This window comes from Numida meleagris, chromosome 11, assembly GCF_002078875.1.
Source record: "Numida meleagris isolate 19003 breed g44 Domestic line chromosome 11, NumMel1.0, whole genome shotgun sequence".
Lineage (NCBI taxonomy): Eukaryota > Metazoa > Chordata > Aves > Galliformes > Numididae > Numida > Numida meleagris.
The window spans coordinates 4,106,858-4,395,215 of NC_034419.1; the positions used below are offsets into that span (position 1 = coordinate 4,106,858).

The following is a 288,358-nucleotide window of genomic DNA, read 5'->3' on the forward strand; positions in this document are numbered from 1 at the left end:
TATTTGAACATCCGTACTCCAGACTTTTCTTGTTTTCATGTTTGAAAAGATTGGATTTTGGATTAATTTGAGTGTATAGTAATCACTTCAAAGAAAGCACCTTTGAATCTCTGCTGGTAACTGAACTGAACTAAGCAGCCACAGGATAAATCTAGAGAATCTCTAGGGATCTGTTTAAGCACAGCATAGGTTAATAATTGTTATTTAGCAGTGATTATTTCAGTGAAATATTTGGCAGACAAGGCGTTTTGAAAGGTCCTTTCACAAACGTAATAGTGTTAAAATATTAATTAGTTTGTTTCTATTAAATCTTAAGACTACCAAACAAGTATTCAGCAGATGCTATAGGATCACGTTTATCATTGCTGCTCTTCACTCGGCGCTGATTCAGCTGTGTTTTAATGAAGTAGAGATCTGTGCAGTTTAAATGGAAATTGCTATCACACGTGCGTTGATTTGATGTAAAATCGGACCTTTCCATCCTTCTGGTTACTGAGAGTAACTGACTCTAGCAGTATAATCGCTACTGTCTCAGTTGCCTCGGTTAGTGACTTTCTGTAATGTTAGAAGTATTCTAACAAATTTTAACAAGACTTAGCCTTTATCATAAATTGCAACATAATCTACAGGAGATAACTTGTTTGATTGGTTTGAGTGGATTAACAAATATTTTCGATGAATTTAAATGGAATGTTCAAGAATTGCAAAAGCAATAAAGTTAGAGATTCTTCTCCAGGCCCCTTTCTACAAAGCTGCTTTTTAGCTAGTCAGACCTCAACATACACTGATGCATGGAATGAGGTCTTCTGAGGTGCAGGATTTGGCGCTACCCCTTGTCAAATTGTGTAAGGCTCCTGTCAGCCCATTTCTCCAGCTTGCTAAGGTCTTTCTGACATATCAGTTGCTCTTCCCAATTTTGTATCATCAGCAAACTTGCCAGTGGTGATCTGCTCCATCATCCAGATAATTAACGAAGATGCTGAACCAGACTGAACCCAGTACGGGCACATAGAGTGCTCCACTAGCTACTGGCCTCCCACTATACTTTGTTCTACCAAGTACCAGTCTCTGGGCCCAGCCATTCAGTTTTCAGTTCACTTCACTGACTGCTCATCTAACTCATACTTCATCAGCTTGTGAGAATCTTAGGGCAGATAATATCAAAAGCTTATCTGAAGGTAGACAATATCTAGTGCTCTCCTTTTATCTATCAAGATAGTCATTTCATTGTAGAAGTCTATCAGATTGGCCAAGCTTGTTTTTTCCTATATGAATCCATGCAGATTACTTCCAGTGACCTTCTTGTCCTTCCTATGCCTGCAAACTGTTTCCAGGATTAGTTGTTTCATCATCTTGCCAGAGATTGAAGTGAGGCTTATCTGCCTGTAGTTTCACAGGTCATCCTGCACTTTTTGAAGACAGGAAGGATATTTGCTGATTCTCCTCCAGGAGCAGTAAGTCTTTCTTGCTCCAGACTTCCTCCCATTCTCCAGTGCCTGAGATTTCTGAAGGCCAATCTTGTTAATAAATACTGAGGCATAGAAGGTGTTCAGTACCTCAGCATCTCCTATGTTTCATGTCACTAGCTTCTCAGCCCCATCCAGTAGCAAGTCTGCATTTTCTCTCAACATTGTTTTGCTAGTTATGTACTTGTGGAAGTCCTTTTGTTGCCATTGACATATCTTATCATGCTCAACTTTGGGTAGGCTTCCCTCTTCCTAATTGCATCTCTGCACATTTTGACAATGTCTCTATATTGATCTCAGCTTATCTGTACCTGCTTCCTTTTTATGTTTGAGGTTTGCCAGGAATAAATGTTCATCCATGCATGCCTCCTGGCATGTTTGTGGAGGCTTTTTTGTGTGTGTGTGTGGTTTTTTTGTCCATTTTCCTGCTTATTTGGATCACTTTTGAGCTTGGAGGAATTGATTCTCAAATACTAACCAGCTTCCTTGGGACCATCTTCCTTCCAAGTCCTTATCCCATGGGACTCTTCCAAGCAGATCCTTGAAGAGGCCGAAGTTTGCTTTCTTGAAGTCTAGGATTATAATCTTGCTATTACTTAGAAAAGATTAATTGCAGGGGGGTTTTTTTGTTTGTTTTTATTTTTTTTAAGACCAATACTAGCTATTAGAAAGTTACAAACATCAGTTAGCACCACTGTCACTGACTAAACTATCTGCTCTGAAGTTGGGCGAAACTCAGGACCGGACTAAAATGTCTGGTCCAAGAAAGTATCTGTTTTAGCCTTTTGCTTGCCCTAAATTTGGTATGTACCTCTCTTTTTGTTACATTAGTCCTCCAAATGGCAAAAACTGTTAGTGAACATATCTTTTCCTGGGCAGTTTATCAACTGCCTACTGAGTCCAGTGAGGATATAATTAAGTAAGTGATCCTCCTGGCTCATCCAGTGGAGTGGAAATAATACATTCTAAGAGGTTAGCACTCTTCCTCAATGCAATGTCAGTAAGTTCCAATTAAGCCTTCCCTAACATTTATCCAAAATGCAGAGGCTTCAGTTCAATTTCCTCCTTACACTAAGGGCTTTCATACGTTTATCTTTAATAAATTGTCACACTGTCAGCATGCCAGCAGACTGTTCTCTTCATAGGATTAGCAGCTCTTTAAAGAGGTAGCAAGATAAGAAACTCTCACTTAAACTGTACTGAGTGACTGATGGACTGGAACAGAAAGGAAAAACAGAAAGGAAAAGTGAACACAGAGAAGGAACTTACATTCTTCAGCCTAACATTCCTTCAGGAATTTTATCCAGTTGAAGGAGGCGTCAGTTCCAATCCTCACTCAACAAACTGTTTCCAGATGTTATTTTTCTGAAGATCCTTTCCAGGGAATATGTGGAAGTCAAGTTTCTATTTCTCTTGTGTGGGCCATTTAAAAAATGCTTGACCCGTTAGAGTTCAAGTGTCCTTCTACATGAAGGATGATGAAGCATTAGACAAGTCTGAGGATTTTTTTTTTACATTGAAACGTGAATAAAAATATACGCCCTATATTTTAAGTATTCAGCTTTAGCCTATGATATTTCATATGCTCAGCTTTTAATTGTCAACTCTATATCTTCTTATAGGAACAAAGTTCAATGTAGTTAGCTCTCTGCGCACATGGGCTGGCCATTTATATACTGTCAATCTGCATGTAATAATTTGCAACAAACAAAATAAATATTCAACCACCAGCCCTTCGCCAGGATAAAGCACTTGCAGAAGTTACAGTACTGGATGTATAACAGTTCCGCAGATTTCCTTCATTTGATTCAAATGAAAGCTTATAGCATTTCTGTAGAATACAGTATGTTTTTGTTTCTACTGATGATAGTCTATTATTTCATTTCACTACTGACATCAACAAACGGTTCTGGGAGTGGAATAGTTTCTTAACTTAAATAAAGTCTTCAGACACTCTTCCTCATTGTCTCTTTATTTGTTTCCTTATGAAGGCTACTAGTTACAGAGACTAAAATGACTGGACCAATTTTTAAAAATGCATATTTAGCTGTATAAATTCTACTAATTAAAGCAATGTAAGCCAATCTTCTCTCCTAAATTTAGAGAACACTGCAGATTATCCACATAAGAAGAGGCATAGCAGGTGACCAACAAGGAGTCAAAAAGCTCCCTTCCCTCAGTCATCTATATTTGGCTTTTGAATGGAGAAGACAGTGCTTGCAACATCGAAGCCATTATACTTGTTAATACTTGTTAAAGAAGTTCTACCAGAACTCAGTATTTGTCAACTGAACTTACAGGCAAAGGACACAGGACTAATCAGGGAATTGTGCTACATTAAAATGCAACACCTAGTCCATATTATTTCTCCAAGCAGAAAGATATAATCCAGGTAACTGTGTGCCTGCAGAACGGTGCCATATATATTTCCCACAGACAACTCAGCTAGGAGATCAATATATTTCTACATTCATACAAAATATCAGTTTCAATGTGTATGAGACATACTTCACAAGCCGCTCAAACAAAGGTGCTTTTTTCGTCCCTGAAGAATCAAATTCAAGAGCAAGCCAACATCTCTGGAATCTGTCTCTCTGCTTGGAGAGCCTGTTGGAGGAGATTACAAAACAGCCCATCCCAAAGGCAGCCAGATGTTAAATTACTACCCATATCTGCCCTGGCCAGAATCAAATATTTTCATCATATCAGAATGATAAAAAAAGAGGCATGTAGTCAGTAGAAGATTATGAATATGCTGATTTAATGTTAATCTTCTGACAGCAATGAGAACTGTTTCAGATTATTGAAAGCTGTCATTTTTCTTTAGTAATTGATCCTTATTTATTTCTTTGTTTAATCCTTAAAAATGCCTTATGGGTGACTTTCCAGTCAACTACAGATGCAACTTGTAAGCTAACTCTGAAATTTCATGAATCATCAAGCATTAGTCAACACAAATACATTATTATATTTCTATTCCTCAGTGCTTCCTAAGAAACACATTTTCTGTCTTTTACTCCCCTTATGTTCCTATTGTTCGTCCTAAGTCCAGTTTCTGCATAATCATTATGGCAAGGCAAATGGACCTAATTTCTTTCCTTCTCCATTAAGAAGAAAAGCAGAAAGCTTCTTCTTGCTGTAACTCAAAATCATTCACTTTTTCTCTCTCTCATTACTCAAAGCAACAGACACATCCCAGCATCACTGGAAGATTTGGTCAGTTCCCTTCTTTCAAGGATGTTTTTAATTAAGGATATATTGTGTTCTGAGAGGGCAGACAGGAAGGAGAAAGAAAAATTCCTGCCTTTTCAAAAATGTTTGCTGTGAGTTATGTCTGTGCATTTCTTATGCATTGAACACAATAAAATACATAGGAAAAAAGCCTGGAAACTTTTCTGGCTGTGAACTACAACTGAGGAATGAAGCATTCTGAGATAACTTACCATTATCATCCAAAGTGTAGGTTGTTGTTACAAAGGAAAAAATAGTCACCCAGAAATTCATATGGAAAGGAATCAAGAAGAACACAAATCATCTAGCAAAATCCTGGAGCTCACTTTTGGGAAAAGAAAAAATACAACTCACTTAGCTTCACGCCAATAAGGCCTTTGTGTTGTCTTATTCAGTATTCTCTCATATAAGATAGGCAATGATGCAAATAGAGTTGACCTTGTCTTGATACAGGAACATGCATATATATATCTGATATGATAAATAAATATATCTAATTTGATTATACTATGAAGGATTCCCTTGTGGTATTTCTTGCATTTAATTTAAAGTTCTTAATATTTTCTGATGATGAGCACAGTGTCTGTATTAACAAAGCAAAACAAAACACTAAGACTCTCAGCTGTGAAGAAGAATAAACAACACATGCAGTAGAAGATACATACAAACAGATAAAGCTTCTCATAGGTCTCCTGTAGTTCCACTTAAAGGCCTACTTTCTATTTGAATCTCTATTTACTAATGATCCCTTTTGCCACTTAGAACTATTATTTACATAGGTTTTATACTCATGCAAACATCTTTTTTTATGCAAACTAGTAAAAACAGTACCATATGATGTATTCTACAAAAACTATATCCTTGTATAAAACACTACAAAAACATTTCAACAACTTTTAGAGTATAATGCATTTGTCAGTGTACTACTTTTTTCATCATGAGCAGGACCCAAGCTGTTTCACACCGATTCTCCTGATGGTCTAATTGCTCATCTTTGCAAAGCAGAAAAACAAAGCCAGTCTGATCAACAAATCTGATTAACAACGAAAACAATTTTCAGATATAGGCAAGATATATTGATGCTACCTATTCCTTCTCATATTATCCTAAAGTTAACTTATTTATTTTCCTGGAAAGTGTTCAAAATCACCTTGGGAAGTAGATTTATATGTCTGTACCAAAAGGATGTGTCAGAAATTTTCTACTCAGCAGCTACATCACACATTTCAAGAATTAACCATTAAGAATGTTAAGTGAAACCTGTGGAACAGATTTAATAACATGTTTAGTCACACTAAACAGAACTGAGCTCAGATAATTCAGAATATGAACCATGTGTTTTCTCTTAGCATTCATCAGTGTACCACCCTGAAAAGCTTGTGAGGAGCAACTAAAAGGAGCTTACTTATTGACATTAACAGAACATTACCGAAGAAAATACTTCTAAAAGAGATAAGAAAGTTATTTGCTAAAACCAAATCTTTGAGCAATTCATATTCCCTCTAAGATAAGACTGTTTCACTTCAATACATCTGAAATGACCTTCATTAAATTCTATAATAACAGCTAAAATTCAAGATTTTATTTGAAGTAACATAATCCTAACAAACAGGGATTAAAAAAAATTATCAAGATTTTGTTTCAGAACTTTTTCACGCATAAAGTATACACAAACTGCAGATCCAAGCTTTCGCCAGATGCAGCTTATACCAACCTGCCACTGAGATCCCTCGAGATGTTTTTTGCACAGTCACCATAGTCACCATCCTTAGGAAGTTTTAAGGATGAAAGTTTTCAAAAACCATGTCTATGGGAACACCAGAATGCTTAGTTCTTTCCTCTAACTTTTGAGCATTTCCAAGGCATAAGAGTGTGAGGTCACAAATTCATTTATTCCTCTGACACAAAGAGCATAATGGAAAAGTAAAAGAGAGATATTTTGTTCTGGCAGCTAGGCTTCCTCATATTGCTTCTTCAATGCCAAAATAATAATTAGAAGAAAAAAAAAAGAATTTAATTGGAAGTGAATACATGCTGGATCCATCTCAAAGAACTGCTGCTGAAGAGGTGTAGCCTCCACTTGTTTTTCAAGTAATTTCTTTGTATTTTGAGGTGGGTTGTTACTGTAAAATTCCAGTCAGAAAATCAGAAAGGTCTAAAGACCAAGCACTACACAGCCCGCAGGACTGCTAAATCTACAGGCTGTTTTTTCTGAAAGTGGGTCTAGCTCCATTCTGTAATTCAGTTGTCTACAAGAGCACATTGCAAAGTGTTTAAGGAGTAAAAAATGACAATCATCTCATATCTACAAAGCATTGCAAAAAACAAGCTTTATCAAATACATACTAGACTGTAATGAAGATTACTCAAACTGCCCAAAGTTCTCACACGTGTCTTTCCTGACAGAAAATTTTGGCTTTGTTAAGAAGGCATTGGTGGGAATGGCCAGAAAGGTGACCTGGTTCTAGTGGGAAAAATACGATCAGAAAATATCTTCTAAAGCACTGACAGGAGAAAATGCCTGCCAGGCTAGGAATTGCTATCCTAGGAATGGGAACCCAGAGTATTTAAAGCGAAGCTCACTACCTGAGGACCCTGAGACATCTTGAAGATACCATCAATTAAAAAAAAAAAAGGAAAAACAAAAAACAAAACCACCACCACCAAAAAAAAAAAAAGGAACTGTAACAGCACCTTATTATCTAAAAAGGTGAAAATAGTCTGTGAGAAGTAAAATTTTATCTGAGAGAACAGGAAACATCATTGTCTTCTGGTTGTCTAAGGTGAAGCAGAAATTAGCAGCACCTTCTGGGGCTACAGCCCTAAGAGGTGGTGTCCTATGCCCTCTTATGTCTCTGTGATGGAAGAATGACTCGCTTTCTATCCAAAAAACAGAGCCAACCTCTCTGAGAACTTCCTGTGCTTCACACTCTCTTTCCTACACAATTTCCTAAGCAAATTAAACCATCACTGGGGACACCTGACTCACTCCAAACTCCATTACACGGACCATCCTCAAAATGAGCGACTTTGTTCACTATTTGACCCCTATCCTAGGCCCAGTTTTGGCGGCTGTTCTCTCCTCAGATCAGTTTTCTTAGTCAGACCCTTGTGAAGCCAGTTTGACATCCATTGCTGGATCGGTTTGATACACTTAGTATGGGTAATCTTATGAAACATATACATATACATACGCATGCACGCATACATATATATATAAAAGCTGTCATAAATATAGTCTTGATAAGTATAAACTATCAATAACTCTATTTGTTATATGTTTGCAATCCATAATAATTATATTAACTACAATAGTAAGCCTGTTGACCCTGTAATACCAATCTATATCTGTTGCTATATAATGATTTTGCTACCTCTAATTGTATTCCTACTACCTCCAAGTGCTGCTAACATTAATTAGTGCTATTCCCTCAATATCTACTAGAAATATATACATATGCATATTTGCTTCCTAGTAATATTTGCATATTTTAATGAAAAGTTGTTTTTCAATATACGCAGCTGTAGGTGAAGCAGTTCTCTAACCCATCTGAGAAAATTTCTGCCTCAAATATTAATATCATTAGAGAGACAAACAGTAAAACTAGTGGTCAATTACCAAAACACACTCGTGCTTGAGGTTCCTTCATCTCATGGCGAATGGGTTTATTTTTATACTCTACATCTGTACAACAATGAGTGTAGCACTACAGTGTACGCATCATTATTGAGTTTTAGACTACAAATCACCAACAGCCAATGGATAGCCTACTGAATTGTTCCATCTGAAGGTATTGATAGGATTAGAAGATGACTAATCTTAGCACAGAATGCTGTAATATGAAGCCTTTAGGTCATTGTCTGCTCTTTTATACTAAAGACAATATTTTTGTTCAGAAAATTAACTGAGTAATTTTACACTATACTCAATTTATAGTTCTCTCCCCCTTCCTAAATCTGCAATTTTTATCTCATTAAAGCAGTATAATTCAGGATTCCAAAGATATTTACACATGAATGATAAAAAACAGCAGTACCTACTAGAAATCCCTGTAGTTCTACCTGTCCTTCTTCTAGATGGCATTTTAATGCATGTGAAATCAGACAGATAGCACTACCTTGAATGGTATCGTGTAATTGCTCTGAAGTCAGTAATTTTTTACCTGTTAGCAAGTGAATTAAACATAGCCTCTCCCTGAATACATATACAAAAAGTGGATATACACTCTTAAGTCTTAAGCACAGACTGTACAGAACATTATCAAGCAAAGTGTACCTAATTTACTGTTTAGTGTAATTTTTACATGAAATAGAGTCTAGGCACCACTATCATTTGATAGGGTTCAGCCTCATGGCATCACTCCGTTATCTCTTTACTTCTTCACTTAGACAACAAGATACAATGCTATATATTTCCCTCCATTATTTTTGATAGCACCACCAGAACTTCATTATATATACTCATATATTAAATTGGAAAAGCATATTAAAGTGGGTACTACAACAGCAGCCCCTCAATATGTACAAGTAAAGCAGTTTCAGAAGTTTATTTCAGGCTCAAGCATCCCATGAAGCAAGTCTCTGAGGCTTTGTTATTTGGAAATACTATGCAGGAAATACCATCAGCCAGTATTCCTACCTACTGAATACATCTTAGACTAGTATGATGCACATTAATAATAAGTAAGTTCTCCTGTTAGGTTCATATAATGAACTATATGTTTATTTCTGAATATATATAAAATGCAACATTTTAACTGAACTTCCTGGGGCAAAGTCTATCTTGAAATATGCAAGAAGCTTATTCCTGAAGAAAATCAGTGGTGGGGAGGAAGCAAATGCATGGTGGCTTTCTCCTGAAAACTCAATCATGTATGTAAAAACAATTCAGGTCCTCACATCACGGCAACTTGTCAACAAAACTAAATTCGAGTTTCACCTCCTCCAAGTTCTTGCAGGAGCTAAAATCATTTCCTCTTACTGCTGGGACTCTGCCAATGAAAACCAACTGGATCTTTCCCTCTGCCTGTACTGAAGAAAGGTAGGAGGGGCAAACAATGATTCATTTTCCCCTAGCATAAAAATAAGATTCTTCTTTTTCCTTAGCATAGCTGATACCACACCTCAATAACTTCCTTAAATGTCCAAAACCCACTTAATTTTTCCCTTTCAAAAGTTATTTCTCAAGCTTAAGCACTCCCCCAGATTGCTTTTACAGTACACAAAGTATTTTCTAGCATCAATAAGAAACAGAGTTATATGAATTAAATCAAAAAGTGGCTGTGAGCACTTTTGTATGGTCTTACTGGTGGTTTAATGGCTAGAAGTTCTGATTCACAAACTGGAAAACATTTCTGTATCTTCACTTGTTGTGGAATAATCCTCACCTTTCAGCTAAAAAAAAATGCCTCAGATGGGCTGTTGGACTACTGACAGTTTCAAAAATATTCCTAGAAACAACTCCACTTCAAATATAGTGGAGTCCTTTCACTAGCTAGGTTGTACTGATTCACAGAGACAAGTAAGGGGCCCAGCAACTACTAAATATTCTTAAAACTCATAGAGAATTACCTGCTTTTTAATAAAAGCTACAGTACAGAAACAAGAATATAAATAAAACATACGTGGCCAGTTATGCTAATGTGAAAACAACATTCAGTTGATGTTCATCAGAAATAAAGGAATACAGTAGGAAACAGCATTTGGAAGTCAAGCACAGCATTTCCGGCTCAAAGCATTTCTGGCCATCAGCTCAAAGCTCAAAAGCAGAGATACAAATTGCTTCCTGCCAATACGCTGAAACTGTTCTTAGCAGAAGCATTTAAGACTAATCCATCCATAGGAACATCAGCAAGTACAAAAAAATAAAATTAACATTCTCTGATAAAAAAAAAAGAAGATAGAAAAGGAATAGTGGTAGACTTAAACACATAAAGAAACAATAACATAGCATCTAACTTTGTATTTTCTCCTCTCAGACACTTCCAGAATGAAAGTGTCTGAAAAATTTTTCCAGTCTGAAAAATAAATAATGTTTTCTCTATTGCAGAAAACTTAATACAAATGTGTGTACATCTATATATACATTTATGGGAAAATGGAAATACTTTAATTAGGAATTATCTGAAATTTTGTTAGAAAACTGTATTGTGGTTAATTTCTTTATCATTAATTATAGATGTGATCTTTTTGTTTTGGATGGTGTTCCTTAACCATCAAGACAATGGATCTGGAAGTAGGATTTTCTTCTGCACTGCAGATGGATTCTACATTTTATATCCTTAAGTGTTCCTTGTGACAAAGTTAAGAATGAGTTGAAAGACAGTCAAAGTAATGACAGTAAAATTTTGTTTATTATTCTAAAACTGGCTTGCTCTTTGACTCAATCACATATCAACATACCATCAGGATATACAAGATAACAATGTTTCCTGGCTCACATTTACCCCTAAGCTGTGCAGATGTAAAACATCTGAAATAGTGAAGTAATGATAAAAGTATGCTTTTGAGCACCATATCTGAATATTTAACTTACATGGACAATCAGTTGCACAAGCGTCTTTCAGCTTTCTCTAAATCTGACTTAAATTAGCTAAAATTTCTTCACTTTCAAAGGTAGAAGGAACTTATTGCCCTCTCAGCAAGACAAATATCTGTATTGACAGCATTGAAGTGAAATAATAACTTTGTAGATGGATTACAAGATTTACTTATATGTCTAAGACATTGTCATCTTTGCCAAGATCAATTCAGCATTTTACCAGAAAATTATTTTGCACTAAACATTGACTGCTTCCAGTTGAACATAATTCCCTACAGCTGAAGTGCATGGACTTTGGCTTACCATTTTCAGAGAAAATTTAGTAACTGCTCATATTACAAATTTTTGAGCTAAACATGGGTACTGGAATCAGTTTACAAATGCTATGTTATTTTTAAAATATTTTTGCTTCTACTTAAAATTGAGGCCAACTGTTCTTACATGAAATTGATGAAGACACTATAATGAAGGGTTGCAACACTGATTCTGAATCCATCTAACATAATTTGAGTACAACTTCATTCCAACAGTAAAAACTCAGTTTCTCATGTTTAAATTTAATAGCATTAATATATTTTTAAAGGGATATGAAATGACACTCATTCAACCTTATTCATATGGTAAAATATGCAGGACTTATAAATATATACACTGTCACAATATATTTCTTATATGGCATTAAAAAAAATTCAAACTAAAGTATTCCGCATTTTTTTTCCCCTCCAGTATAACCTTTTAAAGGGGGGCTTTCATAAATAGCATCATAATGCTTTCTAATGCTCTGCCTCCTCATTTCATTTCTTCTTCATGTCATTTCTTCTTAATTTCATTTATTTTCTTCTGAAATTTCACACTAGTAGAGTAGTACAACACAGAGAGGCAGTGGAATCTCCATCCTTGGTTGCTTTCCAGACTTAGCTAACAAAGCCATGACCCATCACACCAAGAACTGGAATTAGCCCCACTCTGATCAGAAGGCTTGACTATGTGACCTCTAGAGGTTCTTTCTACTCCATATTTCTATGATTCTCTTTCCCAATTTCCCAATTGTGCAGAGCACAGAAAGCAAACATGATGTCAGCTGTCTGATTCTTACTGGCAAAAAAACGCTATTGAGAGACTATGGTGCAATATCACAGTTCAGCTAACCTCTATTTTCTCCTGAAGATGAATGAGGGAGTATGGAGTACAGACTTTTCTACCTCTAGAAAGCTTTGGATGCCTGCAAGTCTTCTTGCTGGATGACTACATGTAACCTTTGCCTTGAATAGCATCTTCTCTATTCCAAACTTCAACGACCATGGGAGTCACCATTCCCCTTCATTTTTTTTTTCTGGTTATGTCTGACATTTATTCAACTCTTGTGACATAATACAGCCTTTTCAAGGGCTAAAAGTCTGCCTTTTATCTAAATTGTTTTATCTTTACTGCACAGTTTCTCTAACAACTTTGTTTTATCCAGTTCCAGAATAAATCATCCATTATAAGCATAAAGGAAAATTGAACTTATTTATAAAACAGAACTCATTTGCCCCTAGACATGTGTCTGTCAAAGATACTGAATCTACAAGAGAAAAATCAGGCAGTTTCAAGGATCTGCCAAGTTCTCAAGTGTTTTACGAAGAAGACTATTTTGAGATTTCCAGGGAAATGTCTTCACTACAAAGCTTGAAGACTGTAAGCATCACTACTAGCATTATTTTTTAAGTACTTGAAGCTGTCTTTATGATGAAAAAGTGCTTGGCCTATAGTTGAAATAAGCTGATCACCCAAATGGACAGGTAGGACTTACCATGCTTATCTCGTTTTCCCTCAGCCATGAGCAAATGATGGAAAACAGATATGGGTAGACCCGAGGATTTTCATGGAGAAGCATCTGTAGCTCCAATATAGGCTGCACAGATCTTTCTGAAACTCAGATTTCTCTTGGTTCAGCTATGCCTAGCAAATATATGAAACTAAACAAAAACAGCCCATGTGTGTCCAGAATTTTTCTAAGACACATTCACACCTCTGCTTTTTCTATGCAGCAGATGCTACATTTAAAACTAGGGAACACAGGCTTAACTGTCCAGACCTAGAATGGTAACTCAGTATTTTCACTTCACAGGCACAGTGTTTCATGTTTGTTGTGCTTTGTGAGGAATAGCCATAGTTTCAATCAATGGGTTCCTTTGAAGCCAAAATTAGGCTTTGTATGTCTACACCTTAAGTACATCCACACACATACAATGAACGAGCAACATGTTTTAACTATAACTTCCAAAATTTTGGTCTCTGACTGTTGCTCATTATTTTAGGTTAGAATGCACATAATTGAGTTCTGCCTTTCAAATGACAAGAGATGCAGATTGTCCAAACAAGTCAAGCAGAAATATTTTCACCCTTACAAGTCATCTTATTGGGCCAATTAGGCCCTTAATTGCAGATGGGCAATAAAAGATGTTAGAGCCAACACAGTTCAGAAAGTAGAAACATTGCAAAGGGAGCACATCAGAGCTGATTTTGTTAACAACAGTTTCTAAAAGCAGAAGGGTGGTGGGGCTGGGTGTTTGTACAGTTGCATAACGAGATCATGAGACAGGAGCCCTGAAATCAAAGCTCAACACCAAACAGAATGACAACTTTTTACAATTTCCCTGTTCATAATCCAGGCATACCAGTCATGATGACTAAAAAAAATACCTGCTTTGAATCAAAGTCTGGGTAGAAGAACCTCTCTGTCAAGCTCATTATTGGTTCCCAAACCCACTACAAACAAAAAGACAAATGTTCAAAGCAAAATTTTTCACAAGTTCACAGGAAGTACATGCTGTCTGATGCCACAAACAAGATATAGACAGTATGCTACAGCATCCTATATCCATTAAAAAATTTCTGTAATATCTGCAAACATTATCAGCTTACAAATAAAATCCCCCATAATCATGTTCTCTCATCTGGAAATGGCTTTAGTCTAACATCTCTTCCTTAGTCACCTGTGTTATTTTCACTTTCTGTCTGCTTTTGCGCATCTATTACTCATCATATTTCAAAACTGTAATTGCAGTGGTTAAAAAATGAAACTTTTAGACTGATTATAAATGCACGAGTCCTTGCTCTTGGTAACAGCTAGCTGTTTCTAATTACTTGGCTTAATTAAATGCATCATGACAGTTTTTTTTTCCTTACCTGTAGTAGGCTCATTTTTATTACAATTATTCACCTCATCAGGTATAGTCAAAACCTTCAGGATTTTGAATTCAGAAAAATATCAGTGTATTCAAAATAGTTGGGTTCCTGTATTTTGTAACAGAATGTTGACAGAGCTCTTGCATCATCACTATATTTATCTACAAATCCTAGTCATTTTCACTCATGCAGAGCAGTGTAAATACTTAAAAATTTTATCCAGTTGCAATCCAAATCAAAGCAGAGTGTGGCATAAGAAATCAGGCAGAGGAGGTAGGAAACCAGCATGGCTGAGCAAGGGCCTCCTTGTAAGGCTGAGGGATAAGAACGAAAAGTATGAACAGTGGAAGCAGGGGTGCATAGCCTGGGAGAAACACAGGGATGCTGTCTTATGTTGCTGAACTTCCAAGCTGGAGTCAAGGGAGCAAAATGCCTCACAATGTAAAAGCAGAGAAAGTCCAAGACCACTTCATGAGGCTGAATTTGTGTTAGTCTGTGGGGCTGAATTATATGCATCCTAGTGTCCTGGAGGAGCTGGCTGGTGTGGTTGCCAAGCTGTTCTCCATCATATTTGAAAAGTCATAGCTGTCAGGTGAGGTCCCTGGTGACCAGAAAAAGGGAAACATCACTCCCATTTTTAAGAAAAGGAGAAAGAAGACCCAGGGAACTACAGGTTGGCGAGCTTTATGTTTGTGCCTGGGAAAATCATGGAGCGGATCCTCCTGGAAGAGATGCTAGGGCGCGAGATTAGGAGGTGATGACTAATCTAGCTGGTGACTGGCTGGATGGTTGTAGCCAGAGGGTTGTTGTGAGTGGCTCTACATCAAGATGAAGGCCAATCACAAGCAGTGTCCCCCAGAGGTCCTTCTTGGGATCAGTGCTCTTCAACGTCTTTATCAATGACTTTGACTGTGGGATTGAGTGTACCCTCAGCAAGTTTGCTGATGACACTAAGCTGAATAGTGCAGTCAATACAACAGAAGGAAGGGATGGCATCCAGAGGGACCAGGACAGGCTTGAAAAGTGGTGTCATGAAAATCCAGTGGGGTTCAACAAGGCCATGCGCAAGGTGTTGCTTTTGGGTCAGGGCAATCCTAGATACAAGTACAGACTGAGAGATGAACTCCTCGAGAGCAGCCCTGCTGAGAAGTGTTTGGGGGTCATGGTGGATGAAAAGCTGGACATGAGCCAGCACTGTGCTCTTGCAGCCCAGAAGGTCAGTGATATCCAGGGTCGCATTAAAAGAGAGATGGCTAGCATGGAGAGGGAGGTGATTGTTCTCCCTCTGCTCTGTCCTTGTGAGGACCTATCTGGAGTATGCGTCCAGGGTTGAGGCCCCCAGCACAAGAAGGATGCAGAGCTGTTGGAGCAGGTCCAGAAGAGAGCCACAAAGATTACTAGAGAGTTGCAGTACCTCTCCTATGAAGAAAGGTTGAGGGAATTGGGATTGCTTAGCTTGGAAAAGGGAAGACTCCAGGGAGACCTCACTGCAACCTTCCAATACTTGAAAGAAGCTTACAAGCAGGAAGAGAACTGACTTTTTACATAGGTAGATAGTGATAGGACAAGGGGGAATGGCTTTAAACTGAAAGAGTAAATGTTTAGGTTAGCTATTAGGAAGAAATTCTTCACTCAAAGGGTGGTGATAGACTGGATTAGTTTATTAGTTTATTCACTGGGATTAGTTTATTTGGCCATTGCCTAAGATAAAACTGAACCTGTTGTAAGTTACATGAAAAAATAATTTCAGAAATTCTTGCAGTACTTTGAAATCTAATAATTTGCAGAATTAAAAAAAAACAGTTGTGGCTACTTAGCAGACAGCTTTAAGTATAATTAAGAACAAATATAAAGAGATACTTGTACAGTTAGTAGTCTGTTGCTCAGTCTTCCTGAGTTAAAACTAATGGTGTTGTAAATCACTAATGCTCCATATCACAACATATAATCTTAAACATAACCCATTTGGTTTATTTGTTATTCTATCAATTCATTTGAAAGGCTGTCACTAACAACTCTTTGACAAAAGTATTCTGAGAAGTGTCTAATAACAGGAGGCTTGAAAAGCCTGCCTAGCTTTGTAAATTGTAGTCTTACACATATTTTATGAAATTATTCTTTTAAATATCCCTTCATACCTGCCAACATATTGGTAGACATACATTGCTTAAAACTTTTCCTAGCAAGTGAAGAGTTACGGTTTCAAAAGAAGTACAGAGATATGTAGCATGACACAATAGAAGCACATCCACCAAAGTCCTTCTCTTGAGAATTCTAGCACCCTCAATCATGGCATCTTGCCAAGCAGCATCCTAGCCTCATTTTTCATCTGCAACACTACATATAACACGGGACAATTTATATTCAGGTTGTTTCTACAGATATGCCACATTCTACCTTCAACATCGAAAAAGGCACAGGAAATCTATGGGAAGATACTTAAGAATTGTTCAGAACAAAATATATATATAATAGCTGGGAGATAGAAACATCTTACAATAATGCTGCAGCACTACTTTAAGGCTCCCCCAGGCTTAAAAAAAAATGTATAGCAGAGGTCAAAAGTAGAATAATCATGGAGAACTGCAACTGGATTTTAAAAGAAGTTATAAACATTTCTGACTTTTGGTGTTTTTCCAAAGGGAACAGCATCAAACCTATTTGCATAAAACAAATTGGTCAAAACAACAGCAAAGGGGACTGAATGTGAAATTGCTGCTGAAGCAAAACTAAGTGTAATTAAGTAGGTTATGAGTAATGCATAAGCTGGTAGCACAGAAGCTGCTCTTTGATTAACTGCATAACAAGTGTGAACATGAAGGGGCCTTGGTCTCCTGCAAAACTGTTTTCCAGTGGATAGCCTCTCAGCATGTTCAGGTGCTGCCTGACACCAATGAGGAGACAGTCCTTGCACAGGATTGCTCTGACCACCTGAGGAACTAAATTTCTACATGAGAGGAAAATTTTTAAAAGGCACAAGCAAACATTTGTTAGGAAATTGTTTTTATTGTAATGGGATAGTAAAAAGATTCCTTTAGTAGCATCAAGAGGTAGCTTACACTCTGCCATTCACTGAGGTGTGCGTTTTTTTTGCTAGTGATCTTATCCTACTAGACTTAGTCCAGGAACATGGGTATTTCCTGCTGTTTTACTGATAGTTGGCGAGGATTGCAAAATTAACAGCACTCTTCACCAGTCCTACAGACAAAACAGTTACTAAGTGCCTAACAATGCTGTTTGCAAGAACATCATTGCATGAATTCTTTATGACTTACACAAGATATAACAAAATATTCCTTTTGAATCCATACACAGTTTTTTTGTGCAATACATTCCTAAACAGGAAAATAAAAAAGTGAGGAAAAATAGCACACTTTTAAAGAAGAGAGTGGAAATGGATAAGTTACCTTCCCCAAGTTGACAGAGAGGGAAGGAAAAAAAGAAAGATGTGTATTTTTAATACAAAACAGATATAGTGGTCACATGGAAGTCACAAAAAAGTTCAGCTAAGATATGCAATAACGTGTTCTAAATTTGAGATTTTTCATGTCTTAAACTATTCCACTAAAAGCAGACTGTCCCATAGCGAGCTACTTAACACACAATGGTTCTCAGAGGGAGAGCGATGACTCTGTGGCTAAAGCAGCATGAGAGTGGCTGCAAACCAGGATTTGATTTCTGTTGCTTCAGAGTGCTGGCATTACTTCAAATAAATGAATCTCTTCACGTCTAAGAGCAGCTTTCCTTCCCACTGTAGACAATACGCCTCTCAGTCTCCATTTACACTCTGGGATTCCCACCTACCAGCAAGGGTCTTCGGGATACCGTCTGGGAGTAACATCTTCTCGAGAGCACAATACAAATGGCCAGAGCTTCGCCTGCCCCTTCTTGGGGTGGGGTACACCGATCCCGCCGGCATCCCGCTGCCCGCCTTCGGCAAGGCTTTCCTCGTATTTTCATCGTCCAGAAAGACGCGGTGAACTAGAATCGATTTGTTCTCGGTACGGCGGGTATTCCCGGCAGCGACGTCTCACCGCCCGCTCCCTGCTGGGCGGACCCATCGCCGGGCTATTTCTCGGGGTACCAGCGCCCTCGGCCGGCACTCGACCCGAGGAGGGAAAAGCCTTAGCGAGCAGAGCTGCAGCGCCGGAGCCCGACCCTTCAGAGCGAGGGCGGGCAGAACCAAGCTCTTTCTTGGGCTGCGCCGGTCGTGAGCAAGAGCGAGCCTTGCTCCGCAGTGGGAAGGACTGCTGCCAGCTCCGCACCCCCAGGGCGGGACAGAGCATCCCACCCAAGGAGTGCAAGGAAAGGAGGAAAAAGGGGAGCCCCCTCCCCGTTTCGCCTTGCGGTGAGTGAACCAGGGCACGGCAGCGGGCGGGGGAGAAAGGAGCGGCGGCACCCGGCGCTCGGGGGCCGAGAGGAAGGGGATTGGAGCAGCGCTCGGAGAAGCGGCGGGCAGGTCGCGTCTCCTCAGCCACCCAAAGAAGGCCACCAAAACACGTGCCACCACTCTAGATCTTTAACAACTCTTCTTGAGGCACTTCGCAGAAGTCGGCTAGTCCTTAGCCGATCATCCCAGCCAGCAGCTGGTAGCGTTCCTCCCTCAGCGCTGCAGCCTGGACAGCCCAGAGTCCCCGGGCGGCAGAGAGGTTCCCGTACTAGCAAATACTCGGCTGTACGCCGCTAAAGTGCACACAAACCGATTATATTTTCTTTTCGAGCAGAAAAACGGGCAGCAATACCGTCAGCTCAACCAGCTCTTCGTTTGCCATCAGCTGCCAACCGGGTGAACAGCAAGATGTTCGTCAGTGTTACGTCCCACAACTTTCTGACAGCAATCAAACTTTTTCAGGGAAAAATTCTAGATACATTGTTTTGCATCCAGACCGCCCTGGGCGGGGGGAGGGGGGGGGGGGAAGAGGGGAATGGAAGTGGGGGTATATTGGGGCCATAATGTACTCCAAACCCGTACTGTAAGCAGTTGGGCATTTTGTCTCCCCAGCCACTCCTGCACAGACGCTGAGCGGGAATGATGGGGAGGAACTGGGCTTCTTAGATGAGCTGCTCCTCATTTATTACATATATTTGCAAAGCACCAGGCTCCCTAGCTTTAAAAGACCTTGGGCTCCACCAGTTAATTTTAACTATCTGCTTAAGGTCTAACAAGCAAATTATGACTGGAGAAGAGTGGGAGGTAGCTGAACTCAGTGCACCAGCCATGCATCACTGCCCCCCATCCCCCAAACAAGGAAAAGGGATGACTTTGGATGTTCAACAGGTTATTGCTAAAACAATGAATTCCTTCGTAAGTTACCACAGTACGGTTACAAGACGTTTAAAAAGATTAATAGTTCAATGTCTATTCTGAATTGGAGACTTCTCTGTCCTCCCTCCCTTCCCCCCCCCCAAAAAAAGGTACATTAAGATACCTAAGTAAGCTGAACCTTAGCCTTTCAGTAATAGGTATTTGTTTTATTAACACTACAAGGAGACAGTAAATTCTCACATCCACTAGAAGTTTATAAAAGCCTCCAGATAAATTTGTGCATTTTTGTGATTAAATATGTCTTATAGCTTAAAAGCATTAAAAGTTTACTTGAGTTGCAATTTAAGATCATTTTGGCGAATTCCCAAATTTTTTTTTTTTTGGGGGGGGGGGGGGGGGAGGAATGATGCAGGGGTGGTGGTAGGAGGAAAATTCACAATTTTAATCTGATTCTTTGACCCTAAAGGGTTTGGTCTCTTTTATAAAAACTGTTAAAAACACTACTCTGAGCCCTTAGATGTACCATAAAGAAATTTCCTATTATGAATTGCAATATTAGTATGATCACGAACTTGTCTCTTGTCTGCACTTATCCTGACCAGACCCTAGCTCTGATGAAAGAGGAATTCTAAGATTTTTCTTGAAAAAGAACAGCATTAGATTCTTTGCTATGTATGCTAAGAGCTAGAGAAAAGAGAGAACACCTTGAGGGATCTGGTTCCAATAAATATTTTCTTGTTGGAGTTTAGTGGCTTCCACTGTAAAACAGTAAGCTTTCTCATTTCCAGCATTTCCTCAGAACTCAGAGAAGTTATTCGTAGATGTCTGTGAATCTTCACAAGCAGCTAACGTTCTGTATCAGACAATAAAGCTTCCTTTATCCAAACCCAATTCAGTTAACTTAATTTAGTTAGCTCCTATGGTTTCAATGTTCATGATGAAATATAAGCCCACTGCTAAAGAGGATTGATCAAGAATGCCAGCCAAAACTGGAAAAAATCTGTTATCTCATGATAATTTTAACCTAAGACTGTAGTGTAATAGTATCTAGAAAATAAGTAGTTGATTAGACTACTGAATGCATGTATACATCGACGACTTATATTTAGGAAAGTTCAGTTTTAGTATATAAAAATGAATGGTTAGTCACCAGAAGACAGCAGCATTATGCAGCTGGGGGTGGGATAAAGTAGAAACATATGGAAACTTCCAGTGGGTTTCCAAGTCTTACTTCATGCAAACAGCATTTGAAAGATACTGAAGTTACACGGTCAGAATATCTGCATTTAGGTTGCACTACAGGAATTTAAAATGGGATATCTGAGATCCCCATCTATTAATATTGACTCTACTGAGTATATTGTATATAAAAAAATGCTTCCATTCTCTATTCCTCAGAACAGATTTCAGCTGTCAATGACAAAAATTAATAAATACCTTAAAAAAAAATAAAGAAAGAAAGAAATGCATTTTCAAGTGGATAGGACTACACAGTTTTGCTGAGTACTCTCCAGGTGGGCTTCATTTTGAACTTAATATGTCAAAGACAAAAATTTTGACTTCTGTCTGGTTGAATAGATTCCAGTAGTAACCTTGCTGAAGGATACTGACTGCTACCAGGTTAGATGAGATTTTTAGGCTGCTGGTTGGGTGTTTGCTCATGTACGTAATTTACTGCATCAAAGGACATGACTCATTTTAGATGTTTGATTATAATATTAAAAATAACTTGATCTCTTTCAATTTTATATGCTATGCTATGCACAGAATTCACCATTTCATTTGTCAGTTTAAGAACCATTTTCTGAAAACCAATAGTGATGTGCTTGAGTTTCCCCACCTCCTTTTGTTCAGTTAAGCATCTCCAGGGTTCATTTCTTTGTTTTTTTTCTTTTTCTAAATTGTTTTCAGAATGTTCCTATATCAACAGCACAGAAGCCACTGTATTCACTGGTTCTGCTGGTAAGTAATGAGCCTGCAACTGTGTTCCTGCAAATTAAGGGTCTCCAGATTATGAACCACATCCAGACATTTTTTCTTTTTAAATAAATAACGTTTCCCTAGCCAAGTTTCTGTCAGTAATTGAATGCCAGGAGATGTTTAATAATTAGATCCTCAAACTATTCCTGTAGTTCTCATTAATTGTACAGGCCAGTATTATTATTCCCCTCTCCTAAAAAAGTAAGTTAGGAGGATCGGAAAACATTGCTGAAGCTCAGGGAAGCTAGGAGAAAAAGGAGAATATAGTGGCCTTGGCACAAAGCAAAATGTATAGAAATGCACAGGAAAATACACTCCTGTACTCTTTCTCTGTTTTCAACTATTAAAATATATCTCTAGGCATTACAATATATGGTTTTATATGCATCAGTACTGAAAAAAAATGATAATTCAGATAAGCAGAATGTGTTTTGGAATATACAAACTCCAGAGATAGCAAAGACGCGTATGCTCTGTCCTTAAGTATGCATGGAGAAATAGTGCTTTCAAAAAGTCAATCCTAAATTAAATCAAAAATCCAAAACAATAGTTAAGAGCACAGAACAAAGTAATGAATTAACAGACACTGTGTAAGCCTCTGTAAAAACTCTAATTCAGGTAGGCTTTCAACACTCTGAATTCTTAAGAGAAAGAAAAGATGTGACATGCAATTAAGTATGTACCATAAGTACACCAGGGAAAAAAATAAAGGGACTTACGCATGAACAGTGTGTGAAGTTGTGATAAATTGTTTATAGACACGAGCATTTGCAGAATAAGACTTGCATGCCAGAAATTGTAACCATTCTTTACAGAAGAAAATATTGGCTTAGAAAAATCTTTGCCCCTTCCCTATTATCATTAACTTTTGAGTAGTTATAGAAGTTTAGGAGAGCATTTCAAGCCATTCTATACAAGCCAAACCAAACTTCACAGGTCTGAACTTGGTTTTGTTATCTAGCTTCTATTCTGGTTTGCTCTCTTCATACTTAAAATATTAATTAGTATTAAATTATATGCTCATCTGTGGAAATTAATTAGGAAATACATCGGTTTTATGTTTATACAATTGAATACTACTATTGCCAGTATTTTCTGTTCACATAAGGATTTCTCCACAGAGGAAATCATTTTAGATGTAGATTCAGCTTCAGTAATTTTCATAGGATATTTTACATTTTAAATTACTCATTATGTAAAAGATTGTAGAAATGTGTTATGTAGGGAAGACCTAGAAGGGAAAGTGACAAGGACTACAGAGATTGAGCATATTTCTTTTCTTTTCCAGAGTTCCAGAATTAAACATTACAAAGCAATTCAACACATTTTTGTCCAGGAGTGTAAATCAAGACTGAATTTCCAACTCTGGTGTATCTTCTCTGATTTTTATTCTCTGTTCTTGTACAAAAGATGTCAAAAAACACAACAGAGAACTCAAATTACACTCACTCAGCTCTACTAGGTTTTCTCCTGGGTAGCATTTCACTGATCACTGTTGTCATGAATATATTAGTATTATGTGCAGTGAAAACTGAAAAGAAGCTGCAAACAGTCAGCAATTTATACATTGTTAGCCTCTCTATTGCAGATCTTATAGTTGGTGCAGCTGTTATGCCCCTTAATATTGTTTATCTCCTAAACAGCGTGTGGACTCTGGGCCTAACAGCATGTTTGTTCTGGCTGTCAATGGATTATGTGGCCAGTACTGCATCTATTTTCAGTCTCTTCATCTTATGCTTAGACCGTTATCGTTCAGTTCAACAACCACTGAAATATCTCCAGTATAGAACAAAAATGAGAGCATCACTGATGATTTTGGGAGCTTGGTTTCTCTCTTCCTTATGGGTCATCCCAATCCTAGGGTGGCATGATTCTGCTAATGATGAGAAATGGAAAGGAAAGGCAAACTGTGAAACTAAATTCTCTGATGTCACTTGGTTCAAAGTGTTGACAGCCATTGTCAATTTCTATCTGCCCTCTATCATAATGTTATGGCTCTACTGTAAAATATTCAGAACTGTTCGAAAACACTGCCAACAGCGAGAAGTCGTTAATGGATCACACTGCTCCTCCTATGAAAGCAAAAGTGTAAGTCATGGTAAGACAAAGGACAAGCAAAATATTTGCCTCCAAAAGCAAATGTCACATGAAAACACATCTCCTGAAGATGAGCAAATGTCGTCTGAGCCCAAAAATATGGCAGCAAAACTTCATTTCAGAAATTCTGACAAGACTACAAAGGCTTTTGTTAGCAGAAGTAACAGCAAAGCCTTTAAATGTAGCTGTTTGCCTCTCACCACTGCTCAGTCTGAGCCAGACCTGGATACATCAGGAAAGAAGAGTATGTGTGTAAAAAAGGACAATAAAAATGAAGAGGATCCTCACTCACAGGAAAGTGACTTAAGTGCTGCATCAGACAGTGATACTTTTACAGAGAACACACCTTCTGGAGAGCAATCTAATCCTAATCCTGATAGAGCCTGCAGTCCTCAGGAAAATACAGAGAACAGGGATTCCAGAGGACTGACTTACCTGAGGAAAACCTGGCAAAACCTGCATACTCATTCCAAAAGTCATCTTCAAAGACTGCATGTGAGCAGGGAGTGGAAAGCAGCTAAGCAGTTAGGGGTCATAATGGCAACCTTTATGCTGTGCTGGATTCCCTATTTTGTATTATACACGGTAACAGTTTTCCAAAACAGCGAACAATTTTACAAATTACGTATGTTCACTATATGGCTTGGCTATGTGAATTCCACCTTAAATCCATTCCTGTATCCTCTTTGTAATGAAAATTTCAAGAAGACATTCAAAAAGATCCTTCATATTCAGTAATATCAGACTGTTCGTTTGGTTGGTTGGTTTTTGTGAGCTAAAAAGCAACACATAAATATCAAACAAATGAAATGTTCCAGTTTCAAAGGCAGATGCTATGAATAAAGTAGAAGGCTTTGGAAAACTAATTTATAAACAAGTGTTAGTAAAAGTGGGAAATGTGCGTATAAGAGCTTTAACACATTTGAAGATCTAATTCTGATAAGGAATCTGAAAAGCTCAGTAGCCAGTCTCAGAACTGTTACACTACTGTAAATATTTTACAATTTGAGATTCTCTCTTTCATCATATAGAACAAAACTGAATATATGAAAAGAGATCATCAGGGATTATAAATTATTCAGATAGGGAAAGGGCAGAAAGAGAATATTGTTTCTGTGATTGGACAAATGTTTTTTTCTCTTTTAACTTACTGCTTTAAACAGGGAACACACTGCTTGTGAAGAGAGATCTTCTGCAGAAAGAGGTACTTTGCGTAGTTAAAAAAGAAGCTTCTACTCTTTGAAAAAATCCACCCTGTTTATTTATAGCTTTCTCCTTTTTTTGTCATATTGTAACTTACAGTGTCTAGTTAATATCATGCTTGCTTCATTTATACCAGTACATTTTAACTTCACTGAAAAAAAGTAATATTTTTATGTCCTAGACATTTTGCTAAGACATTCTGAACTCAAGATAGTATCAAGAAGGGTAGGCTGTGGTCTCTAAACTTAGAGAATGTAGCTGATTATGGCCTATATGTATTTTATTCTTCCTATGACTTGGCAAATAGCCTAAGTGTGCAGCAGCAATGCTAATTCATATATCCTTATGATGGGCAAACTCTTCTCGCTACAGTGAGACAAAGTCATAAGCAGTAACTCAAGCTTGCAAAATAGGAAATAAAATACACGAAGTATTTTTACCTTTCCTGTCCTTAACTTATATAAGTCATGCCGTAAATGCTGTTAAATATTTTGAGAGAAACAGAATGATAGAATACTTAAGGTTGGAAGGGGTCTCTAGAAGCCATTTAAATACAACGAACAACTCAGAGCCGTGCTTTTACAGTGTCCTCAGGGCCTCATCCAGAATTTCAACAATATACATTTGTGAAAAGGGCTTCCTTTGAAAAAACTGCAAGGCAGCTTTGACAGAGAGGTTTGCAGGTAAGTTTCACTCTAGCAGCTCTAGTCATTCCCTTGTTAAGCCATTGATTTAACTGTTTCTATGTATGAACAATGCAGTGAGGTAAAGCTTACTTTCCAATCAAAGGATTAAAACATAGTTCCTTAGCAAAAGAGTGCATAGTCACCTACATTACATGAGCTAATTTATCAGGAAGCTGATGATTTAACAGAACAGTTACATCAAAATAAACCAAAGTCTGCAGATCAGGAAGGAAGATGGAGAACTGAGTCCAAGGAGATCTCTGGTCCTGTATGGTCCAAATATGTCAAGACTCCGTACATTTGTGGTACACTAGTAAAACATTCATTTCTATACTGTGATGGAACTAAGCGAAAGAAACATTTTGAGCAAACACTATATCTGACCTTTGGGGCAGAATTGCTATGGGACTGCCTTCACACTGTTAGTTTTAAGAAGACCAGAACCAGATAACTTCAGCAGCAGACGTCATATTTGCATACAACGGTGAACTGCATTTAATGGTGAATTTTCCATACATTTTAGGAAAGGTGACTAGTGAGGCATCCTGAAAGTTCAGTATGAAAAGAATATATACTCACTGTCATTTTGCTGTACTGATGAATTTACCACTTTCAGAATGTTTGCTTGCTTCCAAAATAGCTGTTAGTTAACAACAGAAGTCTGATGGAACTGTAGCTGTTTTAACAGAGTACTGTCAAGAGTTTGGTGGGAAAAATGAAATGGATGTTCTGTGTAATACCTTTATTACATCAGAAAAGAAAAATGGTAATAGTTGCAGGAGTAGTTATCAATTCTATGGTCTTATTGGTCTTGAGCTACTTAGAGTCTTTCTGTGCCACATATGCCTGTTTTGTAAGTGATGACAAGACTTAGAAGAACAATTAAACACTTAAGATATTTGCATCATGCTTATAACTTTTTGATACAGTACACTAAATAAATGCAAAGTATTATTATTCTTTCTGTTTTATATCTCTTAAATAAATGCCTGAATGTCAAAAGTTGTTTTTAAAGAACTTAACAATAAATGAAGGCCTAGTATCTCTGCAGTTTTATAAGTAAGCGGTTAGCTTGATATTTGGAAAAATACACTAAATGAATAAACTTAGACTAATGTATCAAACAAGGTTCAGAGACTGATTAAATTTGGTCTTAAGTAGTATGCAGGAATGACTGCAATCAGAGAACTCTAATATAGAAAAAAATATGCCAAAAATATACAGATAGAATATAAAAGTAGAAACATTCATTCAGAAATTATGGCAACTTTTTCACTGCAGGAACAGTGTCTGTACAAGTAATGCAATAAACCTTCTTCTTTTAGACAACAGAGCAGCGAATTTTGAAACATATGCTCTTATTCAAGGCCATTCACAAACAATTCTTAAGATCAATAGCCATTCTGCTCTTTTTTTTCTATTGTAATGTGCAACAGCATTTCTAGATAAAATAGATAGTAATTAAGGTGAGCACTAAGGAAATTAAAAAAACAGCATACTGATTCAGCCACAGTTACTAATCTACGGCACTAGAACACAATAACCCAGGGGCTAATTAGATTATCAAGAAGTGCTGATCATGACAATCGCCTTTTCTGACTTTAAAATATGTTAATAAATGAAACAGCAACTGTAACAAAACCAGTGAAATCTGGCATAAAAAAGATCACCATTAAAAATCAAAGCATACTGCTGGTATGATAAAAAACTATTCAAATATGGAAGAGCTAAAATTAAACAAATAAGCTGCTGTCCTTTCATTTTTATCCGTAATCTAACTGTGGCAAGTACAAAGATGGGGAAAGTTGTCATAGTAGACTTCTCTGATGTGGTAAATACAATCGGTAATAACAAAACAGGAAAATTGGAGACTTCCTGTTTTAAGCTTCCAGTTAGCAAAGTATGCCACAGGATTTATCAGTTTCTTTTACTGAGAAGCTGTGACAGGCAAATCAAGGTAAGGAATGAAGAAGCCTGCTGCCATGTGGGGCTAAGCCTCCAGGCGTGGTTTCCTACAAATATTTTCAACATTTTCCAGTTAATAACCAAGGTCAGAGGAGTCACAGTTTTTGAATATAATGAATTTCTTGGACTGAAGTTCTACTTTGTTTAGGGTGTGGTTAGAACAATCGACTTTAAGAGGCGGAAAAATATACTCACCCTTCCATGTTTCTTTGTGTCAATGGGGACATCTAGTGGGAAATGAGAAGATTGGGGGATTCTGCATCAAGTAAGACATAGCATCCAAGTTTGTTAAAGGAGGGGTGCAATTAGGAAGTGGATCCTGACATGCACAGTTAGTCTCTTCCAGGTACAGATTTCCCATTTAATGTGTCTTTGCTGGTCTTTGTGAGGTTCCTGTCAGCCACGGCAGGGTGTTGAGGCTCCTCATGGAGCCCAGTCCTGAAGCATTTCAGCTGCTGCCCTCACTGTGGTGTCATCCAGAGCAGGGTTCCCTCATGCAGGGTGGTGATGAGTGTTAAACATTACCAGCACAGGTCTCAACCTGCCTGGAAAATCCCGATAACCCACTGTTGGTGTTTTTCTTTTCACCTGTTGAGCACGGCTTTCTGTGCCTAAAAGCTGGGTTTTAAAACAGCTTGTTGACCACTCATTGAATCCGTGTCTCACTCAGATTACTTCTTTTGACAGGTCTCATTGAAGGTAAAGACTTCAGAGACAATGCCTATATTGTGTTAGGGATTACATATATTGGCAGCAGCTGTGGTACCAAGTATCATGGATGGCATAACTAGGCTGAGGGCGTTTGCTGACATAAAACTGGGAATGTCTCCAATGTTCAGTCACCATGCTGACTAAATACGTTTGATAAATCTGGAATCCTTGAACACTTCACTACCACATCAGCACCGTATTCAAAGCAGAACATCCTTGTGCAGATTGATCTAGCAGTCACAAACACAGAGGAGAGAAGGGTGGTTTTTAGTCCGTACTACTTCACAAGCCGTAAAATGAGCGTACTTCATATCTTCTCGCCTGTTCATACAGTTGTTACAGCGAATGCAATCAGGACGGCACAGAAAAGAACCCTCGGAAACAGGGTCAGTTTCGGCTGGGCTACCGCGGGCACTACCACGCACCACACACCGCCGCCACAAGGGGGCAGCGCTGCGCTGACTGACTTTCCCGCCCCGTCCCGCCTCAGGACGGGCGCGTGCGCAACGGTCGCTCCTCAGCCACGCGCCGTCTCCCTTCCCGCCCTCCTCGGTCACGTGATATAGGCACGGCAGCGTCATGCTTCGCGTCAGCTGGCAATGCCGGAAGTACTGCGCGCTGGAGCCGGTGAGCGGCCGTGCGCGGTCGGGGGCAGTCTGGCGTGAGGAGGCGGCGGTGGCGGCTGCCTTCGGGCTCCCGGCTGCGTGCCCCGAGCTCGCTGTGCCCCGGGCTGGCCTCGGTTCCAGAGCGGGAGCTGGGGTTCTGTCACGGAGGGCGGGAGGGAGTTTGTCCCATGCAGTGCCGCAGCGTGGAGGAGGAGGCGGCGGCGGCCCCGCGGCAGGGCTGCGCGCCCCGGGCGCAGAGGTGGCAGCTCGCGGGGCAGCTCGTCCGCAGGTGCCTCAGGCGGCCTTTGCGTGACAGTAGTAATCTTTCCGGTACCTAAAGAGAGCTGATAAACGCTAGGGAGACCGACTGCTGACACGGTCTGATAGTGAGCAGTTTTAAACTAGATGAGTCGGGAGGTTTAGTTTGGATGTTAGAAAGAAGTCCTTTTCCAGTGAGCAGTGAGGCGCTGACGCTGCTGCCCGGAGCTGTGGGTGCCCATCCCTGGAGGTGCCCCAGGCCATGGAGGGGCCCTGGGCAGCCTGAGCTGGGGGGCAGCCAGCCCATGGCAGGGGTGGGGCTGGGGGCTGCAAGGTCCCTTCCAACCCAACCGTGCTGTAGTTCTAGAAATAGGGAAAGCTTTCCATGCTCCGAAAATAGGCTTGATAGCAAGCATCAGGTGAGCTCGATGTCTAGCTCAGCTTTTCTGAAAATGCACCTTAGGTAGTGGTAGGAAATTCCAATCTCTTTTGGTATTTAAAGGGGAGGTCTTCAGAATAGTCTATATTCTGTAACACAGAAGAATTGGAACTAGAAGTGGAATTTTGTAGAAAACATAGGTTTTAAGACTTTTTTGTGAATCTGGTTTAATACCTGTGACTCCTTGATGGTTCTGAAGGGTATGTAACTGCTCATCATATTCTTAGACAGATTACATCCTCCCTCAAGGAGAGGACAACTGTTATTGAAAGGCCTGCTCTGTTGTTTTCTCGATCTATTTTTCTATTAGACTAGTTTTGAATGCCTGCATGTTTAACAGCAAGTGCAAGAGCTTGCACTAATGGTAGCGCATCTTTTCTTCTGGTTATTGTTGCTCATTGCACTTGTGAAATTTCCTGCCGGTTACAGAACTCAGGAGTATCTCTAAAGCATATTGGAAAATCTTTTTGCTTCCAGCTCGCTTTGCAGCTGGGCTCTTGTGAAACTCAAGGTTCCTGATGTCCTCTTTATCCCTCATGTTCTCCTTGTGATTGTTAATACTGTTAGAAGCCATGAGTTTCTACCTGCAAGTTCTACAAGATGTATGTCCAACACGTATAGATGTAATTTGTTACACAAAATTTAGCTTACTGATCTTGCATAAGAAAGCATGGGAGCATTTACATGCCAGTACATAAGACAATATTTTCAAAAGTGTCAATAGGTCAGAAATGATTATCTATTCTGTTCTGTTTACACATGCATAGCATAGTGAGGCCCTCTGTTTCATAACAACAGCTCTAAGTACAAGTGTAATGTAAATAAGTAGGATGTTGAAGTTCCATCCCAGTGGATGTTTTTAGGCTGGTATATTCAGTGTGTGGTATGTGGCTGCTAGGTGTTCTCATCTGGGTTCTTGGTCATTTAAAATATTTGACCAGTGTGCTATGTTGGGTATGTCATGTATATGTAAATAAATAAAAAAGGGAAGGGGGATAAAATGAAAACTTATTCCAAAGGCTGTAAAAGAACAACTTTGTAAGGATGTAGGTGAAACTTTTATTGCTTACCACATCAATTTTACACTGGTGACATCTTTAACTTAAAGAAAATTCAAAATGAGTAAATATCTAGTTATCATAGAGCTCGTTTGGCAAGGTCATATTGACTTCATGTTGCTTTTTGTTATTACTTAGCACTTTCTATGATTAATATTTTCCTGAATTTGCTTCTGAAAACGAATCAATAGGAAGAGAAGAGGATGTTTATAGATTGATCTTGATCAGGCAGCTAATGAAACTCTCATTAAAAGTTTTATTATGGACATCTTGGCATGACATACAATGCAACATGGCTCAGTTACTGCTAATGCCTTTCTGACGCATGAGTGTTTGCCTGTCTCATGATGAGCTATCATTGTTATTCTTCTTGAAAAATAAATTCTGTGAGGTTTAAGACCTGCATAGTAGTAAAATTAAAATTAGCTGGTTATTAATATGTAGGTATATGTGACTTTTACATCATAAATGCAGGAAAAACAAGGTTTATTAAAATGGTCAGAAAGTGCCATGCAGCTGCTTCTACCTTGTATAGCCATTGTATGTGCAAGTGTTAAAGAAAATGATTTTCTTTATGCTAATAAAAGTGACATGAGAAGGCTTTTTAAGTAAGCTGTGAAAAGTTATGGTACACAAATTCCAGCTATTAAAAATGTAAAAAATAAATGAAAAATAAAGTGAAATGAAGCAAAAAGAAATATTGTCTATGCCAGTTAAAGCAAGACATTGTGACAGAACCATATATTTATCATGATGGAAAACATCAAGCCTATAATAGAAGAATACATTTCACAATTTACCCAGAAGTAAGGAAAGCCTTTATGGTCGGAAAAGGAGAGCATCTCTATACACTTAGAAACAATAGCATGGATTCCTCAAAGACTTTGCTTGAGAAATACTGTGAAAGGAAAAACATAACTGCGTCTTTCTGATTAATTTGAGAATTTCTTTTAAAGAAGAAGCTGGCAATTTGGCAGTCATTAAGAAATGAAAACAGCTTTTTTTTTCCTCCCATTCCAAAAAGCATGAAGAAAATCTGCAAAAGCTATTTTCATTGCACTGAGTTTCTTAAATTTCCAGAGGAATAAGGTTTTCTCTGCTTTTCACAACAACGTGTTTTTAAAAGAAACTTATCAGTTAAGTGTAATGTGGTTGTTGGAGTATACATTCATACAGCTTATCTGCTTTTACAGAATTCTGTTTGTTTGTATGTTTAATAGTGAACTACGATCATGGCAGCAGTCAGTAATGAGTCCCACCATCCTGTAGATCCTGGAAGTTCAAAGCTGCAGTTTGCTCCCTTCAGTAGTGCCTTGAACGTAGGATTCTGGCATGAGCTAACCCAGAAGAAGCTCAATGAGTACCGATTAGATGAGACTCCAAAAGTTATCAAAGGATATTACTACAATGGTAGGTAGAAACTGAACATCTTTCTTAGTAGTTTGGGTTTCTCCTGTTATTCCTTTAAATATTCGTTTAACGTGTTCTAGATATTTTGCTGAAACATTGCTAGGATTAGAAACAGTGCTGAATGAGATGGGAATTCTGGTGTGTCCGTGGGTATCTTATAACCCAGTTTAGTTTCCCTATTTTTAAAAAATATATGTATTGTAGTTTAAAAGATGCGTGTTGCTTCTTTTTGGCCAGGCGATCCATCAGGTTTCCCAGCTCGTTTGACGTTGGAATTTAGTGCCTTTGATATGTAAGTATGTACTATGGCTTACTTTAATTCACATGTGGAGAAGCTTTGCTTGCATAACAGTAACATTATGACAGAGTATCACTTGGGAAAAATTCTACAAGAAAATAAATTCTCTTTTGCATGAACTTTATATCTGCGGAGAGTGTTTGTGACTCAGTTTGTGACTAACTCCCTGTTTTTGAAACAGTGTATTCATCTGAAAGGCCAAGTTTAAAATATAGTGACAAGTCTCAGTTTTGCTTACAGTTCATATGTGTTTATTTAATACCCGTTTTTTCCCCACATTTCATAGGCTCTTTTGTGTAAATAATGATTTTGTTCATCTGATTTCTGAGTAAAGCTTTTTTAAGGTCTTTATAAACTAAAGATTCTTCCTTAGAATTATGATCTCAAAAAAGCTTTTACAATCTCTGGTTGTTACAGTATCTTTGAAAGTAGTATTTAACTGGAATTTCCTATTTTTGCTTTTACTCCCAAGGTGAAGCTAGAACAAAGTTGTTCAGTGTATGCAGCAAACGTGAGATGAGAGGAAGTCTTTCTTTCCATCCAGTTTTCATTTTGAGCAAATGCCTGAATTAGTATAACATAGGAACTGGAGAGATGTCTTCATAGTCAATGCTTTTTTTTTTTTCTTAATTGGTGGATCACAAAGTTGTAGATCACAGAAGTGAATTCCTCTGCCTTTTCAGGGTACTAGGAGTTCTAGCAAGGCTTAGTGTTTTTTTTAAATTATTTCATGGGACACATAATTTTTATGTAAGGACTTCCTGATATTATACTGAAAGTGTGTTCAGCAAAGTGCAGTTGGAAGAAAGCTGTGGTATGGGAACAACAAAATCGTCAGTTTGGAAGAATGATGTTAAAGGAGTTAAATCAATCAGATCTGTGAAATTAGCTACAGAAAATGGGGCCTCCAGCTAATGATGTTACGAACTACAAAAGATACTAAGGCTTCTGTCTAGTTTAGACTTCCTTTGGGGAGTCCTTTTAAACGTAATGTTTTGAGTATTGACATGCAAAGTTCAGTCTTAATTTTTTCTTAATGTAAATCACATTTATCATTAATTGTTTATATTTGAATTCGTCTTTGAAATCTTCCTTCAATCTAATTCAATACTGCCTTGCTAGAAAAATCCAGATTCCTCATGTATCTTGAAATCATTATGTGGATGTTCTCTTGCACAGGTTCTTACAGCAATCCATATTTAATAAAGCTTATCATAAAAATGTTTTCAGTAGAGCTCTCTTTAGCTTTTGTTACTGTGCCTCACTGTTTCTCAATTTTTGGACAACTTTACCCTGTAGGAGAGCAATTGCTACTGATCGTGTTGAAGATGTTAGCACACAATTCCCAGTGTTCTCTTTCTTTCATTCAGGAATGCTTCAATACCAGCACGTTGCTGTCCTGCTTTTGGAACATTGTATAATACCAACACTTTTGAGACTTTCAAGTCCTGTGATAAGAAATCACTTTTGGAAAAAGAAGCAAATGAGGTAAGGTTAAAATCAAATCAACTGGTAAAGAGATCTGGTTTGAAAATAGCCAGTCCGTTGCTTTATAGTCAACTGCTTTATAGTTTCTGACCCGAATATTAGAGATACTGTCCAAACGCACCCATATAGTTTGGATTTAACTTACGGTGAGAGAAGTTTGATATTTGCTTTTTTACTGTTCTTTGCAAGAGAATAGCAAGTTGATAATTATACTTGGCTGCTTCTTTCAGGGTTCTACAAAGTTGTGTTTTAAATTTAATGGTTACTAGAGCTGCCAGTGACTTGCATCCTATAGGTCATGTTTTTAATTTGTTACAACATCCAGAAATCAGGAAGTGTCTAGTTTAAACTGAGTTGCTGCAGTCCTATCTATGTGACAAAGTGGTGGGAAACAGCCAGAAATTTGAGATAAAGCAAGAGAAAGGTGGCTGCCAAAGGAAGGGGCTTATCTGCTTGTACTGTAACCAACTAATTTAAATGTCATGGCTTAGGGGGAAGAGAAAATCAAAGGCAACCTCTTTATTTTTGAGATGCTATACCTTGACTGGTAGTAATCTTAGATTACATTCATTGACTGCCTGCTGTCCATGGATAACGAAGTTTTCATGTATATCTTCACTTGAGGCCTGTATTCCTGTGGCATAGTACTTCCAATTAATGACAGACACAGTGCAGTCACTCTAATTATCTTCAGAGAGCTGACGAAGGTCAGAAAGCTTTATTCACTCTTGCAGGGTGTTTGTTTATTAGTCTTTTTTTAAGACAAAGAACGAACACTTGTTCCTCGTGTATGTATTATAGCTTCTTGTCTCACGAGTGTGCAGTGCACTGCCTTCTTGATTGTCTCAATTTTTTTAGTCAAATTTCATAGTAGTTTATTTACATATCTAGTATATGTAGATCCCATGAATGAAGAAGAATAATAAAAGGCTATATTTAGTAATACAGTATGTTCTGTATTGTGATATTGTTAATGGTTCACATGCATGACAGACTTGTGAGGCTGTTTTTGTTTCATTTAATGTTCCCCAGCATTTGTAGCTGCTGTGTTAGTACATGGCTGTATTACCTTTAGTCCTTTTAGCATTGATAATGGTTTGGATGAGATCAGGCATGAAAAGATCACAGTGGATTCCTGGGAGCGTTCATGTCAATATTTCTTCTGTAGCTGGAAGAACTGAAGATCTCTATGGCTGTTCTTATGCTTAGTATTTTGTTTCTCTGTCCTTTCTCTTCCTTCTTGCCTCAATTATCAATTACAGATATGGGAATCAATAAAATCTGGAGCTGCACTTGAAAACCCTATGCTCTTGAACAGGTTCCTGCTATTGACATTCGCAGTGAGTACTGATACTGTATCTCAGAGCACTGAAATGGAAATGAAGTAGTAGTTTCTCTTAGGGGAACTTGTGTGTTTGTATTACCATGTTCATGTTATCAGGATCATTCTTAGTCATTCCTAGACATTTTTAAATGTCTCAGAACATTTTAAAAAAAAATAAACCTAATAAGCCATTCTCATGTACACATATAAAAGATCTTATAATATATTCTTTAAAAAAAATGCAGATGCCATCTCAGATTGCAAACGTATCTGAATATGACTGCCTTACAGATATTAGTAAAAGCAGAGCAACTTTCATGTTTAATGCGTTTACAATTTTAGTGCCTAATGCTCCATCTAACACACTGGAATTTGGTACACATATTGTCTTGATTAGAAATGTATATAGAGGATAGAAGTCTTTAGTATTTTTGTTGTTTTTTTTTTCAAATCATGACAGTGACTTGTCAAACAAGAGCTATGCTTAGTACAAACAGAAATTTTCTTCAGTTTGTATGTTTCTTATCTAATCTTGGTTTTTTGTTGTTTTTTTTTTTCCCAAGGATTTGAAAAAGTATCACTTCTATTACTGGTTTTGCTACCCTGCTCTCTGCTTCCCTGATGGAATACATATAATTCAGAAACCAGTGTGTCTTGGTGACAGGTTCTCTTTAAATCAGGTATTCTAAATACCAAATGTTATGAACTCTGTACTACTGAGTAGATTTATTGCCATATTAGTATTTTTGTTAGCAATTAAATCTTAATTTCTTTTAAAACTTTCACTTTTCTCATTTTTGCTTCCTATTTTTTTTAGTTAACCCCTTTTTCTGTACAGAATCTCTCACCTGAGCATCATTTCAGCTTTAAGTTAGATGCAGCCATAGCAGACAGTTCTTGAGGGGAAGTAGTTATAGCTGTGTTTTTGAAACTTACAATTATTTAATGGAATGTTTTAAAAGGAACATACTCTGTGAGTGATTAGGAGCAATTACCAAATTCTTAATAAAATGTATGATTTGACAAGAAAAACGTTGATAGGAAGTAATTTTTTAGAGCATCTAACTATGTTTTGTAGTTTGTTTCATATTTCAGTGTGAAAGGACAAAGAGTCAAGTTTTCCAAATACCTTTTTTCACCGTGACAGAAGTTGATGTGGAACTTGGAATGGTTTTTTGATGTTGTAACAATCAGTGAGAAGCAGTTTTCTGTTGTTTTTTTTTTTAGTGGAAAATACTTGTCTTATTCCCAGAATGCCCTTACTACTTCTGTAGTAATAAGCACTGTAACAGTGTTGTCATTTTCCAGAAAAATTTGACTGAACATTGGAAATGGATCACAAAATGTACTGAGTGATTGTTAAGTCTGTGGTGTTATATTGTGATTAATATTTGTCAGTACTTAAATCTATATTGAGTATTCTTGCAGTTTGGAAACAAGTCAGAGAACTTTTGTTTGCTAATAATAGAGGGGAGTAGATTTACGTACTTAGCAAGCTACTGTGACTTTCAGAATGAGATTTCTTTTTTTTGTTGTTTTTTTTTGTTGGTAGATCAGTGTGCTGCAGTGGTAATGGTGTACCTGTTTCAAATTTGCGTTGACAGTTGCAATTTTAGCAACTCACTTTTTAATCTGTTATTGTGGTAGTAATGGACTTTAAAATTTCTGAATACACTATATTCTATAATAATCATAGAATGGTCCAGCCTGGCCTTGAATGCTTCCAGGAGGGGGCATAAGGAAACATTTCAATGAGTGTTACAGTTCAAAGAGTGCTACAACTATTGGTTTTAATTGTCTTTTTGCTTCTAGATTCAAGCACTTCAGAAAGCATATGATGAGCTTTGCCAGACGGAAGGGGTCACAGCCTTTCCTTATTTTTTAATCAAGTATCATGACAATTCTGTGGTTGTATCTCCACTCAAAAAGTGGGATGGTTTCTTTCAAGACCAAGAGGGAAAGGTAATGAGTATTTTACATCTTTTTATAACCTATAACATACTTAATTTACACATGATTTGAAACGTGCATGTAATACTGAATTGGGCACATTTGTTGGCCAGTAAATAGACTGGGTAAGTAGCTGAAGTCTGGCAGCTTGAATTGACTTCTGTGTCAAGAGTTAGTGTCTACATCCTTAACCAGAAGCCAAGTTACATCAAATTAATGGTCAGCTTGAAATTTAAGTTCTTCATGCTCTTTTTACTAAAAACTGAGATTTTAAAAGGTAGTGTAAGTGCAGTAGTGAGTCACAGGCAAGAGAGCACTTAACTAACTTAGGGATTTTTTTAATGCAAGAGAAATCTGTAATCATCTGGAACACATTTCTTTGTTAATGTTCTTTTTTGAAGGGATTTGCCAAAGTTTCAGAGCTATCAGATACAATTTCTTGAATCAGCAGTGATACTGACACTGAAATTTGTCAGTATTTCCATGAGCCAGTTGAACTTGCTCCCCTAGAAGAAAAATGTATTTGGTGTTGCTGAGTTAATTTACTGCTAGTTTATGAAACTAGGTCAACTTTCTAACAGGTCTCATGCCTTCCTGAGTCAGCAGGTGCAAAGCAGCAGCAGTATATGGCTGGAGGGGGAATAGGGGAATGGGCCCTTGCTTCTCCAACATTTATGCATTAGATTGACTTAATTGCATTTCAGACTGTTTCTAGAGACACCTCACTGATGTAGCAGAGTTACAGCCAGTCACTAAGTCCATCAATAGGTGAAGCAAGAACCAGGAGAGAGCTCTATAGATGTGGGAGAGACAGATAGCCCTAGTGATGACTGAGTTCAAATTTTCAGCATATCTAAAGGTGACATCTTTCTGATTTCTGGTTATGCTTTGGTTCTGCAGTGAATGCAAAGGAAATAAGCTCTGTGTTTAAGTGCCTCAGTTAAGTGCATGCTATAACACTGGCTGAAGATGAGATATAAATAAAGGAACTGGGCATTTCGTCTCATCTTGAAGGGTTGGCTTTACAACTTATTTTTATATTGTTTTATTTTCCTTTGACTTCTTGCTGGATTGTCCCCTTTCACTTTTTGATCATCCCAAAATCAATACAGAATTTTGTTTAAAGAATAATGCTTTCCTTATTAGGATTTCCTCAGAGTACCTCATTTAAGGAAAGCAAGGAAGGCTAATATATTGCAGTGAAATGTGAATGTCTGTAAAGGAGCTAAAGTGAAAGCTCTGAACGCTCTGGCAAATGTTTTACTGAAATGTAGTGTGACCATGCAGAAAATGTATGTAAAAAAAAAAAAAAATGTTAAATATATGTGTAGTCATTCTATGTCCTTATGTTTTACATTAAAAATGCCAGGTAACCATTACTGTGAACTGAGTATCAGTATTGATAGATGACTTCTCAGAGCAATTTTATTTGCAGGTGACAGTTGGAGTTTATGATCCGTGTAATTTATCTCAGTATCCAGGATGGCCACTGCGAAATTTCCTGATCTTGGCATCACATAAATGGTATCTCTTTTATTATTTCCCACAGAGAAATACACTACTGATTCATATCTAATTAGGCATTTTTTCCTACATGGTAATTTGCTTGCATCACGCACCTGAAGCTTAACTTGAGTCTCAGAAATATGCAAAAATATATGTGATGGCAAAAAAAAAACAACCACAAAAAAGCAACAAAAAACCCCACTACTTTTAACTTTGAGATCTCTTGTGTTCAGTGGTTCTGGATTTGCACGTTACTGTCGTAGCAGAACTATTATGTCATGGCCTGAACTGATGATTGAGCACCTGGTGAAGGGGGTGGCTGGCCCAGGAAGCACAGATGCAAGCAGTTCACCTGTGCTTCCTACAGGACCAGAAGGAGTGGACCCTGAGTCCACCCCTCGCTGGGCTCATTTAAGGGCCAGCCTCCCAACTGAGGACACCTCCTGGATGAAGGCTGCTTCCTGAGAAGGAGTGCTCTGTAGCCAGAGACTCTAATCACCAGTTGGGTGAGTCATTTTTTTTCCCATACATGATTACTGATATTCCTAGCGATACTTTACTGGTATCACAAAGAGCTTACCAGAAGCGGTTTCAGTGCTTTCAAGGACCAATAACTGTTTTTCACTTCAATCAGTTATAAATTCCTGTTATTCCTCATCCTCACTTGTGTACTTTATCTGGAAATACATGCTTCAGAGCCTGCCAATACCCTCTTTTAGGCTCTAGCTGTTTCAAATCTTGTTTGAAATATTCGATGATTTTTAGGTAATTAATTAGTGCTAAGTAATAGTAGACCTAAGTTTTGAAAATCAGATGCTCTTACGTTTTCTTGTAACATACCTTCTGATTTATTTTTTGTTGGGCAAGAGTTGAATAGGAGATGCTTTTCAAATACTAGAGTATAAAACTATCATTTAACTAAAATTGGGTTACTGTAACAATAACATAATTAAGTTGTATTTTCATAGTTTTGACTTCTACATTTTATTACAGAAAGCACATCAGGAAGGAGAAATGCTCAGTTAGGTACAGCATTTTCTGGACTGAAGGATGTACAAGTACCCAGAGTGCTTTATACATTCTAAGGTTCGTTGGTTTTTAGGCACTAAAGCTCTAATTCTTTGACTTATGGAGTTGAATCGTTAGGAGGAAAGAGGGTATTACGTCAAGAACTAAAAAAAAGTTGTGCCTTGGGGAAGTGCAGGTGTATGTCATGTCACTTAATATGTTTTCTGATACAGTTTGTCCAGCAGCTCTGTATAAATGACAGAGGACATACTGTCAGTGTCATTTCATTGGAGTTGTCATAGTGAAGTGTGATCATTTACATGTGCTAAGCAACTCTTTGTAGCCAATGAGAGCAATAGTGTTCCACTGCTAACAGAAAAAGTCTTGTTCAGAATCCACAAGCGACTGAAACTGTGTAGTAGTGTTAAAAGAAGTTCCTTTTCTATCCAAAAAAAAAAAAAGCAAGTCTCTCTGTATGTATTCTTTTTAATTGTCAGGGGCAATATTCTCCAATCAATTGAAGTGCTCTGCTTCAGAGACAGGACCATGCAAGGGGTGAGAGACATAACACACAGCATTATCTTTGAAATAAAACTTCCACAAGGAGCATTTGGCCCAGGTAATCCATTTAAAAGAAAAAAAAAATCCTTTTTCTGCTTCCTCCTTCTCAATCACTGTGAAGATGGAAAAAATAACACTATGAAATCACTGCTATCACTGCTTACGCTTAATTTTCAATTCATCTGAAATAATTATTGGAATGTTCTTTAAAAATAAAGGTGAATAGGCTTTCTTTGTTACTGAATTAGTAATAGGATTTGCAGGATTTAAGGGGAACATCTGAGGAAAACGTTGTTGGAGAAATACAGAAGTCAGGTAGCAATTTATAGTATCTTGTATTACATGAAGTGATTTAAAAAAAGCCTTTCTTAAATTTCTGCACAGTCCCTCAGCAGATGCTTATGATAGTGAATTTCTGTGATGCGTATTTTTCTGTATATTTTAAATATAGTAGAATTCTCTCCCATTGTGAGGGAGACATGTATTTTAAAGCAATCAACTTGTTACATTAGAACATAAACTCAGACTTAATTTCTGTCTGGAGGACAATATCAATTTTTTCTACTTTGTCTAAGAAGTTCTGGATGCTTTACATATAATAGCTGTGAATTGTTTAATTGTAAAAATAGCATATGTAATTCTCTACTGAATTTACAGATGGAGTCTAGGTAACATGATGAGATGGCCGAGCTTGGCAAAACTTTGTAGGGAATTCTGAATTCACTGAATGCTAAACATGGTGGTCTGTTTGACATTCAGGATCACTACACTTGATGAGGAATGATGGTATTTTCATCTTAGGTATAAAGCAAGCTAAGCAGGCAAAAGCAGCATGTCAGGCATCTGATACTGAAGTGCTTCTACAAGAAGCCCTGCTTTCATGAGATGTAAACCAGCAACACTTGCGTAGCTGCATGAACTAGGTTAAGGTGCAGCTTGTTTACTTACAGATTTCTTTCTCCAAGAATTTTAAATCCAACAAAACTTCCTTTTTTATCTGGTTTTGTTAAGGCTTTCTTTTTTTTTCCTTCTTTCTTCATGAAACAGATTGTCCAAAAGCTGTTGGATGGGAGAAAAACCAGAAGGGAGGCATGGGTCCAAGGATGGTCAATCTCAGTGAGTGTATGGATCCAAAAAGGTTTGGTTTTCATCTTCTAAACTTCTGTAGTTTCTTTCCTTGGGTTTTAGTGATAACAAGTTGAAATGTGAAATGCAAGGATTCTGTCATAATCCATGCAGTAATGCATACGCTGAATATTTTGATACGGCAATATATGTATATACTGTGTGTGTATATGTGTATATATACATAGCAATATATATATCATGTAATCTTAGGCCCTGTTGCGGATGTGCACCTCATTAGAGCAGATTGCACTGTAAACAGTAGGCGTTTTTGCGGTTTTTGACTGTAGCTTAAATATCAAAAGCATTATGTTTAGTGATCTGATTAATGTTTGTAAATATCTTAAGTGTGGGAGTCAAAGAGACATGACCAATCTCTTTCCAGCAGTCTGTGGGGACAGGACAAGGGGAAATGGCCATAAGCTTGAGCATAGGAAGCTCCGCACCAATACGAGAAGGAACTTCTTCACAGCGAGGGTGACGGAGCACTGGAGCAGGCTGCCCAGGGAGGTTGTGGATTCTCCTTCTCTGGAGATATTCAAGAGCCACCTGGACTCCTACCTGTGCAGCCTGCTGTAGGGGGCCTACTTTGCAGGCGGGTTGGACTCGATCTCTAGAGGTCTCTTCCAACCCCTACAGTTCTGTGATTCTGTAAAATTTAATGCAGTGTGGATCGTAGTGTTATAGGCCTATTGTTTACACTGAATTCTGTAATCTGCAGGTTGTTAAGTATAATGAAAATTAATATAGAGGACAGTTCATACTTTTGCAAGTGTTAGGATGTGACAGGAAACAGCTCAGGAAACATGACCTTAGTAATTTTTATTATTTTGCCCATAGTAGTATATGGACAAGGGATTGAAAATGGTTTAGCTCTACAGCCTTTTGACTCTTCTGCTTTCATTGTCTACATGTGTGTGCTTGACTTCCTGACACTGTGAGAGGATGTTGATCTAATGGTTTAGGTTAAGATATTTTATCTAACAAACTAAGGTTTTTTTTCTTGCAGTTGTGGCAATTTAGAGTATGTTTGTAGACATTGGAGGAGGTTCATGTGAGGGATTCTAATTCCTTAAGTAAACGTATTTTCCCTACTTGTGAAGGCTACTCCAAAAGTAATGCCTCCTACTTTATTATGTTGGCCCATGGTGTCCGAGGTGGATGCTGGCTGTATGGCAGTAGAGGTTGAGCCTTCCCACCAGCATTCCATCATGCTTTGTTGCTGTGTGACAGATAGCAGCAGAGGGGCAGTCTGATAAAACGATGTCTGATGTGGAAATGTGTATGAAGGAAAGGGATGTAACTGAATTCCATTATGCATAAAAAAGGGCACCCATTGGCATTTGCTGGCACTTGCTGAATGTTTATGGAGACCAAAGTGGATGTTAGCACAGTGAGGCCGTGGGTGTTATGTTTCTGCAATTTTGACAGCGGTGTGAAAGACAAGCCACATTCTGGACAGACATGCACATCTGTCACCCCACGAAATGAAGTGCACCTTAATCAATTCATCCATGTGAACTGGCAGATTATGACCAGGGATCTGTGCACAGAGCTGAATATCATCTTCAGTGTCTTGGAAGCGATGGTGGCAATGTTGGAATATCATAGAGTTTTTGCCAGGTGGATCCCATAAATACTCGCACAGGAATGGGAAGAACACCATATGCAAGTTTATAGGACTTATGAGGCTGAAGGTGACGGTTTCCTGGATTGCATCGTTACTGGTGATGAGACTTGGTGTCATCATTATGAGCCAAAGTCAAAACGCCACTCCAGGGACTGGTAACATGGGAGTTCCCCATCAAAGAAAACGTTCAAGATGCAGTCCTCAGTGGGTAAAACTGATGTGCACTGTTTTTTGGGACTGTAAAGTGGTGATCCTTCTGGATTTCCTAGAACCCAGATAAACCGCTACGTCACCACGCTGACTAAACTGAAGGCTTGAACTTCTAGAATCGGGCCGGAGAAGAGACAACCTGAACAGACAACATCAGTTCAGGCTGATGAAAGATGGACTGTGTGGGGCAACATTGTCCTAGCAATGTCCCATCACAGCAGCTGTGAAACAGTGGGTCACTTCTGCTGGTGCAGATCTTGACAAACACAGCATGCAGGCTCTTGTTCACTGCTTGCAGACTTTTCCTGTTGTTGTTACCTTAGTGATTTGCTATTCTTTAAGCAGCACAGTCACCGTTTTTACAAGAATGTTATAATTGGTGTTTGGCCAGCACATTCCTTACAGGAGAAAGTTTCAAAGAAATTGAATGTATTCGGTGTATTTAATAACTAGTAAGCAAACTGTAACAGAACAGTAATTCTGTTGTGTGTGTACCTACATATCTCAATGGCAGAACGGCTAAAAGGATTTGTAGCTAGTGCTCCTCAGAATATTGTGTTGTGTTGTCTCACAAGTGAACGAGCAGCAGAGAAAGTTGTTTCAGGTGTCAATGGTCTCCACCTTAAGTGGAGATGAGCCTGCGAGACTAATTTTTTCAAATTACCTGTATGTTGAATTGTTTAAACTATGTATTGATGCTCTTGTTGGCATGGTATTTTCTGTTCTAAGCTGAGATATGCTTCACTCTTAACAAGAAGGTACAAGTATTCCTTCTTTCTTTCTATATATGTATCAGAGTTTTATGTACGTTCTTTTGCAGAAGGAAAAGCTCAAATTAGATATGTCAGCCTTATTGTTTCTATTTCTTATCAGGAAAATAAAGCAGCCCCCTCTTCTTCTCTTGGCCCATTTTCTCCACAAATTGTATATTCTTGTTGCACCTGAATGCCTTCATGTGATGGAAAGATGGTAGAACAATAGATCTCAGACCTAATGAGTTTGACCTGAATAAGACAAAGAGGGACCTAAAATAATAATTTAGGAGACCAAATGAACACACAGCTTTGTTGTCATGAGCAGCAAAAATGAGAGAAAGGCAAAAGGCAGCTGAGATTAAGCTGAGAAGGAAAAGGTATTTATGAGAACTATTGGCATGTGCCTTGAGGGAAACAATAGGTGGTTCTAGCCTACTTCTTTCTTTCAGAGAAAACAAAAAAATGCTTGAAATAAGTCATTGCTTTGTTGAGGAAAAAAAAAAAAAGAAAGCACAATATTCATAAGTGTTACTATTAATTTTGTGGTATAGGTTAGCAGAATCATCAGTGGATCTTAATTTGAAATTGATGTGCTGGCGGTTGGTCCCTACTCTTGATTTGGAAAAAATTGTGTCTGCCAAATGTCTGCTGCTAGGAGCTGGTACTCTGGGTTGTAGTGTTGCAAGGACTTTGATGGTAAGTCTTGAGTTAATCATAAAAATCTGCTGTTTCTCAATAATTCTGCCACTTTTTTTTTAGCAGCTGCCATAGCATGTAAGGGAAAAGTTGTATTCCTCTGTATTAATGTACACGTTACAATTCACATTATGAATTGCAGGGAAGAGAAGATCTGTAGTGAATGGAAATGACTTAGAGTTCTGCTAATAGTAGAATAGTAAGGGAAACTTAGCATGATAATAATAGTTGATGTTGGATTTACATTAAAGGATTGAAAAATTCTGGAACGAATTAACAAGCTTATAAAATCAAATTCCCAATGAAGCATGTGAAGTAGCTGTGTTGATACTTACTTCCAAGGATCTTTACTGCATCTCACTAGATTCAGTGAAGTTTTGAGGGGTTGCTACTAAATAAATTTGGACAGGTGAAGTTATCTGTTCTCTTAATTAAGTGCAGGTATGAGTTATTGCTGTGAATAGCTTCAAAAGCTGATCTTCCTAGAAAAATTGAGCAAAGCCCCTCTTAAGTTTCTGTCATTGAAGACTCAAAATTATTTGACTATGGCCATTGTACTTAATATATTATTACTTTCTTGTTTAGGGCTGGGGAGTCAGGAAGATTACATTTGTTGACAATGCAAGGATTTCATACTCCAACCCAGTACGACAGCCACTGTATGAATTTGAAGACTGTCTTAGTGGTGGGAAGCCTAAGGCAATTGCAGCAGCAGAGAGACTTCAGAAAATCTTCCCAGGAGTGGTAAGATCAATATTTAAAATCTCCTAATAAATCACTTGAGAGAGTAATAGTGTCTTTAAATAACTGTGCAAAGTTCTAGTATCATTTATTCGTTATTAAGACCTTCATGATGATGTGGTAGAAGACCCATCAACTGTTCATATTTTTTTTGCTTTAGAATTGAGATTGTCTTCGATATAGTAGTTATGCTTGCCAGAGCTTAACTGACAAACAGTATTGTGACTGCTGACTTTAACAAGTAAATGAGTTATGCGTATTTACTGTGCAATTCTGTATTTAAAATACCTCTGACTATGCTACTAGTCAGAATGCTATAGAGCTCTACAACTAGTAGACCAGTTATGCTGTTGATGGTTAGTGTTATGAACAAGCTTTACAGAAGATCCATTAGGGAGTCTGGAGGTTCGTTTAGTTTGACCCAAGGATTGTTTTGTGTTTTTGTTTTGCTTTTATCTGTGTCGATCCTATCGCTGCTATTACTTACAAATGTCAGTACAAGTACTAAGCAATTATTCAGTGAAGACTGGAATATCAAATGGTGATCTTCAGTATGAAAAAAATGCTAGGCATTTTGGTTCCAGAACTTCTGATAAGTAAATCATGAAAGAATATATAACACCTCGTAGAATTTTTCACTTTGTGCTGTAGTGTTATTGTTACTTGGTGATACTCAGTTACAGAAAAATTTAATAGTAGAACAAATTTGGGGAAGACTGCATCTGTACAGTGTCACATTAAGCACTGAGATGATGTGAGATTGAAATGTCATGATTCTTTGCTTTTCTAAATTGAGAAAAAAAATTGAGAAAAACAGGAATATTAGGAAAGAATTAATGATGTAATTAGAAATAAAAGTTGTTTGTGAAATCCTAAGTAACATTATAGAAGGCATGATTTTGCATGTAGAGATAAACATCAGAAACTTGTGTAGCGAGTTTTCTTGTTTAAAAACAAGGAGGAAAGCAAAAGACCAGGCTGTGCTATGGGATGGTGAGATTGTGATGAGACTTACAAAAACAAAAGTGTAATCTGGAGAGGAACTTGCGGTAATAAGAAGGAATCAGTAACGATGCTTTGAGGTAACCTGTGTCAATAAAGCGTGTTTTTGAACATTTATAGTTATGTACTGAATCAGTACTTGTGTGCAAAACAGGACCTTGATACATTATCCATCAATACAGTATTCAGGGCTCTACTTTTCTCCTCTAGGAGATTAAAAAAAACAACAATAAATCCTTTGTTGTTGTTGATAGAAATATTAACCAAATTAATTTCTCCAAGCTGCTATACATGTTGGTGTGTTGGGTGTTATATCTTTTTTTTTACCTTCAGGAATACTAAACAATTTATGAACAGTGTACTGTGGTCTTCTAGTTATTTGACTCACCTGGATTTATGATTTGTGCATGCACTTGCTTCGTACAAATGTACTTTCCACCAATCTTTCTTGCTTCTCTCTTCATGTTGTTTTGTTTGGTTCATCAAAAGCCTTTACATTTTGGCTTTTAAAAATTTTTAGCTTCTTACAGTACACTGACGAGAAAGGAGGCTTTGGCAAGGGTACTCCTGTAACGCGTAGGTGGAGTGGTTGCTCTGCGCCAGCAGATGGCTGACAGATCGTGCTAGTATGTTTACAAATGAGTGAGTGAGTTGTCTGCGTTGTATATGCTTATTTATTTCTTGATCCATTTTCTGCTTAATATGCATTGCCCAAATAAGGAGTTGGAAGAGACACTTGTTTCTGCAACAGGTAGAAGCTCTTTGAGTGGCTGTGTAATGCAAGCCATCTGAAGCCTGGAGTCACAAGCCTCAGAAGTTATTTTCATGTTTATAAAGATCATGTATGGCCAGTCTAATTACATGAAAATCACTCAAGACTATTGTTCAGAGAGGAGAATGGGCGATAATTCATATTTATTACTGTATTACTGTAAGAGAGATGACATCTAATAGAGAGTGTACATCCTGTTAACGTTGTGTGTCAGGTAGCTGCAAAGATAGTCCAGGATAAAGATTTTGTGTAACTTCAACAACCCAATCTTAATTGTAAGCAAGACTTGTCTGCTTGCTTTGTCATGATGTTCTCTTTGGGACTAGAAGCAGTTCAGCTATCTTCTGGTAGTGATTTGCTAGACCTAATAAGCCTCCTGAGAGAGCTGGGCTGTTTAGCTGAGACACAGAGCTACCTGAACATTATTGGTCTGCTCTCATTACTCAAACGAGTGCATTTGCATTGAGCTGCTGTGTTCTGGATAAATACAGCCTCTGAGACTGCCATTCACTCAAACTTTTGCACTGTACTTTAGTTTACAGTACATGTATAAAGAGAGATGCAAAGAGTAAAGTTGCCTTTCTGCCAAACAGGAGCCCTGCAATTTGTGTTGCGCTTTAGAATAATTCTGTTTAGCCAGAAGTTTGTTTTAACATACTGTTGTTTTTCTCTACCTCCATCCAGAATTCAGAAGGCTATAACATGAGCATCCCTATGCCAGGCCATCCAGTGAATTTTTCAGAAGTAACGATGGCACAAGCTCGGAAGGATGTGGCTACACTTGAAGAGCTTATCGATGCTCACGATGTTGTTTTCCTACTAATGGACACTAGAGAGAGTCGATGGCTTCCTGCTGTTATTGCAGCCAGCAAGAGGAAGGTATTGTAGCACATCTTGTTATAATCTTGTCACTGCACTTCAGCTCTTGCTTATCAATTGGCTGTATATACCTGAAAGAACCATATGGGAAAGTGAAATGTTTGACCAGCTTGTTGCGACTATACAGAAATTTCTCGTGTTTTCTGTAGCCTCAAAGATTCTGCATACGACAAAAAGAATGTTGAAGAGAAAAAATAGAAACTTGAAGCATGGAACGATGTATGTCAGAAGGAGTCTCTGAAGGTTATCCGATCCAAATCCCTGTTCAGTCTGGGGCCAGTTTATAACATGTTGCTCAGGGTCTTCTCAGTGTCTTTTTAAGAATCTCCAAACATAATTTCATATAAGAGAAGCATAGGAATGTTTTAGTTTAAGCTGGCAGGTAGCACAGAACCACACGGTCTTTCTCTTATTCCCCTCCCTTTCCCTGTGGGATGGGGAAGAGTATTAAAAACAAACAAACAAAAAACAACGAAGTACAACTTGTGGGTTGAGATAAAAACTATTTACTAAGATAGAGACAAGAAAGAGGATAATTATGACAAACATTTTTATATATAAATATAAAATAAAAACTATATATTTGTTATATACAATTATATACTTATACAAGTGATACACAAGCAATTGTTCAGCACGCCCAACCAATGCCCAGCTAGCCCTCTGTAGTGGAAGAGGAAGACATCAACTCCCACCCCCTTCAGAACTCCTTCCATGTGATGTAATACAGTATGGAATATCCCTTTGGCCAGTTTAAGTCAGCTGTCCTCATTCTGAGAATGGCCTTGACTCTGTACAACATTGCTTAGCAAGCAACTATAAACATTGGTGAAACTAAGACAAGTAAGGAGGACAGAAAACATTCAAATAATGTCACTTCTTCAAAATCTCAGAAATGAAAAATGGGAAAGTATTTTCTAAATTTAAAAAGCACGTCAGCATTGTTTTGGTCAAAGGTTAACTTTGTTTTTTTCCTCATTACTTTATTGGAAAACAAACTGTTGTGCTGAGCCAGAACTTCCAGTATTGCAGTGAGAAGATACAGCTGAGAAAAGAATAAACTACAACAAGGATGAAAATGGATAATTCATAAATGATTTGGAATACGTGATCGTGAAACTCATAAGTTAACATGGCTAATTCTTGAGAGCTGCCTCAAAGTTTATCTTTGAAATAATTCCTGTCTGTAAGAGTGAAGAACGATGAAGGGCTGTACTGGAGTTTTGTGTCTTAAAATATCTGCTTATTAAACAATGTAATTATTTATATTTTACTTGCAAGAGTCATTGTTTCTGTTTTTTTCCTCTATGTCTTAATCATTACTTCAGTAAAATCTGCTGGTTTAAGGATGGCTTTATGATATTCCGGTTGCTACAAAATCTTGCTCAATATCTGCTTATTTTTCGTATAGAACTTCAGATTGCTCTCAACACTTCTCAGACTGAAGAGAGAAGGGAAAAATGATGACAAAGTAGTTTTGTATCATACCTGCTTTTACTCCCCATGTGATTAAACAGATACATATGAAGACATAAGTAATAATTAAACGCTTTCCTCACTGAGCAAAGACTTTTTGGATAGCAGATGTATTGCTTTGCTTTGTCACATAGAAGTTATTTCAGACCGCAGTGAAGTGAAAAGATTATATATGGTATCTCAAATGACATGAGAGGTTATTCTTGATTGCCATTGTTTTGCTTAAGTGGCATGAATATTTTAATACTCAGAGCTTCAATGTTTGGTACAGAGTATGCAGCAATCTTAAGAATAAACTCTGAGCTGGAACTAAAATAAGTTATTCCAATAGCGGTACTAATTACTGTATGAATATTAGGCCAAATATAAATATGGGGATGTTGATCCATATCAGCACATAGCAATGCCAGTCACTTCAGTGAGACACTGGATGTTGGTTTGAAGTAGTCTTCAGATGCAAACTAGAATGCACTTATGGAGTTTGTGTTCCGGTGTTGTCTACAAGTGTGCGTAAATTTGTGCAACAAAAAAAAGTCAGTTGTTTGTATCAAATGTCCCTGAAAGACAAAGGAGAAAGATACTGTTTTAAGGACTTCTGAAACACTTTTGTATTTTTTAAATGCTTGACAACTGGGATTTTGCATGTATCAGAGAATCTGGATTTTTTTATAGCTTGGATGACAAGTAGGTGGTTATTAGGTTATTCATCTGACTCAAGATTATGTGTTTTTTTTTGTTTTCTTGATGTCTACAATGAATAAAACCTTGAGGTCTTTTTTCTCCTCCCCTTTTGGCTCACTTCAGGTTTGTTGTTCTCTCTTTATTGTTCATAGCTGGTCATCAATGCTGCCCTGGGGTTTGACACGTTTGTTGTTATGAGACATGGATTAAAGAAACCCAAACAGCAGGAATCCAGCAATGCGTGTTTCAACAGTGCCCCTGGTCCTTCTGACCTTTTGGGTTCATCGCTCTTTTCAAATATCCCTGGCTACAAACTGGGTTGCTATTTCTGCAATGATGTCGTGGCACCAGGGGATGTGAGTATGGTGTTATGCAAATGGTGATGATTATGTATCTCTTCTGTTGAACTGAATTTTTATTTCCTTTAAATAGTACTTCATCAGGGATTTATAATAAGAAATAGTTCATCTTTTACTTGGAAGATAAAAAAAAAAAAAATGAATTGCAAGTCACTAAAGATACATTGTTTAGTAGGGCAGCTGAATTACTTTTGCATTACTTTTTTTTGGAATTGTCTATCTTTCTAGTCTACCAGGGATCGGACATTGGATCAGCAGTGTACAGTCAGTCGTCCTGGATTAGCCATGATAGCTGGAGCTCTTGCAGTGGAATTAATGGTTTCTGTTTTACAGCATCCGGAAGGGTGAGTCATTTCTGAGAGGAGTGGTGTTCAGATGTTCCCTGAGAAATCAGAGTTACTTAATATAATCTTTTGGGAGAAGGAGAAGGGGGTACACGTTGAGTAGGGGAATTCCGTAATCCATTATGTTGCCTATAAATTAATGTAATTTATGGATCATATATCTGTGTTACTGTAGTGTAACAGTATTTAAGAGAGAACTGAATGATCAAATCAAAGTTTTGTCTTGGAGACTGGCAAGTTTTTTTTTTTGAGTTTAAAAGTATCAAAGTACTGAGAATATTTCAAAAGAAACAGTGTTTTCTGTTAATAGATTCTTTGCTCAAGAGTATGTCTGAGTGTAGTGATGAGCTGTCATAACTACTTTTATCACAAGAAAGGCTTTAAGATAAGCCACATACTTCAAAATCCTAATTAAAATTAAGTGCATGTGATACACAAATTGGAATTTTCTAACCTGAAATTTAGGCTTATTTTCTGTCTTTAAAATCTGTGAAAGTGAGTTAGGATTTGAATGTAAGTAACTTGTAAGTCTCTGAGACTGGTTCTGAAGATTTTTGTATTCCCATGCTGGAGCTTAGTTACTATGAAACAGACTTTCCAGATAGCTTACTTTCCAGATTCTAAACTGTACACTGTAATGAAACATCTTGTAGCTTTCTGGAAACTTTGACTGTTTAGTATGTTGTCTTATTCTAACTTTCCTTCTTGGACTTTTGTCAGTGGTTATGCTGTGGCCAGCAGTAGTGATGATAGAATGAATGAGCCACCTACTTCTCTTGGACTTGTTCCTCATCAGGTAAGAAATCTGTGAGAAAATGCTTTCATTTAAAGTCTTGGTATGGATATAAGACACACGTTACAGCATGCCTCCTTAAAACATACTATATGCTGATCTGATTCCATTCCCAGAATGGACTGAGTCTCCGTATTTGGCTGAAGAATAAATAAGAATAATGCAAGCCAAGGTCATAGTGTTGCTGGCAATGCATCTGTCCCAACACTACCTACTTACCAAGAATTTATTTGGAGATAGAACCACCAGCAGGCAGCATGTAAATAACGCAACCTCTACTTTTTCTTCATCAGAGCTATGAATGAGTATCTCAGAGTTGGCTCTTATTCTCTTTTCCAACCTCAGTACAGATTTTAAAAAAAAAAAATTCAGATCCAACCAACTCATAACTGTTATAGTTCTCTAAAATATTCATGCTTTTCTGATGTAGTACAGAAGTCCTAATGATGTTCTACTCATCTCAAACTCCAGCTACAAATTTGTGTTTAGGATACCATTTTTCACATTGCTGCATAGACTGTCTTCACTAGTTATATTGACATGGTCTTTCAAAAAGCTATTCACTGAACTTAGCGATGTAATCATATACCCTGTGATGTATCGCTGGGTATTTAAAGTTCTAGATGCCTCTTGCTTTATACTGCTTATCTAAGAGTCTCTTTGCTCAGATAAGAATAAAAAAATATATACATTTTTAAGTGGTATTTTGGAGTTCTATTAGCTTTTTGTGTGCTCAAGATGAATTTTGATTCAGAAAAAGCTAAAACTGCTGGTGTGGTTTTTTGTGATCTCCAGGTAATCACAGAAATAAGTCTAAGTAAAATTAGTCTACTTTTGTTTTCTTACAATTTTGTGTTGTAACCTGTAACACATGGATCATCACATGAAGTGGGGTCCTCTGTGTTCACTCTTGGTCCTTTCTGTTAACTGGAGTCTCTCCAGGTCTCTTTCACAAGTCTGCCTCCTCACACCCATGGAGTAATTTTTTTGCTTGTTACAATGGGCACAGAACTAGTTCTGCAAACACTATTGCAAGAAACAGTGGTCTAGAATTTTTAAGCCACATGTTACATCAACAACAAAATTTAGGAACGAACTAAATTTTTTAAATTTTTTTCTACCTCTAACATATAATCTGAAAATGAAACATTAACTTCTTACAGCGTGACTTGTTGCTTAGTTTTGCAGTCTCAAAGCACAAACTCCAGGTGGTGCTATGCCTCTATCTTTAAATAATCTTGTGCGAAGCTGTACCATTATTTCTAAATAGAAAGAGCTGTAATATATGCAGGTATAAATTTAATACAGCTCCTTGTGGTTGTCATAACTGTATTAGAACTGTATCACCCACGTTATAGCTTTTCTTTTTTACTGAATATTTATGTCCAACTCGTGACATTTTGGAAATGTGTTTTATGTAGTTATTACTGTAATTTTTTCACCTTCCAGATCCGTGGCTTTTTATCAAGATTTGATAATGTTCTTCCAGTCAGTTTGGCATTTGATAAGTGCACAGCCTGTTCCCACAAAGTAAGTCTGAGTTTTTGTTGTACTTCATCTATATACAGAATGGTGTTGCTCTAGGTCAGTTATAAGGTGCTAAGGTCTGCTTTGTATTTGGCATTTTCTTAAGGCTTGGAATCTGTGTTCTCACTACAGCTACAGTTCTGTTGCCCTTGTATTCTTTTTTAGCTGTTCTCTGATGATTATTTTTTGACACAACCTGTTAGCACTCTATCTCAACAAAGATTTTGCTCACAACTGGAAAAAAAAAGCAACAGATTAGGGACTACACACTTCTGAAAAGTTTTATCATATAAATACTGTTAAATGTTTCTAGCTTTATAGCAGGGAATAAAATTGGTGTTGCTTTTTAAGAGATTATTTACTGGGCACCAGAAATAAACTTAAATTTACCTGTCTTGAATTTAATACCATTACAAATATATTGTCTAAATTTGTATTTTATGGTACAAAGCAACATATAAGGAACATTAAAAAAAAAAAGAATGAACAACTTCAGTAACATTTCTTTATTGAGAAAACTGCTTCATTTTGATGCTGGTGTTGACAGTCCTGAGTCACCTAATGGATTTACAGCTGTTGCTAGTATCTGACCTATGTCTTGCCAGAACACTAGGGCAGCCTACTAAAGTGTCTGTGTGAGGCCTCCTCTTCAGTCTTGGATTGTTTTCCTGTATTGTGGCCTTGAAAAGTTTTTCTGGCAAGTTTTCTATGGCCATGTAGTGCAAGGCTCAAGAAGCTTTGGGATAACTCAATATGAAGATTCAGAAGTTTTGACTCATTATTTGGCCTGCTTGCGAGTGCCATTAATTTAGTTAGCTTTTATGCACCTAGAGACTTACTGCAATAATTTCTTTTCATTGTTTCCACTGTGCTTATCCTTCCTGTTTCAAATAGCTATCAAAAACTCTTGAGGGACTTTTTTTTGAGATCTTAAGATGTTTTGCAGAAACTATTTTTGTGCAGTATTCCTGTTATTCCTCCAGGCTATCTCAGTATATTTGACAAGTTTTGATGGAATTTTTGTGTCCATTTCCTCCTCAAAAGTTCAAGCACAAAACTTAAAACTAATGCTATTTTTAGGAACATGTGTTTACTGTCTTAAATAGTTGAAAGCACAGCAGTAGTTAAAAATGATTCTTTTCTCATCTCTACCAGAAGTATGATCGGCAGAATTTCTGTTACCTGTAGTAATTCTCATAAATATATACATATATATATTCTATATATATATAGAAATGGGAAAAACTGCATGATGCTGGAGCCTGTGAAGTTAAAGTTTTAGAATAAGCTTTCTTTTTTTTTCTTTACCTCTGATCCAGGACACTGATTTATCAAAACATATGTTGATGTAGATAAATTAAATGCAGGTATCAATTTTTTGTTAGCAAATAATTTCCTCTTGGAGGTCATTTTAAGAGATCTCTGTTTTACATAAACAGACTTGATGATTTAATAAAAACTGACTTGGATTTTAGCAGCTGTGCTATTCCCAGAGAGATCACTTTTCATGTGGTTTGAGTATTAAATTACTTTTGTGCTGAAAAAGTTGCTTCATTGGCGCACGTATTTCCTTACAGTAGAAACACAGCATTTGTTTACTTTGCTAACTTTCTGTTTGTTAGTGTAAGAGTATGTCACCCTGTATTATCTGGACATCTGATGCTAATACTTTGAAATGTCAAATCCAGTTTAGTTTTAGCCTATATGTTGTTTTTTGTTTATTTGTTTTTATTGCATTTATGCCAGGTTTACTCTAAATTCAAATTTAGACTAAGGAGAGAGGTTGCTTTCTGATGCAATTGAATTTGCTGGTAACTCATTTATTTTGTTCTTTCTTATGTCAGCATTCTTATTCTTGAGCACTTGTCACTCTTCAAACACAAAGCTAATGACTAAGGAGGTCTTTAAAAAAGAGTAGTAGTACAGCTGGATGACTTAGGAGAAGCTGCTAATGATCTGCATGTTTAGAGATTACATTCCACTTGGTTTTGACTCACAGTCATGACTTAGTTTTTCTGTTTCTGAAACTGAAGAATTCAGACACCCTAGCAGCCAGCAGTTCCTTACCCAGAATTGTCCTAACCAGGCTGCATGCCAGAGGAGCTTCCCACAGGCAATTGCTGAGGAATTTGGGGATGGTCACAGCATCTGGGCCAAATTTACCATGTATGATTTCCCCCTCTCCCTTTTTCTGGTTCTGCACAGTCGTGTTCTTGAAAGTATCTTCTTTCAGACTAACAGCACTGCACTTAGCCTGTTTAATAGTTGGTCTGAGGAGCAGTGTAAGCTTTCCTGTTGCACTTCTCTCATCCGTGGTGAACTTGTTATTTCTCTGAGAAGAGAGTCTGAAGTTCTTTGGTTATAGATGCTTGATTTTTACTAACTGCTCTCTTAAAAAACAAATATCTTGGACTTATTAGTTAGTGTGCTAATTAAGCTGCCCCTTTACCCTGTTGGGAGCAAAACAAGGTTACTTTCTCATAACATTATGGTGAAAAGCATTACAATCCCATATGAAAATAGAGTGGTCCTGATCCTTGCAGGCATTTGGCTAATGCCTTGAAACATGGATGTTAAAATATTTATCTTACTTTATTAGCACTAGCAGCTTATTATTTTTTATTGAGAATAATGGAAAATTTGCCTGTTCTTGCTCCTCCTTGTTCATCCTGGAGTGAACCAAAGATTCATGAGGAAACTCCATGGATTCACAGGGTTTAATGTCAGAAAGGAATGCTGATACTACCCAACTTGGATATACTTATCCTCTCTGATTTCTTGTATAGCTTACAGATATTATTTCCTCTCAGTTTCAGTTTTATAGTCCATAGTTTTGGAAAGCATTCTAATTTTCCTTGAACATATGTCTCCACTTCCCTTACTGATTTTTTTTTTAGCCACTGAGTAATGTTATTGACTCTACCTTTAAAGGCTTTTCCAGTTTTGTTGCATTTCATGAAGGGATAGACACCGGGATCAGGGATGGCATACCAGGCACTGTGTTACTGTTTGTTTTCAGTCAAGATATTTCCCTGCCGTTGCAGATGTTTTCCCTTTTTAACATCCTAGGAATAGATTAAACGCTTTTGCCATGACATTTACTAAGTGCTTGCATTGCATAAGTTATTCATGAGTGTCTCAGTTTTGAAATCTACTATCATGTAGACATAATAATGTGTTTATTGTTTTCATCTGCTAACTGCTTGGCATTGCGTTTTTACAAGGTTCAGTTATGGCATTAACCTACATTTTTCAGAGACTTAAATCAACTCAAAAAAAATCAGTAATTTCAGCAATACCGTTGATATATGCCCTAGCTGCATTGAGAAAAGATTTTTGTTTACTTTCTCCCAGTAATAACCTATATATTTCTCAATTAAAGTATTGCTTTGATGTATAAGTCCCGGGGGGGGGGGGGGGGGAAGGTCTTATTTTTTTTTTTCTTAACAAAAAAAGCAAAGTCTTGCATGGCTTGCAGAAATGATGGAGGAAGCAGGAAGAAATGTTTGTCATTCAAGAATGAACACTGCAAAAACTTAAAAGAATGTAAAGAGTTATTTCTGTAGCTGTGCTGTAACACTGTAACTGAGTCTATTTGTAACTCATTTCCTGAACTTACACATGTTAACATTTGACACTTCAATGCGCAGCGTGGCCTGCATATTAATATTGGATAGATTACATTCACACTTAAAGAATGCATCATTCATGTATCTAAGCTTGTTTTTAGCATACTGAGTTAAATTGAATACTTTTTCTACTCTTAAGGTAGCATAGAAAATTGCTATTTGGTAGGAGATGTACAGAAACGTATCAAGTTTTTTTTGTACTTCTCCTCAAAAAAAAGTCAGAAATGGAAGGGAGCAGGAATCAGGATTGTTTTGCCCAGAATTCGTGAAACCTCAGGCTGTCTTTTAGCTCTGTGGATATCAATTTTAAGTTCAGTAAGAATTGAAATACTATATATTTTCAAAATTAGTCACCGTAAGGATGTTTTTTTTTCTTCTCCTGGTTGCATAGAAGGTGCATGTTCTTGAAAATAATGCCTGGTCTTACTGTTTCAAGAGTAACAAATTTCAATTATAATGTCAGCCTATGGTACATTTTGTTATCTCAAGCAAAGGGATATTAACAGAAGTAAGCCATGATGCTTGCTAAAAGTGCTGCATCACACACTAAGAAATGATAGCTATGGAAATGTGACCATTGTAATCAAATTTTATTCCTTTAGAGGAAAGCAAATATAATCAAGCACGAAAGTCTTAAAAGTATCATTAACTTTAATCGTTATTTTGTGAACAGAGAAAAGTGTGAGGAATCAGATGTAATCTTGTCTGTGGGGTGGGTGGGGGAGGTGTCTCTACAGACAGGATGGGTGAGAATTAGAAAATGGATCTTAGAAATGCACTGTGAGATCTAAGGAGTTTGGAGACTGAGCTCCTTATCTCTGTCATATACCTGAAACAATACATGATATTATGAAATAGATATAATCAAGTAGAACTACGTATGACAACAGCGCCAGACAAACCTTCCTGCATATAATGATGCTACAATAAATGATGTTGGGAAAAGTAGAAAATAATTGTGTTCAGTCTTAAATCATACCATTTTCAAAAACTCAAAAAGCAGACTGATTCTCATGTGTTATCACTAGTATGGCTAGAGTGTAAGAGTTAGAAATGATTTATATTTTGTACCATTTTTCAGAGTTCTGAGGTGCAGGCTGATTGGCATTTAAGGGTAAGATAGGTTGCTGACGCCGAGCAGACTCCCAAAGTGAACAGAGGAGAAAGGCTTAAAGCAGAAATCTTGCTGATATATCATATGGTACTAAACAGAAATGAGGCTGTTTGAAAATTCAGTCAGGTCACGAGAAAGATGGTTCAAACTTGAATGAATACTGTTGCTGGCAGGTCTGTCTTGTTGTCTCCTCCCCCCAGGCACCGTGATGCTAACAATCTTTAATGAGCCATTGCTCTTAGCCATTCTGTTATGTCTTCCTTGTAACTTTTTAGCATGTCTGTTAAAGAAAAAACTTCTTTAATCAATTTGTTTCTGTTATGTTTTCTTCAACTAAGACAAATGAAGCAAGCTTATAATAATTGAGGAGATGTTTCAAATTAAAAGCTCCAGTTGGAGAGTTGTGTTTTTTCTTTTTTTTAATTATTACTTTTTGGAAAAAACTTGCTTGCATTTTTTTCTTTTGGATTACCCTCTCATGTTCTGTTGTAACTAATTTAGAGTTATAACAGAAACCAGTCTCTGCTGTAACTTATATTAGGAGGAGTAAACTAGTGTCCCTCTTTACAAATCACTAAGGGACTATTTTAGCTTATGCTGTTAGCATATTTATCTGTATTAAGAACTGACATGGCTTATAGAAAGTTAAAATTCGTGTTTTGAGACTAAACCACCCATCCAAATATTTTCGTGTGAGTGAAGGCTTGTTTTGGGCTCAGGCCTCTCAGCACTAAGAGGAGGATGCATTTTCAAAACTTCTGACTTCAGGACAAGTAAATCTTAGCATCTCAGAGGCTAGCAGCTGTATGTGCAGTGCCAAAACGTTTGTTTTGTGTGTGGGTGTTTGCAACTGTGGTTAAATGTTGAGAACTGGAGATTTGCAACTTTTATGTTTTTCTGAGTAGAAGCAGCTTTTATTGCCCAGTCCTCTGCCCTAAGCTGTCTTTTTTTTTCTTCTCCTAGCAAGTCCATTTGTCTTCATCCTACAAAAGTTTTTCTCCCTGGGTGGCAGATGCAACTATTAGATAGCTTAGGGAGTTTAAATGCAACATGGCATAGAATAAATGTTTAAACAGTGTAAAACAGCATTCCTTCCCATGTTATTATGGTTTGGGATCTTTTCTTTAAGACACCAGGGAGAAGAGAGCTAAGGCCTATTGCAAAGCATGTTTAGAAGCTGCTCTCTTGCATTGTGTTCTTTGCAATGGAAGTTTTGTCTAAATGAGTATGATGGTTTCTCCAGGGGAAGGGAGAAAAAGGAACAAAAAGAGAACATAAAACTCACAAACTCATTGTATTCCCTCTTTCTTCTGCTCCAGGAAATCGGCAGTTGTACTGCTAGTACGGTTGGTTTAGGAGAGATGCTGGATTAAGAATGCCTTTCTAGTAATAAGTAACACACGTTTACTCTTCAGAGAAGAAAACAAATAATTCTGCTATCCCGTTTCTTTTATTTGTGGAATTGAAGTGCTTCCTGATGTTTAAGTAAAATAGCACATTGATTTTCTATGGACCTAGCAATGTAGTACTTCAGATAGAAGAAACAAAGTGGTGTTGTGAAGAATCACAAAATTTGGCCCAAGAAGCAGCTGGTGTGGCTGACTGTATCATGGAGTTAACTAGTTTCTTTGTTTTCATGTTAAATAACATGAAAATGTTTTTTAAAAAAAAATGTTTTTCAGTGATCCTAAATGGATGCAGAATATCATTCAAAGCAGTTGTAACTGGATTTGATAAACCATTCTCTCTCCTGTCTGAAAACAGAAATATTTGTCACCTGAACAAAAGATAAAGATGGAGTTTCCCTTTTTAAAAATCAATATACTATTTTAAGGTGAGTTAAAGAGGAGGAATAAACCTGTCAATATTAAAAATAATCCATTTCTGCTTCTGGCTGGTTGTGGTTCTGCTGTATTCCAAGTAAATTCTATGGGTCTTAGAAAAAACCTCCAATGTTTTTCAACTCAATTCAGTTTTAATTACAATCAGTGAAAGACTGCCAGTAAGTAAGGAAGAAATAGATAGCATCAACATAATTTTCTGGTATTGATACATTGTTCAATATCTGTGTCTAGAGTACCACTTAAAATTATTTCAAGGGCAACCTAATGCTCTTGTCATCCTTCTGTGAAGCTCTCACAGTGCACCACTAAAAACAAAACTGAACTAAAATAACTTTGAATTAAAATACAGAGTTCCTGACGGGCTTTGTATAAGACTTTTACAAAAACAAAGTTGCATAATATTAAACCAGATAAAGCTGGGAACGTGTGCTTTGTAGTAATGGTGTGGTGATGTCAATCCTACCATTGTTAAACGTAGAAGTAGTTTTAAACAATTCTGTAGGTTTCTTTCTGGAACTGAAGAGGATGGTTGTTCTTTTTGCTGGATATGAATAATTTGTAATGTTTTCTTCTTACTTCCATTAGTTTTTGCACACTCACAACCAAATGCATTTTATTCTTTATTGTTCAATTACACCAAGGATTCAGTGCATATTCACTTGAGAAAATTTGGACACAATAAGCTGATGAATGCCTTTAAAAAAGAATAATAATAATATTTGGGGGTGGGGAAGGAGCTCAAATGTTCCTGTCTGGAGCATATCTACCTTAATATTAAAGAATTTTTTTTTAAATAGTAATATTTTAACATATTTAGTGCAATGAGACAAAGAGCGCATTCATATCAGTTATGTATTCAGTGCTAATTATCAGTAGGTAGATCAGTTTTCCTTATATACACCCTGACTTGAAAAATTGGTAGGGTTGCATGAAATTTTGATTCTAAATCAAGTGAATGAAAATATTAAGGAATGCAGGTTGTTGTCCAAAGCATCCTTCTGCACTGATAATTCTGATGGACACGTACTTCAGATATACCTGGTGCAGCACATTGTGCATTTGCAATTTGGGCCACAATTCTACTTTCACGTACCAAAAAGTAACAGCAGCGTCCTTTGCTGAAAGAACAGAAATGTATCCATGGTCAATTCTGGCAATACTCTCTTAGAAGTGGGCAATAATATGAGAGTCTGTTTGCATTTTTCTGCTAACATTTATGCTATATTACAACTTGCTTTGTTATATTCTCATATTCAAATTAAAATCTACACATTTTAATATAATATTGAAATGATGTAAATGGAAATAAAAGTAAATTATATATTGCAATTCCATGAGATTAAAGAGGTAGGGGCTATATCTTTTCCTAGATATTTTTTTTTTAGTGCCTTCCTTTTTTTTCTGTTGTAACTTTTTTTTCTTGTATGCTTCTCAGCATTCTTCTCATTACACTCTTTGACAGGAGGCTGTCTACAACTCTACCTATTTTCTCTTGTTAAACTTAACAAGTCACAGGCCTCACTTTATTGGGCAACTGTTGCTTTGTTTGCAAATGCCCATTTAGGCATGTTTCAACAGTTTAAAATTGTACCTTTATTCAGTTTTTCACATTTTTATATGTTTGCCTCTATCTGTAACTTTGCCGAAATGCTTCCAAGATGCATATTTGTATTTCCTTTGAAATTGGAAAAGAGTGAAGAAATTCAATTCTAAATGATGGTAGTGGAACGACTGCAACTGATGAAATCCAGCAAGTTGGGTTTAAATGCTGTCATTCTTCCTGTGCTGTATTGTATAGGTAGTGTAGCAGATCCAGATTAAAAACAATGAATAAATCATAGAATGGCCTGGGTTGAAAAGGACCTCAAAGATCGTTGAGTTTCAACTCCTCTGCTGAGTGCAGGGTCGCCAACCACTAGACCAGGCTGCCCAGAGCCACGTCCAGCCTGGCCTTGAATGCCTGCAGGGACGGGGCATCCACAACCTCTCTGTGAAAAAAAAAAAAAAAAAAAAAAGTCTGCTCTTTAGTAATCTGTAAGATACTGTTTTTTAACTTAAAAATCTGGCTTTAGGAGCTACTGAGCAGATGTGAGTTTTGCTTAAATTAGCGATAGTTTGGGGTCTTTGGTGTTTGACAGGTCAGGCCTTATCGCTGGACTGCTGATGGCAGGGGAAAAGCTGGATGAAATAAGTAACTTCATTTGTAGTACCCAGTCGGCACTGACTACTTGCTTGCTTTTGTAAACAGATGGACCATCTAATCGTTATTGTATAGAGAGCCAAAACAGTATTAAGCACAAGTGGATTTGCTTTTCTGGTAGAAGAACGTTTGGTCCATCTGTGGAGGTGCCCCTGTTTCACTTCCAGCTCTAGGTCTTGTTTGAAGAAAATGGATGCAGTTTCAGAACTGTTTCTTAAAGACAAGAACTAGAATTGTGCTATTGAAGTCTCTCCCTATGTACAGATAACTAGAATACATTATCCTGACACAGTTCATCAGTAACCTCAGATGTAACAGGGGAAAAATGAGGACTTTGTACAGTTTCTGTACACAAGATAGTGACTAATGCTAGTATGGACTGGAACCAAATATGTCGGTAAGTGCTGATGAACTCAGCAGCGTAAATTTTTTTAACAGGATGCAGAATGGGGATAAATAAAATTTTAAGTATCCATCAAGCGTAAAATGTGGAGCAAGCAGGAGGTGGCTCAGGTGACTAAGTAATATACCTATTAATTAAAACAGATCAAGACAGATGATCTAATAGTATTGTCTCCTTGAAAAATTCTTCGTTTCTCTGTTCTCATTCTCTGAATTAAAGGTGTTTTCTTCTACTCTTCACCCCCACTACTCTCTTTTCACTTGTATTTGCTAATGCTTCCAGGCAGAGGATGTCTTAAATTTGTACATTATTCAGTAGAAAGGGCTTAGAAGGTGTCCTTATGTTTCAAACAGCTTGCAATAACTATTTTAGAAAGCAAAGTAAAATTGTTAAAATAAGAATCTAGCTGTTTTACCTGCTTGTATTGGTCTATCAATTAGTATCCAGAAAATGATATACGTATGTTGCTCTGAAAGTAAATTCCTCCCATTTACATTCGTGGAAACTACAAGAAATAGAGTAGAATGACGCTATTTGATAGAGCAAATTCTCAGCTTCAGAACACTATTTTTCAGCATAGGCACCACCACTAGCTATGCATTTTTACTAGCAATGAACAAGAGCGTGTACACTGCACTTGTAAAAATCTGCACCAGCAGAGGTGACCGCTGTTAGTGTCACCACTGCTGAAACACACCACCCACTGCCTCACACCACCCACTGCATCACTGCATTCGCATCTGCTGTTTGGTTGCCATAAACATTCTGCAAGTGTCAATGAGTGCCTTTTCCCGTGTGGAGGAATTTGAGGACACCTCTTTGCTTCGTACACACTTCCATGTCAGATACCATTTTGTCAGACTGCCCCTCCGTTGCCATCTGTCATACAGCAACAAAATGTGACAATATTGGTGGGAAGGTTCAACCTTTACTGCTATCCCACCAACATCTGCTTCTGACATCGTGAGCCAACGTAATAAAATAGGAGGCATTACTTTCAGAGCAGGCCTCATATAAAACACGTCAAGGTTATTGTAGAAAATCTCAGAGCATGTGTACTTGGGAATTTAATGTGGACACAATTGAGTTTAAACTGAGATCTCTTACATTTTGAAGAACACTCCTTTCCTCTTCTTCATTATTTAAAAGAATAAAGTGAAAATCCAAGGCTAAAAAATCCTATCAAGGCCCTCTAGGTCTGCCTGTTCTTCAGTAAGCTAATACTCCCATCTTCTGTCAGCTGCAATTCAAATCAGTGTAGGTAACAGCAACAGACAAAACATGTCTGTGTCACCACATCTCTATTCTAACTTAAAACAGCGATTTCTTAAGTTTTCAACATAAAATTGCACTTGAATTACTTTTAAAGTTTTCTGCTGTTATGCTTTCATTTTTAGTAGTGATTATGAGAAGGTAAGGGGAAAATTGTGCATGCAGAAAGTGTTCTAATTATTTGAACATCGGCCAGAAATGATGTCATCTTTGCCTTGCGGTTTACAACCTTCCAGTGTTTTCAGAATACCCTTCTTCAGCTTGCACCTGGAATACAGCTTTTCTCAGAACTTTGTTTTATGATCTGGATTTTAAATCTCCATTGTGTGTGAATGTCCAAGCATGGATGACCATTCATACGCACATTAAGGTAATACTCTACAGAGCATTTTGAGAAGATAAAGCATCTTTAGAGTCATCTTTGTGTTCATAATTACACTGTCAGACTTTCCTCTTCCAAATCATGAACAGAGTCTCTTAAAAATTGTATGGTCTTCAGAAAAGTTCAGTTTTCTTACATTCGTTTTCATGAATGGATCACCTTATAAAGCTGTATGTTTTTAGAATGGATCACAAGATGGCTTTATTGGTTTTTTTTTTTCTTTACAACTTCTAAGGACTAAATGACAGGAAAAATTGAGACCCTCATGAAATGGCAAGACTCTAGGAGCCAAGAATATATATAAATTTTTTTTAGGAAACCAAATTATGGGTCTCCTGATAAAAATGTTGAATTTTTAGCAGAGTGGCCTTTGCGACTGTGTGGACCCATCCTGATGGCTCTTGTGCTTCATCGTGCTGCCTTCTCACTTAAGAGAATTCTCCCCAGCTTTATAGTCTTCTGCTAAATTTCCTGTTTTAATTGCAGTTGTATTCAGCTTTGAAAAGTTTGAAAACTGGCAACTTTTCTTTATCTATCTAATTTTATAAGCAGATGTTGAAACCAAAATTATCTGTCTTCAGTGTGCTAAGACTAACTGTAATGTTCTGCTCATTCTCCAATGCCTCTGATAAATGGATAGCTATCAGTGTGCAAAAATATATCTGGGTTTGTAAATGTTTGTTATCTCTGAGAGGAAAGTTTTGAAAGCCAGGAGTGTTGGACACAGCACCCTTGTTATTTTGGGGGTATGCTATGCATATACTTTTTTTCTCAATAAATGTAGTAGTATTAATCTCTGAATTTTTCCTGGAAGCTGAACAATACTCTCAGGCTCTACATATGCTCAATACTTAGATACTGGTTGAAAAAAAAAAAAAAGTTGTGACAGAAATGAGCCATAAGGTGAGCTTTACATGAGTTTTACATGAGTTGCCAGGCTGTTGTGATGAGGAGTTTTTTGTATTCTTCTTTTGCCATATAGTAACTTTCATCCTACAAAGCAATCCTGGAGCCAGATTCTCTTTTTGAATGCCTTTCTACCAAGCAATTATTTGTAAAGAATGCTATCAACAAGAATATAACACCAAAGCTGTATGTGTGTTTCTCATTTCCGAAGAAGTTCTTTACTCCTAGGCCTTCTGTTTCTTGCTCCTACCGTGAGATTCTCTTTTTCTTTTCCCCATTAGTAAACAGACGAGAATAAAATGATTGCTCAGAAAATGAGTTGATGTGTATCATTTACACAAAAGTCTTTAGCAGTGCGTTAGTTTGCCCACGTTGTGATAAAGTGTTTCCACACCTATTACAACGCCATTGTGTTAAAAAACAATAATTTAGCTCTGCTTCTGTAAAACGGAGACTGGAACCAAGGCTGTAGTGTCAACATGGGAGGAGACTTAAATGTGGTAAAGAAGAGCGCGATGGTAAAATTTGTTGGATTCTCCTGGCAGTAATTTTCACAGACATAGCACACAGAAGGTTTGCTACTGTCTAATTCTCCTCTTGATCTCTGAAAAGTGACTTGCAAGTGAGAAAAAGATGAGGGTTCTGTAATAAATCTCTGTTGCTCCAGCTGCCCTTGCTGAGCAGAAGAATTATTACTTCTCGTTCTTTTTCTTGCTGCTTTGCAATTTTTTCTGTTTGAGAAAATTTATCATTACATAATGACACATCAATGTTATGGCTGGATAGTGATAGGTTTATTCCCAGAAAAAAATCCTGAGGGTTTTTTTTTTTTACATTTGCTGTCAGAGAGTCACTAATTTGAGATTGGTAGTAATAGAAATAACATTTCTCAAGTATCTGTCCTCCTGTAAAGCTGTTATTCGGGATGATGGTAACTGGTACCAAGTATGGTGTTAGCAGTGAAGAGAATTGTAACGAACTAGGAAAGCAAACTCATGCTAATCATGGGCCATTAGGCTCTGCTGGACACGATTAAGTAGGAGAGATTTTCCTTTCCACACAGCACCAAATTGGGTGGCGATTAAATCTGGAAATGTTTTTTTTGTTTGTTTGTTTTTTTGGCTATTTGATGTCTAGACTGGCTTTATTCCTGATGACCTGCAGAGTGTGCCTGTGTGGTCTTCTGGTGCATGAATTTGAGATGAGTTTTATTTTACTTCATTCTTTTTTCCTTTTGAGGTATGTTCAGTGACTACTGAACAAACCAATGCCACATTACATTTATCTGATGTCAGCTGTTACCAAACTTGTGTAGTAAAGGCCAGATACGGGCAAGTTAATGGTATTTATTCCTTTTGTGGTATTTATTGTAAAGTTTTATTTCCCAATTGAGATGATTAAAGTTCCTGGAGATGACAAAAATGTTGCTTCAATTGCTGCCTACATGAGGATTATTTCATTGCAGTGTCTATAATGGTACCGCCACTGTTGAGGTAGCAAGCTGAATGATGCTGCCAGGTCATTCTTTGGCTCCTTGATAGGTTATTCTCTGAGTCACGTGGCTGGAATTTTTATTTTAAAGCTAATTAACAGTTATTTCTATTCAGCAGACCGTTCTCAAAATGGGTAACAGCAAGTACATTTTTTAATAAAATTGTTCAGGCTTCTCCAATGCTAATACAAGAAAAATGTTCTTTGTTATCGTAGGCTTAGATTTTTAAGGTAGCATCTTTCTATAGCCAGACTTGTTACCTTAACCCAAGTTTGCTATCATAATACTATGGGAATTCTAGAACATGACATAGTGAAGTTTCTTGTTCAAGGGGACTGGAAGTAAACATTTACATCTTTCCATAATACAAAATTTGGCCATGTCTAGTATTCCTATATAACTTCTTAAAAAACAAAACAAAACCCAAAGCTACAATTCACTGGGTACAAAAATCATACACCTTTGACTCATGGCTTTGTGATCTTATTAATGATGCATCTTGAAAGACACTTCATGAGAGACTTCCTAGTCTCTTCTGCAGTAGTTACAATACAAAGGGCACTTGGATTGAAGAAAAAAAAGCTTCCAGTTGATTCGTGCAAAACTAGCCCTAAACATTTTAAATGTTGGCGTAGTCATGCAGCCTGCTTTATTTGAGTATGTGAGAATTCATTTACAGCTGTGGCAAGGAATACAGAAAGGTTATGCATATTTCTGTAATGAGCCAGAGCAGTTTATACAGAGGACCCTGGCATACTGCAGCAATGTACTCACTGAGAAAGCAATACCTGGAAATTTGTGCTTCAAGCTTGAGTCACAGTTCTTTGGAAATGAGGATCAAGGGATGTTTAGCTGAGTAACAATAAACTAGATTTGAAGGCTATTCAGTAGACATGTGTAATGGTACATAGTGTGGTTGCAGTCAGTTTACTGTTTCATTTGTGTTATTTGTATATCCCAACAGTGTATGCACTTTCTAGATTTTACCTCTGGGAAGAGACTATTATATGCTGAAATGTTTTAGAACATGACTATGGATGGCTTCGTTGTCTGTAGGCTGTGTATTGCTTTAATAGGCCACGAACTGTAACCTGGCCAGCATCACTAAAAAGATGTCTCATAAGTCCTGTATTCTGGTTCCAACAAATTTTAGTAATACCAACACATTTGATAATGCTGATAGCTTCACGGATTACGTGCAGGTAAGACTGTGAACATAATCAAAGTTTTATAAGCTGATGTGTACATGCAGTGTTTCACAAAGAGCCAGATGCAAGAGACTTCTGCACATCTGGTATTGTAGAGTTGTGGAACATGGAATAGTCATCAAAATGTATATATATACCTACACTGTAATTTCACCATGTATATAGTGGATAATATTAGGAGGACACATATCAAATGGATAGCAAAATTTTCCAAATCTTTGCGTTGTGTCATGTACAGTTTGTCTTAGTGTGTTTGTCTCAGGAATAGGCAAACAGAAAAATGCAGCCCCATGAAATGCAGCTAAGCAATTTTTTCTGGTTTTATTTTTTTTCATTTCTGGTCATGTGTACTGGTCATTGCACAAATGCACGAAAAGCTATATAGAGAAAAATGAATCTTTAAAATATAAGGAACAGCTTCTCCAGATGTAGTAAGGGAACACGAAGTGCAGTTTTATTATAATATTTTTTTCAGATGTGTGTAGCATGTTTAAGAACATGCCAAATGTTTGTCATAGCTGCTTACATCTGACTTCTTTCTCTTTGTAATTGTTTCTGTTGATACTATTTATACGTTTTGAAACCTAAGAAAGGAATAGGTTCTTTTGCTCCTAAGTGGACATTTTGCATGATTAACTGAATGAAGATCTCACTCTTTTTCACCAGTAGACTAGCAGTTCTATCAGCTAAATATAAATGGCTTTTTGAGACAAGGCTGGATTCCTGTAGGACTTGGTGGAAGAGCTCACTGGACCTGTTTTGCTGAAGAATGCTGTTGGGCTGTGCAAGTTCCCACAGTTCTAAGATTATCTGAGGCCTTTAGGAGTTGTTAAATTACAGGAGTGAGATTGTTGAGTGTAAGTTGTAATTTTGGTTGAGATAAATGAATCCATATCAAAATAATTTTCTTGTCCCCCACCATCCCCCTCGATTTTTTTTTTTTCTTTTTGTCTGGAGAATAAATGATTTGGAGGCCAGGAGGACAGGGATTGCCTGTTTGTTTCAAACCTCGGAACAAAGCTTACTTGGTTGAGTTGCATGTTAGAATGAAACTGCAGTGCTTCCAGTTGTTCTTTTTCCTTCTTTTCTGGAGGAAGTGAGTTCCACTAGTTGCAGGGAACTTGTCCATCCAGCAAAAATAGATATGTTTAAGGAATACATTAGCTCTACAACTTCCTTTTTCTGCTTCTCTCCCAAAATAACAGAGATAGAATATATACTGTGAAAGAATGGGTGTCTGCGTTCTCTGCAGTAGTGTTCTGTATAAATGAATACTTGATGTTTGACTTAGAATTGTTCTGCAAGAGCTAAACCTTTTACTGAAGTGATACATTGAAACAATCTTTTGCTACGTTTTGTGTAGCTCAAATCCTTTCATGCCTTCGCAACAAAATTTTTGTTTTTACTTTGTCATCTGTTTTGTTATAAACATAAAAATACCTTTAAAATGGGAAATCCTAAATATCACATTTCTTCCCTCTTACCTCCACTTTTCCCTCACTTAGAAATTGAAGTGGGAGAAATTATCTTTCTTCAGTAATTTTTACCTGTGTACGGTATGTATTAATCTTCCAAATGTTCAGAAAGCTTTTACTTTTGTTTTGTGATGAAAACAAGTTGATGAATCATTTATTTTAAATTCTTTTCTGTTTGTCTATTTTTTGGCAGGTCCTTGACCAATATGAACGTGAAGGATTTAATTTCCTAGCTAAAGTTTTTAATTCCTCGCATTCCTTCTTAGAAGACTTGACAGGTCTAACTTTATTACATCAAGAGACACAGGCTGCTGAGGTAAGAAAATAAGCTTTGGATGTTAAAGGAAAACCAGGTGGTTATTTTCAGCTGTGTAACTATATGAGTAAATGAATCACTGGTAGAATCAAGCATTGGTGTTTGGTTTACAGGATGATTAACATGAGCGATGTGTATATTCCATACTGTGAGTTAGGAGGTGTCCTCCAACTGTTGTAGAATAAGAAATGCTGATGTGAGAGATCCTTTTTTTTTTTTTTTTCTTTAGGGGCAGGTGATGTACAGTATGGGATGCATGTTAACAGCCATGCAGAAATGTGTAGCACTGTTCACAGAGTATACAGGTACCAGCAACAGGTAGTCATGATAGCACAGAGCCCACTGTGAACTTACAGCCACAGCATTTACACCAGTTGCCAGGTGGTTTTTGCTACTGATTATGACTGCAGATTAGACACTTTTGAAAATTAATCATAACTTTTTAATATCAGAATTTATAAGCATTTCCCCTAAAGAGGAAAAGTGACTTGCAGTATGTGGTGTAAGAAAGTCAGCTGTCATTTTAACTCAGTCTAAATTACAATTATTATGCTCCTTCATGGATTGTAGTATGTGGAAAACAACACTGCTCATTTATTCATTTAGTGGCAGAAGCTGTAATGTGGAACAAAACTGAGGTGTGTTTTGCTTTCATGAGAGATATACCCTGTTTAAAGAGTTGTGATATTGAGTCTGTTCAATCAAATCAAAGTATCTGTCTTAAAGTTGCATTAATAATGATTTATAATCCTTCCTCCATCTGCAAATGTCTGTACTCCTCAACGTAATCTAATTGTGTTGCAGTAGTATCACATGGATGTTTCCAAAGTTGGCTTTAAAGAGTGATTATTTAGTTACTGTAGCCTGTGCAAATGCTATAGCTATTTTTTCAGCTGCAATTGGCTCAACGGTTTTGCTTAATAAGGTTTGCAGGAATAACAGTGACTTGACTCTCTGTTTCATGTTTTAACCTTTTAAAATAATTGGAGCAGATGCTGGAGACATTAAACCATAAAATACTCGATGCACTCTTAAATCAGCCTAGTGATACCTACAAAAACTTAGCATATATGAGGGGGATCCAGCAAAGCAAAACAAATACTCTTTACCAGGTGCTACCCATTAGCAGTAAGAGTGATTGTAGTCTGATTGCCATACATGACTTTTAGGATGCTTAGAAGTCGTTAGTCAGCTAATGACAGCATTAAAAAGAGTTATTTCTGCCCTAGTTAGTAATAAATTGTTTTACGGGTATTAATTTAATTCTGCTGCTTCATACTGCATGCAAGTGTTTATTTGTAAAGTTTTAGCCACTCTTTACAGAATGTAGAGTCTGCTGCAAGTTTCTTGTAACTTGGTAAGTTCAAAGTTTAACAGAAAAAGATGGAATTAAAGAACTTTCAAAAATCTTTGAGTTCAGGAGTGAGGTTTTGTAGTGACATCATTGCTCGTAGTTGGAAAAACAGTAGTTCTATATAATAAAACAGTAGTATAATTTTGTTTAACGGGTAGAATAAAAATAAAATCCTGCTCGGTAGAATGATGATTCCTCAAAATCTAAGTACAGTTTATACGGCTGAGTTGGAAGATTGCCAGTTGACTTCTCTGGCTACTTTTCGGCTGCTCTTAGCAGAAAGTCTACTCTAAAATCTAAATGTAATTGATTTAAGATCAGTGCTCTTTAGAACAATTTAAGACGCTCTTGATACTTGCATTCTAATGACTGGAACAAAAGTAGTAAGAAAATATCTGTTATGGGATACCATGTGTATTAAGAGTTTGCTTAGGTGCTCTTTAACCCCAAGGTGAGAGAGGTTTCATGAGACAGGTATGGCCTGCTTTGGTGATTAGAGTATTGAGTGTTTGGCTCCTCTACTGTTCTGGTGAGAAATTACTTGCCTTTCTGCACTCTCATTCTTCAAAGAGATTTTGCAGATGAAGTTTGGCTTCTAATAACTGAAGATTTCCTTTCTTTCTGTCTAACAGAATTTCATCCAACATTAAATTTACTCCAGTGATGCCACAGTTCTTTTTGTAATTCAATACATAGAATCACTGATTTGGATGAAATGATTTGTTGATAGCATTTGGCTAATAAACTTGCATCAAACGTGGAAACATACATCCCTTTATTTTTTTTAAAAAAGGAACTCTCTTAAAATCTTGATTCATTAAAAGCATTTAATTGAGTGTTTTACTTAGGCTGTTGTCAGAAGGGTTGGAACTTTTGTCACGCTGGTCCTACGCTTCAGCAGATTGCATCTAAAGTTATGTCATTGACTTTCTACTTACCTACTCATAGAATCATAGAATGGCTTGGGTTGGAAGGGACCTCAAGGATCATCAAGCTCCAACCCCTGTGCCGCAGGCAGGGCCACCAACCTCCACATCTAATACCAGACCAGGCTGCCCGGGGCCCCATCCAACCTGGCCCTGAACACCTCCAGGGACGAGGCAACCACAGCCTCTCCACAACCTAAGCAAATGCTTAGCTGCTTTCGTGATGTTATAGTTGTATAAATGCTTTAATGTGCAAATTGCTGAACTGGTGGTGAGGTGCTCAAAAGAGGTCCTGGATATGCCATGCATGTTCTGTAGGAGAGGCTGACCACATTAAGAAAAGCATTTTTGGATGATCTTAAGTTTCTATGAAAACATTACCTTCCATACATGCTTGGTATAGACTATGTTTGCCCAGACTGAAGCAATACAATTTGCAGTAAGACATGCAAGACTTTTCGTGTACTAAATGTCTTTTTAACTTGCATTGTTCAGTTTCCTCTTCCAGTGCTGTGCTGTTGACCTAAGTATTAATAGCATGTTGAAATTACTGTAGATTTTAGAAATGACTGGTATAAAGCCATGATATAGCCATAATTCAGTGTTCAACAGGAGAAGAATCATAACATGAATTAAGTTTGTGGTTCTGATGTGATACTAATCACAAGATTTTTAGTTAATGGAGCACCTCTTTCTTTACATAAGATGCATCGGGAAATTATGAATGTTCTGCATGACTTCCTTAGTATGACAATTTACTGAGTAAATAAAACTAGCAAATGCTTTTATTCTATCTTAAAATGACAGTAAATTTCAGGCTTCTGCTTTATCCACATCTGGCTTTAATTTAGGTTCTGTGGAACATTTTTTTTATTTTTTCATACCAGTTAGATATTTATGTACAGCTTCATCAGGAGACGCTGATGACACACATGGCTTTGAAAGCCAAAAGAGGCTGTGGGAAACTCCCACATCAGCACTTAGGCCTTGTTTCCACTGGATACGGTTCTTGTTGGGAGCTACCCAAGCTCATTTAAAAATTGCACTCCTCTTTTCCAGGTCACTTTGTTTCCTTGCTCCAAACCTGAACTTTTTAACAGGTTCAAATTGTAGTCACATTTAATATTGAGGCTTAAAGTAGAGAAAGCCTATGCTTCTCTTGAATTACTAGTCTGAAACTAGAGACATTGATTTGGAGACAGAACAGAAACCAACTGAACAGCTTGGTTCAGAGCTTGGCTTTGCTGCCCAGTGGTGGTTACTTTTGGTGTTGCATCTCTCAAGTCTGGTATTTCACTTGCTACATACACCAGACCTAGCACAATCAGCTGTACAGTTCTGCTGGTATGAGAGCTGGTCAAACTTAAATCTAGTCTAAAATTACAGCTTTTCTGATTTCAGCACATTTCTGGAAGTGAAAACTGACGCATTAGTAAAACCTCCAGCCAAGTTTATTCCAATCATGGAAGAATCATTACCACTGACAATATTTTCTGTGAAACTTACGTCTTTGAGAGTACTCATTTTCTTGTTGCCTTTTTTCTTCAGAAATATCTGTCACTTTAAGGTTCATTTAAGCTAATTATCTAGGCTTATACTTAATTTAACATAAGTAACTGAAATTGTTGTGAGTGAAGCATCTATTGATATATGTTTTTTTTCTTTTTTAATCTGTCTCATTTCATGAGATACTCAGTTTAACAGATTCAGATCTGCCCTGGAATCTCTGTTTTATTTCAAAATAAGTTTTTTTTCTTTTTTTCTTTTTTTGCGTTTTCTGCTGTCAATTAATGTTCCTACTTTTCTTCATTCATCAAACAGTATTTCTGGATCCCCAAATAATGATAATACTTTTTTGTGCAAAAAATTTCTGGTGAGCAATACCCAACTGGGAAATGAGCCTTGGTTACAGTGGGTTTTAAAAACCAGGTGAATCTTCAATGTGTACTTTTTATTATGCTTTGCCATTCGATGCATGGAATAGATTGAATAAGTCTATCTATTACCACTACGTGCTGCTTAATCTATGCTATTTCTGAATTTTGCTAAGGGGAGGAAATTGTTGTGTCAACATAAAACAGTACAAACTGAATTTTATAGCCTTTGAACAAGCCCAGGAATGTTATTTGTGCTGATACTTTATGCTGCTGTTCAGAGACTGAAGAATTTAGAAATATCTGTGAAGTGTTTCTTCTGTTTTGTAGCAAAACATGACCTGTTTGTCTTTTCTCTTTTCCCTCTCAGCACTACTGATACATTCAATTTTTGTTACTAATAGTACTCAAATGCTCTTTCTAGGACTTCATTTGCTTCAGCTAGTGATGTGTATTCATGCTTCATGATATATTTGAATAGATATTTATTTGTGCCTTCAGTACAAGGAGGGCCAGGTGCTGTCATTTTACTTAGTAGGCTGCCAGGAGAGAGAAGGCAGAAGAAGAGGTAATGCTGTGAGGTAGAGATAGAGAAATGATGAATATTGAGGATAAAGAATTTTTTATCTAAGCTGCTTTTGACATCAAGATGTCTTTTTAGTTTAAATATATAGGGAAAAAAATGGGACAAAAACTACTGAAGGGAATGGAATAGTTGATGATTGACTCATACTGACATGTGGATTAGCAACAGCTGGTAATTTATCTCATTTGTTCATGGATTGTATTTAAACTGTGAATTACTGTCATAGTGCCAAAACATTGATAGAGTTTAAATCTCTCTCTGTATAAATTTTCACAGTAAGTCTTGATTAGCTATAAAATGGAAAGTACTGCTCTGGGTAAACTCACAGTCTCATCGGTTTTCATGTAAGGGGGAGAAAGCTATGCAACAAATAGCAGTCAGTGCCTCATTTTATGAGCTATAATAAAAATTAGCTGTAGTAATATAGCACCATTCAATGTGCAATGAAACTGATGTATGATTAATATATAGTCTGTGTTCCTCATAGTGCATGCCTAGCATTTGAGCACAAATGAGCGTAAACAGCATTGATCAATGCACATTAGTACTGTTCTATGTCAGGCGTTTTCTACCAAGAGAGGTCAAGTTTGTTTGTCTTTCTCATGCTTCCTGTTTTAACAACATCAGCACGGTGAATATAGCTGTGAACGTACTCTAATTTTTTTTTTTATGAACTAACTTAATTGCTCTCGCTAGATCTAAACTTATAATGAGGAGTACTTGAATTGACAAAGTAACACTATAAGATACTAGAATATTTTTAGTTGGTCATTAATTTTAACTGAAAATGCACAAGAAATTTTTACCGAATTGTTATAACTAAGCAGGAAAATCTGAAAAAGTGATTTGATGTGTATAGAAACTAGTCGTGCCTCTAGAAAACTTTGTATGCTTAATCACATTCTTTCCTGTTGTGTTTCATAAGACAGAAGGAGATGTTCCCAATTTTCATATGTAATGGTCCATCGCAGTGGATTAGTGTGAATGAACAATTTCAACATTGTGGTATCATTTCTGTGCTAGTTCCTGACGTTGCTAGGTAAAATTGCTACAAATGACTTCTGCAACTTAAATAGCAAACCTAACAAGTATTCAGTACTTCTACAGTAAGTCCACATTCTAGGCACCTACTACTCTGGCACTCAGGACTTTTGTGATTTGAAGACAGAAGAATTCATAAACATGATTAACCGTTTCTTTTTAGCACCATCACATGTGGTCTGAAAGAGTAGTTCTTGGACTTAGCCAGGGATAGGGCATGAAGTTTGTGCAGGCGTAGCAGAACACTAGCACCACGATAAATATCCCGTCCCAGCTTTTCATTGGCTTTGGACTAGAAGTGATGAGTAGATGTTACATAAAGAAAACTTTTTTATCCAGGAACTTTTGATGCTTAGCTGAGGCAGAAATGTTGCACACCTGTGTTGGATAGTGTCTTGTTCCCATTTTCTGTTTCCATTTCACCTGCCTAGTATTTTGGTGAGGAATTACTGACTTGCTTGTTTTGGCTCCTTTGATGGCAGCCATAGACAAGAAATCTGCAAATCCAGACATAAAATATAATCCCATAAAACAGGCAGTCAAAGGAATTAAAAACTCAACTAGATTTCCCATAGAGGTAAGAGTTTGGAAAGTGCTTTTGCTCCGTAATCCTAGAGATTACTTAGAGTCTTAGGATAAAGCAGTTCTTAACAACCATGCCTAAAAACTGGTATGGAGTCACATCAGTAAAGTGTCACTTCAAAACACTGAAGTTATGTACCTGAATTTCCTTTAAATTCTAATCTGCTACAAGTCTGGCAGCTTGAAATTTGTGGGAAGTTGCACACTGAGATTGTAAAATCTTTCTTCGTAATTGAATCCAGACGTTTTTGGCTTGTTTGTTCTCTCCTTGTTTTCTGTTTCCACTTCTCCCTGTTGAGAGGGGCACTGGTACCTCACAATAGTAACCATGTGTTTGAGAGAGATACTTACGTGACACAGAAGACACTCTAATAACTGTAAACCTGTGATAGATTTTATACTCCATCTTCTTATCTTGCTTAAAATGATAAAATTCTGCATGTTGTCAGACTGCAAGTTTGCAAGTCTGCATTTCCCTACTCGTTCATTACTCTGCACTTACAGCAGAGAGGGTTTAGGCAGTAGCAAGCTGATGGACGTGCACATAATGTACTGTACCTAGACCTTTCATGATCTGTTTGCAAAGATTCAGGTAGCCTCTGATTCCTCTCAGTGCTTGCTTTACTAGATTTATAATGAAGACCTAACAGCAGTCCTGGTGAGATTTAATGAAATTAAACTCCACTGAGGTCACACTGTTTAGTGGAGACAGTAACAACAATGTAGAAATGAAAAATGAAAACCCAGGAAGCGTCAGAGTACTCTTTGTCTCATGACAGCTGGGTTCAGAAATCCCTGGAGTAAACTTTTAGGGTATAACTTGTTAACATCTTGATAATCTGCACTAAATAGATGTTCATTTTGTGCTTTTTTTTTAAAATTAATTATGTAACTGTGATTGGAATCTGTTTTTCTCTGTAACTGCAACACTGTCTATAAATGTATGATAAAGTTTCTGGATCTCCTTCACGTGAGATCCAGCCAAATGATATTGCATGCATACAGATATGCCGAGCCTTAATATGAGTAAGTGCATCTCAAAATTATTTTTTTTTTTCTGCTACCCTAACTCTTACCTCTTACTGTCTTGCTATGAGGAAGCCCAGAAGCCCGTCTTGAGTCACAAGAGGTAAAAAGTGTTCATAATTCTTGAAGTAACCTCAGCAAATTGTATCTATTTTAAGAACACTGATCCTCTGCTGGAATTCTAGTGAAGGCAGGATATGAGCAAGAAACTGAAGTTCCTCAGATACCAAGAGAGAAGCAAGTGTGTAACAGGAGAGGTAACCGTGATTCTGTGGGTGCTGTGCTTTCAGCCTCCTTCCTTTCCCTTCTCAGGATGCTGACTTTTCTTTGCTTGTGCTGTAATCAGCTTTCTTTCCTTGTGAATTTGGGAATTAGACAGCTGGCAATGACAAGAATAGTCATTGGATATTTTCCAAAATATTCAGCCAGTTTTTGCAGAGGTGGCTTTATGAAAACAACACTTTCTTTGGGCTAGACTACAATTTTGAGCTAGGTATATCATCACTAAAATGATAGTTGGAAAATTAGGATTATAATCTATTTGGTTCCTTTTTGGGGGGTGGAGGGGTAGGGAGTGGGGATGATTATTCTAGAAAGATTTTTGAATTCTGTTGATTCCTTTTTCTCTGCGAGAAAAATCTCCAGTAAAGAAGGAAGAAGTAAAATAATTTAGGGATTGAATATCTTCCATTCCAATATGTTTTGCTACAATGAGGAATGAATAGACTGTTCAAGATGCATTCTATTATTCTCATGTGAAGAATAAGAAATTACACAACACAGACAGACATGCTGATAAACTTTGTTTTATAATTAAGAACATAAATTATACAATGTGCATCTTAGTGCAAATGAGCAGTTGCTGAGTATATGGGCCCCTCTAGATTATTTGAGTGAAAAAAAGAAAAAAGTTAGCTGCTGGACAAATTACTACCAGATGCAGATTTCAATAAACACAGACTATTGTAGCCTTACCCAAAGGTGCTATGAATTTCTTGAGGCAAGTCTGCCTCTGCATTCACTAAACTGTTGAACGTCTGAATGTTAACAGAGTTACTGTATTATGTATGAATTCACCCATCCCCCAGTCTTTAATGGACTTTGTTTGTCTTGTAGGCCTTTAAATGTTGTCCGTAAGAGTATATGATCATTAACTATGTTTGCATTCTTTGGCAACCTATATGTTCTCTGTAATTGTCTCTAAACCTTCTCTTACGACATTTGTTTTAGAGAGTTGTATAAGAGAACTTGTGCACTTATCACATATACAAAGTAATCATACAAAAAGCAACATATCACATATACAAAGTGCACTGCTATTGTATTATTGTCATCATCTAGTTTGACTGCAAGACCTTTCTGTACAAACAGTAGTAGCTTGTTTCAGTTTCGTAAGCTATTTTACATACAGACGGAACTATTAATTCATAATAAATGAAGTTGATAATGATAATGCTAGGAGTTGTTGAAAAATGATGCAAATTTACCACATTTTCTCTTCAGTGCTAGTGATTGTTAATTCATATGACAGTCAGAGGCAAAGTCAAGGAAGTTAAGCATCATGCATTTTAGTAACAAACCATCAACATAAGACTTTGTCTTTTGTGGAAATCTTTTATGGAAAAATCCTTGTATACTACTTCTCAACTTAAATTTTCATATGTTATTAGGGTTTGATTTTTATGAAGGATGGAATAATTTCACCAATGTGCTTATTTAAAGATTTGCATCTTTATTGCTACTGTAATGCAAACATTGTTGGCTAAAGTTGACGCTAATTTTGCTGAGATTTATAAATCAGCCATGGATCAGTAACAGCGAATTTTAATAGCCCTTAAAATGAACATTGACAGTAGCTCTTACTGTTCTGAATTATCTTTCTGTTTGATTCTGAATACTTCCCAGGTATTTACCCTTTGATGAGTGTCTCTATGGATGCTGGTATTTCCTTTGCTTTATTCTAATTCAGGTTCTAGTGAAGTTTCCTTTTTACAGTCTCTTTTCTTGAACACATTGTAACTCGGCTTCTAGCTGCAATTAGCTTTGTAGCATACTTATTTTGTATTTGTGGAGTTGGCTGGAGTCCTGGGGAGGCCACCTAGTAGTGGCCTAGTAGTGATAACAACTGACCAATTTCATAGTTAAAACCCAAATTTGATTCCAAGTCATGTCATTGTGTGCCTGAGAAGATACGGATCACTGAGGTGATCGTGTTTTTCACAGCACAGTGACTTCTGTTGGTTGAATTAGGTGCAAACTGATGGAAGGTTCTCTCCTCAAAACTGGAAGTCATATCTGACCTCGTGAAGAGGCACTAAAAATATTCACAAAGTGTGTTTTTCTTACTTCAAGTTTGGATAACATAATGTTAAAAAAAAAAAAAAAAGAAGAAGTTTTAGGATGAGTTTATTGTCCTGGTCTCTTAAACTTTACCCGAAAAACCCACCCTAAAAATGAATATTAACTGCTGTGCTTCAATCAGCAATGAGTTGTTGCACTCTCTAGATTTTGAGCGAGCGTTAGACGCTGAGGGTGTCATATATCAAGTAGACATCCATGTCAGTGTTGTCTTCAATTAAAGCACTGAGAGCTGATGCATATTTCAGTCATTCTGTAAGCTCAGGGGACCATGAGACTGTGCATAGCTGATATCCTGAAGCCTTTGTTTATGAAGCTGTATGTGCAGATCTTGTCTTAAAGTATAAAATGTTACAAAAGGATTGCTTAAAGACACATGACTCTTTCATAACAAATTAAGACAAGAAGTGAATTGATTTTGTTCCAGTTAATGCAAAAGCAAGCATAATAAAAGTAGTTTGTTTGGAATTAAATGAGAACAGTATGATTATAGACTTAATTTTAGAGAAATATTCAGAGTTGCAAGTGTATTAGCACTTTGTCATCTTACAATAATGATTCTGTTTAGATACTTCTACTGTATGTGAAATAAACGTACTCGTTTTTTAAGCACTGACTCAAGCTTGCCTGACAATGAATTTGATCCTCTGCTAGTTGTGAAATCATGTAGGTTAATCAGGAAACACAAAAAATACATAGTTAAGGAAACGATACAACCTATTACTTAAAGATAACATCTAAGATACTTACTTATTTTGCTATAAATATTGCTGGAAGAAAAGTCACAGAAGTAGACAAGGGATGCACAAATTAACCTGTGAAGTATTTAATTACTGTTTTCCAGCATCTCAAGGGATAGGGGTTAAGAGATTCCGTTTTAAAAGGGTCTATGTTATTGAAAAATTTATTTATCAAGTGTGGACTGAAATAGTGTGCCAACAATAGCAAACCCAAAAGGAAAGTTAAAAAGAGAGAAAACTACTACTAGAAGAGAATATGAAGGCATAACAGAGCTATTTAAAATTATTACAGTGGAACAGCTGTTTTTGCTAATGTTTCTTGGTTATTTAAAAAAAAAAATCTTGTAAGTTCTAATTCCCTTTGTCTTCTCACTTTGAGTAACTGTAGTATATGGAGTTTGCTATGACTCATTCTTCCCGCAAATACTATTTCTTTAAATAGCCCTTGTAAAAACATGCATTTCACATTAATTATCTTAGTTGGCAAATGTGTAGCCTTTTTTTTTCTTCCTGGGTGAGTGATTTATATGTACTAATCTCTGGATCTGCCTCTGCTACGCGTGGTGCATACCAAACTAGGGGTAATACTATACTGTATGCTACCTATGATAACTGTACCTGTGTTTTGGAAGAACAGAGTTGGCTGGTAGAGTATATGAATCATTAGTTTCATCTCTTTCTCCACGGGCAAATAACCTTATACATAATAAATTTTTATTATTGTTAATGTTGTATTTATTTTTAGAGGATAACACTCATGACATTTAGGCTTCATTTTAATTCTCAGTAACATTAGTTAATGGACAAAGAGGAGGCAAATGGACAATGTTATTTCCAGCCTCCAAAAGAAACACTCATTGCTTGTGTTTTGCTCACTGTAAGAAATACTGAAAAGAATCGTGGAAGTTAAATGATGGAAGTTCATTCATGTAAAGAATTAATGAGCATCTGTTGTAGCTCTCATATGTGAAGGGCTGCTGAATAGTGTATTTCAACTTTGTAGGCAGTCATGGCATTATTCTAAAGAACAGCCATGCTTTCTTACTGCTTTTGTAACAGCTCAAGTTTTCTCTGATAGCACAATGTATCTGTCATCCTCCTATGACAGAATTCTATACTGAATTACAAATGCTCAGTAAGTTTGTCTGACTGTGCTAGCATGCATTCATGGGAATAGCACATATGGATTCTGCTGTGGCCACCACCTACTCCAGCTGTCTTGTGTTGCCCAAAGTGAGGGATGGATTAACTGAGAACAGCCTTTGGAATGAGTCCAAACTGTGAAACTCAAGCTCATGCTTTGTAGATGTGTAATGAAATACTTGGAACATTGATTTTCCTGGACTTTCAGGTTTTGTATTGGTTGGAGCTACTAATTCATAAGTAATAGCTGGAGGAAGATGTTGTGAGAGCTCTCAGTATTATTAGATAAAGGTTATTGTGTTTGGAGAATTGCTAGGAATTGCTAGAATGTAAGCTTACTCATGAAAGACAGCTATTGTTTTCATGAGGACATTTATAAACGGAGTGAATATAATGACTGTTGAACATTTTGCTTTCAAAGAAGTGTGATTTTTACCAGCTTTAGCATAAAATATACTATTCTTCATTTTGATTGTAAAGTGAGGTTTTGATTCTTCTGTTTAAGAGGAAAACAACTTATGTGGTGGAGAAAATCGCTCATAGAGTAGACTGCCTGTTTAGAAGTGTAATTTTAATTTGAAGGGATAAGGTAAGTTTGCAAAACATTACCCAGAATGTTGCAATCTTTGATTCCGGTATCAAAAACAGCTTCACAGTCTAGATCTTCATTGTATTTTCTTTTTTAATTTTGTGTGGGGCTCTGATTAGCTAATCTGTTTCAGAAAGAGAATCAAGAGTACTCTAATTTCATATTTAATATGGGATCTGATTAATACTTCAGGCATGCAAGAGAGCTATAACATTAATACCGTTGTTACTATAGTGAGATGCTATTCCAGACATCACAGGACTTGTTATAGTAGGAAACATGATTACTTTGGATTAAAGAAGTTGGCAAAGGTTGGAAAGATTTTATAGGTGCTGATGCCTTCAGTTGTACATAATTTCATTATTTTGTTCAAAACATTTAGATCTAGAATTAGTGAAGCGTAGTAAAGGAATGAAATGTGAAATGAATCAGTAAATTTGACAGCCTTTAGCTGATGCTGAGCTGGTGATGAATTTTACTGTAGTATTCTTTAAGCCTCCAAATTACTAAATACTTACAGAAAGTAATAAATTAAGCATTTACGCAGAGAAACCAGTATTCCTTATAACTTGAATAACTTGTCTGATAAGACACAAGGAAATGACCAGAGGGTATTTAGGTTGAATATCAGAAGGAATTTGTACATGGAAAGAGTGGTCAAGCATTGGAATGGGCTGCAAAGGGAGGTGATGGAATCCCCATTGCTGGAGGTGTTTAAGGGACATGTGGACATGGCTCTAAGGGACATGGTTGTGTGGTGGACTTGGCAGTGCTTGGCTGATGGCTGGACACGGTGATCTTAAAAGTCTTTTCCAAGATTCTGTGATTCTGTGACATACGTGAGAATTTAAACATACATCTTAAATGATTTATTGTTCCAATGTGTGTGAAAGAGAAATTGGTTCATTACCTTTCTGGAAGAGGTGTCTGTGGTCTAGGTCTTGGGGGGAAAAAAGGGAGAGATCAGTCAGGAAGCAAGCACAGTTGTGGGAGAGGACAATGGTAGTGCTATGTGTATCTGAGCAAGACAAGCATTGAGTGCCCTTGAAAATCCTGTCCTGGGGACAGAGAAAGGAATTGGCAGCTGTTGTAGTTTGGAAGGAGTCTGGAGCTTGTTGAAATACTAGGTAGGCCAAGTGAGTTAGCTATAAATGTTCTGCAATTAAGAGGGACACAAAGAGTATTGAACGTAGTTTTCAAACATAAGGCAAAGAGGAAGTGGGAAAATATGGGTTTAGAAACAAGGAACTGAATTTTGGCGCTTTTCTGCAGCATGTCCAAAATTTAGTCACAGCATTAGTGTAATTAGAAGGGACGATGAAGCAGAAATTCCAAACAGCAGTGTGGTGTGCTGGATTTCTGCAAGATCCCTTTTTTATGTGAATTAAGCATTCCATGTATGCATATCCTGTCAATTTGATCACTCCATTAGTCTCAGCTGTATAAAATTGGCTGTATTTTAAAACTCCATTAATACAGCTCAGAGATTGATGTGACATACAGTAACTTGCTGCAGAAAGCTGCATCCCATTCCATTATATGAAGCCTGTAATACTGTGGAGATGTTACAAAACAAGTATTATTTTAACATCTGGTTAATTTCAGATTATTCATTGGGATATTGGATTTAGTTAAGCAGTCATCATTTGCTCGTTACCATGATGCAGAATTAATGTTGCATGTCTTAATGTCAGTGTTAAATAAGCCTGAATGAGAAACAAGCAGTAACCAATGATGAAAGGATTTTTAATTTGGAAATAGTCTTGCTGCTTTTGTTTCTTACAGGCCAGACTAGAAAAGCAAAATATTTAATGACAGAAATTGTTCTTCAGTTTCAGTTGACATTCGCTCTGTAATGTGAATCAGGCATTTATTTCTGTAAAAATATGACTAAATCCCTTTTGCCTTTGAGCTATAGACCTGGATGAACTCCAGTGTGTGATTGGATTTCAGCAAATTGGAAAAGTCCTTTCTCAGTCTTTTTAATTTTGCACTTAGGACAAAACTACATCAAAAGCCAGAGTAGATGTCTCATATAATTATTCCATGATCAGGTTATTTTTTTTTCCTCTTCACATAGTGTCTCATTACTGAATTAAGCTTTCAGCATTAATAAAACATTCCCCTGTAGAATCAAGCCTATGATTTTTCTTATATGTTATCTTCTGATTCTTTCTTTTAAGTTATTCAGTTTTATGGCATTGAAGTGCTTCGCTGGATAAATACAGCAAAGAGAGAGAGTACAAAAAAAGAATCCTGGTGCATGTTGCAGAGTTTCTTAGGGTGATGTGCTTAACATATTCCAGAGTGTTTGATAGTGATGTATCAGCTCCTGTTTACAGTAGCCTATGTGTGGGTGGCTTTTTTAATGTTGTGAACAGATAGTATGCTCTCTGTCATAATCTGCCCAAGTGACTGTTTTCAAAAGTCTGGTACAGTATGTGGTGTAATACATTTGAGACACACTAGTGCATTGTGTGTTTTTATACTGACAGTAAGTAGGAGAAGCATAGAGAGGATCATTCTGAACTACATGAGCTCTGTTCAAAGCAAACCAACCAACCCAGCTGACTGGCTCTGACCACTTTGGTCTTGTTGAAAATTCATATGCCTTATGACTTAGAGAGTAAAGGAGCGTCTGCAGAGCCAGCCATGTGGAGAAAATCTTCTGGAATGAAATTTGATATGCTGACTTGCAGAACCTACGTTCCATATTGCATTGGAATATATTAACTTTTCATTTTTTACTACATTCGATACAAGGTGTCATGGATTGAAAATCTTAAGGACAGTCTGTTTTGTTTTTATTTATTTAGAGATGGAGGCAAGAAGGGAAGAATTGAAATGGTCAATGTTATATGTTAGTGGCAAGCAGGAAAAATCTGTTAGTCCACAAAGAACAACAGCTGGAAGTTATCTTGCCTTGCAAGCTTTCAGCTGATTTTTCCCAGTGTGTCCCACCCAAAGGTATTTTTAAAACTGTTCGGACTAAACTCTTTTTCTCTCCCTTGTGCCTATATTGACATAGTCACAGATGTTGTTACTATGCAAGCCACTATTGTGTTTTTCCAGTTTACTATAAAATGCCAAAGTCCTATTCCAATACAGTTTTGTTGAAACCTTCCCGTTATTATTTTTTTTTAATTTTCTCAGTGTTGCTTTTAGTTTTTCAAGATGTGTCATCACTGTCATTTTAGCGGTGAAATTCTACTTACTCATTCACTTACTTTAATCCCATCTGTTGCTAACTGTCTAACTGTCTCATAATACTTTTTCTAATGTCCTGTCATACATAACTTCTCTATTTGGTTCACGCTTCTCAGCATTATCTTCAAATTTCTGCTTTATATAATCTGTATGTTTTATTTTAAGTGGATAGCCGCGCGAGATGAAATTACAATGTTAATCTTTTCAGCTTCCAGATTTACAATACTGCTTTATGTAGTTTCTGGTAAACTCTGAAAAAAGCAGTTCTAGACTTGTATTGTTTTGTTATTATGATGTAGTATATTGACATAGGAATACTTCTCAATGGCAGATTTGATTTTCTGTCTGAGTGACACAAAGAAAATTTGTTCCAAATCATTTTTTCTTTGCTATTTTTCTGAGCAGATTGTTATGTTTTTTAAAAAATCTGATTTTTCTTGTTTTTTCTTCCATATTAATAAAAGTAATGTGACATTTATTTATGATCACAAATGTTTGCTTTTCAACAACTGCTTTATAAATGGAATGAATTACATTAGTATTTACTGTGATGCTGATGACTTATTTATATTTAAATTTATTTATATTTTAAATTTTGATTTATGAGGACCAATACTTAAGATTAGGATCAAGTAGTACATTCTTATTTCATGTATTTTCTTGATCTGCTGTGTTTGGGATGCCAGGTATGCGATTTTCTGGATTCACAGCAAACTTACTTTGCCTCATTTTCTTTTTCTAGACCTATAAAATCAATTTAGAGGTCTGAAACACAGATTGATTTCCCTTTCTTCTTGTACAAACATGCGTCTTCCAACAATTATATTCTCATTGAGCAATCAGAAATTGCAGATACCTGTTTTTCGTGTCTGTTAATTGTCAGGTGTAACTTAACAGTCACTTAGGAGAAGTATTTGTCAAGCCCCTCGCCCCATGTCAGCAACCTTCCTCACCTGTGCAACAGCTTGTGCCTAGAGTATTATTCCAATATCTGTTGCTAAGACTTGTTACTTCATAGATTCAAACATCAAATTTACATTTTAAAGACTAATGTTCATAGAGAAAAAGCTTGAAGAAGCTTTCTTCTTTTTGTTTAATTAGCCTTCTCTTGCTTCTCCCTGCCTGAGGCTAGTTTTTGATCTAATGTAATTTCAGGGGTTCCTAGAGGAAAAGGAGGACTCTATGTGTAAGGATCTGCTGCCCCAGATGCAGAGCAACCTCTGTCTTTTCCCTTAAATGTTATGTATGCGTGGTCAAAAATACTCTGCCCTCAAATTTGGGCTAGTAGTGAGTTCCAGCATGAGGCAGTCCTTCCATTTTGGCTCGTACATCTTCTGTCAGGCTTTTTAGTAGGACTCTAAATACTTTCTTTTTTTTTTTTTCTTTAAATTATTTGTTATGTTTCTCTCATAAATAATGATATAATTTCGTCAGAATCCTGGAAAAAGAGGGCACGTGAAAAAGCAGGATTGAATCTGTTGCGTTGCTGTTACGCGTTCTTTTGCACTGAAACTGTTGTTGGTCTGTTAGGTCACATTTAGTTCATTTAAGAGGCTGAGCGTGTTGAATTTCCTAAGAATTCCCGTGTATGCTTTCAGTCCCATAGATACAAGCAGGAAAGAGGAGCCCCTCCTGTTACTGAATGTTCACATGTTCAACTGAGATCTCTTTGCATCTTTACTTACCAAACAGAATAGCCAAGTAAGTGAAATACCAGAGAGAAGTTTGTTGGTTGTTCCCACTGTTGATTTAAGCACATTTTAAGACTAGCTTTTATCTCTGGCAAGTGAGTATCTATCCACAGAAAAATACTGGAAGTTCTTGGAATTACAAAGATACTGAGTCGCTAGCCAAAATTTCCCTGGCTAAGGAGTGACAAAAGCTGCCAGTTGATCTGTTTTATGTGCTGATTTTTTTTTCTGTTGAGAACTACTGTTCTCTCTGAGATCATCAATACCAGGATTCAGCACTGGGTTAGAATTGCTGTTTCCAGAGTTAGAATGTGAATTTAGACTAACAGAACAGCGATCAGATCATAGCTGAAGTTGTTCTCCTTGAAATTTTGTAATTAAATTAAATCCCAGTATATTAGTAATTTTAGCAGAATGTTCTAATCCAAAATGAAAATCAGATGTTCTTCATGGAAATAAGGAAGTCCAGACAATGGGCATTGTATTTAGGTTACAAGACTTGTGGTCTTTATTTTTTTAATTTTCATTGTTTATGTTTGAGGCAACTTTTTGCTCAGTTTAAGGAATAAAACTATTAGTTTAAAATCTTTTTTTTTTTTAATTGTATCCGAAAATATTTCTCTTGAGTTGTATAAAAGGATCAGGTCCTCTGGAAGTTCGTTGCCCCCATGAATGGAGGCCTGGGGAGTGCGGAATTTTTATGACTCCCTTAAAAAACAATTGCAAGCATTCCACAAATAAACAATACAATGATTTGAAACAACATTTTAATGTTTATTTTATAAAAATTTGTTCTCCAATATTTATTTCAGTAAGGTATTTTGTAACTTTTAACTTAACTATACTAAGATTTCCTTTGTAGCAGTAGAGAGAGAGTAGGACTTTGGACCATGAGTAAATGCTGTTCCAGCAGCCACTGCAGATGCGGGACCAAGTGTGCTATTGGATCAAAGTTTCCACAGGTTCTGGAAGAAAAGCCAAAACAGGCCTGTTACACAGGCCAGCTGCTTTGTACTTCTTTATGCATTTTGCAGTTATTTTAGCTAGTTTAATTTTTTGTTTCTCTCCGCTTTTTTTTTTCTGTATTTTTCATTAATAAATTTCACATGATCTTGTGGAGTTTTTTCTTCCTTGCTTCTTTCTGGATTGTTTTTGATAGTTTACTGTAGTAGTAGTTATGTCAGTATTGGCTTTTGCAGTTCTGTGTATAAGCTCCTGCAAGTTATAGTTAATATTTTACTGGCAGAATTAACCAGTGCACCATTAGTGTGACAGCAGCAATTCTTGGTACAGTAGAAATCCTAGAATTGTTGATATTGCAGAAGAGTTTTATTCAAAAAACTCAGAGAGGCAGGGGAGTTAACATCATTGGGTTGCTCATTGCCCAAGAGATAGCAGTCATGTGCTTATGAAAGCTCTCGTTGCTTTTGGACAAGATTTACTTTCTACTGCACGATCTGCGAACAATCCAAGAGATTCCATTATCACCAGAAGTTCCGTTTGAATTCAGAACATGTTCAGCTGCTGCAAATTTTTTTTCTGATTTCGATTCATGTCAGTAACATTAAACTAACCCTGAGTGAGCTCACAGGGGAAATTACAACATTTAGAAATGATTAGATGTTATGCAGCCAGTATGAACCTGTTCCCTGGGGTTTCAGACAGACACTTCAGCCTTAGTTTCCACTCTTCTGTCAAACTTGTGTATCACTTACGTTCACAGCTCCTTTAACCTGTTGGGTAGGATAGAGAGCTACAGAAAACGTGCTGCTGTGTGTGTGCAAGTGGACATTGTTCTGCTGCTGGGAGTGGGAGATGTGTTAACAGAGATAACCAAAGCCTTCTGAGTTGGCATATGAACAACAGAACTGTAAAGCATAGCTGTGGGGATCAATACAGCAGACTTAAATAGATCTGATTTGCAGGATCTTTTTCATTTAAGAGAGGCTGGCAGGCTTTCAGAGGTTACTCCTGTCAGAAAATCATGAAGTGGGAGAATACAAATCAAAAAAGCAGTGATCTCCTTCCAACTAAATCTGTCTTAATTAAGCAAGTGCAAGAAGTCAGTGTTGAAAAGCAGATCACTTTGTGGTTTTCCAGAACAGCACAGGGATAGCATCAGAGTGCAGCAGTGACAGCTTATGTTCTGCTGGTTGATGCTCACGGACTAAGGGAGGGAACAAGATGCTATGAAGCAGTTTTACGCTGCAGACTCTGGGATTTCCACAGTGCCTTATTTTCTTATCTGAATCAGTATTCTTGACTCATAACTATGATGGAGAGATTTATATCCCTGTCCCTGGAGACATTCAAGGCGAGGCTGGGTCAGGCCCTGGGCAACCTGATCTAGCTGTGGTGTCCCTGTTCACTGCAGAGGAGTTGGACTGGATGGCCTTCAGAGGTGCTTTCCAACTCTAAGGATTCTATGGTTAAATGATATGGTTCAGCACTGGCTTGGCCTCAGCAAAAACATGAAAGAAGTGTGTGTAAGCTCCAGATATATGAACTGGATTCTCAGCTGAGTGTTGTTAGGTGGTAAAAATGTTGCTGGTTTTGTGTAACTTCAGGCTTGATTGGATTGTGTTATTTCTAGTTAATTAACAAATATGACAGAGATTTTCTTTCAACAACATAAAAAGTCTTTGTGGAAGGTATGAATTCTTATTAAAGAGGATCTGTGAAATCATCTTCTGTGTTTACTTCTGCACTCTCGTGTTGGTATGAAACTCATAGAAGCAGAAAGAAGGCCATTAAAAAAATCTCTTCCTGCTATGCTTCTGTGTAAGAAAGTGATGTTTTTATTTCTTAGGTACAGAAGGATAGTTTTAGTTGTAGGGATTTGGAAATACTCAGCAATTCGCTGGCTCTGAATGCCCTCAATCTTGAGTGATACTGTCTGACTCACAGAATGAAAGGCCCTCAACAGCCATATGGAAAGTCGCCTGTTCAGACACCCAGTGACAAGTCTGTGATGATGGGCATCCTTTTAGAGTGGGGTTTATGCAAAAAAGGAAATCTCACATCCTTTCTGCTGACTGGAAGATGAGTCTGGGAAAGCTGATGTTATTAAATAGTGTGTCAGCAGTTCCAGTGAATTAAAGGAGAGGGGATCAAATTGAAGCTTGAATATCATCTATAGTAACAGTACAATAATGAAACCGTTTAAGCCAAAGAACTTTTCAGGTTTCTTTTGCAGCAGCTTTAGCTTGCTCAGCAGCATCTTAAAATAATGACTGTACATCTGACATTTTGCAAGCTCCATTAAAATTTTGTTATGAGTCTGCCCCAATAATTCCCCAAATCACAGATTCATAGAATCACCAAGGTTGGAAAAGACCTCCAAGATAATCTAGTCCAACTGTCTACCTACCATCAATATTTCCACACGAAGCCATGTCCCTCAGTACAACATCTAAACATTTCTTAAACACCTCCAGGGTCAGTGACTCAACCACCTCCCTGGGCAGCCTGTTCCAGCACCAAGGGAGTGCAGGATAATAAACAGTGATGGAAATAAATGGTGACGAATAGATTTCATAGAGTCACCGAGCTTGGAAAAGACCTACAAGATCATCCAGTCCAGCCATCCACCTATCGCCAATAGTTCTTGCTAAACCATATCCCTCAACACAACGACTAAAAAAAAATGTCATGCCAGTAAAAAGGTTAGTGGATAACTGAATTATCACAGAGGAAGCAACACATTCATACTCGATTTTCCTCAAAGTTCTTTGCAATATGAAATGAACATGCAACCTCTTACATAATGAGCAGTTGTTTACTGGGGGGAATTTTGATACTTTCATGTTGTACTAGCTTTTGATCAAAATTTGCCTGCTCTGCCTGGTTCATTTCTGGCCATGTGGATTAAAAGGTTCTCTTAATCTTAAATACAGATTATAATTCTTTCTTTTTGAGTGCATTGCCATAAAATTGTGGCAAGTTCCCAGATTTCTTTCATTAAAGTTTTCTTTATTATGGTTTTTTTGGCCATTAGATGGTTGTTATGTACAATGGGTACTTGATTATAATTTGCTGAAACTGGGAATCAGTTACAACAGTAATCCAGTTCTGTAATTAAAAGAGAGCATGTTTATACCTGCTAGGATCTTCTGAGAGCTACTATGGGAGAGGAAAAACTAAATAGTTGAAAGGCAACAATTTATGCTAACAAAACATTTAAGCTTTTTCATCTGTCTGTATTTTGTACTATGTTGTGGAAGTGTGACTGCTGGCATCATAGGTAATTTTGGACCAAAATCTGTGTTTATGACAGAGATAAAATGACAGTTTCATTTGTCATAAGCCTTCTCACATGTTTTTTTTTTGTTTTGGATTTGGACTGGAATTTGCATTTCTAGCAGAAAAGGAGTGATCAGGGGCAATCCTTGAATCTAATCCAGGTTTTGCTTCTGCTCGGCTGCTTTTGTCATGTTGTTCAACCTCGCTTTCAATATTTCTCCACCTGCTAAGTTTTGAAAAATCATGAGAAAATGACTAGCATTAAAGTGATTTTAAAATAGAATATTTCATAGGTGTGTGCCTCATTAGCTTCTGTCTTTTGACTGTTGTGGAGCCAAAAGAAAGGTTAACTTGTCTAAGCTGCATAGTTGAACTTTTGCACAAGGAATAGCATAAAATAGCTGATGGTACAGTTAAATCTGTTTTTTAGTGCATTACAGATAAAGTATATACATGATGAATATAATACATTTTAGACCGTGTTTTTTAGAACACTGTAATTATATAGCAGGCTTACATTACTTTTTCTCTTTAAATTGTGTCTGCCTTCTCTCCTTCCACTCCATTGTTGATATTCCTTTGGAAAAGCTGCACTTAGAGAACTTTAGTAGGATGTGAATCTGTGGAAGTTTTTTTGATGTGAAGCTGCTTAATTCAGTCTTAGAATCACAGAATGGTTTGGGTTGGAAGGGACCTTTAAGATCATCTAGTTCCAACCCTTCCGCTGTCAGCGGGGACACCTCCCTCTAGACCGGGTTGCTCACAGCCCCATCCAGCCTGGCCTTGAATGCTTCCAGGGAGAGGGCATTGACAACCTCACTGGGCAACTTACAAGCGTGAATTTGGCTGAAAACAATTTTATACCACAGCTGTCCAATAAGGAGATGCGAGCACTGTATGTGCAACAAATTCTTCTCTTGAAACTACCTACTAATCTGCTGCAATCTCTCAAATTGAGGAAATATGATGTTCCTTATTGACTGAAATGGATTCTATTTTAGACTACAGACAAAGCAAAATCTAATAAAAAATTAATGAAAAATGCAGACTTTAAGAGCTCATTCAACAAAATATACTCAGAAATGTTGATGGAGTAATTAGGAGTTTACAGTCTTACTAAACAAGTGAGAAATACAGTCTTGAGTTTATCAAATGAGACTTGAATAAAAACAGTAATTGTTAGTTTTATATCTTTACTCACTGTAGTTAACCGTAGTGTTCCGGTGAATGTACAATTTAAATGTGCAAGTCTTTTGAGGATAATTTAAATAACTTGAAAACTCAGAGTTACCTGAGAAATCCTTCCTCTTTCAAACAAATCTTTTTATTCTCTTTTTGACTTTTTTTAAAATAATTTTGTTGATTTTGGGAAAAGTAAAAGGCGTTTCTTGTGAATCTGATCTTCTAGATGGCAAGTACTTGCACTTCCTTTGCCAATAATTTATTTCACATGTATTCAGTCCAGTTTTCTTTTCACATATGTGAAATAACAGTTTGGCATATGGTAAACAAAATATATACAGGGAAGAAAAAATAATTGTTCAGTTTTTTTAATGAAAATATTTATTTCATGAAATAATCCTTTCATTGAAGTAAATAATTAAAGTTAAAATAAATAAGATCTTATAAGAGATTGCACAGTAATTATGTAACTTTTAAGAAACAAGAGTTCATGGTAATGAAATACTTTCATTTTACTAGGTTTTTCTTGGAAAAGTACATTATCATGTGATGATATACCACAGTGTGTGAGAGTAGTTTGCTGGTACAAAATCCAAACATCACAAAGTAATTTCCAAAGACCAGATGTTTATCAGTTCCCTTTTATGGAAGAGAACAGCAAGGTTCTTATTTAAAGTTTGTCTACTGGAACTTTCACAGTCAGCTTTCGTGCAGTGTGACTGAGCTCTCGTGTATGGTCCATAAACGATGTACTTTTGAAGAAAGAAAATAGCTTACATGGCTGCATCATCAATAACCAGAACGTTAACTTTTATAAATGTGAGAAAAACTAGTTAGAGATATTTCTGTGTTAAGTAAATATTTGGCATGGCTTTGGTTCAGTGTGGCCTATGCAAGGCTTTTTTAGCTCTTATAAAATGAGAATGAATGCACCCTTGGTTTTTACAGAAATAGTGACATTTCTCTTCTAACTTTGTGCACTTAGAAGAATTTTTAAGAGTAATGGGGTAGAGGACAGAGAGTGATTCCTTTAGTTTAAAGCAACAGCTACAATACAATACAGAATGTGAATTATATTTTTCTGAGAAGAAAAGCGTGTAGACTGTGGCCGTAGTTCTGCCTCTGCTATGACACCGGGCAGATTAACCTCCGTCTCTCATGCCTTCCTGCTTTTTGCCTGCATGACTGTTAGATAAATTCTTGGGGGCAGTTGTTATATTTCAGTTCATTTTTGTTCTGTGCAAGGCCAAGTGAGATTGTAGTCTTTCTAACACAAGACTTAGGATGCAACCAAGCTGACTGAAAATACCACAGCCTCTTCTCGGTACATGTCCCCTTGAGTAAAACTTTGTAAGAAGTGAAAGATCTCTGAGAATAACAAGGAAGCTGCTTGCCAGAAGTATGTTAAAAAGGCTGTTGCTGAGGAAAGAAAGCAGTTTCTGAGAGGAACCTCAGCTAGCACAGCCCTGAAAAACACAGCAGTGTGAAACAAGAATTGCTCTGAATTCAGGTTATGAGTGCCTTTAATGAGAGTGCTTTGCTTCAAGCATACACCATTTATAACAGGTAGGTATTGATTAAATGGCTTTGACATATAAATAGGCTGTTTTAGCATAAGTAATGAGCATCCATTTCATAATGCTTCCTTTTTTTTCTGTTTTAATTGATGCATGCTCAGTCAGGAGTAAAATGAAAAGCAGCAATTTCCAATGTGAGATGAAGACATGAGAAACAAGTGAGCCAAATTGTTGTGTTGCAACAAGTTTTTCAAATACTCATTGTACATAATCACTTCCACTTTATAGTGAGGTCACAAAGCTGGGTGTCCTAAAAGCTACACATAAAAAAAAAAAAAAAGAAAGAAAAAAAAAAAAAAGAAAAGCCTGAAATTACCACTGAGAGCCAACCCTGAAAACTTGAGGAAAAAAAAATAATTCTTGGCTGCTGAATTACCAAGATCATGCAAAGGGCAATGTATTAATGCTTCCTTAAGCAACCCAGCTAGTCATCTTACCCAAAATGAGGTTTTGTTGATTCAAGTTCTTGTTCCCAATTGAGGAGCATTACTTTATTTGACTCTGGTTTATCTCCAAATATCTGTTTTCATTAGGTGCTATATCAGTCACTGACTTTTATTGCTCATATGAGATGTAATTGAATGCTATAAATATAAAGAAACAATATCAACTTTCACATCCTAATATTCTCTTGTTTAACCAGATATAATATTTAATAATTTTTAATGCTCGAATTATACACAAATTAAATTTAATTCACTTTTTTCGTTACTTCTTGTTTTCAGTGTATAGATTCTTGCATACTAACTACTTACAGGCAGCAAAGCAAGCATAAAGGAAACAGCTTAAATCAGTGCCTTTGTTTTTTCTTGAAGATTTATTACATCATTTACATTTGCCTGTCTGGTTGGATGTCACGAACTTACAGTGTGCATTTATTCTTCTTGTTCTTCATTGTTCACTGTGCATTATTCAAACTTTTCTACTTTTATATTTTTCAGCTTTTCTTCAGTAGATTAGGGTTTGAAAAATAAAACGGTTTGCTTGTCTTACCTAGTTAACTAGCATGACTGACGAGAATAAACGTAAAGTTCACTGCAGCGTTCATTTTTTATCACTTTGATTTTCATTAGAATTTGACCCCATACTCTGAAAATTCATGATTTCTTTCCTATTATATTGAATATAAGCTGAATTAAATAATAAGAAATGTATCCAGAGTAATTGTTTGACACCCACACACATTCTCAGGGGATGAATGTTACAGTAGGTATGGCTGTTATGTGCTATTGAGCAGTGACAACACAATACTTGCTAACATTTTTGATGCAATGGCATTGCTCTTGTGCTTATTTTCATTAAGATTGCATTAGGACTCACTGAACCATGTCTGCCTGGAGTTTTGCATTAAAAACGATTTTAATCCAGCATGTACCAAAACTGTTTTCCTACTAATTAGGAAATACGTTATGGCATAATTGAAGGGCAATTTAAAGTGAAAAAATAGACTGCAGCTTGTATCTCCTCATCCTGTTTGCATGTTGATGTCTGATTCCTTGCTGTCACACAGAGTGTTCTTTGATTCTCTGCTATGGTTTCCTAGGATACCACTATACTTCTGCAAAGATTAAATCATTCGGTCCTTCCTTTTAAACTATTCTAACTAGAAGATATAGTTAAAGATACTTTAATCATCTATTTGCCTGACCACTTTAACAGAATAGCTGATAGACTCACGTTTAGATAGCTAATGTTACCGTGTTATGTCCTACCTCCTGTGGAAGAAGGGACGGGCAACTTGGGGGGAGTACAAAGAGGTTGCCAGGATATGCAGGAAGAAAATTAGAAAGGCAAAGACCCAGCTCGAATTAAGCTTGGCTGCTGGGATTAAAGGGAACAAGAAACTCTTTTACAAATATATTAACAGTAAGAGGAGGACCAAGGAGAATATCCATTCTTTACTGGACGCAGCTGGGAATGTGGCCACTGAGGACAATGAAAAGGCTGAGGTTCTCAATGTCTTTTTTACGTCTGTCTTTAAAAGCCAGACCAGTTGTCCTCAGAGCACTCTACTCTCTGACCTGGAAGTCTCAGATGGGGAGCGAAACAAACCCCCCATGATTCAGGAGGAAACGGTCAGAGACCTACTACTCCACCTGGACTGCCACAAGTCCGTGGGGCCGTATGAGATCCACCCGAGAGTACTGAGGGAGCTGGCGGAAGAGATAGCCAAGCCGCTTTCCATCATCTATCGGCGTTCCTGGTCAACTGGAGAGGTCCCAGAAGACTGGAGACTTGCCAATGTGACTCCCATCTACAAGAAGGGTCGTAAGGAGGATCCGGGGAACTACAGGCCTGTCAGCCTGACCTCGGTGCTGGGGAAGGTTATGGAACAGATTGTCCTGAGGGAGATCACGCGGCATTTGCAGGACAACCAGGGGATCAGGCCCAGCCAGCATGGGTTTGTGAAGGGCAGGTCCTGCTTGACCAACCTGATCTCCTTCTATGATCGAGTGACCCTTCTGGTGGATGAGGGAAAGGCTGTTGATGTGGTCTACCTAGACTTCAGCAAAGCCTTTGACACTGTCTCCCACAGTATTCTCCTGGAGAAGCTGGCAGCCCGTGGCTTGGACAGGTACACCCTTTGCTGGGTAAGGAGCTGGCTGGAGGGCCGGGCCCAGAGAGTGGTCGTTAATGGAGTTAAATCCAGCTGGCGACCGGTCACGAGTGGTGTTCCCCAGGGGTCGGTGCTGGGGCCTGTCCTCTTCAATATCTTTATTTAATGACCTGGATGAGGGCATCGGGAGCACCCTTAGTAAGTTTGCAGACGACACCAAGCTGGCAGGAAGTGTCGATCTGCCTGGGGGTAGAGAGGCCCTACAGAGAGATCTGGACAGGCTGGATCTCTGGGCTCAAGCCAATGGGATGAGGTTCAACAAGACCAAGTGCCGGGTGCTGCACTTTGGCCGCAACAACCCCAGGCAACGCTACAGGCTTGGGGCAGAGTGGCTGGAAAGTTGTGTGGAGGAAACGGACCTGGGGGTATTAGTCGATGCTCGGCTGAGCGTGAGCCAGCAGTGTGCCCAGGTGGCCAAGAAGGCCAATGGCATCCTGGCTTGGATCAGAAATAGTGTTGCCAGTAGGAGTAGGGAAGTCATTGTCCCTCTGTACTCAGCCCTGGTGAGTCCCCACCTCGAGTACTGTGTCCAGTTTTGGGCCCCTCACTGCAAGAAAGACATTGAGGCCCTGGATGGAGCGTGTTCAGAGGAGGGCGACGAAGCTGGTGAGGGGTCTGGAGCACAGGGCTTATGAGGAGCGGCTGAGGGAGCTGGGATTGTTCAGTCTGGAGAAGAGGAGGCTCAGAGGAGACCTCATCGCTCTCTATAACTACCTGAAGGGAGGTTGTAGTGAGCTGGGGGTCAGCCTCTTCTCTCTTGTAACTGGTGACAGGACGAGGGGGAATGGCCTCAAGTTGCGCCAGGGGAGATTTAGGCTGGACATTAGGAAATACTGCTTTTCTGAAAGAGTGGTCAGGCGCTGGAATGGGCTGCCCAGGGAGGTGGTGGAGTCACCGTCCCTGGAGGTGTTCAAGAAACGTTTAGATATAGCGTTGAGAGACATGGTTTAGTGGGGTTATTGGTGGTAGGTGGATGGTTGGACTGGATGATCTTGTAGGTCTTTTCCAACCTAGCTAATTCTATGATTCTATGTGATAACTGGAGGCATAGAGGAGGAAGCTAGACAGAAAGCAGTTCCTGTCCTCTCTGATAGTTGAAAACAGAAAGCTCCTGACATTAAAACTGCACATTCTTAGATAGGCATGTGTTCTTCTTTGATTTATTTGTGTAGTCCAACAGAAAGAGATGTATTTTTCCAGTGAGTTTATTTCCCATCTATTTCATCATTTGTCTGTTCTCTGTGTGTGATTATAAATGTACATGTACTCGATTTAATACGGGTAGTTGCAGTCTGACAATAATGTAACAAAAAGCATATGGTAAGTTAAATGATAGTTTGGTTTATTGTAGTTCTGAAATGTACACGTCAATCTATAATTTTAGCAAGGAGCTGTCTTGTTGCTAATCAAATTGTATGAAGATCATTGTTACACAGATATCATGTGTTTTTATGAATATGTCTTAAAACCTTTTCTCACAAACCCTTTGCTCTTAAAAAGAATTACTGAGGGTCTGTGGCTATTTGGAGAATGTTCATTCAAGCTTTACTATTGTGATGCATTGATGATAAAGCCAGGTTTCTTTCTAAGCAAGGTCTTCTCGTGATTTTAACTGTAATATTAGTTTATTCCAGTAGTTCTTTCCATAGTTACAGATAGAGTCTCTCCATTCCCACTCTGTGTATTTAATTTAGGTATTTGTTGTAAAATTCAAATGTTTAAACTAGAATTTAACAGTATTTTGTGGTATTCTTCTTTTGTGCCATACGTTAGAGTTGGTGCAGTTACTTCATAGTTACTATCCCAATTCAGCAGATAGTTTGAAAGGAATAATTTCCTAAAAATACAAATTTTATTGAAGATATCTTTGAAAATTGCAACTCTAGATGCTTTGCTCTGTTAAAGAGGGAAGAGAGTTAGAGTAGATTACATCTGTAGTATTTCTGTGTTGCTTACAAAGCTACTGTATGAAGCCCATGGGGAATTTCTCAAAAACTATCAGAATTTTCACATGCAGTGATCTACTCTTGAGATCTTAAACTGCTTGAAGTTACTCAATACCAGTGAACATCTTCAGGTTATAAATTACTTTATAATTAACATAATTGAATTTGAAAGAAGATCACATATTCCCTTCTTGAAAGCTCTTGCTTATGTAGCAGATTTTTCTTAGGCATCCTCAGTAACTTTTCCTTGGGAAAACAAGAGGAAATATAATAAAAAGGAATGTGGGTTTTACAAAATTGAATCCCTAATTAGATTGTCTTACACCTGGCGCTTCATCAGTTAGCATGTCTCAAAGGTTTCACAGTTCTCATATGTTCCCTCCTTCACAGGTATAATAAATAATTAATTAAATTGTACCTTCAGCAAATGGGGCCCCTGTATTGCCACTTCACCTTTGGGCCACTGACTAATGCAGTTTCTTATGGAACGCTGACACATTCAGATGACTAGCAGAGAAAAGAAGCTTAAGCAATGAAGATGTAGGTAATAAATTAGCTTTGTATTTATGCTTTGTTGTTTTTTGTTGCTAAGGAAGGGATTTAAAAGATCAGAATATAAAAGTTGTATTGGAAGTAGCTTGAATTTATTTTTTTCCGCAGTTCACCAGTCAAATTTCATTCCAGTGTATTATAGTGCTCATCTTCAGATATTTGTACTGTGGGATAAAAATAACACTAAGTGCAAATTTGGACAGTGGCTTTTGTATGCACTTAGCTCCTGAACTATGCTAATATGTAGGGCTGCATCTGACATTTTTTGCTGGCTATTGCTTGAAAGGAGTTTCCATTGTTAATACTTCAGCCAAACTGATGTGGCTTCATGTTTGTAGAGTGTTGCCTCATGATTTAAAGAATGTATTGTGATTCTTTGAAAATGTTAGGCAAATAAACTAAACCTGAAAGACGCAGGTTATCTTGCCCTCTGAGTCACTGGTTGATACAAGAGACTTCGCGCTTCCTGAGTACTGATTCATCAAATATTTGAGTAAGAGAAACAAGAGGAGGTCTTTGGCTTGAACTTCAGGTGTTTATGCCTTCACATATATCTCCAGCTCTTCAAGAGAACAGTAGCCCCTGCTTGTCTTTGTTTCCATGGGTGTATCATAAGAAAGCAATTCTAAAATATCAACCAATTTAGGACATACAAATGGAAAGTAAACTCACTTGCAAGACTTGTCATTGAACTATGAAAAATGTTTATGGATGTATCTGGCTTGTATTTCTGAAGAAGCAGTGGTGTTGAATAGACACCCAAGCTAATGCCTCCCTCCTTCCTCCGCTTTCTTTTCCACAGCATGTTTCTAGGTGTGCAATTCTACAGTGCCAGGATGTGACCAAGGCCTGCTCTGTTTTGGTTTTTAGTTAATTGGCTAACTGACTAGGAGTCAAAATTTTATCTGTGTCACTGTGGTCCTTCTGAAATCGGTATAAAGATGGAATTCTTTTTTGGAGAGTTGGTTTTGTTTTGCATGCAGACAGCTGTGGAAGTACTTGCAATCCCTTGAGTTATGTAAGATGCTGACTAAAATCCAGCATAACAGAATATATTTGCACGTGGAATCTCACGACTCGATATTATATGTGGTGTTTTGAAAATTAAGAAAGAGGTAAAACCTTCTTTAAAAAGGCTCAGTAAATGCTGGACTTACTTTGTGCTTTCATGCTGTTTTTGTTTTAGTTGTCTTAAATAGAAAAATATTTAGCAATCAGGGTAGTTGTTGACTGTGTGCAAGCTGTATTTTGGGGGATTTTTCTAATTAAATGTGTTGCATACTTTAATATTTGGAGCAAAAAATAAAGTGTTGTTTGGCTTTAAAGATGCACTTTCTCCTACTTGAAGGTAAATAATCTTAAATTAAATGTGTGTCTTTTCTTGTTCAGACTTGGTCTTAACTAAATAAAACAAGCCTTGAGTGCTTGTTTTGACTGATTTTTCCCAGTAGTCAAAAAAGTAATATTATACCTGTCCATTGTTTCATGCGCTATGGTGGTTATTATGGCACTGTTTTTAGGGAAGTCACATCTGTGAATAGGTATTGAAATCCAGTTTCTAACTGAGATCAAGGTTTAATTACAGAAAAGGGGCACTTTGTAAAAGAGCTCTCATTATATAAGTGATGCAGGATTCGTTTGCATGAAGGGGAACAAAAATTCTGGTATTGAAAACCTTTGGCTACAAGCATTTATAATTTTGCAGAAAAAATAGTCATCACTGTAGCCAGTTAAACAAAAACGTAGTAAAGCATCAAGAGTTTTCTGTTAAAATAACAATGCGAGCAGGAGAGGTCTTCATTCTCGAAAAGCTTTTCATTGTATTTAGAGGAGTATGTTTTGTTTTAAAGTAGTTACTTTCCATACTTTCCACATTTGTATCTAATCCAAAAGCTTGTTGATTTGCCTTATTTATTTATTTTTTTTAATAATCCCTCAAACCTAGTAAGGGCACTGCACTTGGAAAAGAAAATTTCTGTCTTCCCAAGCATCTGAGGCTGACAAATGTGGGAAGAAAAAGGGTGAATCTAAGCAGTGGAACAAATCATTAATTTCTTACTGATAGTTTATGTATAAAATAATTGATTGCACATCAGTAAAGCAGTCAGTCAGACTGCCAGGGGTGTGAAATGTTACAGCTAGCATCTGATTTTTTTTTTATTATTTTTGAAATGTCGGAAGGAGTCACGGAACTTGCAACTCTTACCTTAAAAGTGGGAGCAATTCTCTGTGGAGTGAGGGCAGCGATGTTAGACACCGCAGCTTGAGGAGGAGGTATAAAATGACTTTCCTTTACAGTTGCTTGCAAACTATTTTTGCAGCACTAAAGTAAGTGAGAGCACAAGAGCAAATCTTATATTTCAGTAGACACCAGTCAATTACTCAGGACGCTTGGTGCTGTTTGGGCCTGATTAAGAGGAGAACCGGGCCTTTCTGCTCTGGTACTTTGTCAGCTCTGCATCTTGTGAACTCTGACATTGCAGTGCATCAGTAGCCATCTTCCTCCGTCTCTGCATGTTGTTCCTCACTAAAGGAAAAAAATAAATAATAAGGCTTCAGGATGAAGCCCCTGAGAATAGCAGTTGACTGAAATACATTCTTATGCGCTCTCCTCAACCTCTGTTTCATGTTTATTAGTTCTTAATCTAGCTCTTTCGAATGTCTGCTTCAAAATTAGCATTTATGAGCAGCTGATTGAACAGCAGGACGTCCTTGCGCAGGAAGCTGGCCCCGCGCTGGGCTGTACTGACAGAAACATTGTCATCAGGGGGAGGGGAGCAAGATTGCGCCTGAGGTGCTGTGTCTGGTGTAGGCCCAATGCGCCAGGCTGAGGTGCTGTGGGCCCAGTGCAGCAGAGGCTGTAGGGAGTCTGACTGAGGTACACCAAAACGGTTTGTGGGCAGAGGCACGTGGCATACGAGATGTTGAGACAACTGGGTTTGTTCTGTTTGCAAACAGATAGGTGAGGGGAGATCCTCCTTCACTCCGTACATACCTGAAGGGAGTGTACAGAGAAAGCTCCTGGAAGCACACAGTGACAGAACAGTTGCAGAATGGGGAATACTGGCTTCATGTAAGGAACAACATGGTTAATTTTGTTTGTTCCATTTATTTTTATTGTGAGAGTGGTCAAGTACTGGACCAAGGATGGAGAGATGTTGTTATCTTAGAGATGCTCTGAATGCAACTGAACAAAGCCTGAGCAGCCTGGTGTAGTTGGCTCTGCTTGGTATGGGGTTTATGGTAAATGGGCTCCGGATGTCCCTAACCTAATTTATTACAGGAATCTCAGCAAAAGTATAAGAATTCTTAGAGAAGAACACGCGAGCATTGTAATTCATGCATAAATCTATCACTGTTTTGACTTCTGGTGTTTCGATAAGCCCACACTTCTGCAAGTTTTGCTCACTCAAAACCTTTAAGCTATGATAAAATCTCATATCAAGGTTTCCTGTTTAATACTTAACGCTGGTAAGAATTCTGTCTTTAACCATGCTCTTTAGTTAGCAGAAATAAGAGTTGTCCTTAATTGTATCACTTAATGATTTTTTTTTTAATACAATCTTCATAAAAATCATTTGAATGTTGGTTTTAATTTGTGGATTATTCACAGTTGATGGCATGGAAGGGTAAATGGTTTTGCAGCAACAGAAATGAGAGCTAATTTAGCAGAGAGCTAAACATACTCAGAAACTTTCCAGCTTGGTTGTTATTAAATATAGAACATGCTATTAGAACACAAGAATTGTTACCCGAGGTAATTATTCATGAATACTGCTTCTGAAATTGGGAAGTATGTTGACATACATGCAAAAAGAAAAAAATAAAAAAGAAAAAAAAAAGCTTATTTTTTGCTAGACTTCAGTTTGATACTAATTAAAGCTTTCTCTGGTGTGAAAGACTACTATTTTCCCTTGTAGCAAAGCTTCTGTTTCTGTTTTGCTGAAACAAACAGTTTTGAGGAACAATTGCTGTTCCAAATTAAAAAGAAGTATCCTCCTAGACAATGTTGTTTCCATCTCTGTTTTGCTTTCTGAAGAAGTAATTTATGCTCACAATTCTAGTGGTTTCTTCTGCTAGGAAGTGACCGAGATCTTTTATAACTCTTGTATTTACTCATTGATACAGAATGTTATGTATCGCATTGAGGCCTGTGTTTGGGCATGGTAGCACTGCCCAGTGCATAAATCTGGCAGGAAAAAAAGCAGAGTTGTCTGTGACCCTTCTGTTTGTGCTTGCCATCAATTTTTATGTAAGTTAGTAACTATCTAGCATAAATCTTTTTTCCTTTAAAAGTAATTCTGATAGATCATATTTGGATTTAAACAACGTCTTCACATGTTGCTTCTTTCTGTAGTTGACACAGTTCATCCTTTAACTGCGAACATGTCTAAACCGTGTTGAAACTATGGTTAGTAATAAACATAAAAAAACAGTTTGGAAAAGCTGGAAATCTGTTAATGAAGCCAAAAGAAGTTTTGCTTTTGAATTATATAATGAGAAATAATCTTCAACCCTTCTGTGATCAGTTTGAAAACTGACTAATTTCTGTGATTCAGGAGATAAACTGAGGAGAATATCCTGACTGAGCGGGAGCAATTTTGGTGAAATCTGTAATTGCATAACGTCCAGAAGTTCCAGTGTGATCTGTATACCTTGCTTTTCATACAAGCCAAGTACAAGAAAATGCATATACTTTAAAACAAATACTAAGCTGCTGAGAAACTTCATAATTCAATATTTACAGCTACAGGAAAAATTTCAGCAATTTATAATTGACACTTCTCACTATTTTGTGAAAGGGCACTTTGTGTTCTAATACAGTGTTTTCTGGGGTAGATTTCAAAGAGTGCACTTTGGAATTAATAGTAATAGTTGGTGTGCTGATTAAAAACACAACAATTTACATTTATTGTCTAAGTTGTTAATATACAGCATCATTTGTTCAGTAAGAAGCTATGTGGTGTTGAACAATCAATTTAGTTTATGGATGCTTTGGGAACATTTTTAAGTTTCCGTTTCTCAGTCTCACAACATGAGTAAATGAAAATTGATTCTAGCAAAGGCTGCTGTAAATAAAATATAAATTGGATTACTTTTTCTAGATAAACTTGGAGTAAGGTTTTAACATTATAATTGGGAATAAAGTATGCAAAACTTAGTTTAAGTTGTAGTTCTTTTAATTGTATAAAAAACAGTAACAAAGAACATGGGTAATGTGTCTTACCACACTGTTTTTTATAAGTATAAAATGGCTTTCAGTTTACTTGTAGGACTTACATTTGATATTCAGTTTGTGTATCTAACTGTAGTATGTATATATATGCTAATTTAAGTCCTGTAGCTTTAATTACATAAAATGGTGAAAGAGTTTTAATTTCAGAACCAATCTTCAGAATGTTTTTGCAGTACTGTACTGCGCATTCTTGCAGTATCTAAATCTTAAAAAATCAGCTATGTTTTCTGTGCTCTTGCTTAACCTAGCAATGGATGCACTATTTTGTACAAACAATTATAATTGACTTCAGCTACTCTTAACCATTTGCCCCAGGCTACTAACTTAACTTTTCCATTTTCTGAATAGTAACTCTGACAAGAAGTCTGTCTGTTTCCTGATCTTAATTTTTGCCTGACTTTGTGAACTGAACTGTGTAACTTTAAAATGAGGTGGTGTGTGTTCCTTCCCAGTCATAAGACATATCGCTCTATTCCAGGAAACACCACCCACTATTGTTTCCAAGCCTTTGCAGATCTTATGTACATTAGGTAATTTAATTGTGATACAGTAATTAAAACCAGAAGTTCTTTTTCTCCCCACAAAAATTGTATTATGTTTTTTCTAATGTATTTTTTTAAAGATTAAAGCATTCATATTTTTATCATAGTTAGAAGTAGACACAAATATATTTAAAAGCTATATAGAAATTTTAATATAACTATATTGTTGATACCTCAACATAGAATACTTGGTTCTTCTAGCTGAGTGACTGGCTGTTAACAGTATGTATTCTTAGAATAAGCACACAGTTATTATTTGAAGTAGGCAGTTTCTATCCCTTTTGTAAGACAGCCATCCCTGCAGTTTTTCAGAATGTTGACTGTTACTCACTGATTTCTTATTAACCATCAACTTACAGGTGGTAAGACATCTTTTTTTCAGAACAGTTTATATCTCAGACAATTTTTTGCATTTCTCATTTAAAGGAAAATCAGAAAGCCCTACCATAACCGTAAGAAAATTTTAATATTACTGTAATATTAAGACTGGAAAATATATGCTAATCTTTGTGGTTGTAGTAGAGAGAGTGAGACATGGAAGAGGACATTTGTAGAGTACTTCCAGCATTCAAGAGGCTGTTGAATGTTTAGAGAATCCACGCATGTAAATAATCCAGCAAGGCAAACAAGATTACTTCTATTAACCTCTTTAAAACATGTTCAGAAAAGAATGAAACAGGAACTGAAAAAGTGTTAGCACTAAGAATCTGCTTTCAGTTGACCCATGCGCTATGGAAATGCATCCAACTTGTTATATATCAGAAATGTTTGATGTCTTTTCTCTTCTTCCTGTAATTCTGATGTCATTACACCTCAGCTTCTAATTCTGTCTGTCATTCTAAAAAATCTTTGAAAATAGCAAACTATTGTAATGTTTTGTGTACTGCAAATATCAGAATATGAAGATAACAAGCCACAGTGGGAAAAAAGCCTTATTTCCAGCTTTAATTATTACTTAGTACCTCTAGAAAGTAGTAATAGTAGTACCCTCAACATTTTTTTTTTACTTGATTCTCATTGAAGCAACATAATTAATTTTTGTAAAAGAAATATTACAGCTTATCTTAAAGTAGAAAGGGATTCTTTACTTAAGGGGAAAACCTTGGTGAGTTCATGAACTTTTTCCAGCAGTGGGATTAAGGCCTTGATGTGCCAAGCTTATCAAAGACATTATTCTGTTAGTGAAGATGAGAAAGAAAATGTGAGAGGTGTTTTAGTACTGCTAAGTCTTTACAAGCTTTTCATTCAAATGTTTGCATTAACAAGAGTATTGTATAATGAAATCTGCAGAACATGTTGCAGCGTTGTATTACATCTGCCAAGCAACATCAGTGTGCATTTCAGCTGAAGAGACGTGCTGAATACTGAAATGAGTCTGAAAATAAATATTTTGATTGGCCACATCTTTAAAATGTGTTTTAATTGATTTTATTAAGACTGGCATTCTTCCAAAGCTGCTGCACAAACACATTTGGATCTGATCCTTCGTCGTTTAAATAAATGCCAAAATTCCCACCGACTTCAAAGAGAGCAAAATTAAGATCTTAGTCACTAAAAGACACATTCTGATTTTATCTCATGAACAGGAGAGTCATGCATCATAGTTTTTTTGAAAGAAACAAGTATCTGAAGGGAAGTGGAGATTGAGTAAGTGAGTTGTCTTCATTTGAATTAACACTAAAAGTGTTTAATTAGTTTACTCTTTGAAGACAGCCTAACTTTAAAGATGTTGACTCTCATTTGACGTATGGTTAAGCCATCAGATACCAGAAGCTTACTCTTAAAACAAGCAAGGTTCCGTAGGTGTTTCAATTGTCCAAATTATCTATTGACCAATCTTTAAAAATTGCTGCAGTGATGCTCTCTTAGGTTTGTTACCTGGATCCGTTAGCTAGGGATGGTATGGCTGTGGCTGTATAAGGAATAAACTCAGAAATGTTTGTTGAGAATTTTGTTAGACATACTAACATAGTTGAAAAAGCAAGTTTCTCCTTTGTTTCACTGTCATCATTTTCCCACTTTTTTTTAAACCTGTTTTTCTTCAAATGTAGGTCAGTTTCCTAAGTCATTTCACAGTGCAGATTCGTAAAATGTTGTATGGGCCATCCCTGAAAGTATGATAATCTGCAGCAGTAGGCAAGAGTGAGCAAGCAGAAAGCTTGTTAGGCTGATTTCTCTGCCAGAGCTTACTGCCGGAGTGTTAATTGGTTGAATTTATCAGATGATTGGAGAGAATTAAAGCAGTCAGGACTAAATGTGGAATGTGAGCTCAGAGATGGTTTGATTTTATGGAACAAGATGGGTTATTTTATGAAAACTATTTTGTTGTTGATCACTGGATATCAACAGATAGTTTTGTTGTGCTTTTCACTGGAATATTGGCTCCAGAAAATTGTTTTCTGGAACTTTCTAATGGAAAAAAAACTACCTGCTTAAACATAGCTCTTTGTTGTCTTCCTCCTTCCATGTTCTCCATGTCTTCTATCCCTTCCTATGTCTCACTTTCTCTGGATCCACACTGGCAGCTATATCCTCTTAGAACTTTTTAATTTAAACACAGTTCTCCTGCTCTATCCCAAGCCATACACCAGTTGTTTTGTTTTGTTTTTGGTTTATTTGTTTTTGTTTTCAGTTCCACTGGTTTATAATATAATTATTTTTCTTCCTTTGCATCACTGTTCACAAGTCAGCTAATATATGGTATCTGTAAGAAATGGTTAAGAATTTTGTTTTGAAGAGGAAATTGTGGGTAGTTGTCACTTTATTGGTTGATACTTGACTCAAAATATTTTGAATGTAGAGATGCATTTATAAATAACCCAGAATATTCTGCTTGCAGGAAGGCTAGGTGACTGGTAGGAGCACTGATGAGAGTGAAGCTTTATAGGGCACGCTGATTCCTTCCGTAGGTGATACAGAGGCCTTCTCCTCAAGTAGCAACTTTATGGTTAGTTTGAACTTGTCTTAGGGAATCATGACATCATGACAGGAGTCCTGGAGTGCTACTGTACCATGGTTAATTAATAGCAATGTGTTCTGAAGAAAAATAGTTACAAGAAATACCAGTATTCAACTCTCTGATGACAGTTCGTGTGTAGTTATTTAACAGCTAGATACAGTGCAGAAGAGCAGAGTAGGTTTGAAGGCAGTCCAATATTTGCAGTAACATGTAACTTGAAACAGCCTGAAGTTTAATGTTATGAGGTACTAATGAAGGCTGCACTCAGAGTTGGCTCCTGTGTTTCTGCTAACAGATGGTAACATCTTACTGTGACAAGCAGTAGCCAGGGTGCAAGAACCTTTCTGCATTTTTTTCATTATTAATTTTTACAGGAACCTTGGCACAGTTACTACTTGCATAACGGAAGTTAGCTCCAGTAACTGCCTCTTGTTACAAGATGTTTAGAAGGCCCTCATGTTAGAAAACACAGTTAAGACATACAAAAAAATCCATAGTAGATGTTTTTATTTCCAAGTCAGGGTACACAAATGTTTGCGGGGAGAAGAATGTTCTTAGTATTCCAAAACCAGATTACAGGTAAGAATTTCTGTTGATGACTGGTTTCTAGTTAAACAGAAAAAGTTTTTCTCTTTGAGCCAGAGAAGGGAATTTCATTCAGCTGTGAAGACAGCTGATTTGCCTTGGGGAAAAATGTGTGAAGAAACAGATGTCCAAAAAAGGAGACGCAATGGGGAATAGAATAATAGAAACTGCCAAATAAGAGTTTATAAATGAAGCATGTGAAAGCTTACTGTACATAAAGTAAAATCAAATTTAAGATTACTACATGCCATGCAGTACCTTAAAGGACTCTTCAAGCTAACGTTGCTTTTGTATTCATAGTATTGATTCGAGCTTTCTGTGATTGCAGAAAGTCTTTGTTGTTTTCAGTAAGTGTATGTACATCATGTAAACGTAAAGTTTAAAATCTTAAAATGAATGTTACCTGGATTTTTCTTTGGGATATTTTGACTGTGTTTTTTAGAATGTGTTCATAAAAAAATCCACAGCAGGAGTGAAAACGTAAAAATTCAGACTGCAGTGTTAGGAACTCACTTTCTATTTCGCAGATTCTTGAAACATGCTCCCTGTAGATCTTATAATGTCTCCAATCATAAATATTTCTTTAAAGCTGATGGGAGTATTTCTTCAGGGTGTTAAGGAAATTACTGTTCGGGCTTTCTACTCTGGCTTTCTGTGAATATTTATGTTCAATAATTTTAGACATTATATTTGAGAAGACTTATTTGTGTGTAGTAAAGGTATGAGACATGCTGTGATAAGCCACTGCAGCCTGTTGGAATTAAATACAAAAAATCTGTTCCTATTTCAGATTTGCATGTATTTGTATTCTGCTGCTGAATCTGAACATTTGCTCGCTGTAACTTTGCAGGAGAAAAAAAAAATCTCATTACCATATTTATGTAGGTCAGCATAAAGCATAGGATTTGGATTTTGTCTCAAGAAATTCTCTTCATTTCTTTGTGGCTTGTTTGTTTTGACTGTTTCTGAAGAAAGGAAATGCTGTGATTAAATAAGCATGATTGTATATCAAAGACATAGAATTGTTTCCAGTGACGCTTCTTCATCTTTACGTTGTAAGAACAATTTTAATGAATAGGATTTGTAATTACTGCCAGAGCAACAATTCTGAGTCTAGTCACCATACGGAAGGTAAAAAATAGAGTAGGATAAGTCCAAGCTTCCACAGGAGAGAAAAATTATGTTCCTGCTTGCCTAGTGTTAACACCAGAGCCTTCCCCATTGCCCCTCCATTTCTGATTCCTCCCCCCTCTTCTGTAGCCATAAGCACTTTGTTGTGTTGACACTGGCAATCGAACTGTCTTATTCTGAGTATGAAAGAACTACTTTTATCATTTCTAATATGCAGCCTAGGGCCAAAACAGACAAAGCAATTTAAAAGGACTGGGTTCAGAAAGAGGCTGGAATTCCCATTTTACAGCCCTTGGGAATATGAGTTCAGCAACCAACTCTAAAGCAGTTATTTATCGTAATGACAACTGCTGATCTGTCCGTACTTGGTCAGCTGATTTTCACACTGTTTGATGGCAACTAGCTCTTTGCCATCCTTCCTTTAAAAAATAATAATATTAAAAAAATGTGATTAAAAAATACAGGAGATAAAATCTCCTGTATTCTAAAATCATTTTATTGTGTATTAATTAAAGAACTTAGACTAGAAGACACTTCCAAAGGAAAGCCTAAATCTTGAGGTAAATGTAATGTCAGTACTGAAGCCTGCTTGTTATCAGGGAGCATCCTTGTGTGACACTATCTTTTTATGTCCAGGATAACCTCTTTTATTAAGTTCCTTGTCGTGCTCTCCCTTCAGACTGTGTCCTCTTTCTCCAGTCTTTTACCTATGTCTTATCTTAAGGAATTTTTTATTCTAGTAGCTTTTTGTTCTTTATCATTGTCAGTCCTTGTCTGCTTTTTGATGTGCACCCAGCCACACATCTTGTGACCTAACTTTCGGTTTGTTTTAAAAAACATTTTACTTTATATCATTCTCCTTTTGATCTGTCATCACCACTGCTGTCAGCTGACACTTTTCTTTTACTGTAAAAGGCTCCCTGTCTGTAGTGGTACTAAAGCCCTAGATAATGCCTTTTTAATCTCTGTTTCTATGAAGCATTTCTGATAATCTCCTAAAGCCAAGGAATGTAACTATATCACTGCTGCTACTTTGTCCTGCTCATCTGATATTCTCTGAGTCTAGTTCATGAGCATGGAGAAATGCAGTAATTATCTAATTCCCCATTGACTCACCATGTAATTTTCCATAAGTTTTTATTGTCCTCCTAAACTTTGTGCATGAACTTTCATAGCTGGAATAACTTGGAACTTGTTCTGTTGTAGGGATGATTTGTTGTTTTTCTTGTTAACAGCGCTGCCATCAATTTTTTTTTAATTTTCCTCTAAAACAAGTGAAGTGATGTGTCTACCCAGCTTTGTACTTCCATACATAGATTTTCAGGCTGGACCAGGATCTGAGGAGCCTGATGGAGCTGTTGATGTCCCTTTTCATTGCAGGGGAGATGGACTAGATGGCCTTCAGGGGTCTCTTCCAGCGCAAATGATTCTATGATTCTGTACAGAAAACATTTCCTTATAACCATAGAATCATAGAACGTCCTGGGTTGAAAAGGACCTCAAGGATCATCGAGTTTCAACCCCCCTGCTAAGTGCAGGGTCGCCAGCCACTAGACCAGGCTGCCCAGAGCCACGTCCAGCCTGGCGTTGAATGCCTGCAGGGATGGGGCATCCACAACCTCCTTGGGCAACCTGTTCCAGCGCGTCAACACCCTCTGAGTGAAAAATTTCCTCCTAATATCTAACCTAAATCTCCCTTGTCTCAGTTTAATACCATTCCCCCTTGTCCTATCGCTATCCACCCTCATGAGCAAACATTTTGTTATTGTTCCAAACTGGCCCTTCTCTGTTCACTACAGGATCAGTATGTCATTAGGCTCTGTGGGATGGAGAGATCTGAATGCAGTAAGATTTGTATAGTAATTTTTATATGGATTTGTATAATCTTTTGCTGGTTGTCTGCACCTTAATGCATTTCAGTCTTGTGTGCAAGATTGACCATGTTGAAAACATCGTTGTGAAGCTGCTCTCTGCAGAGCTGATGCTTCACTGTCATAATCAGATCCCCAGTTCCATCTTAAGACTCCTTTCCTTCCACTACTGAAATAGAGGCAGAAAGTGTTGAAAATTGAGGTACCACAACCAAAGCAGAGGAACATTTTGTTTGCAGAGCACAAAACTACACTTGTTCCTTACACAGCTGTTTTACATAAGATCCACCTCAGTGTTGTTTCTAAATATCTATTTGTGTCCTGCACATTGTTGTTTAGGTGAATAGCTTTCAGCTGTTTTGGAACATGGATAAAAAACTTGCTAGAATATCTCAGAATGAATCCTGTGTTACCTGCCCCACCCTTTTTTACGCGAATAAACCAGTTTGAATTCATTTACCAGTTTCATCTGCTGCCTATTTGTCACGCTGTGGTTCACTGCGTATTTTAAATATATTGTTACTGTCCTCAGTGGGCACTGAAACTTTTGAACATTCTTGTTTTGAAATTTCACCAAGGCATACTTAGACTCTTACAAAATCCCTCACAGGCATTAGTGTGTGTTGGCACTGCATGTCTATAAGGACTCGGAGATTCTCTGATTGCTCATTCATGAGCTTCTATTAAAAGACTGCTTGTCTTTTAGCCAGGTGTATGGCCAACCTGTGTAATGGCGTCCGTATGTGCAGTGTTCTTGCTGGCTTAAAAACAAGCTTCAAGAACTGATTGACCTATGTGGAAACAGACTGCGCAGATGTGTTGTAATATCCTTCCCTCTTCAGCAGACATGACTAAACAGACTTTGTCTGCTCTGAACAATTAAGATGTTTGCCAGTGTGAGCAGGGCCCCTTGCAAGTTCCAGCTTGTTTCTGACTGGTAGAGGAGTTTTTCAATTTGTGCAGAAATATTTCAGCTCTTTGTGCTCTCTCCATTTTATGGTTTACTCAGTAACTTTCAACTTCTCAAGGAGCACCTTAGGCTTTGCATAAATAAAAATACTTCCTCTCTTCTGACTTTTCTAGTTTTTCTCATTGCCTAGAAGCAGTATTTACATGGCCATAAAAGCAAGCCTTTCTTTATATGAAAACAAAGTAAGAAGACCCAGTGATGTTTATTCATGACAACAGTTTTCCTGTCATCGTGACTCAGAATGAGTTTGAGAATCTCTCTTCAGAATTTTGCCTTCATGTGGAGGCTCCTGAGTGTAAGAGTAGAGCTGTTGAGTGATATCCACAGGATGCCAACGAAACAGAGCTGATGCTGTGTAACTGGTGCCAGTAGGAACTTTTAGCTGTCAAACAAGGCAAGGAGCAGGAAAGTCACTTCTGTCAGGAGGGTACTAATAAAAGCTCTGAGGAAAATAAGATTAGGTTTATCCCACTGAATAGTGTAGTCACTGTGGGTGTTGGTCCTGCAGTAAGTTATTACAGATGAGTGGCTGGACCATCTGCCTCCCGCAAAGGTGTGGCTTCCGGTGCAAGAAATTTGGGCTGTCCTCGGGGGGGTTGAAGATCAATTTATCTGCTGAGGTAGGCTGGCAAACCAGTACAGTCTGTTCCCCAAAGCTGACCTGTTGCCTTTAGGATACCTACTTTTGGATGTTCTCGTATCTGTCTGGTAGTTTGGGAAATTTTGTGACAAATTTGAAGTGCTGAACACTTTCTGAAGAAACAATCTTAGAGAACTGAAACATCCTGATCCAAACCTAGGATTTGTTTGTTAATGTATTTCTTTTAATCCGTCAGTATTGTCAGTTAATATTGTGAAAGTTCTTGAAATTTGATTTAGCTGTATTATTGCATAAATACAAAAGTTTCTATGAGCAGCTACTTCCCTTACATCACCAAAATCACCCAGAACAACAATACTTTAATATCAGACTGCCAAGAAATGACTACATCAGGCTTCAGGAGTTAATCATTTTGTCTTTTGGAAACCCTTTGAACTAGAAAAAAAGTTCTGTGACTTTCAAAAGAATAATTTTAAAGCATGTATTTGTTAGTAAGTATAGGTCATTTGTTCTGTATTAAAATGATTAGACTGTATTTGGCTAAAATTTTGCTACCTAGGCTTTTCAGCTGAGAATAGATCTTCACCACGATGCATGCTAAATAGCAAGTGGAAAAGAAATGCAATACTAATCCCTTTCCATCACCAACAAATAGGCCTTTAAGGTAAACAAGATGTAGTCACAATGCTAAACTCACTAGAGGGTTTAATTAATCGTGATGGGTATAACTTAGTCATCTGAGTAACACCGTAATTGATACAACTTGAATTATATCACCTGACTACCAGTTATTCAGTATTCCTGAATGTGTTGAATTTAATTTTGAGGATAATAAATGAACAAGCTATAAAGATGTTATCATAAATTTTGGTTGAGAATGTATCCCTTGTGGATAGATCAATGTGGGAGAATGTCCCATTATAACTGATAAACAAGATGAGTGGACAACTGATGCACTCCTTAATGGCAGAATGATGTGGTCTGTAATTTAAGATAGGAGATGGCTTGGGATATCCACAGAAATAAAATAGAGTCAAAGACAAGGCATTTGCGATGGGAGAATACAGTGCCAGCATAGAGCTAGAGAAGAGAGAGAAGTAAATATGTGTATGTATATCTGTAGTTGACAGTTAACAGATCTAAATGATAGATCTGTGCTTTGAATTGGATTGAAGCAATCAGCATAGCCCTCAGAACACTGAGAATACCACCGGGATTTAAAGGATAAGGTGTTGTGGATTTTGCCAAGGACCTCTGGACAGACAGGACAATGTTAAAAGTGTTTTTAAATTATGTATATCTCAGAGAAAAGCAGAATTTTATCTAATATCCAGGATGGCTGGAATTACTGAGAGGAAAAAAAAAAAAAAGGAGAGGATTTCAAAGGCAGTATTGACTGGTGCTTAATTAGTACTTCCTCACTTACAGTCAGAAAAAAAAACCATTTCTTTTGAAACTCCTTTTCTCCAGTGTTGTTAGTTTTGTAGCATGTTAGATCCACAACCTGTACATAATATGACTTAAATTCTGACTTTGCTCTTTAGAAAACATCGCCTAATACCAGTAGTAATAAATAAATAAATAAAGGGTTTTAATTTAAATGAAGTCTTAATTTAAATGAAGTTTTTATTTAAAAAATTTTAAAAAATAGATGTGGTCAGCTTTGTAGAAAATACAAACTTGTATCACTTTTCTGAGCTTTCAAGTCAGGAGGCATTGGAAGAATACTACTCCTGGAACAAACATACCTCCTATGAGATGTTTTTGGTGTTGTGGTTTTTGTTTTTGTTTTTTAGATGTCTTTTCTTTAAACAATAGATGAATACAGCACTGACTTTTTTTTTAAGCATATTCTGAAAATGTTATTAAATGTTTTATGTATGTCAGAATGCTTAAGAATGGAGCTAGAGGCTGAAAGGTACCTTTTTAGTGGGCACTGCGCAGTGTAAGCACACCAGTTTACACAAAACAAAATCCATATTTAGGGACCAAGGTTATATATTGCCAAAATAAAAATATTCTCAAAATGGTTCTTGTAAGGTGTTTGTTTTGTATAAAGTCATTTGCCTGTCTCAGAACCACAATGTAGTTAGTCAAGACAATCTTGTGTTTCTCAAATTTAAACCTAAACATTTGAATTAACATTCCCAGAGTGCTCCTCAGAATTTTTTTTCTATTTTGAAAGAGGTTGCAAGAGATACCTTGATGTTTTTGTAATTTGTAGGAGTAACTTTTGTCTTTTGGTTTGTGTCAAGTCCTCTTTGGAGCATGAGGAGCAGCTGAGGGAACTGGGATTGTTTAGTCTGGATAAGAGGAGGCTCAGGGGTGTTGTTATTGCTCTCTATAGCTGCCTGAGAGGAGGTTGTGGCAAGGTGGGGGTCAGTCCCTTCTCCCAGGTAACTTGTGATGGGACGAGAGGTAATTGTCATAAGTCAAGCCAGGGGAGGTTCCAACTTGTTTTGAGGGAGAATTTCTTCTCCAGAAGAGATGTCAGGCATTGAAACTGGCTGCCTGGAGAGGTGGTGGAGTCACCATCCCTGGTGTTCAAGAAACATGTACATATGGCATTTAGGGACATGGTTTGTGGGCATGGCAGTGATGTTTGGACTAGATGATCTTAGAGGTCTTTTCCAGCCTTAATGATTCTGTGATTCTGTTTTCACCTGTGCAATAGCTGTAATCATCTATTCCTTTTAATTTCTGCTTATTAAGTTCTGTAAGGAATTAAAGAGCTTTATAAACGGATTAAAATATAAGGAACATTCACTACTGAAAATAAGATCCTTTTCTTTTGACGTTACGTCTTAAATGTTTATAAATGAGTATGACCTTTGTGAATGTATCTGAGAAGAAAGCACATCATCAAACTGCTGCTTGAGCCTGTTCTGTATGACACAAAAGGAAAAACACGATCTGCTTTCAGCTGCAATTTGCTGTTCTGGGGATGTCTCAGCTGAATTTCATTGTAGCCAAACATCCCTTGGCAGCTGGCTGGGAATCATAGCATGAGAATATCTCCCTGTAGGCCCTGCCATATTTCAAAATGTTGTGTTTGAATTTAAAATACTTAATTGTTCAAAGTTATGCAGAGCAACCTCTTAAGTATATTCCAGTTCTTTCCTTGGGGGGAAGAGGTGGTGTTGAAATAAAAAAAAAAAAAATTAAGAAAATGTTAATTTAGTGTTACAGAGAGGTAAAGTACACTTCCCTAGGGCAGGTGACCTGTTGCCTGCTTTAAGATGAATTTTGTAGAAAAAATCATTTTAACAGTCTTGATTTGTATTCCCATTTTGAAAACACATTAAATATATTTTCTGCCCTGAAATCAAACTTTTTAAAGTAGCTTCTTACTCTTATCACTCACAGTTGGATTAACATATTCTTTCTGTGTCCGTGTCCCTGTTGATCCAATAAACTCAGTAATTGCGTTTTATATAGTAGGCAAAAAGATCAGAGTAGTCCCATATGGGGGAAAAAGACCATTCTAAGCCAAAACAAGCTTTTTGGCTTGTAAGCAATGGAAGCCTTTGCTGTAGCACATCTGCAATATACTCTGCATTGCAGAGCTCCGTAGCGTGGCATGCTGCATCATTTATATTACTGTGCTAATACAGAAATCTTAGAAGTAACGATGCTTTGCTAAGCTTGATTAGACTGAGAACTTGTAATAAAAAGATTGTTTTGTACCATAGAGATTATATTGCAGGGGTTGAGTTTGTTGCTCTTCTTTCTCAGAGCATTAGGTTCAAAACAGTGAATTCAGTGGAATGAATTTGATTTTTTAGTGGTGAAAAATTTGCTGTACTTGGAGAAACAAATTGCTTGGTGCAATCATGCCATCTTTAAACAGTTCTGTGCCATCGTGTTGAAGTAAGATTCAACTCCAGTTGGGAGCAAGCTAAAGCATTGCTTTCTCACTGCATTCTCGAAATGAAAAAGGCCAACAGGAGAGCAGGTGGATTCCACTTTGTTAAAGAAGATCTAGCGGGACAGATACATCTACAGAAAGGGCACATGAGGGAATTTGATAAGGAGATAGCTTGGAAAAATACAAGTATTCTTAGAAGATTTGTTAGCCCAAACATGTTGAAATGATATGGTCAGAAAATTAAAAACAATTTGAAAAGAATTATAGAATCCCAAATCATGCAAGATTTTCCTAGCAAAAAACTTGTAAACAGTGTAATCAAAATTCTTGTTGTATTAATGGGAGTGGTTATCATAAAATAATTCAGATGCTTGTACATGTTTTCAGCTGAATCTAGGTTGGACTTGTAGTTTCAGAACTGTTTCTTGTGTCACTAAGTAGGTTTTTAAGTGAACTTCAGGCTGCCTACATTATACAGAAAATTGTGTAACACATGAACATAGCAAATACTGTAAGAGTGTGTCAGGGTGCTTGTAGAAGTCTGTTTTTGCTGATGCACCTCGTGCTTCCTCATGTTAATTTTCTGTCCGCTTGGAATACCAGAGTTCTAATAGAATTAAACCATGCCTTTTGTATTTCTGGAACATCTCTGCCTTCACTATGTGAATATTTTAATACTTGTGCTTTTATATTGATGCTTTCTATTTCTTATTTAATATTTATTTTGTGTTATTTGATAAACATAACAGGAAAAGTGATGTGTAAGATTGTAATAATTGTAGAGGAAAACTGACATGTGGGATTCCAGTACTTCTCTAAATCTTTGAATTGCATTACAAGAAATAAAAATCTGATTATTTCTGTACAACTTATGCATTGTAGAACTGCAAACCATCTTCCCTCGTTCACTTAGTTTCATGTTTATGTCTTCAGAAATTGTTTTAGTTACTGACTATATAAAAACCATCCCTTCTGCATAAGAGGAGAGAGGAGGAAGTTTTCTGTAACTTCTTCATGCCTCCTCCACAAGACAGAGGTTTTTTCTATGCACCACGTGTATCTCAGTGGAAGCGATGATGAGATCAGCGAGGCCACTGGATAAATCAAAATTGTAGTAAGATAGTATTGATTGTTTTTCAAGTTTTCTATTACTTGTGTGTTATGTGCAGCACACTAGAGGAAATATCTTTATACTAAAGATACTAAAGATTTGTGCAAAGATTTGTGTAAGATGATATAATAGCATATGGGAAATCTGTGCCAGTTTTTCTGCCAAGCATTCTTTTCTGACAATTGGAATTCAGCTGAAAAGGATCTATAATTCTGACTTCACAATTATTTAGAGTCGTAACGGATTTGTGCTTGCCAGTTTCCGTTTGTGAAGGTGGAACGCAATTGCTTAAACAATAAAATACCTCAGACGTGGGATTGAGATGTGACTCAAATATGAGTTAAGTGACTTTCCAACAATGATTTTAATCATTAACTGGATTCTTTGTCTCATCTGGAGATGACCTATGCGTTTCAGTCAGCCAGCACAACTTCATGAATTTCTGTGGGTATTTTTCCACTTGTGGAAGCGGGCTGGTTTCATCACAGCATGTAATTGTATTCACTCAAAACTAATAGAAGTGTATATGACTGTAGGAGTGGTTTTACCTGTTAGTGACTTGCCAATCTACTTTATCTGGGTTTTCTGTATATCCATGCACACGCCCACCCTCTTTACAAGCTCTAAAACTGCAGTTTAGCCTAGCCAGATGTATGGTGGGACTACGTGCCAGCCCAAATAGTATTTGTCTCCAGTTCTTTAGTAAGTCTTGTGAGTTTTTTAAGGTAAAATTCTCAAAATTAGAATTTTTCAAGTAAGAAATTGTTCAATATGGATATACCGTTTAACATTTCCCAGTTTTTATGAAGGACATCTGTTTAAAATTGGTAGATTGGTAAGCTTCACAAGAAGTTGTTGAATCTGACATGCGGCTGTTCAGTGAATAGACTCAGCGTACTGGAACGAGTTCAGGGCCACGAACATTATTGAAGGGCCTAGAACACATGACGTGGAAATGTAAGCTGAGAGAAATGGATTTGTTCAGCTTTAAGAATGCTAAGGGGAAATATTTAGTGTTTTTTTTACCTAGTGGGAATGCACAGAGAAGACAGAGGTGTAGAATGAAAGGATGAGAGGCAACAGGCACAGATTGCAGCATCACACATCCCAGTTAGATAGAAAGGGGGAAAAAAAATCAGCATATTGAAATTAGCTGGCCCAGGCCATGAGCCCCATCTAGTTGGTCATGCTCTGAGGTGAGGATTAGGCAAAATGATCTCCACAAGTATCCTCCAGTCTGTATTTCTGTGACCCCTTATTGCAATGCTGAGCGTACTTTAAGTATCACGTTTTATAATCTCTTTGTTGTTGTCTGAATTGTTTACCTCTGAAAGTCACTTGAATAGCTTGTATCATAAAACTGCTGCTCTTGTTTAATCAGTAACTGTGAAATGCTTGATTTTGTGTGACCTGGAAACTCATGTACACATCTTAGATATCAGTTCCACATTGCTTGTGAATTTGAAAGATCTAGTGGAACATGGCAAGCTATTGATTTACAGCAAAACAAAGTCTGTGTAGTTGAAATCGAATATACTCAGATGTGTAGATGGTGGTAATTATTCTGACATCCATTTATGCATATGATCTAGACTTCCTATGCAAGTTCATGAAACTTTAAAGTGAATTTGCATTTGCACATTGTGAATTTTTTGCAGGATTTAGAAATTAAATGAGTATGAACTTACACATCTTTTTACATTTAAAAATATAACATCTAGGCTCATCAAAGGAGGAAGATGGTACGAGAATTTGAATGTATATTTCTATATACAATAGTATTTTTATTTTCATTTCAGTCGAAGGATCTATATCGGAGCCAATAATTGCTGTGAAAATATTTGGATTAATGATGGCTTCATTCAAACTCTTGTTCTGTTTGGATAGTTGCTTTTTGATGGTAGTAAAATGAAGTTTCAAATCTCACACCAAAGTATGATGATGGAGATCATCACGTCTGCTTGATGGGGAGCGATCATTTGTTTTTGCACTTTGTTTTCAGGCTTTATGAGCCTGAGGAGAAGACTTCGTTGTAGAAAATATCCTCATAGATAGACATAATTCCAACAGCTCAGGTGCTGTGCCCCAAAAAATGACCTTTGCTACTCCAAAGCACTTGTAGAGGTTACCTCACTTTGGAGGAGGAAAGAAATTGCCTTTGTATTTGCTTGTTTCTCTGCTTTGTTTCTTCCTGGAACAAAGGGAAACAATGGAAGGAAATGTGTCAAAGGCATTTTAACAGCAAAAAAAAAAACTTGTATACTTTTTTTTAAATTGGATGGTTGTAGTATCTTTTAGTCGTATAAAAAGTAAAAAAAGACAGCTTTTCATGAATGTTTTCATAAAGTAATCTGATAAAATACCTCAGAAAACTGTAAAACTAAAAAGTACCAATTACTAAGTACCAATTACTGTTGAATGCTCTGTTTTGTATGTCTGTTAGCAGATGTTGAAGACATTTTTTAACTTATAAGTTTACAGTGTAAACAAAAAAAATCTTCCTATGGTGTTTACTTGCCTTTTTTTTTTTTTCTGCATCAGTCTTTTTGAAAGTATTTAAAATCTGCAGGATGCTTAGAAAATAGTCTGGCTTCAAGTGTATAAGCTGACCAAGATCACATGCTAAGGAGCTTGCTGAAATGGCATGTTGGCAGACTGTTGCAGTAAGTGTAAATAGTTTGGTCAAAGCAAAAAGCCTGCCATGGGAGAGGGTTTTTTGAGGAAAAAGTCTGTGATCCCTCTGTCCCTAGGTCCTAGAACACTTTGTGCTCAATCAAAAGGATACAAAAATGGAATTAACAATAAAAGGATAAAAAAATCGAATGCCAGAGACTTGTATCTTGGTAGAATAGCGGGCGTGTGAGAAAAAATCAGTCCTGAAATTGATCACAAGGTTCTTAAACTTACCACAGTTGCCAGGATGGAAATCAGTGGGCTAGCATTTGCAGTTCATATGAAAAGTGAGGCCACACATGCAAGAGAAACACAGCGAATAATTGTTGGCATTGGTTGTGATCAAAATCAGGATGCCTCGTGACCTTGACCTAGATTTTAAGCTGCGGCTATGGGCTGAAAATACAGAATTTTGCAGTGTCTATAAAGGGAAAGCACATGTCAGACACCAGCACTGACAAAAACATGAAGTTGATGGAGTTGAATATTATTGCAAGGTATGAAACCATTTGGACAGGAAAGACTGTGAAGTTTCTAGCCACAAGACACAAAAAAGAGAACGTGTGTTGATAGTGGGAGTGCCAGAAAATTGTCCGCAGTGTGAACTAGGTAGAATAGATGCATTGTGTACAGGGATCTGGAAAAATTATCTGAAGTTTGTTTTCAGTTTCAGTTAGATGAAGGGGAGTGGTTACAGTGCATCAGGTATCTGAGATGAAAGGAGGGTGCTGAACTTTGTAATTAGCATCCTTCAGTCCATACTGAAAAACTTGAAAAAGCTACCTGTTGGAACTTGCATCTATTTAATGAATTTCAAGTTGCAATTTTGTTTCTATTGCCATTCCTGAAAGATGCAGTCGCTGAGCCGGGGTGAGTATTGAACGAGCCACGCAAGGACTGTTAATGTGGCCTGCTATGCCACATATCTAATTCATTGCATTATAGTGTGTAGATTCACAAATACTTTGTAAAATTAGATTGTCAGAAGTTCAGGTATATTTTCTCTTTGATTGAGCATAGAATGAAAGCACCTTTAACCTAGTGTCTATGAAAAGCTCACGTTGTATACACATAAAATAATTTAAATTTAAAGATGTTTGAATATATTGTCACGTGTTTCACTTCCCTGAGTAAGGGTACATTTCTAAATCAAGATGTAAGATATGATAAGACTTAATTGATGTGGGAAGCTGCATGTTCTCATGTGATACCCAAGGGTGCTGTTTGATACATGTAACATCTGATTTTCAGCCTCGCCTCTGCCAACAGATTTTCCTCTTTCCTTACTCTAAACCATACTTGGAGCATTTATAACACAGTAAATACTGAGGTTTTCATAAAGGTATTCCAAGGTTTTCTAAGCACTATGTATTTGATACACGTGTATGTAAATTTATCTTAGTTGGGTGTGGAAAGCAGTGTGTGGGGGTGGTGTGTTTGTTAGCCTTGTCTCTCTTAATGAGGTAGCCATTTCTGTGCAATTGCTGCTGGGTCGCTGCTGGCAAGAAACTTAGAAATCCTCTTAGGATGCATTGATATTCTTGCAGGTTTGTTTGTAAGATAAACAAAAGTTACTTATTTGAATTACTTACGTTAATTCTAGGATGCCAAGGCTTGTTTCCATATGTGAATGCTAATTTTGGAACCATGGCCATGGAGGTTAAATTTCAGGTACCAGCTGTTATTGCTGCAGGAAGGAAATGTAAAACTCTCTCCATTCATTAGGATTATTGAAAATGCAAGCTGGAACTATGTAAAATCATTGGGAACTTATGACCTGTTAAAATAATGCACAGGGCTTTTTTTCCCATTCTTCCTATGATGTAAGACAATTATACTTGTCATTTTAAGAAAAGAACTGCAGGAATTATTTTATCCTGAGTAGACATAATTTGCACCGGAAATTTAGGAACCTCTACAAAGAAGTTCAGATATGAAAGCGTGTGCTTGAAAAGAACAGGTGCTTTGAGATAGTCTGTCCAGGCTCCTTATTTATTTATTTAAGGGATTGGATGGAGGTTGACTTTGACAGCTGGTTTATTATCTTCCTGTTTTATGACTTCTCCTGTCATCGCGTGTAGCTGCATTTAGATTGACTAACCCAGGTGTGCTGCAGGACAGAAGAGAAGTGAAAACAAAATCCGAATTCATGGCTTGAATTGGGGATCAGATTCTTGGCATTACAGTCATTTTAGACATTATCTTCCGTGGCCTTCTGTATTTCACGATTTCTGTTCTGCAGAAGTTTCACTGTTTTGAAGTAATAGCCAAAATTTGCATGTTTATAAAGCATGTAGTCTAAACCTCTTTTCATGAAAAGGTGCATTCCTATTAACTAAGAGCCTATGAGGTACTATAATTTAGTTATCAGTACTGACAGTTAATACAAGTTCTGGTCAGTGTCATGTAACTTGTTTTCTTTAGATTAACATGCAACTGTTAGCTTACATACTGAATTTTCTCATTGTTTCGTGTTCTCCTCTCCCCTCTGTATATCATTTATTAAGGTACCACTTCATTCTTAACAAAACTGCAGAAAGCTTCAGCATGCAGACTGCAGTTGTGACTGCTCGGATAGTTAGGTGAAGTGCAAACTGTCTTACAAAACTGTCGTGCACTAATTGCTTGGTCATCCTGCTGCTGCAGTACGGAGAAGTCTGTTCTTCTGGAGTTAAAATAGCATAATTTTCAAATGTTAAAAAATGATTCTCCTCAATCCAGAATGTTTGCACAGCGGTTACATAACTGTGAACCTCAGTTTCAGTCCTTTTGAAAATATTTTTCTCAAAGGACTCCTAGAAAATAGATGTGTTTTAGATAGAGAAGTATTTAATTGTAATTCTTTTCTCCTTACTTTCCTGCTATTATTACTAATTCTGTGTTTCAAGGGTCTTAGTTTTTCACTGTCCATGACGAACTGATGTTATTCAGATAGCAAAATACACTTCACAAATAAAGCTGCTGTCACAGCGAGAAGCTCGGATTACCTAGGAGGCACTGTTGGCTGTGCCGTGTGCTGGAGGTCAGGAGCTGTGCTTGGACTGTACATCTTCAAGTTGCTTGAGGCCCTCCCAAGGGCTCTTAGTATTAAGGACAAACAGCAACAACAACAAACCTGCATTCTTCCCCTTGGTTTCAACAAAGAGAAATTACTGTGTATTTAGAGTCACTCTTTGTGCCATTGGACTGTGAGAGTAATGCAAGCATTGCACATGACGTGTGTAGAAAAAGGCTTTCTGAGCTTTACAGAAGCTATGGAACAGCAAGACAGTTTCTGGATGGAGGTATTTTCATATCACAAAATAACTCATGTAACTGGCACCCTTACCAGCCTTTCTTTGTGAAAAACAAACAAACCAGCGAGTACTTGCCTTCTCACCCACACTGCTCAGATCAGAACTGATGATGGGAAAGCACAGAGCAGAGAAGCTGGCACTGCTCCCAGTGCATCTGCTTTGTAGATAAAGAAGACTTTTAGGGATCTCAGTCTGCTTTTTTCACTTTTGCCTTTGATTCACCTCACGGCATTTATTAAAGTATTTATTGCCTTTCTTTGGGAGTGTTTTTGAGGGTTAAAATCTATGGGATTTGTTTTCAAAAATTAGACTCAACAAAGATGGACTATCAGTCTGAACTTTGGATTTCTTACTTATTGCCAGTTTGAATCATACCATAAACACTATTTAAAGATTTTGTTTTTCATATTTCTTTTCCACATCCTTGACCCTGACTGGTAAGCTGGACATTTGTGTTTGCCTTGGCAAGCTCCAAGCTGCTCATCTAGGGCAGGATGAAAACTCTTTTTTCCTTTCGTAAACAAACTGTTCCTTCAGTATTTTCCATAAGGATTTACACCACCATTTTGCAGCGCTTCTAGGAACTGAGAAAATCCTGCCATTCAGAGTTTTCATTTTATGGTTTTTAGCACTGCTGAAAAATATTTGAACAATTGCTTTCTGGGGTTGGATTTGAAGAGCTTTTTTCAGAATTCCAGAAACATTACATTTTGTTATGAAGAGTTTTATTAAAATTATAGTTATTTTTTTCTATTAAATATTCGATCTTTCTGTGTTGAACTCTGAATTTTTTTTAAAACGATTTGAAAGATACTGAAGACATATCTACCTGTTGGTGGCTTTTTCCTGGCAGAGGTGTACTTTTCTGTTGAAGTGATCAGAACCAAGTAGTTCAGAGCCAGATCTAGCTCAACGCTGTGTCTCCATGTTCTTCCTGATCACAAGCTTCTACAAGCCTTGCCAAGAGGAAGGAGAGTATTTGCCATGAACTAAACCTCCAAAAAATGATAAAAAGCCATTGGTTCTAGCCAACTGTCCATAAATGTTAGTTACTCTTTCTTTTAAATAGTAATGTTAATTTTATGAAGGTATATTAAAAGTGTATTTGAACTGCACAAACTAAAATTACACTTCCTTTTTTGTTGCAGATCTGGGACATGAGTGATGATGAAACAGTCTGAAAATCAGCTGAATAAGGTGGAAGATGACCTACTTTGATCTGCGTTGCTGCCTTTTATCTGTTATTCAACAAGTTAATGATTGCTTGCCCATTCTAACTGGAACAAATATGAACAACTGTAAACCACATACTGGCATGAATATCTTCACCATAAAAGCAGTCTGTCCTGGATATAACTCTCTGTATTTTCATTTTTATTATGTAAATAACCAAAGTAATGTGGTTATGTTTAAATCTTATTCCTTTTTTTCCATTTTCTTAATAAGACATATATAAAATTTGCTGCTCAAGTAAACCTTGGTATTTCATTTGTTCCATTTTTTAATTTTGTTTGTCAGCAAACATGTCTAAGCAGCATGTCTAAATGTTTTTTTTTCTTCATCTTTCCAACATTTGTGCACCTTTAATTAGAGTTCATTATAAAGATTGAGAATATTTTCCTGTTGGGAATTAAACTGCATCTTTCTTTAAAGGAGAGCAGGAGTAGGTAAAAACCTACACATGCAGTGTATATCACATTGCTTGCTATTTCACAGTAGATATTTATAGTGCAATTGATTCCCTTTTCTTTATTATAGTATGATTGTTCTTACCTATGTTATTCTCTGTAAAGATCTCATAATTTCATTCTATGGAAGAAATGTGGTTTGACTTATGTTTACACAGGAAAGACCAAAATGGGTCTGTATTGTACTTATGCTCTGCTGAAGTTTAGAGAATGTTCTATGATGTAGTAAAAATTGCTTTGAGGATGAATCATTGATTCGTTAAGAACTTGTAGTTAAATGTATTACTAAAATAAGAAATTGATTTTCTAACTGTGCCATTCTTGGTTGCTGTCATATACTACTTTACCAGGTGTTAAATGCCAATTCTGATTTCCATTTTGGCTGGAATTTAAGTATTTCAATTTCTGCAGTATCAGGAATGGCTTCATCCATATGTGGCTGATCACAGACAATACTGTGAGAATCTTTGCTGGGTTCTCAAGGATATGTAAAAATGGATTTGTAAAATATCAAAGTAACTTACTACAAAACTGAAAGCAAATCTATTGTTTTTTATCTTGCAGTAGGATTTAGAAGTATATTTGAAATTCATTTTAAGGCTTTATATTGTGGAAACTAACTTGCTCATAAAAAAAAGGCAAAATTGCTTAATGTGGCAAACAGTCTTTATTTCTAGTATACATAACGAAAATTAGTTGACCAGCTAGTCAATCCAATTAATTTAGTTTGGTTTAGTTCCTTCTTTAAAATAAGTTCTGAATATCTGATGCAGATAATTTCACGGCTTCCCTCTCAGGCCGCATCAGAGGATGTTCTGGCAGGTCAAATTCACCTTAGAAGCAAGGATGTCTGCAGCTCTTATATTCCCATCGTAAAAGAAGACTCACTGAAACATGTTGAGGTTCGCATTAGTTATTATTTGTATTTCTTTTTGAGATCATTAAAATAGCTTTAAGCTTTAATGTCCTTTTCAGCTAACTTCATTGTAATAAATATATCTGAATTAAATATATTTTTTGATAGGAAACTGATCTTTTGGCGGTCGGGTAATGATAAATAAGATTGATAACGTGATATACATTTTTAAGCAGTTTATTAACATACAGAATTACTTAAGAGCTGTAATGATTTGCATTCTGTAGTTCTGGTGGAATCTTGTATCGGTACTGGGGTAGTTTAAAGGGAAAGATCTGCATTTTTATCTTCTGGAATTGCTGAGTATAGGGTGTAAAAGTCTTCCGCAGTTTTTGTTTATCTGAAACTTTAAAACTAGACATCTTTCTAAAAATCTGATAAGTATTAATAGTTATTTTAAATATCTAAAACTTTGATTACCCTGTTAAAGCTACTTTCAATTTAAAGATGCAGTGTATCTATTTAATTGCACCAGTATGCAAGATCTAAAGGTTTGGAACTCAGGGTTAATATGATGTTTCTTTACCTCTCTAATTTCAGTATCATACAGTTCTGAGGCTGAGCTACTTGCTGTACATATGCTTCCCAGATGTCTCTGATGTTCTGAAGCACTTCAGTGCGTCTTGGAATAACTTCCGTTGTCTAACTTTAATGTTGTTTTCTTCCTCCTTGTGGAACAAAATAGTTCTTATTTTGCTTTTATTCAATTTCTAGGCATTAACTGAGTGAGAAGTCATAAGAATAAATTGAAATGAAATGCTATTAACATTTCCATTACTGTTCAAATTCAAATACCATTATCAGATAAGCACATTTATTTACTGGCCTGTAGGTACTTAACTGAAGGTTTTTGGCACTGCCCTTTCAACTGCAGATACTGGTGTTTAATCGAAGTTAAACTTCGACCTTTCTTCATGAAGGAGGTACGAGTTGTGTTTGTGCTGTGGTGACCTCCTAGGCAGTGACGAAGAGCCTAAAGTCATCGTTTTCTTTTGGAACCCAACAGCTACCATGGCCCCTCAGGAATAAACCATATCTGTTGGGAAGAGGGCATGAGCAGACTGAGGAACCTAGTCTTTGTTTCTAAGGTGTCTAACAGAAATATAGTGGCATTATATGGCAGTGTTGGTGGGACAATATCTCATAGAAGGCCTCTATGACATGTGCATATTACATCTAGGAAGCCATTTAATCTCAATGGAGAGCTGGTACCATCACTTTTGTGTTTCATCATTATAAAAACTCATGGAATATTTCTTTACTGTATTTCTCCTGTGCCATCTCTTCAGTGTCTGCGCTGGCTGAAGCCTAGAATTTGTTATTGACTAACACCACGTTCATGAAACAAAGGAACTTGGTTCTTTCTTTAAATCTCTCACTTACTTTCACAGTCTGCTGTTAAATCCTCTTTACCTATGCTGTAGCCTGTCAATCTGAAATAAATTTCACTTAGGGCATGCCCTTTATATTAGATGGAAACTGCTAGTAAAGTTTTATCTAGTAGGTGGTTTGGCTGGTGTGAGAATCTGCTCCATGGAGCATGGGATAGTTTGAGTCTGAAGTCTTCAGTGTTGGGTTCTAAAAGGGTGAAAGGGCACAAATGTGTAAATGACACTTGGATCCACGTAGAAAGATTCATGATGACCCAGACCATTTTGTATAGAAAATCACCAAGGAGTGGAGCCATAGGACTTATATTTCTAGTAGGCTGATGACTCCCAAAAACTAAAGGAGGATTCTGCTTCAGTAGAGATCAACAGCACAAAATGTACTCTTGTACATCAAGTGAAATTCTAGTAATTGCTCCAGCCCTTATAGCCACTGAACTTCATTCTGGAAAAAGTGTCCCTTCCTTGTGCTCTGTATGGCTTTGGTATTATGTCCTTAGAGAACTCCAGTGAGATGGACTGAAATTTCATTTTTGTCATCTTTGATACTATTATTCCACTGCCTGTATAATGTTCTTTTGTGTAAGATTTGGCTACTTACCTTAAATACATGCAATAGAAGTCATAGCGAAGTTGAAGGACTTTATACTGTTACAGTCTGACAGTATGTAAATTCTTATCTATGAAAACCCTACCTACCTCCTCCATTTCAATTCCAGATCTCTTTCCCTTAAAGCTCCCTGGATTTTCTCCAGAGCTCTAACAGTGTTTAAAAATACTGTGGCACCATATAGGTAATGCTATGGGTTTGAAATTAGTGTAGACATTAGTTCTCTGTTATCACTTCAGCTGTCAGTATTTTAAAGTTTGTTTTCTTATTTGTGCAGCACTTGACAGGATTTGAAATTAAGCAAACAAAGAAAACCACAATTTAGTGACAAAGAATGCTTTCAGTCTCATTTTACTTTTATTGACACCCTTTGGTCCAGTACTACTGACAGTGGTGACTTTTCATGGTGAAAAGTTATTGAGGAATGGAGGGACAGCAGAACTTCCTGCTTTGGGATAGCATCACTACTGGGTTGACATAAAGGGTTTAACAGTTCCTGCTTTTTTCTGATTTTTTTTACTAAGTTGTCATCTGTAAAATATAGAGAAATTGAATATATGTACTTGGCAAAGAATAGCTATGTTTTTTGTTCTCAGTTATCCCAGATCAAAAGAAATAATCTGCTGCTCCGACCCATTGCTCTGTCCAAGTGTTGCTGGGGGTTATTTGAAGTCGTGCAGTGTTAACCAAAATGGGCTGTGGCTTGGGCTAATTTGTAGCCACTTTACTCTTAAGCGCAGTAGCTGGAATTCAGCAGTCTGTATTCTTTCACCAGTCAGTGACTGGTATTTTGTCCAGGTTGTAGTGAATTCTTCTGAATGAGTCACTTGAAAATTATATTAACCTGGCCAAGGAAACTGACTCAGCAGAAGGGAAACCTAAGCTACTCCCAGAAGAATTAATAGCAATACACTGAAGTAGCAGTGATGCTGGGTACCTTAAGGTATTTTCTATCTTAGAGCAGCAAACTTTTCATCTCGTTTCCCAATGCAGGTGATCTCATTCCAGGATAAGGATAAAGATGAGTACTCCAACCATCTATAATTTCAAGTACTGATTGTTTCCCCCCAGTAACTGACAATGCAGTCTCTGCCATTTGCAACTTTGGTGTAGCATTTTTTCACATCTCATGGAATTATTTTGGGCATTCTTTGACAAGATTGTCAGAACTCCCAGCAGCTGTTTGTCTGAATTCCTTGTATTAACAGTGTGTTTTTGTCTGTTTAGTCAGGCCAGGCCTCACCTGCAGTTGTACCTTCTTGCAGGCACTTCCTTCAGCTTGGGAATAAAAAGGGGCTGTCAGGAGTTCTAAAAAAGATGTGTTGTTTCCTGGCTGGCAGGGAGTATACACTGTGTTAGCATTTGTTCTAGCAGTCTAAATGCCTGTTCCAACTTGCTTTTTGAATAGATATTTATATAGGATGTTGCTATGAAGTACAATGGACTTTGCCTCTGTAACTGAAGATCACATGCATATAGTGTTTTACTGCTGCAAATAAAAAGTATGATTTTTTAAAAAATCATTCTTTTTAACTTCCCTCCTTTCCCATACAGTTACTTTCTGCTCTTAAATTGTTTGGCAGTGGACTGCTGCTTCAACAGCCTTGGAGAATCCAATAATTCAGGCTTGTTTGATTTTCAGCGCCAGGACACTTGATTTTTGTATGATCTCACCAGAATAATTCATTTTTTTATTTATTAGTGAAATGATAATATCCACTACATAAAAAACAAATGGGAGGCATTATTCTTTCTCGCAGAGGAGGCCACTAATGTTTTCCTGACTTGCTCTTTTGGTGCAGTGTCTGTACTCTCTTTAAAACCTTCAGTTTGGCATCCCTGCTGAGATGAGGCAGTGCTGAAGGAGCTTGGTGCATTTGAAATGAAAGCTGGCTTCTCATTTCGGGAGTAATTTTACTTTCTAAATCAAACCAGTGTGAGCTAAAACTGTGTGGAGAAATGCTACTAAAATTACTTCCACATCATATCAACATGGACCTGGAAGAACCAGTGAAGGTTCCTAGTCTTGCTTGCCCACTCTGAGTGTCTTTGGACCTCTGTTTTTTGACAGCCAGTAAATTGCTGTCTTCTTCTCCATCCCCCCAGCCCCCCTATCAATATCTCCTCCCCAGCCCAGTCTTCCTCTCACAGGTAGCAGAGGGGTGTGGATGGACAAGCAAATTAATTTCTAGTGACAGATTTCTTTCAAATTTGTGCAGGAGTGACAGGAAATCTGTAAAGCAGTTGTGATTTTGCTTGAGGGTTTTGCTTTGTCTTTAAATGTCTCTGTTTTCATTTCATGCTTGAAAGTCTGACTTTCATACAGTATTTCTGTAGGTGTTACCACTTCCTCAGGAACCTGTGACTCAGGCAGTGTATAAATGAAATGACATCACTGGCAACTTTTGTTTGAATTGCCTATTTCCTAAATAGGTACTGCTGTTTTTTTTTCTTTTAATACTTGCATCATTGTTTTCTGTTTTTTTTTTTTTTTTTTTTTGAAGGAGGAAGGGGAAATGAGGGTTTTTGATTATCTAGAGCTATTACAAGGAACCAACTGAATGTGTTTTATCCTTTTGAATCATTGAAATCAACAGTGCTGAAGTTTACCTAAAACAGGAGACTAGCATTTCTACACAAAGAATTTTATGAATGAAATCATTGTAATTATGTGTTAGCAGAGCTTCTGTTGGTATAAAGCATTCTTAATTTACTGCTGATGTGTTGAGAGAGGGAGGGGGGGGAAACAGGAAAAGCCTGAGCATAATTTTCCATTATTATTTTGGAAGTAATGCAAACAAAAGAACTCTGTTTTCATACTACTGGTTAAGCTTCAGTTTTAAGTGGACCTCCCTCTCTGCTCTCTCACTAGTATGTATACTGCCGGAGATTCTTGGTATGTTTCCGTGTTTCCTCCCCTGTAACTTATATTTTTCAATGATATCACTCTATAAATATGTAGTTAAAATGGGAAGACCTGGAGTAAAATTTACTTCTTAGCAGAGTGTCTCCAAAGCAGGCAGGAGTACTGGTTATAGCAGGCATGGTACAGGGAGACCTCCAGCAGCTGTGTTTCTTCTTTGGACAAAACTCCCCATGACGTCACTTCAGGAGTTGGCTGTTAAACCGTGAAGAGTAATGTCAGGAATTGCTGTCATCAGAGGAATGTGAAAAGTTGAATGTCTGTCTAGATCATTTATTCATAGTGCTGTGGGACAGGCTATAAGAGTGTTGCATTTATTATTATTGTCATGCGCAAAGGATCACTGTCCTTTTGTTTAAATAGCAACAGCTTTGGGACTTCATAGGCATGAGTACAGCAGAACATTAAGAGAGTACAGCAGAGTGCTTTTGGCTATGCTATGATTTTACCAGTTCTTACCAAGGAGACAGTCACTTTGTGGATGCACTTTAAGTGAATACTGAAACAAAGTCCATGTATTCAGGGAGGTGGACTTAGTGACTACCATAGGTTATGGTCTTTCTTCTGATGATGTGAGTTCATGTCAAACTTTGGCACAATTAAGAACCACATCATTAAAGTTATTCCACTAAAGGAAAACATTAAACCAAAGTCTTTGGGAAAAAAAAAAAAGGCTATGTATGTCTTCTTAGGGTTTTGTTTTGTTTTTAATAATATAGATGGCCTGGTAATTTCTTGGGGGTTTTTTGTAAGCTTTTTTTTTTCTTTACTTAATATTTCAGCCATCCTTCCCAAAGTTTCTGTTCAGTTTTATTTTCTAAATGACCCTCCTGCAGGAGTGCTGTATGCTGTTAATGAAAAACTCCTACTGAAATTCCACCCAGTAGCTATTGGAGCAGTAGTTACATGTTATTATTGGTACTAAGTCCAGAATGTTTTGAGATGATAGATGGTATAAATGTAACAGCATTACAATTATTTGGCCACACAGACAAAAAAAAAACAAACATTTTTTCCCCACTTTTATTAAAATATTTACTGCTGTGTGTCTCTTGCATGCCAAATTAGATAGACAGTAGTTGTGTTTTTATCTGCTGTAGTAGTTAGGAATGAGTGAGCTGTGCATATCCTGCCTCATGAACCATGCAGAGCAGCAGCTGATGTATGGAACATACTTGGACCATTCTCACCAACTGCTTAATGCTTTTGATAGACTAGTCCTCTCAAAAATCCCATTTTTGGGAGAAAGACATTTAATTTTTTTGCTAACTTCTTCAATAGGGGTTTAGCAGTCAAACATTGCAAGCTTAGGATAGACTTCTTTCTAACTGCTTGCTCAGATTTAAAGAGGAGGAAGAGTGAACAAGTCAAGTGGTGTGTGTACAGCGTTTCTCTGTTGCTGGAGATACTCGAGTTTCATTTCCAACAATGGTATGTAGTAGGTAATTCAGCTTCCTGCTGTTAATATTTGGAAATGTCATTAAGAGATTCTGATAATGTCAAGATGATCAATGCTTGAAAATCAACAAGGGACAGTGAATAATAACATACCTTTTGATCTGAGATCCTGAAAAAGAATGTGATTTAAAGGTCTGTGTCACTGATTGTATACATGAGTATCAGGAGGAGGCTGTTGGGTTTTTTTTGGCCATAAGGGCATAAGTGGCATGTTGTTTCAGAATATGACCAAACTATTGTTTTTAAATTATTTTGTTGCTATAATTGTTAGTGTTTGTGGCTTCATGCATTTTTGAAACCAAAATGTTCTGTTCCAGCTTTCACAGTATGAAGTGAGTTTTAAAAGCACTTATTATTTAAAGAAACCTTGTCCTCTTCGTAACTGTCAGAAACATGGGAAGAAGGATTGAGACAAGGACACATACACAGTGGCCACCATTTAGTTTTGGCTCCCATCTGAAGGGAGCTGCCATTTAATGAGAGGGCACTGCCAATATTTTGGCAGGGATCTACCAGCTTGCCAAATATCAAATTGCTCTGGGATTGTCTGTTGGACATTTCTTGACACTGTCACACCTCTGGGTATGACAGTGCCCTTTGTAGGACACGTTTAGGACAACAAAGATGGTGAAGGACCTAGGGTGAGATGTTTGAGGAGAGGCTAAAGTCTCCTGGTTTGTTCAGCCGCAAGAGACTGAGGGGAGGCCTCATGATGGCCTACAGCTTCCTCACGAGGGGAGTGCAGGGGCAGGTGTTGATCTCTTCTCTCTGGTGACAGTGAATAGGACCTGAGAGAATGGCATGGAGCTGTGACAGGGGAGGGTCAGACTGGATGTTATGGAGAATTTCTTCACTAGAGGGTAATTGGGCATGGAACAGGCTCCCCAGGTCACGGCCCCAAGCTGCCAGAGTTCAAGGAGTGTTTGGACAGCACACTCAGACATAGGAATTTATTTTTGAGTGGTCCTGTGTGGAGCTGGGAGTTGGACTTAATGATCCTTGTAAATCCCTTCCAACTCAACGAACTTTCCCTCCTGTCCATTGTCTAAGCTTGTTTTGGTAGAGTCTCTTCTGTTGAGTAAGTACCCCAACACTGATTGAGTCAACCGGGCAATAGAACAGCAGGTGTATAACAGACCATACAAGTATATCTCATCTCTAACATAGTCTACTAATACCTTTTAATTTAATCAGTTTTGTTGTGGAGTTAGTGAAGTTCATTTGTCTCCATATTTGGATGCTCGAAGCCAGACTTCGGTGATGTCTTAAACTGGGTTGCAGAATTCTGAAGGGAGTCTGATTTCACATGTAAAGACAATCTTGCACTATTAAGCATGTACTTTAAAATTTTTATGTGTGTAAATGAGAAATAAATAAATCTGTTGTTAACTTTTAAATGACTGCTCTGTCAATTTTGCTCTTTCTTGTGTAGATGTGCTGAAAAATGTTTACCAGAGTAAACGTAATGTTTTGTGTAGCAATTCAACTAAAATATTGAGGAGTAACAGTAGAGCGTTTTTATTCTTGTGTAAAAGAAATAAGGAAAAGGAAGAAGTTAGCTGGATGCACTTTTTAAAAATGAGTTTCTGGTTTTGAGGCTTGTGTTTTTTGTTACCAGCTTGACTGCTAGAAGCTTTAACTGGCTGTTTTGCAGCAAGTGCATTCTGTTCCCAAATGGAATCAAATCCACATTATGCCTGGGTTGTTAGCATAGTTGGAAAGCAGAGTAATATAAATTAGCAATCCAGTCTAAGAGTGGTTAGAAATAACATCTGTTCTGTTTTCCAAGGTCTGCACTCCCATTTTAAGTTTCTTTGCCCTAGAATTAGAGGTTTGGGTTCTTTTGCAAAAGGAAGGTGCGGATTGACTTTGGTAATGGAACAGAAGAATTAAGAAGCAAGAATAGATATTAAAATGGAAGACTGTGGTAAGAATTAAACCTGTTGTTTTTTTTTCCTATTCTCTTTCTTAACAAACATTTCTTGATGAGTTTTGATCATTTATTGTAAAGGTACTTCAGAGGAGATAAAACCATTTTCATACATTTCCTGGGTGAAATACTGAGAACTGTTCATGAACCAAGTACAAGGTAAGTAACCATCAACTGTAGACTGTTGGACTATCTCATAGTGTTAATGACATGTTTGCATTTTGCTAAATTTTCACAGTGTAGTCATTGTCTCTTTTCCTCAGTTAAAGTTTTCACAAACAAAGTTCAAAATATATCTAGCCTTACATATACAATCGCTTACTTCTCAAAAGAGCAAAGAAACTTCAGTTGTTAAAGAAGAGCAAATAAACTGAAATCCTTTGAAATGGTTCCCCACTGCCCCACATCTCTGTTGTAATGAAGCTCCAGGCATTCTTTTTGTCCTACTGTGTTAATATTTCCTTTTCCTCCCCTGTTTCCATTGTAGCTGGAAGATAGGAAGGGCAGAAGAAAAGCACAAGTGCCAGAAGAAGGGGAACCTGGAGGAGAGCCAGGAAACACAGCTATAAAGAGATTTGCTCTCTGAGGCTTTAGGAGCAATGGATCAAGGATGACCCAGTTTAGGAGCTTTCCCATCAGAGGTATTGTCATTGGCTTTGAGTAATTTACATTCCTCCCAAGAATTTTGGTTCATTTTCTGGTCAGGGCCTGTCTATTGGAAATTCTCTAGAGGCTTAGCATCAATTTTCTTCTATTTTGGGGCTTCCTCTTGGGTTGCACTAACTATAAGGTTTCAAAGATTTACAAGGAGTACAGGTTGGGCAGTCTTCTCCCTTTAGTTCTGTTGCAAAAATTAAGTGCTACTTAAAAGTCCCCCCATTTTTCTAAACCTCTGACAGAAAAGAACATTCTTAATTTGTGCCTTAACGTGTGCTCTAGAAGTCTGCTTCCTTAAGCAGATCCACAAACAAAGGGTCTTTATGTCTAAAAGCTTCATTATATGATCCCACACCTTAATAAATGTTCCATATGCTCTCTAAACACCATCCTATGTGGAAGTTTTTGAAGTGTGTTGGTTTGAGGTTGTAGTGTTGCTGATTCGCACGTCAGGCTTGCAAAGCTAAGCAGTGGCATTTTCCCAAGGAGAGAATCTCTACTTCTCATCAGTCTGACTGGTTGGCTAGATCGGTGTTTTATCAACTCTCAAAATGTTGTTGCTGGTCTCCCAGCACTGTTTTTGTTTCTATTTTGTTTTGTTTTTCCTGTGTGCGGAGTGGGGAAATTGTAGGAGGGTGATTTTTATATTCCTTTAAGTCCCGAGAATCTCTTTAATTTAAAAATGAACACATCTGTTTTGTGACTGTGTAGAAAGACTTCAAAATGTGAAACTAAATGACTCAAGAACAGAATTGATTCCAAGTGCAATTATTTATAATAACCTGATTTTTTCTTTAATTTTGCTTCTGAAAAAATTCAAGTGAAATGTCTTCTCATGCAGTGATTTCAGTAAGTTCTGTGAATGAATAACACAATTGTGGTGGGATATCAGTGTGACTACCTTACAATTGTTCACGTAAGTTATAACCAAAGTAACTGCATGGCAAGAACACTTTCTAGTCACTGAAATACTTGGATATTGTTCTGTTCGTTATGCCTTGATATCTGTGCAGGACAAACACCCCACAAAACAACTGAGATTTGTGCAAGTAATACAAAAGCAATTATCCGTATCCTTTCCTTAACGTGTTAAACCAGAAAACCACTTTTTTATCTGCTGTGGAGTAGTGTAAAGAAGTCCTGAAGTCCAAATCCTGCTGATTCTCTAAAAGCAAGATCACATATTAGGCAGCTGTGATGTTTTATACTCTGTATACATGCAGTAAATGTCGAATCCTGCCAGCTAATCAAATTGGGTGCACTCATTTTCTTTCTGGAGCTCTGGCGGTCAGCATTCTGAATATAGATTGCTATGCTATTAGTAGCTCACAGGAAGAAATTCTTCTTTTACAGTTTAAAAAACTGTAAAAGTTCACTTCACTTCCAAGAACTGTCTGTACAGTGGCTGACTTTGAAGCCTTGGGTAGATTTTACGTCCATAGTCATTGGCAAGTTAATATGGCTGTCGTTGTAGATACCTATCTATACCAGCCAGAAGAGCTGCATGAAGAAGGGAGTCTAGGGCCCCACCTGAGAGCTGTGTTTCCCCTGTGGGTGGAGTAAAGAGAAGGATCTAGTCAAATATTCAGTGAGAGGAAAGCAGTGGCTTGGTATGTGAGCTACAATTACCTGTGCTAGTAAAATTGCCTCTTTTCTTAGGGGAAAATGCATGAAGTTTGCTCTTTCTAGCCATAGAAAGAACATTGAGAAGATGGGATCTGTCATGAAACAACTGTTCAAAGGAACAAACCCTTCTTATAGAAAGAAAGAGTATTTTTTCTTCCCTTCATTAGCTTCTCTTTCTCTCATGATGTATTATGGGTGGATCTGCTATAGACTTTAATCCTCGGCCTTTGCCCAGGCATTTCCTGTGAGAATTGGTAGGACCAAAGCTGCCTCCAGAGTTCAGCTACAGCAGGGCAGAGCAGGAGGAGAATCCCACTCCTCTTTCCTGTATTTCCAGGCAGAAATTATTTGTTGGATTAATCACTAAAGTTACAGACATGTCAGCCTAGTCACCACTTGATTTATTACTGCTGATTTTGCATCATCCTGAAAGGTCACAGCCTGACTCACAGAGCGCGTTTGTAAGGCTGGAAACAACAAAAGCAGGACTTCTTGTTGGGAGAAGAACTCGTGGAAATTTTCAAAACCAGAGCCCCAGAATCTCGCTATGTCCCATGTGGTGGTGGCTTTGCGTGGCTGGTTTTGGGGTTTTTGTTTTGTTTTGTTTTCCAAAAACGCAAATGTCTGCCTAACTGCATCACACTGCATTAGTGTAGGGCAGTGCTGAAGGGAAGCTGAAGGCTAAATTAGCAAATTTCTGAAATGACAGAGGAGTGGTTTGAAATGAAGACATCTGAAATAGCATGTTTTAGATGTCTGTAATGCAGTCTTTAAAAGTGGAAGTTCGTTTTACATTTATGTGGTTCGTTATTTTGAACCCTGTTCTTAGCCTCTATTCAGACAGCCACATCTATATTACAATAAAGGAAACTGCATGCTCTTCTATGCTATTTTGCCCTGGACTATTCTGCTTTCTTGGTTTATGAGGAAGGTTTCCCCAAAGCAAAAGGGAAATTATGTGCATGTGTGTTGAGGGGGCAAAATGACAATGTTGCTTACTTCTGAAAAATTAGGTTGACTGGTTTCAGTTGTTAGCTTTACAAATTAGACTCTGCAGGTTGAGTAATGACTTCTTTCAGTCGCAATTTTCAGTGTCCTGGGAGAGGTATGAGAGCTACTACTGAGAGACTTACAAGCACATGACAAAAGGTACCACTAAGGTGATCAAGTATTTCACAACAGAGGATGACCTTCGTTTATTTTCAGCAACTCCGAGCAATGACCAGAAATGTTTTTTTCCAATTAGATATTGGTTTCCGTTAATTTCTTTCCATCATTTTCACTTGGTAGGGAAAATCAGCTTGGTGCTAGGAGCTTTTCACCTGGGCTCTTTTTCTTGCCCATTTGAATCATTTCATTTCCTAGTTTGCAACCATTTCTGGAAGCAGCTTGCTGAATTCACTGCTGGCTGTGATGAGCAGTGACGCTGGCTGGCACCCTGTGGGCACCCCAGGAGGGAGCTGGGTGTTCTCCCCAGGCAGGCACAGTGGGTTTGCTCATGGCTCTGCTGATGCAGGAAGCCAGGGTGATGCTGCTGGCTGCTCACGCGTCAGGAGATAAGTCCTAGCTTAAGTTTTCTGAACTCTCTGCAGTTCTGTTACTCTGGTTTTGTTTTCAAATTAGGTGTGTTAATGTCAGTATATAAAACAGGATAACAAGCCCCAGCAGCAAGAACAATGTCAGGAACCATTAATGACCTGAGAAAATGTTTGATAAATGAAAGTAGCGTTGGGTTAAATAAAGGTGTGACAATGAAAGTAAGAGAAAAGGACTTTGCTGCTGTAAACCCTGTAACAATGCTGCATTACCCGTGGTGCTGTTTGAATACATGCATTTTCTTCCGAAGATGATAATAATGTGAGCTTTTCTGTAGCCTTAGCAGGAGCCCTTTTGGAAGGAAAAGGAAAAGGAAAAGGAAAGGCCCTTGCTTTAATCTCTAAGTATTGTTAGTTCTTTCCATTATTTTCTTCCTCACTCCTTGCTGTGCTCTCTGCCCACCACCTCCGCCCTCCCCCCACAGGAAGAAATGAAAAGTTTAGGATGTTGCAGTGGATCAGCAGAGAGCAAAGGTTTGACTTCAGGCTGAGAACTTTTTTTTTTAACTACTTGAAGCTTTTTTTCTGAAAGCAAAAACCCAGTTTTTTATACTTTCCTTTAACGAATGAGAAGGAATATAATTGCAGTAGTTTCTCATTGGTACATTTTAAATGTAATGCACAAACCACATGTCATTAACCCGTTATCTTAATTCAGGAAGCGAGGGATTTGAGCTTTGTGTTTTCCTGATTTAGAAAAAGTATCATTGATTCCACCTTGAATAGCAGGACACTCTCAGAAGCACTCTGAGTAAACAGGTTAAAGATAAGCAGCTTTTTGACTATTAAGTGTAGCAGGCGTGGGGCTGACACAGCTTCATGATGACAGATGCCTTTGTGCCTGTCTTTGTGATGGAGAGCACACAGATGTTCTCCTTGACATTTAGAAAAACTGCTGCTTAGCAAAACAAAATGTAAAATTAGAATGAACAGAGCAGCAGTGAATGGTATAACTGGTTAGCCCACCCAGCAAAAGGCTGTCTCGTGTCAATGTAATGAAGTGTGTTCTTACTGGTACTCAGTAACTGCTTCGTCATCATTTAAAAATAGCTGATGGAAAAAGAAATTCTCCTTTTCTGCCTCTCTTAAAATATAAATGGATGCTAATCCGAATATCCATGGATGACTAATTCTGCGCCAACCATTTTTAGCAGAGAGGCATGTCAGTCAGATATAAATGCTGGAGTGATACCCCAGTTCGCGGCTGTAAAAACTCCTAAGTTGGTGTACTGTTGTCTTATGAATTGGTCTCCTTTGTGATTTCCTTTGTGACAAAAGGAAAATATGAGAAATTCAATTCATATTTAATGTTTCTTAGAGATGCTGTTGTCCCACGGATGGAGGCTGCCTCAGTCAGTGCTGTCCACTTCTGGCAGCTGAGCACAGAGCACGTGGGAGGAGCTCGTGCTGCAAATAGTTCAGCACTCAGGAGCAGGGCCCTGGGCATCTCTCCCGGGTTTGTATCTTGTACCAGTCACAAGCAGTGCATCTGGAGGGCTGCTGCTCGTGCTTCATTTGAACTGAGCGTTGTCCACCTTAAGCACAAAGCGTGTAAGGAGACGTCAACAATAATCTTAGTGAAACATCTGGTTCCCTTCATGAATTCTACCATGCCGGTCCAGGGAGAGCTGTCTCTCTTAAGTCAGTGTAGTGGGGTGGAAGTTCCCAAGGAAAGGGAAAATCCTGCTGAGTGATATTCGGGAACACTGAGCATGTCAGCGAGGAGGCCAAGAGCACTGCCCAAGATGCAGTGTCTCCTGTTGCAAGCCCAGGGGAGCGTGCAGAAGCGGCCTGCAGGGCTCCGAGCCTGGCACCAGCAGAAGAGTCAGTGTGCTGCTCTGCTCACAGCAGTGCACCTTTACGTATTGGTGGGTTTTGAAAATGCACTGACCACATTTGCCAAGAATTAAACATTTCTGCAAGTAAAAACGAAACCTGATGTCACGTTAATCCGTGGACAAACACTAAGTGCCTTTCCTCATTAGAATCATTGTGTGGAAGCCCAAAGACGAAGGAATTCAAACCTAGTTCTGAACTAAAAGCTCGAGGGCTCTGCAGAAGATTGCCAGCTGGCACAAGGTACTCATCCTACCATTGTAAGGTCAGATAAAACGCAAAGGATCAGATTTGTCCTCAGACTTCTTTTAATTAAAAAAAAAAAAAAAGTTTATTGTTATACAATAAACATTTTAACTGCTATTTTTGCAATGGCTATTCTACACTGGGCTTTGTCTTCTGCAGCTTGCTTTCAGCCTGTGCTGAGGGAGTTATTATGAGACTTGAGTTTGCTGTAAACTACTAAATGTTTTGGAGGAAACCTCAAATTAGAGAACTGGAGAAAGGAGTGATGTCTGTGGCTCTAGATCCAGGAAGACAAGATCTGCTATTCTTTGTTTTTTCTACAGAAATGACGGTGTTTCCTTGGGACAATGGTTGGGCAGGATTAACCTTGAATACACTCGAGAAATTTGCTGCACCCACGAGGCTGAAGGATGAGCACCAGTGGGCAGGCCACGTACCGAGGTGAATCAAGAACTGGACTGGTGCTCAGAAGACTGTGGTTATATTCCTGGTGGCCACAGACACAGAGGTTAAGTAGTACATACCCAGTTTTGCTAGCGCCCTGAAACTTACTCCTCCTCCATCATTAAAGTTCAGATAATTGAGTAAGTCTCTTTCAAGGTTTGTGCCCTGCAGAAAAATGTCTGATGTGAATTAAATATCACTACTGGTGTGCAGCACTACCCCGTGAGCCTCCCAGCACCCCTCCCGCAGGAGCTGAGCATACTCCATAGAGCACGTGTTTGCAGCAGCACTCCCCTGTGCACCTGTGGAGACAGCGCTCTTGCCTTGCATGGCATCAGGAGAGCACCAAGTGAAGCCAGGACGGCTTTGTGTGAAGAACAAGGCAGCTGCTGTGGAGCTATACGTAACTGTAGTTTAAAAATAAGCAATTAAAATACCTACCTTGACTGTCTTATAGCCAAGAAAAGCCCTTGAGATAGTTGTTCCTCAGAGAGGGGCAGAATGTTCCCATTACTGGAGAGGTTAAAAAGAACTGTTATTAAATTGGTGTGTTTTCTGATGTGGGCCTTTGAAGGGATTTATGTGCTTCAACACATAACGTAGTCCAGCTTTGCACTGTCTGCTCTGGAAAGAGAGATGGAGACATCCTTGAGATGCTATGTGCAATGCATACTTGGATCTGTATCTATGCCAGATGAAATGGAATCCTCTGTGTATCAGGAAGACGCAGACAAGTTTCCTATTCCACTGTTCCTCAAGAAGGATCTAAAGATAGTGGTGAATGCTCTCAGCCAAGCAGCAGTGTGCCAGCTCTGGTGAGCAGAGCTCTTACTCAACATTTGAAATACTTCTGATCCTTTTCACCAGGATCACATTAAGCAACATTACATATCGGTAAGGTGTTTGGACACTGGAGACGTCTTAATTCCCGTGGCCATTGTGGATCATCTCTTATAATGTAAGCAGTTGTTAGAACGTATGCAGTGGGTTCTAACCTGGCTGTTGCCCAAAGGCTTCTGCAGGAGCTTGAAAAACAATTTTGCATCTTTTCTCTCCTGACTGATTTGGCTTCCTAGGAACAATTGGATTTGTTCCCACTCTTAGCAGTCCCCCGCACCCCTCTGTGAGCATTCAGCCCAGCTGCGATGGCAGTTCAGCTGCTGCTTGTGAAGCAGCTTCTGAACTGGTGATTACAGCTCCAAGTACAATGATGAACTGGTTACAATTCTGAGTTTTGTGCATGTGCCAGTTTTAAAAAGTCTAGCAGTTCAGTTACACTGTGTAGTAGCGTAGCTGCTTTATGAGCAGCTGAGCAGTTGCAGTAGATCCCTGCTGAGTTCTCTGCAGCAGTGGCAGGAGTCTCCTCAGCCATCTGACTTCAATATGCCTGCATTTGGCGCAAGCCATGGAGGGATCGACACTTGAGCTCGGTACTGTTTTTAAACTCCATTTGCTGCTTCACTTGTTCTTAGTTTTGAAAGAAATAATGAACGTTTTGGTCGGTCCTTTCTGCCCTACTGGGTAAGCACAATCTGCTGGATAGGCGCAGCGGTCATTTTCCAGTGGCTATGTTTGTTAGTACGGGTTTGGCAAGTAAGTTATACACTCCTCTTCTACCATTGTTGTGTCAAGCTATCATTATCAATTTATCCTCTACATTTTATTTGTATAGAAAGCTCATTTTCACAGCTAAAGCAGCTTGAGATGCATAGAAGTTGTATTCCAGAAAGGTCGCTGACCAACCCATACAGAAAGCTCTGAACTCGGTCCCTGTTGTATCTGTTTTGTGAAATGAAAATTCTGGTTCCAGTTCCGGGCAGGGCAGCAGCACAGCTGGATGCTGCTTTTCGTTTTGCTCACAGAGAAAGATGAGCCATTACAAATCATACAGGACTTGCTTCATATGAAATGTATACGTACAAACCATTTTTCTGGGCCGTGGTGCTACCCTTTTGTGTCAAATGACTGCATGCTGCTAATTAGAAAAATGATGATGTGATGATAAGAAAACAAATTACTCCTCTATTTTTCCTTTTGCCGTGCAGAAAATAGAACACACTTAATCTACTGACCTGTAAGATAGCAGTGCTGCTCGTCCTGTTTCATGTAGTCCCCAAATTGTTGATGTAGGGATAACTAACTTTTTTCCTAAAAGGAAACCAGCTCCCTTCAGAGAGCAGACTGAGAGGCGTGTGAGCCTTGTTGTGGTTGGCCTCTCTCCCAAAAACTCTTAAAGCGTGTACTTAGGCTTCTTTCCATGGGTATTTAGAGAGGGATGGTTTTTCAGATGTGTTAAACTAAACTAATCATTCTTCATGTGTTCTTATGCAATCTCCCACTCCCCAGAATAGTCTTTACTTTAACACCATGTGTATCCATGCAATGGCCTGCTTTGTCTTTCAAGCCGTTTAGACACTTCTAATACAACAGTGAGTTTCTATCTATCTTGTTATTTTTTAGGGGGTCCTTTTTGAAATTTGGTGACACCTCTGCTACATGCAGAGTTGAGAGGTCCTTGCCTGATTCAGCGTGATTCATCTGAACACTCCCAAAATCAGGTACTAAGAACACCTGTTTTCAAGGATTAATGGTCTCTGGCCAAGTGAACGATCTTCTATCGAAACGCTGCTTATCCAAAACAAGATCATGGCTGTATCTGCATGTACAATACAGCTGCTGGCTTTAGGAAATAATTTCCGTTCTCTAGATAAAACCCGAATTTGAGACAAAACAAGTATGAAAGGAAATGAAGACACTGGTCTTTTCACAAATGGTACAGAAAAGCCTGACTAGCTGCTGTTTTCTAAACTCTTCAGGAGCTGCTGCTGGTGAGCTACACTAGGAACAGGAGCAGCTGCCTCAGCCCTGTAGGGAAAGCAATACTGGGCAAACAGTCAGGACCTGATCAGTGGGAATTCTGCCAGCACTGCATTCAGTGCCTGAGATGTGGGCCCAAAGCTGCTGGTATTTCTGGCCATGGCTGCAGTGGCAGCAACAGGTTCTCTTTGTCATTGCAGAGTGTTTCTTGACAAGCTCCGTAACTAGGGAGGGAGGGATAAAGAATATAGCCCCCTGTCCGTTCAACAACAGGGTAAAAGAATCCGAAATGAGTTTCCTCAGAAGGGAAAAAACAGGACATGAACGGTAGTTTGTTTCTAGATCCAGCTTACGAAGAATAGAAATCAGTTTCCTTTCTTACCAAACACGACAGAAGAGTATGCACACACCTGTGATTTAAGAGCACTTTATTGTTCTTTAAGGCTACTTTTAAGTACAAAAAAAAAAAAAAAAAAAAAAAAGATGGCCTGCCAACCCTTTTTTTTTTTTGTCCAGGTGAAACAAGGCCACAAAAGAATGGTATATTACAGATTTACAAACACAGAGAATCTTTCAGACTGAACTGTAGTTAACTTGGCTCTGTGAAGAAACTTCACCACGTCACGATGGTGAGTTCAGTTTCGTTTCCTTCCGCCTCCCCCCGACCCTTTGGCTTGCATGGGATTATTGTCTTGAATATACGTTTTACCGGACACATCACATTAAATCTTTATTGCCCTCAAATCCATTTACCTATCTCAGATAAGTAAATGTAACCTTGTAAAACAGCTATTATTGAAAATATTAGCTTTAAAAACATTATTCGTGTTTACAAAGAAATATAGGAGTCACATTTTCCACAGAGTCCATCTACAGTATTAGTATTTTACTGTTATAATGCTCAGTAGCCTGTAGCAGTAACAAACTAGTGGCTATTAATGCTAATGCAGTGTTCTCATAGAATAACTGTGTTCCTGCACTTTTACTGTATTACAGACAAATCTACAACAAAAAAAAGATCAACTTTTTTCTCCAAACAAAAAAAAAAAAATGAATGATTACAATAAAGGAAAGGGAAAAATTAAATAGCTACATATCATTAACAAATTAATTGTTCCTCAAAAAATACCTACAAATTTCTCTGTACATTCTTTACGCACAGCGTAACGATGGTCTTAAAGTTACCTATATAAAAAAGTGTTTTTTAACAATCTTCCTACAGAGAGTAGGGTACTGAATGCCAAAGCAAGGAAGCGTTGACTACCCAGTAAGATGGTAGTGAAATGTGTCAAACTGGGGGCTTAGGGGGTTTTTTGTTTTGTTTTGTTTTTTTTTTTTTGGTTTTTTTTTTCCTTTTTTTTAAAAATTTTTCAAAGAAAATTGAGCAGCCACCTCTCAAGAAGAGTAAGAGCCAATCTCCTGATCTTTCTACCCTGCACCTTTTCCAAATTAAATAGCTTAACTTTAAAAAAAAAAAAAAAAAAAAACAACAACACCAAACGTAAAAGCCACAATGGACCCAATACTGTAACACAGTCCATAATACATCACGTGTCGTTCATCTTCCAACTAGTTCTGACGTTTTACACTGAACCAGTCCTCTCAGGTAACCCAGTATAAAAACAAAGGCCTAGTTGCGACTGCACTGGGAAGATGGAATGTACGGGGAGAGTAGTTAGTTATACTTAACAAGGAGAAGCGCTTAGTACTAGCACAGCTGTGGGTTTATGCCTGCCTCTATTGCCTAATTTCTAGTTAGTAGCTATTAATATAATAAATGCGGTAATACCTGTATAAAGTTTTCTAATGGAGGAATGTATGCTGCAACTTGGCATAGGTTTATGAATAAGCTTACAAAAATTAAAGAGCGTATTTCACAAACTGTAACAATCTGTTGTCCAGCCAAGATACGCAACGGTAGCAGTTTCTGCAGCTAGTTAAAGGTGGATTACACAGACTTAGTTTTCGGAAGCGAGTTCTGCTAAGCAGACAGTGCTGCAGACAGAAACAATTACTCAGTCATGCGCAAAGCTATAGCATCCTGTACCACGCATCCTATATGTCCAAACTGCGTCGTTTGAGGCCTGTCCTGAGGCTGTCCTCTTTTGCTGGCTGCTACTAAAGTGAATATCAAATACAAATATCATAGAGTACAACTGTACCAGCAGTAAGTATATCTAGGATTGTTACTGACAAAAATAAACTAATTCTGAAGAAAAGCTAATAAGTATTATGATTCTTACTGTCTATACATTAATAGATACCAGCTATTTTTCATAAAACATGCATCGTTAAGCACTATTGAACCCTCCAACCTCAGCTCTATTCTAACAAACTGCAGTGTTTAGGAAAAAATGCCCGTGTTCTGTAAATTATGCAGTCCAGTTGCAAGCACTAAGCACCTGAAATCTAAAGAGAGAAAGACCTATAACCTGTATGAGACTTCCCCTTCCAAAGCTGTTTTGCTTTAAGAAAAATCAAACTGATAGAAATGTCATCCTTAAACCTTTTTTTCAGCAGTTTGCCCTCAAAATATTAGCATCTTTCCAGAAAGTTGCTATGCAACTTCAGTCCTCCTCCAATAGTGCAAATCATACATGACAGTTCTTTTCAAGTATATACATACAAAATTACTTCACAGAGGGAAAAAAAAAAAAAAAAAGTAATGTAAGCAAACCAGACGAATTCTAGTCTCAAGAAGCTAGTAAAAGCAAAAAGCATTTGGGTCAACCAACTACATGTAATGGCTTTTGTGGATTAGCGTGCATTTTTTTTTAAGGGGCAGCAGATTTGCATCAGAGGTTTCTTTGGTAATTGAGGCAGGAAAAAGGATGCTACATCATATGAATCTGTACGAAATAGTTCCTGCTATCATCTTTAAGGGCACCCTTTTACAAATAAAAAGTGAGTACACAAAACACGTGTTGAAAACTAATCATCTCCCCTCCCCCAACACAATTTTAAGCACTGTTCAAAGCTCAGTCAAACCATGCAAATTCACAAACGTAACGGTCCTCTCTTCATGAGACTACAGAGGGCGAGTGATTATGATTGACCATGTGGGAGGATGGGGAAGACTGGCCCCGCCGTGAAGCAGACTCGGGACTGCTCGACACGCCGTCCTTCGCAGCTTTAATCTGAAGCCACGTATCCCCAAGTGCTTTGGCAAAGTGGTCATCGACTGATCCTGTGATGGACACAGAGTTTGCCACTGGCTCAGGCTCCTTGTAATTCTTGCCAAGGCTTCGGCGGAAGTGCTCTTCCACCACTGGGTCGCAGGCAGTGGTAGCTAGACAGGGAAAAAAGGCAGAAAATGCATTGTGTCAGTGCAGGACGCTGGCACCCGTTACTGGGCGCAGGATCCTCATTTTCTTCCCATTTTCCTGCCATTTCAGCATAAAGTGAGACTTCTTCACATCGTTACAGAACCGGTAATGAATGGAGCGGGGAAGAAGATGGAAGGATTTAAAAGAAATGGAACTGAGCATTTTGTTTGGGACCTGCACCAGGTAAAAATTTTCTATGTAACTACAGTTCTCCCTTTGGTTAGTAACAGAATTTTTACATAGCTGCAGTTCTGATTCTGTCCTGGGAGAGGGTTTCCACAATGCCATATACTTACATTTAGGCTTACATGGAATTAAAGATGAAAACAGTTCTTTACAATCTGCTCCCAGGCCCTCTGGTATCAGTCAGTTGTGCGGAGGACCCTGTTCTAAGCTACAGCATGCCAAAAGCTGGGGTCAGGGCTTCATCTTACTTGATAATCTTGTTACAAAAGCAAGTCCAAAAAGAGCACAAAGCGTTACACCTGCATTAGGTACTGCTGGTATTCAAATGGCACTATACTGTTCCAAGAGAAACAAAGAACCTTAAAAATCTGATGATAATTTCTTAAAGAAAGAACTACAGTTTTACAACTTAGAAACAAAACCTGTATCTGTGTTTGTCTTTCCAAAAGATTTTTGTGAAGTGTGGGATCTATGCCATTGTCCTTCATGCTATGGAACAGGTTTTACTGATCCTGTAGCAAACGCGAGGGCTGTGCACAAAGACCCCTTCAATGACAGCTGAGAAATATTGTTTGAAAACATAACTATTCCCAAACAATTTCAAGCCTGGTATAAATACAGCTGGGTTCTCAATGAAGAAGCTTTTCTTAAACAAGTAACAACAGTTTTCTAGCAAACCTCTAGCGTCTTACATCTCTTAATTACTGATCTCTTCAGGAGCACAGTTTATCTGCCAGGGTTTCACTTCAGCGTCTAATTCCAGTTTTCAACAATACAGTTAAAAATAAAATAAATCCTTCTGGGGGCTTTTAGGTCCCTGTGTATGTCAGAGTGCTATTGTTATGAAACTGCCATGGACGTGAACCAAAACTCGCTGTTTGAAATGCTGCGCGCTCAATCAAGGCATCAGCAGGTAAATGACTAGATAGGAAAAAAGCTGTGCTTTCCCCAGCTACTCAGTAAGAGAAAGAAGAGAGAAACATCCCAAGGTTTCTTAGTAATTACTGTATGAAAAGATTTCATGAAAAGTACTAATTGCGCAGAGGGTAGAAAGCTCCTTCCCTGGGTTGCTATAGCAACCGCCCTCCAAAGCTTTTTTGTGTTATCCCTGCAGAGAAAGGTGGAGGGTTTGTGCTCTGGAAGAGGATTTGTATCTACAGGAAAAGATTGTGTGGCTGCAGCTGAATCATAAATGGCTACCAACGACTGAAAGGCTGGGAAGTATGGCACATAAAGTAAAGAGCATGGTTGGATTTGCTGGTCACGTCTGCTTGCTGTGAGTTACATTAAAATAAATATAACGACTCATTTGTCAATACTTCTCAAAAAAAGAGAAAAGAACACCCCTCTCTAGTTCTGAAGTGGTATCTTTTCTTCTGGCACAGCACTGACAGGGAGAAGTGTGTGCTGCTGGTGCGTGTGCCTCTGGGCAGGTGGGATGCAGAACGAGGTGCCTGTTGTTTCACCTCATCTTGTTCTTGGTAATACACCAAAGCCTACACAGAGTTAGCAAGGCAGTTTTGTTCTCCAGTTCTTATCGGGCAGTTGGTTAGAGATGAGATGTAACTTACTGCTAGAGGGTCTTCTGTAGGCAGGAACTGCTGAGCCGCAGCCACTGTGAGCAATGGGGCAGTGAGAGAGGTTGCAGTTGCGGTTGTTGGCAGAAGCACACGTAATGACGGACGGACGGTTCTAACAAGGGAGAAAAAAGAAAGGCTCCACTCAGCACGGCAGCTGGACAAAGTCACCTGGCAGCAGGTCATCGCATCGACACTTGAGATGCACGCAGACGGAGCTGAATCCCAGCCACGAAACAACCAATGAAATACTCAGTTCAGTCAAGTGTGTAAAACCCCCACACGCTCAGCTATTATTTCCTTCTTTTCATCAAAAAAATGTATTACATTTCCGTAATGGTTTTTAGTGAAGTGGTAAGCTCCCACACAGAAAAACAGGCAGCATGAGAGCAAATCACTGAAAGCATGACGGACACTTCACGGGGACAGTTTCAACTTCGCATGCATTACGGATGCAGAACGACGTACTTGCTTCGTGACATACCCCCATCCCTGTGACTCCAGGACTCAGAAGGGCTTCAGATTTTACAGGTGTTCACCTTCTGAGTGCTAATCAAGTGTTAATGGCATCATTTTTCACTCAGAACGTAGATTTCCTAGCCTGATTCTGTACTTCAGCCACAAAACAATTAAGCCCACGAGCTAGAAAATATGAAGAGCTCCTCAGCAAGTCGTGACTGTGAACACTTTCCTCTTAGAGTTCATCTGCTTTTCTAGCCATTCTCAACACGTGCAAATTCCTCAAAATATATATTCATAAAACCTGAATTCCAGAATGTATGCTTTACACAGAGTGTAAATATAAACTGCTCTTATTACAGTCGTTTACCATATAAATGTTACATTGAAATAAGGCCTTAGGGGAAAAAAATGGCCTGCTGCCCTCAGCTTTGGGTCCTGGGTATGCTTTACTATGTAAGAAGTCCATTCTGCTGTGCTCAATGCAAGTTAATCAAGTGTCCAAAAGATTAAGAGAATTACTGTAATTAACACAGTTTTAATTTCTTGTCCGTTTTATAAAGCCCTGCAGCAAATCCACAAAAATCACTGTTTACCTACCACATACAAAGTAAAGTAGCACTAAATAATGAAAAGAACCTTTTCTGTTCTTCAAGAGCAAGAAGAAAGGAGAGATGAGCTTTCAAGGGCAGGTTTAACACTAGCTGCATAGGCACAACCAGAACAAATGCCATTCACATCTTACTGCACTGGACAGCAAAGTCAAAAAGGAAATAAAGAAAAAAGGTTATTTATTTGCATTTTTCTGTAAGCAGTTCACATATGGCACTTTTTTTTTTTTTTTTTTACCTAAGGGCAAACATTACATGCATCTGTGAAGCAGGTTAAGATATGTATAGATGCTTCTTTAGCCATGCAAGATACGAGAGGTAGAGAGAAGCAGGAGGAGAGCTTGTCTGAGGAATGTGCACGCCAAGCCCCCGAGCAATGTAAGAGGCAGGGATAAGGCGTCGTACAGAAGCCCCGGCGCGGTTCTGTGTGCGCAGGTGCACCGAGCAGACTGTGCCTATTTATATAAAAACACTGGGATGAGAAGCTGAGAATGTAAAAACGGCAACGGCCGCAACTGAGTAACTGCACACTGCCTAAAATACAAAGGTATTTTATCCTCCTCTCTGTCAGAAACATACAGTAAGATACAATCTCATTCTCAACATCCTATTTCCTCAAGAAAGAAGATCGCAATCTAGCTCAAGATGTCAAAGATAACCAAATAGAGGGGAATCTGCTGATGGGTAATAGGAATCAGCCCAAGTCAAACACTCTAACAGAAGAGTGTCGGTGGTGTTAGCTGCCAAGCTGAGGAACAGCAGTCATGCTATCAAAGGGCAGCAGTGGCGTCACTGGCAGCCTGTCCCTTCCTCCTCTGTCATCACCAAACACTGAGAGCAAAGAAGAGCTGCTCTGGACAGAACAGTAACTGTGACCTGTGTGCTGGATGATGCAAGACACCAGTGACACCAGTGTACTGCAGGCGTTTTGGCATGGCAAAATGTAGACTAGCGTACGTAGCCAACCGTGGTGGAAATGCACACAGCAGATATGAAGCACACACTCCGAAGGAAAAAGGCTTTCAAAGAACTGCATACAAAAAATCCCAGCCTTGGAAAGATCATCCACTCCAAGTGTTTACCCTTTGCAGTGCATTGCTGGAGGGTAGGAAGGAAGGAAGGAGGAAAGAGGAAGGAAGAGCTTGTGTATCCAGGCCAGTCTAAGCTCTCAACGCTGCAGTTCATCATAACTCAATTATTGTGCCTCACCACTCCACTAAAGCGAGCAAGGATTAAAGTGAGTCTGGCACGTACGAGAACTATGTTTGTAGAACCTGCATCAAGATGCTCACCTTCTGCAGTTCTCAAGGAAAACAAATTCCATGCAGAAAAAAGAACCAACAGCCAGAACCGAGAGAACAAATTAAAAAAAGCACTCCGGTGTATGGAACAATGGTACAGAATTACCAAAATCATTATTTTGCTTTAGGAAAAACTATTACAAATAGTGATACAGCACTGATCTGGAGAACACAGTGAATGCTTCTGACTAGCTAGGACAACTAAAATCATTGGAGTTTCTTTCACTTGGAAAATTCAGTGCCAAATTCGATTAAAAACCTTTTCTGTCTTACATCTAGTTCTTCATCAGTCCTAGCAGCATGAGGCTGGCACAGGGCAGGGAAGCACTCACTGATTGCCAGTGGGAGCACATATAAATACCCTCTATGTATGAATTGCATCAATTATTGCCTAACAGGTACCAGAGCCTCACTTACCCACAGCAACAGACTTCGTATTCCCAATTCGAACGCATGTGTTCACAAGCTTAGCAAAGCATCAGAAGCAGCAAGATGGCTAAGAAATCTGTGACAAATGCATCTGAACACTAGGAATTTAATTCACATCAAGCACACTGAGCTGACATTCACTGTGTTTTTAAAATGCAGTTTGCCTGAAGAATGGTATCGCCTACCTATTGTCACTCACAACATGTTCTGCTTACGTCTGGGAAGTCCCCGCTGTGTCCACAGCAAGGATTTCTACAGCCACCCAGTTTCTTGTCGGCCTAGAAGCCAGTACCTGCTGCCGTTCCACAGAAGTCAGTGTAGGTGCGATGCCAACTGTTCGGGTTGCATCCATGCTGTTTTTGGTCAGTGCGAGAGGTTGATCCATGGTCAAACTTGGGATGGAGGCATACATGTGATTGGCATGAAGGCTCATGGTTGGGGCAGCAGCCCTCTCTATCGGGCTGCGACTCCTCTCTCTGTGCTCCTTCCGAAAATCTCCATTGGCAGTCTTGTTTCTAATACATGAAAAAGAAAAAAAAGAGCTTAGTGTTTAGAAGCTGTAATGACATACACTACTTTTAATCTCTTTAAGAAATGTGAGGCAGTGCATTTTGCTTGGTTTTTGAGGAGGGCTGTAGCATCCCTCGGTGAGGTACCCTGGTCTATCCAGACTCCTCCCAAAGGCAAGAAAATGATTCACACTTGCAAACTCTGGCAATCAAAATTCATTTTCAGAACTCTTCAGAATTTTTGGAATTTCTGAAGAAGCTTTTCTAAATGCACTGAGTTAAAGTAATAACTAGTAACGACTGGTCTTTGTTGAGATCAGACACCTCCTCATTTGGAATACTATTAATGGAACTCTCCCTCCTAACACTGCAATATTCTCTAAGCACTGCTGAAGCCCAGAAGCTTGTTTAGCCAAAGGACACAGGTCGATAACAGCAAAATTCAGTGAGTCAAAGCAGGAAGCAACATTTTCAGAGCAGAAAATGAAAGAAAAGCAAACGACGCATCTCAGTACCATTCAATTACAATTAATCTAGAAAAGAATAATTTCAAATTACTGCTGAACAGTAGACCTCAGTGGATAAACTCACACAATCAAACATTCATTCACTAAAACAATACTGATTCTCTCATGTATGAGATATTTCACTGTACACCATACTTCTTGGTGTCTGGGCAGTACACACTTCATTACAGGAAGGCAGTGAACCCAGGGAAAGGAGCTTCACCCACATGTTGTTCACAGCCACCTGCCAATGACTGGCTCAGCCTGGTTCTGCCTGGCAGGTGGGAACACACTGCTACTACCAGTTAGCAAGCTGCACCACCTCGTACATACTGAACTGATACCCAGGAGCTATCTTAAAAAGTGCTCTGATGGATGGTAGGCAGAGAGAAAAGAAACAGACACACGTTTTTCTAACAGTGGAAATTAAGGTGTATGAATACCATTCAATACTGAACCAAGTTACGACCCCAAGAAAGTGCTGCCTATTTCAACGCCTGAGAGTCTCTCAAAATATGAAAGCCAACAGCTGAAGGGAAAAAAAAAAAAAAAAAAAGCCCTGCTAAGAGAGGTAAATAAGGAACCACAAAGCTTACTAACAAAAATGCTATAGAAAAATCTCGCAGGATTAAACAAATGGGCTAATTCCTCCAATTTATGTAACGGTGACTTGCTTTACGCTCGTTCCACGCAGACAAGAGGATTGCTGTGCCCACGTGCTGATGGGGCTGCTCTGCCCAGGCCCTGCTGTCTGCTGCTGCCCACACTGCTTCAGTGCCTGCTGAGACCATGTAAACTCTTAGTCTCAACGGCATCCTGCCATGATGGATTCCACAGGTTAAACTACATGCTCCATTAAGTATCTTTTCCTCACAGCACTTTTTGTTCATTTCCATTTAACTTAAAATCTAATAGTTTGGCCTACTATTGCTTTAGTTCTTGCATTAGGAGAGGGTGAAAGCCATCACCTCCTGGCTCATCATCTCCACGCCATTCTTGATTATTCTTGCTTCTCTCAACCTTTTTTCTCCAGGGTACCACTAAATTTTCCTCAAAACTGTTCCCATGCCTGTGGTCCCTCTATACAAGAACTAGGAAAGCCATCATATTTCTCAAAATTAGGGGTCAGATCTCTCCTGTATCCGGGAACAGGACCTCTGCTGAAATAAAACCATCTTCAGCCCGCTCAGTAATTCCCGACAGAAGGGACCAGTCAAGGGAGAAACCATACCATCTGTTAACTGTTCACATCCCTGCGCTGCTGGCTAGCACTTGTCCCTTTTCATCAATTACAAAGTAGTAGTTGCAGATGACTGGAATCAGCCATAAAACCTAACCTGCACGGTTCCACAGCCAGTGCTCAAGATGTCCTCTGAAAACCGAGTGTTTCTTGAATCCTCCCTTGCAGGCCAGACTTAGATCCAACAAAGCACACACACACACCACCAGGAAATACATTCTCCCCATGTTAAATTTAGGTCCCCTGCCAGCTCTGGTACCATTTCAGCTCACAAGCCTACTTCACAGATTGGCATTCAGAAGAAAGTAGGTTTAGGATTGCACTGCTCTGAGCCAATGACATGCAAACATATGACTTAACGGCAGTGTAACAGACTCTATATTTAAAGTACAGTAGCCTCATCATAAATTACAGTATAGAAAACGTTAACTGAACACAACAAGCTCTAAGCAAGTGTGGAACTTGATGAATAGCACACCTTTACAGGTTGCTTTGGTACCTGGACAGCAGCCCCTAGATGGCTGGCAAGTAACAGAGGAAAAGCCAGCACTGCAGGCGGTGTTGGGGTGATGCTATGGCTCGTTCTTCTCACTGCACTGCAATGTCTTCGGTGTCCACAAGCCAATATCTCACTTTTCAACTAAATATTACTTGTCTACTGCAATTTAAATAACAATTTGGAGATTAAAAAAAAAACAAATACAGCTAGAGTAGGTTCCTTCTTTTCACTGCTGCTTCAAATTAAAGCAAAATAAATAAATCCTTGTTCAGAAAAATGTAGCTACACCAGGTTTGGGGGTTGGTTTTTTGTTTTGGTTTGTTGGTTTTTTTTTCTCTCTCTTAGAAGTGGGATTTCAACTTCTTCATGCTGCATATATAGTGGGGGGAGGGGAGGGCTGTCAAGTGCCAGTGATGAACAAACCTACTGGAATTTCCAAGCTTAACACATTGATCATTTTGCACAGTATTTCACTCCTCACATTAAACGAGCAGTCACGGCCCCAAATGTTGGTGAATGGGTAGTTCTGCTGCTAAAACGAATGAACTTTTCTGCAAAGATTTTTGAAGAGGAAGGGATGAAGAAACTGGGAAAGAAGATGAGCCTGAGGCAGGAAGCAGAGCAGAGCTTCCCCAAAGATACCTAAAATTACTGAGTTATCTCAGTAACCTCCACAGACCGCACCCCAGCCCTTTCTGTAGGCTGATAACTCCCTTTTCCTAAATTAGAACAACAGCTCTTCTGGACAGGGAACAATTCAGACCCTGCTCTTCAAAAATCCTCTCCATTCATCGACCTTAAAACAAATAGTCCAGGCAAAAAAATGGAAAACAACTGAAGCAGCTACTTTCACATCAGGTATTATTTGTTGTGAGCCTAGCTCACGATTTTACAGCACTGTGTAGTAACATGATAGCTCTGCCCTTGTGAAAATAGTCCAGCACTTCTGAGTCCCTCCTATTTAAATATAAATAGCAAATCCTGCAGACATCTGACTCCACTTGTAAAAGAACTGTACATAAAAATACATTGCAGAGTATCCATCAATTCAACAGTTAAATAATGGAATGTGAAAAATAATTTTGTGTTAGAAGTGCCTTTATGCAACTGAAAGTTTTCCCTTTTCATTATTATTATTGTTGAGGAAATGAATCTCAAAAAACGTAGTTAAATTTGCACTTCCTATCTATACAAGATGCAGACAATTTGTAAATTAGAAATAGTTCTGTTCTCGTTAAAAAGCCAGACCACAGGAACAGTATGAAAACTATTATTTTATTAACTTATATGAAAACAGAATTCAGTGTCAATATTTCATTAAGATATTTTGTCTATTTTTCCTCCAAGTACAGCTACGAAAATTCTGTTTTGGAAAACTGTTCTGTTCTTGTTCTGCTATTAGATGCTTTGTCTGAAGGGGCAATCAAAACTGCATGTGCTTGAAGACAATTATAAAAGTGAATCAGTTAAAAAATGCCACATGTGCTGAGCAAGTATAGAGATGCATCTCCGAGTTCAAAGGTAAGCACGTAAAACTACGCAGGCAGATCCACATTTGACAAATAATTTTAAAACATATACTACAAGTTAACCCAGCTGTCCACACTGCTTTCTCATCCCCCAACTCCACTTTGTCTTAAACATCACCACAGGCAAAACTCTGGACTCCACCTTCAGAGGTGAACCCAGCAGTGCATCTCCAGCGGCTTCAAGAGCAGCTCCAGGTGTCGGTCAGAACCTGAGCACCCCAGGCAGCGAGGTGCTGCTGCCTCAGCATCTCCCTTTGAACACAGTGTTTCAGGCTACTTGCAGGTTTATTGGAGCAAAATTAAACACGACTCCAATCTTAAATTCATTTCTCCAGCACTTAAAAAACAGACATTGTTTTCCATGTTTCTCCCCAGTGAATCATAACCGAGGCTCCGGCACTTACCAAGCATCATGTGCTCAGATGGATGTCATACCAAAACCACACACATCCTGACTGTTAGCTGGAAGTCTGCTGCAGTTTGGTTCTCAATAGTGTTTGCTAATTGAAAGCAATGTTTCAGAATTCAGCAGGAAGTCGTTCAAAGGTAGCTGAAATGCGCTGTGCTTAAAATCTTTTGTCCACCCTTTAAATGCAGCTGTTCTGCTCGCTGGCACGGAGTGGCGGTAATTCACACTCCTCCTGCGGGAACCGCCTAACGCTGCCAACTGCTTAAGGAAGAGGGAAAAAAGAGGCCCACCGAAAGGGGACAGTTTTGCTTACACTCACTTCCAGCCCTCAGCTTCTTAAGGAACAGATGCCAGAAGTATTACTGTACCTCCAAGTGAAGAAATCACAGACGTTTCACACCCCCTTTGGCAGCAACAGAGCTCTACCTTGAAATGATGGCATTGTAGGAGCGCGTTGTACTTGCAGAAAGAGCAAGTATCCACCTAGAGTGCACGTGAGATGGTTTTCCTCATACAAACACAGTGCATAGTATTACCAACTGTAAGTTACTTCATTTGTGTAACTCAGTTCAAACATTAATACTTTCAGCATCCTTTATAGTACTCATTCTTTGACATCTTCTACTGTACTACTTATTCACAAGTTATTATTAAGCTTGAAAGATGACAGCTGCTTTTATTAAAGACTACTGCATTTGTAACCCACTGATACCAAGTATCTTCTTCACACCATGGGGACCACTTCCCACAGACGCTCTGTTTACATGTATTGACTCTGTTATTGTGAGGCAGCAAAGCAAGAACGTAAGAAGACTTTCAAAAGGTTATAAATGATCCAGAGGGGACAAATCCTAAGTGGTCCTTACTCAGGATTTTTAAGCAATCTGAATTCCCTACCAACAAACAAAACCTGAACATACTAACTAGCAGTTTGCTCGCTGAGCATCAGCCAATTATCTGAAGCATTCATGACATGAACAAATAGCCTACGCAACCCAAAACGGTCTTCAGGTCTACTCTGAAAGGCTGCCACCAAACCACGTAGCCCATTTTCAGCCCAGTCTCTTAGCTCTGTGCCTCCCTGTTGCACGGAGTAGCCTTTTCCTTTTATGGCTTAGCACTCCATCCCAAAAGGCTTCCTCGCAGGCATTTTGCAAGAGATCACTGTTTTGCAAGAACCATTTCCTCCACAGAATCTGGAGGTCTGACAGGGTTTCCTGACAAAGATGGAGAACGCTTCCCCTCTTCTGCCACTGCTGTTGTTTAGATGTTGTTTGTACAGTGTATCCCGACTCCAGGAAACCTTTTGCTCTCCCTGAAAATCTCATTCCACCCAACGCGCTGATAACGCAGGCAGGCCGAGGGCATCCTATTGTTGCCCTTCAAGCACCTGCAGCAGCTGGCCTACCTCCTGCTGTGGCTGTGCAGAACAGCTGGGGTAGACGGACTCGTCCAGAGCAGCAGCTCTCGATGCAGCTGGCTGCAGCAGCCCTGTAACTGAGGCCTGCATCTGGCAAATCCTCATCCCTTTCGCCATCCACGCGTGTATAACCAAGGGAAGAAGCGGGTCACTATGTTTTCACCTTCCACCCCAGGCTACAAAGAACTCAGCAGAAGCATCCAGGATTTCAAGCCCTGCCTCCAGGCTTCTCCAGCCACCTATAATTAAACATCAGTCTTTCCAGAAAGGAGCTTTTGTTGCTTTGAATTTTTCAACTTGAGCATCCTGCTCAGCTTGGAGAGTTAAGCATGGTATTTACACAAGTTCTGTAAGAGTCACAAGTATGCACGCACCAATCCGAGCTCTCCTTCCCCTGCTCTCTCCACCCCCTGTAGTCAGAATTCTGCAATTCCCTGCCATAAAAAAAAAAAAAAATCACAATTTTTTTCCAGCTTAGTGCTACAGCCAGTGGAAAACCCTCTGAGAATTTACAATAAAACCACTGAAAACATATTAACAAGAAATAGGATAACCTTACATATAAAGATAGGTCATACTTTCTAAATCTATCCTCACTAAAACAAGTCTTTAAGAGTTAAAACTCTGGACTGAATAGTTACTGCCAAGCGTAATCAACCAGGAGAATAAATTTCAGAGTAAAAGAAAGAAATGAATAATAAGTTGTAAAACACATAAAGAGCATCCCAGTACTGCCTGCCTGCAGCATGCGAAGTATTCAGAGAGAGAAGAGCTTCCCTTCTTGAAGGCTTAATGTTCACGAGGGTGAGAGAATGCAAGAGAACCGCATGATGTAAGACCTCACTCAAAAGCCAAACCCACAGAACTGAAATCTAAATCTAATGGACAGAAAAATCAATTAAACACAATCTCAGATCCTATTTTTCTCACAGGATTATTTATTAGTTGCCGTTTGATGCTCTTTGCCCCGACAGGCAGACAGTCGCTGTGGAAGGTACCACTGCTTTACACTGGAAGCCATTCCTTACATACAGAAGTCAAACCCTGGGATTTATTAAATGAGGAATGATGTCACTGCTGGAGTACACGCAGGCACATCCAAGCCAGAAATGATGCCCACTTTACCTTACTAAAACAGGTACAGTGTGCAGGTGATCTGTTTAAAAACATAGGCACAACTGCTTAATTCAATATTTTTTAAAAAGTCTCTTCACCCACAAACTCTCTGCTCTGCCTACACTTCTCACCTCCAGAACTCCTAAAATCAGCTTCTGATGCCACACCCAACTGCTGATTTTGAAGAATCATAATTTTTGAAGAGGCTTCACATGAGGTTATACCCAAGATGTAATTAGCAAATTTTAACATACAGTACATATCTGCAAAGTTCTAAACTGGTAAGTGACCTCATTCATCCTCTGAAGTAACAATAAATATGAATTAGCCTGGTAGGAAGAAAAAAAAAAACAAACAAAAAAAACAGGCCTGATAAAGTGGAACAATAGAAGAAACTTCCAGCATTTCATTATTACCACAATAACGAGCGCCCAAGTATAACAGAACACTGCAGTAATTGTAAAAAGGTTTCCTAAAATGCACCACTGTGGCTATGATTTCAGGAGTGTAAACAGCAGCTCATTTCATCTCCTCAGCGTCCTGTCACGCTCTGGCACGGAGGTGGAAACCAGCCGCTGACTAAAGCTCTCATCAGCTCCGAGCTTTCAGGGATCGGAGACAAAGGACGTGCAGCCAGCTCAACAGCCAGAAGAGAAAAAACGCGCCGGTCCTTGAACCCCGAAGCGCACATCCCCGGCCCCTGCTCTCCTTATGTGCGACAGCGTCACAGGAGCAGCGCCGTTCTTGGGAGGGAGGCAGAAGTAACCAGGCCCTCAGGATCTACCTGGCGGAGCCGCTCCGGTTTCCTCCAACAAGCTGTGCAGCGCTACCAGAAAAAGGCTAGGGGAAGTTCTGCCAACTGGGAAAGCCAAAAGGCAGAAGATGTGAATGCTCCCGAAGCTGAAAAAGGCCCCGCTGAGGATGCAGCCTGTCTTCAGAAGACACAGCTACTTCAATTACACTACAGTTACAGAGAGTACTTCTTTCTTTCTTTCTTTCTTTCTTTCTTTCTTTCTTTCTTTCTTTCTTTCTTTCTTTCTTTCTTTCTTTCTTTCTTTCTTTCTTTCTTTTTTAAAGACAGTTGCAGCAGAACTACAAAACTTACACAGATCAATGCTGAAACTTAACGCCAGGGTTGCCACTCACGTCCTAGAACTAAGGTTTCATTTCTGGCTCAAAAGCAAACGATGCGGCGGTCACCATAGTACCCGGGTGCTCGAAGGCACAATAATCACATTCTGAGAAAGCCAAGTAAAGCTGCTGAAAGAGAGGGGAACCAGCCACTGTTCACATGTGGAGTGCAAGCCAGGCTAGTGCGTATACTGTGATGAACACACCATGACCAAGAGAGGGAAGCCACTGCGGGGACAGAAAGCAGAATTATCTGCGTAGAAGCCTGAACTGTTTCACGTTCACAAGGAACTCCAAACTGCTTGGAGAGGAAAAGCATCCAGAACAGCAAAAGATAAAAGATGAGGCTGCAGAGACACTCCAAACTTTCCTTAAGTTTCTAACAAGCAGGAAGGAGTATCTGACAGGAAAAGGAGTGAAGAGGCTTCCAGGAAAACAGAAGGGTTACTGCAAGAATGCAGGGAGAGCCATGAAACGATTAATTTGTACCCAGCTGCAATGCCCACCACCCAAGAACTTTTGGCAGGCAATTCCTCTTACATTCTACCCATTCATGTGCTGGGTCACGTGCAGCTTTTACAATTCAGCCATGTTAACATCCTTTTGAAGTCAAACTTGGCACATGCAACAAACCTTTTGTACTGAGTCACTGGAAAATACTGTAAAAACTATTTATGATCACATAGAGAAAACTGTGGGCCAATGTCAGGAGAACGCTTGCATACAAAATACACACGGCAGCGGGTCATGCCCTACTGCAACAAGAGTAGCCACATACATGTGTGCTCAATACTGCCAGGGTACATCAGTCTGTTCTGCAGGCTCTGGAAAAACTTGGTGGTGTTGAAACTCAATGGTGAAACTGCAGAACTGTCAGAGGAAATAAAAAAGGGCAGTTACATTTTCTTACAGTATTTTCTGGGATGTTCCTTACAATATTTTCTGCTTTTTGATTTGAAAAATTACTTTCATTCATCGCTTATGATGTGTCATGCAACTATTTTTTGCAAAAGTTAGAAAGAACCAGCTTAAATCAATCCAAGAACAGCAAATTCGCAGAAGCCGACGGGATATTATTTAGTTCAGTCACACAAAAGACTGCAGCAGGTAGGCTCAGCGTAGACAACGGATTAATCGCTTCCTTCAAATAGATGATGTGCATAAGTAGAAGATGCCAGCAACACAACAAGGGAAAATTATTTAGGAAGAGCTTTGACAACACAAGCTACTCTGCAAATAAAGTCACACTGCTGGAATTAACCGTGTCAGATGGGCAGGAGGCTGGATGACAGAGATTTCTTCTCCAGCTTAAAGACAGAAACGGGCCTGGGATCATTAACGCCTACAAATTATGGCCTCTACCCAGCAGATACACAATGTAACATTAGCTGATGCAAAGCGGGGAGAGCTGAAAAAGTGCATTCATTCACTTTCAGACAGGCTTCAGAAACACTCACAGAACAGCCTTCAGGCCTTCAGAGTAAGAACGGCGTTTAAATAATTTTTTAAAAGTGTTTTTCATTGGCTGTCTTATAAGCGGAATACACATTTATTACAACTTTATTGAAGCTGTTTATAATTGCTAATAAAATCTGAATTACCGCCACGTCTAGAAGCTCTGTGAGGACGCTAACAGCTTCGTTGTATTTTGCACAGCTGCTCACAGCAATGCAGTAAGAGGCTGATAAGCAAACCGGCCCCAGCACAGAGCAGTGCCAGCGCTCTGCAGCCGAGTTAAAGGTTGTCAGATCCCACAATCAGCAGCAACATCTCGCTTCTGGCTGAAGGGAGACTTCAGTTACGAGACCAGTGACAAGGAAAAGCATTCGGGGTTTGTGCTGCCATCCTGCTTAGAAGACTGGTTCACGAACAGCGCACGTTACTGTCGGGAAAGCTGTGGTAGCGAGGCTCGGGGCATCGGCCGCGCACTCAGCCACGCGGCTGCACAGCTCGTGACGGCGAGGGGCTGCGATGGGAGCACACGCAGCGACCTGCACCGACTGATGCGACTGCTCATTATGCACAGCGCCGCTACATCCGCGCCACATGACAGGCTCCACGAAGCGGCACTGAGCGCTCTGAGGCTTCTCCCAGATGTTTTGGAAAGTTTTTCTCATGGCTGCGGAGAGCCGCCCGCCCCCATCCCAGCCGGGCCGGGGAGCGCAGCTCGCAGCGCCCGGCGGCGGCAGGGCACGCTCCGCCGCAGCGTAGGAGCACTGCTGACACCGTGAATGAGAAATCCTGGAGAGCTGAGAGCCGCACCGCTTGTTTACGGCGCCGGAGGAGTTATGTGAGAAACGCAAAGCGCTGCTCCGTTCCCACCGAGCAGCACGGCAGCATTTTCCAGCGGGGGAAGCGCCCGCTTGACCGAGGTCCCCCGGCTCCGGCCGAGCCCTCTCCTCTCCCCTCTCCTGTCCCTCCGGCTCCCCCTGACCGACGGGGGCCGCCACGGGGGCGGGAGGCGGCGGCGCGGGGCCGCCGTGCGAGGCCCGCTCCTAACCTCAGGGTAATCATTGCCAGCGCGCACGAAGGCGGCCGCGTCCTCCCGCAGCCCGCCCGGGGCCTCACGAACTTGGCGAGCGGCTGCGGCGCGGAGCGCGGCGCCCCGTCACGATAAGAGTCCCCGCCGGGCGCCGGCCCCGCGCTCGGCCCCGCTCGGGGCGCTACCGGAGCCCGGGGAGGGGGCAGCGGCCGCCGCCACAGCGCTGAGAAACCGAGCGCGGTGGGAGCAGGCGGGGGCCGCGGGGAACGGGTTAAAGCCGGAAGCGTCTTTTTGTGGCACAGTACAGCGGGAGAGAAAATGAAAGGAGAGCGTCCGGGCCGGCGCTTTCAGGCCGGGGAAAGAAACGCACTTATTCAACTAGAAATTAATGTAACGTTTTATTCCAAGTCTTACCCTTACAGAGTCATTGTCTATAGCAACCGTGTCCATAACACTCTGACTCTCAAGAGCACAACTTTCTAGTAAATGGCACATCTGTCAAACTGCAGGAAACATCTGGGAAAATGGTTAAATAGAAGAGGTGAGATTAAGCCCTTGTTTCCATACGGCTGGGTTACACGGCTAGGGTATGTTTGTCAGCGGTACCAGCTCTTTTCACCTCTCGTTAGGCATCGGGCTTTTGGACCAGCGTTGAATTTCACCCCGGTGCAGTTATATAATTTCTGCAATGTCAAATTTCCCGTTAATGAGAACAAAGGAGGGCCCCTTGGGATGACAAGCCAGCAGAGGGCTCGGGGCCCTGTGCACGCTGCTCCCTGCGCTGGCACAGCACTGTGCGCACACTGGAGCTGGGAGGCTTCACGCCCATGGCCATGGAGTTTGACACTACAAAGAAAGGGAGTTAGAAACGAGCCCAGACCCAGCTAACAAAACCCTTCTATCTGCACGTGGACGGCCCTAACATTACCTGTTTTTTCCAAGTACTTACACATACAACCAAGTTTTGGCAGATCACATCTTTCTGTGCACAATCAATACGCTCGTCATCCAGTCTGTACCCCGAAGCTGTCCATAGCAAGCACTGCGCATGTGCTGGGCTACCGCCTCCTGGATGAAAGGGATATGACTATTTTCTGAAATTCCCCCTTAAGAACGTTTGCAAACCTCAGTGTTAAATATTAACTCAGACACACTGAGACTCACTGAAGGTTCCATTTAATATACATTTGTTGGAAACAGTTGAAGAAGAATGAATGATCTCCATTAACAATTAAGAAAATATATAGGACTGATTTTGGTTTATCATTCAAGAAAAAAACAACAAAAAAAAAAAGACAAAAGAAAACCTCTGGAAAAGCAATAAAGCAATTTGAAACCTGCTATGTAATCCTTTGTCTGCTGTAACCAACCAGAGCCACAATGCCCCAGTGCCACTAGAAGTGCAGAGACCTTCAGCTTCAACAGAATCTCTTTGCAAACACCACGTTAATCCCAAAATACTTCAAAGGCACATCCATGCTAGGACAACTCCTGCAAGCAAATGTAGACACTGGGTGTTCAGAGCTGTGTGTTGGTTGTTTTTTTTTCTATTCTCATTTGTCACAATACAATGACAGTGCAAGCACAGTTCTTAATATCCCATAAAGCCTGGAACGATAAAAGAGGCAGTTAACAGCAAAAAACTTTGCAGAAAACCCCCACACTACCTCTACAACCCAGTTCTAAATCTTCAAGCCTTGCTTGGATCTAGAGCCAGCCTCTGCCATGAAAGGGACCTGATTTTCTACAGAGCATTTCTACCTTGCTTTCTCTGCCTGCAAATGCCAGAGAACAGCAGGGAAGAAGGGGCTGTCCTCTACTAAGGAACATGGTTTGCTGATTACTTCAGATCTCACTCAAGTTCCTTGCCTTGAGCAACTGCAGGCTCCAAGAGGACACAGGTGACCCTGCCTGGAGCAGGGGTGGAATGAAATGATTTCCTGGGGCCTAACCTGAATTGTTCTATGACTTTCAAATGCAGACAACTTTCAGGACAACTTAAAAGAGATTTAAAAAAAATAGCACCAATGTAATTTCTACTGCAGCATTAACTAAAATGAGCAAACTCCACTGGATAGCTCAGTTAGATGAGGCCTTCAGAGATGATCAAGACCAGCTGCCTGACCACTGCAGAGCTAACCAAAGGCTGAAGTACATTACTGAGAGCGTTATCCAAATGCCTCTTCAACGCTGAGAGGCACGAAGCACCAGGCACCCTCTGAAGCCTGTCCCCTGTGTCTGACCGCCTCTCCACAGTAAGCACATTTATCTGAATGTCCAGTGTTCTATCATTTCTTTTTCTATCATTTTTTTACTGCAAGAAGAAGCCAAACCACGTATCATGCAAATCAAGGGATTATTATACCTCTACGTATTCCTAGCGTATGCTAATTTTTGTAGTGTAATAGTTTCCATATAGAAATTAACATCCGTTGCAGTCCTAATGCCACCAGGCCATATAGGAATTAGCACCAAGAGAGTTAGAGTGAAGTGCTCTGCTCACAGTACTGTATCTCTATACAGCCCCAAGCCACAGTGCTATCTTTCAGCCTGATGCACCCTGCAAGCAAAGAAAAAATAAGAGCTTTCTTCCAACAGAATTCCAAACAGGCGGTTTCATATACAGTCTCACCACTAACACAAAATTTGAATGCTTTTGAAGATGTCCATGTCATAAATTCTGACTGTAAATACAGTGATGTGAGACCACAATTTGCTAGCATGCAAACTATTTTTGAAATCACCACACCACAGCTACAGACTATTGCCCATAACTGCCCCTTTGCCAAATGCAGCTATGTTCCTTCTAGTTCCTAGTAAAATCAGAGAAGCACTAACAGCCCAATTGTCATTTCTTCAAAAAAAAAAAAAAGTTAAAAAAGCAGTATTTCTGTTCTCTTGGCATTTACCAATTTTATTTGCTCTTTGGCATAAAAAATGCCATGAGAAGAAACTTATCAGACTTCTCCGTTCCCTGCAAGGACTCTTAAGGCAGAAATGATGCCTGCTGGGAAAAGGCTGATGTCAGCTCCTAAGAGCTCCCTGCAAGGATAAGGAGGCCTTTGTTTTCAGCTGAACTGTGAAAATGAGAAAATGCCTCCAGCCTGACAAACAAGAAACCCACATAACATAGGTCAGGCCTGAGACCTTTACTTAAAGGTACAACACACTTCATTCGCACTCCACTTACATCACAATGCACAGATACAGATCATTTTGTACAGGAATTGCCGTGAAGTGCTAAATACACCTTGGAAATGTAATAAAGAGACTTCATTTGTTGAGACAGATTGCTATAGCTACAGCTGCTAACCAATCAAGTTCCTAATTACTCTCCTTTAAATCAAGGCGAATTTAGAGAAGTCACAGGAGAACAAAGGCACGTTCCAACCTGAGGCTTAAAATAAACTTGCTGCTGTTTTACAGAGCATCAGAAAATAAAGTGCAGTGCAAAGCACATTTTACTTAAGCAAGACTATGCTTCAGTGAATGCATTTTAAGGCATTTGAGAGACGTACAAGAAAGTGTGAAATGCACCCGAAGGAATTTCATACTACAGTGCCTAGGCCTTAACGTGAGGTGCAAGTGTTGTTTTTATCAACTGAGAAGTTTGTGGGTGTCATTTCTACAACAACAAAAATACAGGAGCTGTATAAATACAGTCCAGTACGCTGCCATAAGGTATAGATCTTTAACAACATTTCCGCAAGGTCTCAAGTATATTTATGATCCCAAAGCTGAGAATTATCTCCCTTGAAAAGCAGAGCCTTTCATAAACTTGTTCTTTGCACAGGGATTTTAGAAGCATAGAAGAATTGCCAGGGCATATGATGTGCACTGCTTCAGAGCCCTCTCTGCTCCACCAGTTGTGTCTTCTCACGATAGAAGTAAATATAGCCAAGTACCTCTCCAAATGAATGTAATCAGCAAGATACATCTGGGAATTACACCTGAGCAAGGAATATCTCAAAGCATTCAATTTCAGAACAAAAGGCTGGAATTGCTTCGTTTCTAATAGAATATCCAAAGCATGTAAATGGATTCATTCCCATCGATGCACAGTGCTGCTACCTAAGAGTTAACATCAAATTGCTAACAAAAGTTCTACCACTTAGAATGAACCTGGTGCCCAATTCTCGTCCTATTGAATTACATTTCCACTCACAATATGCTGCTGGTAAGAGGATGAATATTCAATTGCAGTTCACAGTTCTACCAAGACGAACACAAAGACCCAGATGTCTGAACAAGAGATGCTTGTGGTTGTAAAGACTACTGCCTTCCAAGCACTGACTTCCAGATGAACACGATCTGTCCAATCTGGACACTCAGAATAACTGAAGTCATTCAGCTAGAGGAGTAGAGATTCAAACAGTGCCATGTGGCAAAGATGTGTGTGATACTGGCTGAGGCAGCTACACCCAGGCACAATTTTGTATCACCAACAACCTCCTGTGTGTTCAGGGGACTTCAACCTGAAAAGCTCAAAATACAAACCCTAAACCTCACCTTTATAGTCCAAGTCACAAAAGTCTATTTGCTGTCACACTGTATCAGTAACAAGGGCATCTCTCATGGATTTGCTTTTCTAAATTGAATATTATCAAAACTGAACTTCTAGAAGCTCCAAGTCACTACAGTGGGAGCACCATTACTGGGTTCCGTAAAATACTTCTTTCTCCAAATTTACTGCCTTTTTGTCAGTGTAAACAGATCAAGCTTCTACAGTATGTTTCTCAACCACAAAATATTTTAGGACAGTTCCGTGAAGTTTGAATAATCCACTTCAACTGCTAAATTAGAATGAAAAAGCATTATGAAAAACATTAGAAAAACGTAACTTCATTGGTGGTGGTGGTGGTGTTAGAGAAATGGGAGTAAAATTCAGAGAATGTTTGTGATCTTTTCTGATATATCTGAAATAAATATTCAGCTATTTCAGATATATCATAGAGGTTCAACTTTTTATAATACTCAGTTGAAAGAGCTGCATATTTTCAGCCAGGCCAGGCTTACAAAATGAAGTGGGAAAAAAGATGCTCCGAATCCGTGATGTTAGATCGTGATTCATACACAGTAGAAGCTTTAAGTGAAATAGATTAAGTCCCATCACAAGAATACTAGGCAGACAACCAGTGCTTTTTACCAGCAGAAGACGAGCCTTTCACATACAAAAAGAATCCACTGAGTAGAAACATACCACACTGGAGAAGACTGTCTAAGGGATCACATGGAGTAACTGCCTGCATCTTTCAGTTTTGAACACTGGTTGCACATGAGTCTGTTGGTTCAGACTTCATTATTTTTATAGTCTCCACTGTATAAAGTGTTATAATGTACGTAACTGCCAGCTGTGTTTTACTTCATCACTAGCATATGAATTTTTACAAATCACACCTTTTCCCACAAAGTTACATAATAATTCAAAAATGCCATAAAATTCTTCAGATGTGTCATGTATGTATGCCACAGAAACAGAGCATGTAGTTCTTTCCAGTACCACCATTTTCAGCACCAGGGAAAGGCTATAAATAGTTAAATTTTTAGGAGAGAGAAGGTATGCTGTAAATGAGAAGTCTCCCTCTGCTTGTGAGCTTTTATTGTTTTGCATTACTTCAGTGCTGGATTCCTGATTCGTAACAAATTCCAAGACTGCAGACTACAGGCCCAGCCTCTGACTAACACTATGGTGATTTATTTGAGGATAAATACCTCAGTCCGCATCTTATGACTGAACACAACAGTCCACAGCAGAGTGGAATGCAAGGAATGCAGAGGCTGTAAGAGCTGAGGCAGCAGGGAACGGCGCTCAGCTATCAGGCTGCCCTGGACTGCTGAACTGCTCCAAACACTTCCTCCAGTCAAGAATGAAAGGAATTCTCTAAGCCCGTACTTCATGCCAACCAGACCTGCATTCCTAGGAATGCACACAGCAAGAATGGCATTTGGTGATTACCCAACACGTGCACCTAACCCATCAACACCTTACCTGCATGAAAAATTCCACATCTGACTGTCAGAGCTGGAGTGCAATCACCCAAGTAATGTTTAGCAACAACTGCAGCTTGCCCAGTTGTCAAGGCAGACTACAGAGCAGCTGGCTCACAATCTCCTGGCCTCTGAAAAATGCAAACCACTTCTGTTTCTCCTCCTCCTGCTTCCCCACCCCCAGCGTACAGACTGCTCAGAATCTGGGGAAGTGAAATGAGCAAATTACAAAGAACACATGAACAATGCTTTAGAAAGGGCAAGGTTAGTGTGTGTGTTTTGTTACAAAGTTAAGCTAATTTCTGTTGCTTTGTTGCATGCAAACCAAACAAGTCATCACTCATCTAATTGCATCAGCTTTTGTGCAGGTCTTCCATGCAATCTGGAACAAACGAAAAATCTACCAGGAAGATTTAGACACAGTATGATTTTAGCACATACAGAGATGAAGAGGACAGCACTAGATTCTGTGAAACAGAGGGAATAAAAGCAAGACACTTACAGATGTGGATTGAACATTCGACTCATTTTAGAAACGTGTTCATTTTCACAGTCTAGCTCATCATCCCCTTGGTCCATGCTGAGCTTTCTCTTATTGGGGCTGATCGGAGGAGGGCCTGTCCGATGGTTGGTTAGAGCAGAGGATACTGGCAGAGACTGCATTCTGGGCTCACCTCTTAAAGCTGCTTCACCTACAGGAAAAAGACAAGGGAAGATGAACACAACAGGGAAAATGAGGTAGAACAACATGTTTTTTTTTTTTTAAATTCTCACTGAAAAAATTCCCAGACAGATGTCAGGTGTGCAAAGGCACATGGTTATAAGATAAACAAGGCATTGTAAGTCTTATCTTACTGCTTCATGCAGGAACAAAGCAACAGTTGAAAAAAGGTAATACAAGAGGGGTCAACTCACCCCAGACGATCTGAAAGGTTGAGCTAACACATCTTTCTAACAGTATTTTGATTCAGAAGGATTCCTTCTTACAAGCTGCCATTCCAGCACTGAACTTTCATTACCTCATTCTGCAAAGCATGACTATTTGCAATGAAATATGCTTTGTTCCTTTCTTTATGGTTGTGGTATAAATTCCAGGTTCACATTTATGCCAAATATTCAAGATCTAAAGCTGAATAAACATTCAAATTCTCAACTTATTCTTTTTATAAAAAGCTGTCCAAAACAAGCTCGTCTGGTATATAACTATGTGAGGTAAAAATGAGGGAAAAAACTGGAACTTGCTTTTGCAAGTGTAAGTTTGTCTGCAAATGTCCTTCTCTATACTTTTAAACTACGTTTGGTGCAATATACAACAGAACACACGTTTTCAACAGAAGAATGATAAAACTTCAATTCAAAGAAAGGCATTTTTCCATGAGGCAGACTGGTGGTAGAGTACTCAGTAGTTCATATATTTTACATATTTTCTGATAACACAGAAAATGCCACTCACAGCACGTGGGAGTTATGTCTAAACAATTCCAGAAGCGATACAATTAGCTTGCATAGAAACACATTCACACAGTGTTACTACACATACATTAAAATGTGACCACAGTGTTTTTCCCCTTTCAGTTAACTGTCTCACTAAACACAGGGCCTGAAGCACAGTGCTGCATTTTGCCAACAATTACGGACTGTACTGGAACTCACCATCCTTACAGCCACAGGTCATATTTAGACCTCATAGGGATTTAAAGACATTAGAAAATGCTTGTGAGGCTTTGAAAGGGGCTTGAGGATGAGCTAAATTAATCAGGGTCACCTATTCTGGCAATATCCCTGGAACAGTTACTTTTGCTAGAGTTTAAAATTTGTATTTTTCCTACACTGCCAGAAGCATTTTGTTTTCTACACGGCCATAATTTCCAAAACTAAAATTAGGATAAAGTTAACTTCATCTGCAGTCCTGAAGTAGCTGAGAATAGCAATCTTTGTGTGCCACCACACATTTTCACATCATCGCTGAGGCGGACGATTTATAAAGCGTTGACCTAATTCCACACAAAACAAATACTATTTTGTTGGAAAAAGAAGGAGTGAGGAGAAAATCTCCTGAATGTTTACCAGTAAAAATAAGCATTTTGCCAATTTCGTCAGCATAATATAAACTAGCAAATATACACTGACCTATAATACACCACAAGTCATGATTTCTATAAAAGACTCTGGCACCAGATTTAAATTGGAACTTTCCATCTCAGCTCTAAATAGTAAAAACTGTGCCCTACTGCAGATGCTCTGAGACAGACATCCAAACCCCTCCTGTATGAAAGGACCAGAGTGCTCGCTGGGAAGCGCCCAAAGCCCAGCCACCATAATGGCACACAGAGCTTCTGTCCAAAAGATCTCTCATCTGAAATAATCTTCCCATCAGTACAATTCCTGTATTTGTAGTTCAGCCTTTACATTTTGAGTAGATATTGATCATGTTCTGACACAAACTTTAGAAGTAAACCACATCACACTGGTTTCTCTTGGAGAGGAATCTCTCACTTCTCTCTTTGATAAGAAGTTTTACACCAGTGTCAAAAGATAATGCTTTCATCAATTAAGGTTCGTGGTACTTTCATCCCACCCATACACAATCATTCTTCTCTCTGTAGAATCTCAGATAACTTCTGAAGGCTCAACATTAAAGAAGTTGCAGGTCTGCACCTAACTCCTACTGAGTTCCCCTGAGCAACTCCTGACAAGACCACGGCCCCTCTAAATGCTCACGTGAAGCTGACTGCTCTTTACAAAAGACAACTGCTAGACACTATCACATCTTTTCCTTTTTCTCTCCCAACAGCCCAACACAACACAATTACCTCTACTTTTTCTTTCTTTAAAAAAAAAATCATTTTATTATATGTATGCTAACAACAGTGTTTATATTCTAACATTCATTTAAGTACAAAATCTGGTAAAAGTGTTATTGTGGCCTCATGTGGGAAGTAGAGACCCATTTTACAGAAATTCAGCAAAGCAAGGGTTGGCTTCCAATTAAAGCCTGTTGAATTTGATAGTTCATTTTCCTGACTGTGAACTAACATGGTCTTCAGGACATATCTGACAGTTCTGTTATGTACCACACAGCCATCCAGCCAAAGCTTCAGCTTAATGAGGAGTGGTGGCAGAGGTGAGCACTGGGGCAGGAGGAGCTCCTCGCCCTCGGTCTGTGCAGGACAGGCAGGAAGACACCAAGCACCTCCTCCAAGCAGAGCCAAGCGGCCAGGGCCCAGCAGGCACAAGGCAAGCAGGGAACAATGCCAGACAGAAGTGCAGATAACGGTACGATTAACAGGAAAAATATCCCTATGTCGTATGTAGGGATAAACTGCACGCACTTGGCTTATAATTTTGATTAGGGCTAAAACTACTTTATATTTATCTAAAAGGTGTCTTCTTTCCCCACCAATTTACTCCTTCCCAAACGTGAATGTAAACCAGATAGGGAGAAACCACAGCAGAGCCTATGACTCAAGATGCTGGTTTGCTGACTACATTTGTCTCCCCCAGCTGACCACACTCCATGGTAACCAGACTCACACCACACAACTGGCAAGACAACACTCTGATAAAAAAACTCTGTTCCATGAAATTCCCCAAGTCTAAGCTCCAGTCTTCAAAATTCATTACTGTGAAGGCTTGTGTCTGCAGTGCGATTGAAAGCATGGATAGCAAACACATTTATTGTGCCTCTCATAATACTTCTCTTTGTTTCAGTAAGCAGCTGGTGTGAGACACTCTTGATCTGCTGCTTTCAGATAGTTCTATGTACAACTGTTCATACCAGTCTTTTTTTTTTCCTTTTTTTTTTTTTAATTAAAAGTGTTAGGCAACACGATAAAACACAGACTAGCAAAACCCAGATAACACTGTGACGTAGCGTCTGCCTATATGCCAGTACTGCAGCAGCACACTCACTCAACAGAAGTTAATGCAGTCAGCAAGAACATTCTTTATTTTAACCACTTAGCAGCCTAAACTGCAAGTGATTCAAACTAACGCAAGCAAACTAAACATTTCTAAAAGCAGCATGTCTCTTTTTGGACATAAGCACCACCACGATCGTTGGATCTTTAATATTATTTTTGTTTCTCTTGCAGTTCAGTCAGCAGTATCTGAGTCCCTACTGAAGTGGCCATGCAATGCAAACACCACAACAGCAGAAGTCTTGTTTTCACAAGTGTGGATTTGACAGCAAGACACCAGGGAAGTCTTAAAATATGCCTGAGAACTCCGGGAGTTACCAAAGATTGGGGAAAAAAAATATATACGCTATTTTGGCAGCTAACTTCCTTCCTCTCTGACCTAGCAACTCCGCACTAAGACATGGCTATCACATCCTACTCCCCCTCCCAGTTTCCTCTTCCCGCTGGCTACCGTAATCCATAAAATCTGTGCATTAATTACAATCCAGAAATGAAAGGCTTCATCTTTCCAGCTGAAGACTGACATGACACAGACCTTAGAGCATGCTGAAATAAGACCTCTTGACAGAAAATCTAAGCACTGCCCTTGCCCATTTTACTTTTCTGTTCTGCATCTGACACACAGATTTGTCCACAAGACTACGTTCCTGACACACTTACTAACTTTGCAAGAAAGCCTTCCGTTGTGTACCAACAGCGTCTTTACCTTTAAGAGCTTGAACTGAATTACCATGACCTCAGGCCACTCTAGTAATTAATAAAATCATGGGCATGAGTGTTTAACAGACTTTAATTGACGTGCATTACACCTTTAATTACTTTTTCCAATATCTTCATGCAGACAAACTCATTAGCAACAGGGGTTGGTTCATGTTCCCAGGGTCAGCCATTCCCAGGAATCGATAGTACATGAAGGGCTTCAAACCCACTTTTACCTACTGATCCAAAATGTAGCCCTCGTCACATGTGAAATCTTTCTGCTGAAAAGACAGGACATTCACGGAAGCCATGTGTATGTGAGGTCGAAACTACAGAAGATGAAACGCCGTTAAATGGAAAATCAACAGGAATGAATTTATAAGCTGCTGCATGTTTCCTTCCACTACCTCAAACACACAAGTTAGTCCGTGCCAACAGGAATCGAGACAAATGACATTACAATTCCAAATCATGGTCAAAACCACTTGATTTGAGATACTAGATGTCAAGTGGTAAAGCCACTGTAATATTGCTCAATTTAATCAGTTACCAAAACAAGTTATCAAAACCACTAAGAATCACTACATTGTACCAGCAAATGAACATGCTGATGCTGTCAACTGCCTAGATTAGGTATTACTTATACATTGCATACATTATGGGATCTTTGAAATGATGAAATTCCCCAGAAATTAGATCTGTGCAAAATATTCAGACTAAAATCTTAAAAGATCATAACTTAAAGTGAATTTACTTCACTTGCATGGCCACAGAAAACAAATTAATCCACTCAGACATCTCAGCAGTAGATCTCTTGTTTCATGATAAAAGATAATATCGTTTGTGACTGCTTAGGCTATTTATTTAACCACTGGACATTTCTACAACCTGATGAAAACAAGAAAGTCTTTGTATCACTACGTTATTTCTGGATGGCAGTTTTGATACAAGGTATGATTTAGCTTAAAAAAGAGTTAATTAGGGGAAGTACACTGCCAAATGCTGCAAACAAGTAATAATACTTCTTATTTGCTTTCTAGTATATAAAACCAGGCCTACCTGGAGAGCATAATGAAACAGCAAAGTACAGGGACGACAAGAAAATCAAATATTAGTGAGAACAGCCTAATCGTAAAGCACTGTTATGAAACCATACCTTGGAAATATTTCTTATTACAGCTGATAGATTTCTTTCAGCAGCAAACTTACTAATCCATGCATCTGACACACGTTTTACTTTCTTTCAAGATGACAAAAAGCTAATTTGGGAAACAAAAGAATCACATACACACTTACAGAAAAATTGGCAAAAGCCTGCTCTCATCAGCTTACAAAACATATGAAAAGCACTTACTCCTGGAACCACGCTCTGGCTACCACTGTGCGGAGATATGCATGCCAGAAAACCCATGGCCAAAAACAGAATACAGTGATTAAACTGACTGTTCTGTTCTGGCTCCTCTATCTGACCATGCCTGCCAATGAGGGACACATTACATTTGACGTTGCAAGAACATAAAACAGTGACCTCTGCATTCAATCACCTCCACCCACTTTTTCCTCCTCCCTCGTCCAGAAGACTGCACTGGGAAAGGAGCCAGAGTTCAGGTACAGCGAGACCACTTGTGGAGCACAGGAATGGTTGCCTGAGGATCCTTCAAAAAACACATCTTTGTTCATCACAGCTGAGCAGCACAGGCTAAAGTAGATTGCAACTTAATAGGCCTTTCAGACGCTGCACTATAATACAATAAATGCAAAACAACGAATTGTGACAGAATAGACCCCTCAGAACTGTTACTGCCCCTTCAAATATACTGTGAAAAACTGATTACAACAACTTATATTCTTGTGGAACTGTAATAGCACAGCTATATGAAATAGCACAGATAGATACACTCTCTGTACATAAAGACTTATACGGACGGTTGATTCAATTCCACAAACTAGTGCATATATACAAGTAAAGAAAAAGCTCTTTGCTGACCACTCAAACTAAGGCTTTAACTTTCTCTTTGCTCCGCTAACCAAGTACCTTCTGTGAGCATCTCCCTCTAATACACTTCTATTTGTAAGTAAAAACAAAAATTAACTGTAGAAATGTATCTTCATAAGTAGGCAGTAAGTTGATGGTACGGAAAGGGGAAGGACAGCAGATATGCCACAAAGAAGGCAGGCTGGAGCAAATTTTAATGCTTCAATCTGGCAGAGCTCCCCAGTGTCATAACATCAAACCTCAAGCATGCCATTTCCTCTGACAAATTTCAATTTTCACACCTCAGCAACTGTGACTGTGGACTGCGTTGAGTTCCAACCCAACAAGGAACTCAGGCTTAGGTCTAACTGAGACCTATGTACAAGACTATCTGAGGAGTTTGAAGATCTCCCTTTAGGATAACGGCCCAACTTGTACACTCCTGCAGCACCTCCCTGAGCTGGCTGCTTGTAAGATCTTACTTTCTTCTGCTTTGAGTGCTTGAATTCATGTAAACTATGGGCTAAAAAAAGACTCCAATTATCTGGTAGACAAGATTTAAATGAAATCAATGCATTACACTAATCTCCAAATAAATAGTACCAATGATGTCTTGTTACCATCAGTGTCAAAAAAGGATTTCCCTTGGTTTGACTGATTTTTTTATTTTTTTTTAGCTCAGAGAGCAAGGTTGTTCCCAAACAAAGCTCCTTTCTTGGCTTTTTTTGCCAGCTCTCCTGGGAAAAACCAGTATCAAACATTTAAAGTCAATTAAGAGGCACTAAAAGTCAACACAAGTTATCATTCCATGTTTGCTCAATGCGTTATAGGGGCTCATATATAAAAGAACGATAAGCTGCCCTGGTAAGTAGAGCCACCAAGTAAAACCAAGCACTTGCCTTCTGTACAACACTGTACTTGAGCAACCTGGCCCTGCTGAACAGCACTGGCCTTGGTATGAAAGCAAGAACAAACAAGAGAGAGAATAAAAGAGAAAGGAAGACAGAAGGGAGATGTATCATTTATATTTTCAGCAGAAAGCAGTACATTTCACCTCCTGTATTTGTACAGAAAACATTAGTTTAGTATTTACAGGTCAGCAAAAAGATGCACGATCCATTTAATTCACTGGAAAAATATACTGCATCATAAGCACTGTAAGAGGTTTTTGTGTATCCCTACAACACACTCACGTACAATAATACTGAGATCCAGTCATTCAAGTTACTTCCGTGCTTAGCAATGTTTTCTCCTCCTGGAGTTGAAATCTTTGATTCTGGGTTAGTTCCACTGAGCAAGATCCAGAGAATGAGGTGAACTCCACCAGCCCTGGTGGCTCAAGGTAGGACACAGCTATTTTCACCATCTACCCTCACTGCAGCACTCACTGGGACACGTACACTTGAGAATGTGAGAAACACAGCCTGTGTTGATAGGCACAGTAATTCCTAACAGAGAAAACAAGTCCAGATTATGTAATTAAAACTACCGCCATGCAAAGTTTAAATACTAAACGAATCATCAGAATTCAGTTTCATTTAATTTGTTTGAAAAACTGTTACAGGGCATTCTCTCACACTTCTGATACACAGATTTTAAAAGCTGCCTGATAAAAAAAGACTTTTGTCAGTGTTCAAGTATGATTTTATTAAAACAGTGATGTAAAATATTGTCAGTAAAAATTGTGAATGAAATAGAACCGTACATCAACATGCTGAAGATGTTGCTTGCCAATATAAGGGTTAGTTTCCAGATCTAGGTGTTCTTTCTTTCGTCACTCAGCTCAATGACTTATTGTATAATATAAAAGACAGGAACGCTAAACAGATCAAAGACTAGTCTGTCTTTCAGCAGAAACAATCAAAGCTAACAGATCTGCCATCTATTTCAAATGCAAATTGAAGTCACAGCAAGATCACAACAGAAAAAAAAGATGTTAGATCAGATACTTAAGCAGTATTTCAACATTCGGAATTATACCTCATAGCAATGTATTTGCACATGCTGGCAAAGATAGACAAAGAAAGCAGAGATTTAAATAATTCCTCTTAAGCAGACAGAAAACATTTGTTAAGCTCCCACCCCAGTGCACATCTTTTATTTTCTTAGATACTGCCCCTGCTAGCAGACAGCAATATAGATACTCAGGTCTGAAGCAAAACAGTTTTCTCCCTCATATTTTAGACTGGCATAACTAGGGCTGCTCCAAAAGCAATGCCTCCTGCTTTATGATGTTGGTGGGATGGCAGTAGAGGCAGAACCTTCCCACCAGCATTCCATGACATTTTGTCACTGTGAGACAGATGCAGCCCTCTTCTTCATTGCTGGTGAAAATGCAGAGCTAATGGTGGTGACTATGTTGAAAATTGCGTTTTGAAGCTGAGAATTTGCTCTGTCAGACAGTGTTATTGTGCTCTTTGTATCTGTTGTTAATTTCCATGGAAATATATAGGTGCTACTTTCAGGTAGACCTACGTACATAGACTCCGCCTAACAGTTCATTTTTCTTGGGCATTGTGCATGTAAACTTTCCCACCATTCTGCCCTACTTAAAATATGTCCATTAATTGAATATATTTAAGAACAGAATACAAGAATTTGAAATGGCTTCTCAATAGATTAATGCACCTTGGTTTTCACAAAACTCCGTAGCAATGCTAAGATGGACATGATCTTGTAACAAAAATGGAACTCCAGACTATTGGGCACCTCTTCTGGATATAAGCACAGCCAATATCTTCGGCAGAAAACATTTTTCAGGCATAAATTTTGGGGCGTTTACTTCTAACATGGGCATATTAAATCCAATAACTCATACACTGTTTCTTTCATGGATATTTGAGACAAAAGCTGTTAAGCATAAGCAAAAAATATGAGCATACATCCCATTTATTAAAATTGGAGAGTAGATATACTCTTTAGGTACATTGCAAGGTTTCATAGCAGTTTATTATAAGCATACTCCAAGCACATTTTCTCACATTCTTCTCCTTCGTTAACTGGAAGGTAGAATAATGTGAGAAAGAGGACATAAATGTTGTACCTTTACAATAAAAACACAAGAGCAAGTACATTCAAAATATGTTAATAAAAGAAATGCATCATCATGGGTGGCTCCCTCCAGAAAAGATGTGGAGGCAAGGTCACTGCTTGTGTGCAGCTCCCTCAAAGCCCAGTGATAAGTTCCCAGACTGGATTCCCATTTGCAGCATACAAGTGACCTTGGAATGGAAGGAAAAAAGGAAAAAAAACCATAAAAATCAAAGAAGTCTTGGCAACTGCATTCTTCTCATATGGCATGTGGCCAAACAATCAAGTGCCAGAAGCTGCTCCTGTCACAGGACAGGAGATGGGACTGGAGGGGAGGCCTTACTCACATGCACATGGACACATGACTAGGAGCTGCTTCTGCCCTCATGGTCACCAACATGATAATCTCTGCCTAACTAATGTGACATTCTAAGCGAGGGAAACTAAAACTTCAATTTCAGTTTTGGTTTTCCGCTACGTTACTGTAGCCTGTCTGAAACAGGCTTGCATATTTAAGGAACACAGAGCCCCTTCAAACAAGCTGGATGTAATAGTGCAGAATATAACCCACAGTATCAGAACAATTCCAACCCATCTCCACAAAGAATCCATTGTATGGAACAAAATCCCTTTGTCCTTCAAAATGGGCTCCAAAATCCCTTCTACAAAGGGAAAGAGAGAAATGACGACCGGAGAGGGCAGTTAAGCACTCTGAATCCAACTGTAAACTACATGAGCCATTGGGATAAAAAAAGATACAGCCTTCTGATTATGCGAAGAGAAAAAAAAAAAAAAAGAGGATGTCAGTTTGCCAATTCCCTGTGCTCAGAGTTTTACTGTAACTGGTGGTAGTCGCTCAGTAGGCTGAGCTATGCCACAGTCAGTGTCTCTGCCTGTAGAAGACAAGGGATTTAAATTCATCATGATGCTGAATACTATAGATCTTCAACTCATTGGCTTTGTATTATTCTGAGACATAATGCAATAGTTTTACTCAGATGTTGCTCACATGCAGTGTTTTAATAACTGAAAACTTGCAAAGGCTTCATCTTCTAGAGGAGCCCAGAGAGCAGAGTGACTCATGGGATGGAGAGGAAAAGATGCCATGTAATTTCTCTGAAGGAAGGAGGGCTGGTAATAAAGAAACACTCATAAAAAATCACGCATATTACTATTCTTTCTTAAAAGATACCCGTCCAAAACAAACAAATCCACACAGTTCACCATCAGGGAAAAAGATAAAATTAATTTTAATCTTCTGACAGAACAGTTTTTAATCTTGTGTCCGTGACGTGTAACTAAGACAAGTAATTTATTGGAGGGAAAAAAAAACAAAAACAAAAACAAAACCACACCTCGAAATGAAGAGCTCCACAGAAACATTTTAGGTAACCACAGAGTACCAGAGCTTGAAAACTGTTCTTCCACTAGAAGACTCTGTTGTTTAAAATGTGGTACCAGAGAATATGATTATTTAATTTGCTTCTCAAAAGGAGACAGGAAACAGGATCTGAAGTAACACTCCTACCCATTCCAAGAGTCAGTATTACTACATGGTGACTGAGATCCATAGAGGTGGTCATACTCAGAGAGACAAAAGAGAAGACAATCCTGTGACACCAAGGAATAGAAAGGAGCATAATCTCAATCAAAGCTGACCTGTTTATTTCAAAAGAAGTAGGATCATTTATGGAGCCAAGCTGCAGGGTTACTCATAATAAATGTTCTCTCCAAGGGGAAGCTAAGATGGAGGCAGGGACTGTATTTGCTACATGCTGACTGGACAGCCGTCAGGGGTAGTAACATAGTGTATTAATTTAAAAGGTTTGGAAGGAATGCTTTAGGTCACAAATGGGTTATCAGCCTGCCTTCTGCTGAGCCTTGTATTGCACGGCCGCAGTTAATTGAAATTTCTTACCCCAGATCACCTTGTGAAGAGAACATAAAACCAACTGCCAGCATCAGTGGACACATTCCTTCTATGCACCTCAACAGGCCTCAAACATGAAGAACAGACCTGTAGAGGTCCTGCGGTTCAAAGAGGGCAACTTAAAAATCCTCTGTCCCCAAACCATTGTTTGTAGGAGCTCACTCTTGTAACAGGTAAGACGACCCAACTGCTTTCTCTGAAACAGCTTTCATCACCTCACTTCAGATGGGGTCCACTATAGATGAACCACAGTCACTGCAGATTTTAGCGCCAGATCTCCTGTTCTCTCCATGACTGCTCATCAGAAAACAAACATCTAGTCTACAGACCTACATTCCAAATTTCAAAGATCTGAAATTTTCTGTTTGGCTGATTAAATATATATATTTTTTTTCTGCACGTCAAAAAAAACTACTAAAAGCACTGTGAGATTATTAACAAACTAAAACAAGGGTTAGCAGTTATGGCAAAGTATTACAATCAAGGCACTGTGAATGCTGCTGTCAGCTTTATCCTTGACGTACATGAATTAAACCAATTACAACTCTTATCCTCCATCCTATAAATAAGAACAACACTTGCTATTTCATGGGGTAGCTGAAGGTTGAACTAGACTCCTGAGGAGGATTAAAAGAAAAAAAGACAATACACTGCAATGAGTATTATGTTTTTTTTTTTTACCATGCTTGCTTCTACATGGATTCATTGAGAAAAACTTGAAACGAAATAGTGTAGTGTTGAATTTACTGTACTATAAAAGAAAACCTCAGTACATCTACAGATTAGCTTTTCAGGCAAGTGTAGTGTACATCTAAGCAGCTACAGTGTTAGAAATTAGTCTTAATTAAGTATTAAGTACTTTTGAAGGAAGAGTTTTTTTTTTTTTTTACTGATAAGCTAAATTTGCTACAAAAAAACAGTGATAATAGCAGCTTTTTCTTAGGGACAGAAACGAGTCAAGAATCAGTAAGCATCACTGCTAATGCTGGAATTCCTATTTTTGACACCTTTGGTAAATGGCTCAGTATGATGCCTACAGCAAGACAAGAGCCAAGTGTTCACCTCTTTAACTGCAGCCACCAGTTTTAGAGCATTCAGCAGGAAAAGTGTGCACGTCAGCATTCTCCCAGCTGGCTCTATGAGATTTAATTTATGCCGACCACAGAGTGACTGCGATAGCTCTCCGAGATGCCACAGCATGAAAACTGAAGGGTGGGGGTTAAACAAGCAGCAATGCACACCAGATGTCTGAGGAGGACATCTAAAAGATCTAGAGCACAAGGAAGCATATTTAAAAAAAATCCCCTTCAATGCCATAAATATTTATACTAAATCCAAGAAGCTGGCTGAGTTTGAACTTGTCCTGTATGAGTCACACTGCACTTCCCTTGCCCCATCTCCATTTAATGCGTTCTGTATAAAACCACAACAAAGGAGGTGTCGTAGTTATGTCAACTCTTTTTAGATATATACATACACTAAGAGTAGTTTTTGCAAAGCTTCTGCTTTTGAACAGATTGCTTTCCAAAGAATATAAAGAGAACAACTAAATAGCCTTATTTAGCTTGGCCAGCTCTTGTGTGGTATTTACTGGTCCTCCTAGCTAATTTAGATTCGTAGGAATAGTTTCCTTTTGACTAGACAACTCTAATTTTCTCCGTATGGGCACATAATTGCAATTAGGAATACGGCACACAGAAGGCAATACCAAGTGAGTAATATGGAACCAAGAAACAATAATTTCCTGAAAGGATGTGTCTTTAAAGTGTCAAAATCTGCTTATTTAAAAAAAATGTATAAATCTACTTCCGTAAGTGAGATATACTAAATGTTAAGAATTAGGTAACAAAATGAGAAGTCACAATATCATCTCTACAACGCAACCAGAGTGCACTACAATGCAACAGGGTGTCATTTTAATATGAGTAGATACTCATTCCCAAAAACACATCAGCTGTTTAAAAAGCTCCAACAACTTAGCAGCTTTTATTCTCACTTTTCTTATGCAAAGGATTGCAGGGCTGGGCATTTAGTAGATGGGAACTACAAAGACTAACACCAATCTGTGGTTCTGTGATTTCTGGTTAAAATAGAACAAAATTTCAATATTGGCTTATATTCTGCTACTGCAATGCCATTTAAATTCTGGTGGGCAGGAAGGCTGATCTACTAAGCCTCTCATTTCTAAATACAGTTCACGTTTAAAGACTAAAGAGTCTGTTTTTGCATGCTGAAGAAAAAATGTTAAGCCTTGTAAACCTGGGAAGTATAATGGTGAGTGGTTTCCATGCCTGCCTTGTCAAATGGGTTTCCAGGAAAAACTACTGTTTTTTAAACACAACTAGTTCCAAACTTTTCCTGGGAGAGCAACAATATTTCCTGGAACATGCTAGCAATGTTTGGAGGAATAGGAGGAAAGTTACACACTACTGTGCTCGATTCTCATAGTTTACAAGGAATATTCCATAATGATGAGGAGTGAAAAAGAATGTTTTAAAATAATCAAAGATGGGCTCTTGTAACAATATGTATCATGAAAAGGCAGGAGCCACCTTTTCTGTGAAGGAACTAGGTTATTACTTCTCTATTGCAAAAGCAGAACTTTTCCCCTCCTCCTCTGCCACAAAAGCTGTATCAACTTTATCCCGAATATTATCTACCACAATTATCGTGTACTGCATTGTGGATGTTCTTGTCCTCCAGATACAAATTAGGCAGTGACACATACAATTTTTGGAGGGAACAGCTGGACTTCATCATGAAATATGTTTAACAGGTTCTTTTTTTATACTAGGAATGACAAACTTAAAAGATAGAGATAAAAATAAAATAGGATTAATTTAAAAAGTCTGATGCCAAACAGTGCCATAAAAAGGAGGTAAATGTTCTAAACTTCATTTCATACTTTCCCACCTTGCACACTCACACTAGTCTTCACCACAAGATTCAGGAGCTATATTCCTGTTAAAATGAAATACCTAAATATCTCTAATGAAGACTCATCTACTCATTAAAGTTTCTGGATGACTTTTCTTTAGCTAGAATCTGCACTGTTGTGGTCCCAGGAACATCATTGCTTCGACTTCACCAAAGCTGAAAAAGAAAAAGCTGTATGGGGGTCTTTTCTAACAAACAGAATGCTTCAAGTTTGCCTCATCTTAGAATCCGTGACAAACTATTACTAATGTTAAAAATAAAATTCGCCTAATCCCATCCATCTGTAACATGAAGTTTACAAGTTGACAGAGATAACCCTAATTAAGACCTTAAGTGCTTGCTCAAGATTGCACTTAAGCTAGTTGATCTACGGCCTCTTTCCTTCACAGCAAGGCCAGGAGGTTCAGGTTGGATATTAGGAAAAATTTCTTCTCTGAAAGAGTCAAAAGGCATTGGAACAGGCTGCCCAGGGAAGTGGTGGAGTCACTGTTTCTTGAAGTTTTCCAGAAAAGGGTAGGTGTAGCACTTAGGAACATGGTTTAGTGGGCATAGTGGGAATGGGTTGATGGTTGGACTAGATGATCTTAGCGGTCTTTTCCAACCTTAATGATTCTACGATTCTGTGATAAAATACATGCCACCACGCCAAGCTAAACACACCACTGCATCAACTTGCAGCGACAGGCCTGAGAACGTTGGCTCTTTCTTTAAAAAATTGTTAGATGAAGGGAAATTTGCCTGCAGGAAACAAAAACTGCATCATGGCACTTGTGGTGTGAATGTGTTACTGCACACACAATCTTGGCATAGTGCTTATACAACAACATCTAGCGGTGCTTTATCACACAGTCAATTATCTTCCAGAGTGCATGGCTTTTACTGAAAGGGAAAGGAAACAATGCCTCTTTGTGTGTCAAGCAATCGTTCCATGCTGAACTGCAAAGTAATTTTGGGGCAGATGATACAGACTGCACGATGACGAAAAATGGCTGGGTTTAAACAAATATTAAAAACAACAGCACTCACAATTCTTTAACACTGAAAAAGTATAATACAATTTTTGTAAACACTCCTCCAGAAACTTGTATTCATCATTACCTTGTGCTATTATCAGTGAAGAATTACAGGCTCTGTCCTGCTGGATTACTGTTAGTGTAAACAACTTTGCTAAATAGCTTGGCACCCTGTCTGCATCCAGCATGTTAAAACTCTGTAGTCTATTCAGCCAAAATCAAATATAAAAGCCCATCTGTATTAATTCTAAGAAGAAATTAATAGACAACTATTTTCATGCAAATCGGATATTTAAAAAAAGGCAAAACCAATACATATGGATGAACTTTTTCATTCATAATTTTAGATGCCACACAATGAAGACTGTTGTTTAAGCTTTTAGTTTTTCTCTAACAGTTCCCCACACAATACAGTGCGTTGTTCAAACTTTGGAGCAATTTAAGCTTTTTCAGTGTCTCCTGAAATCCCTGGATTTATATCCAAAGAGACCTGGCGCTGTAACAACTTTGACTTGTGAGTAACAAGTTACAGCCTTTAAGTAAATTGCTCATTAACAGAGAATTCAACTTACTGCTACAAATTTCACTACCTTTTATCTCAGAAAGAAAAAAAAAAAGGTATGAGTTGCCTATCTTAGCCGCTTGAAAGTTGTGGGATAACGCTATCATATCAGTTTCCTAATTTCCTTGTTTGAATTATCAGTACACATGCTGAACTAGCATCAAGGATGAGGAGAACAATAGAATCCCAGGGAAAAAAAAAATGCTTAAATACAGCCTAAATCTATCTTGCCTTTGCCAAATGAGGAAAATAAACTGAATTTATGTCAGTACTGAAAAGGATATTACCAACTTCATGCTAGGAGGAAATGGGTAAGAAAAGCCCAGCTGTTAAGTTGGTGCTCTTTGATTTTTCCTAAAGACAAAAAACACTGAAAAGGAAAGACTCACAGGATGTTCAATAAACCAGGGACAGTTGGTAGGTGCATCTTAATTTACATGACTTCGAGCAGAGATTTTACACTTCGTTACAAAAAAAATTCATTATGAGAGAGATTTCTAGCCCATTTACTGTTTCACTAATTCTTAACAGAAGGATAGTATTAAAGTAATTTTATATATTTAGAAACTAAACCAAACTTTGGAGTTAATAGCAGAAACTGATGTTACAATACCAGGGTAAAGTGCAAGGTCAGCAAAGAAAACTGATGGAAACTATTCTTCAGAACTTAAGAAAGCAAGTTATATTTCATTAAAAAGCAAATGAAGCTAGCAGAAACCATTTCAGGCTCCACACCGGGTATCAAACATCTACACTGACTCTTCTGGGAAGATGTACATATATTCAAAATGGCTTGGAGTGCCCTAAGAAAATACATAGCTATGCAAGTTCAATATTGTAGCCAACTAATGCTTCATTGTTACAGGAAGTCAGAGAAATAATTATGTAATATGCCACTAACTAATGTAAGCTGTCCTGAAACCAGAAAGGGGTGGGTTGTTGTTTTTTGTTTTTTTTTTTTAATAAATCTGGATCCAATTTTCTTCATTTAAAAAAATCCAGTCTTCTGGACTGTCCAGAGAACCCTGTATAACTATTTCAAGTGCTCCAAGTCTCATAACATGCCTGGGGGATTTCTTAGCATCTTATTGCATTTCTTTATACCTTTCCCAGCACAGCCGTTCAAGCCTTGAGAATGCAGTAATAACACAAAGCATTTGAAAATGAGAGAGAGGAAGGAAGGCAGAAATCTGCCTTCCAACACACAACCATCTGTACAGTCCCTCAGATAAACAACAAAATGAAACAAATCTTTTACTTGGAGACTGCACCTTCTCATACATACTCTATTTGAAACAGGGAGCCAAAACTGGCTGCAGTACCCCAGGATTAGTCAAAGAGCACAATCACCTGTGATTTGTTTTTGTTTAACCCAAAGCCCTCTTGCCATTACCTCACACACGAGGCTTTCAGGGAAAGAATATTAAGCTAAAGTTAAGTGAGTTTCCATTGCAAAACAAGATACAGATGTTCTACCTCTGAATACATGCCCAGATCAAGTGCTTGTTATTCGATATGAAGCACTGGGAATGCCAGACTGGTACAGAATGGCTCTGCTTCATGGCCTCTTCACCTCAGCGAGGACAACAGTCTCCCAAGAGTTTTCTGATGTCTCTAAGCTCATTAAGAAGAAAACAGTGATATGAAAGCACTACTCGTTAAGCTGGCCATTGCTGCTAACTGGCAGCAAACGTTTAGGAGGATATCAGATGTATTCCCATTAAAAATCAGTATCAAGATGCTGAGTCAACAAGCCTCTGTAATTATTTCTTCCTTTCTACTGCACAAATACATTACAGTAAGTTGCTAGAAATGCTAATAGTATTATCACTTTTCAATCGTTGAAAACTAAACTGTCTCATTTGAAATTTTAGCTTTCACTGGTGAAAACTCAAGTGTTCTTCTTTTTAATGCAACTTGATAAAAAAAAGGCCATGTCATTCAAATAGAAGTTTTCCTCCAAAAGCATCACTTGGAAATGAGATTTTATCACAGAGCATCGTGAGAAATTCAAAACTAGTAATAATATTGAGAGAATGCTCAAAAGGACACAAGTTAGCAGCATAAAACCAACCACTCCAAGGAAAGGAAATGACTTATTCTGCGGTTGTAAGTCATGGACTCCTATTCAAAAACTCTCACCTCATCCTTAGTTATAATCTTTATGCTGGCTGGGATTGTCTTAATTACACACATGTGCAAAGCTTTCCATCATATTACAGAATCAAAGAGAACTGAGGCTGGAAATCATGTCTGGAGACCATCAAGTCCAAACCTCCTGCACAAAACAAGGGTCAGCCAGGACAGGTTGCTGAGGGCCGTGCCCAGTTGAGTTTTGAGTTATCTCCAAAGAAAGATTTCACAACCTCTCTGGACAACATGTGCCAGTGTCTGACCACTTTCACAGTTAAAATAAATATTCTGTAAACCAATAAACTAAAAAATATATCTTATGTTTGAAAAAACTGTCAACTCCAGCGAGGAGCACAAGGTGCTCCTAGCGAAACCTCAACTCCTTCTTTAGGGTTAATGGCAGAATTTCTAGATCTGCCATTTTTCCCCACATCTCACAAAAAGCCAATGTTCTGCCCATAAAGCAGATCCCATCTACATTAGTCACCATTCTGCCCTCTTCCCGTAAACCTCCACTGAGTAAGGCAAAATGAGAAATATGTTTTATGAACTGAATGGCACTCTGTGAATAAATGGTCTCATATTCGCTGGAGCGTGATCATGACGCTTGCTTACAAATGGAATGAGATTAAGACAAATCTGAGGTTTCTTGCACCAATCAGTCAAAGAAGACTAGCCAAGTGCTGACATTAATTCAGTAACCTAAAGCTTGGAGACTACATATTGCTATCTGTAACTCTTGCTGGGCAAAACAAAGGAGGACTCCTCATGCTATGCAAACTATGCAATTCTATTCCATGTTGAACTAAAGAACTGTCAAAGGCACTCAATGGAAGAACTTTTCCCATTTCTTAAGCACCAGCACATCTCTTACGCATAAGCTACAGCTACAAATCAATGGCATGTTGTTCCAGCGGCTTGTGGCTGGAGGTGAAAGATGAAAATAGTAGTAAACCTTATCAAATGACAATGGTACATTTCACCAGCAAACAAATACTCTCAATAAGGAACAGCAAGAGCTTCAGGAGAGAATCTAAAGGAATAAGGAAGTCATCTCACTTATTTTCTGTAGGATATAGGTCCATACACATAATATGAACCCATACAAGACATAATTCTTTCCACTAAAATTTCAAACCTATTTTCACAGAATATATTTGTGTCTACATCTGCAAAAGTACTTTTCAGGAAGACATCTATAAGTAGTTCAAGTATGACCTCCAATAAATCCTAATTAATTGAGTCTGAAGGGGCACTTTGTTCTCAATATTCTTACTACTACAGCAGTGTCACTGAAACAACAAGATCCATCACAGCTGACGCAACTCTTCAACTCTTATGAACTAAATACTATGGCAGAGGCATGGAAGATCTGTAGGCATCTCTAAAACACCCCTAGAGTTCAGTGCAGATGTTGTCAACGACTGTTTATACTTTTTAAACCACTGGGATATAAACACCTCACTATAAACACCACTGAATTTTTGTTTTTTTTTTCTCCTCATTTTTTGTGTGTTTATTTTAGTGTTAAAAATCTTAACTTCCATAATAAGGAAAATAGCAACAGATGTTCAAGCTAAACAAAGACTGCTATAGTATTCTTTCAGCTGCTTTTAACTACTAAAACTAAGATCTATTCAAATAACAATTAATGGAGAAAAGTGTGGGAAAGAGGGTCTGGAAAGAATCATTCATTAACATTAGGCATAATTCTAGTGAATTGAACTTGTGAGCCAAAACTACAGTTTTTCTGCCTTAGTCTACAAAACATTCAGGAACGTGTACTACGTAAGCAGAATTTTAAGCAAAGTTCATGGTCTTCATCAGAAGCTGTCACTTGCTTCCAAACAAAGCACTGCTAACTACAGAGAGCAATGAAAAAAAGTTAAAGGATCTTTCAAGTTATCTTTTTTAAATTATTTTATCCTACTATAATGAAAAAATCACAGGTAGGAAAGAGCTTGGAAGTTCAACTAGTCTTGCACTATCTCAGTTCTGGATTGCTCAGTACTGATATGAACGCTCAATCTTCTGTAAAACATCTTTATTCAAGCAAATATCTCCATATTTGTGCAGGAAAGAAAAAGAAAGAACAACAAAAAAGAATCAGATATTAACAGCTCCACAGGGAACTCCTCCATTTCCCAAAGGAAGGAAACGTGTCCATCCTGATTTAATGGTAGAAAAGATGTTATTTTCCAAAGAGAAGTTCAGCTCTCTGACTTCTTGCCTAGTCCTTTTTTTGAACATAAGAATAGGTATCCTCTATTCCTATGTGTAATCCTTATTGTTTCTTCCCTTACAACTACAGCAAGTATATTTTCCAAATGAACATGGAAAATGTTCCTGCTGAATCAGAAGAAAGATTTCTGCAAGGCTTGTGTGTGGCTACAGCAAAAACAGTTCTATTGCCAAGCCGAATTAGCTCTGTGGTGCCTTTCTTTCCAGTCAAAGCCAAGCCATAACCACTTCTTCAAACTGCACGTAGATAAAACTCCACTAAGATTAAGAAACTTATTTTCCTCTATTACCTCAGGCAACTTCAAAACAGGGCTATTAATGCTTGCAGAACGAAGAGCAAACGCCAGCCTACATTAGCTGAAGACAACATAGGTAAAATTCAGAGCCCAGCAGAGAGAAAAAATTACATTTTCCAACTAGTTGTGTAATTCTTTCCACAGGGGACGGGAGCGTGGGGTGGTTCTTGGGAAAGGAGGGGTGTGCGCGATGGAGGAGGGGGAGGCATCTCGCAGCCAGGGCTTTCTCCGAGCTGCGCAGGAAATGAGAAGTCAAACAATGGGCTACTCTGTGCTCTGCAGCACGGCGCCTCTCTGAGCCCCATGGCTGTGCACTCAAACTCTTCATTGTTTGCAACCCAACTGCTGAATCGATGCAAAAATTATTTCGAGCTATGCTGTATAAAGACGTCTCCCCCACCTAAAAGTGGCGGCGCCTGACTGCTAAGTAGGATTACAAGCAGAAATGTAAATTAATACTTACACCCATATTACAAACTATTTCCTTCACAGCTGCAGACATTACCAACAAACACTCTGCCTGGCAATCACAGAAGCAACACAGTCCTTTACACAAATCTACCTAATGTTATCTTCAAGAAAAAAAATAAAGTAAAAAAAAAAATTATGCAAAAAGGAAAAAAAATATATATATCCTTCCCTTAAACAAAGACTTACTAACAATACAGACTGCAACGTATCATAAAGCCAACCGTAGAGATCTCCTTTCAGGAGGAAAATCCATCTTACAAACAACATAAAACACACCCAACAAAAGAGCTTTGTGAAATGAAAGCATTACCTTCGTAGCACAGAATGCCAATATTGTTGTTCATCTTGTCCAAGTATTGGTAGTTCAACAGGTCCATCTTCATAAATAGCATTTATCGGGCTAGCAAAAAAGACCAGCTTGTTTGCTTTCACCCAGATTCAGGGAGAAGGAAGCCAGGCAAATGGTGCCGAGGACGCTCCCGGCCCCCGAAACTTCACTAGCACAAGGCCCAGCCTTCGCTAATCAAAACAAAGTATATTAAAGGAAAGTTGGAGGGATTAAAACACACACACTCCCTTCCAAACTTTGCAAACTAAAAGTATATTGCGTCCTTCAGTACAAAGAAAACTGTCTGAAAACTTTTCAAGTCTTTTTCCAAATTTAAAAAAAAAAAAGAAAAAAAAGAAAACAGAAACAAGGGAAACTTCCTAGGACAAAGACACACTAGTTCTCCTCACAGCCCGCTGCAAGTTAACTGCACTGACATGCAGGCTATGCTTGGTATGACTCGTATGTAAACCAGCTTCCTCTCTCTATCAGGCGGGGAGGACTGAGCATGCTCAGTGAATCCCTGGAGCTCTTCAAATGTCAGGGATATTTTCTGTACAAGATCAGGCTCTAAATGCACTAAGTGTTTGAAAGAAAGAGAAGGAGGAGGTGGAGAGCCTGCACAGAAGGGGCCTGTGCAGCAGGGGCCATGTCAGAGCCGCCCTGACAGGAAGCAGCGCTGCCACTGCGAGCGGGAAGCGAGGGCGGCACAGCCGCCGGGAGGCCTCCGCACGGGCAGCGGCCTGGCCGCCTGCGCAGCGACAGCACAGTGCGGCCATCTCTTCAGATTTCACTTCATTTCCCAGCATGGCCTCAGACGTTGCCCTGTACTGCTGCAGTGAAAAATAATGCTACGTAAGAGTGGCAGAGCAGAACAGCAGCTGTGGTCTGACACAGCTGGTTAGGGAAACGTGACACTGAGGGTTTACCTGTGTGCACAGGTACTGCGCGCTCACACACGTACTGCTATCGTTCAGTCAGTACGCCACTACACTTGATTTCTTTCAGGAATATTAGTTGTCAAAAGTTCTGTTTGGATTGGTAGCAATTGCTACAGCTCCGCTTGAAGCGGCACAGATGATGGAGGTTTCTACAGCAGTTGGTCTCATCCCAGGATGTGGTCAGCCCTTCTGCAGTTCAAACCTTGACCACAAAGGCTGGTGCTGCCTGTACAGATGTGTGTGACTCATGGGAGAGGGCTGAACATCTGCACGGAGGTAAGCATGTGCTAACCTAGCAGGCATCGGCTTGCACTTCCTGTGGCTAATCAACACCTGAAGGCTGATCTGACAGAAATAGAGAAATAAATTCCAGGGAAGTTTGGTCTAAGAAAGAAAAGAGCTAATGGAGTCCTAATCTTGCCTCTGCCTCTCTCTCCTCTTTGAATTGGACAGTTATTCTCCCCCGTCTTTGTGGGAAGGAGAATTTTAATGGTACACAGGAGAGCACACAGTCATCGAGAATCAATAACAAACTTTAATTTCCACTTTGGGAATTCCTCTGCTTTGTTAGACAAAGAGAAGTTAGTACATTACAGAGGCATTTTGCCACAGCATTTTGAAAAGCACTACTTGAACACCGACTATTTCAGGGAGACTAGGTTATTCAAGTGAAGTTACTACTGATAAATAGGAATACGAAATTTATCTTCAAGGAAACTCAGATAAAGTTTCTCCTATCTTCAAACAGGAAAAATAGTCCTGTGCGCTATCTACCTGTATGCTTCATTTGAAGGAGGATGTCCACTGAAGAACGACGAATTTAATACTTCAGGAAATAGCCTACCTAAAAGAAAATCTGAATTACTGAGAAGATAAAGGTCTGTAAGTCTTTTATTGATTATTTATATGCAAAAAGAGCACTCTCCTTACTACAAGTATTGTTAATCTTTAAGACTCTATATAGTGTAAAAGCTTAATGCTGAAGTAACAATACATTTCTCAGACAGCATCTAATAGAAGGATTGCTGTTGCTTTTTTTTTTTTTAACAAACAGGATTTGTTACTGTTTAAGTTGCAGTCACGCATCTGCAGACTGAAGTAGTACACAGTGCTTTCTAGTAAGATAAATGATTTTAATGAAGAACATTATCATTTTCAAGTACGGGGACCAAAAATTTTAAGTAGCAGATCATGTTGTGCGTATACAAAATTCCAAGCTTTTGTACATCAGTTTTATAGATTGTCACTTAGTAAGGGCATGGAGAGAAGCATTAGTGTTTTAAGTTACAAACTGAGACAAAAATCTATATCTACAACATTAACAAAAAAAGAAATAAGTTTCTTCAGCATGAAATGCAAGTTCCTTATGTAAGCATTCCAAAACTTTTGGGGAAAATATTAGTGCTATGTACAGCTTTTAATATTGACCCTGAATTTGCATTGTTAGGAACATTTTATGGATCCTTAGAAAGTATAAGAAGAGAGAAGCATTTGATTTTTCCAGTTTAAAATACTTAAAATTGTTACAGGAACTGGAGATGATGAAGAAGGAAAGAAAGTTATATTCTAAACTTTAGAGTAGTGGTCTGCACATAATGTTTTAGCTATACAAGGACAGTATAGCTCAAAGTCCAAGATAAATTTCCCTCTATATTCAAAGATAACTTTCTCTTCAAATTGTTTGGAAAAGTAGTACTGCATATTGCCTACAAATCACCCACTGCTCAGTATTGTTATCCATACACTAATAAAGAATTCTTACTCATTATCCCAGTACCACTGGTCTATAGGTTTTTAGACCATGATGATCATTCTGTATGAATTGCTTCAGTACATGCTATGATTAACACTTGTCAATTTTTGTAGAAAGAACTTAGGTGCTTCATGTTAAATAATAATGAACTGCTACCAAACACTGGAATTTTTATGAATTTCTCAGTTAAAATATTGAAAGTAAATGCATGCTTGGTGAAAGAATGGTGAAGAAAAAGTATAAACATAAATGTATCTCAAGCACTGCAAAACCAAAATCCACTCAAGGAAATCTTTTTTGGAAAGATGAGGTTTTAAAAACTTACCAACCTCCAGTTCAGCAGATGTTAGCCTTAACTAACAACAGGTTTCCTGTAAAGTACTGAGCCCCTTCTCAAAAGCACAGAATTATCAACTACTCTATTCAGACTGCTGTTCATCAAACACTTCACCAGTTTGAGATACCTTCCACTGAGCTGAAATCAATCAATGCATCAGCAGGATAGATGTGACATACACCGTTATTAACATCATCCCAGGATAGTTCTTCCTTCTTTTTCCATACATTGACAGTTGCTACCACAATTATGTGCTGTACTACCTCTATTTGATATCATCTAGAGTACTTCCCATAGTATTGCACACACTTTTCCTCTGTAAGGCAGATAAATACCCAAACCTATATATAATATGTTTAGTACACTGGAACTTTTAACACAACAGCATCCCCTAGAGGTAACTGAAAATCCACATATGTCATTCTGAATCACTCTGGTCTTCACATCTAAGTACATCGAATTTGACTCTAATTAGCCCACATAAACAGATGAGATAGTTCAACCTCTTAGTGATCTTCAAATTCACTTTTAATAGAGAAAGCAAAGTCAGTTTTCACACGGGAATGCCTTTCCATGCAAGTATTCTGAGGCAAGGAAAGCAAAACCAAAGTGGTTCTTTTAAATAGGTAAATCACCATTGTAAAAACCAGGGGACCAAATACATACTTTGACAGCTGGCGTCTACATTAAGGTGGAGTTAGACAAGATTTCTGTGTTACCTTTTCTACAAGAAAACAAAACCCTCCCTCTTGGAGAATACAGTGGTACATCGACAGAAGCTGTGTGAAGCAACCGATGCAGAGGACTCAGCATGTAAACTCCATATACATTCTCTGGACTAGCTTATGTTTGGTTAAATGGACCAATGCCTCTTAGCAGCTGGAGCACATCAGGGGCACTCTTGGTGAACCTCCGTCAGCTTGTCATCTGAACAGAGTCTAGCTTATGGCCAAGACCACTCGGAAACAAAGCAAAGAAGGACACTCAGGAGATACACTGTGAAAGCAAACACTTGACCCAATAAAAACACTGGTGCTGACGTAACCAGGGTGACTACTGGCTGATGAGCAGAAGAGAACATTTTTCAGACTTAAAAAAAAATCTTGTCAAACATGCTCTTTCAATGACTTACAGTGCATGTACATTATTGAATCACTTACTGGCTCCTAAATACTACTGGAACTCTTCTACTATAAAGATATAAAAATCTCACTTATTTAAACAATAACAGGAATCTTATTAAGAAATTAATCTATACTTGTGTATTGATTACCTGAATTTCTGCAGGAAAAACTGACAATTCCTGGATATACCACATACATAACACTAGATTTGACAGTAAGAGTTTATATGATTTTTATAGCATTTAAAACTATAGCCATGGTTCTCTCCTCCTGCCTCCTTACTCTCTTCTCTCACTCTTGCTACTGCCCTAGGCAGTAGCAGTGAAGAGCCTACAGAAACAGATTTGGTTCACACTCCATGCCACTCACCATCTTTCAATGGAAAAATGTACAGCACTCGCTGAGAATCAACACTGTAAAAGAAAGATCTGCAATCTACTCACTTGAACACATGACTCGGATTTCATTCTCCATGATCATCAGCACAGAGCACCATTTTGACAGTGACCAATTATGCAAACAAGAGAAAAAAAATATAGTCTTTACAGAAGGGTAACCAACTGATGTAGAACACCATGAAGTATTACGCCATTTGACTCCCATTTCTGAATGGACAACAACAGATGCTACAGCTCCTGAGGTCAGGCAGGCATTTATGATCTATCACCTAGTTGACATGTCAACATCCTTAATGAAAGAGGTTGGAGGAGTAAAGCAAGAGTACTTCAGATATGGGTTCTACCTTTTGCCTTCAACTAAAAAGATAGTACATTTTAGTTAGCAGCTGCTAGGTGGCGATGTGCCTGAAGGAAAAAATAATGCCTTTCCTTTTCCTGATACTCAGCTGCAGAGTTGCTGCACTTATCACCAACATTTTTTTTTAATTGTAGTTATAATATATTTCACAGGAAAAAAAAGTAGATAAAAATTCTGATCTAAACAAGATGGACTGTGTGCTTTTAAATACTCTCAGATACAATAAGAAGATAGAGCAAACGTATGAAACCTGCAGGAAATTCAGAGATAGATGATAAGGAAGCTGCTTGCAGAAAGCATTATTTATCTCCTACCCCGGGATAAACCCACTTTACTGTTGTACCATACAATGAAGTAAGGCAAAGGTTAGAGGACAGAAGAAGTGGGATTAAATACAGGCAGATGACCATTCACAGCAAATCTCACTTTATTTCCTTGCAGCACCTAGCTCTCAGGATCAAAACAGAAAATCGGTACAGGAGGCAGTACACGATGCCTCTGTCAGCAGCTGCTACTTCAGCAGGTATCCCTTGTCTCCAGGAAAAAGCAGCTGGTAATTCAGGTTGAAACCCACTTTGCCTCCATCAACTGGATCACACGGACCCAGGACTTCAGCTATGCCTTTGTGACCTATTCTCTTTCTGTGGCACAAAATCTATGTCTGGTTGTTTCCAAGCTTATAGGTTTTTTAGAAGTGTTTTAGTGAATAGTAATTAGCAGTATGCAAAATACATATTCTGCTGATCTTTCTAAAACTAAATATTTTACAGCTGTAAAGAATTGCAGGGCAGTGGAGACAATGAATTAGGTGAGCAGTTCCATGGTCTATATGCTAGCACCTGATCTACCTTGACTTCATTCTTTGACTACTTGTTCAAAGAGAACAGCAGAGATCAGATTTACTAAAAAATATTACTCATTTCCATGTACTACTTTGTCACTCACAATTTACTGGTGCTTTTCTCTTTTCATTAAGCTGGGTTAAAAGCACTTTAAAAGGCAGACAGAACACATAACAGATAAATCTTGTTTATCTAGGTTGGAAAACTGTTAGTTGCTAATTAAAATCTTGATAATCTTTCCTGTTATTTGCATACTAATTTAAATTTCTGAAGGGTTGATGATAATCAGAAACATAATTTATCTTGAGCTACAAAGAATCTCATACGCCACCAGAGTCTCCAGATGCACACGAGTGTTAAATTTGCCATGCCCTCAAAGTTAAAATATAAAGTGATGGGGAGGGGAGGGAGAAAATTGGAAAGAGTGCACTAAAGAGAAAAAAGCCAGTCCTAAGTCAGCTTGATGTGAACTGCTCAGGCATCTAAAACATTTTTTACTTAGAAAAGTTAGGAGCCAGTTTAAAGGCTAGATTTCAAAATTACTGTGCATATCCCTCATCTTTGGGAAGAAGCAAATCCAGTTTCCAGAAACCACTAATTACAGTGTTCGAAACAAAGCAAAGGGCTCTAAGATTGCTAAAGTCTTTGAAAAGATTTCCCCTTTATTGCTAGCTTGGCGAGACATCAGATACACTCACAGGGCCTAACTCAACTTACATGTCAATGTATGTAAATCTCCTTAAGTGTATGCAGTTAACCTTGTTTGCACAAAGGCTGAATATATCACAGGCAACACAGGTAATAATCTTAGAAGCCAGATTTTAAAAAATGAATTCCAATGCTATCTTGCTATGAACCATGCAGTACAATCAATTACAACTTTTGTTACAAAACAAATTAATTTTGGCTTTTAAACATTAATTACTTATCCTAGACAGTAGGATGAAAATGTTAATAAGCATTTATTACAGGATCCAATTATATAACTTGCAAGCTATTACTTCATTAAGTTAAAAAGAAATTTCATTCAACTTTTAAGACTACATTTTTCCAATTGAGAGCCTTGTTCTCTACTATTAAAAAAAGCATGTTATCTTAAATTCTTTTACAATAATAAAATAAAATTTAAAAAAGAAACAGACAGAAAAATGCAACAAAGAAAACATACACTTATCCTAGACAAAAACAAACCTTCACTCAAGATGCTGATGGATTTAACGTCCTCTGGATCAAGCAGAAGAAAAGAGTAAAAAAAAGAACCATCACATACAGGTATCCATGTTATACTTGCATTATTCAATGTAATAATACAAGAAAGAAAATTTTTAATATGTTTATGTACATTATATGTACATACAGATGTATGCATGTCATATTATGTATCACACATGCAGAATGTTAAAAATATATATATTCATTCTTCTAGCTCTAGCTGTCCGTAAGTACAACTTCACAGGGCTCAGAAATACAGAAATAACACTCCCAACAACTCTTGACAAAGGGGAAACTTTTCAGTAGTCAAGACATCCCTGTTCCAAAATATTCCATCAGTTTCAGAAGTTCATAGTCTCAAGCCTTTTCAAGCACTAACAATGAATGATGTGACATTGCTAGGAAGCCGAAATCCCCCTTTTCCAATGGATGAGAATTATCATTTCCAGTCTGACCAGTACACAAGGTAAGACATTTTCCTTTCCAGAAAGGCCATTTTCAATCTCAAAAACAAGCACAGAGATTGTCGAAAACTCTTTGTCTCCATTTTTCTATGGAAAAAGTTTTTCTTACTTTATTTTGTGTCCCCCCCGCAACCTGCTAGAACGGGAAACAAGAGGTTTGAAATAAAAGTTTTCAGATTTTAAAAAAAGGACACTCGCTTTAACTATTTCCAGCTTTCTGAAAAACATCTCCCACCACTTCTCTGCACAGCTGGCACTAGCGTTCCTTACAGCACGCAGTGGTCACAACTATCACTCACCATTTTTAATAGAAGAGGCCATTGTAGAGCAGGGAAAGTACAAAAGCAATGTAGGCCTGCAATGCTAAAAATCACATTCTTAAAACCAAATATTAGCATATGATTAGCACAAAGAAGTCACCTTGTGCATGACTGAAGGTCCTGGTCAGTGTCTGCCTGTCACCAGACCAAGGTGTCATTGGCAGATGCAAAGCTGAAACTAATAGTCTGTTAATTCTTGTTTCCTTTCAAAAAGTGCTTTTGAATTGCAGAAACCCTCTTCCCCCTTTCACTAACAATGGCTTATGTTTCAGTGATCCTAGTTCACTGTTTCTTCAAAACTCACATCCACCACTCTTTCAATTCCTGAAATTCAGTGCTTTCAGAACAATAAAAATATTCCCAAATGTCCCCAGAATTTCCTCAGCTTTTGAAGTGTTTCCCATCTAAACATCCCTTCTCACTTAACTCTCTTCCCTCCCGGCTCTTCCAAACACTCTCTCAGGGCATGTTCTCCAACTGCTCTCAGTTCCACCCCTTTCTTCCTGCAATAAGTACCTCCTTCTCTCATCAGCCTCAACTTTGTAGTCATCTCAGAGCCTCCTATCCTCTCTCACATTTCAGCACTCCAGATCTTCTTAATCCCAATGTCATATTCCAAATTAGGCCTTAAAATTCACTCTGACTCTTCACCTCTATAGCAGCTACAGCTGCTAGGCTTTACTAGTTTTGGGAGCTAACAAACATGTATGTAGTGACACGCCAGGGCACACACAGCACCAAGAGATCCACAAGGCACTGACACCCAAAAAATGAAATAGCAAATCCTGCTTTCAGCTTTGTACCACCTTATCTCCCTGTCTTGGACAACCGCCTCCTGACCTTTTATTGCCTTTCTCTGAGCCAACGGTCCTCTCAGCTACAGGAATAGAGACTTAATATAGACAAAACTTGCTTCTGTTAACCTAGTAAAACATCACCTTCTCCCCAGAGTGCCAGAAACACGCAAAGTCATCCTGAGTATAACAGAATTTACATACTCCTCCTTCAAGAGGACAGGGCAATAGAGACATTATTTTGCAACAGGTCTGATGGCTAAGAAGGAAGGAGCCCTAACAGTCCCAGCATCTCCTCCTGATAAGACTCCACTGTAGAGAAAAATCTCCTTTTGAGATAGATCCCGGTTCTCAAGCAAGAAAAAAAACAGCTGTAGAAGGTGAGCTGAGTGTAGCAGAGAATAACTGTCAACTAAGCCCATCAGTACTTGTGCATTTCTTGCCCCATAGTCTGAGTATCAGAACGTACATTTTGGTTTGGGTATCATGAATCCAAACGGTTAATTCCTGTTATTACTGCTGCGATTCAGTTCACTCTCCTCACCTCTCACCCATTAGGCTGCTGGCGTGTAGGTCACCCCTGTGGGTTTTTTTTTTTTAATGACACCCAAGAGAAAAGGTCAATCAAACCTTTTCTCTTTATTCAGCTTATCTTACATAAATAAGGCCAATAAGCTGTCTTAGGAGTTAAAAATACAAGCAAGAGCCACATTTATCAAAAGTCTGCATTACATTGAACCTTGAGTGACAAGGGGAAAAAAGAAAAGGCAGCAACAGCTCTAGGTCAACAGCATTTAGAAAATATAATATATCACACCAGAATGCACTCTGCTATTCATAGAGAACAAATTTTCTTCATTTACATCTTTTTTTCCTAACTGCATCACACCAATCCCAAATGAGGATCCTAATACCACTGATGCTGCTATACTGTATATTAGCAAAATTTAAATAAGAATGTGAACAAATTAATTAAAAGCTAGGTAATCACCATATGATAGTACAGAAGTGGAATTAAATTGTCCAGATATCCACTGCACAGAATTTTACTTCACTCTGTCCTCCCACCAACCTAGACTTTGGCAGAACAGAAAGAACATTGTACTTAACTCTTCAGTTTAGCCTTCCACCCACAGCATAAAATTATGGCTCACACTTACTGTATCAAATTCCATCTGGGGACATGGTTAGAAACAAAAACAATCCAATCTCATTGTGAAATAAGGCAGTAGAGAATTACTAATCTTTAAAATAAGGCTAAACTATTGCAAGACAATATTTCAGAAGACTCATCCTGCTGGTATGATACCATTAAATACAGCAAGCATACATGGGAATATGCAAACTAATTTACTATACAAAGTACAACTTCCTACAGTTATTTGAAAAAGAAAGCATAATAATCATAAAACATCCCAAGTTGGAAGGGACCCACGAGCCAGTCCTGGCTCCACACAGGACCACCCCAAATTAAACTATATTTCCAAGAGCACTGTTCAAATGCTCCCTGAACTCCAGCAGCGCGGGGCCGTGACCACTGCCCTGGGGAGCCTGTGCTGGTGCCCAGCCACTCTCTTCAGTAAAGAACCTTTTACTTGCGTCCAATCTCAACCTAAACGTTTTATCAACTCATTTTAAGATTTCCAATATTATAATTCCCAACTTAAGAATGCCATTTACTTACCCTTAAATAATATAAAGAAAACCATCAGAAGGGATTTGTACATCTAGAAAAACACGAGTCTTTTCCTGAAGTGATTCTTATCAGGCAGGATAGAAAATCCCATTTAAGCGAGATTAGTGCAGTTTCAAGATACACTACATTTTCAATTCCACACAAGTAGATTTTTTTGGAGAGAAATGGTAGGCAAAAACTTAATTACATAAGTCCTATTATTGCCAAAAAGTCCGGGCTTGCTTCTGACAGAAGTTAGAGAAATTGAACAGTCACATGGAAACGATTGCTCAGGCTGGGTAAGAACAATTAAATAAGGAATCATTTCATTGGTCTGAATTACTGATTTGTTGAAACGATGACAAATCAAAGAGATGAACAGACAGAACATGCACAAACAAAAGCATCTAAACCATGCATGAAAGTATGCTTTATATCCCCAAAATCAAAGGCTCTCAGTTTACAGCCTTAATATTCAGCATAACTGAGTTTGTCAGCCTTGGTAATCAGTTTAGAAGCAAGAGTCCAACAAGTGTGACCAGCCCCAACTAAGCTGCATGGAACTGAACTGCATACATGCATGCCAGAGCTAAGTCTGGTTTTGCCAGTATTGTTAGCTGTGCAGGTTCTCTTTGCTTTTGTTTTTAAAGATAGAAGTAGTATAAAGGTTATTAAACATTAGAAATAAAAAAAAGCTAAAAATCCTGAGCTGGAGATGTAGTGTTCTTTCCATTACACATCTTAGAAAGCTGTTTTCAAGATATATACTGTAATATATATATATTTTTTTTTTTTTAACACAGAGGACTATTTGAAGAGTCATACAATGATTGAAAATCAAACACTTGAAAATTTAAGAAATGCCAGGAAAAGGATTTTGGGGGGTAACCCCCTATTTGCCAACCTTCTGCAGCTATACTGTATAATCATATTTGATGATCTCACAGACTACTTATTTCCACAGGACCTCACTTCATTTTGTGTAAAGAAAGATTTGCTGGCTCTGGTCTTGAATAATGATTGAATTGAATCATATCAAAGAAGTGCTGTAAAGGTTAATTAAAGGTTTATGAAGCTCTGTGACTGTACAGTGGTAAGTGTCATACAAAAACCTACAAGGAATTGAATAACCCTGCCTGTTGAGCCTTGTTTGAATAGTGGGTAGAAAATAGTTTTGGCTCCACACCAAGCAATTCAGGAAAAAATACCAAACAGTTCTTGCAGTGGCATTGTTCCTCTCACTAAATGAGATTATGATCTTATGTAAAAAAAAAAAAGCTTATGATACAGAGTGATCTATAACATACATTCTGAAAATGGAAGCTGAATTTAATTGCCATCTTCAAAAGGTCTTTCCAACACAGTATTTGAGTGTATATGTTTTCCCTACCAGGGCAAGTGAAAAACAGAAGTACAACCCCCCAGATACTATCCTAGTTGCTCCACAACACTAGTCCCCACAAGAATTAACACTGAAGCTGAAATACTTAAATCTGCCAAACAGGCAAAATGCTTTTATCTTATCCCCTTTCCAACTGATCACATGGCCCAGTACCTGACCTATGCCAGTCTCGCTCCCCTTCTGTAGCTAGTGCTATTATCTGAGTCTCAGACTCCCGGGTTCATTCCCAACAATCCTTTACTACTAGTACCTACTTGTCCCAAACTGTTGCCCAACCAGTCCCAATTCCCATATTCTCCTGCCAAAATCCATTCCCGCTTTCCAAACCACGCCTTCCTTCTCAGACACCTCACCTCAGTCTGCTTTCCCCACTCGCTGCCTCAGCTCTCGCACTTGAAGACTTCAGAGCTGGAGACATCCAAGCCCGGCAGCTCCCTCCTCTGCACTGCCAGGGCCTGGGACTGGAGCAACACCACCGGTTCTCCTTCTGCCTTGCACACCAGCAGACCAGACAGCTCCACTTGCCACAAGTACTATATTCAGTGTAGGCAAAACCAGTGAAATACATAGGTGCTAACACCTTTAAGTTTCTTGTTACCTTAATTTAAAAGATCAAAACCCTCCTCCAGAAGAGAAGCTCAGTAGAATGTTCTTCTCAACATGGAGACAATAACGCATTACTTCCTGTCTTAACTTTGCTTTTGAAAATAGGTGAATTGTCCTGCAGTTACAACAGAAGAATCCCTTGTTTCCTGGGTTTTTCGTTCATTTGCCTTTGGTGTGGTAGTTGGATTTTGCTGTTGTTGTTTTTAAACAAAAGGTTAGGAAAAACAACACCTTATTTAGACCTTCGTCAGGGAAAATTCCACGGCAAGATTGTTAAAATACAATTTAATATTTTATTACATGAAATAAGGATTAAGAAGCATCTTGTCACAAAAAAAGGAAAATAAAGATAATAAATGCTACCTATGTAGTCTACGTGTATCAATAATGATTAATAATGATTTCCTAGGAAAAAAAAGTCATTCTTTATAACATCATTGCCACCAATCATTAAAACAGATCTAATGTTCTGTTTTTCATCGATGCTATTAATTCAACTACAAAATGAAAATAAAATAAAAAAATAGCAATATAGCAGCTTACCTATAGAGAATAGATTACCTCTTTTTTCTTTTTTCTTTTTTTTTTTTAATATTTATCACAGACTTTATTGAAGCTGATATTTTACTAACTAATTCCAAGAATATTTAAACTTATGCTTGGGACAATGCCACTCAATGGTATGAAAACAGGATGCTACACTAAAACTGCTTACATCAAGAAATAAAAAAGTCAAATTACTCTCTTCCTTTCTTCTTTTCCATTTCTGATCTAAACATCCATTAATGAAGTCCCCTATCAAATGATGCTATGATCCTTTATCAAAGAAAGCAAGAGCAAACATTGCCACCAAAATTAATCCTACAGGCTACAGTGGAAGAGGATTAGGGAAACAATTCACTGCATCTCTTGTAAGTCAGATTGTATTTGTCCTGCCAGGTAATAAAACGCTGTGACGTCTACGCCTACAAAGTACAATCACAGCTATGTACAAGAGAGAAATGCAACAAAGCCAGTAAACACAGTTATCATTTCCCAGTATTCTGAGTCCTTCCTGTCATTTTGGTTGTGAATTTATGTATCTAAAGGGTGAAATTGTTTCTAGAAGGAAAAAAAAGCAAAATGAAAATCTTTGTACAAACTGTGGTTCAGCTTTCCTCAGCTGAGCTGCATAACCAGCCCAAACTTCAACTCCCAACACGTTTTCTTTGGCTTGTATGTTGCTCTGCCAAGACTAATTGACAGCATGCACTTACCAAACAACCTTTAGGGCAGGGCGAGAGAGCTTCTCTACAGCTGGAGAGCAGTTAAACCGTTCTCTTCTAAGGTGATATCACACACTCTTGTTCACACTTGCAGTCACATGAAATGCAAATTACAAGATATGTGGATGCACAACTATTTAAACCCACAGCACTGAAACTGAAGAAAGATAAAACCCAGAACAGAAAGCATTTCCAAATATTTAATATATGAATCAAGAAACATTAAATATGGCAGAGATATGACACTGCTGGATTCAACAGAACAATATCCTGATGTGCCTGCAACAGTATTTATGTTTTATATTTCCAACTACGATCACAGACTTCTTAAAGTACATGAAATAAGGAGAGTCCAGTTCTGAAAAAATTAGAACTTAGCAGTGACCTTGCCCCTTTTCCCCCATGTTCTTTATGTCACAACTCCATAATGTTGCAAAGTTTTGCAATACTGCTGTCTTTCTTAAAGCTCCATTTCTCCCAAGGGTATCTGGAGAAATTACACACAAAATTATTTTTACCTTTTAAGCTTTTAATTCTAAAGAATAAACAAATAATCTTGGAAATAATATCCGAGTCCAACAGCTCAAAACTAGGAAGTAGTGAAAACTTTTCAACTGAAAAATTTTGCATGTCAGTCCTAAAGCACTAAAATGTTTGGGTTTGGTAGAGCAAAAAACTTTTAACAGTATGTATTCATCTGCATAGTTTTTAAAATCTTTCTTCTGTGTCTTACTCATCAAATGCACTCGATCTTTCAGACACCTTCTTCTGTCACAGGATGGGTTCACTATCTTGAGCTTTCTCTAAAGTTAGATATTCAGGAACCTCATAACACAAAACTGAAGAAATTATCATATGGAAACACTTGCAACAGACATCCTAAAAGGAAGTTTTCCAATTATTTCCCACAAAGAGAAGGACTCAACTCAACCTAACTGAAACCATGTGATCAATGTTCTTATTAAAATATTTATTTAAAAAGTTTAATTTTCTAAAATAGAAATATTATGCGTGTAACAATTTCTGTCTCTAAGGAGACCTAGCAAGCAGGAATCTATTCAGTTTCCTCCTGAGGCAAGTATCACACCTATATCACAGCTAGAGAAATCAAGGCAGGAAGATGAGATTTACCTGGAGGCACAGAAGCTAGTCAATTCCTGACTCTCTACACTGGGCCAAAGACCACACCTTGCTTTCATCCACTCCAGTAATTAAAAATAAAAGAATTCTCGGTCTGTGTATTCTTTTCAGGCAGAACCTGTCTGACCTGCTAATTTACTGACAATGTATATAAAAAGTCACAGGACAGACAGCCAGTAGAGAATCTTGATTAAAAGAATCCTGGCACTATACATTTCTTGTAGAATACCTACCTCCTTTTCCTTCCTCTGAACTGAGTCTTGGTAAAAAATCTGCAGTACAGATGATCCCAAGATCAAAATTCACTTTACGGACTTATCAGCAGAGTTCAGCTACAAAGGGAAACATACCATCAGAATTATATCATCTATCCATACCAACACGGCTCTCCATGCGTACCCATCATTTCCTTAGGGAAAAGTACCTTCCTGGGGTGGCCTGAAGAATGTAAACAGGTGCTGAAGCCGTGCCTGTAAACTTCCCTAAATGAATAATCCTACCCAACTCCAAAGCCAAAGCCAATAGATGCTTTATATTTTGTTAGATTGCAACAGGTACACAACAATTAAATGAACATCAGAAATACCACAGCAGAGTAACCGAGCTGCCTGCATACAACAACACACACATTACTCCCTGTCAGAAATGCCGTCTGCTTTTTATTTCTATTACACCCTATGCTACCAAGAAAATCAATCTCAGAAGAGCCATCTACGTTCTTTACACTCGCCTGTTTTTCTCTGAACACAGACACGTACATGTGGAACATAAATTTCCTAAGTTTAGCCCAGGTTTTTTTTGTTTTTTTTTTTTTTTTGTTTTTTTTTTTTTTGTTTTGTTTTTGTTTTTTTTACAGACTACTAATTAAAATCTACTTGCACTGCAGTCACTAATTTCATGTCATTATTTACTGATAGGTAGTGACAGTTTCCTTTCACACACCGCTTTCTCTTAAGGTTTTCTACATACTTCTGAAAACTGAAAGCTTCTATGACTTCGGAAGCTTGTGAATTATTTATGCTGACTATAATTTCTCTCCAGTTGGACTAGCACCAGAGAAAGCCATCACATTATATCTGAGTGTCAGTATTACACAAGCTGTAATACTACTAGACAGGATAACCATCTCAGATTTAAAGCCTACTCGATTAAAGTTTTCTTTGCCTTCCAGAAGATTGAATTTTTGTCAGGAATGTGCGCAGAGGAGACAATCCTAGGGAAACCAATCAGCCACACCAGCCAGCACAGCAGTTGGCTTGGGATTAAATGTAAAGAATGGTATCTGGGGACTGGTAGAGATTATTACATATTAGATAATTTGTTACATTTAGAATTAAAAATGACTACCAAAAAAGAATGACACAGTTCAGTGAACTGTACTGCATAACAATCAAAATAAATTCTGCATCTTTGGATGTCGCTGCAAAAACTTGGGTAATATCATTTACTATAAACTCAGCAAGACAGCGATTCCAGATAAACAGCTGGAATTGCAGAATGTCAGTAGATGACAGTGAGACCTCCCAAGTGAAACAACTACATGCAAAATTAATAGAAACATCAAGTTCTTGTCTTCACACATTCCCACCAACACACACACATTCCAATTAAAAAGTCTGTTCTTCAACTTATTTGGTTGAGCCGCAGTAAACTCTGCAAAGACTTGAATCAATTTGAGTGGTTGTATATTGAAGCAGCGTGTGTTAATTGTAAGAATAAACTCTGAACTGATACTATCTGGTCATCATAAAGGTTTGTAACAGTTCCACGAAGGTTGTCCTTTGCATTAGTTTCCAAGTTGATATAACACAGGATAAACAAACTGAAAAGGGCTATGAAACCAGTTGACTGTTAAAATAAATTCTGATTCCTTTGCAGTCGTGGAGAATTCTGCTTTACCATACTCAATGTGCACAGTGGAAAGGAATCAGAAAAAAATGACATGCTCTGCAGAAACACTGATTTGATTTCATACAATGGTTTGAGTTGGAAGGGACCTTTATGATCATCATCTAGTTCCAACCCCCTGCTGTAGGCAGGGACACCTCCCACTTCAGAGACTAAATCGCAGAAAGCTCCTCAGTAGCATGTCTGGGAGTCAGGGACAGGCAAACATCTCTGACCCATATGGGGAAAAAGAGCCTAACTGGCCCAGGGGCAAGGCAGTGATTCCTGTGCTGGCAGAGAATCGGAGAAGTAGGGAGGCACAACCCATTCACCACTTTCCAGAGGTAGGACTCAGCAAATCTGCTGAGCCTTGCCCTCAGGCACTCAGCTCCTGCAGATTTCTGGGCTCAGCAGAAACTGGACCTCACAATGAGAAGTGCTCTACTCAGAAATAGGAAAGCACAGGCTAAAACAACCCCTCAAAAAATCACACCACTGCAAAGAAATTGTGCTAAACATGTACTAACACAGGGCAACCTATCTCAATTCCTCCACTCCTATTTTACTACAGCTCTCACCACATCTCTCACTCACTGTTAGCAATATACCTTCAAAACAGCAAATCTCAAATTGCAGTGAAGTACCTTTCAATTAAAGCTGATGGCCCAAACCTCTTTGTTCCACTGTTCCAGGCATACACTCCTACCTGAAACAAAGTATCTTCAAATTATTTATTGCTATGTCAGCAAAAAGCTGAAGAAATTCACACTTAAACAAAAAAACCCACAAGACTCGCATATTACTTAATTACTGGATTGAAGCATCTACTATTTAAAATATTTCATTGCATTAGTACAAATAATTTCAGTGAAGTTTCTCAGAACTAAAATAATCTGTTATTTTACAAATGATATTAAGTGGATTTCCTCACATTAACACTAAAAGCATGAGGACACCAGTTCACAATGAACATTAAATTGTCAGCCCGTGGAACTTCATTCCAACAATAAGTTGTACGTTCATTTTCAGCCTGCAATCTACTGCCCACGTGCACCAACCAAAGAACTACAGGACAGTCACACAGTACGGCCTCCCCCATGGCAGGTAAAAAGCAAATTAAAAGAAAGACTTCAGAGAGTCTCAGAGAGATACACTTATCACAAACACCAGAACTTATTTGCATGCTCTGGAGGGCATAAAACAATCGTTGTAGGGATTAGGAACAAACACAGCTCTCTCACACGTGCACACCTCATGTGGAGAATTATGCAGAAATTACCAAAATGCGTGCAACCTTTAACACGTGGCTGCCTTCTGCAGCTGCCAGGACACAGGGTTATCAGCAGCTAAGCTTGTGTCCAGCTTGCAATCCTGAGATATCTTTTTGGTGATTTTATATATACGTGGTAGCATATATATGTCTCTTTGAGGATTAAAACTGTTATAAGCCATTTATCAATACTGACTCATTCTTCTGTATTTGCAACAATTCTAATTTTAAAACAGCTGGCAGTTGGCCCTAAATATGAGATTTCAACCATTAATTTTTCACAATCTCAGTCTGAATGCACTTGCATAGTTGACTATCTCATTTTTACACAGACAGGTACTCTGTAAAAAAAAAAAAAAAAAGCTGTTTGTAGGTCTATACAAGAAGTCTTTTTTGCTCTGTTTGATCTTCTCTTTGTTTTAACTGAATGCACGTGTGTAACTATTTTCCTTCATGTGTTTGCTTTTAAGCACTGGGAAAAAAAAGCAAGAAATAAAACAGCTCAAAGCAAAATTCTTCTCCCAGAAATGTAAGCACAGAGCACATAGAGAAAACCAATTAAATTTTGAATGGTTGAGATCATAACAAATTTAAGGAAAAAGAAAATTAAGAAAAGGATTAACATACACCCTTTCTAAAGCTCCGATATTTGCCACTTCTTTTCATAAAATAATGGTTAGAAAAATCATAAGGAAAGGTCTGAAGAAGGAAATTTGAAATCTTCTTTGAAGTCTTACCAGTACCACTGGAAAACACGATCTCCCAAGAGTTGCATATGACTCTACCTCTACATTTACAATTATTACAGAGAGGTTCATCGCTGCAGTCCAACGTCTACTACGTCATACCTTGCTGGCACATCACTTTCTGGCTTCTCATAACCATCAAAAACTAGCACAGGAAGGTCCCACAAATGTCACATCCTGCTGGAGATCACCCGAGCGATCATTACTCTGTGCTGCCAGGAAGTCCACCTCTGGCACTCCTTACAAGTGTATTCTGCCTCGCAACATTCATCCCATGCTGGACCCATGCTCTCATAATTTCCTTAAAGATACAGCACTGCAAGGCAGCAAGCATATACCTATCTTGTTTTGAAAGTTACTTAGAAAGACTTGAGCGCTATCAGAAACAAAAGTACACTATTGTTGTTAATAGCTGAAAGAAATAGTTAAGGAGAGCATAGGCACAAACATTTGAACACCATCACATTGCTAGGAGCAAACAGCCAAAAGCAGTAGTGAAAACCTGCATTTTTCTACTGTCACAATCTCTCATTACTATTAACGCTGTGGTATGACTGAAAACAGACAGCAGCATCAATGTTTCTGCATTAAGGTCAGTGGAACAGCACTTACTACCACTAACACTATTTTGAGAAGCAAAGAGAACTTTAAAACAGATTATCAAAAGATCCAACAGACATGTGCATGCAAACTTAAACAGATGACCAGGAAAAAATAAGGCTAGGTAAGAAGATTAACACTGGAGGCATGTAAGAGTACAGACAGCTAAATAAGATCCAGGTTGTTACTTCAACATGGCACTGAGGCTGTCATGTGGACATAGCAATTCGTTTGGTGCTCCTCTACCTATAGAAATTGAGACATTAAGAATTTGAGAATTAAGTGCAAGAAACAGAAGTTTTCCTGAACGCAGGAAAATTTTTGGAACCTTTCAGCAAGGCTGCTGGCTGAGAACTCAATATTGTGCGTGATTGTTAATGAAAATTATTTTATTAGTAGTGGTAAAATACTGGAATTTTCATACAGCAGATTGACAAAGCATGCATGCATGCCAAATGATGCTGTAAGTTACATCACAGAGTAAAAAGTTATGTTACTGGGCACCATAATAAGCAGAGTAATAATTCACATATGTAAATCTGCTGCATGTTCTTTCCCATAATCCACGGCCAATCTATGAAATAAAGTCACAAAACACTTGCAGGAATCCCAGCACAGATTCAACACCCATATTACATTCCAGCACAGTTACATGAGGCAGGCTAAACTGACACGCTTCGGGTGCGAGCCAGCAAGTAACTGTCCATGGCTGAGAAGCAACTTCCTTTCAAATACCTGCTGCGGATTCTGCCGGTCACAGGACGTACAGCTCTGATACAGTAAAACATCTCCTATTCCAGCAGAGAAGCAAATTATGACTCTCCCTAAAAATATAGTAGGATACAATTGTTTCTAATTTTAAAAGCTAACAGTTTATTAAATGCTCTCCCCACTGAGAGCTTACAGCTCTCTTTAACTTCGCTCCTTTCTCTGATCTTCTGTGGGCTAACTTCTTGCCACTTCCACTTTCAAGAAGAGTGTTTGATGCCATTAATCATCTGGTTTTCCATGTTTTTTTCGTTGCTGTTGTTTTCGGGCTTTGGGTTTTTTTGGTTTTTTTTTTTTTTTTTTTTGGTATCATACACGGATAAGCATAGCATACATTTTGGATGGGAATTTAATTATACATATTTTTCAATGCCCAGCACAATCATGCTTCGATATACTGTTGTAATACAAGTAAACGTCATTAAAATACACTAGATTGAACCGGAAAGATTCTGCCTTCAAACTATGTAACAACTTGTTCTAATTATTCATAGAATCTTTTTCTTCTGACGCTATTTTCCTTCTGAAATACACTCGGTCAGTTATTATGAAAGGGGTTATCACGTGACATTTGGGTGAGTAACTAAAGACGTTAAAAAGAAATTCATGAAATTTCATTCCTGATGTCAAACTACATTCCAATTCTTAACTATGCTGGCATGCTCTGGGAAGCAAGGAGCTGGTCTGTTCAGAAAGTTAAACTGACCTTTAAAGGCAAAACATCTGTTGAGAGTCACGAGAAGTTCAGTCCAGCGGATTAAGGCAGCTGACCCACTGCCTCACAGAAGCACGAGACATTAATGCAACCAGTTACTGCCATTGAACTGGATGAAGTCTACTGAGTACTGTAGTCAGGAAGAGTCAGATAGTTCTGAGGTTTCCATCAAGATTAGTTAACTACCTACCATTAAAAAAAAGTAGATTTTTACTAAAAGGACAGACTGAGAAATGTGTAAATCGTTTTTTCTCTTCACAGAAAAAGCATAAAATCCATTACTTCTTTCATATTCAAACCATGAAGTAATAGACATTCTTAAGTTTTTTCATATTTTATCAATTCAAAACAACTTTGTTACGGACTTCCATAGATTTAATACAGCAATTTTAAAGCTAATTAACTATGCAACTACACTTCTAATAACAGAGCTCACGGTTTTGGTTCAGTTAGGTAAATATGGCGTAACAAAACAATCTATGCTGTGCCAGCATTACGCAACACGTGTTCTGAAATTCACTCAAAGACTGAGGCCGTTGCACAGTAAGCTCATGGATTTCAATCAGAAGGCCAACACTGCTGGATTTTAACGTATTTGAAATCTAGGCCACTATTGGAATGATGTTGTCTACTGATAAGATAATTCTACTGAAAGAGGTTCTCCATTTATATTATAATTTGGAGGTAAATTCAGAGGGGGGAAAATAAAACTTCTTTCCAGGTCAGGATAAGCATAAGGGACATTGGGGCTTAAAATATATACACAAAGGAGAGGAGACAGATGGAGCCATAGATGAACTGTCGCTCCTTTGCTGCTATGAGCCAGATATATCCTGGTACTAAGGAAAGCAAATATAGGCCAGGGATTTATCATAGTAAAGTTATAGCTGCAACACATAGATGTTCCCACATGAACCAAACAGACAAAAGGGGCATGACCCAGAAAACAAAAGCCGTTACCGCTACTGCCACGGTTACAGGAAAATTAAGCCTAGTGCATGGGATAAAACAAATCAATTTTAAAACAAGAACACACAAAAGACTTTCTGTCCAGCTACCCCTTAGAATTTCTCTTACAAAACAATAAATACATGCAAAGCAAATTTAATTCCCGCGTTAGCAAGGTATTATCATCAGATACAATATTGTTGTAGCAGATGGACAAGAATACTTTGTAATACAGTTAAGGATTTTTTTGAGAAAGATTTTAATTAAAGCATCATTAAATTTAAAATCAGAGCAGAAGTAGAAACAAAAGCAACAACAAAGGCTAACAAATCACTTCACAGCTTGCTAAATAAGAATCATTTCTCCTTTTAGGCTTACGGATGATAGACATTTCTGTAGGGGCACTGTTTATAACTACGTTAAAGATTTGTCATGAGAATTATACAAGTAAGTTCATTTTTGGTTCGACAGCAAAAGAGGGACATTTGTAAGTAAATCATTTGTGGGTTGACTTCTTGGGGGAGAAAATACATTCCCTGCAGCCTGAAGCAAAACATCATTTTTGTTTTTTTTTTTTAATGGCAACACAATAAATGAATTAGTTAAATATCCCTGGATAACTGACTCTATCCTCCTTTTATTTCATTAGCCGTTAACTAGGACACGCACAGGGGGACTGGGAAAACCCACGTTCAGATCTCTCATCTTTCAAGTCAGAATCTCAAGGGCAAGCTGTAAATAAAGTCTGGGTTATCAGCAAGGGAAGAGAGAATACCAAACATGCTCATTAAGAACTTAGATCTATTTCTGTTTACAGCAGAACTGTAAATACAATCATTTCGCTGAAGACTGTACAACAGAAAAAGGAGACGACAACCTCAATTTTAACACCACAATCCTCATAAAGGAATCGTCCTCACAACTGTAATATGGTTTTAACGTATTTTCTGTACAAAGCCGATATATTTAAATAAAGTCATCCTTTGATTTCAGCATAAGGTCTTTAAGTCAGAAATGAACACAATGCTTTCCGAATCCTCCTTCCTTAAACACCGACTTTTAATTTGCCTACAGAAAAACCCACTTCCTTATTTGCCTGCTTGCATAAACAAAACGAAGAATCGTTACATTGCACCAAAGACATCCTCTTTCCCAAAAAGTCCTGCTTTGCCATCTGGACAATGAGTAACAGTCACTCCAGAATGTATGGCATCTGGTGGATAGAACCTGAGCAACGGGAGGGACAGCGTGCCTACTGGCAAGAGCCAACCAGGAAGTTGGAAAGCATTCCTACTTGTAACGTTTTCTGACTCAAGGATAAAATGTTGCAATAACTACAAACGCAATCAAGTCAGAGAAAGGACAGACTACAGAAAACAGACCAAATCCAAAGTATTTCTGAATCATTCTAACTCTTTTCTCTCTAATTCTGCCCTAAATGACAGTGCACTAGTTTTTCATGTGAGACACAGCATGTGTCCAAGCACGCCCTGATTCTCTGTGTTCTTACAGATGTGGAAAGAACATCCTGGGAAAGCACCCTGCATTTCACCACTCAGCCTGCAGTACTCCTCACTAAGGAAGAACTCGGTTAGTGTGTTAATGAAATAAAACAATCCACTACATGAAGAATGGCCAGGCTTTCACAAGCTAGTATATTCTGCCTAGTGGTAAAAAATCCCCCCATTTGCCTCAATCACCTGCCATTAAAAAAAAAAAAAAAAACCAGAAAAAAACCACAATGACTGAATAATTTTCCCCATCTTTTTTCCCCAAATGCAGACAATAACAAATATGTAGTTCTGTAGAATAGACCAAACTGAGCACAAAGTCCCAGATATCCTGTTTCAGAGACTACAGTCATTTGGAAGCATGTGCATTGACAAGTTCCACATGGTTGTGTATGTGCTATCATGCTTAACAATATGGTATTCACTCAGCTGCAGTTTTCAGAGCAGTGGTTGGTATCTGATGACAAATTCCATTCTAGTAAGAAGATTCTTTTCCCTCTCTGTGCCAAACAACATTTAAAGAGATAGCGTTTCGGTAAACATAATTCCCTCGGAGGCAATGCCACCAATCACTGCAAACATTTTATCACCAGTTAGGTAGAAGGGATTCAGAAAGAAAAGACTTCTTGTCTGGCTGACATCGCTCGCAACACTGAGCAGCCCGTTTCTGCCCAAGCCACACCAGCTCAGAAAACATCTGCTATGCTGAAGGATGCTACAGCATGTTTATCAACTGTAGGCAGATAACGTCTTCAAAACGTTTTTAAAATTAATTTTAAAAAATATCTTTAGACACTTTGTTCCCGAAGGCATTACCATCACTCCACTGACTATGCTAATGGTGTTCTACTGCTATTAAAATACATCTAGGCGCCAGGCAGACAACAGCCCCATTTTCCAGCCTATTTAACAAGTTGAAAACGTAGCGCTACTCATTCTTTATTTCCTTCCTACAATAATCTTTGAGGGGAAATAAAGGGTGAAGTTTTGTGGAGATAAGAGTATGGGGGGGGAGTGAGGGGGAAGCACATCGAGCAACAAGTTTTCCCTTTTAACACTCCTAATTTCAAGAAAACCCTAAAAATGATGAAATGGCCTGATGTCATTCCACAGAAAGCTCCTCTCTGAACATATTAAGGACAGCTATAAAGTGTCTTTGGAAACAGCAGAAGGTCAGGAGTTCAGCAATTTGAGTATTTTATGAAAAAAGAAAAAGAACGATTAACTGATATTTAAAACACAGAAATATTAATATTTTCCTAGTCTATATGGTTCATAAATAAAAAAGCAGATTACTATGCATGTCATTACTCACCGTGTTTTATTATTTAAGGCTTTTGGTATTCATGCAGCAACAACAGATGACTCAGGCTGCATTTCAATGATGGAACCACATATGTTTTTCCATCACACTACTACCAAACAGAAACATCACACTCCCATGCTTCTCTTCCTTTCAGTGCTAGCAGATGAGTTATGCCACAAATTCTGCTCCAAAACTAACAGGACTCCTTCTTTCCCCGTCACTGATTAAACATTAAGTAAATGACTAACTGACAAACCTGGTTTTAACACCTTCAATAGCTGTTGAGGGATTACAAACATAAATACTACTGCTTAGGAATCAGATTTTCCTCCGGAAAGCTTAAGTTTCTTTTTTGCTAAGCACAACAGATAAGCTCTGACCACGAGAACAGTTTCAAATTCATAAAAACTATCCATCGCTTCATTGCAAAATAGATTAGGGCTGGGATTTTAAAGCACAGTAATTTTTCTATACTAGGCAGACCAACTATAAAGTCTAGCTTAGTTATTTGAAATTGATTAAATTAAGCCACATAAACAGAACTACTGCCAAGGAATAACAGTCATCACAGGCAAGAAGTGCAGAATAGCAATTCCAGGCTTACATGTAGAAAAAAGATATCACATGCAACTCCACCACATGTTCAAGAAGCATGGCTTGATCAAAGATCATCCTTCTTTTAAATGCAGTCCTCTATTATAGGGTTTCAAAATGTAAACGAAGACTCAGTTGTTATGGAATCGGTGCAACATACTGGAATGCAAAGCTATTACCCTGGACTTCCTTGTGCCATTTATTAGCTGTTTCCAAATCTTTCATTTCCTTGTGGAAGCATATTGTCTTCCATTTGCCAAAAACAGACTTTCCACTACATTATCCTGAGAGCACAAGAAGCAGCATGTTTTTTCTCTCCTCCATTCCCATATTCATGAACTGGAATTGCTCACTGGAAGGAAGTATAAACAACATGATACAGGACCAACGCTCAGTGTTCGCAATGCATTCTGTGAGTGCACGCTCTCATTAGCTTCTTCCCTCAATACTTTTTTCAATAACAACATTTTGCTTTTATATCACTCTTTATAATTGAAAGACCAGTTCTCAAAATCCTTATTTTTACATAAGATAAATGCAAAATAATACTTCCCAAGGTTTGAACATCTGCTGACATAATCATGGGAGGGAAAACTGTATTTCCAGTAATTCATTACTAAAATATTACCATCTCAAACTGTGGTCTTCTAAAATTAGCCAACTTCCTCCTGAAAATATGAAAGATCAATACAATTCCAGTAAGAGTGGTTTACAGAAAGAACAGAAGAGCAGCATCAAAAATCTCACAGTAAACTTGACTTCTGCATCTCTACAGTAATCAACATTTGATAAGGTTCCTAGCTCTGATAACATTAAAAAGACAGCATGCATACACAGGCCTTACAGATGTTCCCTTCATATAAAGCCTGGTTAACAAAGCTTGGGGGGGAAAAAAAAGCACCACACAGCAAAACCTTACAAATGCCACTTACAGATGAAGAGTTGCACATTACCTCCTCTGGAACAGCTGCTCATAAACAGCACCAACTTCCTACATCCCTTCCCTACTGGCAGTTCAGTGATTAGTGACAAGACTTCAAGCGACAAATTAGCTCTTTGCAAATCTTATAGATATAAGATTTATATATATATATTTACCTTAGATATATATATATATTTACCTTATTATACCTTATATATATATATTTACCTTAGATGACCATAACCACATTTACAAGAAGATTTATTGATTCATTGGAACCTAACCGCTCGTTCCTTCGGGGTATCCTCATGTCAGGAAAGCACAGCACTTCAGTTCTTTTGTCTCCATTCAACAAAAAATAAAATTTCAAACACAAAATGTATACAAGGGACATCACGAATTGTCCAGTAGACAAACTTCTGTTCCAGCACAAAAATAAAAGACTCTGGGTAAGACACTAATATTTTTATTACTCCACATCGTGATTGGAATATTAGCAACTACATAGAATTCAGAACGGGATATACAGATATAGAGGAGAGCCACTGCTAAAACTGCAGAGTGGAATGCCAGGCACTTCACTGGAAAGCTCAAGGAAGATTGCTGAATTCGGGCCTAAGACTAACTTCAGCCTCTTAGTATCCATTCCGCAACACAAAGCAAACAACACTCGCTGGTACAATTTCCACAAGTCAACACACAAAGAAGTTGAAGTTCAGCAGTTGGTCTGGGCTACTTATTTCTTCCTTCTAGCAGCTTTTCATACAATAGCATGACTTGTGCACAGCAACGGGACAAACTCAGAGACAATCTAAGTTAGAAGCTGCAGAGTGGCATAAATCTAATTAAGTCTAAGCAGTAAAACTAAAGGAATGTAAATTAGAACCAGATACATATCAGCTTCCTCACATGCAAGTTGCACTAAATCAGACTTCCTCTGGATTCTCTAAACCCAGCCCAACATTCCTACCCCACAAACTCAAAAATCAAATTCAAACTAGAGTACTTAGGCAGTAGGTAACCAAAAAATGTGCTTCAAACTTAAGAAAACTGATAACGTGTACTAAAAATATGTGAGGGCTACTCCAAAAGCTGGAATACCATTTTTCTAGTTAGCATCTATTCAGGTCGATAGCCAAGAAACGTACACTGTTCAGAAAAAAAACTGAAAAACAAAGTTATTACTAACACTCCATTCTAAAAAGTACAACTGAAAATTGCCAGAAATGAAAACATTCTGCTGGCGCTGGCTAACACACCTTAGACATTTAATGTGAATGCTAAGAGAAGTGAAAATGTTACCCAAATGGTTGGCAGTACGTTACTCCATTGCTGCAATTGACATTCACCAAGCTAACATCCTGTACTCATCATTTACTAGCACTGAAACGAAAACGAAGTGCTCATTACTAATTGTAACAGTCTACCTCTTAGTTTTTATGAGCTGGAAAGGAGTCTTTGCCCATCCATCCATGCACACCCAGTTACGTGTTCTTATAAGAGAACAGGCCTAACTGATAACATTGAGGAGTGCGACTTCTCCAATCCTCCTTAGTTTGACAGCAGCTCCACTACAATTTTTTTGTCTACTAGCAATGCAAAAGTAATTGGGAAAAGTTGGGCACCTTGCTATAGATGGCTAAGTACATTTTTTAAAATAATAGGAGTTATCGTCTTGCATACTAAGCAATTTAAATGCAATATGTTGTTTTTGCATTTGAGGAAGACCATGTTTTAACGGCTTCTAAAGACATCTTCCTACATGTCTTAGATTCAATAAGCTGCAAAAATGAGCAAAGCCAACTCCTAGGCTAATATATAGTGCAAACATAAATATCTGGATCCAACAAATAGAGAACTAAGTTTCAGACTTACGCTTCTCGTCATCAGCATGTACTAGAGAGGCTGCTCTTGATAAAACATCCAATGGAGTCTCCATTCCTCTCTGGATCCTGGAAAATTCAGAGAGGAGGTCTTGAATTTTACAATGCTTTAGCAGTACACAGTTATTTGGTCGTTAAATTACGAATGCTAGAAATCCTATCATCTTGCCTGCTGTATGTTTTAAGGTTTTCTTCCTTTCCATACGCCTTCCTTCCATTGAGACAGCTACATGAGACAATGTCCAAAGATGCAACTCACCTGAAGTGGACAGCTGGCCTAATTACCCACATCAGCTTAAGACTGCTTTAGACCCATAACCTTCAATAATTTTGCCCCCCATATTCTCCTATGCCCAAAGTGAAGTTAACTAAAGCTTGTAAGCTATTAAGACACTTTCTTAATTCATGAATGTACATTCAAGCCTTCAGCATGCATCTGTATGCCACAGACAGAAAACTAACTCATATAATCATCATCACACCTCAGTAACTTCTTGCCCCTGTTCCTTCCCTATACAACTCATATTATTCCCAAACTGAAAAAATTAACCCCATCCCATAACAACGTACCTTTTAGGAACTTACTAAGCAACAGTCCCTCACACAAAAGGAAAAGTTAACAAAGTTTAAATAAGTCCCACAGAAATGGCTTCAAAACTGGAAAGTTTCCTACATGAGAAGATGCGAAAGTGAAAGTAAGGAAGAGAGTAGCACATTGTCAAGATGCTTTCATTGAAAGGCCAACAACTTACATCTGTTTTAAAAGAGGACAACAGCAGAGACAGAACTGCTAGGAAAACAGAGGAAGAGAGACAACCCTAGGCTGCTAACAATTTCTTTGTTGTTTTTTTTCCTCCCCAAAGCTTGTATGCTAGTCTGTCATAAGAACTGCTCACTGCAACTTTCTCTTTTTTGTCCAAATCACACTGAAAAGTAAGAAGAGAGAAAGAGGAGAAAAAGGAAATCTCAAACACATGTATATGGGCTTAACAACAAGCACATGTTTGGGAAGCCATTTCTTTGACTTTGTGCTACAAATAATGAACCTCACTATCCTCCCTCCCTCTTCCTAAATAAAGTCAAAGCCTCTAAAACTAATCAAAGATTTTAGAGCATAAGATAAAGAATTCTTAGGTACTTCTAAGTTTCCATATTTTTTTTTTCCAAAAAAGAATTAAATCCAGTCTTGCTTCCACAGAACTGCCAAGAAGAATTGAGAAACTTGCAATAACTAAGAATCACGCTCAAGGATAAGGACACATTCTTCCTTGCTGTCAGAATCAGCTGCTGCTCAGGAACAGTACTTCAACTCAGAAAGACCAGTCAGCTCTTTTCTTTAAAGGCAGTATGGGCAGGAAACACATTTTAGAAAATAAGATCTTAGACTCTGATTTTACAAAGTCTGTCTTTACTAAATATTTCTTTATAACCTTTTCAGCCTCTCCCTCTTCCAAATCAAAGCAAACAGTATTCAATAAGGAAATCTCCATCACTGCACTCTGATCTCTTAGCCCGTGATGTTTGGTTCGTTTCTCCTTTTTATTTTCCAGGGACTTTAAAATAGCACCACTTTATTTCCCTCTGACTGTTGATTACTGACCCTCTCACACAATCTCTTCTAACAAAGCAAAAGCTCAGCTGGAAGCAAAGATGACAACGCTCCTGATCAGATGAGGCAGCTACACCAAACTGACGGCTATCTCATGACTTAGCACTATCCAGCTTTGTCCTACATTTCAAAAGAACGCTGAGTCTTTTGGTCAATTTTTTAGAAAAACTCTTGGTAAAGAATAACGCAAAGGGTATTTTAATGTCTTTCACTGAAAACAAATTTTCTATTTGCCGCTTTCCTCAAGTTTTTCATCAATTTTCAAATAATGAGAGCTTTCCAGAAGATGCTCATAGTGAGACAGTTAGCTGGTGACAGAAGTCCACTTTGAGAGAAGGAAACAGAAACCAAGTCTGAATTCTCTGCAGGAAATTAGACACTTTAAGAACAACTTCAGTAAAATTGTCCTCAATATAGTTTTGTAGCTCTGCATGCTCTTGAAAGTTCACATCATGGAGAGTTGCAGAAGTGTTTCGCTAACAGTTAATGCCTTGTGAAGAACGTTGTGCCTGTTCAAGAGCTTCTTTGAAGGGATGCTGCTAATACAGCCATCTGCAAATGCCAGGCTGTGATTCCACATATGCTGTGATTTTTCAAAGATGCTGCACAGATTTACAGCTATAGAAAGTACCTTCAAGGAGCTGAAAACTCCCAGGCTATTTTTCAAACAGTATGAAATAACCCTCCATCCCTAAATTAAGCCAACAACTCGGGGACAGCAGTTCAGAAAAGAAACAAAGGTTGCCTACGAGAACGAGAGGAGAATCTTCCCTTAGTGGTTCAAAGCTTGAAATCCTCATTTATCTCAGAAAGAACAGCAACTGCTGCTTGTACTCAAACAGCCTTCAGAGGACAGCCCTGTCATTCTCCTAAGCAGTCACATTTCAGAACTGAAAGTTCAATTCCCAGGGCTTTGATAAAAGCGTTAACTCCCTGTTACACTAAAACTTCTCTAAGCAGCAGAAACAAACCTAAACCTAAACTTAAACCGCAGTATTGTAGGCTATGTGCTAACTGGTGTATATCCAGGTCTCAAAAGGGAAACCAAGTGACTAGCAAGATGCAAGTATACAAACTTTACTTCCTCTGGCTAGCCTTGATTTAAACACTATGGAAACAGTTTAATTCTTGGTTTAAGTCTCTTAATTGTAACAAAATCTTAACTGTTCAAAGCAAGGGGAGCTAAAACTACTTTCACAAGAGCTTAAGATATTTTTATCTGCAGTAATTTCAATTATATCGATCACTGCTTCTACTCAGTATTTCCCTAGTCTGTCATCTCACCTGCACAGCAGCAGAGAAACATTCTGAAAAGTAGCAAAGACATAGAATGTAAAATCATACTGAAGAGATGTTTAGTAACTTATCTGCTGTTCAGACACCATCTCCACGACACTGACTCACCAGTACTTCAAGAACATAACGCCTGTCACTTCAATGAAACAACACATTATTTTGCCCCTTCTTTTCAAGCTCCTACAAATGGCACACACAGGTACACTCAGCTTAGCAAGTGCCTGTTAACATTTTTGAAGAGTATAGCAACAGAAAAATCAAATCTTTTAAAAACGAACCATTAAGTGTTTTCGTGGATTTATACGCTACCCTCTAAGAATCAGGGAAAGAACACGGGGGAAAAATCTTAAACCTGCCTGTTTGAAACTTAAACAAACAAGCAATAGGGAAACCAAAGACAAACTGCAGGCTGGACAACAGGACATTCATGCAATCCCACAGAAGTTATTATTCACGGCAGGGTATGCCAGCAAAGATTTCCAAAAAGAGACAAATTTTTTTATCTGTTTAAAGAAAAAAGGAATAGTGAAGGAACAGAAAGGAATGAAAATTAGAAAAGATAATGTTTGCAGCAGCAATCAGCATGGAGTTATGATGGCTTTTGGCTTGAAGGGATCTTAACTAGTAACCAAAGCAACAAGGTAGAATCAGGGACAGGGATACATTCAGGGGTGAGGACAAAAGGTCTGCACACAGACATGCTGTGCAGATAAAAAAATAAGTAGAGTGTAGACATAGTTTGGACATGAAGATTTAAAGGGAGGTCACCCTCAAAAGAATTGTTGGATCACAGGTCTGACTGACACACAGAACAGCAGAGCAGTCAACAGCTCTTGCAAACAAGTTAACAAAAAACTTCTGAAAGCAAACAATACTACGAGGTCTCCTTCAAACTTGCTGAGTGTGAACTAGAGAGAGACATCTGCATGGTGCCAAGGAGAGTGAAAAGCTGAACTTTTCCACGATGTAGAGAAAAAAATGGTACTTGAATTCACGTGTCTGGTGAAATTACTGAGATGAAGTTGGAGGGAGAGAAGTGGATTAATAAACAAAGTCTTTTATAACAACAAAAAGTGAGACAAAAACAAGACACTCCAGGAACAATGAGGGAGCGAGGATGAAAGTGAAGGAAGTGTAGATCATCAGAAGTATAAGGAAAATATGATTAATTGAAGAGCACGGACAAACAGGTCAAAAGCATCTGACACCTAGAAAGATGCAGGCAAAGCGCTTACTAGTCAAATGTCATGATCCCAAGCCGCTAGAGAAAGAGGGGTATTTCAGTTGACTTCAAAGAAGGAAAGCGCAACTGAAGAGGAAATCCAGACACAACTTATCAGCACAATTGAAAAAGCTGCAGAGGAAAGGAATATAATGCAATAATTTGTTGAAAACCAAGTCAAGAGCTTTTATTTTTTCAGATAGGAGAGAGTAAAGCATATTTGCACTGTGAATGAGGCTAATGATAAGCATGCTGTATTCAATATATGTCCTCAAAAGCTACAGCATGTTTAAATTCCTTCAGCTGCACCTACACCACAGCTTCTATTGGGGGATACATAATTCCTGTGTTGAGATACCCATACAAAACGTTAACTGGTAAGCATTAAGTTTAGACAGAGTTCCGATCTTCTTTCTACATTTACAACAGTAAAATCTTCACAGTGAGTTCCAGCTACTTGATCAGAGCAATCATCAAAGTACCACTTATTTTTAATGTGTTTATTTAGTATCTTGGGTTCTTACTGTGCTTGTTTTGTATGTAGAAAGTATGAAGAGCTAAATCTCCAAAGACAAACAACTTAATGATTTAACTTTTCACATATAAAATTATAAGCTTAAAGCAAAACCTTGGCATTTAACATCATGTTTTTTGTTTTCTTGATATGCAAATCCTCTTTAACATGGAAGCATTCTAAAAAAGAAAACTATTAAGAACGGTATTTGAATTAAAAGCTAACAAGCATAAGAAATCAAACATGGAAAAGTCTAACTTGACCACGTCTTGTACCTAGGAGATCATTCAGTCCATCACGTCACAAATTCTGATACAAAAACAGCGCACAACATCTAAACATAGGAAAACCATAGGAAAAACATCCAGCAGCACCGCTGGGTGCTCAGCACTTACAGAACCAGCCTAATGGGTACTCCAAGGTGAGCGTAAAAGCTCACTGCTGGCACTCACAGCACTGAGTCATAACTGAGCAGGGATGAGGAAGGCCAGCAACACAGCATCCAAAACGCCCTGTCCCCATTCCCCACAGTGGGGCCGTTCCACAGCAATTGTTCAGCTCAGTGGTTTTCCAAAAAAAAAGAACCCAACACAATACAAACGTACAGTGTAGATGCTCCCAAACTCTACCAAGATGGGCTAGACCTGGCGGCCATTTATGACTTGCAGTGGTTTTTGTAGGTACAGCCTGATATCAAATATCGTGATGGTATCAACCAGAAAAAATAAACAAATTTAAAAAAGCAAAATCAGAAATACCCTTAAGAGTAGGCATACGGTAAAATACAAATAAAGAACCAGAAGTATTTTTAGAAAAGCCTTAAAAATGCTCATGTATTACTATGGCAGTAGGGACAGATTACTGCCAGATCTCATTCAGTTCTAGAAATAAGAATTCTTAATATCACTGCACAGAGAATGTTACTGGGATTTCACTGCTTGCTGATTGCTCCTCTTAAACAACTCTTCAGAAAAGTTATACCATGGGAAGAACATGGAGCTCATGACAGATTACTTTGTGTTGGTTTAATTAAAAAATTCCCATCGTTTCTTACTCCTGATAATCCTGCAGTAGCAGTGTGAAAGGAACGTGAGCTGCCTTCACGTCTTCTCTCACGTCAGTGGAAATGGCTGTTACATTCCCATTTGGTGCACTTTCAGAAAAGAGGTGCACAGGTGTCACCTGCTGTCAGTCTGGCTCCGAAAATTAATTACTTCTGGTTATATCTGGGAAACATAAACTCAGCCTGACTGAGGAGACTAAATTTGCACCGCTAAAGACTCTACAAACAGAATATACTAGACGCAGAGTGAAAAAGCTTTAACGGTGCCCTTAGGACTCATTCTGCAAGATTTACACCACAGGACCCTCTGCTGCCGGTGGAATTCCCAAAGAAAAATACACTCTATTGAAGCCAAGGTGTGAATTTAAGATGGCAGTCGAAATACTCCTTTGTTGGTCCCGGTGCTGTGAAACAGGCTTCCAGACAGAAACTTAAGGCGACTTATCTCCCAGCAGCCAGCTTCAGCACCTTCTGCTGCGACGGCGCAGCGTGGCGGGCCCTGAGGTGGCCGTGAGGGCACTCCGCAGACAGGAGGAGCCTGAGGGCACGGCACGGCCGCCACCGCTCGCCTGAGGCAGGACCCAACCCCGCCGCCCGCGGAGAAAGCCGCCCCTCCGCCACGGCTCCAGGCCCCGCGTTACCCGGGGCAGCGCGCACCTCCCCTCCCCGTCCCGCCGAGGCGGCGGCGCCGCGACCGCTCCTCACAGCCCGCCGCCCCGCCAACCGCGCGGGCTGCCCCCGCCGCATCGACGCGCGCTCGGGCGCCCGGCCCGGGAAAAGTCCCGCAGAGCCGGGAGTTTCCCGGCGCCGTCAGGGCGGCGGCGCTCCTCCTGTCAGCGGCCGCGGGGCCGAGCCGTCCGCCCGCCGGCACTCCCCTCGGCGCCCCGGGGCCCGCCGCCCTCGCGGGCACCTGTCCCTCCCGCCTCCCAGCTTCCGCCCCGCCGCGGCCGGGCTCACTCACCAGCGTGCTCTCGGGCGGGCGGGAGGCGGCGTGGCCGCGGGGCCGGGCGGGCGGCGGAGCGCGGAGGCGGCGGAGGGCCGCTTGTTTACTCCCGGGCCGGGGCGGCGAGCCCGGGAGCGGAGCGGAGCAGGCGCCGCTGGCCCCGGCGCCGCTCGCTGCACGGGCCCGGGGAGGAATCCCAGGAATGATGGAATTCTGCTGCTAGCAGGTGGGGAGAGCGGGGCGGCCCCATTGGCCGGGCCGGGCTATGAGGTCAGCATAATTAGGGTAATGAGGCGCTGACATCATATCCTCGCAGGTAGGAGAGCGCGGCGCGGGCGGCGAGGAGGAAGCGGAGCCGCGGACAGGCCCCGCCCGCCCGGAGCGCAGCCCGGCCCCCAGCGCGGCTGCGGGAGGCGCGGGGCGGGGCAGCGCCCGCGGGCTTCGCTTGGTGCCGCGGGAGCCGCGCGGGGACGGCGGGAGAGCAGGTAGCGAGCAGCGCCCTGCCTGCAAGAGCGATTCGGGGACTGTGGGAAAACGGCGTTTCTCTGGAGAACAAAGCAAAGCAATCTTAAAAGCAAATGCAGCACACGCCTTTGGAATGAAAGCGTTCTATCGTTCAGCAGCTGAGAAAGTGGCTCACCAGCCCATCATTTCAGTGCAAGGAGCGAAAAGCAGCTTTTTCAGGCTCTGTGGCAACACGCTACACGCTGCCTCCCTCGCCCTCCAGCCCCCGGCCACAAATCCCATTTGCCGATACTACAGCTCCTCATTCATTTCCTGTTTACGACTTATTACTCCCGAAGCGTGGTAGGTTTGTTTGTGGGTGTAGTTTTGTGTTTGTTTTTTTTCCCCCAGAATCCCTTCTTGCAGTTGGTGTGACTCATTCAGCCGTCTGAGGAAGTCGCCAAAAATCAATGTGCGTGTGAAATGAAAGCTGAGCTGCTGCCTTGGTCAACAAGCAACTTCTACACCTCCAGGCACCCAGAGCAGGGGCTCCTACTTAGTTCCACGAAGCCCACATTAGTCATGAACAGCCCCTGCCCCTGGGCACCATCCACTCCCGCAGCATCGCAACTGACCTGCAGGAACACTCATCACAAACCCAAAATGTCAAGACTTGAGCACTACAGGAGCATATCATGTAACACACTTAACCCGCCTTCAGTCATTTCATGAAATGAAGCTGTCAGACTTGTACATATGAAAGAACCATTTATCAGAAGCTAAGATCATATGACTTGCGAAGGATCAGAGAGAGCATAAACACACTAATTAAAGACCTTACCTGATAAAAACAACAACTAAGAGATAAGAAAATCACCAGAAAGTTTTTTCTACTGGAGCCGCTCGCAGTCCCCGAGGCCATTATCTTCTGACCCAACCACTGCTGCTGTGGCAACAACACATCCCAACACGGCCATGTCTTACCAACCCACGCTGCAGAACTTTGTCACAGTTTTCTTGCATGTATAAATACAGAGAGAGGAGACATGGAAAAGGAATACACGTATGCTCCACAGTCTGTTGCCCATTGTGAGCATCAACTCTCCCTTACGGAATTAGGTCGAACGCCGCTAAACTTTTACCTTTACAAATGGTGGAAAGAACTGCGGATTCTTCAGAGGGCTCTTGAAGTCCACAGCAAAGGGAAAGCAAAGGACAACTGATCAACCCGAGTCCCACCACAGGAGGAGTCAGGGCTGCGGAGATGTGGGGCACCTCAAAAGAGCACAGGGCAGCAGCAATACCAAACATCTCAGTACAGTTATGCTCACGGTATTTCTCTTATTCAGCTCCTCCTTCCTTCTCTCAATGTGGCAAACACATATTCTAACACAGGCATAAACAGATAAAAGGCAGCACAGCTGTCTTTCTTTCCTCAAGGAAAAAAGCACCAAGACACAGGGAGGTTTATTTTAGCTTCTGAAATTGGGATTTATGCACAAAGGAGGGGAGGAAGCACAGCTCCCACGTTTACACAGTGCGGCCGCCAACGGAGAAGCCCCGCCAAGCAGCATGGGGAGGCTGCATGGGAGGGAACGGTCGGAGGCAAAGCCTGCACCCTCATCCTGCAAAATTCAGTCTGTGATGGGTCTGAGCTCGCCAACTCTAATTTTAAAATCTATCAAAATCATGCAACTGACATTGAAGTATTTTCATATCCTTGCAAGGACAGGTCATGAGATCTCAGGGCCATCAAAAGCTCGCCAGAAATGCATTCCAAACACTAAATGAACTCCAGATTCAGACTCAGCACACTCAGTATATCCAATGGACTGATTTCAGTGGCTAAAAAAGTGAAAGGCAAGAAGTATAACAAACATTATTTTATACATTTCTTAAACTGTTAACTTAAGATACTTATAACAACATAGGGTAATAATTATAGGTTGGTTTTTGTTTTATTAATTTGATATTTTAATACTGAACTAGAAAGTATTTTTGTCAGCAGGAAGAACAGGAATTTAATGATTTAATTTTTGGAAAAACGGTAGTCAAAATTGTGATGTAGAAATTATTGGAGAAAAATATTTAAAGTACGAAACAAGAAAAATACTTTGAACTAGGGAAAACAAAACCACAGGCACTGAGCTGAGAAGAGATCTGAAATAGACACTGGTAAGTATCACGAGAATGAATTGCTGTAGACTAATTACAAACCTTCTGAATATGTATCTTCAAGAAATAAGTACACCACTCCTGTTTACAACTGCTGGAGGGGAAGAAGGAGGAAAGGTTTCTTTGTTAAGGAGACAGCTCCTGGGATGAGGAGGAGCCTTAAGAACAGAGGTCAAAACAGCTTTTGATCCTTGCATATGCTATTACTGCTCCCAGCAGAAGTTTTAGAAGAGTATTTATTAAACATCTAAGCAGTCTGAGGAAACATCAGCCTTCTGGGAAAGATGACCCTATGCATTCCTGCACAAACACTGCTAGTACGGACAGACTTCACCACTCAAGTTAGGCATCAGCATTTGTTGAAACAACAACAACAAAACCCTGTTAATTGTCAAATGCTGAAAATCACCAAAACCAAATCTTAACAGCGATCAAGCTGTAAGAGAAGCTTGTTTAAGGCACTGAACTCAACACATGCTAATATTTAGCCAAGATGTTTAAAGGCAAATTCACAGATTAGTAAATCAAAAACAATCTTGTTTGATGAACAATATTTTGGCTTGGGTGTTACAATTTGTTTTTCATTTTACACATACTTTACAAGTGAATGGTATCAAAGGCTTCAGTCTTTGCTGACTAAATGCCAGCAAAAAAAACATACTTTGCTGAAACACAAAAACTGACTGAGATAGCTGACAGTTTATACCTGAACTAAAACAAAAGACTTCAGCCCAAATTTAGGCACCCAACAGAGCGCGTAAGGTGTGACTGAAATCCCGGAACAGACCACAGTTGGATGGACACCTGTTCCATCTGTGTATTAATCACTGGAAAGTGATAAGTGGGATGGGGGGTGGGGAGTGGTAACGGGTGGTGAAATTCCAGTGGAATGACACACACTATTGCTTCTACACTCCATAATGCCAGTGCAACAGAAGACAGCACTGCCTGAGGGAGCCAGAACAGCGAATGAGGACTGGAAGCAGGCAGCTGAGGCACAATGCTATGGTACACCTGTGGACCAGGGGGAACCAGCAGACAAGAAAAATGATTTCCAGACAAGAGCTATGAGTGTGCACTCCAGCTGCAGTAGTACTGCATAAATTTTCTGCTGTGGAGAATGCTTGTCAGCCAAAGATTTGCTACCCTGAACTTGTATCAGCCCATGGTCCCTGAGCCCACTGAACAGGTAGAATCAGCTCAATCTGACAGGAAGATACTACTATTTCAAAAGCAGAACAACCTGCTTTCTATGTACACTTTAAGAAATTTCCTGGAACAGTTACCATTGCTTCATAGCTCATTTTAAGGTACTTAAAAAAAGCCTTCTTTTCCCCATTCTCTAAAAGCAGAGGAGAAAAAGGGAAATATATCAAAGACAGTTGCAGTCATAGGGACATCTGATGTCCTAGCTCTGCAGATTCCACTCCTTCATTGATCTTGTAATTATTATTGAAATTAAGCTTAACATCTGCTCTACAACCAATTGAGTAAATAAAACACTTCCACTATAAGAACAGTTGGTTAAAAACGCCCTGGGCCTGTATTTCCCTACATGTGGACCACAGTAGTGATATGCCTTACCACTGTGAGTGACATTAGTGTTAACTAGACAGGGATACTCAATGTGGAACGAGGCTCAAACCTGTTTTGTTAAACTATTTTCAAGTGATTTCAGCTTGTAATAGTAGTAGCAGGGAGTACATGTTGAGTGTTTCTTCAATAAATTGCACAACTCTAAAGAGATGGGGCTTTGTTCTTTAGGTGCCCACAGCATGCAGTAATTTGCCAGCTGGCATCCACTGCATGTTAAAGAGGAATTATCTGACTTCTTCCAGTTCCTTGCTCCAATTTCACTTTTGTTTTTTGAGCAGCAGCAGTAAGAATACTTCTCTAACACCACAGAGAAGTACATTAAGCTACCTCAAGTCTAAACAGAAGGGTAAGATATACTAATAGAAACACTGCACAAAGATAATTAAGTTTGTGCCACAAAGCAAACACTTTTTCTAAAGCTATCACAAAACATCATTATACATACATCTCTCTGAAAGTAATGCCTCCTATTTATTTCCATGGAAACTGCAATAGATACAAAGAGCACAATAACAATTTGATAGAGCAAATTCTTTGCTACAAAACACTACATTTCAATAGTCACCACCATTATCTATGCATTTTCGCCAGCAATGAAAAAGAGTCTGCACGCCACGCTCACAAAAACCTACACCAGCAGAGGTGTCACTGTCCCCACTGCTGAAACACACCACCCATCGCCTGACTGTACTCACATTCACTGTTTGGTCTCCACAAACATTCAGCAAGCATTGATGAATGTCAATGGGTGCCATTTTTTCCACATGGAGGAATTCCGTGACAACCCTTTGCTTCATACGCGCTCCCATGCCAGTGCCATTTTCATCAGACTGCCCTTCCGCTTCCATGCATTACACGGCAACAAAATGTAATGGAATATTGGTGGGAAGGTTCAACCTCTACTGCCATACCACCAACATCTGCCTCTGAAGTGGTGGGCCAACATAAAATAGGAAGCATTACTTTCAGAGCAGGCCTGTACGTATCACAGGCTCGATGAGGTACGTTATTCATACACAGTGTCTGTCAGTACAGTTACAATGCATACCTTTATTTAGATCTTCTTTAAATACAATATTAACTTTACCAATGACCATATCAAAATACATTTTATCAAAAAGAAATCACGTAGCCTCAGAAGCAAACAGACTTTCTTCAATGCTAAGATTGCTAAACTTTGAATCTAAAACTCTTCTCTGTAAAAATCTAGATTCATTTGTACTGCACCTCAAAGGTATCTTATATAAAAAACATATCCAAATTCAAGACAATGTACCACATAAGATTTTAAAAGACGCTAATTTTTTTGAAGATTGTTTATTATTTCATAAGAACATAATGTATTAAATAGCAGTAATTCCAGACAGACAAGTCGATCCAAACTGTAAGTTGATGGAGCTGGTTATTTATTACCTGCTTCAAGACAAAGCTTGCCCTCTTCATTATTGTCTGCCCCACCATACAAAGGAAGATTAAAAGAGACTCTATAATTTCAGTTGGAGCAGGGTCAGGACAGAAGCATAATCTTAATGCAAACAGTAAAATACTTCCAGAGCTGAGCAGAAATATGAACACCACTAACTCTGTTGTCTCAGAACATTTAACCACAGGTACTTTTGCTTGCTTTGTTCTAGGAAAGAGGAAGATTCTACCCTATGGTGATTCCCATAAGATGAAAAAAGATGAGATACCTAAGCAGAAACAGGAGTGTCAGATTAACAAATTAAAAGCATTAACCCACTGGTTTTAATCTGTAGAAGTTTTGTTCAAGTTCATTAACAATGGTAAAATGGCCACAACTGGTTCACTGCAAAACCCTGAGTGATAAACTCAGTGTAAAAGAAAGGGCAGTATGATTAGAGATACACAGATGTAATTAAGTATTCAGAATAATAACTTATATACATTTTTCCTTGATTCTACTCCTCTTCTTGCGCAGCAGTCACACTCATCTAATAGATTTCACTTCTTATTAGGTTCCTATTCTAACTTTCACATATGACAAATTTTAGCATAACCGGGATCGTTAAAATAATGAACAGGTTGCATTTCATGATCAGATGCAAAATTACTTTGAGTTTATGTACTAACTCAGTGTCAACTACATAATTTACATACATTTCAAAGCTGCAAGTTTTTTAGTCAACAGAATTGCTTCTAAACCAAAGACACTACCAGCAAATTACTAGACAAAAGTAACTTGCTATTGGAAAGATTCCTACTGAAATTACTAGAAAGCTAGAGAGGGAAAAAGGGAGATGCATTCTTTAAATGATTAAACCAAGGATCAGGGTAAGAGTTAGCCATGAGCATGCAGAACCTCCCCACCTAGGATGTATATACCTCAACGCCAGACTTGCGAGGCAATTAAAGGAATGAGATCAACAGGACTTTAGTATGAAAATAGTTCAGTTGTAAAAAGCCTTGCCTCAGAATGTAGTGCTGAAGCACTCCAACAGGGTCATGAGACGAGACATTGGGAGGATTCTTTAATCGGCTCTTCCCCCCTTTCCTGCACCACTTCTCAAGGCATTCAAAGCTACTGACTTCTTGGCTCTCAGTCTTGTCTTCTACAGTGACTGAGCCAGACATTTCATCACTCCTAAGAGCAAGATAATTTGAGGATGGCAACATTAAGGAAAAAAAAAACCCACCACAACACTGAATGTCTCCTTCTCATGTTTCACTACTGATTTTAAAATAGGAGGTTTGGAGAAACTTTGGCAGGATACAGAGATTAAAAAAAAATCCAACTCTGTGGGAACACAACCTTCCAAATTTACCAGGTAAATCAATAGAGCTATATAGACTCAATGTAAGAGAAGTAATACAAATTAATTCAGTAAAGCTAAAATGACACATTTAACTAAACTATTTACTTAGTTTAATGGAATAGAGGAGGTATCTCAAACATGAGGCTCACGTATTTCAAAGAAGGCCTGACCGTAGGAAAAAGGTAAGTGAAGGAAGCAGGAGACAGAATGTTATGCACAATTTATTTATTTATTTTTAAAGACAACCCCTTATGGTTTCAGCTGCTAAGAACCAAATTCTATTCAAATTTAAAAGCAGGAAGAATCCTCTCGATAGCCATTCCATTTGCATGAGGTTTCAGGCATATCAGAATGTTGGTCTTTCCAGCTACATGACCTTCATTTTCTCAGAAAAAAATATGCATAACTGTCAAAATAGCTGTCCACCACTGCTGGAAAGGTTGTGGCAGAGCACTGGATTGTGAACATAAAAATGACACTGAGTTCTTAGGCTAGACTTAAAAGATGTAAGGGAAATATTTGTTTATATTATTATGAGCAATGTAACAGTGTATAGTCTGAAGCTCCACCTTCACGTACTAAAACTTCACTCATTTCTTTTCTAATTTAAGAAGTCTGAATAAGACGTTAAAACACGCAGGAATAGAACACAGCCTCTTCCCTAAAGCAGCCAGGATCACTTAACAGCTGTGCTGTAGATTTTTATCTAGAAGAAAAGGTAAATGAGGTCACTTGATACTTTGGTTTCATAACAGAGAGAAGGATCAGCTGTCTACCCAAATGAAAAAGATACCAGAAAATAGCTACACAAAGGTAACGTCTCTTCTTCCTGCAGTACATAATACAAAGACAATTAATTGTCTACACATTCACAATATATGGCCAGCAGAAGCGACCTTGAAAATGAAGAATGTTTTGTCCCCTGTAAACACCTTACCCATTAAAAACGATCAGACACACACACTGACCTGACATTCTGACCTTTAAAGCATATTTCTTTTTCAATTCTATTTTTAAATTAATTGCTGGGAAAAGGCATGAGTCATAACCCTGGTTGGATCCCCCTCTACTGGATACTCACCAAGTGCTATGTTTGTTCTAAAGTTTCCCGAGGCAGAACAGGCTCCAGTACTCTCTCTTCAATCAATTTAAAAAAAAAAGAAAGAAAGAAAGAAACAACCTTAGGGTTCTGCTCCCCAAACCATCTGGGAATACTGGCCTCCATATCCACCTGTATCTCCCCAGTTGAGCAAAGATGTTTGTTGCAAACATCAGAAAGCTATGAGATATGACAGAGGTCAGGTCTCTAAAAGAAAGGAGTCACACTTGTTCAGCTGTGCGCTACCTAGAGGCACCTTGTTTATGCTAAGTTTGCAGCTGTTGAACTCCATCTGTCAGGTTAGCCAACAAGCAAGCTGAACCAAATGCAAAGAGAAATTATCCTGAAGTACAGATGAGAAAGACAGTGTCTACAATTGAAACAAAGTTACACACATTCAATATAGCCAATATTTGAAGGGTCATACAGCCAGCCACCTGGACAAAACTCACTATTCAAACACTTGGGAAAAGGGGAAATAAGAAAGTGATTAAGAACACATCTTACACTCACTTATGGAAGAAGTCAGCACCTTGTGTGGCACAGTTTTATGCACTCATCAGTTTAGGAACAGCCAAACATTGTAATGCTAGTCAAATGGGTTGCTCAGAACTAAAGGCAAGTTAATAAAGGGACTCAACACCAAGATTAAAGACTGTAAAAAGTAGAAACTAAAACCTATGGATTATGTATCCAGACATATTTTTATTCCCCATTCATCCTGTGTCATGTAGTCTATTTCCTCCGAAGCATGAGATGAAGTTACACTTCACTGGCACTGTCAAACTCAGAGCCAGCCAGGCTCATGGTGCTGACTCACCTATGGAAATCCTTAGTACTTTGATTGGGCCCAGGCTCTTCAGTACAAAGAATCCTTTTAAACATCAAGAAATAAATCATGTCCTTGGTTGCCTTTAATAAAAGCACCGTTACACAGAGAAAGAGAGGATGGAGCGTGAAACAATATCCACAGCGGAATGGCCAAACCAGAAAAGAGGGGTGCCTGAAGAAAAGAACAAAGGACTTGTGAATTAAGTCAAGAAGAAAAACAATAAAAAAAATAAAGCAATATGGAAATAGAGCAGGAAGGTACAAACAGGAAAGTTACAAATGGAATGAAAAGCCAGCGTGAACTATTTTCACAGAAGAACAAACACACTTCACTGTGACAGTCAGTAACATTCTCATGTACTAACTTCCCATGCAACAATCACCAGTTATTTTAGTGAATTACAGCTGTACGACCATAAGAAATCATTTCCACATACTGTTGGGAAACTTCAAAAGCAACTAGCATGTCTGAAATCAATCTCTCTTCTCTTAAAAGTTTTACATAGCATAACGTTGTAACAACCGCATGAAGTATTTTATATTAACAATAGAGAGCAGTTCAGACTGTAAGCTGCTCCAGGCTATGATTCATTCATGGCTCTCTGCCAAAAAAATAAATACATTCAAGACCAATGGCCTCAAGGGGAAAGGTAGGCCACTTTTTAAAAAGCACAGAGATAAATGATTTACAGAACAGAATACAGTTTAAGATTTCAGCCTATATGGATGATGAGGAAGAACTTCAAGTCTCACAAAGATTTACTGCACAGAGTTGAATACTGGCAGTGTATCAACAGATGGAGTAAACTAGGAACTATTAAACTGGGATTTGCAAGACTCTCCCTAAAGAGCATGAAATGACCAATTATATTGCTGTACACAAAGAAAGTTCACAAAGCCAAATCAAGATAGGCAATGGGTATTTCAACTGTGCAAGATAAACACAGCCAGTTCAGATTACAGGCAAACCCTGCAGTAAAGAAACACCTGTACGGTGAAAGACCAATCCACCAGGCACACGACAAACAGTTTAAAGGCTGGAAGGATTTGATGCTATACAACATCTGCTGCATATAATGTTTAATTAGCTGCTGAACAGCAAGCAGAACATTCCTATTTTATTTTTTTTTTCAAGAGAACATTATTTCTTGATTAAATGCCCTTGCTTAGCTAGCAAGGTTCAGAATTAAAATACCTCTGTTGTACTACAGGAGCTAAGGTCAATTCATCCTTACACATTAGATTGATTTGTAATTGATTTTTACTTTTTTCAACCACCACCTCAGTAGCAAGCACCTTCCGAGACACCAAAAACACTTCTAAATTTATCTTATTTTAATATTCAGAACTCCATATTTAATTCTATTGCTAACGGTTTTACAAGAAAACTGTTGTACTCTTAAATACCTCAGCAGTGTTACAACTGTATTTCATCGTTTAAGTTTCTAGATTAGCTGCTGCTCATCCTCAAACTCAGCAGAAATGAGAAATTTAAGTCTTTAAGAAACACTGAGCATCTTACAACGCATGATGCCCTCAAAGGATGTTCTACTTGAAGTTCAGGTATTCTCTAAAGCATGTTTCTCAACTTAAAAAAAACAGCCACAAACTCAAGGTAACAAGTAAAATTCAAAAAGCACCAAAGAGAACAATCCATTACAATCCAGCCCTCATAACGCAGCCATCTCCCGATGGATCAGGGATGTCCAACTATATTCATACAGCACACAGATTTTATTTTACATTTTTAAACTTCTGTAGATTCAAGCCCAATCCGTACATTTCTGATAGTCTCAAAAGGGAATTAAATAATTATTTAAGCAAAGGTAAGTATGTATGCACTTTAAGTCAAGCATGTGACTAAATGCTCTGCTTGTAAGAATTCTCAACCAGATGTTGGGCAATCTCATGACACATGGTCTCTTTCAACCAGAGCTCGAAGCAACAGTAATTTATGAGCTAGTGGTTTTGCATCCCGTGGTACTGTTATTTAACCAAGTTTTGAAAGCCCCATCTTCACCTTTACACAGGAAAAAGAAAGCATAAAAATAAAGACACATGTCGTCAGGAAGGTTTTGTCCAATTATATTACTTCCCAGTAGGGGTCAAGATCTAAAACTTCATGTAACTGCAACACTACAGGGGAAGAGAGCTCCTTAAAATGTAAGGGCATCTAGTTTTGCCTCTGATAACTTATTAATTGGGCCATACTGCTTATTCATTCCATGGGCCAGTCTCTGCTTCACCTGTGGACTACAGATGATTTTTTCCCCTTACATCTTCAGTTACAGACAAAGAGGAGATAAATGAGACAGAACTTTAGCTTTTAGCCGTAATTATCTAGTCACGTATTCAGTGGAATACATGGAATAATTTTCTAGCAATTTAATGTTTAGCAACTGTATTTTTAGAAACAAATTCAACCGCACCTTTCTACTTTCAGAAATTATTTTTCAAAAGTTGACTACAAGAAGAGAATTCACACACACACAAGAACATGATTTCACTATAAGTCACCTCACTGAATGGTGAGAAGTTGATATATTAAACGCTATTAACTGCAATTTTTAATTTTGTGGGTTTTGTGTGCTAAGATCTCCAGTTCACGGTGGCTCTCTTCCCCTGAATAACACAGAGGACCAGATTAAAAATTTACAAACAAACTGCTGGTGTAAAAAACTGGTCTTGGCTCACAGGCCTTCCCATATGCAATTTTCCCTATTGCATACTTCCCTTGGAACAAAAAATAAAAGCTGTTACCTCATTAGATGAACATATCAGGCAGTTTTGACAATGCTGCATTTCTTACTTGGCAACTAGCTCATTCAAAAAGTCATGGCTCCCTTCTGAATTCTTTCTCATGCTGTTCCTCTGTCCAAAAGCCTTCTATCTGTCAGGGTGCATTTCTACCACCAGGATCCATATTCTCTGTACTTAAGAATTTTCCAAACATATACCTCAATAAGTTATCATTATCTGATTTCAGATTTCTTATGTAAGAAATGTAAGAAACTGTATGACTAGTTCAAGTTTTCACTGCATATGAATTTCACTTTAACATGGATACGGCCTATTTTGTATAAAACACTTCTAGATATCCACAAAGGAAGTCTTCATGCAAACAAAAGAAAAATCCAACCAAAAACCAGGGTTAATTTAACCTCAGCAGCGGTTTAAATTCCCTAGATCAGTTTCTTCTTTTTTCTTTTCCTTCTCCAAATCAGGAACTTCGGCCGTTTAACAGAGATGTAGAATGCTAGTACCATATATACCAACATTCTTCTGCATTTCTGTCACTTCTGCAGAACAGAGCACCACCAGAAGGACAGTCAGCCTCCTAACATCAGGAAATGGACACGAGGGGTTTTGTCTTACAAATTCTAGATCTACTACCAACTGATGAGCAGTGAAATGTTAGCAGTGTCCTATGACTTTAGAAAGTTACTATTCCATGTCAGTATTTTTCTCAAAAAAAAAAAAATCTGAGGAGTTTACTTCCTGACTCTAGGTTCAACTTTTGCCATGTTAAGATAATCGATATTTAAAAGTTCCCCCATGACTGATGTAAGCCTTAGTAAGTTGAATTAAATAGAATAGCACAGCTTTCCATATTTTTTAAATTTATGCTTTGAACTGTTCCCTGAAAACTGCAGCCAATTTCATTGCAATGTTTTTTAAAATGAGATCATTAAATCAAGCGTACCTTGAGAAATGGCCCTACCAACCATATGATACACAAGAAAAAAATACACGCTAAAAAGGAAAGATACATTTCCACTTTTTACTTTTTTTAAATTATTGACATTTTCACAAACAGAATGAAAGTGTTCTTACAAGTTCTATTATGAAAAACATCCAAAATTAGCAAGCCCACCTAAACCAGTGCCAGAAGGATTCCATTTACAACAGATGCTTCGAATTTATTGTATCACATGAACACTGCCATAAATTTCCATTTTTTAATGGTATCACAAATGTAAGAATTCGTGTGATGGTCCAACTTCTTCATCACAGCTCATTTGATTAAGCAAGTGTGAACGAGTTTTATCTTTATGGACATGATTCTCAAGAAAAAAAGCCAATGAATTAAGCAACAGATACTTTTTTCCATAAAATTCCCAATTTTAAAACATTTTGATAAAATCTTTTGCCAAAAGCATTTCATAAACATACAAGTAGACGTTGAAGGTCAACAAAAGTATGACTTTCCTTACAACCATGACACCTCCAACGATGCTTAGCTATGAGTTAGGCAGTGGAATCTCATTAGAAAGAACATACAAACTTTACAAAATGAACTTATGCTTGGCAAGCTTCTCCTGCTTTTCATGATGTCTAACCTGCAGACAAACCCACTTGGTATCATCAAAAACATTCTAAGGATGAACTTGCAAGCACAGAAATAAATCTACTGAAAGCTCTATGGACTCTCCAGTTCCGTAAGTCTCTGAGAGAACTAAAACTTGAGAACATTGTGAAAGACCCTTGGTGATATTTTCAAAAATAGAGCTATCAATACATACAAAATAAATGGCTTTGGTTTTTAAACAATTCACCATTTTTACTCAAGGTTTCTGAAAATTCTTTGAAAACCTAATTCACATATGCAGTAAAATTTATTTCAGTATTTACACGGTAATTTCTTTGCCCTACTGCCATCCAATCTTCCCCTCTAATAAAAAAATTCTACTGCAGTAGTAAAAATGGATAAGAAAGTTATTAGAGCTGGCTTCTTACATAGACTTTCATCTTCGCAAGTGGGCACGGCAACACCTGCAGAACATTTGGAGAAAAGGTACCACTTATTTACCCATACATAGTGTGTCAAGACTCAAGACGTCTTCTTTAACCATCCTTTTGTCATTTTATACAATTTCTTCATACTGTAAGTTACAGATTTCTTTGCCCCTTAAGAAAACAAAGAGACAAACATCAGAAAATATCAAAACTTTGGAAAATTAATCCATATAATAGATTTTCAGTAAATTAACTGAAACATAAAGAATGACGATAACCTATTACAACATGCAGACATACAATAACCTTGCAATACCTCTGTCACAGTCATAACATGGTAAATAATGACACAAAAACACTTCTAATACCATCGAAGCATGCAAAAAAGGATCACCCTGAAGGCCTGACAACATTGCACAAAAGCACATACAGAGAACAGAGGTATAAGATCTATATAGATACATTACAGAACTCGCAACTCCATCTGTACTGATGGAAACACAACACTGTTCCAAAATGTTAAACATACAAAGGCTTTTAAACCACCTGTGTCTGCTGCACACCCTCACCAAACCAGTATGTCATACTTTTCAAGCCCTTCCTCATCTATTACTAGATAGCACATCCAGCTGAGAAGGATCATATTCCAGACTAGTAATGGACACCAGCAACCTGCTAGCCTTCTATTATGCAGCAGGACACAGAAGCAGGACTATTTTAGAGAAATCCAGGCTATTAGGTGTGCAGGTAAATTAGCAGACCACATCTGTGATAGGAATTTATTCACTGAAGCATGTCACTGGAGACCACCACCACATTGTGCAGATCAGATTAGGGCTGATCTTCAAGAACCAGAGCTACACCCAAAGCTGTGCAGCCAAAGGTGTGCTGAAAGGATAATGGGGAAGAAGAGAATGAGAGGTGAACCAGAAAATAGGACAAAAGAACAGTCCACTCAAGTAAGTCGAGTACACGACTGACTGACAACAGGTTCTATGCATCCAAATTCTACTTCACCGATTTCTTCTAACAAGATTTTAGTTAGCCTTGCCTGACACTGCACTCCAAGTCTGAGAGGCACTCAGCTGCCTTGCTGTAAAACTTTAAGTGCAACTTTACAACCCCACAGCTAGAATTTAGAAGCATCACGCTGATGCCCATCTTGATTAGACATAATCAAACACTGTGCACCACAAAAAGTTTCCCAAATGTCATTTCAGCCCCTAAGGAGAAACAGTTCCAGAGCACTGCTACTGAAAGGCTTGCAAATAAGTGGAAAAAAAGAGTATTGTTTCTTCACACGATATGTGCTCCTGACTTTTTGGGTGGAAATCTGTTCTGGTTTCAACAAGTTGTAAAGTACACGATAACTTTCTTGAATATTTTGTTATTGCCTCATCCTAAGTAATGGCAGCTACCATTGCATAACTGAGGGAATAATGCATCTGCAAGAAATCAAAACTACCCAGCTTGCACAATGAAATGACATCTGTGTCCTTAGGTAAGTAACACTGAAACGATGATGGGTCTGGAAAACCAGGTTAATAAGGCATGTACCCAGATGAACCAAAGTCTCATAAAATGAAAAGCAAAAATAACCAGAAGACGATGACAGATCGTCGCTACAATTTGGCAACACCGCACATATCGAAAGTACGCTATGGACTCTAGTATGAATAGTCTGGCACTGGGATGTTATCTGGAATAATTTTGCTTCAGAGTAACTTGCCTAACACTTGTTTATAATAAACCTCATATTAAGCCAGTGTAGCTGGCTGTAATATTCTAATATCAGCCTACAGTACCCCACAAAACTTTGGTAAACAGCATGCCCTCATGCCAGGCCTACAAAGGCAGATCTTTCTCAATTTCCATAAAGATACAAAAGCATTTTGCATTTCAGGTGAAAAATGCTTTCAGTATCAGAAGCCTACAGTCACAAAAGTCAAATGAGCATGTAGTAATACAGAAAAACACTAGCTAAACTCCAGAACAACTATTTAAAAAGCCTATCATAAATCATTCTGTATATTCCGCGTATAATCAATTGTACCTTCAGTTTATCTAGGTGCAATTTAAATAAACTCAAGTTGAGCTTTTGCAAAAAATCATCCTTACATATATTTCAACTTACAGAATCACATGCATCCTGTACGTAAGCCCAATTTTTTCTACTTTTTATAGTTTTTTTTTAAAAGCAAATGCACTACTGAAGTCATGCAGTTATTCTTTTGCAGCATCTCAAATAAGAAATAATCTTGTAAGTTCCAGAACACCTCGCACATCTGCATTAGAACTGCATGCAGCATAAGAATTCCAGTTGCAGAACAAGGCCAGACTTGAGCTCAGACATAGCACATAAATGAAGTAAGACATTCCCATCTCAAAAGTCTAAACTACATAACTGTATAGCTTTGACAGTTACTGTCCAGTCTCTTAGGTACTATACTTCCAGGACACAACCCCTCCAAAGCTGAAATTGCTCTGCCAGAATCGATGTTCTGCGATTCCAACAAAGTCAGTGTACTTCTGGAAGCACACTATAGCATGTGGCAAACCAACAGTCACACAGCTGCTCCAGCCCGGCAGGACTGTAATTAACTGAGCTGGCACTGCAGCCTTCAAGTCAGCTCGTTCTATCAGCTTGCCAACCTATTCTGCCTCTTGCAGCAGCTCAGCATTAAGAGTTTTTTCTTCATATTTTCCCCCTGCAGGGAGAACTCTGTTGAACTCCACCCACTCCAGCCATGAACCTAGCATCTTATGTAGTAAGATGCTTACATTTCTGCCCTAGCACATCATGCTACAAAGCAAAATACAGGTTTATACATACAGCTGGTTTCTTAAAGCAGCCCTCAGGGTGATGAGTCACATCTGTAGTAAAAGTTAATGGCTGTAATTATGGCTCAGTCTCAGAATCCAAAGCAGTTGGACCACATGAAAATGTCTTTCTACTTTAGCTACGAACCTACAACTTGGTGGCTCCACACCCCCTTCAGATTTTTCCACTACATGATAGAGAACAAAGACCTTATGCACATGGAATCAAGGCCACAGAACTTCAGTGTAAACATAAGCTGTGTCTGGTTTTGCTTAACAGTCCCATGGAAGCGTTACTGTTATATTATAGCCAAATTACTATCTTACAGGTCCCCCAGAGTTTCCCCATAGATCTAACTGCATGTTGCATTCTTTATTTCCTTTTGAAATAAAGGATTAATGCATATACTGTTGAAGAGCTGTCATTCTATACAGGGAATGCAAATATTTACATATTGTTAGTGCACAGACATACAACTTTTTACACATTGACAGTGAATTGCAGTGTTATACAATATTTGTTCAGGCAGTGGATGAAGCTGGCAGTTACTATGAAACTACTGAATATTTTATATATAAGGCTGTTCCTTAGAGTTAACAGAAAATATTTCCATGCAGGCATTGTATACTAACATCCCAATTATAAGAAAAAAAATGTTATTCAGAGCAGCTTGCAAGCATTTGTGTTAACTTAAAAGGATCTTGAACAATTGATTCTTGAACAATTCACCCATTATGTATTTTTAACATTTTATTTATAAGACATTTTCAAGGCTTGCAGCACTCCTCTACTAAGATACAAAGAAGAAATTCAAGCTAAGAAGTATCAGTGTCTCCTTCAGAGGAGCAAAAAAGAAAAAGTTCAGAGTTATTTCCCAAAGACCATGCAGACTGACTATGTGGGAAAATAAATCAAACGGTGCCATCTCTAATGGGAAACAGAGAGGCAATCTCACCACAGACTCAAAAAAATACATAGGCACATTTTCAAAAACTAAATAGGGCACTTAAAAACAAACAAAACCAGAGCCTGGGCTCAACTTTAAAACCACACTGGCAGAGAAAGATGAAAAAAGTTCTCTTAAAAGGGTTGAAATTCTTTATTTTGCCCATGCTATTTGCCAACACTGTTAACACACAGCATGCCATCCCAGCAACGGCCATTCCCAATTTAACATTTAATTCAGAAGCATGCCCTACATTGGACTACCCTGTTACAGATCAGCACATAGGCATTTCACATTTTTTCCTACTGTTATTAAGATAAAAGAATCAGCTACGGAAATCATTTTGTGTCCCTCATAACAAAGTGATGGTCGCACAATGAAAATTAATTCTTTCACAAGCAGACATGGGACAGAAGTATTTACATAGTTACCAGGGACAGAAAGGAGAAAGCCAGAGCGTATTTAATGAGGCTACTGATTTCATGAGCCTTCCATAATTCTCTTATTATCTTAGCCAGTATTCTTAACACAAGCACTGCAGAAGAACAGAGCAGATGAAAAAGAACTGGAGACCCATAATACTTTTCTTAAAGTCTCTTCTAGGATGTGTAAAAATAGCTGTTAGGGGAACAGAACATTACACGAGGTTTGGTTAAAGAACTAAGAAAGAAATGCAGCATCCCCACAGTTTAAATCTAATAGTTGAAGACCTTCCTGTAATACACATTTATTCCATGAGTCAAACACTTACTATGTAAAAGCAACAATGTTTTGTCTGTGTGCAGTATGCACCTATAGAAGTACTAGCTGATAAAGCCCTGATAAGCAGCAAAGCAATGTGTGCAGCATTAACGCCTGCCCCCTAGCGACAAGTGTTTTAAATTAAGAAACCACAGCTGGGAGAGAATCTTTGTTAGCAGACAGAGCAAGACTTCAGGTAAACTGAATTATGAAAGTTTGGAAATAAATACTAAAACAGAAACAACAAAAAAAAAACACTTAAAGGCAAAAGGCTTCTAACTGTAGGCTAACTAACACTAACCAGATGGAAAGCCATCCCTTGTGACTTCACGGGAGAACCACTAAAGATGATAAAAACCTTAAATCAGAAAACGTGGGCTCGCATCCCTGGTCAGTTAAATTTAATTTCTTCATTAACATGCACTGTGATTTTAGCATTCATTTACACGACTACTGCTTCTGTCCACCTTCCACGGGTGAAACTGCTGAAGTCCTGGTAAGCCAGCATGCAGGAGGGTGAGGAAGGAGTGCCGGGCAGTGAGCAAGGAAAGCCATGAGTTTTCAACTTTTAAAAATATTGGCAGAAAATCTACTTTAAAACATTTAAGTGTTAATTCTATGTAACTAGATGGTTAGAAGACAACCAAAGTCTATTTTAAAGCAAAAAAAAAAAAAAACCAAAACCCACCATATAAATCAAGAAGTTGTTAAGAGGAAGGGAAAAGAGAAAACACAATAAAAATTAAAAGTCCTACTAAAACTTATATTAGGACCTCCCAGAAGTCTGAATAACAGTATAGGCTGAGAGTGATCTGCTGAATGACACAGAAAAGCAGCTAACAATTCCCAGAGGTGATTTTGTCTATCAGGATTTCGGCAGACGGAGAGTATAAACAATCTGACAAAGCTGAACTGCTTTTATTCCTGTTCTTGCAGCTACATACAAACAACTTTGCTCCACGGGTCAGGCAGGCTGCTAGCTTTCACAAGTGCTCCATTCACACACAATAACTCTGCTCTTTGCACCCCTCCCCTCTGATTATTTTGCTCTGCAAAATCTACTCTCTGTGGATTTAGAACAAGTTGATATTTCTAAAAGGGACATGTTGTGATACGAGGCTTAACCATTAGTGAGTTATTTTAACAACAAATCCTTCACTTCTTTGGCTGGAAACCTTACATTAGAAACTAGTAAATGCAGTATGTCTAGGGTATAAAACAAAAGTGTAGTTTCTCAGATGGAGTTCAGGTTCTTACTCTCCTCAAACTACTAAACAAAGCTTGGCAACAATTTAGAAGTATAACAAAACTACTAACAAAAGTATATAAAAAGATGTAAAACAAGCACAACTATTCCTGTTTACTTTCCTCAGCAAACCACTAATGGTTCTGAACACTGCAACTTGTGTTTTCTCACAAGGAGGAATGAAGTGCAGCATGGGGCCACCAACTTTAATAGCAAATGGGAAGCGAACAGCAGCTGCAGAAATCTGGATAAGGATCACTTAATAGGAATGTGTATAGCTGCTTTTGAAACGAGTAATGATGTTGTTTGTATATAACTGCTTTTGTGGAAAACATAGAAATAGGTATGAATGAGTTCAGACAACAATATGAGCAATTTCATGCAAGCAGCAAGGATTTCTCATTTTGCAGGAATTAAGACAAACTCCTGATCTCCATTTTGTTTATGCTAATGAAGACTCAGGCCTTAAACTTTTTTTTTTTTTTAATGTAAAAATCAGGTCATCTTAAAAATACCCTTATTCCAGAACTCGTCATGACAGGACAAAGCTTCAGCTACACAACTGGCAGTAACTTTTGCGTGGTTCGGAAGACTCTGGTAGCTGAAAAATATCCCTATGTTGTCCTATGTTTCTACTCAGCAAGTCCTTTCTTGCCTTCCACACTTCTTCTCTCACTGACTTCGTAGTACGCTCAACTCTTTTTATAAAGGAGTTCATTGTGAAGCATAAGAGTTACAGTAATATCTAATGCTCATCAAGTATATAGGCTTAGTATGGAATACAGAGGTATCTGAATACACACCTGTCTTCTGATCTTGGACAGAAACTTCAGACACTGTCAAAGTTCTCTCCCTGTAAACTCGTCCTCTCTTTTTCTTTATCATAAACTAACCGGATAGCCTACACAACATCACTACAACACACTGATCATTTAGAGATCCACTCACATGCAGAACGTCCGAAGGAATTATCACATAATTTTTCCTTTTTTTTTTTAAATACAGTAAGAGCAAAATCAGTGCACAGCAGTCAAATCTGGCCCACACAAAAAAGAAAACTGAAGTTAGAAGGTTTTCTTTGTTTTTTTGTTAGGTCAGGGAGACTCCCCTCTCATATCCCACTGGCTTTCAATATTTTCATTAGACACCTAGGAATTTTATTCTCTCAAGTCTCTAGCAAGATAGCCATAGAGCCCTGTAAATTTTACGCTGTAAAACCAGAAAGCTTAGAAATCACACACACACTCTTACCAGCTGTTAGTATGGTTTTAGCACTCTGCACTATACTGGAAGATCTCACAATGCCTGAGATGCCTGCAGATAGAAAAGCACACAGATGTTATCCATCTTTGAAGCAGTTTTGTGTTGTTTTTTTGTTGTTCAATCCTCTAACAGAAAAAAGTTAAGTATTTCTACAGCTATATAATTAGCCAGCTTGAAAGTAAAAATTGTACTTAAGCTGAGAAAGTGCATTTATCTTCCACTTTGTCATACTAATTGAAAATATAAACTCTTAAGTATTTTAGCTTATTGAACATGCAAAAAAAAAGTCCATCTTCAAACAGGTAACAAGTAGGAATTGATGAAATTCATTCAGCTAGCGATCAGACTATTTCTCTAAGATGAGCAACCACAAACCATTCAGTTATATTCCACCTAAGCGTGGTTTAGGTTTATTTCCCTCATCACTCACTTCAATCTGAAATAGGCATTTTGCGCTTCCCTTGCCAAGTAGAGTTGTTTGCATTGTGCAGTTTATATTGTGCAGTCTGCCTTTTTTAAACCATCAGCTTCTGGAGACAGTGCTTGTTTGCCACTTCACAGCGCAGCACATTCAGTTCCTATCATCCAGCAGTTCTTAGGTGTAAATGGAAAAGCATATAAAATGATACTTTCCAAAAAAAAAGCTTTAAGAATTTAAATTTGTACATATTTTTATATGTATATAAATATAAAAGTAAACAGTACTTCTGCATATATCAGTATATTACTAAACACTTGAAAATGTACAAAGGCAGCAGTCCCGGCATTAAGTCTTTCAGTTTGGAAGTTATTTTTCTGTATTAACCAGAATGCAGAAAATAATTTCAAATATAATTTCTAAAACCTTATTTCAAAGCTACTTGCATAAAGAATAAACCTTTGGGAAACCCATGAACAAGTAAGAGGAATACAATATTCCACCTGAACAAATTTATTTTTGAGAGTGGGCAACAGATCACCTTGAGCTAGTAAAATATCTAAGGACAATGCAGTTTGAGTAACCAACTTAGTCTTACAGGATTACCAAACAGCTTGCTCTGAGCTGGAGCCACACCGTGCTGCTGGCAGCGTGCCGGGCTTGCACTGCCAGATACTGTACCCCTTCACTGGGGAGAGGCACCACCAGGGGTGGTGCCTCACCCTGCTTCACTGCAGGGGAGCAAATGATGGTACTGCAGGTGCTGGACAGCAGCTGATGGCAAGGGCAGAAGGCTGACAGGCTGCGTGGCTGGTTCCTGGCCAGCTATGCAAAGCTCCTGGAGCTAAAGGATGGAAGCAGTTCACAGGAGGCTTAACACAGAAGAACCTCTTTCTGCCCATGGATTGCAAAGGGAGTCTAAAACCCATCTCACTGCAGGAGCTGCGCAAAGAGGGTCAGGGACTTGTCCACTTTTGCCAGGACCTTCATCTCCTTCAGCACCAGGTGGTCTTCAATCTCAGAGAAGAGAATCCGCATGGTGTAGGTGCGGTAATCCAGGAAGAGGATGCTGGCCATATCCAGGCCATTTGTCAGTTTGTTAATGTCTGTTTGCAGCTCAGCAAAGGCCTCTTTACACTCCAGGATGACCAGGGACTCCAGGTTGTCCAATCTGCAGCTGGAGGCATTTCAGGGCCCAAGCCAGCATCACGTGACTTGCACTTGTAGGTGATGAGGACAATGATGTCAATGAGCAGCAGCAAACTGCCACCACCACCAAGCCTGGTGAGCAGGCTGTCCAGGTAGACCTGCAGCATGCCTGGTGAGAACTTAAACTCTCCAGCCTTAACCTTGACTCTGTGCTGGCCTGTAAGGTTGCACAATTTGCAGAACAGATGGGTATTGGACACAGTCAAGGTGCAGGGAGTGTCCCTGATCAGCACCGTGTACTTCAGCTGGGAGTTCCTGGCAGCTGGAGGGAGCAGGTTTCTGCCCTCGAGGTGGCCAGGTTAATACCAGTCACAGTCAGCCACATCCCAGCACTGTTGATGCTCCACTCTGGATCAACCTTTTGAATGGTGGAGTCCTCCATGTAGTTGTACTTCACCTCCAGGTTGCTCAACTCTGCTCGGTTGATGTTGTTGAGGATGGGGGACTCACCAGGGGCATGCGCAGGTCCTGCAGCAGATCTTGTGGGCATTTCTCTCTGAAAAGGCACAGGGCCATCCCTCATGGCGACGGCCTGATCAAAGGGCTGAAGCACCTCTCCTATGAAGAAAGGTTGAGGGCGTTGGGCTTGTTCAGCTTGGAGAAGAGAAGGCTCCAGGGAGACCTCACTGCAGTGTACCAGTACCTCAAGGGAACTTACAAGGAGGAAGAAGACTGATATCTTGTATGGTCAGATACTGATAGGACAAGGGGGAATAGCTTTAAACTAAAAGACAGGAGATTTAGCCTAGAAGTTAGGAAAACATTTTTTACTCAGAGGGTGGTGAGGAACGGGAACAGGTTGCCCAGAGAGGTTGTGGGTGCCCCATCTCTGGAGACATTCAAGGCCAGGTTGGATGGGATCCTGGACAGCCTGTGGCTGGCAAACCTGCCCGTGGCAGGGAGGTTGGAACAAGACAGTCTTTAAGGTCTCCTTCAACCTAGGCCATTCTATGATTCTATGATTATCCAGAGTCTCGAATTTGAAAATTCCTTTGGTGACAAAAGCGAAAGAGGGGTTCTGATTTATTCTGAGAGTATGAATGGCTTGGCTTGAGAAAACTAGACTTAATGTTTTGATTCTGTAGTGCTACATTACTGTCTACAAACCATAGTCACAGCCTGCAATAACCTACCTAAATACAACTACCAAAACAGGTAGCTCAGGGTGGACAACCAAGAGCACTAGAACTATATGCAACTAACAACCATTGTACTGAAATCAGTGTAAGAGCTCCCTCTGCAGCTGGCTCATGTTTTGTGGCTGTCAGGCATCCAGGCAACTTTTCATTGTGCTTGCAAAATTGGCCACCTGGAACTAAGATACATCAAGTTCCTGAAAGGACTGTTCAAGTACTAAAAGCATCTATTTATCAGCAGAATGATGAAATATTGATGTCTGCAGCATAAGCTTTAACTTGCTCGTACACAGTCTTGCCTCAGAGAAGCTATCTGTGATAAGAAGCACCTCAGTCGTCTTCCTCAAAGCTTCAACTCTCTGTCAGAGCATCACATATCTGTATGAACTAAGGGAATTGGACCGGATAATGCCACAAGCTAGAAAATTAACACTAAACTGTAGGACTAGGAGGATATACAGCTTAATATTCAAATGAAGTTATGATAGCCAGTAAAATCCTGAAGATAAAACCATCCCAAATAGAGTTATATGGTCTAATTAGATCATATATACTACTTTTGAGATCCAAAACCAAATATCTTGTTTTTCTGTATCAGCAGGAATGCTAGCTGCTAGTATTTCAGGGAGCTTGTTTGCAAACAAACAAACAGAAAAATATGTTTTAGGAAATGCATGTCAAGATTAATCTAGTTTTCTTCCTTTAATTCATCCTTCTGAATTAGAAGGACATACACCATAAATCTTTATTTCTACAATGCCTTAAAGGTGATTAAAAATATCGATCTAGGCCTACCTTGATGCACCACTAATCCACAATCAGGGTCATGGGCAACTTGCAGTAAAATTTCTTCCACATCTCTGTTTTTTCCAGGAGGGTCCACCAGAGAAGTTATCTTCTGCTGCAGACTCCTTGGCAAAGCCATTAGTTGTGAGAATTGACCTTCTGGACTTTTATCAATCTGAACATTACAAAAAATAAAACAGGAAGAAAAATGAGTTAATGAAGTAAATTCTATTTTCAAAGTTAGAAAAGCCTTCTAGCTATCTTTGGCCTGTGACAAATATCTCAAAAAAACTGTTTTCATTTCACACGTAAAAGCCATTGACAATGCAAATGAGAGCTCCCCATGCAGCATCTCAGTTCTGAACCTGAGGAATAACATAGTGGAAAGATGTTCATTTTTATCCAAGGGAAGACTAATGCATACACATGATCTTGTTGCTCCTGCAAGCAACTTATTAAAACTGTACCACTTCTGCACTACCCAATTTCCTCTGAAAACATAAATATGCTACAATGAAAGAAAATGTTTCCAAAAAATCACTCTGCTCTGTTTCTTCTGGTGAACATAATCAAACTACACACACACAGTTTACTTTGACAAACATTTTCTCTGCTTTAAACTCAAACCACATCTGGTCTGAATAATTGGAAGGAAACATTTATTTCACATTTTTCAATCTACATCAGAAATGCAATGACCTTTTTTGAATACAATGATACCAACATGCAAGGCTGTACACATTTATACAAAACGTAAGAACAAATATTGAAAAGTGTACAATGGAGTAGGTCTCTCCAGAACTGGAGGAAAAGATTAAGAGCCTGAGCACTCCCACACATCTTCTTTCACATTTCTTGGAGACATCAGACAGGAGTTCAGCTGTCCTATACTCCCTCTAGTCAATGGGAAGAAAATGATAACCAGATGAATCACCCACTGACTACAGATGGAGTCAACAATAAGCAGGCTTTTAACATTATGTGGGAAGAAACCACGCCTGAACCAGAACTATAAGAACTAGTGTCTGCTTTCAATTGTTTTTGAGGAATCTTTTAAGGAAAATTCTTCTTTGAAATTTCAAATATGTGTCTTTGGAGAGAGGGTTTCTATTCTCTGTTAAGCAGTACTCCAAACAGCAATTAACCTCTTCAGTCTTGGGAATAATGGCAAATATCCAACACAAGGTGCAGGCAATGAAGTATTAATCTCAAAATCAACAGTAAAATGATAGCAATTGATTCACTGCTTCAAAGACTACTAAGGAACATCAAAAAGACTTATTATCTAACATTTGTTCGATAAAAAAGGTTTTGTTCAAAAGTAATATAAAAACAGATGCTGTTCTAACTAGATATCTTCTTGGAGAATGGAGTATTGGTTCTATTCAAAATTCGTTTAAATACTCCCTCCATTAGGTGTTCAAAAATCACATTGGTAAGAAAATACAGAAAATGCTTCTGTGTAACACAGATTTGCCTATGTGGTACTCAAAAGCACTGCAGTAAAAGCTTTTACTGTACTCAAGCTTGCTTATGCAAACACCAACTTGCTTTGGTTTCTAACAGACACATCCTAGAAGGAAGCATTAGTGAGTTCTTACCTCAGTGACTTGAGGATAAAGCAGTAACTCATGTCCATGAGACTACTCATGCTACGTTGAAATGTAGTATGCACATCCTTGTGCTAATATTCAAGTGTGATATACAAGAGAAAAAAATGCTACCAGCCCCCTGACTGTAGCATCCCACCTCCAATTGCAGTTTCACTTATATCTTAAGCCACAAAGATGGAGTTCAATACACTGGTCATTTTGAACCAGTTTCCTGACTAAAACTTGGATTTCTTCAACTAATCTTCATAACTAGCACACTTTTTTTTTTTTTTTGAGATGAACATTTTGATTACAGGAAGTTGCACCTCTAAGGTTTTTTTTTGTTTTTTTTTTTTAAACACAACCCATATGTTTATTAATCACTTCCTAGACTGTTGTCTCAATATAGTGTTCATTAGACCACGCATTTCAGAATGATTTTCTCTTGTTCCCTTGCTAGCATTCCACTCCTGTGGCCATACTCAAAGAAAATGGACAACAGTTAGTACATACACAGAGGCCAATATTTAAAGCAAATTTTCCAACTGTGGAATTAATTAAACGACTGAAACATAATAGTAGGTATAGTGACTACAACTGCTTGCTTGAGCATGCTTTCTACCATTGCAATAAAGCACTTCCACTCCTTTGTTTTAAAAATGTTTTGAAGAAAAACACTTGCCTCTAGCCTTCCCAGATGGTGCTTATATACCACTTGAGGGCAGTCCTGTAATATGTTACTGTACAACTTCTGAAAATAGGGAACATTAGGTTTCACTATGTTCTGCACTTTCGATCTGTCTTCTCCTATTATCATTCTGAAATCACCTAGACAAGGAAAAAAGAAAGTTAGTTCTCTAGGACGAAACTGAAGTCAAATAAGGAAAATATAACAAAAACCAACACAGTACAAAGCTGTTACTTAAAAATATTTATTCTCCAATTCTACCTATGTCTACATAATCCATAAACAGGTTTCCTCTTCTAACAGTCAAAAAATACCATCCAAATAACTTCAACCACAGAAAATAAGGTTCAAAACCGTGATGCAGCCTCTGACATCCAGGCTCTAAGTCAGCAGAAACTATATTCTTTACAGTCAGACATCAGTTTTAACAGGTCACAAAACAATACTAGTGAGCAGCCCCAGTACTCTGTATTCAAAAATCAAATAACCATCATTTTTCCATGTCTAAAAGAAAATAACTTGCATTGTCTCCACTCTTCAAGAGCTATACGTGAAATACAGCTGTTAACACATGCTCAGATCACAGTGTTCCTTTTCCTTTGAGCCAAGTACTTTGTTAGTAGGTTGTAAAAAGCAATTCCTTTCAACACCGCTACTACTTTTCTGACCTTATTTTGAGACACTATTCGCTAGCTGTAATGAAAGGACTGTATTAGTGTTCACCTACCTCTGGTTAAGTACCACCTGGTAGCTTTCGACATTACCAACCAGGAGTTAGCATCTCAGTCCAGTCCAAATCAACAAACAAAATCCTGAATCAATTCATTTTCCCTGCTTTCTACAGTTAGGATATGTTGTTGCAATGTAGCAACTTCCTGCCATTACTTATTTTACTTCAATTTATGCCAATCAGCAAAACACACACTTTCCCACGGTAGCACTGTCCCACTGATTTCAAAATGCACCATAACCAACAAACAAAAATAATAAACATTTCCCAACTTAAAGCACAAACAGCTCTTTTCAGCACTTATGGCAAGAGCTGTTAGAGTAACACAAAAATCAATGTTGTTTACTAGTACACTCCCTGAACAGTTTAAGACTTCACAAAATGGGAGCAAAATGAACTGTCTCTAAACACGTTACTGACACCTCTTTCCCTGAGCATTCCTAGCTGGGAGTCTTACTGCTTTAACTGTATTCCCCCAGCAGAGGCAATCCCAACATCTCACAGCATGGTAACTGATCTCCCAGTTTTCTGTTAATGTCGTTGTTTTAAAGGATATGCATAAAGTACCTTGGTCACCAGTGCCCATCAAGAATCTAACGACATGCCTGGACAGGAATCAGGTGGGTCTGTAGCAAACACTCCTGGTGAGCAATCCTTAACCACCCTGTCAGTATTCCCTTACTGTCACTCACAAACAGATGATTCAGAAAAAAACTGCTATGAGAACAGTAACACTCCTCGGTAGAGCCAAGCTGCAGCTTATGAATTCTACCTGTGCTGTGGGGTTTTTGTTTTATCTTTTTTTAAAGGAATGCAAGGCCAAACCTTCATTTTTATATGAGTAATGAAAGTGCTGTGCAAAATACATCTCCAAGCAAACTTGTTCATAATCATTAAAAATGTCAAAACTTAAAGAGTAGTACTTAATTTTAATAGTTAAATTTTAATAATTTTCATACAATTCGTTCTGGTACTGAAGACCCATTTGGAGTAGGTCCTCTATTTCTTTTTTTCTTTCTAATACCACTTCAGTTTCGTATAATTTCATTACCAACGAAAGGAGGAAATTCTCCTACCAAAAAAAGTCAATAAATACCAACTAGGAAGGGAGTCTTAAATACACAAAGAAGGCCTTTAAACATAGCACATTCAAAAAGTGAGTGATAACACAGCTAATAACTAATCAGAGTCTGAGATGAATAAGCATTAAGCATTGAGTGGAGAGAAATTTTTTCCAAAGTTTTGAACCATTAAAACCAAGATACAATCCATACAAACATAGCAAAAAACTAATTCACCATAATCATCCATATCTAGCTGTTTGTAAATCAAGCAGCTATCTGACAAGTTTTGCTTATGCACTTGTACCTATTCCTTGATGAATAAGCACAGGTTTCCAATGCTATGTACACAGCTGTAAAATACAGTTATTGGAGCATGCAAAAGTATAGGCCCAAAGCAAAAGAACAGATGACTTAGAACATGAGACTCACTACTACTCGCACAATGTACGTGTAGTACAACAGCTCCAATTACAGCTTTTCTCCTCAGAGACTTGAGACCATATACTAACCAGAATAGGAGAGTCCTGCAATCTGCATATAGAGGTCTTCTTCAGAGAAACTTTCTGGTAACATGAGAAAGGCTGCTGTGACTGCACTCTTCAGATTGCTAACAAGGGCAGCTTGCAGCTTGCCATTCTCATTCTGTGTCAGGATTTTCACCTGAAAAAATCAGAGTCATTGGGAGCAAGACTTCAGGAAAGTGCTACTGAAGATGGAGCTAAAAACGTTACTCAATCCAACATGAAAAATAATAAATTTGAGATTAGATCCTATTACTGTTGTACAACAAACACTTCAGCACCATCTTTTGCTTATACTGTGGGTGAGGGGAACACCTTTTTAAGTAACAACAGCCTGCTATAAAAGGCTGTTTTTACAAACACTTTTGGAACCTATCGAAGCAACAGCCAGCAACTAATCTCTGAAGAACCATTCACCTCTTCATACTCACGAATTTAAGAGTCATAAAACAATAGGTGTGAAAGTATCAACAGAAATATCTCATATAGTATTAATGATATACTAAGAAAAAAAAAAAAAAAGATCACTGTCACCACACTGAAAGAGCGTGGAACAACAGGGAAAGAGAAGTTTACTTATTCCCCTTCACTTTACCCTTCTTCCCAAAAGAGGACTCCTTGCTGCTGTTCTATCATACGCCTGAAACAGTTTCTTGAATATTAGTTCTCCTCCTAGAAGAAGCAGAGTATTATTTTTTATTTGTATGAGGAGAATGTCAAACATTAGACAGATAAAGTCGGCCTGGTTTACAAGGCAGCTGACAATGCCCATTCAAAAAATGACTCTCCTAAGAATATATTCTGTTGTGAGTCTATCATTCTTATAAAGGGCGGGTTCTTAATATTTGTTTATTCTACAATATCTCAAAATGAAAATCCACTGGCAGCGAACAAATTCATCCAGCTTGCTTTTTCTCCCCAGAAGTCTACACACATGCAAAGAATTGCAACATTCCTCAAAATTCTGTTCACAAAATGTAACAAAATATAACCTGAAAGAGCTCAAGTACCATTTCAAGTAGGTATTTTCCTTTACACTCAGTAAGGGGAAAAGTAAGAGAATACAATATGACTGCTACACAAAATCCTCCTTACAGAAAAGGCAACTAGTGCTTGATCTAGCAATGGGCAATCCTACCCACAGCACGAGGCTGGAACTAGGTGATCTTTGAAGTCCCTTCCAACCCAAGCCATTCTACAGTTCCATGATATCAACAAAGCAATGCCAGGGCTGGCTGATGCTATGTTCAGAACTTCATTTTTTATCTATGGCAAAGTCTTTAAGAGTGTAAAACTAGAACAAACTGACTTTGATATGGCAGTGAATGCAACAGCATACAGCCTGCTCGCTTCAGTCCTTCTGCACTAAGGTATAGGTTTGCCTGACATCAACTATATACAGTAGCGTGGAATCAGGTCCAGGGTGATTTTTGAAATAAAAGTGTTTTTAAAATAAAAACCAGAGAAGGAAAAACAAGAGCTTATTGTACAAGCAAGCATTTAAGAATTCCTGCCAGCTTCTCCTGCCAATTACTTTGTATTTCCTAGCAATAAAATGACGGACAATGACAAAACACATCAAACTACTATAAATTCATCCGCTAGGGAATCTAGAATAAATTTGATTTCCTTGAAAACTATGGAGTTTATTGGATGCACACAGACTTTTTCAAATATATCCAATAAATAATGCAGACCAGTCACAAGGTCAACTATTATTTAAAAATCTCATCAACTCATTTGGTTATATGCCCTTTCATAGCTCACTGCTACAATAAAACAAGACAGACAGACAGAACAAAGAAGCCTGTGGTGCTGCTATTCCCCAAGGAAGACCACAGGCTCACTTTAATGAAGAGAACCATCTCCTTTGCTAAAAATACTCTTTAACATATATCAGATTTTTTTTTCCTAGGGGAAACAATACGCTGGGCTTCAAAATTCAAATGCATGAAACACTGCAGTAGTTATGCCATTTAGGAAAGAATTCTTCTTTTAATAATTTCAGTGACAACAGCAAATACAACTGCTTGTTCAATTACTCTCTGTGTTTTAAAATAAGCATTAACATTTCAGATGCTCTAAAAAAATCTGAAAAAGCAAAGTTAGGTGTCACTCGTGCTTGCTTATTTTCCTTCTTAGTTACACAAACTTTTTTTTTTTTTAAGAAACTTGTCAGTTATTAAATGAAAATTTAGCGAATTGATATTATAATTTTATTTTAAGATGAAAAGCAAATTAACTTTTAACACACAGAAGCCTATGAAGAAAAGTTAGCATTTCTAAACTGCAATTCCAAACTCCAGCTATTTGGCCAAACATTCTAGAAGGATTACTTGATCAAGGCAACCAATTTATAACAGAAACAAAACCTCCAGTGAAAATTACACCAAGATTTCTAAGCCAGAGCAAATGTTTCAGCTCATATACTAGAATAGCTTGGATAGCTTTCACTCACAGTGACAGCTTTGTAATCGAACACCAGAAAGGCCCTGAGCTTCTCTCTCATCTACAAGCGTGAGAAGAAAACTCCCAAACAAGCTTAAACAATATTAATCTGCCTGCCCAGAACTAGCACAAATGGCAGATGGTATGCAAGAGATTATACTGGACAAGAAAACTGACCCAACCCTATCTGCTCTCCAAAAGAGGCTCGTTGTACATTTTAAGGAGGAAAAAAACCTTTATACCACCTAAAACATATACAGCAAGACATCAAATTGGAGGTGAAACAAAAATCAGCAGACATGTGAAATCTGTACAACAGATCTAAAAATAAAAAATAAAAATTGGGGCATGTCTGCAAACACAGCTTAATATTTTAAAATCCCATTTAGTGCATTACGGATTCTACAAGAAGAGATAGTCTAAACATCCACCGGCTAGTTTTTCCATCAAATTCTGGTTTCAATCCTTCAGTCTTTATTCAATGCAAACTCTTCACAGTTTTATGAAAATAACTTGGACCTATGCATGAAGGTATCTCTGGCTGTCTCATTACTGACCAAAAAGATACCAAGTTCTGCCTCACTGTGCAAGTATGCACTCCCACTGAATGTAATCAGAAGACATGAAACATACTTTACATAAACCAAGAAGAAACTTTAAAATAAACCAAAGCAGCAGCAATTGTAGTTGCACTGAAAATAAACATTCAGTATTCAGTTAATGGGAAAATACTTCCATTATTTTTTCTTGTTGTATTTAGTTCTATTCTTTACAAAGATAACAGCTGTTCCAACCTGACATAAGTCACAGGAGGTAAGGAAAGTCTGTAGTCCCAAAACAACCTATTTAAAGTTGCACCCTGAGATTTTCTTTAGGAGCATCATTAATTTCTGTTCTATGACTTGAACAAAGTTCTCCTCACCCCAGTCCAAGAAAATTTAACTTGGCACTGCTGCCATCTGCTGAAAGCACACTGAATCAGACACTCATGAGAATGACAACCAGCATTCTTTACACATTACTGTTAATTACAGATCTTTAAACAAGAGAATGAACTAGACAGTAGCTGCAGAACAGAGCAGCTTTCATCTTTACAGACTTCCATTGTTTAACTGCATTACATCTTGGTGACTCCTCTAATTTGTTAGTGATGGTAGATGGACTATTTACCTTGTAGGGGACTCTTGCATTAATACAGACCAGTTATTCAAGATTTACTAAAGGCAGAAAGCTATTGTTAACGTATCTTTTTTTCATAGAACATAGAGTATCATTGAAGACAACGCTGCACTTCTTTTCTGAGAAATTACCCCTCTGGCACAACTAGACTTTAAATCAGGGCAATTTCTTCAGTGCTGACTCATGTATCACTAACAGTTAAAGCTAAAGCTACAACTAATAGTTCTCCATCCCTGTAATTTACTACATTTCAAGACAGATAACTGAAGAGATTAATGGTTACCGGTTTTTGTAGGCGTCCAGCAACATAGAGGGTTTTCCAGTGAAGTAAATCATCAATCAGGGTATCAGTGCTAATTACACCATATTTTATCATCTGGGAAAAAAAAAGCACAATAAAGGTTTCTGAATAACCATACAATCCCATTGCTTTTGTTATAGGAAATTTAATATTACAACTGTCATTCATTCGAAGAAACATACACCTCCAATAAAGACCTGCATGCATAAAATTAAAACATTGTAACGCTACATCTTTCTTCTTTAACAGTTTCTGCTCCTAGGTATTTGCAGATTTTCTTCCAATACACCTTGGCCACAACAGCTTCTCTTTGATAACACTGAAAGAATTGCTCTGCAAGAAGAGGATCATACAAACAAGAGCCACGTAAATAACACAGCTCCATAATAGGTTTGGGGCTTTTTTTTTTTTTTTTAATTTACTAGAAAAACAACATGAATAGCAATACTGATAACAGTATTGCCTAAAAAATGAACTCTCAGTCCCCTGCCTGCTATCTGCATTCCTCCTTACCAAATACATACTACACACAGTTGTGACGGAGGACTTGCTGGACAAGTACAGCTTACCTGGAATTATTAATTGTAACCAAACCTCAGAAACCAGGATGTTAGCCATTAGACAACAAATATGTCCATTACAACTGCCTATGTTAAATATATTATTTTCATGTCAAACAGTAAAAATCCACTTCACTGTTACTACGTAGTCAGCTGCTAAATTTGAGTCTCTGTTTCCCCACACATACAACAGTGATACACTTCAGACACTGGAAAACTGCAAGCAATACAGAACGTAAACTCAGATTCACAAATCTGGTGTTTGTGAAATAGTTTGAGATCTCAATATTGAAAATATCACCAGTTAAGGATCAGTTGCAATCCATCAGATGTGCTTCCTGCACAAAAGTCTGCTTTAAGCTAATCATCTCAACATTCACAAATATTTAAGTTCTTTAAAGTCATACTCACCCTACCATTGCACGGCACTAAAGTATTGTAGTAAATCCCTGCTCCATAGCTCTGTATGTTACTTATCTGTTTTGGTCCAAAAATTTTTAGGAAAGAATAATGACTCCTGTTCTTTAACAAGTTCATCATGTGCCAGGTCACAGAATCATCAACCGCAAACACAAAGTCCAGCATATTGTTCTGTGGATACAGAGAAAAGTACCAGTTTTGAAATGTCAGTAAGCAATTAATGTTAATCATATTAATCTAATATATGCACAATAGAGAGATATTAGCTAATTATTGTTCACATGAATAAAAAAAATTGAACACACACACACACCTCTTAAGGTTGGACACAGCTTAAAGGCTCCAAAGGAGCTGTGTGTTTACTCAATCAGCCCACCAGCTGCAGTCCCAAACTTTCTTTGCCCTCCGGTTACATTACTAAACTTCAGCCTCCTAAAACACTGGGGAGCGCATCACAAGATCCCAGAGGACCTAGTGCACGGCTCAGCCTAACAGCTTAACCTGCTAAGGGAGGTGGGGGCATGTAAAGTCACCCGACAGCAAGAAACCGCACCTGACTGCACTCACTTGCTTCTGTCAACAGAACAACCCAAACACTGAAGGTACAGGACACACGGTGTTTGCTGCTCTTCTGAAGAAAGCAGTCCATGCATCCCTTCACACAGACAAGTTGGAAGCTTACCACAAACTAATACTTGGAGCAATACTGCTTCAAACTCCTTAGGAAGCAATGCAGAGAGGCAGGCCTCATTCTGGGCTGCACCTTAGCTAAGCAGTTTACTAAGCAGTGTGTGAACTACCTTTCTTCTACCACTTTTTTTTTTTTTTTTTTTTTTGTGAGAGAATGAAATCCTCAGAACTCTTAAATTCCTGCTATCTTCTGTTTTTCTCTTTGCAGAAAAAAAGAAAAAGAAAAAGAAAGAGACGCATTTAAAGTCACGTCCATAGGTAACTGGTTCGCCTCAGTGAGCAGCGCTGCTGGTTAGCTTTTAAAAAGGCCAAACACACACACACACACAGGTCCCTGCTTCCAGGCGGCTCAGCCCCCCGCGAAGAGTGGGCACTAAAGCAGGGGAGGGCACCTGCCCCCAGTTCACTATCAGTAAGGGCTTTGGGCTTGTTTTCGCTGCCCGCTCTCGTGCTCAAGCCGCACGCACCGCGGTAGGGGCAGCCCCGGTAAAGCACCGGCCACCTCCACGCCGGCGGCACACGGCCCGTGGCCACAGCGGCCTGCGCCCGCCCAGCCGCCCGCCGCGCTCACCTCGCCGTGCCCGGCCGAGGCCCCCTCCTGCCGGAAGACGCCGGAGCCATAGGCGAACGCCAGGCTGAGCTCTTGAGGGAAATGCGCCAGGACCCGCCGAAACTTCACCCCCGAACTCGACAGCACCGGCAGCGCCATACCGCCTCGCCACCCCGCCTTCCCGCCGCCCCTCCCCGTCCCGCCCCAGGCTGAGGCGCCTCCTCGCCGCGCCGCACAGCGCCCCCTGCCGCCCGGCGCCGCCGCCTTCCCGACCCGGTCAGCCCCTCCGCGCCGGGGCGGGGCGCCCTGTAGCGGCCGCGCTGAGGGAGCCGCGGACGCCGCCTGCTGGCGACTCGGCGCTCTGCTCAGGGCGGGCGGCGGCGACCCCGGCCCAGGGCCGGGCGTAGTAGCGCTGAGCATCGGGACGGTGTGTCCCCGCCTGTGAGGCGCCCTGAGGCTTTCTCCCCATCCCCTCGTCCATTCCACACTATGGAATTCCTCGTCCGTTTTCCATACTATGCGCTGATCGAGGCTTCCCGTAGGGGCTGGTGTCAGTTCTGTGATCCTCCACGCTTCTCCCATGCTATGAAAACAGAAAGCCCACAACATTTAACCATCACGTTTTGCTCTCCATCGTCTCACACTGTTGTGTATGAAGTACTCTGCTGAGCCTGTCATGGCTTTAATTTCCAAGTCCTATATAATTAACTCAATGAGAGTATTAAATGCATAAAAAAACGTGTTTAAGGTGGAAGCATATCCTGTTTATGCTTTCCACCACCTGCCTTCTTTAGGACTGCATTTCCTTTGTTTTTATGGCTTTCAGATGATCCCATTTGGGTGCTGTGCTGTGAAAACAGAGGCATTACACACCCAGTGTGAGGCATTGGCCAGCCTCATTTCAGACAAGAACTAAAGCTCAAGCACATGATGGTGTCTTTAGACATGGCTGAAATTACACGTTTGCGCAAAACAAGCATTACATCCAAGGATCTGTAATAATTACAGAAAACAGAGACCATGTGTGCGGGCTTGGCCACTAGGAACAGCAGAAAGAGCACTTCAGGTGAAAGGAATCTTCATTACTGCTGGCAAATGAAGAGTTTTCTACACAAGGCAGCTGCCATCAGAAAACTGCAGGGGACCTCCTCTGCTCTTTGGTAGCTGTATACATCGGGTGGCTCAGTCAAAGCCTTCCTTCTGAAGTCTCCCTATAAATACTTAATTTCAGATGCAAAACAGTTTACGAAAGGAATGTGTATTTACACTGGAAATGGTTAGGTTTCAGCTTACTGAGTTTTTACTGTTCTGATTTTTAAGGTCACAAAGACTTATATCAACAAGGTCCCCCTGTGGGTAGGATTTGGAAGCGTTTCAACTCAAACTGATTCAGAACCCACAGGTGTCTTTCCATTTAACTTGTCATAAGACAAATTGTGGACCTTGTTCTTTCCTTGGTAAGAATTTTCAATGCTGTCAGTAACTATTTATGGCTAAATAATTTTGTGGCAAACAATAAGAAGAGCAGTAATTTTTCTTGAGTTTGCATTCGGAAATCTTTCCTACTACTTCAGTTAGCAGTAGATTTCCACAGTATTGTGGGAAGGGGTCCTGACTCTATAGAACACCACTTACTGGAGTATACAAATAAATATTTGGGGGGCACTATTTGATATTTGTCATCCTGACTAAACTGTTGGAGTTCCAACTATATTAGGGGATAGTTCATCCAATTAAGTATTTGCTTCATATAGTTTTTTAAACAGGCAGTTGTAATTCGGCTAATTGTTAGGCATCAGTAGGAATAAATGTACTAAATACTCTATTTTCCAGTATATTCTCTGAATCTAAGAAGAGTCATTCTTAAACCATGGGACTGTGTTTATCACATGCTGCTACAAGTGGTACCTCCTGTCTGGTTAGTAAACAATTTAATTAAGAATCTAAATAAGCTAACAGAAAAGTGTTATTAGTTGTTGGCATTGCTCAAATAGTTCTTCCTGTAGCACTTAAGGAGAAAGCTTTCAAATATTGTCATTCATTTATTGATCAAGATTAGAAAATAATCTCTGCTCACCTTCTTTATAGCTGCCTGTAAACTCTGGAAAAGATCCATAGTTCTTCATCATCAATTTTGTTAAAAAACAGTCAGAAGAGAGCAGGACACAAGGGCTCACCATTAGAATTAAGTAGAATTAAGTAGAAGGAAAGGAAGGAAGGAGAAGGTATGAAAGTGTTTAATTCTGATAAAGCATCATGAATGAAAATGATTAGGTAATAAAGACCTCCTACCCAAACCAGATTTTAGGTTGCATTCAGCTTAAATAAATTCAAAGTAGTCAAGAAAAGGATACCTGTAATGCTATAATGTGATGGAAAGTATAGCAATAATAGCAGAGTGGCACAATTCTAAGCAACAGCAAATGAGAGCAAACCCAAAAGCAGCACATACACACACCCTGCTTCCCTTTAAAAGGCCTCCAGGAGGCAAGGATCACCAGCAAGACACCTTCACTACCAACCCTTAAATGAGGTCTGGGAAGGGGTGGATCCTGGCTCCATCTCTTCCAGTCACTCAGGCACTGCATTGCATGCACCTGAGCTCCCTTGGGCTGGCCCTGCCTTCCCACCAGGTGCCCCATCTCTGGTTCAAGCTGTGGTTTACCATTTCCGCTACAGTGCCTTATTTCTATGAATGTGCTATGCTATTTATGATGCCTATTTGATTGGAAGGCTCTAGTCTCTAGTTCTGAAGGGTCTAGCTCTATAGGTAACTTTTATTCCAGCTTCCTAAGGTAAGTCAAATTTCATTAAATCAAAATAAAACCAAAAGATCATTAAATATGTTTTTATATAAGGAGTGGGTGGATGGTATTGCCCTAGAGCAACCTTATTCTCATGAATAATAAAACAGGAAACCATGGTTTGAAAATGAACAGACTAGGAACCTTTCAGAAGGCAATTATGCTGTTAACTAATATTTAAAATAAAGGTAACAAGCATAGTCTCTAGAGCAAATAAGATTTTCAGAGCTTTTTTGTTTGTATAGCTGTGTTTTTAGAGAAATTTCAGGCAATGAGGTTGTCAAAGTATTCTAAAATTGTCCATCCAAACCTTTGTCTTAATAGCTCAGAGCCTCTAATTGAGGCCTCCAAGGTGGATTTTAAATCTAAGATATGTTTTATTCACATATTACTGACTTCTAAATTGGTTCTGTTTCCAGTAGTACATTTAGTTTTGAGACTAATAGCTTGTGATTTGGGACAGATTTTTGACAGTCTATGAAGAATTTCTCTGAAATTTGTGAAGTTATTTTATGTCTTGTACCGACTTCGAACTTGGCCTCTAATCTGTTTTTCAATTTAACTTTTACTTTGCTAACTTTGGTAAGAAGATCTGCAAACACCAGAAGGTCTTAAGTTTTATTTACACTTTCAGCCAGCACTGCTGTTGAGGGGAGCAGTTTTCTTCTACCCGCTTCTACCAGTGTAGGTGTTTGCGTGGCTGCATATCAGAACAGATTGGGAAATTGATGTGGGTTAAAACCAACTTTTTCTTTAAATCAGTCTAGTTTTAACCAGGTCACCAATGTTGTGCTTACCACACTTTTGTGCTGGTGGAAATGAGAGACGATTTCTTCTCTTGTTGACAGTGCTAGTCTGAAAGATACAAGTACTTGTTTTTTTCAAGAATTTTCTCACTTAGAATCTTGGCTGTGATTGATTCCATGCATTGAAGGTTGTGTAAGGAAGGGTACAATATATCATATGTCACAGTCTTCTTTTGCTTTTATTCCTTCATTTTCAGTCAAGCAAGTTCTGATGTTGTAGTATATTTCTCATGAGCAAGTATGACAAAATCTGAGCTTTTTTTTCAGTTTTTGCCACTGGCAATAAAATGCATATAGCCCCCGCATGAATAGAAAGCTTATTTGTAAGTGTAGTTTTTATTTCTATCCTGCCATTGTGTTCCCCAGTTCCTTACAGTAAAGGAGTCTCACAGATGTTGACTCCGTTTCAGTGTCTGAATTCCAAGTGGTATATGCTGTTCAACACATATGCTAAGCCTAATATTGTAGAATGTTTCAGTGTTAGATCTTCACAGACTTATCTTAATACCAGAATCCTCATTTCCAATTTAAAATTAGCTGTTCTTATGAGCTTGATACCGAATTCTGAATACGTACAGCCTATCAATTCATGAGTTGATCTGATAGTTTGGAACTGGACTCTCCTCTGCTCTTCTGTATTCATCAGTGGTTCTTCTCCACAGTGTTAGAAATGCTGCTTTAGATGAAGTTGAGTTCCTCACCTGTGATGGTGCTGCTTACTAAGAAGAAACTTTCTGTTCATCTTCTGATTTCATCTCCATGGATCTCATCAAAACTATTAAGTATCTGAAGGGTGGGTGTCGATATGATAGGGCCAGGCTCTTTTCAGTGGTGCCCAGCAACAGGCACAAACTGGAACATAGAAAAGTTCCATACAAACATAAGGAAAAAATTCTTTACTTTGAGGGTTACAGAGCACTGGAACAAGCTGCCCAGAGAGGCTGTGGAGTCTCCTTCTCTGCAGATATTAAAAACCTGCCTGGATGCTTTCCTGTGCAACCAACTCCAGAGAATCTGCTTTAACGGGATGGTAGGACTGGATGATCTCCAGAGGTTCTTTTGAACCCCTGTAGCACTGTGATTCTGTGACGTTCCTGAAGCAAAACAGACAACTTTGTGTCCTTTATGATAGAGGGGAACCTGTCCTACTTTTCCATAGCATGTATTTCTTGGATATGGCAACTTCCTATGAGCACAGAATTACTACTTGTGTCTTTAACCACTAAAACAGTATAAAGAGTAATTTTCATAGTGTCAGCATCTGGCATCAAAAAGTTGTATCATATTGTTTCTTTTAAAACTGTGTTTCTGTATTTTAATTTCTCCATTTGTTACGTTTTTGTTTGTTGAAAAGCATGGATTATATTAATTCTTGTTGGTGAAGATGCATATAGGTATGAATTGCCTTACTGTTGGTATACATGAACAACAAACACCACCAGATGCCCTCTGTTCCTGTCTCGCATCGGAGCTGCCTCCTGGTAATTACCTCCTATGGATTTTAACTGAAAATACTGATTTTAAGCGAGAGAGCAGGAAAGGACCACAAATCTTTTTTCCTTAGGTTTGAAGAGGTTAGGATGTAATGCCACTTGGAAGCATTTAGGGAACTTGTGCTATTTATTATATATATTTATGTATATTATATATATGTTATACATATTTATATATAATATACATAAATATATATATATATAAATATATAGTAAAGTTTTCTCTTTGTAGTGGAAATGCTAAGTCATGGCTCGAACCAGTGATGGAGCACCTGGTGGGAAGGCAGGGCCAACCCAGGCGAGCTCAGGTGCAAGCAATGGACCTGAGTGACCAGAAGGTGTGGAGCCAGGATCCACACCTTTCCAGCCTTCATTTAAGGGTTGGCAGTGGAGGTAAGGGCCTCTCATTTGGAGGTTCCTGCCTGTCTGAGGATGTTATAGGCTTTCTAAAGGTAAGTAGTTTTGTTATCTTATTTCTGAGTCTACTGCTGTTATACGTCAGGGGATCCTCACTTGTTGTGGCCTGGAGGGACCTTGTTGTTCTGTTGTGCTTTGCGTTGTGTTACCCCCTTCCACCTCTACTCTCCGGCCTTATTTGTGATCCTGTGGCTCACCAGTATCCAAGGGTTCTCCTTCAAACAAGGACAGAGACATAGACACCAAGAGATTCTGAGTTTTCTCAGGCCTGTTGCTGAAACTAGCTTAGCCATCAGCATCATCAAGATTTATCCTTCTTTTGCTGGGCAATTATTATGAAGCAATATTTAAAATCAATAAATTGATTATTAACAGGCAGTGATAATAGTGAGGATAATGAGAATAAAAATTATTACAAAAAATTCATTAAGAATTGAAATGCTGGCATTCCTTCTGACTCTGGTTCTTTCTTCTTGCTTATTCTAGTCAAGAAGGGATTTCAGAAGCAAACTGGCAATGTATGGAAAATTTCATTTTACACATCAACACTAACTCTTATAGATACAGTGAAACATCATAAGACAAAAATTGTGCTCTTTCCTTGCAGGTGGTGCACTGCAGGCTGTTTCAGTCAAAGCTGTGTAATTACTTTAATCTTAGCAATATTTAATCTGTGAGGAACTGACTTCCGCATAGGACCGTATATTGTTTATTACCAGCTGAAATCCTGCAGTAGCTGGAAGCTGCTGTTTTTGCAGAAAAGATCGATAGCGCTGTCAGTTTTTCGCTGAATGCTTTAAACCACCATCCCACCTGGAAACTTTAAGGGAAGTTTCTTTATTTTCTGTATTTGGATAAGAGCAATAGGAAAAGTCAACAAACACATTTTTTTATATTTTTTTTTCCTCATCTGTGGAGACATCAGACAGGAACAAGTCAAGGTGTTCTCTTGTGCCATCATTACATAGAGCAAGTAGGAACTATGGGTTATCCAAGTTCACTGCTTCCTATCCAAGCACTCTTGAATTATTAACAACCCTAGCTCTGGAAGGATAACAGCATTCTAGCTGTATTTCCAGTGACGCAAAACTGGAGTAATACCAGATGGTGACTCGTTGGAAGTAGTAAGGTAAATAATGAAACGCCTCCTGAAAGTGACATCAGTAACAATTACAGTGGTAATAGTGCTTCCAGGGACATTGACAATAATAGGATGTTTCCTGATCATCTTTATTTTTAATCCGTTTTGTCAGTATTTCCAATTGAAAGAGTATATTTTGTGATTAACCATAACATTCATTAAGCACTTGATTTTCCTATTATATGTAAATTGGCCAAGCATATTAGTCTGAGGTGTGTAATGAGTTAAGGCTCTGAATGCCCACCATGTATCCTGCAGTATTTCCTTATCTTATTTCCTTAGTATCACTCCGAATTTGAGTTGATCAAGTTTAGACTAATTTAGCCGCTTTTCATTACGTAACAGTTCTTGAGAGTAAAATTTTGTAATTTGCAGATACAATATGTGTTGGAGGAACTTCATTTCACAACAACTTAAATTCAAATGTTTTTAACTACATCATTCTTACCAGTATACTAGTATTCTGAATCTGTTGATAAGCAAGGCACTTCTACCTTCAATGCCATAGATTATTTATTAGCCTAATAATTGTTGCTGCTTTAAGTCATCTGTTCTCATAATCATCTATTACTAAAGCAGCATTGAAATTCTGCGTGCAAAAAAAAAAAGGAAAGGATCATTAAGCTGAATAAACAGCGAATGATGCTGAGAAATACATTGCAGTGATATTTTAAGCTAATGCTTGTGTGGGCTGCGTAAAATCACGACGAGCTTATCTCCCACAATCCTTTTTGCAGCCTTGTTACTAAACAAGTAGTTTACTGCTGCTTTCCTTTACCTGGCCAGGCCAGTTAAAGCCTTCAGGTCCCAAGTAAGGATGGTTGAGAACAAGGTGACAGGAGTGCATAATGGGATGAGTGAAGGTGTAGAAAGTGACTGACGTGCGATCTCACTGACCTTCAAAGTCATTTTAAAACAACTTATTTAATTTTTCACAAAAAGCTCAGCCTTCATCAGAAGAATACTTTCGTTCTTCATAGTTTTAAGTGCTTTATCCTTTCTGGGTTTTAGTCCAGGGTTGTCACCACTAGGTTAGGCTGCTCAGGGCCCCATCCAACCTGGCCTTCAGCACCTCCAGTGCTGGAGCATTTGTAGCTTCTCTAGGCAGCCTTTGCCAGTGCCTCGTCACCATCTGAGTAAAGAGTTTCTCATATGAAATCTAAATCTGCACTCTTTAAGTTGAAAGCCTTGTCCTGTCACTACTCTCACTGAAAAAGTGTCCCTCTCCATTTTCCTGTAGGCCCATCTAGATAATGAAATGTCTGAGTGAGGTGTCCCAGAGCCGCCTTTTCTCCAGGCTGAGCAGGGCCAACTCTCTTCAGTCTTTCTTCATAGGAGGCATGCTTCAGCCTCTCTGATTGTCCTTGAGGCCTTCTCTGGACCTCATACAACAGGCCCATGTTCTTGCTGTGCTGGGGGACCCTAAAGCTGAGTGCAGTACTGCAGGTGGGGTCTGAGAAGAGCAGAGTAGAGAGGGAGGGTCACCTCCCTCACCTTCCTGGCCACGCTACTTTTGATGCAGCCTGGGTTGTGGCTTGCTTTCTGGGCTGCAAGCAAACATTGCTGCCTGAAGTTGAGCTTTTCACCCACTAATACCCACGAGTCCTGTTCTACAGGGCCCTCTCTATCCACTCTTTGCCTAGTTTGTGTTCATGTTTCGGATTGCCTCAACCCATGTTCAAGAGCTTGCACTTTGCTTTTCTGAACTTAATGAGGTTCACATGGGACCACCTCTCATATTGTTTTCCATGGAAAAACCTTGTAAATGTTGCAACTGTATCTCAATGTAATCTGAAGCAATGGTATTGAACTGTTGTATGATGCACAGAACAAAAATTCCTATTCCTTCTGACTTTGTGGTGTTCTTGGAATTTCCTGTACCATCTTAATTTACTTCTTGGACTTGTTTTTATCTGTTTTGTCAAACCCAGAAGACACACTTTTACCTGAAAGTCATAAAGTCACAAACACTTTTGATTAAAATAAATAAAAATCATTTGCAATGAAGAACCTTGAATATAGATCAGAAAAAATTGTTTCCTGGCCACCTGAAATTACTGCTTTCTGGATATATTAAGTTTTAGATAAATTGCACTGTTTGCTGAATTCTTAAATGACCTAAGCAATTATTTGTTCTCAGGAGAGGAAAACTTACTCATCCTAATTATCCATCTTACTCTGGAAAAAGTAGCTCTTGTACATGACTGTTCGTGGAAAAGCAGACATTAAAAGCAGTTCTGTTAGTCACTGCATCTGAGTTGGCACAGAAGGTTCTCAAGTTGAATCAAGAAGGTGTCAGCTGCATGTCTGGGTATTTTTAGTGCCTTTCTTAGGCTCTAATTAGTGATGTCTTAAAGCACAGTTAAAATTCAGATGATTCCTGGACTGTTTATGTCTTCATAGTAGATAAGGATAACAAACTGTTGTAAGTGGGGGGGGAAATCATGCGTTTGTCTTTGATATTAGAAACCATAAGTTCTCCTAAGGGTATGGGTTGGCTTTTTTAAAGCTTAAAAGATTTGTGGCAGCAGCACAGAAGTTAGTATAGCTACTTTGTGCCTCCTGTCGCTGGTCTCTGGCTACGTAGGAGGCTTAATGCTCAGGTCTGTCTTGCTGCTGTCTTCCAAGAGAGTTGAAATGCCATTGCTTAAATCTCATGTTTTCAGAATAAAATGCACAGTCTCCCAAAATACTGCACTGACTGAGTAGTTCACCCACTTAGAGCCAAATTTGTGAAGAATTCAAGCCAATTAAGCTGGCTCAGATCTTGCTTCTTTAAGACTGCTCCATTCCAGAGCTAGAATCAATGTCAAATGTTTCTATTGATGTTCTGGGAACTATATATACATATACAATCATTTAAAAAAAAGTTTTCCTTCATTAAAGGCAATAGCATGATATTTATGAGTATCTTTAGAGTTGGGTTTTAAAGCCCTCTGTGCCCTGCAGGGGTTTAGTTTTCAGGTTAAAAAAAAAGTATAAAGTTTAAATAATCAAATTACAAAAGTTCACTGGCAATGAAGGATGCATCTCAGCTTGGCACTGAGTGCTTTTTTAAAATACAATGACGTGCATAGATTCTCAGACAAAAACAGATCATGAAGCAAATTATTTTTTTCATTTGGAAAGAGCATTGGGGAAGAATAGAGCTGCAGAATACTAAAAGATGTTTTCTCAGAACAAATGGAGGAAAGCATATTAGAGTGGTCTTCAGCAGCAGACTCCTTACTGTGTTGTGAAGTTTTCTGCTGGTCTGCAGCATGCCTTCTGCTGAGGTCTAATCTGAGCAGACAGAAGCCATCAGTTCCATCAGTTTGTTTTGCCTGTAATAACAAGCTGTGAAGCAGAGAGTAAGAGTTGGTGTTTACATGGCTTCTGGTTATGCAAAACAAACTCTTTCTGCCAGTGACATTCCCCATGAACATACAGTTAAAAAATCTAACCTGCTAGAAAATTACCAAGATAAGCTGATTACGGTAATGCTGTGAGCAATAGCTCCTTCTCAAGTCAGTCATATCCTTACCACAGCTCCAGAATGAAGAATATTAAAGTAATGCATAAAAAAGAATTCTTGCATTAAGCTGAAGTGAAAAGGAATTAGTCAAATGCCACGGAACATCTTGAGTATCTGCAGCATAGCTATAATTTAAAAAGCAGCCACAGATTCACTTTCTGTTCAAGCACTGAAAATTCAGGTATTGTGTATTCTGCGGGTAGCAAAAATTAATCTTGGATTCAGACATAAATTTTAGACAGGAATGGTGTTTACTCGCAGAGGAATGTCCATATCTAACTTAATCAAGTGTCTGAAATTTTTCAGGTATGTATCTTTCTTGGGCTACTTCTCATTTTGTGAGGTTGCCAGTGTTTTATTTCAGCACTATCCTTTTCATTTTTCCTCATTCTTTCTTATTCTCTTCCTTCAGTGCACCCTAACCTGCCCCTCTTCATCTGTCCAGGTCACTGTAAACTTCTGTTTTTCCCTCAGAATTTAACAGCCTAACAGTCTGGCATTCCCCTGGAAGCAGCATCACTTCTCTGTCTGTCAGACATGCACTTTCTTGGCCCTGTCCTCACTGACCAGTTTGCTAATACAGAAGGGAAGGCAAAAGAAACAGTGAGCTGCAGCTCTAAACAGGAAAGTAATAATTGGCTCTTCTCCATGTTCTCTTTCTAAACTAAGTATTACACTCTTGTTTCTAGCAGCCACAGAAACCTTCCAGAAAGGTGAGATATGAAGTCCAGGTGGAATATTCCTGAGGCTTCTCATGCCCTCCTTGAGGATGGCTGTCAGGAATTGATGTAGTGAAAGACAACAAGGAGCTATTTTGCATAAGCTTTCTAGCCAGCTGCTCCTGAATACATGAGCACACTATAGGAAAATACTCTGAGATCCAAAACTACAACAAAAATATACCACAGTATTATCTAGGTACACCACTGAAAGACTTCATGTTCTCAAATGTATGAGGGCAGTTTAAGTGGTCAAGGTCATGGTGTGTTGCTTTATAGAAACATAGCCTTATTTGTGAGTCGGGTTTTTTCAGTCACAGGCTTTAGTCTCAACTTCATAGGTTTTGTTCATGGAAAAAAGTCTATAATCTTTAACATCAGAGAACTCCAGAAAGTGATATACTTGTGTGTTGTGAAATTTTCCGTAGAATTCCAGATTATTCCATGATCAGAAAATTACAGCAATGATGGCAATTCTCTCCCCTGCCCCGTGGTATTTATAGTTGAACAGTATCAGATGCAATGGCTTCCTGAAGCTGCTTTTTGTTGTTAGCTACAACAGAAGTAGCATTTTAGCCATTTTCCTTGTGATCAATCCATGTAAGCCTTGTTACAGCACATGATTTAATAATTAAAATGGTTCTCCTTCTAAAGTTTCCTTTCCTCATTTAATTTTAAAAGAAAATTAGTGGTGATCAAATATATAGAGCATTAAGAAACTGTAAGAAATGCATTTTCTCTTGGTCTACCTTCTATACAGACAGTCTTATCCTTTTTTTAAAAAAAAAAATCAGATTCATAATCTGATGTTTTTCTGAATCTAATTTGTTTTTGATTTATTCAGAAGCAGATTGTATAACTTCATGAAAAGTTTCTTTTTACTAAGAATATGTTCTTCATTGTAACTCATGGAAGTGGCTTTATGGCTATGGGTTCAGTGTGATTTTTTTTTTGCTCCTGTGTCTGCATTGCAAGACATCCTCACGACTTCAATACATGCTTTCATTTCACGCTATCTTGAGTGACAGGAAAACAGACTCTTTCTTCTCATGCTTATATATAATGTTTCGTTACTAAAATTCTGTGGCTTTCAAATGCAAAATAAAATCTTGTCCTGTAAGGTTTTTTTTTCTGAGAAATCACTTCAGAAATGTTAGTATACCGAGTAGCAAGGAGACTTCAGTACCCACTGACTATGTTACATAATTTATTCAAAGATATTTTTTGAGGTGCCCAGTGAAGCTGTATTCAGACAGTAAAGATCCATTCAGATTTTATTTTTACCTTCAGCTGCCAAATGTCATGCTGATTCAATTCTGTTAAAACTTGGTCTGCTCAACATGAACTTGAAAAGAGTAATCAGTTTTGCAATTGTTGATTGTGCATCTACTCAATTTCTCTATTTAAGAGTGCTGTGAAAGCTGTGTAAGTGAAATAAACTGTGTTCCCATAGCAACATGTACAGACTAGAAGAACTTCTAGATTATGTAGAATCCTTAAAATTAAACACAACAAACTAAAAACAAGTAGTAAGGTAGTTTTTTCTCAGTAGTGAATGTGAAGACTAAGACAGTCCATACATGAATGATAAGAAGATGCTGCTTCTGCTTGGTCTTTGCCCTTGTGTGATTTTCTTGGCCAAAGTCTGGAATCACAAAACTTGTCTGACCTCACTGCGGAGTTTGCCAAGCAACCCAGGTTATGACAGTGGCAGTGTATGTGACTCAGCGAGGCCACTGTATGCACCATATATTTAAATACTAAGATGCTGGCAAAAGGATTTCTATGGAAAATTAAAAAAAAGTCTGTTTTTTCTTTCCCAGCAAGTTGTGCTTAGCCTTTCCATTTATTTATCAGAGGCCTCACCTTGAAATTCAAAGGAAGAGTAAAGTGGTCACTTTTTGTTTTTATATTCATGCTCTTGTGAGTGAGTAAACAAGTCCTTGTTGGAAGATGATCTCAAAGTGCTTATGAGTAGTAGAGTTTACGGTAAAGGGGAGAAAGCTGCACGTCTGCCAGTCTTGTGCCGCAAACCAAGAAAGGAAGATCTTGGTCCTTTCTCATGTGCAAATTGATAGAACAGCTTCAGTTGTGAATGAACCTTGATGGAGCCAGAAGGCGAAGGATTGAAGGGGCTCTTAGCTGGAAAGAACATGGAGCCAGATCTTCAGATAAGAGAAGCAGAAAAGCAGGCATCTCAAATAAATGGAAAATGATATTTTTTAGTTTTATACTTTTTTCCAAACTGTAATGTAGATGCTATAGTACAGCTCACTGTTATTGGAATCAGCTTGTGTTGAAAGTCTGTATTAAGAATTACAGAAGTACAGTATGTTTGAGATGAGAAACCCACTCTTCAATAACTGGGAGCAGGCAAAGCTTTCAGTATTTTTTAAATTTCCAGTTTGATACATAGAATATAAATGGATATAAATTCCATCAGTTTGTGAGTGGAAGAAGTGGAACTTCAATATTAACCAGAGCTGTAAATTCATGGAGTTGCACTGGATTAACAGTTTCCTGACACTGAAGGAGGAGGATCTTGCACTTTACTTGTCCCCATTCTTTTCTCCCCATGATCTCACACCTCAGTTCCTGCTCTCTGGCAGTTGCCTGAAAGCAAGGTAGGCTGATTCAACTCCTTCACCAGGAAGGCACCGTGCCCTGAATTCAGATGCCGCTGCTCCCATCAGCAGACAAGCACCTCAGGCAAGCAAATGTTGAATGTGTTTGGAGATAGAGCTGGGAGAGAAAAACAAGGTCTTCTCTTTCACAGCAGCACAGTTTCTTGGCTTGCTCTGGGAGAAGAGAATTTCAGCCTTCTCTAGTATTCATTTACATCTGTAAGAGAACTGATCTCATTAAGAGGCTGATATGTGGTTTATAGGTGTGTGTCTAGATGGTGAAGGTTAGGTTTAGGTTATACTAGGGGTTTTTGTCTTTCTTTGAGCTCTTGCATAGCTGTGTCATATTCTTAGCTCTTTAACTAGTCATACAGAAGAATTACTCAAAATCTGATGTGTTCCTGACTGCTTTTGACACAGTCTTGACAGTTAAAATCCTTGCTAGTATATGCAACTTATAACACATTCACGACCGCCTACAATAGTAGAATAACACGCTAATGCTAAAATTGATTTATTTTGACTCTCCAGACCATTTATGAGTGTTGAGGGCAAAGTACTTCGGATAATAGGAATACAGAACTCTATTTGTTAGAGGACCGCTTTTTCTTCTGTCTCTATTTTTCTTTCATTACCCTGTACATCTTGTTTTCCCCAACTGGACAGCCATCCATATTTCAGTGGTTTGTTTTCTGCAGGTTGTTTTTACTTTATGCTAATTCAGTACTTACAATAGAATTAGTGCTCTCTATCTTAAAAAGAAAACCTTCATTTAAAAATACAGTTTAGAAAATTACTTAGGCTGGGAAACTTAACTTACTATGAATTTTAACTGTTTTGCTGAACAATTTATGGAAAATATTAATGTAAGTTATTACCATGTAACTTCCTCCTAATAGGACAAATGTTACTACATATTGAAAACCAAAAAGTTGTTTTATCCTTGACTTCATATATAAGCTTCAGACAGTAATAAATACTGTACCAACACAGAGTTCTTAGCCCAATAAGTTCTTCCAAGTAGTAATGTGTATGAAAATCCACAACCATCCTTGCAACTCCCACGCTTTTTACTGCTTCCTTTTCTGTTTCACTTAAACTTTTTACTGCTGATGCACAACACATTTAATCTATTTTGTTTGTGTCAGATGATAAACACATTAAAAAATCTTGCATGCTAGAGTAAATGTATTTTCTGTCATGTAGTGCTTTCATTATTTTTCCAGGTATACTGTGAGCAGGTGAGTACTGTCAGGCAAAACAGGAAAAGAACTTATCTTGAACTCATCTTGAGTAATTTGCACTCCTGTGATCTGCAGGAATTTTGTCTTGTATGTTCTCATACAGGCTTGCAAACGTGTATCCCAGACTACACAAATCAAAAACAATAAATATTTTGGTATGCAGGAGATATTCAACTGCTTATAACTTGTTTGAAGTGAATATCTATGGCAGAACTTTGCCTGCTCTATAGAACCCAAGGAAAAGTCTATAAAGACACTGCCTGGTGAATTTCAATTGTGAGGTATTAGAGCAGAGTCTAGAGATGTTCATGTTGTAATGAAACAGACATAAATGTTAAGTGTTTGAAGATAAGCATACTGTAAGTTTCCTTTAGTAAGCAGAAAAACTAATGGAAATTATGTATTTTGCATAGATGATTCAAATTCTAGATAAATACTGTAGTCTCTTCCCAGAAGAGCAGAGTATACTAAAAACTACTACAAGATAAGGAAGAAAATGAAGGTCTGTTTGCTGAGTGACTTATGAAATTGGAATCTGTCAAGTCAAACCATCAAACATGGCTATAACTTCTATGTGGGAAAGAAACTTGGATTAGATCCAAAGATACTCAGGCATTATGATTTAAGATAATTTGTTAATATAATGATTACTTGTGTTTTGGTGTGTTCAGGAATATCTTTAATTCTTATTTAATACTGTCTATTGCCTTCAGTGTTGTGATTTTTTTCTCCTTACCATATATGGGTATGAGCTAACAAAACTATTGCATCTGTGTAATCACAAATTTGACACATCAAAAGTTAGTTACAAAAGCACTTTCATTCAGTGAAATTTCAGGGGAAAAAGTCTGTTCATCTGGATGATAGTAAGATTTTTTTTTTAAACACTTATGAGAAGAGGAAGAATATATCAATACAGTAAATAACCTACAATATTGAGACCTACATTCTCTCCAGAATGTGGTCTGCCATTGTTCTAAATGGCTGCCTGTAAGAACTTCCCTGGCTTTGAGATGAGATTGCCATAAAGTTCTCCTTTCTAGGAACTGTGTAGTTACATATAAATATTTATATTGCTAAGATTCCAAGTACCTGAATCCCATGCTTAGAAAGTCTTGCTCTGAATCATGGATATTTGCAGAAGCTGTGTTTTGGGGAGCTGGCCACAGAGCAGGCACAGGCCATTTGCTAGTTCCTTAACTTGGATTATGGGAAAGTGTCAGAAAAAGACTAAAACAGGACTTTATCACATTCTAACCAATTGTCATGGCCAACAGATTGAGTTCATTTTGGTAAATTCCTGAACAAATCTAACAAAAACTTTCCCTGAACAATCCTCAAATCCTTCTTCTATGGCTTTTCTTGGAGTGTCACTGTCAATGGAAATCAAATAGCTTAAGATGTTTTGCTTGTATGTGTTTCCAGGTGACTGCCCTCTTGCTTCAGTTTGCAAGTTCAGCATCTGCAGGGTTGCTGACAGGCAAGAGTGCAGGCACCAAGTTCTCTTTTCAAACAGGCTATTCAGAGCTCCTGCATGTCCTTGAGCGAGCTGTCTGCCTGCAGCCACCACTGCCGTTTTGCTGACCCACAGTGTAGACAGCTTTTCTCACATGTGCTTTTTACATATAGTTTCCAGTAATAGTAAATGTATCTGTGCAAAGACACTGAATATTTTTCTCTGTGAAATAGCTGGAACTTTTTAATGTGCAAGATATTTTGTACTTTATTGCATACATGTGCATTTCACTGTTGAAGAAATAAGGTGTATTGTAGAGATCTTGAGGAACACTTGTAATTAAACGGTTTGACTTTAAACCACAGTGTGTTGGGCATGATAATTAGCACTCAGTATTTCCATATAGTTAAAAATAGAAGACAAAACTAAGTATTTTGAATGCTTTTAGCATTGAATCACCTGGTTTATGGAACTGAAATATTGTCTTTTCCTGGACAACTGATCTGTGCTAGAGATGCGGTTGTAAGCGTCTGCAGTCCTGTGGCAGTGTGTCCTGCAGAAACACACAGCATGCTGCAGAACAGTCAAGTTAGTGCTTTCTCAATAGCTCTTCATTGAAGGGGAGTCTAAAGAAATCAGTGTATTTTTATGCTCAACTGGTGGATATAATCAGGTCAAAACGTAGAGAAAATGGGTACCATCTTGATTGTGAATAGATAATCTCTTTTACCATGCTTTCCAAAGAAAATGAGATGAGTAATATTAAGCGTTATTTGTTTGAGGCACAAGAAGTAGTACTAAATAGCAAAAAGAAATCTTGGTATCGATATTTAAAATCAATTTGTCAGAAAAATAGTGGTGGAGGGCTGGGTGGGCCGTCTGTCCTTGCTTGACCTGCATGTGTTGTAGGTTAGTACCCCAAACACAGCACTTCGATTAATATGTTCCTTTTTTCATCTAACAAACAATAGACAGGAGCTTGGCTTGCTCTTACTGAATCTCTTCCTGTTCAAATCTCTTTTGCTCTCTTACTGGGCTGTCCAGAGGCACTGTTAAAGTGAAGCCAGGGATCTACATTTCCATCAGTAGATATGACTCAAATATTCCTGTATTTTCAGAGGTATTCTTAATAACTACTGTTTTTTTTGCTTAGAGGCATAAATTGATTACTGCAGAAATCAGAAAAATGTTCTCTTCTGAATCTTTGCCTACTGCTGTAGGGAAAGGAACTGGACAGACATAACATGGCAGATAATTTTTCTGTTCTAATTTTTCTGTTAATGTAAAGTTTATTCTGAATGTAATTACAAATTGGCAAGTACACATTCATTCTAATTGCATTTCATGGGACTATTTAATCTTCATAAAGACACTAAGTCTGCACAATGTCTTTGTGTCGTAAGCAGTGACTCATCAAGAGGAGGAAAAGACAGATCTTTCTGGTGCTCTGCAGGAGAGTAAATGGGTCTAATGAGGTAGTGGATCTTTAATTTTAACATCAGTCTCCTTTGCAGGGTACCTTAAAATCTGCTGCTTCATTCTGACATTAGATTGGAAATAATTTCTAATAATTTATTACCAAAATACTTGGAAAACTTTTGTCAGCTGATAGCTGAACTTCAGGGTTTTTTCAAGCAGTCCTACAGTGCTTACTTGCTTTTCCCACAACTAAATATATTTTGGAGGGAAGAGGATGTGTGTGTAAAGGAGAAAAATAAAGAACTTGCTGTAGCTAATATAGCAGGATTTATAAAATTGTTTTTACAGTTTCATGTTATTACTGAAGAGGTTTCTTCTCACTAAGATGTACAATAGAGAAACTTCATACTGATTATAAATCTTCCTTGATTCATGATGAGAAAACTGCAAGAATGCTTCCAAGTGAGCTAAAGCTGGTTCTGTTGGACCTGATGATTTCTTGTGTCAACTTACTACTAGCCTTTTTGTTCTTCTGGAACTAATATTAAAGGACATGCTTGTAGACTGCGAACAGCCTGAGCAGGAACCACGAAGGTGATGCTAAGATATTATATCAAGAGGCAATATACTCTTTAGCAAAAGTATAAAAGTAGCAAGGGCCCTTTAGATGAAGAACAGGTTGATCCACTCTGCGATGAGTTAATAAAGCGCTTTTCTCTATACCTTAGCACACAAACTGAAATTTTCCTGCCATGAATGAGGAAAACAAGCATGCTTTACAAGAGGGACACTTTTTAAAAAGACTATTCATGAAGGGTTCTGCCCTGGTCAGGGATGTACCCTAGAGTGCCTGAAGGACACTGCTGCCTGGACAAAGAGTTAAATAGAGGATTTAAAGAATTTTTTTCATTGAGCCAAATCGCATTGGTGCATCTTACAACACAAAGCCTAAAAGATACTCTCCTTGTAGCTGTGGTATTCCCTCTGGATTGGCAGAAGAAAAGACAATTATTCACCTGCCTTTGGAGAAGCTTGTTATCTTGGGCTTGGCACAATGCAATCTGCCATTTCACAGCTCCTGCCAACTTGAGACCAGCACTTAGCCATAATGCTAAGTTATCTGGGGAAAAAGGTTAAACTGGAGTCAGAAATACTGCACGATTCCTGTGAGTAGCATGGGAATAACAAAGTGGTGTGTTGACTTTGAGCATTTCTCCAAACCTGTAAGAGTGGAAAAAATCTGACACATTCCCACAGTGTTTTTGAAAAGTGCTTGATAAATACAGAGAATCAAAGGGCTGTGTGACCTTTTCCAGAAGTTCTCATCACAGTAGTTAAAATGTTTATCTTCTCTAATTATCTGTTTATCTGCTTGTGGGCAATATTGGTGGTAGGTGGACAGTTGGACTAGGTGATCTCAGAGGTCTTTTCCAACCTTAATGATTCTGTGATTTTAAAAATTACTTTTAAACATTAGAATTCTATAATTGAGGGTTGCTGGGATTTGTTTGTTTTGCTTTTTTTTTGTAGCTCAAAGTGAGCAAACTCCAGTAAAAATAAGCTGCGCTTCGTAAATTGTGGTTCTACTTAATGACTTTTTCCTCTGAAGTTAGGAAAATTGTTACTTGGAACCTGGGTCACAAGCCTGACTTCACCAAGGTAATGATTTATCTGAAATATTTTTTTCCATAGTATGTATTCAGCACTCCTCTGTTCTGTGTTCTGAATAATCTATCCATCACTCATCTACAGTACTTACATAGTTTAGTTCCACTTTACAGGCACAAGAAGTAAATCTAGAATTTTTTTTTCCCAACTGCTCTATTAAGGAATGTGATGGAAATCTTAATGGCAGCCTTGGATTGGATGAAATAGAACAGAAACAATGCTCTTAGTTTTATCTGACAAGCCGTGTGACTGGCGGTTTGAAAATTTGGTTCTGAAGACTGAGCCAATACTAGATGTAAGGCTGAGATGTTTGTACAAGTTTGGCAGAATTTTTCACAACTGTCGTATCTTAGAAGACAAATCCCTGATGCTCTTTATTTGAGGGAACTAGACACATTTTCAAAAGAAAGCCTTACAAACTGACTTTTGTGAAGGTTTTAGTTATGTAGGGAAAGTATGTATTTGGATTTAAGGGTATTTAGAATGCTAGAATAAATCATACAAATAAACCTTAATTAAAATAAAATACAATTTAAATTATATAGATACAAAATTAAATTATATCAAAATTTAAGGCAAAACAAGTAGTGTGGCATAAGTAGCGTTAATTTTGTATGCCAAGGTCTTGCACTCCTGCAACCCCTGTTATCAGAACAAGCTGGAGGATGAAAGGGTTGATAACAGCCCTGCCTAAAAGGACTTGGGGGTGCTGGTGAGTGGTAAGCTAGGCAAGAGCCAGCAGTGTGCCCTCACAGCCCAGAAAGCCAACTGTACCCTGGGCTGCAGCAAAAGCAGCATGGTCAGCAGGAGGAGAGAGGTGATCCTGCCCCTCTACTCTGTGCTGGTGAGGCCTCACCTGGAGTACTGAGTCCAAATGTGGAGTCCTCAGCACAGGAGAGATGTGGATCTGTTGGAGTGCATCCAGATGAGGATGATCCAAGGGATGGAACACTTGCCCTATGAGGACAGGCTGAGAGCTGGAGCTGTTCAGCCTGGAGAAGAGAAGGCTCCTTATAGACCTGAGAGCAGCCTGTCATTATCTAAAGGGAGGCTGTAATAAAGAACGGGACAGACTTTTTAGCAAGACCTGTTGTGACAGGGCAAGGGGAAATGGTTTCAAACTAAACAAGGGGAGATTTAGACTGGATATAAGGAAAGTTTCTTGGCGGATGGCCCATCCCTGGGGATGTTCAAGGTCAGGATGGACTGGGCCCTGAGCAAGCTGTAGGTGTCCTTGTTCATTGCAGAGGAGTTGGACTAGATGACCTTTTAAATGTCCCTTTCAACACAAATGCTTCTATGATTTTGATTCTGTATTCTGAAATGTACTTGGAGACAGGCCTCTGCGAAGTTGCAGAATGAGTATTTTGCTTCCTAAGTGCTACTTTTTTCTTTTGTGTATGTCCTTTATGAAGTACCAATTAGAATGTCAGCACATGGTTCTGCTCTTTGAACGCAGAAAACATAGCACTTAACACTGGGGATTTAGGATCTGAATTCAGCTCCCTGTTGTGTATACTTTGGAATGCCGTCTGTAGTGACATGATCACATTTGCTTTCTTCTGCACTCACGCTCTTCCCCTTTTCCCCCACCTTCCTGCTTTCCCCAGAATGCCTCCGCCCCATTGATAGCATAGATAGTTTGGACAGAGTGAGTCAGAGCTGTTCAATAAACAGACTATTAAATTTCCCCTTCTTCTGCTTAAAAAAAAAAAAATTAATGATGGCAGCTATGTCTAAACAGACATCTTCTTGTATTTGAGGAAATGGTTTTCAAAAGGATCTTAAGCCAGATGAATTGCTGGAAAACATTGAGAGTTTAGAAAACGGCTGTCCAGAGAGACTGATTAAAATCATTAGGCCATTAATTTAAGAAACATATATATTGTTGAGACACAGTTGCCTCTGGATAGGAAAAAAGCTAAGATTATTTTTAAATGTTGAAGTAAATATTGGTGAAAAGTGACAGGGGAAAAAAGCACCTTTTAAGATTATAGGTGTTGTGATGTAAAACATGATGAAAATATTTGTTTAGTTTAATCTAAACACATATATGACACATTATCTTAAAAAATGCTTGAGTCTTTTTGGCATGCTTTTACAGCGGCATATGGAGTGATAAATGTGCCACAGTTTCTCAATTCTGCCCTTTACATTCTAATTAAGGGAGAAACAACCCACTTATCTGACTGTTTTCCAGGAGAGATGATGAAATTTATGATAGTTTGTGAGATGGAGCCTTCTCTCACTTCCCCAGCAGAAGACCTTAGAGAACAGAATCTATTTCATAACTATCTGGTAAGGGTAGGAATTTTTTAATGAGAAAAATCTTGACAAAAAAATATCACAGTTTACTTCTGATCCTGAGATAGGGCAAACAATGAAAGATTTCTTATGTACTCTAGTAATGGTGGTGTTTTGGATGAGCAAAAATCTGAATTTTTCTCTCATGGGGCTAATTTGACACCTGGGTAATAATTCTAACTGAAGTGAAATTAACTTTTCAGTTTTATTCAAGATTTCTGCATGTAAATAAAATATTTTTAAAAGAAAATGTTCTCAAAAGAAATTCTTTATGTATGATTGGAGTTCATTATTCACTCTCAGAATCACAGAGTGGAAGGGAGCTCTTGATGTTCCTATTACAACACTTTTGCTACGTAGTAACTGTAATTCATAAAACTAGATGTCTCAGTCTGAGTGGTGGATTTTTTGTATGAACTTCAGGAACATACAAAAAATTGAGGTGCAGTAGAGCATATAGATTGCTAAACTGGTGATAAAATATTGCCAGAACTAGAAGCAGTGCAGCAGTTCTCAGCCTTCTCCCCGGAGAAAGGGAATGGCACAAGGAATTTCAAGCAAAACTTCATTGTAAAGGAAGTGGACCTGGGGGTACTGGTTGACATTTGGCTGAATGTGAACCAGCACTTTGGCCAAGAAGGCCAATGGCATCCTGGCTTGTATCAGAAATAGTGTTGCCAGCAGGAGCAGGGGAGTGATCATCCCTTTGTACTCAGCACTGGCGAGGCTGCACCTTGGGTACTGTATTTGGTTTTGGGCCCTTCACTGCAAAAAAGACATTGAGGCCCTGGAGTGTGTTCAGAGGAGGGTGACGAAGCTGGAGAGGGGTCTGGAATACAGGTGTTCTGAGGAGCGGCTGCGGGACCTGGGATTATTTAATCTGGAGAAGGAGAGACATTATTATTGGGACATTATTCAGGACAACTACCTGAAGGGAGTTTGTGGCAAGGTGAGGGTCAGACTCTTCTCCCATGTAACCAGCAATAGGACTAGAGGGATTGGCCTCAAGTTGTACCAGGGGAGGTTCAGGTTGGATGTTAGGAGAAACTCAGAGAGTGATCAGGTGCTGGAATGGGCTGCCTGGGGAGGTGGTGGAGTCTCCATCCCTGGAGGTGTTCAAGAAATGTTTAGATGTTGTACTGAGGGACACAGTTTAGTGGGAAATATTGGTGGTGATATGTGGACAGTAGGGCTGGATGATCTTGGAGGTCTTTCCCAACCATGGTGATTCTATGAAGGTCCCAAGCTTCAGGTTGTGTCTGCTGCCACTTTTTCTATTACCTTTCAGATTTTGGCCAACAGTATTTTACAGTTGCTCAACCATAAGCTTTTATCAGTTGTTGCCTTAGCCTCCCATATGCCAGGGAGACTACTGTGTTCCAAAACCAACTGAATTAACTTCCATTAAGTCATCTGATTTTAAAAGAAAAATTATTTATACTTTGTCTTCCACAAGTAATTTTTTTTTAAACTGCTTCCTTCTCACTTTATGGAACTCTCTCAAGGTTCCCACCTCTCAGAATTGGTATTCCTGGTTGAAGAATCCCCATTTCTCAGTCTGTTTTCTCTGTATTCCTTATTGTTTTTTCCCCTTCTGTTTATCATTTCCAGCTCACCTATATCGTTTGGGGTGGGGCAGTGGGATGATGCAGTACCACAAAGTATTCTTGATAAGTGCTAAGTACTATAACATCAAGATTCTTCTCCATTCTTTCTGTAATACTTCCTTACATTTTGATTGTCTTCTCATGTTGATCTTATGTTCTTCAAGAACTACCAGAATATTCTTTATACTTTCTCTGAGAGACAACACCTAATTTTAAATGTGCATTTGGATAAGCAAAGCTATTTTTCTTGAGCATGAGTTGCTTTGCACTTGCTAACACTGTATTCCATTTTGTCCTCCAGTCACTCACAGGGATCCTTGAACTGTGCTTTAGATTTCAGTACGCTAAAAAACCTGTTGTGGCTTTTTATCATTTTTAACAGAATTACAGAATTTTTTTTACAGTAAACTTACACGGGAAACTTTTACAGGACTACAGAATATTTCTGCAAGCACCAAACAGTGCCAGTTCCACAAAGCATGATTGGTGACCTCATTATTAATATTTCTTCTTTGTGAAAACTCTCCACTTACTCCTAACCTTTTTTATGTTAATTTGTAAGAAGACATTTCTTCTTGTTCTAGATTTTTTTTTTCTTGAAGAGCCTTTGGTGAGACATGAGAGAAAGCTTCTATTGACATAATATACTATTAAACAATTCAATCACTGTTTTTATTAAAGAACTCTGAAAAATTGTGCTGAGCTTTTGTCCATTAGCTGTATTTTCCCTGACTAAATGCAAGGAACATGAGCATGTATTAATGCAATTAGTGATTTTAAACATCTGTAAGTATCACATCGATTTCTTTGCATGGTGAACAAAGGGATTATTCAGGAGCTTTCTGCTTTAACTTAGTGTGTTCCAGGGGAACTTTGTGCTCTCCTTTAGTATGTGTCCTCATCTGTTTTTTGTCTGCTTTGGGTCTTGTATGCCTAGTGATGTGGCTTAGATTATTTTAAGAAAATAAGAAAGGCACAGGATGAGCTAAATAGATGAAATAAAAAATCTGTAACTGTAGTATTTGCGAAGTCAGTTAAAAAATACAGTTCCTGAAACAAGATCTTAATGCAGGTTTTGGTCTGACATTGAATAGAAAAAATAAGTTCTCTCAATATGCATATACACTGTAAATATATAATCTTACAGATGAGGTGGTGATTTTTTGTAGTTAAAGCTTTTGTAGCTGGTTGCTAATACTTTGTCTGAGCTTTTACTAATGGGAAACATGTATTGTTATGTGATCTATTTTGTCATGGTAAGGCTGGGATTCTTGTGCAGGAGCAATGAAAAGGCCAGTCACTGTGCAAAACATTCTCATCTTCCTTTGAGTGAATTATGTACTGGGGCACACACCCCAAAGGTCTCATCTTGCCAATAATTAGAGGGAAGCTTGTGATTGCACTTCTGGAACTGTGAAAATAGAAATGTTTTGCGTTAGCTGCTGTCAGGAGAAAAGACCCAAACCCCCAAGCACAGTGAAAACACAAATACCCCCATACTGAGAGCAGGAGGTACAAAGTAGAAGACATTATTTCTAATTTTAACCTTTCTTTTTCTTCAAAAATTTGGGAGGTGAGGAGGACCAGGCTTCTCATGGCAAACCCAGCATTTGCTCAATCATTTTAAATCACTGCAGACCTGGAGGCAGAGCTTTTTCTGCAAGGCATTTACTTTTATTTATGATCAGTTACAATTGTCAATGCACTGATCAGTACGGAAAAATAAAATCACTGTCCAATTTCACGCATTTTATTTTTCTCTAAAACATTAAATACTTTTTAGGGGAATTATGTTACAACAAGGGGAATGTGGGAAAATCTAATGAACAGGGGCCATGAAGGGCAAGAAAGATCACACGCACTGGAAACCTATGCTTGGAGGGAGGCAAGCTGTTCTGTGCAGCAGATGTTTACCTCTAGCAGCTGTAAAATAGATCTGCATGTTCCAGTCAGTTTAGTTGTCACTTATTTTTCCTTGAAAAAAAGGCAAACAAAAAAACAACTACTACTCTGAGCATAGTTATATCCAATCAGAAATATAGGATGTAACTATTCTTAATTTCAAGTGCATATTTTTAAATAAAGGACAGAGTAGGATAAATAGCCTCTAAATTGGCAATCCCTGATCAATTTATCATCTGTAGACAGTAGAAATTTGGCTTGTAAGTAGGTAGCACTTTTAGTGCATAATCTCTCTGACTAGAAGGTTCCTAAGTGTTTGGTTTTTTTAAACTAGGCTTTGTTCTTACAGAACACTCTTCAAGTGTAATGCAGTGGGAGGGAAACTAGCAATGCAGTGTGGATCAGAATGTGACTGATGGCAAAATATTCCAAAAAATGTTGAATGTCAGTGGAGTCCTATAGATTTAGTCTAGTGCTCATATTTATCAAGGAAAGCTTACAAATGAAAACACTGTTAACTAAGTCTGTCTTCATGGCAACAGCCTACTTTTGGAAAATAGGCTGGAGATATAAAACAGTGAGTTATATTGGGACGTACATGAGCTTTTAATCTTAAAATGTATCAAGACCTCTAGCTAACCTGCTTTTTCCACAAATTCAAGCAAACATCCCTTTTATCCTACCTGCCAATCCTCCCTCCCTAGATATTTCTACTTCAGTAGAATCCTACTTTAGTGCTAGGACAAGAGGCAGTAGGCAGAAACTGGAAGTTCAGTATGGGAAAGACCCAAGCAGACAATAATTGTCAGCACAGCTAGCTTTTGTTAGTGCAGTGCCTCTTGTCACAAAATAAGCCACAGTTTCTTTTTTTTTTCTGTGACATATCAGGTTTATTATTGGTGCAATATATTGGGTCTGCATATACCTGTAAGTTTCCAGTCAGCAAGTCACAGGAAGAGGTATGACAGCCCTTGTCAGGTGAGTTAGCCTGTGTTGTGGATTCTCAGTCTTATAAATATTCTCTTTCAGATCTTGTTAATGATTTTTTTTCTGAGGAATTGAATGATGAGAGTTTAACAAAAGCACAGTCTGCTGCTTTCTGCTATCTAGCCATCTACTCAAGAGGCCAATGATTAGAAGGCAGTTAAAAACACTTCTAATTAAAGATTCAGGCCAAATTCCAAAACAGCTCAGATGTTTCTGTTGCTGTACTTCATGTGTATTGTAGAGGAAAGCAGGACTCGAAGGACAACAAATCACAGCAGCCTAGAATTACCAGCACAGGCTGCTTGCGTAATCTGGCTTCTGTATATCTGGTTGCAGACAAAACACAGGGCAACTGAAACACCTGCGGATGTCTTCTGTGTTTACATCTCTGCAATAAGCCTGATTGCAGAATAAGTGTATTCCATAGTACTTAGCTGAATACTGGGTTTATCTTGTCTAGCGTTTCTGTTTGTATGTGATACTAAAATAGCTCTAATTCTGTAAAATTAGTGGTGTTCCATGATGCTTTAATAGGAACTGAGTCTGTCTCCAAGTTTTGTTGCATCTTACTGTTGGGAAGAAAGAATATATTTATTCTTGGGGAAAAAAAATAGAAGCAGTCTTCATTTTTAGTATGATCCATCTTCTTTTGCTTGAAAAGTCAAGTACTGCTCAACGTTGTTTTTGTTTGAAAATGCATTAGCTACTAAGATTTTTTTCTATATTTTCCTGTCTTATGGGATTTTCTAACAAGCTATGCGTTATGCTTTTTAGCTAAGAAAATTCAAAGTGTCATAGCCTGTCTTAATATGGTGACTTGTGTATACATAAACAATGATCTTTTGTTAACCAGTAATTTCCCTCTCTAATAGGAAAATTGGGTAGGGAGAAGAAAGTTGGATAGGATACTGATTTCTTCAGTTTTACTCCATTCATACTAATGCAAGACTGTCCAACTCAGACAACTGAGTGCATTTAAATATATTTTACTGCCACCCTCGCTGAACTCCTGAAAACAGAGCAAAGCAATGAGAAATATATTTGTTTTGAGGACAGAGATTTGGCTGGATGTATCTTATTGGTAATACATAAAACTGCATTTATTTTCTAGTTCTGTAGCACTGACAGCAGCTATTCTGTTTCCTACTCAAAAGTGCCTGCCCTTATCTTTGTTTAGAGTTTCTTATGATGATAAAGTGCTTTTGCTCACCCAGCACTAATACACCAGGATAACCTTAATCTTCTTGAAGACTTACGTTGCAATATAATGTGACTCAAGTAAGAACCCTGGCATGATGGAGTAATAAGCACTGCGGGGAAATGAAGATGGTAGCTCTCAGCAGAAGTAGTTTCATGACTATTGTAATTAAATATATGAATCGCTTTTAGACGTGTCTTATTTTATTATTCCACTTTACAAAGCACTGGCTACCAAGGTACAAGCGTTGTTAGTATTTTGATTCATAACTTCACTGCCTGAACACCAGGCATTCTAGAGCTTTTCAATGCTGTGGGTAAAAAAAACGTACCTGCACAACATGCTCTGGACTACTGTTTAATGACTGTTACATCCACCGGAGCTGCCTCTTCTCTGTAAAACCTATCACTTGGTCTAATTCCATGCAAAACAATATTCTGCTAGATCATCTTTTACTGAAGGATGTGAGAAATATTCAAAATAATAAATGAAATCTGTGATAGTTGAAGTGAAAATTTAGTTTAGTAAATACTGAACTAAATGAGATGGTGAGTGGTAATGAGCAGTGGGAACAGATCATGCCTACAAAGAAAAAAATGGCTGTAGTTGACTTTAGCACATATTTCACTAAGCAAAAAGCTAAATTACCTCTCGTTTAGAGAAAATCAAAATACAGCTATTAGCCTTCAGTAGAGTGCTAGGACACTATGTGCTGCTCCTTTTCAGAATGTTTGCCTGCTTTCTGACATGCACATTAAGAACGAAGAGTAAATATTCAGATATTTTAATCATCTTGCCATTTTGGATTAGGCTTCTCTATGACCCTGCACTTGTTTTTTATCCTGGGAAGCATATGCGAAAGGCTCACAGGAGTCAGTCAGTCAGACAGAACGTCTGTTTTTTCTTCCCGGAAACTAAATAGCGTTCACTTCTGAGAATGTGGAACAGCCAGAAGTGTGATTCTTGTGTGGTTAGCTTTTGGTAATATTGGTACTGTGCAGCATGAATGTGTAGTACTTGCAGCATTTATTTATAGGTAAACATGCGCCTCTTTAAGAGGTTCATCTAACCTTCAAAAATAGGTTAAAATTAAAAGTCAGTGGTAGAGAGCTCATCTATTAAAACAAAACGAATCTCCTTTTGCATTTCTATCCTTTCAGCACTAAGATTCCAGTTTAACACATTGTTTTTCTACCAGCACAAATTCCTTTTGTATGAATAATGACATGTTTAATGTAATAACATTTAAATAAAATTAAAGCTCCTTCAATAAATGTAGAACGGATTATAAGAAAAAGAAAAAGAAAATCTGGAAAGCAAGGTGCACAGATCAGCAATCAGAACACATAGTTCGAGAACTTCAATTCTGACAATTTGACTTGTTTTGAGTGAGACAATCTTGTGCAAATTAGTAGGCAAAACTATTTTGTCATATATGACACATCTTTCTTTAGAGATGTCCTATATAAGTAAGAAATAAAAGAGCATGTCATAATAATACATATACATGCATTCTTTCTGTAGTGATTCTGTAGTGATTTGTCACTCCGAGCCTTCCTTACCACACTTTATCTGAACTTTCATTTTGTCTGTTGTCATGTCAAAAAGAAAACAAAATAAAAATCTCTAGTGAGTCTACATTATGACTTGCTTGTGTGGTATTTCGTCAAGTACTAATTTCTGAAGAATTCAATAATGATCTGAAGAAGTTAAGTCAATTTAAGACAAGACACATAATGAATAGAA

General features: G+C 38.6%; 4 protein-coding genes and 2 long non-coding RNA genes across 15 annotated transcripts; 3 read left to right on the forward strand and 3 right to left on the reverse strand.

Moving 5' to 3' along the window:
- Window positions 18,764-26,704, forward strand: HRH1 (histamine receptor H1). Its single transcript, XM_021409687.1, has one exon. The coding sequence runs from the start codon at window positions 23,066-23,068 to the stop codon at window positions 24,488-24,490; it is 1,425 nt and encodes a 474-aa protein (XP_021265362.1). The 5' UTR covers window positions 18,764-23,065; the 3' UTR covers window positions 24,491-26,704.
- On the forward strand, window positions 28,840-133,909 carry ATG7 (autophagy related 7). 5 transcript variants are annotated; one of them, XR_002442560.1, is made up of 20 exons: window positions 28,840-28,944; window positions 31,898-32,087; window positions 32,325-32,379; window positions 33,756-33,873; window positions 35,136-35,213; window positions 35,761-35,877; window positions 37,010-37,159; window positions 38,583-38,671; window positions 40,159-40,280; window positions 41,270-41,360; window positions 44,494-44,638; window positions 45,224-45,382; window positions 47,838-48,032; window positions 50,342-50,545; window positions 50,777-50,892; window positions 51,613-51,688; window positions 53,135-53,215; window positions 69,331-69,453; window positions 124,678-126,119; window positions 126,674-133,909. XR_002442560.1 is itself a non-coding variant. In XM_021409683.1 (19 exons), exons 2-19 carry the CDS (start codon window positions 31,910-31,912, stop codon window positions 124,708-124,710), a joined length of 2,130 nt encoding a protein of 709 aa, XP_021265358.1. In that variant the 5' UTR covers window positions 28,840-28,944; window positions 31,898-31,909; the 3' UTR covers window positions 124,711-133,909. The 5 variants fall into 5 exon arrangements, 4 of the variants coding, with proteins under 4 accessions (XP_021265358.1, XP_021265360.1, XP_021265359.1 ...); XM_021409683.1 differs by having other exon boundaries at window positions 124,678-133,909; XM_021409685.1 differs by lacking the exon at window positions 28,840-28,944 and adding an exon at window positions 29,663-29,819 and having other exon boundaries at window positions 124,678-133,909.
- VGLL4 (vestigial like family member 4) lies at window positions 144,960-224,399 on the reverse strand. 4 transcript variants are annotated; one of them, XM_021409689.1, is made up of 6 exons: window positions 224,363-224,399; window positions 217,690-217,766; window positions 168,884-169,073; window positions 151,845-152,067; window positions 148,747-148,867; window positions 144,960-146,952 (listed from the first exon to the last, which is right to left on the reverse strand). In XM_021409689.1, exons 2-6 carry the CDS (start codon window positions 217,751-217,753, stop codon window positions 146,684-146,686), a joined length of 867 nt encoding a protein of 288 aa, XP_021265364.1. In that variant the 5' UTR covers window positions 217,754-217,766; window positions 224,363-224,399; the 3' UTR covers window positions 144,960-146,683. The 4 variants fall into 4 exon arrangements, with proteins under 4 accessions (XP_021265364.1, XP_021265365.1, XP_021265366.1 ...); XM_021409690.1 differs by lacking the exons at window positions 217,690-217,766; window positions 224,363-224,399 and adding an exon at window positions 174,355-174,486; XM_021409688.1 differs by lacking the exons at window positions 217,690-217,766; window positions 224,363-224,399 and adding an exon at window positions 189,899-190,259 and having other exon boundaries at window positions 144,962-146,952.
- LOC110404912 lies at window positions 190,264-195,905 on the forward strand. Of its 2 annotated transcripts, none has more exons than XR_002442563.1 (3): window positions 190,264-191,133; window positions 191,606-191,735; window positions 195,269-195,905. It is a non-coding gene; the product is annotated as an uncharacterized LOC110404912 (long non-coding RNA). The 2 variants fall into 2 exon arrangements; XR_002442564.1 differs by lacking the exon at window positions 195,269-195,905 and adding an exon at window positions 193,574-195,254 and having other exon boundaries at window positions 190,996-191,133.
- TAMM41 (TAM41 mitochondrial translocator assembly and maintenance homolog) lies at window positions 229,590-259,528 on the reverse strand. Of its 2 annotated transcripts, XM_021409693.1 has the most exons (8): window positions 259,331-259,524; window positions 258,061-258,240; window positions 257,072-257,164; window positions 253,150-253,300; window positions 250,841-250,986; window positions 248,576-248,741; window positions 245,006-245,068; window positions 229,590-238,171 (listed from the first exon to the last, which is right to left on the reverse strand). In XM_021409693.1, exons 1-8 carry the CDS (start codon window positions 259,466-259,468, stop codon window positions 238,095-238,097), a joined length of 1,014 nt encoding a protein of 337 aa, XP_021265368.1. In that variant the 5' UTR covers window positions 259,469-259,524; the 3' UTR covers window positions 229,590-238,094. The 2 variants fall into 2 exon arrangements, with proteins under 2 accessions (XP_021265368.1, XP_021265367.1); XM_021409692.1 differs by lacking the exons at window positions 229,590-238,171; window positions 245,006-245,068 and adding an exon at window positions 245,075-247,202 and having other exon boundaries at window positions 259,331-259,528.
- LOC110404614 lies at window positions 259,644-261,796 on the reverse strand. Its single transcript, XR_002442343.1, has 3 exons — window positions 261,664-261,796; window positions 261,387-261,410; window positions 259,644-259,892 (listed from the first exon to the last, which is right to left on the reverse strand). It is a non-coding gene; the product is annotated as an uncharacterized LOC110404614 (long non-coding RNA).

Bases quoted from the DNA above. Each gene is read 5' to 3' on its own strand.
- TAMM41 (XM_021409692.1), bottom strand. From the start codon at position 259,468: ATGGCGCTGCCGGTGCTGTCGAGTTCGGGGGTGAAGTTTCGGCGGGTC. The intron at 258,241-259,330 runs GTGAGCGCGGCG...CTGTATCCACAG, and splicing joins CCTCGGCCGGGCACGGCGAG to AACAATATGCTGGACTTTGT. The intron at 248,742-250,840 runs GCAAGTGTTTTT...TGTAATGTTCAG, and splicing joins ACCATCTGGGAAGGCTAGAG to ATTGATAAAAGTCCAGAAGG.
- VGLL4 (XM_021409688.1), bottom strand. From the start codon at position 189,980: ATGCTATTTATGAAGATGGACCTGTTGAACTACCAATACTTGGACAAG. The intron at 152,068-168,883 runs GTAAGTGTCTTG...TTCATGTATTAG, and splicing joins CGAATGTTCAATCCACATCT to AAACAAGACTGCCAATGGAG. The intron at 148,868-151,844 runs GTACTGGCTTCT...CTCCCTTGTTAG, and splicing joins CTTCTGTGGAACGGCAGCAG to AACCGTCCGTCCGTCATTAC.
- ATG7 (XM_021409683.1), top strand. From the start codon at position 31,910: ATGGCAGCAGTCAGTAATGAGTCCCACCATCCTGTAGATCCTGGAAGT. The intron at 50,893-51,612 runs GTGAGTCATTTC...GACTTTTGTCAG, and splicing joins GTTTTACAGCATCCGGAAGG to TGGTTATGCTGTGGCCAGCA. The intron at 53,216-69,330 runs GTAAGTCTGAGT...ATTTTTTGGCAG, and splicing joins GCACAGCCTGTTCCCACAAA to GTCCTTGACCAATATGAACG.
- HRH1 (XM_021409687.1), top strand. From the start codon at position 23,066: ATGTCAAAAAACACAACAGAGAACTCAAATTACACTCACTCAGCTCTA.